Genomic DNA, 208,441 nt, shown 5'->3' with positions numbered 1-208,441 from the left:
TTGCAGGGCTAAAGTAGTTTTTCTTTAGAATGTTGCCCACAGTGTCCTTACCAGATCTTTAAGGTTGTGACCTTGTGTGTGTGTGTGTGTGTGTGTGTGTGTGTGTGTGTGTGTGAGAGAGAGAGATAAAAACTGCTTTAACAGCCATTTTTAAAATTAATTATTTAATTAATTTATTTTTGGCTGCATTGGGTCTTCGTTGCTGCACGCAGGCTCTCTCTAGTTGCGGTGAGCGGGGACTACTCTTCGTTGCGGTGCGCGGGCTTCTCATTGCGGTGGCTTCTCTTGTTGCGGAGCACGGGCTCTAGGCGCGTGGGCTCAGTACTTGTGGCTCACAGGCTCTTGAGTACAGGCTCAGTAGTTGTGGCGCACGGGCTTAGTTGCTCCGCAGCATGTGGGATCTTCCCGGACCAGGGATCGAACCTGTGTCCCCTGAATTAGCAGGCGATTCTTAACCACTGCACCTCCAGGGAAGTCCAACAGCTATCTTTAAATCTTTTAAAATGTGTTGAAATTACATGTTTACAGGAAAGGATGGGACTTCTGTTTCTGGTTCTGCAGGTAAGAAGCTTGCAAGTTGCCCCTCTGTCCTAACAAGTAAAAGTTGAACAGACTGAAAACCAACCCTAGGATCTAATAAGAGAGGGAGGGGACACAGGACAAACCTTGGCCCCCAAGATTTGGAGAAACATCCAGGCAAGTACAGGGAGGGGCAGCTGCCCAGAGCAGACTCAGTGGGAACCAGTGCCAGGAACCAGTGCCGGGAGGAAAACCTCGGCTCTGACGGACAAACCCCTAGAGGCTCCGAGCAGACAAGTCTGAGAGCTAAAAACTCCAGGGGGACCCAGTCATGGGGGCCCACAATCCTATGAGATTTACCTCCAGGAGCTCGGCCAGGTTCCCACAGTAAATATCAGAGAAAAGGCCCCCCCTGCTCCCAGCAGCCAGAGGGGAAAAGGAACTGTGCTGAAATACACCAGACTATTTCTCTTGGGACTGACACATACACATTGCTATACATAAAATAGATAACTAATAAAGACCTACTGTATAGCGCAGGGAAATCTACTCAATATTCTGTAATGGCCTATATGGGAAAAGAATCTAAGAAAGAATGAATATATATATATATATATAACTGATTCACTGGGCTGTACGCCTGAAACTAACGCAACATTATAAGTTAACTCTACTCCAGTAAAAATAAAATAGAATAAAAAGAAATACACCGGAGCCCTCTATTCTTCTTAACAAGGCCTGCCATCAGGGGAAACTAGGTAACAAGACCTGCTGGGGTGTGCTCAGAGCCAGACTGACTGGGGAAGGGACATAGTCACCTCCAGCCCACCCTAGCCATCCTGTCCCACCTAAAAGAGGAGAAAAAAAACCTGAGAAACACTTGTGAAGCTCACAGGCCAGAGGCACAGACTCACGAAAGCACTGTCACCTAATAATAGAATTAGAACACTTCCCCGCCCTTCACACCTCACCGCCACATCACCGAAGGCCTATTTCCAGCAGTTCCTTTTCTCCAGCACACCATGTCTAGCTATTAAGAAAAATTACAAGGTCTACCAAAAGGCAAAAATCACAGAGACAGAGCAAGCATCAGAACCACACATGGAAAGCACGTTGGAATCATCAGACCAGGAATTTAAAACAACTCTGATTAATATGCTAAGGACTGTAATGGAGAAAGAAGACAGCACACAAGGACAGATGGGCAATGAAAGCAGCGAGACTGAAATCCTAAGAAGGAACCAGAAAGAAAGGCTAGAGATCAAAAGCGCTGTAACAGAAATAAAGAGTGCCTCTGATGGGCTTATAGGCAGACCTTGTTTTATTGCACTTTGCTTTATTTTGAGTCACAGATACTGCATTTTTTTACCAGTCGAAGCAACCCTGCATAGAATAAGTCTATCTGCACTATTTTCCCAACAGCATTTGCTCACTTTTATGTGTCTGTGTCACGTTTTGGTAATTCTCACAATATTTCAAACCTTTTCATTATTATTATATTGGTTAGAGTGCTATGTGATCAGTGATCTTTGATGTTCCTGTTGTAATTGTTTTGGGATGCCTCATACCACACCCACGGAAGATGAAGAACTTAATAAATGTGTGTTCCCCCCCCCTTTTTCTGGCTGCGCCACATGGCTTGTGGGATCTTAGTTCCCCGACCAGGGATTGAACCCATACCCTTGGCAGTGAAATCACGGAGTCCTAACCACTGGACCGCCAGGGAATTCCCAATAAATGTGTGTTCTGACTGCTCAACAGGGCCATTACCCTGTCTCTCTCCCTCCCTATTCCTTGAGATACAACAATATTGAAATTAGGCCAATTAATAACCCTACAATGGCCTTTAAGTGTTCAAGTGAAAGAAAGCATTGAACATCTCTCACTTTAAATCAAAAGCTAGAAGTTACTAAGCTTAGTGAGGAAGGCATATTGAAAGACTAGATAGGCTGAAAGCTAGGCTTCTTGAGCCAGTTAGCCAAGTTGTGAATAAAAAGGAAAAGTTCTTAAAGGAAAATGAGCATTGGCTTCAATTTGAAGTCACCATCTACATTAGTCCTTAACCAGAGTGTCAGACTGTCCTTTGAAGCCAGGCATTGACTTTTCCTCTCCAGCTATGAAAGTCCTAGAAGGCTGTTTAGTCCACGTTGAAAACCTGGATGACAGCACATCTGTTTACAACATGATTTACTGAACATTTTAAACCCACAGTTGAGACCTACTGCACAGAAGAAGAAGAAAAAAGATTCCTTTCAAAATATTACTGCTCACTGGTGACTGCTGAGAAAAAAACCCACCCACCTGGAATTCTGTACCCTACAAAATTATCCTTCAAAAGTGAAGGAGAAATAAAGACTTTTTCAGACAAACATTCAGGAAATTTGTTGCCAGTAGACCTGCAATATATGTCAAAAGAAGTTCTTTCAAGAGAATGAAAAAATATAGGTCAGAAACTCAGATCTATGTAAAGAAAGAAAGAATATCAAAGAAAGAATAAGTGGGGACTTCCCTGGTGGCACAGTGGTTAAGAATCCGCCTGCCAATGCAGGGGACACGGGTTTGAGCCGTGGTCCGAGAAGATCCCACATGCCACGGAGCAACTAAGCCCGTGCAGCACAACTGCTGAGCCTGTGCTCTAGAGCCTGCAAGCCACAACTACTGAAGCCGGTGTGCCACAACTACTGAAGCCTGCACGCCTGGAGCCTGTGCACCACAACAAAGAGTAGCCCCCGCTCGTCGCAACTAGACAAAACCCACACGCAGCAACGAAGACCCAATGCAGCCAAAAGTAAATAAATAAATAAAAGAATAAGTGAAGGTAAAAAACCAGAAACTTTTATTTTTCTTATTCTCAATAATATTAGCAAAAACATATTGATTATGTATACTTATGTATTTGGTAACCTAGGTGAAATAGACCAATACCTTCAAAGACACAATCTGTCAAAAAAAAAAGAAAGATATGAATAGGCCTGTATCTATTAAAGAAATTGAATCAAGAATTAAAACCTTCCAACAGGGCTTCCCTGGTGGCGCAGTGGTTGAGAATCTGCCTGCCAATGCAGGGGACACGGGTTCGAGTCCTGGTCTGGGAAGATCCCACATGCCGCGGAGCAACTAGGCCCGTGAGCCACAACTACTGAGCCTGCGCGTCTGGAGCTTGTGCTCCGCAACAAGAGAGGCCGCGACAGTGAGAGGCCCGCGCACCGCGATGAAGAGTGGCTCCCACTTGCCACAACTAGAGAAAGCCCTCGCACAGAAACGAAGACCAAACACAGCCAAAAATAAATAACTTAATTAATTAAAAAAACAAAACAAACAAACAAAAAAACTTTCCAACACAGAAATCACCATGCCCAGATGGGTTCACTGGTGAATTCAACCGAACACTTAAGAAAGAAATTATACCAATTTCCTACTATCTATTTCAGAGGATAGAAACAAAGGGAATACCTCTAGCTCATTCTATGAGGCCACTATTATCTTGATACCAAAATCATACAAAGACACTACAAAGAAAAAAATTAAAGATCAGTATCTTTCATGAATATAGAAGCAAAAATCCTCAACAAAATATTAGCAAATTGAATCCAAAAAAGTGTAAAAAGAATTATACACCATGACCTAGTGGGATTTATCCCAAGTATGCAAAGCTGGTTCGACATTCAAAAATCAATTAATATAACCCATCACATCAACAGACTGAAAAAGGAGCACGAGAATGTTCTGGAAGAATTTAAGCCCAGCTCTCACCATTCCCCACCACACTGTCTTGGGATTATTGAAGCCCACCTGTTCCCACAGAAATAGGCAGCAACAGCCCAGTTCTTGGTAGTATCAGCTCCCCCCAACCCAGCTGAGCTGAGGTGCTGATGACCCCAGGACTGGAGCCTGGCAGCCTGGGGGCCCTGAGGGTTTACAGGTACAGCTCTGGGCAGTGCCATCGGTGAGGGGTGGCTGCAGTGTTTCTGTGGTTCCCGGGGCCTTACTCGGGAGCTTCCCTCCGCTCCCCTTAAACTCACCGCGGGAGACACACGAGGGCCTCCATCGTGGCTTCTTGGTAACACACGTTAGCAGAGGGGGAAGCGGACACCGTCAGGGAAACAGAACTCCTAAGCCAGACCACACCTCTGCGGAGAACAACCACTAGAAGAAAGACATCACGCCAACAGCATGCATCCCTGAAGCAGAACTGTTGGGATAAATGGACCAAGGGGTAAGTTAACACAATAAATAAGCTCAAAGAGGTAAGGGAGCATAAAAGTAATGTGAACCAGGAAAAGAAGTTACCGAATAGGAAGCACGTGCCTGATATACTCAAAGTGGGGCAGGAGGTCATTCCGAGACCCAGTGGAATTCTCAGCACAGCAGATGAACGCCAGCTCCCTTGTCTACCCCGCCCCGCCCAGTGAGAGTGAGAGAGGTTACGGGGATACCATTAGCCACAGCCTTCCTCAGATGTTAAGGGTGTGCTCTGCAGACCTTAATCAGTCCCTCGCCACACACCAGCGAGTTACAGCGCAGACGTGGAGAACAGTGCACTGCACTGCGTAGAGAGTTTATTTCTAAACCACGGGTCTGACTGGGTTATTCTCCAGCTGAAACACGTTTAGTGGCTTTCTGTCATCAGCAGAAGGAACTCAGAATGACACGTGAAGCTCTTTACATCCTGGCCCCAAACTACCTCCTGCCATTCTCCTCTAAGCACCTTACGATCTAACAACATGGAAGTCTGCATCCCAGATGGCAAAGCAAAGAGCTTCCTTCCAGGCACTGATTCTGCAGATCTGCGATCGCTGCCTGGAACCTCTGGGGAGGAGGAGTGTGGGACAGACGGCCGTGGTCCATCGGCGTGTCTGCCAGGGGCTCACGAGGTGGGGAAAGCTTGCCATGCTGTGAATTAATGAGCCTCTGCCAGAAGTCCTCACACATACCATGGTTTTTCATAGCTTCATGCCTTAGAAAACGCTGTTGCACTCGCCTAGAAGGTTCTTTCCCACTCTATCCACCAATTAAACTCCTACGCATCCTTCTAGGCCCCAGGCCCTCACCAGGAGCCTTAGCACCTTCCTTTCCACGAGGCCGCAGCTATGATTCCAGGCACACATCACACAGCGCTGGGGGGTTGTCTGTGGATTCATCTCTCCAGCTGTGAACGCCTGGAGGGCAGGGACCAGGTTTCACTCTCCTCTTCATCCCCCGTGGGATGTGCGGTGCCTGTCACATAGAGACCATTTAATAAATGCTTGACTTATTAATTAAATATGAATGTCTAGCTAGCTAATTAATCATAATGGATAATTATACATTACTAGAGGATCTGTCCAGGATGATTCCTTGGAATTCCTGCCTTGAGGGAAAGTAAAATTAGTCTAGTCTGGCTGATCCTAGAGGCATCGTTTAATTACAGGCCTTGTTAGGCCTCCTCTGAGCACCTGCCTGTCCTCTAGACTGAGGCTCCCCGCTGAAGGGTCCCCTGGTTTCCACCGCAGAGGCTGCCGGCCTACCAGTGCCGGCCAGTGTCAAGCAGGGAATGTGTCCGAGATTAAAGGTTTGGTTTTCAAATCTCCTAGACCCCCAAAGATGACCCTGTTCTGTGGAGGGAGACTTCACGTTCTTTAACAGGCAAAAGACCCGGGGCTGTCTGACCAGCCAGAATGAATGATTTTCGATATCAAGCTGAGCTTCCTGAGGGTCGGGGCTCCATCCAGAGTGAGCACAGGGGTCCTGGGCACCCTTTACTGTCTTGTCTCTCACTGCACCCTCCCCCATGCACATCCCCTGGGCTGCTCCGTCTCTGGGGGAGGTGTTTCCTCAACCTGGAATTCTCACCCCACTCCCGCCCAGCCCACCGTCTACTGGTAAACACCTACTCACTGGTCTTTTAAAACTCAGGTCAGTAGGTTCATTTGTACCATTTTTTTTAGATTCCATATATAAGCGATGTCATATGATATCTGTCTTTCTCTGTCTCACTTACTTCAAGCAGGAGGTCAAATGAACTTACTTACAAAGCAGAAATAGACTCACAGATGTAGAAGACAAACTCATGGGTACCAGGGAGGGAACGGAGGGAGGGATAAATTGGGAGGTTGGGATTGACATATATACACTAGTATGTATAAAATAGATAGATAAGATAGATAGATAGATAAGGACCTACTGTAGAGCACAGGGAACTCTACTCCATACTCTGTAATGACCTATATGGGGAAAGAATCTAAAAAAGAGTGGGTACATGTATATGTATAACTGATTCGTTTTGCTGTACAGCAGAAACTAATACAACATCGTAAATCAACTATACTCCAATAAAAGTTAATTTTTAAAAATAACTTAAAAAAAATAAAACTCAGGTCAGGCATCACCTTGCTGAGAAAGCCTCTCTGATCCCCCAGCCCCCAGGCCCAGGCCCCAGGAAGCAGGGACCCTCCTTCTTTCAGGCCCTTCTAGCCAAGCCCCTCCCACTCGATAGTGTGATTTGTGGGACTGAGTCTGCAGAGATCCCTGCTGGGAGGCCAGGGCAGTTAGGGACAAAGGGACAGGTTCTCCCACCATCGCAGGAAACAGTCCCAGGCCAAAGCCTGAGACAACTACCCCAGCAGCAGGGCAGGCAGGCGGGAGCAGCTGCCACAGCCATGGCGGGCTGTGTGGTCCTGCTGGGTGCAGACCATCAAAGGCGGGCAGGGCTGGGCTTTGGTGCAAACAGAGAGAGCTGGGACCACTGTGGCTTCAGGCCTCCCCTGGGAATTTGTTTGCCCTCAATGTCGACATGCATCTTTGAAGCACTTCTTCCTTCCTGCCTCTGCTAGAGAAAGGAAACTAACTTGGAGCACAAGAATATATTGCCAAGTAGGGATTCCCTGGCCGTCCAGTGATTAGGCCTCTGCACTTCTTTCACTGCTGAGGGCGTGGGTTCAATGGGGAACTAAGATCCCGCAAGCTGTGTGGCGTGGCCAAATTAAAAAATATATATTGCCAAATCAATTAGGAATGCCAGATATATTGCATTCCTTCATTGCAAGGAATGCAAACCTCCTTGTCGGGCTGTAGAGGCCACCTGGGGTTGACGCGAGCTCAACCTGCCTCACTGAGGGATGGGAGCCCCGCCGGGTGACAACAGCCAGAGGCAGTGGAGAACACGCCCCCCACCCCCGATCAGGAGAGCTTCGGAGCTAAGATCCTGAGTCAGTTGATCACAGGAGGATAAGAATTAGAGAAAATGGTACCAACTTTTTGTAGGCATTTCTTCCATGGTTGTTTTTCAAGAACTATCTGCTTCAGGAGTTAATACTAAGCTCAACTTTTTTAGGGGAGAGAACTCTTTCTGAAAATTACAGACAGAAGAGCATCTGGAATTCCCTCCCCCTCCCCTACACCTGGTTTTGATTTTAGCCTGCCCATCCAGGCTGGGCGGCCAGGCACCCTAGGCGCGAAGCAAGAGCGGGGCTCCTAGAGTTACAGAAACAGTGTTTTATAGCCGGCTTAGCTTTTAAAGATTAACTTAGAAAAATACTACATGCATAGCACTTAATATGAGCTGGGCCCTGTTCCAAAGTCTTCACGTGAATTATTTATTTAATCTTCCCAACAACCTTCTCGAGTAGCTACCATTATGATCTCCGTTTAACAGATAAGGAACCTGGGGCTGAAAAGTGCCAGCGACTTGCCCCAGGTCTCCCAGCTCGAGGGAGAGACAGCTGGGGTGAAGAGCCAGGCAGCGGCCGGCCTCCAGAGTGCCCACTTTTAACCACCACACCGTCCCACCTTCAGCATGAAAGCCAGGGTGCAGGACACAGAGGGTGGTCGCCCCATCACGGTGGGGTGACGGAAAGGCTACATTGGATTTGGGGGAGACTCTTCCAGGGCGAGGATGGACGAGGGAAAGGAATGAGAAGCTGGGGCGCCCGTGGGGCTCTGGTCAAAGATGCGATCACGTGGGATGACTAAGGGCAGCCAGGGGGCCAGTGTGGACGCGTCGGCGGGACTGTCAAGGGTCAGAACTAGAGAGACCCAGAAGACAAGTGAAAGCCAAGATGCATCTTAAAGTGGAGGATAAGAGCGGGAGCCACCGAGGGCCGAAACCAACACGGACAAGGAACCAGGAGGTGGAAACGCATGTGCAGAGGCAGTGACGGCCCAGCTGGAGCCTCCTGGTGTGTCCAAAGGTCAGCCACCTGGAGGCCACGGGGTCGGGCTGGGCACAAGGAGGAGGTCTGGGTCACGGGTGTCATATGGTAAGATGACCACAGGTGTTTGAAGCCTGACCACCAGCGCTGAAAACCGCACCCTAGAGAGATGAGCCAGGATGGACTCCTTGAGAGCAGGTGGTCAGGAAACACTTGGACTGGTCTCTGAATCCCACTGGGCGGGGAGGCCACGATTTCGGGCTTCTCCCTAAAAGGCCCCGGGGAAAATCTCCCTTCTGCGGCCACCGACTCACCTGCCGTGGCCTTACTCACTGAGGGTGCTGATGACAGGGCAAACCTGCCACCATGTCACGTCCTATAAATTTTGGGCACTAAGCAAATGTTAAGCTATAAAACAGGAGTGTGGAAATCATTAGCAATGTACCAGTGATCTCATAACGGCACTGTGGAGATTTCCCAAGGAAATAATCTCTTTTCCAAACACCAAGTACCGTAACGATACAACCAAGACGGGTTTCTATTCATTCCTGGCCAGCCTCTCTCAGATTTATGTTCCAGTCCTGAGATGGGACCTCTCGCTGCATTTCGGCGCATTACTTAATCGAATGGTATGCTGGTTGACCCCGGTGTGTCTTAAGGTTGCGGTTATTTATGGATATCGTTTCGCCTGTGAGGTCACTGTGAGGCCTGATCTGCATATGTCTGTCAGGAGAGCTGGGGCACTATTTGCATAAGAAGCCCTAGATCTCTTGGGAGGCCCACAAAGAGGACCGCGGCGCTGCTGAGGGCAGATTCTGTGCGTTTAGAGACCAGCTACCCAAGGGAAGACTCTAGTCAAGCTCCAGAGGGGAGCACTTTGGGAAAGCGGGGTCCCCACCCCACCTCAGGTCTAAAGTGAGCCAGTGAACGCGTGCTCTGCTACAGAGGGCATCTCAGTGGGGGTCGTGCATCATGGCATCACGAGCGGCTGCAGTCTCCCCAGTTCCTTCCAGGCCCTTCCTGGAAAAGGGGGTGTCCTTATGAGCCACACTGCACTGCAATGGACTTTCACTAAATTTTATGAAAACCGTTTCTTAAGCACCTCCTGGGTCAGGTGGGGCGACAGAGCAAGACCAGTAGGTGTGATTCCTGCCCTTGAAGTCTCCTAACGGTCCTGTGAGGAAGAGAGACTTGTGCCATGGAAGCCAGAGCAGTGGATTCTCTTATTGCTTTATGTCTTCCTGGTGGCCTGAGCCTTCTGTCATATGTAATGCCCCTCTTTGTCTCCAGTAATTTTCTTGGCTGTGAAGTCTACTTTACCAAATGTCAATATAGCCACTCCTGCTTTTTATTTTTATTTATTTATTTATATTTTTTTGCGGTACACGGGCCTCTCACTGTCGTGGCCTCTCCCGTTGCGGAGCACAGGCTCCGGACGCGCAGGCTCAGCAGCCATGGCTCACGGGCCCAGCTGCTCCGCGGCATGTGGGATCTTCCCGGACCGGGGCACGAACTCGTGTCACCTGCATTGGCAGGCGGACTCTCAGCCACTGCGCCACCAGGGAAGCCCCTCCTGCTTTTTATTTTTATTATTATCTGCATGGTATATCTTTTTCTATTCTTTTACTTTCAACCTACCCAAGTTGTTGTATTTGGAGTTTCTTGTAAACAACCTATGTTGGATTTTTTTATCCATTCAATGTCTGTCTTTTAATTGGTGTACTTAGACCATTCACATTTAAGGTGATTGATGTTTCAGGGCTTAAATCTGCCGCTTTATTATTTGTTTTCTGTTTGTTTCTTCTAATTCCACCATTTCTCCTTCCTTACCTTCCTCTGGTTACTTGAGCATTTTTTAGGGTTCCGTCTTGATATATTTATAACGTCTTTGAGTATTTTGTTTGGCATAGTTTTCTCAGCAGTTGCTGTAGACATTACAATATACATATATAATTTATCACAGTCTACTGGTATCAGTGGTACTGTTGCCACTCTTGAGTGAAGTATAGAAACCTTATTAGTCCTCTTACCTTCCCCATTTTTAAAAGTGCGTTTTCTTAAGTATTTCCTCCTCCACATATATTGAATACTAGTCAAATGATGTTATAATTGCTTCAACCATCAAATATGTTTTAAGAAACTCATGAGAAGTAGGATAGTCTACTTACCCCTATTCTTACCCATTCTGAGGTTCTTGTTAAAGCTCCGAGGCTTCTTCTGTTATGTCCTTTATGTCTACAGAACTTTCTAAAAGGATAGGTTTACTAGAAACAAAATCGCCTCGTTTTTCTTTGTCTGAGAACGTCTTTATTTCCCCTTCATTCCTGAAAGATATTTTCAATAGATACAGAATTTGTGGTTGACAGTTCTTTGCTTTCAATACTTGAAAGATGTTGTGCCACTTCCTTCTGGCCACCATGTTTTCAGATGAGAAATCTGCTGTCATTTGATTATTGTCTCCATATAAGTAAAGCCTTGTTTCTCTCTGGCTGCTGTCAAGAATTTTCTTTTTTTGGTCTTTAGCTTTTAAAAGTTTATTACACGTCTTGCCATGGGTTTCACACCATTTGGGTTCATCCCACTTGGATTTCACTCAGCATCTTGAATCAATAGATTCTTGGCTCAACCCCACTGGTAACCCTCCCCGCAAAAGTAGGGCACCTACTCCCACTGCCCCTCGTCTCCCAGGATCAATGTGGGCTCAGCTTCCCTCCAGGGTCCCACCGACACCTGGCAGTGGGGAGGTGAAGGGCTGACTCATGCTGTTTTGCTCCTGCAGGGGTGGGGCAGAAGCTCAGCTCCTTGTTGGGCCCTGCTGACACAGGGAAGTGGAAGAGGTGAATCAGCCTGCCGTCTAGCCCCATTCTGCTTCCCACCTCATTCTGTCTCCGATACCAGAGACAGGAGTGTCAGGTTCAACTAGCTACTGGACTCCACCGCCACTACTGGCGGGGAAACTGGAGCTCTGCCTACTTCCACTGAGCAGGGCACAGGAGGTCAAGTACCCACTTGGTCCCTAGACATCACCCAGCCAGAGGATTAGAGCATCACTGCTTCTACCAAGTCAGAGATGGAAGATTAGCCCTCTGCTTAGCTGTACTGAGCAGGGTAATCAGAGTGCTGCCGCCTGCTTCCACAGGGCAGCGGGGTCGTGGCAGAAGACCAGCTCCCTGCTTGGCCCTGCTGAAACTCGGGGGTGGAGGTGTAGTTTTTCCACTGGTGTTTGTCTAGAGCAAGGCGAGTATTGCCAAAAAGGGTTTCTGTTGTTAGGTAACCCCTTTCTCAGTCTTTGGGCTATGGGGAACGGGCTTTTCTTGAAGATATTTTCGGTCTGGGTGGGCCTGTGGGCAATTCCAGGTTGGACGTTTATGCAGAACCCTGTCTGGAATATACTGGAGGCAATAAAGAAGCCCCAGGGACCCACCACTGTGATGGTCCTCAAGTCCTGAGGACCCTGGGAAGTCTGCTTTCTTCTTTCTGCCTTTCAAAGCCTTCTTATGCTTTTCTGTTATGTCCACAGTCTTTTAGTTGTGAGAGGGAGATGCTGCGAGGAATGCAGCTACTTCACCTTGGCTGGAACCGAAGTCTGACCGTATCTGGCATATTTAGGAGAGATCAGATATGTTCCGAGAGACCTATAGCTCCCCTCGGGGTTACAGGCAATCTCAGAGTTCCCTCCTGACCAAGTGGGGTGAGAAGTAGCTGAGAGAAAGAGCCAGTGAGCTTGCCAAAAGGTTACCATGACACGATAGGAAGTTTTTATTGCTTTGAACATAATGCCTTTCCCACAAATTAACACTAAGTCATGATCCAGGAACCCTGCACACTGAGCCAGTTTCAAAACATAAACTACAAACTTTATAGAGCACAGCTCACTTGCCCATGTTGGTCGGACACATTTGGTTGTTATTAATTACTCAGTAGGCGACCCAAGGCACTTAAAACACCACCACGGACACCATAAGTGAGTCAACGTTTCTAAAACCTAAATTCTAACAGTTCTTAACTGTGGCTTTTTCAGCCTTGATCTTCAAAGGTATTTTATGAAGCATAACATACACAAGGCACCATGCACGACGGAGCAGCACGTGCGGTTAACTGATACGGGCTTTACTGGGAACTTGGTGTCAAGAAACTGAGTCAATGAGATGCCCACGGAAAAGGAGGACTTTGATATGCTGCAAGAAATAGTGACTTTTGTCCTCAATTTCGGACATCTCTTTTAACATGACGTTTTTAAACATCTGTTTCCGAAGCAGAGCAGGAAATCTCTAAGCAGTCGTAACTCTCTGGTTGTGTCACACGGCAACTACAGGCTGTGTTTTTTTTTAATCCAACCAGGAAATCTTTCTTCTTCTTTTTAAACTAGTTCAAAGCAGAGCATTTAACGGGCATTTCTACGTAGGGAGAGTTTGAGAGGCCACTGTTACAAATGGTGTCATGAGATGAGTCATGGCAAAGGATGCGATTCTGCTTCTGGAGGGTTTATGAATGGGGCTGGTTTATTAGCCAGCTGGGGGCGAGGGGGTGTCACCTGATATTCTGAGTCAGTCCCACAGCAAAGGAAGGCAAGTTGCAAGTGTACTTGTCAGGTACCTCGCTTCTGGGCACCTCTTTGAAGCAAGAGTAACTGTTCTGGCCCTTTGTTTGACTGAATGGCTTTCAGAACTGTGTTTCCAATCTCTATGACAGAAGCTTATATGGCTTCAGTGGCCGTGGATTACACAGAGAGGGGGTGTGTGCGTGTGTGTGCGTGCGTGTGTGTGCCTGCACAGTAGGGGGAGGTCAAGGTGGGTTTTTTTTTCTCGGTGAAATATATGAGATGCCATATGGTGGAACAACCTGAGAATACCAGGTGTGCCTGCATCGGAATCTAATGTGCTGTTACCATGGAGACCAGAGCTCCCTGGGCTATGCAGGGCCTCTACTTCCCCCATCGGAGGCGCTTCCTTGTCTAACAGAAACAGGGGCTCTGACATACAAAAGAAGTAAACCTTGAAGGCAAGCCGTTAGCAATTTCTAATTTGTTTTTCCTTGATTCTTTCTAAAGAGTTTTCTCCCTCTCTACTCATGGCTTATTTGAGCAAAGGCTTTGCTAGCAATAATCATAGCGGCATTTATTAAGATGGTGCTTTGTGTTACACATACTCTATCTACCCTCTGGAGTGAGTGTTTTATCTACATTTTTACAGAGGAGAAAACCAAGGCTTCAAGAAAATAGGATATTTTCCCAAGTCATAAATCTCCTACACAGCTGTCCAAGTTGGAACTTGAACCCAGATCCATCTGACTTCAGCCTGTGCACTTAACTCCCTGCCAAAGGGCGTTGAATTCATTACATCTGGAGTATGTCTTTTCAAAGGATCTCAAGCTTTTTAGTCCTATGAGCTAAGAACTGAGAAGTAAAAGAGAAAGGATGTGAAGTTCCTGAAAGCTTTAGAATGGCCAAGTAATGACCTATTAACGGGACAAGCCACAACCACATTGAGAACAAATGGCTAAGATTTGCCGAGCATCTGTATGTGTCACTCATTCTTTCAGCGAATACATATTGAGACCTACTTTATGCCAAGCAGTGTTCTAAGTCCCGTGGATGCAATGGTGAACAAAACTAACGAATCAGACAAAAATCCCTGCCTGTGGGGACTTCTTAGACTCTCCAGTTTGTGTCTGTGTCAGACACTTGGCCATGGGAACTCAGAAGTGGTAAAACAATGTCCTTACCCTGGAGTTTATGATTAAGAAGCCAAGACAGACACACAGATAACCTAACTGTAATGCACTGAGATAAGTGCTAGACTCCAGAGGGGTATGAAGTTCTGGGAATGGTGGCTACTGGGTGGGCATGGGGGCTTCCAAGGTTCTTCTTGCTAGCTTTAGATGGCTAGAGCCCTCAAGAGATCCCAGATCCACTGACCTGCCTGGAGGTCCTCTGGGACCCTCCTGGCCAACTCTTGAGAAGCAGGAACCCCTCAGGTGGCACATTCTCATGCAGGCCTTTGTCCTGTAGTGACTATCCTACCAGGTCTCCCTCACCTGTGTATCAGGCAATTGAGAAGTATAGGATTTTACATCGGTTCCTAACTCACTGCATTTCTTCACACTTCATTTTGCTCATTCTAGCTCTTCCTTCCACCTGAGCTCTTTTTAAACATTGTTTCAATAACCTTAAATATAATCTGTTCTTCCCAGCTTTGGGTCATCTAGAAATTTGATATCTTCACCTTCTATTAAAACACTTGGAGAACAGGGTCAAGGACAGGCCTAGAGAAAGGTATTAAAGCCTTCTTCCCAGGCCAGCAGAAATCCACCAAATAATACCCTTTGGTGTAGTCGTTTGACCAGCCAAGTGCCCACGTAACTATCACTGAGGTTACATCTCTCTACAGTGGCCATAAGGACATCACTGGAGATGTTATCACATGCCTTGGCAAAGTTCCTCCTTCCATCCCCACAGACACACACACACACACACACACACGCACACACTTCTATCTTGGTAGACGGTTGAGGAGATTGCAGTTGCTTTAAAATTCAAAATGTTAAGATGAGAATACCAAATTATCTGGCTCTAGCCATGACAGTAAACTCAGGCCTGTCGTTTACACGTGGGTTTTGCTGAAATGGTGCCAGACTGTCAAACACAAATGAAAAGTTACCAAACAATTGTCCCACTTTGTTTTATTAATTTTTGAGTAGACAAGAAGTATCGGAGCCGCACATAAATGGAGTTCATTGTTAGCATTAAATAAAACAACAAAGTAAATCTAATACATTTTAATGAAATGCACGGCCATGATTGTGCTGTATGGTAATTAAATAGAATTATAAGACATTAATAGCAATTGAAATAACTTTCTTACACAGTAGAAAATCCTGGGGGTGAGAACTGGGTAAAGAAAGATCCTTAAAAAAAAAGGAAAAGATATGGGTAGGGGGAGGAAATTAGGGCCATCTAATAAGATCAGGGTTAGGGGTGGGTTTTGCCCTTATTTAAGCCAAGCAATTCCAAAGACTGTGGAGCTTCCAATCCCTGCCCCTGACTAAATTTACCAGCTGGGAATTTGGGCAGGGAGAATGGAGTCTAAGAATATTTGTTCAGCTCTTCTAAGAGAAAAGAAACTGAAGAGTTCTAAAAATCAAAAATCAACTAGAGCTGATTCTACGAGTATTGTTAAGATGCTAAAAGGTGAAAGGCAGTGCCTTCCCTCTATTACAGCAACAAGAGGAAAGCGGGCCTTCCTGTTCAAGAACCTGGTGAGTCAGTTCAAACTATCTAGGAACCCATTAAAAAGTCAGGCACCTAGATCACTCCGAAGCCCACTGATCAAGACCTCAAGGAAGGGGGTTGAGGCATGTGTATTTTTAAAAGTTCCCTAAGTGGTCCTGACAATTACCCAAGCTGATTATCTAGAACCTTTATGCAGATAAATTCTGCACCCAAGGGTAATTAGAAATCACAGCCAAAGAGAGAAGAAAGATTGGGGAAAGCAAGCTGAAGAAGCAGAAAACCCCAAGGGCTACAATGCCAATGTGTGTAAGAAAATTTAACCAGGTTGCTTTCCTAACGCCTACCACCACTCAGGGGAAAGGTACTCTGACGGAGACGGTCGAGGGGGAGCGCGTCGTGATGCAGCATCGAGCAGGCCGTGTGGGATGTTAAAGCACGAGGCTTGAGAAAACCGAAGTGAGGGAACTGAGCAGTTGATTTGCGGAGAGATGTTTCAGGAGGCGAGAGGAAGTGATAAAACAGAAAGAGGCCTTTTCAAAATTTAGTCAGACTGATCTTGCTTCTAGTCTGCAGAAGCCAAAGCAATTTTCAATTAACTCCTTCCTCCCCTTTTCCCTTTCACTGCCACAGGCTAAGGGTGGAAACTCTGTGTCCAGGGAGGGGCGCTCTTTCTAGCCTAGAGCACAGCCCATACGAGCCACTTAACCTCAACTACGCTGGCAGCGCTACAAGAAATTCCGTACTTCTGTGACCTATTTCGTCTAACACACTCACAAATGCAAACAAATGTTTAAATTACGCTGGTCACAGATCTAAGAGATTTTCGAATGTGAAGTGTGATTGTCAACCAAGCTTTGTGCATCGGTAGCTGCGTGCCTGTGAGCTGCCCCTCAGAGAAAGGGACGGATGGCACTGTACACTGAAGGCTTACTGGGGCGCGTGGCCAGTCACCCCATTCGCTTTCCTTCTGAATCTTCTTTGTGAGCCTGTCATGCAATAGGCACTGTGTCTCCCTGGTAACCAGCACCCCCCCCAAGTACAGGCAGCTCCTATTCTGCCTCTTTTCGTTGTGTCCCAATCACAGTCCTCTACACGAGGCTCTTCCAGTAACTTCCATCTACTTTATCACTTTTTCGTTGGTCCCTGACCTCAGAACTTGAAATCTCTGAAGAGCAGAAGTGGGGTGCTAGGAGAGCCAGTGGCTAACTAAAGGTTACCCACATTTCCCACAGGCAGTGCTGGGTCTTGCTATTTTTTATCAGCTGAACCCCACAAGAACGTTAGAAGCCCATGGAATCCCCAGCGAACAGCCCTCACACAGTTTAACGTCTCCAGTATTGACAGTCATCCACCTACTGTTCCCCCTCAAAGGCTAAACATACTCCATACAGGTTTTATTTTAAATCAAATCAGCACAGGGTGCAGACTACTTATAAAACAGAGATGCAATCTGCCTTGGCAGGAACTGTGACTTACTATTGTACTGAACAACTCCTGGTGCTCTGTTGATGCTACGTGGTAAATTTAAATAAGTTGCCTCTAATATGAATGCGGCTGGGAAAAAAAAATGATAGAAAATTGCACCAGTTTTCATCCCAAGACCGACCACTCAGGTTCTGTGTTATTTCTGTCTCCAGAAGGGGTATGATTTCAGCAATGGTAAAAGCATTTTCTTATCCGATTAGCAAAGCACTTCTTCCCTGAGATTTTCACCAGTTGATGTTATGAAGAGAGTACTGTTGTGAGGTCTTGCTGTGCGACCTTGGGCAAATCACTTCCCTAGGCCTCAGTTCCTCCACTAGAAAAATAAAGAGCATGAGATCTCTGAATGTCCACCCAGCCCTACAGCTTTCTGGCCTTCTAATTCTAAAACTTCCAAAAATGAAAATTAAAAACAGAAAGCCAACTGAACAGCCTGGTCAGCCAGGATGACAAGTGGCTGGGAAGGGCAGTTACATGGGTGGGCACCACCTGTGCGGAGTGCATTCCTGTTCCCAGTTACTCACCCCTCCCCGGAGGAGGATTATACATCTCTAGCGTCTGCCACGTGACGCCTCTTGGAGAGAATATTTCCCAGTTCCACTGACAAAAGGTTTGGCCGTATGACTTGTTCCCAGTGGAACGTAACAGACACGACGTATGCGACATCTCAAGAGGAGTTCGAAGAGCCTCTGAGGGCTTCTGAGACCTCCTGCTCTCCTCCCTGTGCCACGAGGACAGGGGCCACTGAAGGTGTTGGGGATCTCAAGAAGGCACCGCGCAGGGAGCGGAATCAGAGTGAAAGCAGGGCTGCAGATGACACGAGGATAGGAAGCGTACTTTTGCTACTGCAGTCACTGAAACGTGGAGGTCATTTCACTCCCTCAGTCTCACCTAGAGAAAGCTGACTGACCCGCCACTCCACGGGGCACATCTGATAAACACCCAAAGAAGGACAAGGATGACCTGGCTAAGGTGTGCTCTTTGCATGAGCGTTTCTGGCGGCAGCCACCTTGTAACTCGGCACCATGGACACCGGAAATACGCAGCTCTCCGAATTTGCAGCACCGGTTGCCTCAGACAGGAATTTGGGGCTGGCAAGACGCCACCGTTCCGGTGAGGCCCTCGATTCACTATGCATCTAAGTGGGGCTCAGTGGGGTAAAGAGGGACCCTGGCCTTAGCAGCCAGAGGCGCCGGGCCACTCCCTGATGACTGAATTCCCACGTGTCTGCAGAAAACCCTGATCCTATCTTTGAAGCCAAGTCACGCCCCCTTTGAAACCTCACAGCGGTTCTCAGTTCAGAGAGGTCATCTCCAGGGGCCAGTCTGTGCTTCTGTTGTTTTGTGGTTGTTCATCTGAATGAAAACGCAGTATTCTAAGATTTCGCATAGAACAAATGGCTTCTCTCACTCAGGATGAGGAACGCCAGATTCAACGATCTGCAAGGTCCCTTTCAGCTCTGAAACAGACCAGGCTTAAACCATTACCTAATCTGGACACCACTGTCCTCACCATTGGACAGGCGGATATCGTGCCTATCAGTGGCACGCATCAACTTTAAGCAGTAAATCAGGGCAGAAAAACATGAATTTTCCAAGTGAACTGACATCACAGCCTAGGTGAGATGAACATGGTTATATGGTAAACCTGCGCCTACTTATCAGTCTTTGTTCAGAGTAACGTGTATGTTACTTTAAGAGAAAAAAAGAGAAAGAGAACTAATTAGATTTACATGTGAACACAGTCAAAATAAAGAACTCAAATCTATTTTTTTTCATTCTTATACAGCCTGAGGGCAATAGCCAAAAGAAATTAAGTGTGAGTAACGCAAAATAGATTGTGTGAATTTCAATTTGAAATGTGTGAAGTTAATATACAACTGCAAATTAAGAAGTGCCTTTTGATTTATAAAGTAGGCTTGATCCACACGTGGAAAAAATTCTATCCCATAGACAACTCCAAGATGGGCTCCCAGGCTGCATGCGGACCTGGAGACATGGAGGGGAGTTTCGTAGCACTGAGAAGACCCTGTGACTGCGGAGCAGTGCCGTCATCCACGGCAGTCACAACCAAAGCACCCGAGGCGTGCTGCTGCGGGGCCTGTACACGCAGGGACTGTGGCCGGGCCACCACCCCTCCTGAGAAGACCGGCAAGGCAGTCTCACAACAACTCCACAACCAGCGCTCAAGATAAGGGACCTTTAAGCTACATACAAATGAACGGAAATGAAGTTTTGTGTTTACTAAGGCCAGGTCCACAGACTAACGTCCAACTTTGCCATCATCACACAGTGAATGTTTCTTCGTGTCAGTGTTCTTCACAAGGGCTTTGCTTACGGGGTCACAGTGAAGAAAGAGCCTTCTTGTAGGATTCTCACTGCCCACTGCGGACGGAGCCCCTCCTGTGTGCGGAGTCCTGCGGGGGAGACGGCGAGGACCCCCGCTCCCTGCCCTCCCAGAGCTCACCGTCTAGTGTGTAACAGAACCTGCTCTGGTAAAAGGCAACTAATAACTGTAACACAAGTCAGCAGGAAGACGGTGACCGTCACCACTACTGGACTAGCATCCCCGCTCTTGCCACGCAGTAAACTCCTCTTCGTGAGTCAGGACATCACCTCCTCTGTGCTTCTCCTCCACACGGCTGCCCAGTCACATGCTCACTGTGGTTGATGCGCACCTAGGATTCGGTGATGGTTTGTTTCAGGGCTTTCTCTACCGGGACGAGTTCCTTAAGGCAATGGCTGTGCCTCAGATCTACTGGGCATTCAATAAGTTAAACTGACTTTATATAGGTCTAAATAATAGACCTACATAAATCAATTAATATCTGTATGAGATTCAAATTAGAAAACCTGGAGAAATAAGTCCTGGCTAGACCTTTCCAGGTGCCCTTTGTGCACAAGCCCCCAGGGATTACACGGAAAACTTCCTCACCCAGAAAACCTTGGAAAACTCCCCTTTATGGAAACTGAAACCCTCTGACATCATGTAATGCTTTTTCTTTCTGTGAAAAGCAAATGGGACTAACAAACTGCAACTCTGGTCTGTGATTCTTAAGCGAAGTACACGAAGCTCTACCTGTGGGACCTTCTCTAGGACATATGCATGTATCTGCAGTAAGGAAAGACAGTGAGACAGTGCGTAGTTTGTAAATTCCATATTTAAAGTGCCTCTTTTTGAGAAACGATGCTTGCTTTTTTTTGTTCCTATTGTAAAGAGGGAGAAATTTGAGCCTTAGTCTGCTAAATGAGGCAAGAGAGGTCGAGCTGAGCGCTGCCACAACCCGTGTTTTGGTTCACGGAAGGTACTAAAAGCAGTGAGAACAGGACCCTCTCTTCATCCTGCCTCTCTTACCTTTGCTGGAAAAATAGCCTAAGAGCTCTCACAAGCATTTAGCAAAACACTTCTGTGTGCACGGGTCTACCATGACCACCAGGGAAGCCACGCCAATACGGGGGTGATTGCAGAATCTCACCTTTGGTGAAAGGCTGAAAGCAGCGTGGGTACCGCCTACACACAGCTCAGGCTGTGTGTGTCAGGGAATGAAAGGGTAGTGGGACACTTTGGTCCATTTCTGGTGTCCTAACATTTCTGTTACATCACAATAAGAGTATCGGAGCAAACTCGAGCTCAGGGAAGAGAGTGGTCCCTAGTTGTGGCAGACCCAAAGCAGCCTTCCCCCCCGAGTCCAAATGGCGCACTGCCAAGCAAACAGACCCCACGCGCTCTGAGCACAGGGTCAGGAGTCTTCCTCACCACTGCATCTACGTGTCTGAGAGGCACTGACAAAGAGCCGGGCTAGGCATCCAGAGCTGCTTTATTTGCAGGAAGAAACAAAGCCCATATTAAATAAAAAGAGCTAACCAGTGATGTGCTGTGAACTGGCTCCGCAAGGGGGCGTGTGGAGGAGGAATCCTCACTTGCGCTGTTTGCCGATTTCCACGGCGTAAATACTCTCACCATAGCCAATTTCAAGCTATCAACAGGTTGACAGACTTGCAGCATTTTAAAATATTCAACAATTGGCTCTGAGGGACATCCAAGGTGGTGCAGTGGTTAAGAATCCACCTGCCAATGGAGGGGACACGGGTTCGAGCCCTGGTCCGGGAAGATCCCACATGCTGCGGAGCAACTAAGTCCGTGCGCCACAACTACTGAGCCTGCGCTCTAGAGCCCGCGAGTCACAACTACTGAGCCCGCGAGCCACAACTACTGAAGCCTGAGCACCTAGAGCCCGGGCTCTGCAACAAGAGAAGCCACCGCAATGAGAAGCCCGTGCACCGCAGCAAAGAATGGCCCCCACTCGCTGCAACTAGAGAAAGCCCGCGCGCAGCAACGAAGACCCAACGCAGCCAAAGAAAAAATAATAATAAACTTAAAAAAAAAAAATTGGCTCTGAGAAAGCCTGTGAGGAGCCAGCTCGAGCACACCGGCGCGGGTCACATTTATTGCGGGTTTATTATGGGGCCAGAAACTGATAAGCACTTTATATTTCAAGTATCTCATTTCATCTTCCCAGCAGTCCTGTAAGGAAGGTCCATCATCATCATCTCCATCTGAAGGTGAGAAAACAGAGGCACAGAGAGGATAAGCAACTTGCCCCGTGTCACCCAGCTGGGAAGCGGCGGGGCTGAGGCTGGAATCCCGGTTCTGACTCCCGAGCGGAAGTTCTCCCAACCCCACAGTGCTCTCCTGGGACAGATCCTTGTTCCCAAAATAACAGATCTCTAGCCAAAGGGCCAGGATGGTGCAATGACCAGAGTATGCATGGCCCAAATAAGACCAGACGTTTGCAGTTCATGCCAACCTCCCTCACCCAGTCAAGAACACACGGAGATTCCTTCTCTTTGAAAACTCAAACCTCCTCCCTTCTTGATTCTTCCTTCCAGTCCGACTCTCACCCCTTTGCACTTCCCTGTCAGGAACGAGAGCCTCTGTCCTGCTCTTCATCCCCCAACAAGCCCACTCACATTTAGATGACAGCTCTATCCCTCCGTGAACAAGGACAGGTCGGCAAGCAGCGCCGTCCTCGGGAGCGACAGCTACCTGCACGTCCCCCCAACCAGGACAGGAACCAACGTTCCCAGCGCAGGAAGCAGCGAGCACACGGCCCAGGGCATGCTTTCCACACGCAGTGGAGGAACCGTGGTGGAAGCGGCCCAGGGATCACTGATAAATGAAGAGGAAGAAATGGACAGTGATATATTCATATCATATCCAGAAGTCAGGAATTATTCCAAGTCTGAGGAGAAATGAAAACCAGGACGGGAATTAAACTTGTCCTGAGTCATTTAAGGGCCATCACCTCCAGACTAAGCAGAATCAGGAGAACAATCGGTGGGACTGATTGAGACCTGGAATTGATGGGCATATGAGGGTCAGGGTGGCAGGCGGAGGGAAGACTCCCAGGCCCTGATCTCGAGGATTTGTTTCCATTGTTCTGTGATGTTGTTGCCGAAAACAGTGAGTTTCCTATTAGAAACTCTAATATGTGCAATCTAAACTTGAAACAATTTCCCCTATTTAAATATCTTCCACATTGCAATTATTCAAAAAATATTGATCAAATGAATGGAAGGAATATATTTATATAAAGAAAATAGTTGGAATTTTGTGTTTTAGGCTATGTTATTCACAATGCAAATTATGAAACACATATATGCCTGTGTAATACATTATGAAGCTAATTCACAAAGACAGATTTCAGAGATCTTGGGCAAATTCATCTTAAGAGGAACCCATTTTGTGTTCCAGTTATTACCATGTTTAGGTTAGATTCTCCTCACCAGTGGAACTGTAGTCATTCACATCATAATGTGCACACAAGTGTTCCTTAGAATAAAGTAAAAGGTAAACTAATGGTGATAAAAAATAAAAGTCTTCCAAATGAAGAGGTTCAGTGGGTTTTGAAACTATTCATACAAAATGCAACCTTCCAATTAATTTGCAAGAACTGATTGACACCAGGGAAGATGCAGACTTAACAGCCAAAGTTAAATGAAAAGTTCTGCATAATTAGTGGCTGTGATTAAAAAATGAAGCTCATGATTTGTAACTGCAGCCAATGATTTATTTCCTCCACTTGGATCTACACACTTTTGTGAGGTAACTTTTTCATCTACGAAAGTCATTAAAACTAAACACTAAAATTAACTAAATCGCTGTACCTAGTTAGTCTAGCCCAAGGGTTTTTTAAAAAAAATGAACCATATTTAATCTCATGGTTCTCGATAAAATATTATCCATGATTTTTGGAGGGCATTTTGTGCCAATAAAATTATTTTTCATGTTTTCATATTTGCAGTCCTTAAATTTTCTAATTTTGTGCATATTTTTATAAATTACAAACATTCTGTAGATTATCAGTAGAGTAAATATATTGTAATATAGTGTAAACTATCGTGTAAAACTCACAAACATCTTACCGATGGAGAGGCATCGTCACAGGAGTTTGCAGAGCACTGTCCCAGGTCACACGAAATGACCAGCACAATCCTGCCCTGCAAGGCACATGCAATGGGGTCCAGAGCCACGACTGACTTTCAGGCCGAGGGCTTTCAGGAGGCAGAAGTAAAGGCAAGCACTGACTGGATTTCTATAAATATTGCTCTTTAAAAACCACCTTAATATATTTGTAAGCATATTTCCTTTGTAAAGCAAAATAATTATCATATAAAAGCAAAAGGTAAAAGTCTCCCTTCCTGCAAGAGGTTTTTCATTTTAGTTTGAATAAAGAAAAATTCAGGTGCTAAATTTCAAATGGAATTCATCTATCATAAAAGATTTTTCTAAAATATTAAAAGTTCATTTATAGTACAAACTAATAAAATATATAAGAAACTGGTATACTTTGAAAAGCAAAGAAAAGATGTTTTCATTGTTTAATAATCCCACACTAAAAAAAATCAGGGGGAAAATGAGAGTTTTCATTAAGAATAGGAACTAATGAGGTTGTTTCTTATGATAAGCAAATACGTATTTCATACCATTCCCTAATGAGAACCTAGGAAAATGGTGCTTTTCTTTTACCATGAATATTTCTGGATGCAGTTTCTAGCTGCCTTGAGCAAAGTCCATTCTTACGTTGCTAGCTTCTGCAAATCTCTTCCAGAGCCGCTGTGCTGGATGACATTTTGTCCAATTAGTTGTCAGCATATTTCCTTTTACCTTCACTGCAATAACCTTACTTCTTCTAAGAAGATTTCACACCCTCAACCCGTTCATTTAAAACTATACAAAAAGCTGTTCTCAAAGACCCACTGCTAGGCAACAGAAACCTGTGAACTAAATCTCAGGTGAAAAACAGTTCTCTTCGAAGAGAGATGAGAACAATTACGGTCATTTCACAGTAAATTATTAATTTAATCCAGAATACAATATCATCTTGTTAGAATTTCTAAATAGAGGTCAAAACAAAAAAGACAACCTACAAGGACTCAAGCATTTTTATGAGTGTGTACATGTATATCTGAATACGTACAAACATGTATATACATTCAGCACACGACAGATCCCTGATGAACAGCTAATTCGGTTTGCTGTGTTTGATCAACGCATGTCTGTCCCCTGTGCTACAACTCCGGGAGACGGCATGGAATGTCGGTGCGCTGGGTTTTCAAGAGAGCACTGTCATTACCAGCTCTTTACAGAGAGACACAAACGAAGCCAGTTCTTACAATAAAGGCAGAATAACGTGTACTAAATTCAGAACTAGCTTAGATTTTGAAACATGGGCTCTGCATTGTAAACCAAACTAAAACATTTCACACACATTTATCTTTGAGGAAAAAAAGTTTGATTGGGGAAAAGGCTTTTAAAGGCTTACAGATTTCATGAGAAGGGTTTCCTAAGGCCTTAGAAACCAAGTTGTGCTTAAAAAGTAATTTCTATGAGTTAAGCACAAACGAATCATAAACTTATGGATTGAATTCACCTTGAAATACACAAGGGTTTAAAAATTAAAGGAAATATGCTTGGTAAAGTATGTTTGAGAAATGTTATAAAATATATTTCAGAATGTTTGAAAAATAGCTGGAGGTATTTTACAAATCCCAAATGAAGCTTGATTCACCCATCTCTAATTACAACACTAATTACTAACACTATAGTTTAGGATTTATGTTATGGAATACAGTAGTCATACCATGATTAGTTATTTGTTGAAAGAAGTTATTTAAGATGTGCTGATTGAAAGCATTTTGAACGTTCAGAGCTAAAGTCAGCTCTGGGGTAGTTCTTCAAATACAGACACTGAAGCCAGGGCAAGTACACGGGGCTGCTCTCCTGGTAACTCATGGCGACCATACGTACAGCTGAGGACTTTGGAGCTGCCGCCCTCTATGCAGAACACGGTCAGGAATCTTATTAGTAAAAATAAACGACTGAGCTCTATACCACTTAAGCTGGTGATTTAAATATGATTCATGGAAACTCTTAGAATGATCAGTTCATTTCATAAAACCGGCCCTGAAAAAGAAATAGCTGTATCTTTACACTCTGATATAACGTAGGGCAACAATATTCCCAAAGTCATGTTAATCCCACAACACAAGCCATTATTTTTTCCTATTATTATAAACATAAATACTGTAACAGAATATATCACTGTAGTCTGCCCAAAAGTCTCCTGGTAAAAAAAAAGTTACAGGAAAGGGATGGTAAAACGGTGATTAATAACCTCAGAAAAATGGGTGAATGTTAACATATTTATTTCAAGAATTGAGTACTTTTGCATTTAACATTGTTGAAAGTAACCTTGGAATATGGCAAAGGACTAGGCTCTGGAACTAGACTGACTTAGGTTCCATTTTTTCTTCTACTTCTTAGGAGCCAAATGACTAGAGCAAATCACTCTATAAGCCTCAGTTTCTTCTTCTGCAACAAGAGAATAATAGTAAATACATCTTAGAACTAATGTGTGGATTTAATAAAGCAATAAAAGTACAGTATCTTGCATACAGTAAACATTATAAATGTTAGCGCCAGTCCTATGATGTTAATTTATCTGATACTTCTTATTCTTAACTATCATCAACTTAGGTGAACAGTCTGTATTGGCACCATGCCGCAGAGGCTTTAAGGTCCTTAATAAATGTTCCCCTGTCTAGCTTGCTTTCATTATACCTTACCTGCAGCATTTGTTAAGATCAGAAATAGATATAAGTCCTATGTCCCAGTTCAGAATGTGATCTTGAACACAGATATTAAAATCTCCCTGGGCACAGTTCCTTTACCTGTGACACGAGGGGACTGGACCAAGTCATTTGCTCCCAGGTTCGGGTCTGCTGGGCCAGGAGCATCTGACCGTGGTGATACCCAGGCAGGCAGGGAGGAAAGCACGGTGCACCAGTCTCCTGAATCTGAGCCTGGGTTGATGCAATCAGCCAGGTGAGACTTGAGCCCACCCTGCCTTTCCACCCATCCATTTGCAAGGAAGCAGCTGCTGCTGGCCAGGCAACGCTTCTATCTTCCCTCGCCGTTTCCACCTGAACTCCTGGTTCTGGGCAGGCCCCCTAGCGATCCAGTGTGCTCTGCCATGAGCCATCTCAAGGCGGCACTGGCCATACACCTGGAGAAGGTAGGAAGGACTGAAGGGAAGGCCCTAGCCACATATGTGTCCTACTTCTGTCCTTAATTAATTTTGTACCTCATTCTTTTTCTTCATATCCTTTAAGAGATCAAAACCTCAATGGTGACAGGAAGAAAAAAAGTGGAGCCACGGAATTAAATTGTTGCTAGGTGCCTTCCAGCTATAAATATTATACAACTACATGACAAAATAATGATGCATAAATATCTACTTCACACTTGGTCTACCTGGAACACTCTGGGAACTAAAGATAAAGCTAGAAAGGGCACAGACGGCCTAGATAAATGACACAAACACGAACACTCAAAGAACAGACCTCCCTATCACTCCTCATCCCCAAATGGCTGGACTCCTAATTTACCCGCAATTCTAACACGCCTAACAACTGTTTCTTTTCATTAGGTTCACTGAAGACTGCAGGCCGGAAATCGGAAGAGAAATAAAGGTTGACAGCCTGATAACAGAAGAGTAAAAATGCTACAGAAGCAAACACCAGAACTCAAAGACCACTGAGTGACAGGCAGAAAAGCCTGCTGTCCCTTCACTAGCTGCTGAGGGTAGCACATCACAAGGAGAACTCTGAATGACAAAGAAAAGGTTACGTTCAAATTCTCTACTTTACAAAGTCAGAGAACAAGTGTGATATCTTTTAGAAAGGTTTCAGTAAAAACCAATTAAAAATAGATAAGCATATGAAAAGATGTTCAACATCATGTCATTAGAGAACTGAAAATTAAAACAGCAATGAGAACCCACGACACACCTATCAGCATGGCACGATCGGAACCCTGACAACACCAAACGCCGGTGATGACGTGCAGCAACGGGGGACGCCCACTCATCGCTGGTGGGAATGCAAATGGTGCAGCCGCTCAAAGGCAGTCTGGCAGTTTCTCACAAGACTAAACATACTCTTACCATACATTCCACCAACAGTACTCTTAGGTACTTACTCAAATGAGTTGAAAACTTATGTCCAAACAAAACCCTGCACCGGAATGTTTACAGCAGTTTTATTCATAAATGCTAAAAGCTGGAAGCAACCAGGATGCCCTTCAGTAGGTGATGGATCAACAAACTGGCACATCCAGGTACTGGAGTATTATTCCATGATGAAAAGCACTATCAAGCCACAAAAAGACAAGGAGGAACCTTAAATGCATATGGCTAAGTGAAAGAAGCCTGTCTAAAAAGGGTACATACTGCATGATTGCAGCTATATGACATTCTGGAAAAGGCAAACTGTGGAGACAGTAGAAAGATCAGTGGGTGCCAGGGGTTAAGAGGAGGGGCAAAGATGGACAGGCAGAGCAGGGAGGATTTTAGGTCAGTGAAACAATTCCGTATGACACTGTAATGGTGGATATATGACATTATGCTTTTGTCAAAACCCAATGAACTGTAATATAAACTATGAACTTTAGTAATAATCAATACTGACCCAACTAAAACAAGCAAATCACACTAAAGCGAGATACTGATAAAAGGGGAAATGGCGGGGGGGGCGGGGAGGGGGAGAAGTATATGAGAACTCTCCTCATATACAGGTTAATTTTTCTGTAAACATAACATTGCTCAAAAAATAAAGCCTGTGAACTAAAAAAAAATAGTTTTGGAGAATTCATAACATAAGACACAGTCATGTGGTGCAGATGTAGAGAATGGACTTGAGGACATGGGGAGGGGGAAGGGTAAGCTGGGACGAAGTGAGAGAGTGGCATTGACATATATACACTACCAAACGTAAAATAGATAGCTAGTGGGAAGCAGCCGCATAGCAGAGGGAGATCAGCTCGGTGCTTTGTGACCACCTAGAGGGGTGGGATAGGGAGGGTGGGAGGGAGACGCAAGAGGGAGGAGATATGGGGATATTTGTATATGTATAGCTGATTCACTTTGTTATACAGCAGAAACTAACACACCATTGTAAAGCAATTATTCTCCAATAGAGATGTTTAAAAAGAAAAATGGAAACAGGAAAGAAAAAAAAAAGACACAGTCATGTGGAAAATTCACCTTATGGAACATCCACTTTGCAATGGTGCTACACAAATACATGTATTTGTTAAACCAGTTAGAATTAATTGAAAAGCCATTCTTAGTCACATCAACCTTGAAATTATTAGCATAATGCACGGCAAACACAAAATGTCAGGTTCACAATATGTGATTTTATAAGAACTGAAACTCCAGAAAAAGTCATCCCTTACTAGTGAGGGATTTGTTACTCCCACTGGTGGCAATAAGTGGACCAGCGACTGTAGATCAAATATGAACCACAAAGAAAACACCGACAAGCCACACTCTAGAAATTTATTACCAAACTACAACCTATGCACAGACACAGCTAAGCTCATGAAGCTAGTGATGTAGCCGCACAAAACGTAAGGAAAAGCACATTTAATACATACAATTTGGAAACGTCTTTTTCTTTAAATTAGGTTCAAAATACTGGGAGACAGACACTGAAACAAAAATCTTAACAAAACACTTACAGCACATAGCGATCTCGCTGGACACTGTGTCCGCACAATGTTAACCGAAGGCGACGCCCGCTGCCCTGCTGCCGTGTGAACAGACATGTCACGTGTCCACCTCGGTGTGTTTCCATGAAGTACTTAGGTCCTTGTACAGGAACAGTTAGGTCCCGAGACTTTTAATGCTGTCACATGAGTTTGTATTTATGAAGCTATGAGAGAACGGGAGGTGTGTTGTGTTTGAAACCACTCCCTGACAAGAGGAACATCGAGTGATGAAGCTGTCCCAACAAGGAGGGGAAGACTCACCCAGACATTCTGTAGAGGCTTCACTTGGAATATATGGCTTTCCCAGAGGAAGAACAACAAATATTTTCAAGTGAAATTTCAGTGTTAAGAAAAAGTGAGTGAGAGAGGAGAGAGAAGGAAGCGCTTAGACGAACATATAGGTATAGTAGAGATGACGAACTGAATTTCAATATGGTTTCAATTCATTCGCACCTAAAACTAAGCCTGTTTGACTGAGGTAGACTCTGGAAATAACACGTGCAAAGACTCAGGTTTTCCAAAGGGCAATATTTAGTCATTTCAGAGGTTGTAAAACAAAAGTGCATTTTATGATTTTGAACATAAAATAAAATGGGAGTCCTTTCATAGGAGGAAAACCTCCACATTAATTCCCTACCAAATTTCCACATGTACAGAAACCTACACACTGCTGGTGACAAAGCAGAACTAGGTTATTTCTATACATATAAAATAAAATCAATCAACAAAGGAGAAAGGTAAAATAAAAAGAATAAATTTGATGACGTTACCTTAATATTTTTCCTGTTTTTATTAACAAGTCATCTGGAAATTGAGAAATATTCCTAAAGTTAAAGAGTTGTCCGGAGCCAAAAAACCTAATAAAAATTCAAAGAATTATTGTTAATCTGTGAATGTTTAAAAACATATGTGTTATCTTAGGGACTTTATTTTTAAATATTCATATAGTTTTCACAAGAGAATACAATATTAAAAGCAAACATCCTAAAAACTCAAATAAATAAGTACGAAAAGCCTAACTTAAAGGTATAAATAAGTAAACACAGTAATTATTACAGTTTTTAGCTTTTTCTGCAAAAAAAAAAAATTAGCGGAGATAAGAATAAAACATTTGGGGTTTAAATATTTGTATTCCCCTAACACGCCCTCCAACTATAATTCCTACCCTTTTCTATTGTGACAGATTCTTAGATTCACATAAATATTATGTACATTGGGCTTCCCTGGTGGCGCAGTGGTTGAGAGTCCGCCTGCCTATGCAGGGGATACGGGTTCGTGCCCCGGTCCGGGAAGATCTCACATGCCGCGGAGCGGCTGGGCCCGTGAGCCATGGCCGCTGAGCCTGTGCGTCCGGAGCCTGTGCTCCGCAACGGGAGAGGCCACGACAGTGAGAGGCCCGCGTACCGCAAAAAAAAAAAAAAAAAAAAAAATTATGTACATCACAAATTAAGTGGTATGTACAAACTACTACACAATCAAAACCATTATGGAACAGAAGATACAAAACAAATGTTAAAAGAAGGATTACTATTGTTTCTAAATATGGTTAAAGTGGCCCTTTCTTGGAAAAGGCCAACAATTATCCTTAACGTTTTATGCCTATCACACAGGAAACACCCTGAGGTGACTTATCATTCACAAGAGAAAAGGAGGAGTGGGAAGCTACTATTATGCCAAAAGATTCAATAATCAAGACAACACAGAAGGAGCCAAAGCCCACATGCCAAGCAATACCTGCCTCATCCTTCACTTTGCCTCAAGGTTGCTAGGGTAAGGAAAGTGAGACAGAACCGCGTCAGCTGGTCTGTGATTCTCATCATGGATATGGCAGTGTAGACAGAAACTTCCAAGGAGGGGATTCAAACAAACTCAAGGTGTTCGAAACCTACAGTACCAACACTTTCTGTTCAGAAGAGTCAGGCTGCATGTAGCAAAGTGAAAGAGTGACACTTATACTGAAAATCTGGGCTGTGTACACACATTTTTCCTGATGTACATGTATGTTTTTTTACGGCAGATTCACCAGACACTTGCTTGCTCACTTTTTGAGTAATTAGTGATTTCAGCCTATGTTTGGACAGTCAAATATCACATCATAAAAACTGCAGTCTCTGGAGCCCAAACGAAACCCCCAGTTAGGCAGCTAGACCACAACATGTTACCTCTTCCAAGCTGTCTTGGCATTTTGGGAGGTAGAGGTCCAAGCCCAAAGTGTGTCTGGTCGTTCTGGAATGCCCACACTGCTGCTGACTGAAGATAAAGTCTGTGACGCCATCGTCTATTTTCTACATGGATTACTAGAAGGTTTCGGCCTCCATTAGAGAGCCGTTTGTCTGGCACATTCAATTAATATTCATTTCCTTTTAAAAGTAAAGGAATTGTGCAAGCAAAATGTTTGCAGTAAACATGTAACACGTTTACACGTTTGCCATAATTGCATGTGTAGGTGTTTACAATAAACATGTAGCTTGGGAAATGACAAAAATTGTTCATGAAAATAGCCAAGATCTATAGTAGTCCTGTTGTTCAAGCAAATGGATACCAGTTCTAATTTTAAAGCAAGTTTAAAGAGAGAAAAACGTTTATATGTTATCTTTCCAAAGCAACTCGCAGGTTACTGTGCCTTCCATTTATAAACTGAAATCGTTTCATTCGTGGGAGCCAGAAGCTACACGGTGTAATTACAGGAAGTGCCCAGTCGGTACTGCACTGCCTGGTCCAACTCTGTGGCCACAGAGCGCCCACCCAAGGGACAGGCACACAGCAGGCAACCAACATGAGCCTACTAAGATGGAGGATTATCTGATCAGATAACTGCGAGACAGAAGTGTAGAAAACTTAGTCCCGACATCACTGTGTTGAAGAACCCCAAACACTCAGGTTTTCAGAGGAATGAAAGGAACCAAATCTTTCTAATTTGATAATACAACAGAAAAAAGAAAATAAAACACAAAAATGCTCTCATTCTGGGTAAGGCAACACAGCCTTGCAATAAAGACAATGCACATACCATGTGCAGGAAAGGTCGGACAGAACGCCCCAGGGATCTCCTCAGGATCCTTTAAGGGGTTAATACACACAAAGCATTCACCATCCACTGACAGAGCAAAGTGAGAAACAACGGAAATAAAAAACACACCGGACTGACTTAACACAGTAAAGATAAGCTCCTAGGAGGCTTGAGTCTCCAAATACTGCTCAACTGATAGTTTTTAAAAAATCAAAATTACCACGTTATTATGCATGAAGAATTCAAAAAAAAATTGAAATGTAAGCCAAGACAAATACATGAAATCTAGCAAAATGGTCGGACTAAACTATGCAAACAAGTTTTGGCAATCAAAACACTAAGGTTGTAATGACTGCCCCTAGGACTTCGGGAAAAAAATAACTTACTGGATGGCAATAGTCTGCAAGATTATCTTGGTGGGATTATTTATTTCTTTATTTTAAAAGTTCATGAATAAAAGGAAAGTTCTCTCATTTCAACTTTTAAGATGAACTAAATCAATTAAAATAAAATCATGATATCTCATGATTTTAACTCTTATAAATCTATGCCTCAGAGGAAAGGGGGGTAATTTAAAGCATTAGATGAATACTGTGGTATATGGTTCTAAGTAGGGGGAAGAAATCTCTTAAGGAAGCTGCTAAGAGTTTAACTGTCAAAAAAGCTATATGTTATTTCTGGTTTTAAACTAGTAGTTGCTGTCCAAAATTGAAAATTCAGGATATCATCAAATACAAATTTTTTTAAGCTTGACTATTAAAGCAGAGGTTGCCCAATCAAAACAGGATAAATGTAATTTTTTAAAATTAACACTAGGCTACTCTACTTGTGACTAGATACATGGCCTCTCCTTTTCTGGCCTCCTTCTACGGTCTGATTCCTGCTGAAAAGAATGGGCATATCGTATTTCTAACCTAATCTTAGCGTGCGTACAAGCACTCAACCTAGACAAGGAATGATTCTTAAATGTTCGTTGTTCATTATGCACGATGTTATTTTGTTAATAAACAAGCTGTCTCGAAAGTCATAAAGATTTTGCTTTGTTTGTTTTGCATTAGCCACAAGAGAGTGGACTTGTTTAGAATACCAAAGCATTTATTTAGAATATGAAAGGCAAATTCAGCAAAAAACAATGTTTGAGCTGAGAAAAATCAAGGGTTTATCTGTTGAACATATTGAAAGAAAAGTGAAAACAAACTCAGAAGTCTAGAATGAAAAAGAGCATCTTATGCAAGCATGATGTTCTTTCCACCCTTCCAATGTAAAATACGGCCAGCAAAACAAATACTGAAAACCAGAGAAGCCACTTGGCAAAAGGATTCAAAAACCACAAAGCATGAGGCTATTCCCCCATAAAGCTCAATAAGTGATTAAATAGCTAGTAGAGGGAATGGTGAGGGAAGGGAAGGGAAAATTCAAACTATATAATAGACTCTAACAGTAGTAGGTGAATTCTAAAGGTTTAACTAGCAGATTCATTATTTAATCCAAAACCATAATTCTTAACAACAAATAATAGATCTGACACAAACCCAGTTTTGATGTTAAAAGCCAACAGATATAGGTCCCTCAAGTTCAGAGCAAAGAATAGAAAAAACTAAAAAACAATGAACACTAGTGAGAAACAGAGCTCCCTCTACATTTTCTGTAAACAAGTTTCTACGATAGCACACTGGTTGCTTTCTTCAGCCCCCAACACTCTGGTTAGGGTGTGCAACTATAATGCATGGATATGTGGATATCAGGCTCTCTGTGTAAGCTTTTCTTACTTCTCAAGTATATGTATGTTCTTTTGTGTTTTAAATTTTTTCTTTAAGAGAAAATCTCTCCAATGTAAAGTTCCAAACCTGTTTTTTTAAAAAATTGCTGGAATTTCTTCACATTTTATAAACAAAAATACCAGAAATGAAAGAGCTGACAGAAATTCAAGCAGATCCAAATTCAACCATCCACTTTTCGTATTTCTCCAAGTCTGCAGCAGACACAGACTTAGCAATTTTCTTAAGAGCCAATTCAAAGTCTCCTTTGGTAACAGGCATCTGAAGTTCCTCTTTAGAAAGTGCACGGATCTCTTCTGGACTTAGGCCATTGATTCGTCGTCTCATTGCCATTAAAGAGGCATCCCTAAAAATATACCAAAATCAGTGAATACTTATTGTTGCAAATGTTTTAAACATATTCAACTGTGATCATGTTAAGGGAAAACATTCAAAAGATCATTTTATATGTTTTTACCATGCTGCTCAGAATTTTCCACTTCAGAGACATCCTGAGGGCTCAGGAAAGGTTAAAACAAGATGCAAAGGACTTAAACATGAAAAGTACTGTAATGAATCCTAAAAGTCTAGGTTGGGCTCAGATGGTACTGAATTTTCTTTTCCCCACTTGCTCCTCAAAGACAGCCCACAAGTCTAGGAAACTGAAGGAGAATTATGGAATACTGAATTGCATACTTGGAAATAAACATAAGGCTAATGTTAACATAACTCAAATCTTATACCAGTTTGTCTACAACCTAATTAGAGGAGGTAAAGCCAGGAACCTCTCTCTCTCTGGAGCATGAATATATCTTAATACAGTGGATGTGGAATTCCCTACATGGAATATTTGTGGGCAAGTGAAGAGAGAAAACCTGGCTTCTCTGGGTCCTATTTTCAGCTCATTCTGATCACTTGTAAATAATTACGCAGGTTAGGAAGAAGTGTACAACTAGTGCTCACGAAAAAGCTATTAGGCAGCCAAGCCAACCAAAACTTCAGATTTTTATACATTTTTCTATGGTAACAGTAGAAGCTATTGTGTATACATTTTTCTATGGTAACAGTAGAAGCTATTGTGAGCTTGTTGAGTGCCACTAAACTTACACGCAAATAGGACAAATACTCGTAGAAAAAATGAGTAACACAGATGTTATGGTTTTAAGGAAAGGCTACTGATGTCAATTTAAGTATTGTTAGGGAAGTTAAGTACTAAAAACAAATCCTCTTCACTGAGTGATGTGAATTGTCTAAAAGTTATGATGTCACTAAACTGAAAGGGAAATTTTTATATATATATATACATATAAAATTGATCACCTTTGTTCATTTGCGTGTAGTAAAATAATGCCAACCAAAACAAAATGATATTACTTTATGTTGATGCAGCTAGTCTCCAATTTAGGGCTAAATTAACCTTAGGTTGTCAAAGCCATTTATGACCAAGTTGGGCAAAACAATTTCTTAAAAATCAAAGCTCTAAAAGGTGAACTACAGTTGACCCTGGAACAACACGGGGGTTAGGGGTGCAGACCCTTGGCACAGTTGAAAATCCGGGAATAACTTATAGTCAGCCCTCTGAACGAGCGATTCCTCCTTATCCACAGTTCCAGATTCAACCAACCGCAGATCCTGTAGTACTACAGGATATATTTAGTGAAAAAAATCCACACAGTTCAAACCTGCATCGTTCAAGGGTCAACTGCACACTGACTTTAAGACAAGTCCTCCTGATAAATCCATAATTAATGTCTAACGTCACAGATCATTAACAACAACAAAAAATACCTGCAAACATTAGTTATATCAGCACCAGAATAGCCCTCAATCTTCTCTGCTATATCTTCCAGTTGAATATCAGGATCCAATTCAACCTCCCGAAGATTGATTTTCAGAAGCTCAGTTCTTCCTTTTGCTGTTAGAAGATTTTTTTTGTTGTTATTGTTAGATGTTTTACTTTACAAATCATTTTGATAAGAAATCACCTATTTAACATTCAGGAAAAGAAAGAGTCTAATGCAAAGAAAAGTCAACAACTGTGAGTCCACTAATATTACTAATTCACTGCATGACTAGTGGAATCATTTAACTCCCTGTGTGCCTTGGCTGTAATAACTAATAATTGAAACAAAACTCAGAGTTTTCCTAATAGATTGTGAAGATATTTGCTATGAGAACAAAGGGTCTGAGATCCTTTATGAAAAATAAAAACATTAGTATTCAAGCACCAGAAATGCTTTTGTAAAAAAAATATTTAGCCTAGCTTTATGAAACTAGATTGCATGGAGTGTAACTCCTATGAGTTACTTTGCTCACCTTTTAGTATGACATAGGAAAAGATTTCCAGAACTCTAATCAGTATTTTTTAAAAATCCAGTTTTCTTTTCCTAGCAATCAGCAATTGGCACAAAACGCTTATTAATATATTTTTTACTTGGAGAGCCGGCCCACAGACATTTGCTGTTCCAATATGATTGAAATGTGTATCGAGTAAGCTGAAACAAACAGAATTTTTTAATAACCAATCTTGCTTGCTGTTTCACCATCAGTTTTTGTGACAAATCTGCTTAATATAGCACACTAAGGTAATGCAGAATTAGCCTGGATCCGGCTCTCTACGATTTCCTGATATACAAAACGAAATTTAATTTTCCCAATTTTTATCTTGAAAAATTTTAAATCTTCAGGTAAAAAAAAAACAGTGAACACTCATTTACCTTTTCTCTAGATTCACCAATTGTCAACATTTTGCCATTATCACTCCCTTGCCCTCTCCTCTCATCCCCACTCTCATTTATGAACTGAGAGCTAGCTACAGGCAACACAACACTTTACCTTGAATTCTTCAGCATGTATCTCCTAAGAACAAAGGCATCCATACAACCATCACACTTAACAGGAAATTTAACATTGGTGCATTGGTCTCATCTAATACACAGTCCAGATTAAAATGTCCGCATTTGTCCCGGGCCTTTATTACTTTCTTAAAAACCATTACACGTTACATTAAAGTTATTGTCTCTCTTTAGTCTTCTTCAAACAGTTCCCCAGTGTTACTCTGTTTTGTCTTTCATGACATTGACAATTCCCCCCCAAATGATCTTACAGAGTTAAGGCATTCCAATGAAGACCCCAACAGGTCTGTTTGCGGAACCTGACAGGCAGATATGAAAATGTTAATGGAAGGAACCAAGAATAACCAAGACACTCTGGAAGAACAATAGCAAGGCAGGAGGAACTGCTCTACTACAAAGCAATAGGATTCAAATCTGTCTAACACTCTTGCAGACAGAGACAAGCAGATCCGTGACACAGAATGGAGAGCCTAGGAGCAGAGCAGAGCAGAGCATACGCTATGGACACCTGATTTGTGACACAGGTGGTTCGGGGCAGTAGGAGAAAGGAGGGTCTTTTCGATAAACGATGCCAGAACTGACTACTCACAGAGAAAAAATGGGACTGGGTCATCCTCACCATACATAAAAATCAGTGCCGGATATATTACTGATCTAAACATAAGATGCAAAATTATAAGCATTTTAGAAGATAAAACAGGAATCTATCTTAATGACCTCACAGTAAATATTCTTAAGATACATTAAAAAATCGACTACGTGGAAAAAGACGGATAAACTGACCCCATTAAAATTAGGAACGCCTATTCATCAAGACACTGTAAAACAGTGAAAACACACAATCTACAGAGTTTGAGAAAATATTTACACCAGATTTAACAAAAAACTTATATCTAGAATATTTAAGGACTTCCTACAAATCAATAAGAAAATGTCAGACCACCTAATAGAAAAATGGACAAAAAACTTGAACAAATATATCACAAAATCAAAATGGCCAATCAATAAAGGAAAAGATGTTCAAATTCTTTACTAATACAGGAAATACAAATTAAACCGCAATAAGCACTGCACACCAAAAGACTGGTATGCATTTAAAAGTCTGACAACACCAAGTGATGGAAAACTGTGAAACAACGGGAACTCTCATACATTGCTGGCTGGGAGGAGTGTAAACTGAAGCAACCGCTCTGGAAGACAGCCTGGGTTTATCCACTGATGTTTCAGCTGTGCAACATGACCTAGCAATTCACTCCTAGGATGGAATGCTCCATCCTGGCCTAAAGAAACTTAGGCACTTGCACCATTATACATGCAGAAGAATGTTCATAGCAGTATAATAGCCTAAAACTGGAAATAATCATAATGTCCATCAAAAAATATGATGGATAATTGTGGCATAATCACATAATGGATGTTATGGGCTGAACTGTGTCCCCTGCTAAATTCTTATGTTGAAGCTCTAACCTCTGATACCTCAGAATGTGACTGTATTTGGAGACAGGACCTTTAAAAAGGTAATTAAGGTAAAATGAGTCAGATGGGTGGGCCCTAATCCAATATGACCTAATCCAATATGTATCTTTACAAGAAGACTAGGACACAGAGACACACAACATGAGGAAAGACCACATGAGGACATTAAAAGAAAATGGCCACCTACAAGCTAAGGAAAGAGGACCTAGAAGGAAACCAATCCTGCCAACACCTTCATCTTGGACCTGTAGCCTACAGAACTGTGATAAAATAAGGTTCCCTTGTTTAAGTCACCCAGTCTGTGGGTGTACTGTGTTATGGCAGCCCTAGCAAACTAATACAATGCAACAGCACACCACCACAAACACAAGCTGCCTCTATGCGTCGCAACATGGATGAATCTTAAAAACACACTGAGCAAAATATGCAAGCTACAAATGAACACAATTAATGTGATTCATTTATGTAAAGTTTAAAAGGAGGTAAAACTGTGTGTGGGGATACATTACTAGGTGATAAAATTGTACGGAAAAACAATAAATTATTTCCCTAGAAGCAGTGACAGTGATTACCAGCAGGAACTGGAAGGGAGTTGTGCCGGGAAGGAACATACTACGGAGCGCGGAGGCCTGACACTGCTCCACTTCCTGTCCCAGCAGGTGCTTCGACGGTTGTTTGCTTTGCCAATTATTGGATAAATTGGACATTTTAACAGATTTTTTTGTATTTGAGTTATATTTCACTCACACTCACACACACACACACACGCTTGAAGTAAGATGGAGCAAAGCAATGCAAAGAGCAGCCAGGGTGAAAAGAGAAGCAGCAAGCAGGCAGGATCTGCGTATGACTAGAAATTGTGACCTCCAGAATCCCTTCACCTCGGGAGCTCCTATCCTTGACCATCTTCAGCCACAGGCACCCCCCTGCAGTGAGCATGGGTACCCACAGGTGGTACGGGCCCAGGAAGTCCTCCGCTTAGGTGGTCAGCCAGAGGGGCGTGGGAAGAAAGACGGGGAAGGGAGGGAGCTCACAGGGCCACTGCTGCATGAGGCGCTCATGCTCCGGATGCCGCAGGGAAAGCTCCAAGTTCAGCCCAAGAGCTCCACACACAGCAGGTGGATGTTAGTGAACGAACATCACTTTGCTCTTTCAGTTCCCATGTTAGAACACCACTGTATTTGCAAATCAAAACGTTTTACTGTGGCCTGCCCGAAGAACTTAAAGCATCAAGTTTAATATAACGCATTCGCCCCCAGAAGCAAAGTTCTTTTTTTTTTTTTTTTTTTTTTTTGCGGTACGTGGGCCTCTCACTGTTGTGGCCTCTCCTGTTGTGGAGCACAGGCTCTGGATGTGCAGGCTCAGCGGCCATGGCTCACGGGCCCAGCTGCTCTGCGGCACACGGGATCCCCCCGGACCGGGGCACGAACCCGTGTTCCCTGCATCGGCAGGCAGACTCCCAACCACTGCAACACCAGGGAAGCCCGAAGCAAAGTTCTTGACAGTCGACTTAAATGAACTTTGGAGCATAAAACTGCTCATAAGTGAGGGCTGGTGGGACTGAAGCTTAGTAGGAAGTATCCTCCTCTTCCCTAGTGACTATGATTTGGAAAAGATAACTTTTAATACTGGTTGTATCAATGATTTGTCAGAAGATTCTAAGCAGGATTTATCATCTCTATAAAACTGAATTAATGATATGTAATAAGCTTGTGAAAGGATTTAACGAGGGGTTAATGTGTTAACAACAGTATAAAGAACTGCCAATGCTACATAACCAAGTTAATACACATTTGAAATTTAAATAAACACTGTTAGATGGATCATACAACTTCTTCTTGAGTACTGGAGGCAGTCCAGCACGACAGATAAGGAGTGTGTGCTGTGGGGCCAGATGGCCGGGGTGCACATCCCTGCTCTGCCGCACCGGGCAGGATACCTAACTGCTTGGGGCCTCAGTTTCTCATAAGTAAAGATAAGAACAGAATCTACCTCACAAGCCTGATGTGAGGGTTAAATGAGTTAATACATGTAAAGCCCAGTCCACAGGCAGCGCTCAGTAAATGGCAGTCGCCCCATCACGCACACCACCTTCAGTCAATCAACAAACAGGATTAGAGGGAGACAGAGAAAAGCCAGATTCCTTCTATTAAGGACCACCTGGGGGTTAGATAACACAGAGGAAACACCCAGGGGAGTGAAGTCCACACAGGGAGAGAGACCACGGCAAAGAAGACTTCATAGAATTGGTATGCTTTCATGTCGACTTTGAAAAATCAATAAAATTTAAATACAAAGGAAGAGGGAGAACAATCTGGGAAATGAGAGCACCATAAATTATGACATGGAAGCAGGAAGAAGCACGAATGAAAAAAAAGGTAAGTAGAAAAGTACAACACAGTATTAAGAAATGCAAATAGACACAAATAGGATAGATAAGGTATGAACTTACAGTTTAAAAAAAAAGTACTCTGACCCTGACGGGATAGGAAATAAGAATCACTCAGAGTCTAAGAGACTCTGTGATGCCTTGGTGGTTTAGGGAGGTTAGCCTAAAAGCAAAACAACTAAATGAAGGGGCTGGAGAAAGGAGTTCATTAGGCTGAGCAGCGGTTGCTGCCATAATGCAGATGCATAAAGTAAGAAGAGACTTGGTATAAGGCCCAGCTCCACCTGTGCCTGTTACCTGACTTCTTCCATCTGTTGACTACCGCACATTGTATTTACCAACATGGTGCAAGAGCCTCTCCTCCCACACACGCTTCTACGATGGGGCCTTCCACTCCTCCACCCAGAGGTAGTCTGATTCCCCTCCTCTTGAAAATGGGTGGGCTTGTAAATGCTTCAACCCAGAGTACAGCAGAGGTGACATCACGTGACCCCCAAGGCTAGGTCATAAGAAGCAATGCACCTTCCACCTTTTCCAGTGGAACAATCACACCTGGGGCCCTGACCTACCACGTATGAAATGTGACAAGCCGAGGCCACCATGCCTGAGGAAGCCCAGGCCACATGGAATAACCCCAAGTAACACAGAGGTGCTCCAGAAAGACAGCCCCACCTGAGGCCCCAGGCCTCAGCCACCAGGCATGGCGTGAAGCCACTCCAGATGATGGCAGGCTCCAGATGTGGAGTCACCCTCAGCTGCTGATCTTCCAGTTGTGACCCAGACATCACGGAACAGACACAAACCATCCCTGTGGTGCCCTATCCGAATTCCTGATCCCAGAATCTGTGAGCAAAAGAAGACTGTTTGGAATGGTATGTTAAACAGCAAGAGTAACTGATACACTGACTTTTCTTGCCATCAAGTTCTAATTGCCTCGCAATCTTAAAGAAATCTGCATATTTATGTAAATTACATAACTTACAATATGCCTTTTTGAGTGGCTTTCCTTGTTTTATCTATTTTCATTCTTATACTTCTTGCCTTTTCCAACTAAAAATTGCTTTTCATGGTTGCTTTTGTTCATAAAATGTCCTTCAATTTTTTTACTTTAATATAATCTACTTTTCTTTCCATTAATTTTACCCTATATTTCCAAATCATTCTTTCAGTTCTCTCATCTTTCCAAATTTTCTTTATAGTTCTGTCTCTTCCAGACCCTTTTATCCCACCAGATGCTCCGGCCACAACAGCTGTCCATTCACTTTCAAGCAACCATGCCTTTGTTTCTGTTCTTCTCTATGGAAATTCAGCGAAAATGCAACTTCCTCCGTGAAGTCTCCCCTAAGCACCTCAGTCAGAATTTACTATTCCACGTTTCCACCCCAGAAGTACTATGGGCAACTCCAGTATCACATGCTCCCTTGTTTCCCCGCTGTTAGGGGAGGTGTATGCCCCCTTCCAACCACACGGTGAGTTCTCTAAGGACAAGGATTGTACACTTTATATTCCCACAGTACCTAATAAATGTCTTTCAGATAGCAAAGAGCTAAATAAACACCTGTGAAATTAATTAACACAGATAAAAGAAGAAGTTAGAAAGGGTGGAGTTCTAATTATGATTATTTGTTTGGGAGCCCTTTAGGAGAAAGCAATTTCTCAAGTTCTATGGTCATGAGGTACACACATTCAGACTAGTAATGAGCAAAGAGAAGCACCTAAAAGTCATTACCTATAATGACTATTACCTTTACCATTACCTATAACATAACCTTTTCATAAAGGAAAACAAGTTTAGAAAAAATCCCAATAGTCAGCCAGGTCTATGTTCTTCTCCAATATTTCAAAGAAAGCTGAATTCCTATCTTTGTACCATAAAGTATATCTTTCTCCTCAACCCAAGCTTTCCTCAGCGGTTTATAAAATTCCCATCATCAATTATTTTTCTAACTATATTTTTTCTGTCTGTTATAGTGAATTAAAGTTCAAAGTACAAAAGCTCAAATGATGTCAATTCAAGTAGTAAAGCTTTTATTTTCCCCATCAGTATTAATTTTTTATTTATAATCATTGTGCACAATAGCAAAATTAAAAGATTTCATATAAATATACTAGGTGTCATACACATATTTTGTTTAGAAAGCAAGGAAGAAGAGAAAAAAGGGGGAAAGAGAAAGGGAAGAAATTTATTAAATTGGGAGTGATAATAAACCACTCAAATTTCAAATCTTCATGTGACTAATAGAAGAGCAAGGCAGACACTAAGGAGCTGCTTCTGGGAGGAGTAGTATTTCAGGACAGTTTGAATCACTTCCATTATTGCTTTAAATAAGTTTATTATTCTGTAAGCTCAATTAGTAAGTTAAGCATTATTTTAAGAATTTTTTTCTGTTTAAGTAATGATATTATTAGAATTAACAGAATATGTAGTAGCAGCCAGGAAAGACAATACAAGATGTAATCTGTGAACTAGAAATCTACCAATTATTTATATACACCCTTGAGATCTAGTTGCACAAGTGAATAAGGAATATTACCACAATTAAGTTTCAAAAGTCATAGGGGAGGCTATGACTTCTGGCCATCATTAAAAATAAATGGTATCAGACTTATCCTTCTATGGTAAACAACTATTAAAATATAACAGACAACTGTTTTCATGCATTAGTCAACAGACAGTAAAGAACTGCAAAGTGACTTTTTAAGTTCTGCCCATAATTTGAGTGCCTGCCAGAACAAATCTCAACACCGTTTAAAAGAAAACAACATAATCCAGACTCCCTAAAATGTAGAGCATACAATAAAAATTACTGAATGTGTGAAGAAACAGAAAAATGTGACCCATACACGAACAATTTTTTAAATAGCAAATAGAAACAGATGTTCCGCACGTTAGAATTAGCTGACAAAAACTCTAAAGTAGCATATCAATTACGTACCCAGGACAGCATATTATACTAGGACTTAGTGGCTTAAAACAACAACTTACTACCCTCACGGTTTCTGTGCATCAGGAGTTTGGGAGCAGTTTAGCTAGAAAATTCTAGTTTAGGGTCTGTGATGGTTAATTTTATGTGTCAACATGGCTGGGCCACAGTGCCCAGATATCTGTTCAAACATTATTCTAGGTGTTTCTGTGAGGGTGTTTTTGGATGAAATTAATATTTAAGTTGCTGGACTCTGAGTACAGCAGACTGTGCTCCATAATGTGGGTGGGCCTCAATCTATCAGCTGAAGGCCTGAACAGAACAAAAGAGGTCCCCAGAGCAAGAGTGATTTCTGTCAGCAGATGGCCTTCAGATAAAAAGGTTTAATCCTTTTTATGATCTAGCCTTGGAAGTCACATGGCATCACTTCTGCCATATTCTTTTCCTTAGAAGCAAATCACTAAGTCCAATCCATTTTCAAGAGGAGGGGAATTAAGCTCCACCTTTTGGAGAGAAACATCTCAAAGAATTAAAGGAAAATATACAGAAAATCAATGATCAGATGAGGAATCCCAGCAAAGCAACGGAAACTATAAAAAAGAAAACAACAAAACAGAAATGCTAGATTTGCAAAATGTCAATACATGTGAAATGAAAAATTCACTGGACAGGATTAAAAGCAGATTGGCGATGGCAGAAGAAAACAGTGTCAGTGAACGTGAAGACAAGTGAACAGAAACTACCAACCTGAGGAATAGAAAGAAAAAAGATTGAAAAAAAATTGTTAACAGAGTCCCGGTGATCTGTGCAGCAATATCAGAAAGTCCAACACACATGCAGGATAAATAAAAGGAAAACCCCACAGAGGTACATCATAGTCAAACTGCTGAAAAACAATGATAAATAGAATATTTAAAAAGTCAACTGTAGAGGACAAACACTCAAGAAAATACCAGCTTGTTTTCTATAGTTAAACATATACTCACAGGTATTTATCCAAGAGAAATGAAAACACATGTCTACACAAAGAACTGAACATGAATGTTTATAGCAACTTTACTTATAACAGTCCCAAACTAGAAATTATCTAAATATCCATCAATAAGAGAATAGATAAATAATCTGTGGTACGGTCATATAACAGAATACTACTCACCAATAAAAAACAATAACATCGATGAATCCCAAAATAATCATGCTGAGTGAAAAAAGCCAGTCACAAAATAATACATACTGTATGATCCTATTTATGTGAAATTCAAAACAATCTATAGTGACAAAAATCAGATCAGTGGTTGCCTGAGGTGGGAAGTGTTTTGGGGAGAGAAGAATGGACTGCAAAGGGGCACAAGAAATCCTTTCAGGATGAAAGATATGCTCTGCATCTTGATTGTGGTGTGTTTCATGGCTGTATGCAATTGTCAAACTCATCAAATTTTATGTGGATAAAGCTTATTATATATAAATTATTCCTCAATAAAGCTGAATTTAAAAAAATAACCAGAGGGAAAACGATATATTACATACAATGATAGGAATGGCAGCTGACCTCACATGCAAAAAACAATGGAGGCCAGAAGATTATAGAATGATATCTTTATAAGCACTGAGAGAAAAAAAACAAAACAAAAAACAAACAAAAAGCCCTCTTCCAACCCAGAATTATTTATCAGTCAAAAACAACCTTCAGAAATAAGAGTGAAATAAAGACATTTCAGAAAACAAAAACTGAATTTGATGCTAGCAGACCTTAACTACTAAATGAAGTTCTTTAGACAAATGAGAGACGGACCCAGCTGGAAACTTGAACCTTAAAAAGGAAAGCAGAGCAGTGGATGCTAAATATGTAGGTAAACAGAAAAGACTACTATTTGTGCTCCTCTTAATTTAAGTTTGCACTGACAATTTAAGCCCATTATATGTTTGGATTTACAATGTATGCAGATGTAAAATACATGACAAAATAGCACAAAGGCTGGGGGAGGCAAATGGTTCTTACATTTTACATGAAGTGGTACAACATTAGCTCTACAGTGACTGTAATAAGTTACAGATGCATATTGTAAATCCCTAGAGTAACTGCTAAAAAATATACAGTTAAGTATAGCTAAAAGCCAATAAGGAAATTAAAATGGATACTAAAAAAGAGTCAACTATTAAGAGAAATTAAGAAAGGAGGTACAGAGTAACGAACAAACAAAAGGGACAAATAGCAAAATGGCAGACTTAAACATAACCATGTCAATAATTACATTATATTTCAATGGACAAAATACTGCAATTAAAAAGCAAAGATAAACTATGCAAACAGTAAGACCCAATTATATGCTGTCTACAAGAACTGCACTGCAAATACAAACACGTACAAGGTGAAAATTAAAGGAAGGAAGCAGATATATCATGCAAACAGTAGCAAAACAAAGATGGTGAGGCTATATTAATATCAAAGTAAACATCAAGTCAAAGGATTTAATCAGAGAGGAAGAGATGTTTCATAAAGGTAGAAGAATCAAGAAGATATAACAATGATAACTGTTTATGTACCTAATGACAGAACTTCAAACTGCATGAAGCAAAAATTTACAGAATTAAAGTGAAAAATAAACAAATTCACAATCATACTTAAAAAGTTTAACCACCCACTCTCAATAATTGATAGAAAAAAACAGAGCAAAAAATCATTAAGGATCTAGAAGATTTAAACAATACTATCACAACAACTTGATCTAACTGACATTTATGGAATATTGTCTCAACAAGTGCAGAATAAATATTCTATTCAACTGCAGCTGAAACATTCAGCAAGATACACTATATGCTGAATCATAAAATCTCAACAAAATTCAAAAATTGACATCTTACAGAGTAGTTCTTAATTATAGTGGAATTAAATTAGAAATCAACAACAACAAGATATCTAGAAAATCCTCAAATATTTGGATACTAAACCACATACTTCTTTTTTTTTCTTCAGCCTTGCCTCACGGCTTGTGGGATCTTATCTCCCCAACCAGGGATTGAACCCGGGCCCTCAGCAGTGAGAGGACAGAGTCCTAACCACTGGACCGCCACGGAATTCCCTAAACCACATACTTCTAAATAACTCAAGAGTCAAAGAAAAAAAGAAAAAGGAAAAATTTTAAATATTTCTAATTGAATAGTAAAGAAAATATAACAAAATTTGTGGGATGAAGCCAAAGCAGTGCTTTAAGAGAAATACAACCTTAAATGTTTATATTAAAAGAAAAAGAACAAAGGTTTAAAATCAACAGTCTAAGTTTCTAACTTCATAAAAAAAGAGAAAATTAAACTCAGGAGTATAAGGGAGAAATAAGAAGAGATAAAAATCAGTGAAATACAAAACAGAACATTAACAAAGCAAGAAGTTGGTTCTTTGAAAAGATTAATAACACTGATAAATGTCTAGCAAGAATGATCAAGAACAACAGGGATAAAACACAAATTGCCTCTTCTAGGAATGAAAATTGAGCCATTATTATAGATCATACAGACGAAACAGAAATTAAGGTGTGTGGATTTGTACTGTGTCAACTTCACTGAAGTTAGAATTTCACTTCTCAGAATTCTCTTCATTACATAGTTCTGGGTTAGTGGGGACCACATCAGTCATTATGGACAAGATGCGAAAGGCAGAACTGAAATCAACTCAGAAAGTTAGTTCAGGGCATGAAGAGCATTTGCAGCTGAGGCCTACTGTCGCTTGTCTGCCAGCTCATCTTTTTAGTGAGGGGCAGCATCTGGGCCTCCAACTCTTCCCAGCTCCTGTCAGATTTCCTCCTTCAGCTTGACTTCTAAGCCAGGTGTACCTTTAGTACTGTTACAAAGGGTGCCAGCTTCTTCTAAAGGACACCCCAATCTTCAAAGTTGTAACTCTTAGAGGCAATGAGAGCCCAGTGTGGGTTCCAGTCTATCCTCATGAGTTCCAGCTCATCCCCACAGGTTACAGTTTGTTCTTGTTTCCACCATTTCATCTTCTCATCCTACTGCCCTCCCTACTGACTTCAGGCTCCAGAACCAGACATGAAATCAACAGCCTCACATAAACCATTTAGTCAGCTTCCATGTTTGTATTAGGTCAAATCCCAATAAACCTGACAACCTAGAGGAAAGGGACAAATTTTTTGAAAAACACAAACTACCAAAGCCTACTCAATGAAAAATAGATAACCTGACAGGATAACCCTATGTCTAATTTTTTTTAATCAATGGAACAGAACAGAGAATTCAGAAATAGACCCACATATATGCAGCAAAATAATTTTCAACAAAGGTGCCAAAGTAACTCAATGGAAAAATAAAACTCCTTTTAACAAGTGATGCTAGAACAACTCAATACACATATGAAAAAAATGAAACTCAACCCCCAATTGACACATATACAAAAAATTAATTCAATATGGATCACAGATCTAACTCTAATTTCTAAAGGAAAATATAGGAGAAAACCTTTGACTTCTTGTGGTAAGCAAAGATTTCTTAAGATACAAAGAGCACTATCCATAAAAGAAAATCCTGACAAGAGGACTTAATCAAAATTAACACTTCTGCTTATCAAAAGACACCATAAAGAAAATTGAAAGGCAAACCACAAACTGAAAGAAAATAAGGCATTTCACACTTACTAGAATGACTAAAATTAAAATACTGGCGATACCAAATGTTGGCAAAAACATGGAAGTATTGGAATTCTCATTCATTGATGGTGAGAGTATAAAATGGTACAACCACTTAGGAAAATGGTTTGAGCATTATAAAGTTAAACACACACCAACCCTATGATCCACCTATTCTCTTCTTATCTATATTACCCAAAAGAATTGAAAATATTCATCTATAAAAAGATCTATACAAAAATATTTATAGCTTCATTCATAATAGCCAAAAACTAGAAATAACTCAAATGTCCATCAAAAAGAGAATAAACAAATTGTCATGTAATCACACCACAAATAAACTACTGATACATGTAACCACATGGATGAATTTCAGAAACATTATGTTGTGTGGAAGTAGCCAGATGCACAAGAGTACATATGTCATGATTCCATTTATATGAAGTTTAGTAATAGGTAAAACTAATCTATGGTGTCAAAAATCAGGAAGGTGAATGACTGTTAGGGGTTTGAGTCAACTGGTAGGGGCACAGAGAAACTTTCTGAGGTGAAAGAAATGTCCACATCGTGAGTAGGGTACTGATTAAACAAGAGTATTCATTTGTCAAAACTCATCAAACTGTAAACTTAAGATTTGTACATTTCACACTGTATGTAAATTTTATCTCAATATAAAAAGAAAAAACTCACTTATGAAAATGTCAACATTCATCAACAGAATGAAATATTTTTTCAAAGCAGCATACTTCAAAAAAGATCCCAAGAGAACTTTATTTTTAATCACTGAAGTTTTTTTTCATTATAAAAATGTTTTTAAATTTTCACATTCTTATCAACGTACATTGTTTTTTGTAGTACAGGGACAAAAACTTGTATCATGTAAGATTTTTTTTTTTTTTTTTTTTTGCGGTACGCGGGCCTCTCACCGCTGTGGCCTCTCCCGCTGCGGAGCACAGGCTCTGGACGCACAGGCCCAGTGGCCATGGCCCACGGGCCCAGCCGCTCCGCGGCATGTGGGATCCTCCCGGACCGGGGCACGAACCCGCGTCCCCTGCATCGGCAGGCGGACTCTCAACCACTGCACCACCAGGGAAGCCCCACGTAAGTTTTAATGAAGACTCAAGTTTAAAATTAAAACTTAGGGACTTCCCTTGGTGGCACAGTGGTTAAGAATCCGCCTGCCAATGCAAGGGACATGGGGTTCGATCCCTGGTCGGGGAAGATCCCACATGCCGTGAAGCAGCTAAGCCCGTGCACCACACTACTGAGCCTGCGCTCTAGAGCCCATGAGCCACAACTACTGTGGTCTTGGCACCACATGCCACAACTACTGAGCCCACACGCCACAACTACTAAAGCCTGTGTGCTCTAGGGCCCACTTGCCACAACTACTGAGCCCGTGTGCTGCAACTACTGAAGCCCACACACCTAGAGCCTGTGCTCTGCAACGAGAGAAGCCACCACAATGAGAAGGCCACACACCACAACGAAGAGTAGCCCCCGCTTGCCACAACTAGAGAAAGCCTGCGCGCAGCAACGAAGACCCAACACAGCCAAAAAAATAAATTGATTAAAAATAAATAAATAAAAGTAAAACTTAGATGTCCTATCAACTTATTAACACAACCACTCCTCTGAATGTAAGAAACTTCAGCAGAGTACTGAGCCCTCTGTTTCCATAAATAACAAATGGGTTTTGTGATGCTATAAACTTCTTTAAGCAGAATGCCAAGGGAATAAAGACCTACAGAAATAGAAAAATGTAACAGAGAGTAAAAGAAAGATCAAAATATAGTAAAAGGAAGGCATCATACCTGTTGGGAGAGGTATATATATCCTTTTTTCTAATCTCCTTCGCAATGCTTCATCAATGTCCCATGGGAAATTAGTAGCAGCCAATACCATAACCATTTTGGAAGGATCGTCATTCTCTAAAGCTCCTCCAACTCCTATATACAGTAAGTGGGAAAGAAGAGTGTTTTTCTTACAGTCCTTTATTCTTTCATTCAACTAACATTTCTAAGCATCGGCCACAGGCTTGGTGGTAGAGGCTCAATGACGAACATGATGCAGTTCTTCTGACCTCTGCATGGTGTCAGAACCAGACAAATCAACAGATAACTACAGAACAAATACAACACAGTCACTCCTTCCTCTCATATTATACTTTAACAGAAATTAAGATGGTTAACTCATTGAGGGAAGGAACTCCTGGTACTACATTATTTTATGTATCTTATAGTGCCTGGCACTGTATGCAACACACGTTTTAAGTATTCAATTAGTATCTATGGTTGGTGGATAACCACAGCTATTTTAAAACAATGCAGTGTGGATATACATACATACGTATATACATATATATATTATATATATACTTTTTTTTTAAACACATTTTATGTTTTCTCATAATTTGCTTAAATAGCCTCCTATTCACCATACAACTACCAGAGTGATATATCTCTAAAAAGTAGCTCTGGGCCCATCACTCTCTTCCTCCAGTGGCTCCCCAAAGCCTTTTCTTCTTTGTCTGAATAACTTCTACCGATATTTCAAAGCCCAAGTCAGCTATTCCCTTCTATGACTCCCTTAGTCCGGGTGGTACCTCTCGTACTATGTTTTCGCTAAACCCAGAGCTTAGTTCTACCACAGAACTCATAATGTATTGTAATTGTCTGTGAGGTGCCTGCTTCTCAACTAGATCAGTGGTTCTCAAAAATTTTGGTCCCAGAATCCTTTTTATACCCTTAAAGACTACTGACCTCCAAAGAGCTTTTGTGTGCATGTAGTATATCAACATTTATTATTAAAAATTAAAAATGAGACTTGTGAGAGAATGAAAGTGAAAAAGGTAAATAACATCTTGATATTACTATGAAAATAGTTTGGCCTTTGCACACCTTTTAAAAGAGTCTTAAAGACCCCTGGGACCCTGAGCCACATCTCTAAAGGCTTTGCTCTAAATAGTAAGCTCCTTGAAGGCCACGACAGTCCTTTTCTTTCTAACCTCAGAACCTGAGATGGTGCAAGTAAGCAATAGATGCTTTTGAGTGCATGAACAAATGTACAAATGCGTGGATGAACAAATGATTACAAATACATTCAGCTGCCTTCTAGTCCGGTCGTTGAGAATTTCCAAGTATGAATCTACACAAAATTCAAAAAGGGACCAAAACAGTTTAGAGACAGTAATTAAATATCAATTACCATCCATCTGAATGAGTAGCTCAGACTTGACCCTGCGACTTGCCTCATGCTCATCAGAGGTTCCTCTTCGACTGCAGATAGAATCTATCTCATCAATGAAGATGGTGGTGGGGGCATAAAACCTAGCCTTTGTGAAAATAGTTTAAAGAAATCATTTAGTGACCTCCTGAAATAATCTGAAGTTTTTAAAAGACATTTCCTCTGACTAAAACAATGGTGAAAAAGAGCAGAAATTTCTCACTGCTTTAATGCCATCACTTGCTTATAGACAGAGGTTAAATTTATCAATCATATCAGAAACAGAAAAATTTCTAAACATAAAAGATAAGTTATATGGTTGGTGAAGTCAGGTGACAGATACACGAGGATTCACGGTACTATTCTTTCTACTTTTGTGTTTGAAAATTTCCATAATACAAAAAGTTTCTAAAGACAAATCACCAATCTATCCTCAAAGATGCAGTCTTAAGTAGCTACTGAAAACTACTTTGAAAAAGGAACAAACTTTAATGATAGATCAGTTTCTGATTTTCAAAATATATGTTAAAATATACTTCTGCTCACCAGCTCATTAGAGATCCAGAAATATCAGTCAAACCACACACATTTCCAAAGTCTCTTCTACCCGCACTGGACGGGATGCCAAAGGGCTTTTACTTCAGAGAGGAAGGTACGCTGAAGACACATCAACCACTCCACAAAACCCACCGCCCCGTGTCTTATTAGCGTGTCAAGAACTGTGAAACTATAGGTACAGTTGCCCTTTCTTAAAAGGATCCCTGGGTAAACGGATCTAGATTAAAGGGATACCATGTGCCTACACAAACAGTGCTTTGAAATCCGAATGTAACATCACTCACCATTTCAAACAACAGACGAACTAACTTCTCAGATTCCCCTCTGTATTTCGACGTCAGCGTGGAAGACGAGACGTTGAAGAATGTTGTGCCACACTCAGTGGCGACAGCTTTAGCCAGCATGGTCTTACCAGTGCCTGGGGGCCCGGCCATCAGCACGCCCTGAAATTCCAAAGGACACACGAAATGATTTATCAGATTAATGTGCTTTCTAATAGAATATCAGCAACTATTAATGTACACGAAACCCTTCCCATCAAAAGATAAGCTCAACTGCCACAGTAAACTCATGGCGCATTGGGCACGAATCTCATTTCACAGACAGAAGAAACAAAAATGAAGAATGGTTTCACAAAAGGTCTCAAATCAGAGGTACTCAGAGATGGGCTAACAAAGGGCCTAGACAACAAGGAATCTCCTGGTACATTTAGAAAGAGCCCACCGATTTTACTGAACCTGGCAGAAGACAAACATGTATGGTCTTGAGCACCGCTTAAGAGTGACTGCTCTGTTTAACCAATGAAAATAAGATGACATTCTCTACCACATGGAGCAGAATTATATATCCCTCGCCCTCCTAAGGTACAAAACCTATCTTCAACAACACACTTACAATATACACTTTGAATCAGAAATAAAGATCCATTCATCGGTTAATAAATAAGGTAGCTAAAATCTAGTGGTGATTCAAACATAATCAAGTTAGCTAGCCTTTTATCAGTTTAACTGTGCTAGGCAGTTAAGAGTTTACATAAAATAGTGTTAGTAAGGAAAAAGCCACTACATAGACTAAAATATAAATTTTACTTACTTCTCACCTTTGAAACAAACAGAAAAACGTTCCATAAAAATAAATCAATGAGGAGTAAAAATTATCCAAGAACACCGATCCTCTAGTCTTGCAGACTAATGGATTTTTAAATACTTATTATTTTCTTCTAACACTTTTAATGAGAGTTCAGATATATAGTTAACACTACATTTCTTTTGCATAATAGTTCGTGATCGTAAGAGGAATTTGGAGCCATTTGTTAATTTAATTCAATTAGCTTTGGGGGGTTTAAACTTTGAAAACTATGTGCATATCAAAGTTTCATAAACTCTAAATTCAGAAACCGTCCAAACGCTCTTCTAGCTATAGCATTTTGATACCCAGGACAACCAGGGATCACTAGGATTTGAAACACTAGTTTTACAAGAAAAATTTTTGCTTTGCCAGAAGCCTTTATACATGAGATTGATATTTTGAAAACTGTAAAGACAACTAATGGTATTGGCACAGCTACAGAAAAGTTTCTGTTTCTCTTTCCACCATCCCCTCTCAATGCCCTCTCAGTTCCTGTAATGTCATTAATGTGGTCATGTCCAGCAGGAGACAATTTCCAGGGTTAGCGTCTGTGCGCAGACACAGCTCATAGATGCAATACAGCGTTTATAAATTTCCCCTCCTCATGACATTACCCTGTCAATTATCTCCTCTATTTCCTGTATCTCCTCCTCTGTGGGCTCTATTTATTTAAAAAATAAAATCCTTCACTTGACCCTACAAATCCTCTGGCTACTATCTACCTCTTCCTTCCTCTTCCCAGCCAACCTTCTTAAAGAAATGGTTTATGTTTACTATTTGTTCTTCACAAGCTACAGTCTGACTTCTGCCTCTACTCCTTCACTAAAAATACCTAAGTTACTAATCCAATGGTCACTTTTCTTTCCTTTTCTGTTTTGAGTTTTACGTATTCTTTTTTTCGGCTGCACCACTGCGCAGTACGCGGGATCCTAGTTCCCTGACCAGGAATCAAACCCACACCCACTGCTTGGAAGCACGGAGTCTTAAGCACTGGATCTCCAGGGAAGTCCCAACCAATGGTCACTTTTCAACTCACAGCTTCCTTCCCTCTCTCTGACCTTGGATGGTGCCGATACCTGGTGTTCATTCCCTTCTCCCTGAAACCCCTGCTCCCTAGGTTGGTTCTAGGACACGGTTCTTTCTTGATGCTTCTCCTACTCATGACCATCTTCAGTGGCTTTCAGGTCTCCTCTTCCCCCTGCCCTTTATATTCCCAAAGCAATTCTAAATCTTTTGCTCTTTTGAAAACCCTTTATAAAACTCCTTGAACAATTTCATCCATACCCAAATTATCAACCACCACTTATATCTCACAATTTTAATTTAAACTTAAACTCTAGCCCGAGCTCCAGACCTCTATTTCCAATTACTGAGTTTTCACCTAAATATATTTTGTTTCTATTTAAATCTGCTCCTCTCCTCCATTTCCAGTATCAGTTCACTGTACCCTATTTAATGAAGAATTTGGCTGGCCCTTCTCCCTAGTTCCTGGGAGGCAGACTCTAAACCCTTGGAATTTCCCAAGTGATAGGAGTGTCTTTGCTGTTCACGTTGGGCCCTGAAATTTTAGGCTAATAAGGTGGCTCATGGTCGGTCCCTATATAGATTATGCTAATGAGATGACTCAGGATGGGGGCTGGCCTTGCCCAAAATACCAACCCTGTGATTAGCAGGCTGGGGCTTTGAGCCATGCGATGTCAACCAGACCTCTGGGGAGAGAAGGGAGACTGGAGATTGAGACATATGGGCAACAATTCAATCAATTATGATTATGCAATGAAACCCCAGTAAAAACTCTGGACACTGAAGCCTGAGTGAGCTTCCCTGTTGGCAGTACTGTGTATACTGTCACACATCCATGCACCAGGAGGGTAAAGCATCCTGCTTGCAAGGGAAAGGACAACAGAAGCTACACTGTCAGCATCCCCCCAGATCTCACCCTATGCACTTCTTCTGCTAGTTCTGATCTGCCTCCTTTTGCTATAACAAAAACTATAATCGGAAGTACAATGCTTTCCTAAGTTCTGTGAGTCATTCTAGAGAATTATCAAACCTGAGGGTGCAGTGAGAACCCCCAAATTTACAGCCAGCTGTCAGAGTGAGGGTGACCTGGGGACCCCCAAATTTGTGGTTGGCATCTGAAGTGAGGGCAGTCTTGTGGAAAACTGACCTCAACCTGTGAAGTTTGGCCCAATTTTGGGTAGTTGGTATCCGAGCAACTGCATACTCCTGTAATTCAAGCCTGGAATCTAAGAGTCATACAACTTGTTCCTCTCCCTACCCCTATAAACCATCATGTCATAATGTTATCACTTACACCTTTTAAATATCTCTCACAGATCCACTCATTCTTCATTGGCCAAATAACGAACGCCTTTGTTCAGGTCTTCATCGTTTGGCTAGACTACTGCAACAGCCTCCTGACCAGACTCCTCTCTGTATCCATCTATGCCCATCTCCAATCCAGCCTGCATACTGCTGCCAAGGTGATCTTCATACATTTGCAAATTACCCTCTTGCTAAAAGTGTACAGGGCTCGTCATGATACATAGGTTATACCTACCATTCCAGCTGTTTTAAAACTCCTTTAAATACCTATTTTATCAAGGCCTTATTATTTCTTTTAAACATTGTTTTTAAAGTTATAATAAAGGGGAAATTTATGGTAATATGGTCCCCAAATTAGGTAAATCTATAACAAACAGTCTATAAAAGTTTTTAAGTTGTGAGAGGCAATCAAAATGCCATGGGTGTTCCAAGCCATTTATGTAAACACACAATTTCTCCTCCTCTCTACTTTTAGGCACATCAAACAAGGAAGAGGTATTGCGAAGGTAAAAGACCTTCCCAGCTAATTCGGAAGGGCAAAGTAAGATCATGCTTTTATTTCACTCTACCAGTCAGAGTAAAGAGTCTGCCTATGGCTAAGACCAAAAAAAGTTCCAGGCAGCAGCTGTTGGAAGGGTTTTTAATATGCTAAAATGAAAACACTGAACTTAGGAGGAACTAGTCCTGGGCAAGCTAAAAAGATATAAACATTCTGATTACATTTGAGAATTACACCAAGCCTAGATGAAGTGTTCAAACTAATTAATTACTGAGAAATACGCCGGCTTTTAAAAAGATAATTTATTTGATCCAACACTTATTCTATGACTATGCACTATTACTATTTAATTTGCTTGCTAACTTTTTTTTTTTTTTTTTTGATACGCGGGCCTCTCACTGTTGTGGCTCTCCCGTTGCGGAGCACAGGCTCCGGATGCACAGGCTCGGTGGCCATGGCTCACGGGCCCAGCCGCTCCACGGCATGTGGGATCTTCCCGGACCGGGGCACGAACCCGTGTCCCCTGCATCGGCAGGCGGACTCTCAACCACTGCGCCACCAGGGAAGCCCCTTGCTAACTTTTTATTTACAAAAACAGACATCTAGAAAATTCTTAAAACTCATCTCTAGCTCAGCGCCCCTGAGGGAAGTGACTTTAAAGACTATAGTTCCACCACTCCAGGCCCCTCTCCTGCCAGGCAGAGGCAGCATATCGCAACCACAAATCCAAATCCAGGTACCTGAGGGCTGCCCAACCTCCCCCAATCTTTACAAACTGTGTTAATAAACACACAAAGAAACTACAGTGCTGCCGTTCTTTACCATGCAAGCAGCAGTTTTATACCTATATTACTTCAATAAATTCTCACCTTCCATGGCCTTCTAATCCCTTTGAAAAAGTCAGGCATCCACATGGGAAGAACAACAGCTTCCCTTAGCAACTTCTTAGCTTCTTCCAGATCTGCTATGTCATCCCTTTGTAAGAAGAGCAAAGTTTCATGCTTATTCAGGGACATCTTTGATTTATGATCAATACCAATTCTTTTAATTTTTTTAAATTATGAAATTTTTCTTACATTAAGAACATTATTCTAATTTTTACTGTATAAAATGATCAGTGAAAACATACTACAATCATAAATTAGGACATGTTATTCAATTAACAACCTTTGTCAGCTATGTCAACATCAAATTAGTATGAAAATGTCTTGGTTATATTCTGCAAGAAGAACTGTCCTACCAATTCTGCACACTCATATTACGGATGAGGTCATAATCAGGAGATGAATGGATAACAAGACAAGACTCACACCAAGCCAACCTACAATTTGTTTTCTCCACTACTGTAATTCAAGAACGTAACAGACTAACCAATGAATGCTAGGATTCCTAGAGACAATGTCTCTCTCAAGGGCTTCCACCAGATCCTTATCATATGCAGCACCATCAAATCTTGGAATTTCACCATCACTTGCACCGTCTTGCATATTTTTCCTCCCCTGGGGACAGGTACAAAAAAATGCTGATCAATAACAAGACAATTTTAATTAACATCATTAAGCTTTCAAAATATTGCAATGTAACCATTTTAAATGGCTATTTTTTTAAATACTGTTTGCTAATTACCCAAATGCCATCCTCCCCTATTTAATTCATCAGAAATAGATGAACTGGCCAACTTTATTAGACACTTCAAATTTACATTCTTGAGGGGACAGTTGCATCTAAGACTGAAATGAGCTAGATGCCTCTAAATCTGTGGATGCGTGGGATTTCTACCACCACTAAAAAATACTTGAGCATTAACACAGAGGAAGAAACGAAATCAATTGAAAACCTACTGCATGGCAAGAAATCTCACATATATTATCTCACTTAATACAACTACCCTACAAGGTAGGTATTATAACCCTATTTTTACAGATAAGGAAGTGGGTCTCAGAAAGTGAAGTAACTTAAGTTCACAATTATTAAATGTCAGGGTACAGATTTTAACTCAGATCTTCCTAACTCCCCAGATCCATGCTTTTTCACAGCATCAGGCCACCTCATGCCTGGCTGAGTCATCTTAAAGCTTAAAAGCAGGTGATGGTGGAGAGGGATAAATTAGGAGGATGGGATTAGCATACACACACTACTATATATAAAATAGGTAACCAGCAAGGACCTGCTGTATAGCACTACACAGTACTACACTCAATATTTTGTAATAAACTATAAGGAAAAAGAATCTGAAAAAAAATATATATATATATAATGTGTATAACTGAATCACTGTGCTGTACACCTGAAACTAACACAACATTGTAAATCAACTATACTTCATTAAAAACAACAAAAGACTAGGTTATGTGTGGCAGAACTATCCTCCTAAGCATCCAGGAAAGAGGCTGCAGACGAGGAAAGAGGTGGCACCCTGAACTGCATCTTACAAAGCCTTTTCCCTGTCACTGTAAGTACCCACTCAGGGCTGAGGGTTTCTTCCTAGTAAGGTCCTTGGACCACATCATAAAGTCACTGTAATGACAATGATAAAAGGACCTTTTAAAATAGTATCATTAGGACCATTAAAGCAATCACTTTACCCCAAATTCTTTATTTAATAATATAGTAGCTTTAAAAAAGTTATATGCTATGGTTTCTATGGAGTTCTGCCAAGATTTACTCGGCTCTGAAGAGCTTTAAATGAAACATGCTCAGCTGCCAGAGAGAGTTCAACCACTGGAACTACTTCAGCAGACAGAGCCAAGCACCTCCCCAGAGCTTCAGCTCCACAGTTACTGTTAATGTAAAAATGAAAGGAAATACGGTCCAAAAATGAGTCAGTTTCCTAAGCTTCAATCTGAAGAGAGAGAACAGGATGAGCCTCTCCTACCACACTCCATCTGAGATAAACCATAAACTAGATCCTAAGTGCTGAGAGAGGCCTAAATGGCTCCCTTTGGGCAAACACTCTAGCTCTTTAAGCCACTAGGTAAATGGCCAAACAGTACTCTGGTGACTTGACCCCAAAATGAATAATTTACTGTCCCTGGGTAGCATGGCAACAGAATTAAGCTAAGTTTTCAGAAAGATTCTTGTATGTCAGATGACAGATCCCAATACTGACACTTAAAAGGAATAAACTGCTGGCATGCCTACGCAACAAAAATAACATCAACAAATTTAAAATAAGCACAGCCTAGAATCACATTTTATAATAATGATAGGCCAAGGCTAGTCACATTCAAACAAATCACTGGGAACACTGTGTAATCATTTTAAAACTGTTCTAGAAATAAATCAACCAAAGAATGCAACAGACACTGATATATCTGGGACTTAACAAGCTTTGATATGACACTGTAACTATTTTATTTATTTATTTATTTTTGGCTGCGTTGGGTCTTCACTGCTGCGCATGGGCTTTCTTTAGTTGCGGCGATCAGGGGCTACTCTTCATTGCAATGCATGGGCTTCTCATTGCAGTGGCTTCTCTTGTTGCGGAGCATGGGCTCTAGGCACGTGGGCTTCAGCAGTTGTGGCATGCGGGCTCAGTAGTTGTGGCTCACGGGCTCGGTAGTTGTGGCACACGGGCTTAGTCGCTCCTTGGCATGTGGGATCTTCCTAGACCAGTGATCAAACCCGTGTCCCCTGCATTGGCAGACGGATTCTCAACCACTGCGTCACCAGGGAAGTCCTGACACTGTAATTTTAGACTTACCAAAAAATTAGTATTAAAAAATATAGGCAGGGCTTCCCTGCTGGCGCAGTGGTTGAGAGTCCGCCTGCTGATGCAGGGGACACGGGTTCGTGACCCGGTCCAGGAAGATCCCACATGCCGTGGAGCGGCTGGGCCCGTGAGCCGTGGCCGCTGAGCCTGCGCGTCCGGAGGCTGTGCTCTGTAACGGGAGAGGCCACAACAGTGAGAGGCCCGCGTACCGCAGAAAAAAAAAAAAAAAAAATATATATATATATAGGCAGACAGTCATTTTAATATGAATGTCCAAGTGGTGGGGAAGGATTTGATAAACACTACCAAGGGAAACGAAAAGCTGCACACTTATCTGGAAGTAATAGGAATCATAGGATTTTAAGAACAATAAATATGTGACCATCTATGTCCAACACATTCAGTTTCAGATCAGTGAATGAAAATACATTACCTGCCCTCACTGAGCATCCAGTCTTGTGGTGGAAACAATTAACAAGTAAACAAACCCAAAACATACATAATTATAAACTGTTAAGTGCTATGAAAAAACTGAATGGTCTATAGCTATAGCTATGGTCTATAGCTATTTACTATAGCTAAAAGGTATTGAGCAAAAAGAATAAGTTGGAGAGATGATCAGAGGCCAGCTCACTGGGCCCGTATAGGCCATGGGAAGGAATTTAGATTTTATTCTAAGTACACGGGGAAATTTTTGAAATGTGCTAAGCAGGGGAATGACAGGATCTGATTTACATTTTAAAATGACCCTGTTAGCTGCGATATGGAAAAAGGATGGGCTGGAGGGAGAAGGAGAAGCAGAAAAACAAAGACCTATTGCAGTAGTCAAGGTCAAGGCTCTCAATTCACAGAAGAGGACAGTGTATAAAGTTAGTCAAAAAAAAAAAAAAAAAGGTTCTGAAGAACCTAGGGGTAGGACAGGAATAAAGACACAGACTTAGGGTGGACTTGAGGACATGGGGAGGGGGAAGGGTAAGCTGGGACGAAGTGAGAGAATGGCATGGACATATATACACTACCAAATGTAAAATAGATAGCTAGTGGGAAGCAGCCACATAGCACAGGGAGATCAGCTCCATGCTTTGTGACCACCTAGAGGGGTGGGATAGGGAGGGTGGGAGGGAGACCCAAGAGGGAGGAGATATGGGGATAAATGTATATGTATAGCTGATTCACTTTGTTATACAGCAGAAACTAACACAACAATGTAAAGCAATTATACACTAATAAAGATGTTAAAAAAAAGAAGCTAGTCAAAGGACGTGCCCTAGCACCCAAAGTTTCTCAATGGTAGAAATGAGACCTGAATACAAATTAAGTACTACAAAGAAGATTCTAGAACTTTTTCAAACCAAAATGGTGAGGTTACTAAACAACAAATTAAGGAAACTAAAAATAAATAATTTATTTGGTTATATTGGGAAATCACAAAATGGGTGACAATTATCCTTCATAACAAATACTCAGATAAATTAAAATAGGGATATCAAATATAAGTTAGTAGCTCTGGTTTCAGTTAACCAACTAGATTAACTACAACACCTAAAAGAAGTTTAGTTTTCAGGCAATAAAGCTAACCTCACCCAAGATATTATTACCTGTACAGTTTATAATAATAATAATAGCTGCAACATCACTGAAATGATCTTAGAAATCTTTGCTTAAATTTTCACATTAATTAGCAAAAATTTGATTATTAGCATGAAGACTGATATACTTTTTCTCATTAAAGCGAAGTATTTTAGCTTCTTTTTACGAGTGTCTAAATTACCCATATCAAAAAGTTTGTTTATGATCTTTCATTGGTATACTATTTGAGGAAGATGAGAAAATTAATGACCAACTCAATATTATAGAGTCAATTAATGACACAGATTGGCCTAAAATGCAAATAATTGTTTTAATATTTCACTGTGTGCCATCTAAGAGAAACATGCTCAGTTACTGGCTCTGGGTCTTACATTTTAAGAAAAATGCTGACAAATAAATTATACCGAGAGAAGAGTAATGAAGGGTTCAAAACCCATGTCATATGGAGGAGGCTCAGGGACCCTAGAGACATTTAAGCTGAAGAAGAAAATGTTAACGGAGCAACACAACCAACTGACCTCCTTACCTGTATGTACTCTATATTACTCCAAAGGAAAGAACCAGGACCAGTACAAAGTGACAGAAGAGGTAAATTTCAGATCGACAAAAGAAAGAATTTTCTAACAATGAGTCCATCCATCAACGGAGTCATCTCTCTTGTAGGTAGTGAGCTACCCGATGTTAGAATCAGTGGCTAATTAATAATAAAAACCACCGGCCCCCAATCACAGGGATGTCTGAGTTGAATGATAGCTGACCTTTGGTTCTTTGGGTAAAGCCACTGCCTCTCACTTGCCCACTTATTCATCTGTTTCCTGAGTTCAACAGCCCAAGGCAAGTGCAAAATTGCTTGGAAATCTCATTGTTTCTCTTTTTTTTTTTTTTTTAACATGATCTTTATTCTGTATCATACCTGTGTTAGTTCCCCACTGTCATGTTACCTTTACAGCTAACACTCGTTTACAGCTTGCTATATGCCAGGCACTGTTCTAAGCACTTGACATAACAATCTTAAAGGTCCTATGAGTTAGGTACTCGTATTATTTCTACCTCATAGATGAGAACACTGAGGCACCAAGAGCTTGAGTAAATTGTCCAAGGACACACAGCTAGATCCTAGGCAGTCTGGCTTCAGAACCAGTGCTTTCAACCCCTTTGTACACTATGGCATAAGGCTGCACACTTTGGGCTACTCCTACCGCAGTGTGAGAAGCAAACACAGGAAAAGTTAGACAAGATCTCTAAACTGATATTTTAGAGATAAGACTTTATTATTTACAAGGGAAAGTACGTTGATAAATGCAAAATGCTTACTAATTTCAGTGTCATGCCTTGCATTGGAGTGTTAATACAAAATATATTTAAGTTGAAATAACGAATCCATAGCATTCTGCTTACTTATCAATAAATGCATTCTTGCAGCAATATTTATGAATACTTACTCTGTACCAGTCACTATTCTAGGTACTGGGAAATAGCAGTGATCCAAGCAGACAAAAATCCTGCCCTCAGAGGCATACACTCACATTAGGGGACACAACATACAAACAAGTAAAACACAGTAAAACATTTAGGGACAGAACAGCAAGTAACTACTTTACTATAATCTAATGCAATAAAATTTAAAATAATAAAAATAAAAGCAAAAACCAACACTATTAATCAGCTGCCATGAGAGAAAAAATTTGTGGAGCGATTTAATATCCAAAGGACAGAACAGGATATTTCTTAAAAACAAGTCACTGATAATACGAATGGCAAATAAACATATGAAAGAACATTTATTTTTTATTTATTTTTTTTTTTTTTTGCGGTACGCGGGCCTCTCACTGCTGTGGCCTCTCCCGTTGCGGAGCACAGGCTCCGGACGCGCAGGTTCAGCGGCCATGGCTCATGGGCCCAGCCGCTCCACGGCACGTGCGATCTTCCCGGACCGGGGCACGAACCCTTATCCCCTGCATCGGCAGGCGGACTCTCAACCACTGCGCCACCAGGGAAGCCCATGAAAGAACTTTTAACCTCAGAAGTTATCAGATAAGTACACAATACATGGTAGATATGCTGGTAAAATCACAACGAGATTCACCCACAAGAGAGAGACAATATCAAGTGTTGGTGAGGATGTGGAGCAACTAGAACTTTCGTGCTCTGCAGGCAGACGTGGAAATTGGTATAATCACTTTGGAAAACTATTTGGTATTACCTACTGAAGTTTAACATATGCATAACCTATGGCCCATCAGTTCCACTCCTAGGTATATGCTCACTAGAAAGGTATATATGCTCACATATATACCAAAGGATAAGTACAAAACTATCCAAGGTAGCATTATTAATAATAGTTTCAAACTGAAAGCAATCCAAAAATTCACTAATAGTAAAACAGATTCAACTGTGGTATAATACTGTATATTAATGAAAATAAACAAACTTCAGAGATATGCAACAGGATGGCGAAATCTCACCAACATATGTTGAGCAAAAAAAGCCAGACAAAAAAAGAATACTTACTGTACGTAAAGTTTCAAAAAAGGTATAACTAATTTATGGTATTAGAAATCAGAATAGTGGTTATCTTTGGAAACAAAGTGGCAGAATAGTGGTTACTTCTGAGAAAGAAGTGTCAGGGATCAGAAGGGATCCTGAGTATGGCTTCTGAGGTGCTAAATGTTCTATTCTTGACCCCTGAGTGATAGTCACATGGATTACATGGTAGTTACAGAGGTTAAACGCAGTCAGCCGAAGCGGACTCCTACTGGTTTGTAAGAGCCAATTATTAAATTTGCAGGAATTTTTCTATAAAAAACAGCCATTGATAAAAATTAAATTATACAAACAGAATAAATTATATTAAAAACAGAAGTGGTAATTACTCAAAACTCCTCACTTCTAACTATTTAACTATTACTTATGCACTTAAGGTTACTTAAGTCTACTGTGTCTACACTATAGAATGGTAAGCTACTACCCATCTTATCTTGACTCTGAGTTCAGTGACTTCATGTTGGTAACTTGAAATCCATCATAGTGAAAGTTTTTATACCAGAGAAACCAGAAAATGCTATAAAACAGGGTTTGATTTCTTGTTTTGTTAACTGTCTAGACTTAAAGTAATGGGGAAAATATTACATTTTAAAAGTGTGTCATTTCTATAGTTGTTACAATGTAAATAGCACAAAAAATGAAGGAAATAATTTTCCAGTATTTGAAAACCATGATCTGATTCATCAAAGTTGCTCAAGTGATTGATCAATGAGTGAAGTTCCCACATATGTTTCTGTTGTTTCGCTTTCATCTGACTCATTAATAAAAACAAAATATCAACTAATATCCTAACAGAACTACATTCCTAATCATCTGTCAACTGCAACCATAGGTACCTACATTTGCAAGAGTTAAGCAAAAAGCAGCAAAGGCATTCGGTGAGGATCCATTGGCTCTATAAAGTTTACACTAAAGAGTACTGTATATTTTATTATTTGTAAATTATATGCTGCACATCCTTTATATCAGTCAGATTTATAATAAATTTGTGTGTGTATATATACGTGTTTATATACACATACGCTTTTTTTTCCTTCAGAAAACTAGTTATTAAACGTTTACCAGTACACTGCTGGTTAGATGATCATCATTCATCAAATATACCCTTATAATGTATACACTTTTCTTCAATAAAAAGATTTTTTTAAGTCACTGTTCACTTGTATAACCACCGATCAACAGTTCTCAAAAGAATACTCCAGGGGCTTCCCTGGTGGCGCAGTGGTTGAGAATCTGTCTGCCAATGCAGAGGACACGGGTTCGAGCCCTGGTCTGGGAGGATCCCACATGCCGCGGAGCAACTGGGCCCGTGAGCCACAACTACTGAGCCTGCGCGTCTGGAACCTGTGCTCCGCAACAAGAGAGGCCGCGATAGTGAGAGACCCGCGCACCGCCATGAAGAGTGGCCCCCGCTTGCCACAGCTAGAGAAAGCCCTCGCACAGAAACGAAGACCCAACACAGCCATAAATAAATAAATAAATTTAAAAGAATACTCCAACCAAGTTTACAATGTCTCTCCATATCAGACATCCCTACATGTAATCAGAGAAGGAAAATATTCAAAAAATGGCCATTTGTTATAATTCAATGAAATGAAGTCCTTTAAGTTTAATAGCTTTAAATTAAGTCTCTGAAGATGATTTACCACACTTTAATTTGAATTCTATCTAAAAGCACATACAACTTTAATCATGAGATCATAATGGAAGCACTGCTCATTTCACTAAGAGTTAATTAATCATAGTCTTATAAATATTTGAGAATCAGAATTTTATTAATTAAATTTATTTTTGGTTTATAATATCAAAACATCTATTGTTACCTAATATTTTACTTTTAGACTATCCTTTTTAAATTAAAAAATGCATTTGTTATTTCTATGTATATTTCTACACTGACTCTAGACTTAGATAGTAAAATAAAAATAACCATTTTTCTCAGGTACATTCAAATAAGACTAAAAAATATGGCTGTAAAGGTTAATTTATTCATCTGATTCCCTCTCATCAATAACAATCAACTTGAGGCCAGGAGTCACATATTAAAGTTTGCCTTCCTAGTACCTAGAAGTATGACTAACACAAAGTATGCACTTAATAAAGGTACATTAAGTAAATGGCGTAACAAACTGGCCTCATGATGACGCTGTACCTCAGGGGAAAAAACTGTAAGGCTTGAATAACAGATCACCATACACAGTGACTGTTATTTATTGAAAAATAGCATTTTTAAGATTGGACCTAACTTGAAGCCTGTTAGCAGTTTAAAAAAAAAAAGAAGAAAAAGATTTAATCACTCTCAGAAAGTGAACTGGTACTCTTAAAAGAAATAGATATTTGTGATACATTAAAATAAGACAGCAAGCATTTTCAAATAAGAGGCTGCATAGCATAATGGTTAAAAGCTCAGGTATTAGAGTTCAAATCCTAGTTCCACCACCTACTTGCAGTTGTAACTTCAGTGTCTCAATTTCTTCGTACACAGTACAGGGAAAATAACCCTGAGCTCACAGGAATTTGTAGGGAGGACTGGGACAGGTTAAGAATGCTCAAGGCAGAGTGAGACCTGTTGCTACTGCTTTTCTTACTAGCTGCTTCCTCATACAGTTCACAAGACTAAACTAAGCATCCAAAGATACTGAGAGTCTTAAGCAAAACATGTAATTTCTCCTCTCCTCTCTTTTTTTAACATCTATAAAGTTAAGTGGCTAGAGCAGAAAAGCAGCTTTCAAACTTCTGACCATGACACAAAGTAATAAATTCATCTTAGATCATGAGCTAGTGTATACAAATATATAACTAAATTTTTACATACTTATATACCAAATTTTTTTCTCAAAATAATACTGTCCTTATAATGGGCAATGCAGTCTGAATTTTCTAGTCTATTTCATTTTTCTTTTTAAGCTGGTTGCAACACACAAAGCTGATTTAAAGAAACCAACAACACTGAGTACCCTTCAGTACTCGATTTCAAATTAGCTTTCAATGGCAATGGATATCTGTCAGTTTCATCTGAACTGCCTCAAACCCTATCACTGCTTCCAGTGAATTTAAGGACTCCAGTATTCTAATGAATATCTGAGTGCTTACAAGGATCATAACTGAACCAAGCACACCTTTCAAATTCTAATGAAGTTCCTATGAGTTTTTTTTTTAATTGTAATCCCTTTTGTTTCCAGAGTGACTCAGAAAGTCTCTTTTATCTTCAAACAACTCTTCTTTTTCTTTTATTAAAGGGCTTATTTTCCAGTGACATTCTGAGTACTTACATGTGAATGAAGAACAACTAAGATTTAGAAAATTATTTGGAACTTTTTAAGTAAAAGACAATTTACAATATCCAGAGAAATTTATCTGACATTCAACAAATGCTGCCTGGCTGTTCTGTTCTTTGCTTAAGAATCCCATTTTAAAATCAACATTTATTTAATTTTTCTGGAACTCTTTTCAAATCCAACCAGACTTTTAATCTAATTTGGTAGGGATACTACATAATATGAAAAATACTAAAATAAAGAGGAAAAAGATCTGTGATTCCCAAAGCTCCATTCCTTACTCTATGACTTTGGATAAGATACTTTAGCTCTATCTCAGTTTCTTCATTTGTAAAAATGGGGATAAAATGACTGCCTACTACTTGGGACTATTTCATAAATTATTGTGTAATCACTCCAAATGGTACCTAGCAGGGAAGCATCCAATAAACCACGACCAATATCCTTCTCTTGTGTTATGTGAAGGTAAGATAAAGACTGAAAGTTCCTTACCTGGTTCTAAAAGTTTATCTAAAAGCTACTAGCAGAGTGATGGGTGGACTTCAGCCACCACCTTATTCTCTAAACTGCAAACCAAGGTTAGCAGCACAAAAATGAAGAACAGAGGAAGAAACAAAGATGATATATAAGACACAGATTTGTAAGTATCCATTATGCGGCTTTTGTAATGGGGAGAACCAGTTCAACTTCATCAGCAGGAAAATTTATTTATTTATTAGTACCCCTCACTAATCCCAAAAGGATCTGAAATGGAATCACTTACTGTTTTATGACATAATAGCTTGAACAAATTACAAACATAAAAAAATCTAATTCATTTTCAGTGTCCTAGCGAGGTAGAGAGAATATGTCTTTGGCTCTATCTCCTGAATAGAAATACTCAGAAAACATCAGTTTTATTCCATTATGGTCTAAAAAACCACAAGGTGTAGGAAGTTGGTCTGTGTAGAGTCCTTACCACTGACTGAAATCATATAGAGTAAAAATATTCAAATATAGTATGTAATTTTTAAGGATAACCATTTGCTATTAGTTATAAGCTGTATTTTCACAATAAATATCACGGCATAAATGTGATGACATATAGAACCCCTAGCTAGGAAAATAAAACTTCTCTGTGGCAATTCAATAACATCCTCATTCATTTGTGACATCATAAAGGAAACAGGAAATGCTATCACTAAAAATTTATTTTTGTCTTTTCATTAAAATTAAGGCTAAGAGAAACGTCAGGTCATCCTGGCTCCTTACTCTGAAAAATTATTTTCAGCATATTTTCCTAAAGTCCATTTTAAGGACAGCACAGAATTTCTACCCAGTATTATGTTTATTCACCAATCAATTTCCCAGATAAAGTAAAAGTACATACTGAACCCAAACCAAAGGAAATTTTCTCATTAAGAAAAAAAATCTTGTTTTACTCTAAAATTTAAAGATAAATCAAAGTTTAAAAAATTTTTATCAATAGTAAAGCGTATCTATCATCTTATTCTGTGAACACTGTAGACACATCTACTTCCTTATAAATCTTTCCCCTACAATTATGTTTTCATTTTAATTCAGAATACTAGTTAAAATACTTTTTAAGTTTTAAAACTTTATTTTGAATATTTCTATAAACGCTCAGGACTTCCCTGGTGGTCCAGTGGTTAGGACTCTGCACTTCCACTGCAGGGGGCACAGGCTCGATCCCTGGTCGGGGAACTAAAATCTGGCCAAAAAAAAGCTCCATTTTAGAGGGCAGACAGCAGAAGCAAGAAGAACTACAATACTGTAGCCTGTGGAACAAAAAGCACATTCACAGAAAGACAGACAAGATGAAAAGGCAGAGGGTTATGTACCAGATGAAGGAACAAGATAAAACCCCAGAAAAACAACTAAATGAAGTGGAGATAGGCAACCTTACAGAAAAAGAATTCAGAATAATGACAGTGAAGATGATCCAGGACCTTGGAAAAAGAATGGAGGCAAAGATCGAGAAGATGCAATAAATGTTTAAAACAAATCTAGAAGAATTAAAGAACAAACAAACAGAGATGAACAACACAATAACTGAAATGAAAAATACACTAGAAGGAATCAATAGCAGAATAACTGAGGCAGAAGAACAGATAAGTGACCTGGAAGACAGAATGGTGGAATTCACTGTTGCAGAACAGAATAAAGAAAAAAGAATGAAAAGAAATGAAGACAGCCTAAGAGACCTCTGGGACAACATTAAATGCAACAACATTCACATTATAGGGGTCCCAGAAGGAGAAGAGAGAGAGAAAGGACCAAAGAAAATATTCAAAGAGATTATAATCGAAAACTTCCCTAACATGGGAAAGGAAATAGCCACCCAAGTCCAGGAAGCGCAGTGAGTCCTATACAGGATAAACCCAAGGAGAAACACGCCAAGACACATAGTAATCAAACTGGCAAAAATTAAAGACAAAGAAAAATTATTGAAAGCAGCAAAGGAAAAACGACAAATAACATACAAGGGAACTCCCATAAGGTTAACAGCTGATTTCTCAGCAGAAACTCTACAAGCCAGAAGGGAGTGGCATGATATACTTAAAGTGATGAAAGGGAAGAACCTACAATCAAGATTACTCTACCCCGCAAGGATCTCATTCAGATTCAATGGAGAAATCAAAAGCTTTACAGACAAGCAAAGGCTAAGAGAATTCAGCACCACCAAACTAGCTCTACAACAAATGCTAAAGGAACTTCTCTAAGTGGGAAACACAAGAGAGGAAAAGGATCCACAAAAACAAAACCATTAAGAAAATGGTAATAGGAACATACATATCGATAATTACCTTAAACGTGAATGGATTAAATGCTCCAACCAAAAGACAGAGGCTTGCTGAATGGATACAAAAACAAGAGCCATATATATGCTGTCTACAAGAGACCCACTTCAGACCTAGGGACGCATACAGACTGAAAGTGAGGGGATGGAAAAAGATATTCCAGGCAAACAGAAATCTGAAGAAAGCTGGAGTAGCAATACTCATATCAGATAAAATAGACTTTAAAATAAAGAATGTTACAAGAGACAAGGAAGGACACTACATAATGATCATTCCAAGAAGATATAACAATTATAAATATGTTTGCACCCAACATAGGAGAACCTCAATACATAAGGCAACTGCTAACAGCTATAAAAGAGGAAATCGACAGTAACACAATAATAGTGGGGGACTTTAACACCTCACTTGCACCAATGGACAGATTATCCATAATGAAAATAAATAAGGAAACAGAAGCTTTAAATGATACAATAGACCAGATAGATTTAACTGATAGGACATTCCATCCAAAAACAGCAGATTACACTTCCTTCTCAAGTGTGCATGGAACATTCTCCAGGATCGATCACATCCTGGGTCACAAATCAAGCCTCAGTAAATTTAAGAAAATTGAAATCATATCAAGCATTTTTTCTGACCACAACACTATGTGATTAGAAATGAATTACAGGGAAAAAAATGTAAAAATCACATACACATGGAGGCTAAACAATACGTTACTAAATAACCAAGAGAGCACTGAAGAAATCAAAGAGGAAATCAAAAAATACCTAGAGACAAATGACAATGAAAACACGATGATCCAAAACCTATGAGATGCAGCAAAAGCAGTTCTAAGAAGGAAGTTTATAGTCATACAGGTCTACCTCAAGAAACAAGAAAAATCTCAAATAAACAATCTAACCTTACACCTAAAGGAACTAGAGAAAGAAGAACAAACAAAACCCAAAGTTAGCAGAAGGAAAGAAATCATAACTATCAGAGCAGAAATAAATGAAATAGAAACAAAGAGAACAAGAGCAAAGATCAATAAAGCTAAAAGCTGGTTCTTGGAGAAGATAAACAAAATTGATAAACCATTAGCCAGAGTCATCAAGAAAAAGAGGGAGAGGACTCAAATCAATAAAATTAGAAATGAAAAAGGAGAAGTTACAACAGACACCACAGAAATACAAAGCACCCTAAGAGACTACTACAAGCAACTCTATGCCAACAAAATGGACAACCTGGAAGAAATGGACAAATTCTTAGAAAGGTATAACCTTCCAAGACTGAACCAGAAGAAAACAGAAAATATGAACAGACCAATCACAAGTAATGAAATTGAAACTGTGATTAAAAATCTTCCAACAAACAAAAGTCCAGGACCAGATGGCTTCACAGGTGAATTCTATCAAACATTTAGAGAAGAGCTAACACCCATCCTTCTCAAACTCTTCCAAAAAATTACAGAGGAAGGAACACTCCAAACTCATTCTATGAGGCCACCATCACCCTGATACCAAAACCAGACAAAGATACTACAAAAAAAGAAAATTACAGACCAATATCACTGATGAATATAGATGCAAAAATCCTCAACAAAATACTAGCAAACAGAATCCAACAACACATTAAAAGGATCATACACCATGATCAAGTGGGATTTATCCCAGGGATGCAAGGATTCTTCAATATATGCAAATCAATCAATGTGATACACCATATTAACAAATTGAAGAATAAAAACCATATGATCACCTCAATAGATGCAGAAAAAGCTTTTGACAAAATTCAACACCCATTTATGATAAAAACTCTCCAAGAAGTGGGCAAAGAAGGAACCTACCTCAACATAATAATATATGACAAACCCACGGCCAACATCATTCTCAATGGTGAAAAACTGAAAGCATTTCCTCTAAGATCAGGAATGAGACAAGGATGTCCACTGTCACCACTATTATTCAACATAGTTTTGGAAGTCCTAGCCACAGCAATCAGAGAAGAAAAAGAAATAAAAGAAATACAAATTGGAAAAGAAGAAGTAAAACTGTCAGTGTTTGCAGATTACATGATACTATACACAGAGAATCCTAAAAATGCCACCAGAAGACTACTAGAGCTAATCAATGAATTTGGTAAAGTTGCAGGATACAAAATTAATGCACAGAAATCTCTTGCATTCCTATACACTAATGATGAAAAATCTGAAAGAGAAATTATGGAAACACTCCTATTTACCACTGCAACAAAAAGAATAAAATATCTAGGAATAAACTACCTAGGGACACAAAAAACCTGTATGCAGAAAACTATAAGACACTGATGAAAGAAATTAAAGATGATACAAACAGATGGAGAGATATACCATGTTCTTGGATTGGAAAAATCAATATTGTGAAAATGACTATATTACCCAAAGCAATCTACAGATTCAGTGCAACCCATATCAAATTACCAATGGCATTTTTTACGGAACTAGAACAAATCATCTCAAAATTTGTATGGAGACACAAAAGACCCCGAATAGCCAAAGCAGTCTTGAGGGGAAAAAACGGAGCTGGAGGAATCAGACTCCCTGACTTCAGACCATACTACAAAGCTACAGTAATCAAGACAATATGGTACTGGCACAAAATCAGAAACATAGATCAATGGAACAAGATAGAAAGCCCAGAGATAAACCCACGCACGTATGGTCAACTAATCCATGACAAAGGAGGCAAAGATATACAATGGAGAAAAGACAGTCTCTTCAATAAGTGGTGCTGGGAAAACTGGACAGCTACACGTTAAAGAATGAAATTAGAACACTCCCTAACACCATACACAAAAATAAACTCAAAATGGATTCGAGACCTAAATCTAAGACCAGACACTATAAAACTCTTAGAGGAAAACATAGGAAGAACACTCTTTGACATAAATCACAGCAAGATCTTTTTTGATCCACCTCCTAGAGTAATGGAAATAAAAACAAGAATAAACAAATGGGACCTAATGAAACTTAAAAGCTTTTGCAAAGCAAAGGAAACCATAAACAAGATGAAAAGACAACCCTCAGAATGGGAGAAAATATTCACAAACGCATCAACGGACAAAGGATTAATCTCCAAAATATATAAACAGCTCATGCAGCTCAATATTAAAGAAATAAACAACCCAATCAAAAAATGGGCAGAAGACCTAAATAGACATTTCTCCAAAGAAGACATACAGATGGCCAAGAAGCACATGAAAAGCTGCTCAACATCACTAATTATTAGAGAAATGCAAATCAGAACTACAATGAGGTATCACCTCACACCAGTTAGAATGGGCATCATCAGAAAATCTACAAACAACAAATGCTGGAGAGGGTGTGGAGAAAAGGGAACCCTCTTGCACTCTTGGTGGGAATGTAAATGGGTACAGCCACTATGGAGAACAGTACGGAGGTTCCTTAAAAAACTAAAAATAGAATTACCATATGATCCAGCAATCCCACTACTGGGCATATACCCAGAGAAAACCATAAGTCAGAAAGAGTCATGCACCCCAATGTTCACTGCAGCCCTATTTACAATAGCCAGGTCATGGAAGCAACCTAAATGCCCATCGACAGAGGAATGGATAAAGAAGATGTGGTACATATATACAGTGGAATATTACTCAGCCATAAAAAGGAATGAAATTAGGTCATTTGTTGAGACGTGGATGGATTTAGAGACTGTCATACAGAGTGAAGTAAGTCAGAAAGAGAAAAACAAATATCGTATATTAACGCATGTATGTGGAACCTAGAAAAATGGTACAGATGAACCTGTTTGCAGGGCAGAAGTTGAGACATAGATGTAGAGAACAAACGTATGGACACCAAGGGGGAAAGCCGCAGGGGGGGTGGGAAAAAAAGAAAATACAAACTACCTCCTCATCCTCCTCTAAGTGAACGTGGACTACTATTTAAGATTCAAAATTATTTCCTATTTAATTTTGTCATTTTTTATCTTTAATTATCAGAATTGTGATGATATTTAATACAATTTTGAAATTCAAAGAATGAAAAGCTCCATTTTACTTAAGATTTCTGTGTGTGTGTGTTAAGAAATATATACACCTCTGAGGTTACTGACAGTATAGAATGGCCTTCAAAATGCAAAGACTGCATAGGTTTTTGATTCAAAGTTTTTTAAAAAACCTCTTCCATGTCAAAACCAGGGTCCTCTGAAAAGCCCACTAAAAGTATAATAAGCAACAAACATCACGGGCTTAAAGTGAGTGGGTTACAAAGAGGTAGTCTTGCCTTGTCATCTCTCCCTCTTGCTCTACAATCCTTGTCCCTACTTGTAGAGGGTTTTTCACTCTTTGATATAGGATGTGCTCGGCCTACAGGTCCCCGGGCTCCTCCTCCTGGCATTTCTTTCCTCAGAGGTCTTACTTCTCGATTGGGACGCCTTATCTGAGGTGGAGCTCTGACAAAAAAATAAATACATAAAATTAAAATTAATCAAAGGCAAAAGTATTTCAATACTACATTAGTCAATAAAACTATTAAATCAATAAGCCCACAAGATCAATTTTTCCCCCTTTTGCCAATTCACGGCTACAACTCTTAGGTCAGTTTTTAAAGTGCTTTTCTGTAAAGTATACTGGTTGATACAAACATTAAATACGTATAAATGACACATACAGCAGCAATTATTTTGTCAAAAATAACATTCACCAACAGAGGGCAATACAGACTATTCCTATCTAATAACCTTAATAGTGTTAACAGAAAATCAATTCCTTTATTCATTACTGTCCTAAGCCAAATAAGTAACTTTAAAAAAAAATCATTAAAAGCTGAAAGGATAAGAATTCAAAATATATTTATTTGCATAGCTTACTAGTTTATCCTTTACAACCAAAATGATTTTCTCTGCTTCCATGTTGGAAAAACCATTTCATTCATCAAATTACAAACAGCAGGGCTTAATGAAATCTTCTTAATTTATGTGCAAAGTTTATGTGTAAAAATATTACTCATGCTTTGAGGGTGTCAAAAATCACAGGATCATTCAAATTATACAGGCCCCCAAATGGGAATCAAGAATTTTGATAACTATATGTGGCAAAGGATGTTAATTCTATTTATGGTGGTGATCATTTCACAATATACACAAATATTGAATCATTATGTTGTACACCTGAAACTAATGTAATACATGTCAATTATACAGCAATTTTAAAAAAGAATTTTGATAAATACATAAATATAATTATGCTTACAAAGTGGCATATTTTGTCTAATGTAATGTGAAACATGTCTTCTTCAAATAGTGAAATTATGGGGCTTCTCAGAACAGTATTTATTTGCCTCTCTCTGGGTGTTGGGGGAGACTCCATCACTTTGTGTCTAAGCTTTTAGTTCTTCCTCCCTGAACTGCCTCTGCCTCTGTTTTCCTACCTTTACTCTCTTTACAGCTCTGCCTGTATTTGCAGCCCTTCACATCCCATATGTGTGTTCCTTTTCCACCCATGTGCCAAAATCTATTCTTATCCCTTTTCCAGCTTCATGCTTTTAATTCATCTAACTCATCACGGAGTTTCTCTTCCTGGTATCAGAAAAAGTCTCACATGTGTATTACTCAATGAACTCAGGAAAACAGGAAAATGGATGAAAACCAGCAAGGTTGAAAACTCAAGGTAAAAAATAGTTAACATACTGCAGCATCTTCAGACTACTGGAATTAGACCGCTACATGAAAGTGCTGAGGATGAGAGAGGCTGGTGAAAAGTGTATGTCTTTCTACTAGGTTACCATACACTGACATCTGAATCCTTGGAGTCCAATCCAGTTAAACAGTTATTTACTGAACACCCACACCTGTTAGGAGGTATATATCCTCTACTGTGCTAGGCCCTAGGAGGAGACAAAGATGAATAAGCAATCTTGTGGGGAAAAAATCCACAGGAAAGGAACTTGAAAATCGTGTATAGTGAAATAGTTATAAGGCATTCTCAAATTTAAAGGTATTATTATGGTTTTGGTTCTAGCCCATTATTAGTCTTTTAAGTATTCTGTCAATAAGGTAAAAATGTAATGAGACTGGTAAAGACTAAAAAACTAAAAATGTTATGTTGCTCTATTCCTAGTATTTCATTGCAACCATTGTTTTTTGAACGAATTTCTGTTTTGTTTTGGTTTTTTTTTTGCGGTATGCGGGCTTCTCACTGCTGTGGCCTCTCCCGCTGCGGAGCACAGGCTCCAGACGCGCAGGCTCAGCAGCCATGGCTCACGGGCCCAGCCGCTGAATGGCATGTGGGATCTTCCAGGACCGGGGCACGAACCCGCGTCCCCTGCATAGGCAGGTGGACTCTCAACCACTGCGCCACCAGGGAAGCCCTCTGTTTGGTTTTGATGAAGAGGTATAAAGTAGTAGAGCAGAACTTTACTGTTTTATGTATATATATATATATATATATATATATATATATATATCTGTGTATGTATAATGTCTTTCCTGAATTGGATTCCTGGCCAAAGACAATAAAAAGCGGCTGACAATCTCTTCCACACAGAACACACGTCAAGTCTGCCCTTCTGCTAGCAGCTGCGCCTGCTATTTAAATAGTCTGTCATTGTTTGTGGTCCTGCTTTCTGGAGGCACAGCCAGCCCGAAGCTCTTGCTCACACAGCAAGCCCGTCCTTACAGCTGCGTGCCAGGCTGCTCGGTGGCCTCGCTGACGAGGGGTGAACTGCAGGGACTCTGGAAACATTTCTTCTGCCTCCTCAGCTTGTGCTTTCCCGCCTCAGCTTGCTATTTAGCGGTCACTGAGGAGTCCTGCTTGCAGCCCACATTGCACACACAGCCAGTTCAGTAAAGCTGTGCTGCGAGAATTATGTCAAAGCTCGTTCACAGGCTGCACTCCAGGTGTTTGCTGCTGCTGACCTTGTCCTGCCACTCAGTATTCTGACGGGCTCATAAACGGTCTGAAGGAAACTGCTCAAGAGGCCAGATGTGGCATTTGTGGCAAGTCCCACGTCTCACAGAAAGTGTGCCTGTGCTTTGCAGGTCTTCAGTTCCGTCTCACTGCAGTTTGATAGTACATTCGAAACAGACTGTCAGCTTCCCAAAGGACACCCTTGACTCTGTTCTGTACTTCTTCCTCCATTAGGGCATCACTGCCCAATGGCATGCTTCAATTTAAGGACTCAGTGACAGCTTCCAGGCTGTAAAAAATAAGTCTCAGGGCTTCTTTTACTGGTCTCTTTTTAAAAAGAGACTTTATTAGTAGGGTTACACAGCATCGTCAGCCTCTGCCCCAATGGTCAAACACAGGCTGACACCCTGCTAGCTTACCGCATTTCAAATATAGAGAATAACTGGAAATCTGCAGATAAAAGAGTAGCATGTCTACACTGAGCTCAGTTCTCCTACTGGAGGATATTTCCCCGTAGGAATGGGAAGAAAGATGCCTTACCCTATCATATGCAAATAAGCCTGACTTCCTCCAAAAGCCAATATTCCCTTTCTAAGCAATATTAAATATCAATATTATATGTAAATGTTCTTACAGCACTGCTTGTAATAGTAAACACCTGGAAACAACCCAAAGGTCCAGTATCAGAACAGATGCATAAATTATTATACATTCACATAATGGGATACTATATTCACGTGAACATGAATTACAGACACATGCAATAATAATAGATCAATCTCAGGACCACAATGTTGAGTGAAAAAGTAAGTTCAAAGAACACATACAGTATGATTCTAAGCAAAACAAGATACTGTGTGGAGATTAATATGTATGTGCTAAAAGTATAAAGAAAGGCAAAGGAATGATAAACCCCAAATCCAGGACAGTGGCTAACTCTGAAAGAGGAGGGGAGGGAACAGGATGCAGAGGAGCTCATAGGGGGCCTTCAAGGTAATGCTAATGTTCTTTATCTTAAACTCCATGGTGGGTACATAGATCCTACTGTATTATAACTCCTTATTCGTTACATAAATTTCATTATTCATATTAGTTACTTGGTAGTTAATAAACTTTAAATATGATGAATATAACAACACCACTAATTAAATTATTTGAGCACCTAAGAAAATGAAATTATAGGGTTGCTACAAAGTTTTTGGCATGTTCTAGAAACACACATGTGCTAGTGATGTGGGCTCAGAGTACACATCCTCAGTTGAACCTACTGTATTACTGCCTGGCAAATCTCCATAAAAGATTGGGCAACAGAAATAGAACTGTCTGTCAGACAGCACCACGCATCCAGGGTTCCAGAAATCAAAGGGGAAGAGACCTCTTCTGAAGATGCCTTCATTCCACACCATATTTAGAAACAGGGTCAAAGATACTATCACAATTTTCTCCAATTGCTATACAGGCACCTTCTTAAGATTCCCCTCTATTCAGCTCTTTCTATTTCTTCCAGCTTTCTGTTTCATGATTATTCTAAATTCTTTGGTTATATCTGTTTGTTCATACATTGTTAGAATTCTAGTATAAGAAAAAGAAATTTGGAACAGGTCTTATATATGCCCAAGAACATAAATCAAATTACTGAAACTTCTGTAAAAGGAAGAAAAATACTCTTACTTTGCTATGACATTAATCTATATGAATTAAACAGGAAAACATACCTCTCCATAGCTAATGAAAAAAAACACGAGTTCCAAGTAGTTCATACTGATATTTTTACTATAAGGACTTGGGGTCAATATATGAGACTTTGAGTCCAAGAGAAATTATTTGGTAAGAAATCAGGAGGCAAGAAAGCAAAGCTTAAACAGAAATTAGAGGACTTATTATTTGAAATTAACGATTAAGAATTTTATTTATTTATTTATTTATTTTTTAACGTACGCGGGCCTCTCACTGTTGTGGCCTCTCCCGTTGAGGAGCACAGGCTCCGGACACGCAGGCCCAGCGGCCATGGTTCACGGGCCTAGCTGCTCCGCGGCATGTGGGATCTTCCTGGACCGGGGCACGAACCCGTGTCCCCTGCATTGGCAGGCAGACTCTCAACCACTGCACCACCAGGGAAGCCCAAGAATTTTTTTTTTAATATTTATTTGGCTGCCTCAGGTCTTAGTTGCGGCACGTGGGATCTTCATTGCTGCATCTTTTTAGTTGCAGCATGCAGGATCTTTAGTTGTGGCATGCGGGATCAAGTTCCCAGACCAGAGATTGAACCCGGGCCCCTTGCATTGGGAGTGCAGTGTCTTAGCTACTGGCCTGCCAGGGAAGTCCAATGATTAAGAATTTTAATGTCCACTCTCATCAAATATATGACTGCTATTTTTTCAAATCAGAAAATATATGTTTATCTAATAAGGACAGGAACTACACTGGCTGTTGACATAAAAACGTTGCAAACACGATTCCTCCCTTCACAGAGAAACAGCATGGTGATCCGGAGTTAGCATTAGATTTAGAATCCTAAACCCTGGGTGCCTTCCTACTCCCAGGTCCACCAATTACTGATTATATGAGCGTATCACTTAACATCTACAAGCCTCATATTCTTCCTCTGTAAATGGGGATGATTACTACTTAACAGAATTGTTTAAATCTATTTTTCATTGAGGTATACCATATATTCAGTAAAATGTACATATATTAGGTATACAACTCAATAAATTTTGGTACTGTATAACCACCAGTAGAACAAAGAGCATTTCCCAATACCCCAGAAAGTTTTTTTCATGGCCCCTGTTAGTAAATATCAGCTGGTAAAGGTAACCCTTATTTTGACCTTACTATCATAGATTAGGTTCGCCTGTTCTAGTTTCATAAAATGGAATCCTATAGTACATACTCTTTCAACATTACCTGTGAAATTCATCCATGTTCCTGTATATAGCCGTTTATCTTTCTTCACTGCTGTGGAGTATTCTATTGCATAAATATACAACTTATCAATTCTGTGAATGGACACCTGAGCTGTTTTCTATTTGAGGTTTATTATTAAAGCCTCTATGAATATGGGAATTATCCTCATGGTGAACAGAAGCATTCATTTCTTTGGGATCTGTACCCAGGAGCAGAATAGCTGCATCATAAAGTGTATGTAAGATTAGCTTTAGTAAATATAGCCAACGGTATTCCAGAGTAGTGATGCCATTCTACACTCCCATCACCATGTACGAGAGTGCCAGTTGTCCCACCCTAGTCATTCTGGGGGTGGGGTGGGGTGTAATGGTGTCTCATTGTGGTTCTACCTTGCCTTTCTTGAATGGCTACAGATGTTAAACACCTTTTCAACAAGATGCTTATTAGCCATGTGAATATCTTCTTTTGTATAGTATCTGTTCCAGTCTTTAGTCCATTTTCTTTCAACTGGGTTGCCTGACTTTTTCTTATTGATTTACTGATCGTTGTTCTTTATATATTCTGGATACAAGTCCTTTGTCATACATATGCTTTGCAAACATCTTCTACCAGTATATGGCTTTCCTTTTTTTTTTAACTTTCTACCAGTATATGACTTGTCTTAATGGTGCATCTCTTGATGAAAAGAAGTTCATAATTTTAGAATTCTGACTTACTGACCTTTTATCTTTAATGCTTTATTGTCCAGTTTAATAAATCTTTGCTATCCCAAGAAGATGATGATATCCCTTCCATGTTTTCTTCTGGAAGTTTTATTTTATTACCTTTTTACATTTTAGGTGGTGATCTATTTCAAATTAGTTTTTCTATATGATGTGAGGTAAGGGGTTGAGATTTTCCTCACCACATGGACATTCAATTAACCCAGAAGCATTTACTGACAAGACCCACCTTTCCCTACTGAATTGCAGTGGTGCCTCTTCATAAATCACGTGACTCCATAGAACTTAACCTTTAATAAGTTCCAGTTCTAAAAAGAACTTTAGAAATTTTAGTTATTTGCTATCAGAAAATTATAAACAAATATTTTAGTATGATATATTCCAGAGTCAGTTCAAAATATTAATTTTTCAACAAATATCTGAACTTTTGATGAATGCAAGATACTACACTACGTAATAGAAAAGGCTTTTTTGTATACTGGATTAAGTCTTCCCTCACTATCTAACAAGCAAATCAATCACACTCAGAAACACATGGAGTACTATAAGCCATGCTGATACGAGTTGCTTTATATCCTCAAGGGTACTTTTTGTGCAAAAAAATCTCTTCAAAGGTTTACTTTGATTTTTTAAATATTCAATTTATTAAAGTGAAAACTGCAGAAATTCGGTTAGTCCTTAAAGCTTTTAGATTCACTTACAAATATTTTTTTATGTACAAGAGCAGCAGATTTTAGAAGTCACTTTTAAGAGGTTTTTGAATAATGCTTGATGCCATTCACAAACCTGGCTAATTAAATGCCACTAAAATTTTTAACATACGTCTATAAATGTAATATATTTTATTTCCTTCTTAGTTCTTCAATTGTCTTACTTAACAAAGCATAACTTACATATAAATACTTTCATAAACTTAGTAAGTTAAACTTATAAATGAGGTAAGCCTAATTTCTCCTAAATGTTCCCCAAAAGTACTTAACATAAATTTTCATGTAAAATCACAGATCTAAATTATTCCATAATACACTTAGAATTGGAATTGCATGCCTGTCACCCTCATTAGCCATATTGTCTTAAATTACAAGTACATAAAAATAATAAATAAATATGTACATATCCCTTAACAAAAAATACTACTATTACAGTTTTGAGTCTCTTAGACATTTCTACTCTTAATTCTAAATGTCACTGGAGTTGAAAGATGCTTACCCACTACAGAAGACAATTAGCCAAGTTAACCAAGGTAATATTTAGCCAAAAATTTCTGCTGGTATGAGATCTGGAGCTGCAGACATACTTCTCACACCAAATATTATACAGTCCCATTTAATATCACGGGGGCTGCCCTCTTAGCATTTTGATATTACCCACAACTAGGTATTTCAGCAAGAACAGGGGCGAGACTCTTGTCAGAGACTCTGATGGGACATACTGATCCTTATTTAAAGTTGCTAAGCCAGTCATTCTATCACTTCTAAGGTAGGGGAAGGGGACGATAACATTACTAATTATTTCGTCTAATGGTAGGATGCCACTACTCCCAGGCAGGTTGATTATTTAATTTTACCTTGCTCTTCTTTGGATCTAAAGATAGGCCCTTGCCTTTTCCATTTAACTCTAAAGACCTTTGAACTTGAAAAACTTAAAATATTTAATTTATCTTATGTCTAACTGTAAAGATCTTAAAACTAGATGGACAATGGCACTCTTTCAGAGTATAGGGACTACACAATTTTTACAGATTATATTAAAATACTATCAGTTGAACTTTAAATATCTCATAGTTCTTTGTCTAGTTTATGGTCAAGTTCTGAAAATATTCTACTGATTTTCAAAACACTGGAATACAAAAAAATATGATATAGTCCATGCATTCAAGAAGCTTATAGTTTAGCTAAAAATATATACATATTTTATGTATTATATTGGACATCCCTTTCTATCCACATATAAATCCTGCAATGAAAGCCTCGCTGAAGACGAGTTCCCAACTAAACTATAAATAAAAGTCCTCAGAAACAACAAACTGGAGGATAAGACCCTCAAGAACTTATGATAAATATATAGATACAGTTTATCTCTAATGAATTGAATTTTCTATCTTTCAGTTTTCTGTAACATTAAAAAAAAAACTCTGGATAAAATGTAACAAATATCCTGTTTATATATAGGTGATCTTACCAGAAGATAAGAGAAATACCTAACAGTCAAAAAATAAATAAAATACAGCTGACGGCATGGCAGTCCTTGAGGGTTTCCAGGGCTCGAGGTTTAATGAGCACAAAGTGAGGCCCGCGACAAGGCCTGAGGCCTACAAATGTCAAAGCTGAGCTGAGACTGGCAAGCGAAGCCAGGACTCTCAAAGGGCAGAATTAAACACGCACATGGAAGAAGCAAGTACGTCTGTCCATCTGAGCCTATGTTCTATATGTGTGGAGTAAGGTACAAGTCGCCCCCAGAAACAGGAACCAGGGCCTGCACTCGTGTGACTTGGGATTTAGTTTTATACTCCCTTAAGTGAAGAAATTTACCTAAAAGTGGTCCAGGCAGGTGACATCCTGAAGGCACCTGGCTGAACCCAACACAGACCCTCTGAGGAGTGACATCCCCCTAAACAAGCCACACATAGAATGACTCAAACCTTGAAGGGACATTCTCAGCTTTACCACAAACAAGAGCCATCAGAAATAACCAGAAGGATAAGGCTCCAAACAACTTCTGATAATAGAACTATCAGCTATGAACTATAAAAATGAACATTTAAAATGGTTAAAAGCGTAAAAAGGAATTTGAAACAAAAGAAACACAAGTCTTAAGTAGTGTTAAATAAAAACAAATCCATATTCAGATAATCTATAGTGAAACTATTTAACACCAAGACAAAAAATAAAATCATAAAAACAATGAAAGAGAAAAGAGAAGTTATCTACAAACGACAATTAGACTGCTCATGCAAACCAGAAGGCACAATCCTCCTATCACTAATGTCATCTGCAAAGCAGAGAGAGAGTGGGGTTGGATATAAGGAGCTGAAGTGAATATAGAACGAGCAGAGGGACAGCACTAGGGAACAACAAGAGGAGGAGATAAGAGAAGAAGGGGCCACAGTTAGGGGAAAAAAAAAAAAAAAAGAGGAAGGAAAAAAGCATAGTACAGTGTAACAGAAGCCAAAAGAAGAAAGATGGTAAATACTATCAACTGTTACAAAAGTTAAACACCTTAACTCTTGAGAATTTGGCATATTCCATTTTAAATTAGGAAGCTGTCTTCAAGAAGTCAGTCCCATACTGCAATGAATAGAGATCCAGGATTTCTACTCATTAAGGAAAGAGAAGCAGTGAATGGCAACACAGGGAGAGTACACATCACAGCAGTTTGCCAGAGGAAAGAAGAAGGGAGAAAACAGTGGTAAAGTGCAGCAAGGCAAATATTTCTTTCAAGGAAAACAAAACTGATGTGTTATGATTTCATTCTGACTTACCACTATCTTGTTCCCATTCCTTAGTTTATCTCTAATGAATTAAAATTTCTATCTTTCAGTTGTCTTTTCTGTAACATAAAAAAAAAAAACGATAGAAATACCAAGTTTTTAGGCACTCATTGTAATAAATACCTAGGATTCCAAAATAAGGTTTCAAATGAATGACTACTGAGTTCTGCAAAATAAGACAAACGCTTCCTAGAAAACTTACATAAAAGAAATAAAATAGCCAAATGGAATGGATGTCCCCTCTTGGGACACTTTAGGTGAGAATTTAAACCCTGGAAAACACCTGCACCCCGCCCTCACTCTCAGATGATCTTGCTTGCTTTTCTTCCCTCATCGAAATAATCAGGAGAGAACCTCCACAAGCGCTCACCTCCACATCTGCCCACTTCTCTGCGTCCACAGCCTTTATAACTAACTGCCTTCCCTCCAGCTACTCTGAATCAGCTATCCTGCAGCCGCCCCACCTGTACACTGGATCCTGCCCCCTCTTGTCTACTCAGGGACATTGCTCCAGTAGTGCCTCTTTCTCCCAGGCATCGTCAATCTTCCCCTTTCTGCTGCAGCATTCTCATCAGCATACAAAAGTCTCGGAAACAACAACACATTTTGATTCCACTTCCCCAACTACCACTCAATTTCTATGCTCCCCTTTTCAACAAGGCTCGCTGAAAGAACTGCACGCACTCATTGTTTTCAATTCCTCTCTTCCCATTCTCTGAACCCACTCCACCATTCTCCACCATTCCACCAAAACCACTCATCATGGTCACCTGTGAGCCCCATGTCGCTAAATCCAATCCAACTCTCAACCCTTACCTTACTTAACCCACATGCAACATTTGACAAAGTTGCTTAGAATCCTGAAGCTTCAATTTCTTCTAAAAAAATAGGGATGATATTAATAGTACCTATTTTAGAGGGTGGTTGTGAAGACCAAGAAAAAAAGCCATGTAGAGAGTTTATTCGCATAGTACCTGGTTCCCAGTTAAAAACTCCTCAATAAATGTCAATGACTATGGTTAATCAGCACTGCTACCTCATTCTTGCCATAGTCTAAATATAGAGTCCATCCCACACTCCAGAAACAGAATTCTGGAAGAGAATATGACTCCAGAATGTTTAGAAATGAGTATAATCTCAACCTGCCAATCATACTCAGCAATAACCTACTCTACCATATGAAGAATGACCTTAAAATTTCTTTCTTAAAATTCCATACTTGCTGATGATTCCTAAGTAACCACTACTAATCCCAATCTCTCTTAAACTCTGGTTCTCATTTCCAATTCCTATTCAACAGCTTCATCTAGATATTTAATTACCTGCTCCAATTCTCTCATTCTCTTATATCATTAATCACCAAATCCAGTCCATTCTACCTCAGTAATGGCTCTCACACCCATTTTACAAGACTGTCTAAGCTCAGGAAGGCAGGGACTGTGTCTGTTTCTGAATCCCACCGTATCCCCACCATAGTACTGGCGCCCAGCATAGTACTTGGCATACAATAAGCGCCAGCATCCTAGGTTAAGCTTTCCACAATGTCTGCATTATTTTTCTGATGGTTTCTGGCCAAGGTCTGTGCTGGGTTTTTTCTTTTATTACCTTTATACTTTCCACAGGGCCAAAAATAAAGTTGAGTATATGATGAATGCTCATAAAATATACGTTGGATAGAGCAAGAGTAGTGTTTTTCTTCCTAAGACTTTAAAACAATTTTACAAAACAATCTCATCATGATGTACATTTTACAGAGGTGAAAAGTGAGGCACAGAGAAGTGAAATTAACTTGGAGGACCACTCAATTAGTGGTGGAACTGATACAAAAGCTTGCTCTCCTACCTCCCAATCCCAGGAAAATTTCCCAGAGCCTGGGTGAGATACCAGTAAGGATGAGACGGCAGTTTACTGTCTATCGGTACTTGACCTTGGCCTTAACTGATCTTTTCCCAGTGCAAACTGGGATTTAATATGCGAGCAGTTACTTAATCTATTAGGGTACCCAAAGAAAACATAAAGCAACAATTTTAATACCAAGTCAACAAGAATTTCTTCTTTGCTGAAATGCTACAGAATAGCACAAATTTGATAAAAAATCAATCATCCTATCTATCTGTATACAGAACACTCTATGCCACTTCCCTTGGTTCCAGACGCAATAACGTTAGAGAGCCTATCAGAGTTCTCTTTTTCAACCTGTATGGGATAAGCCAAATGATTATTTCCAGGCTTGTGTATCCTGTTGCTACTGCCATATCTCCCAAAAGATGTAACTTTAAAAGACCTAACACATTTATTTTTTAAGTTGAATAAAGAATACTTTATTGAATATAATCTATGTCAAATACTGTTCCAATACAGAAAATCTTAGTTTCATGGCCTCAGGTCTCACCAGCAGAGATCATTTTTAAATGGCCTCATTAAAGAGAATGTGCTTAATAAATTTACATGGAAAATATTATAAAATAATTTAATTAATACAAGATACCTTTTAACTTAGGACACTAAGAATGATCTGGAGGCTTCATCTCTTTGGAGTTTAATTCTCATATTGCCAGAACCTCCCATTATAATCCTACTTTTGTAGCTCAATTTCCTCATACTTAAGGCAATAAATCTAATTCACTTTAAAAGGTTGCTCTGATTTATCCAAGCAGCTGCTGGTAAACAGGATCATGATTAAACCCAGAGGACACATGACATATAAGGTATAACTTCGAACAATGTGGAAAACCACCACGGAAAACCACCAGTGGTAATGGACATTACCTCACCGTGCCGTAACAGGGAGAGAGGAGAAGTTTTGTGTTAAAGTCCATGAGGTGAAAAGGCAGACCCACAAGCAGGGCTACCAAACTAGTGGCTAACAATAAACCCAACAGATGCGTCCCGGAAACATTTTGTACAAAACAAGGTAAATTATACTTTCCGACTGGCCTACAATTTCTGTGTGGTATTCTCAAAGAGAAATTTTTTTAATTACATTATTTATTTCATCAAGCATTTTCAGCTTCTTTATTCTCCTACCACCTCTAGTAAGAATTTAATCAAGTGGTTAACAGAACTATATATTATATATGAGGATATACAGATAAATATCAAAATAGACCCATAGGGCTTCCCTGGTGGCGCAGTGATTGGGAGTCCGCCTGCCGATGCAGGGGACGCGGGTTCGTGTCCCGGTCCGGGAGGATCCCACATGCCGCGGAGCGGCTGGGCCCGTGAGCCATGGCCGCTGAGCCTGCGCGTCCGGAGCCTGTGCTCCGCAACGGGAGAGGCCACAGCAGTTAGAGGCCCGCGTACCGCAAAAACAAAACAACAACAACAACAACAACAACAACAACAACAAATAGACCCATAGATACCACCAAGTATGTGTAGCAAAGTAACATGGCAGAGTGGATATAAATAAGACTCCTGAAGTTGAGGAGATCTGGGTTCAAATCCTGGCTCTGCCACTTTCTTGTTCAGATGACTTTGGGAAAATAACAAACTTTGTAAGATTCAATTTCCTCAGCTTCATACGATTTATTCATAACAATAGATCAGCAATAGTAATATGGGTACACAATACAAGTAGCTACTTCAGAGGATCACTGTAGGTTTAAATATGATAGTGCTTGTAAAACATAAATTGACCGATAACTAGTAATCATGCTCTTCCTAAAAATGACTGCCCACGGTCTTCCCTGGTGGCGCAGTGGTTGAGAGTCCTCCTGCCGATGCAGGGGACACGGGTTCGTGACCCGGTCCGGGAAGATCCCACATGCCGTGGAGCGTCTGGGCCCATGAGCCATGGCCGCTGAGCCTGCGCATCCGGAGCCTGTGCTCCGCAATGGGAGAGGCCACAACAGTGAGAGGCCCGCGTACTGGTTAAAAAAAAAAAAAAAAAAAAAAAGACTGCCCACTTCATGAGACTTGGACATTTAAAAAACCATATTCTCTCTGCCAGAGTTATTCAAAATGTTTCAGAAAACTAAGGATTTATATAGAATGTACAGGAAGGAAAAAAAATTCCTTAAGGAATTTTACAAATGAGGCTATGTCATTTTTAAAATTCTGTTAGTCTCTTACTATTTATCTGAAAGAACGCTGTAGTCTTTTATTTCAGAGTTGATGATTCACTTTACTTATTACATGCCAGTTACTGTCCTAAACATTAAATTTCTTAATTAATTCCATGAGGTAGACATCCCCATTTTACAGACAGTGAAGCTAATGTTTAGAGGTTAAATAACTTGCACAAGGTCATAAAGCAAAGAGGTGTCAGAAGTAGAATTCAAACTCAGATCTCGTGGGCTCCAGTCAATTGTCTTCCCATTACACCAAGAATACCTAAGGACTATATCCACTTTTCACTATCTCTAGGTGGAAATTTTATTACTTTTGTTTTATACGACCTGTAGAAGAAACAAAATTTTAAAAGGAAAAAATTATACAATTTTAACCTCCCATAACTTTTAACCCTAAACTTACAATCTTAATATTTGCTTATTCTATCAGCTCATGCACACATTCTGTGCTACAAACCTGTGTAAAGTTGACTTCATTAACATCTGCCTTACGTAGGTATCACTATGATGTTATTACTTGGTGAAGGATCTGTGGATTTGCTTATGTAAAGATTTTATTCTTAAAGTTTAAAACTGCTAATCCCATGATACTACTCAAGGTATTAAACAGAATTCCTTCACTAGTAGAACCCTGTGGAGTTGCTGGTGTTTTTCCATTGTTGTTGATGATATATGTGGAAATGGGAATCTTTTTTCCCCAAGCAATATACAGTCTTAGATTTGCTTTTATTAAGGATTTCTGATCCACAGAGAAAAAAAAAATACACACAATGGTTACACACAAGGGAAACTTTTTTAAAATTTAGTATGGAGGAAGGAGGTTTGGAGAAACATATTCTGGTCCATTCATCTTCCACTTTCATTGAGAATAACGATTAAAACAAGTATAAAAATAAGTCAGATCTGTGCTATGGGCAGTTACAGGAGGCCAAAGAAAAAGAAATAATTGCGCTGGTGTTTCTCTAATGAGAAGAAGTTTTCAGGAAAGTGTTCATCGATGGGAAAATGCCAGCCACACTTTCTATTCAGTCTGAGCCACAGATATTAGATATTAGAGTTATTATCTGTGGCCACTGCCTTCTGAAATACATCATGGTGCTCTAGCAATTACGAACAGGTACTTCCTATACTGAAAATTATTCCCAGGACCAGATGGCTTCACTGGCGAATTCTACCAAACATTTAAAAAAGAATTAATGCCAATCCTTCTTAAACTCTTCCAAAAAACTGAGGAAGAGGGAACACTTCCAAACTCATTTTATGAAGCCAGCATTACTCTGATACCAAAGCCAAATAAGGACACGATGAGAAAAGAAAACTATAGACCAATATCCTCAATGAATATGGAGGCAAAAATTCTCAACAGCATATTAGCAAACCAAATTCAATATTAGCAAACCAAATTCAAATACAACATGACCAAGTGGGATTTATCCTTGGGATAAACATATACAAATCAATAAATATGATACACCACATCAATAGAATAAAAGATAAAAATCATACTATCATCTTGATAGATGAAGAAAAGCATTTGACAAAATACGACACCCTTTCACGATAAAAACCCTCAACAAATTGAAGGAACATACCTCAGCATGATAAAGGCCATATATGACAACAGCTAACATTATACTCAACAGTGAAAAATTGAACGTTTCTCTTCTTGAACAGCAACAAGATAAGAATGCCCACACTCTCATCACTCTTATTCAGCATAATACTGGAAGTCCTAGCTAGAGTAATTAGGCAAAACAAAGAAATAAAAGGCATCCAAATTGGAAAGGAATAAGCAAAATTGTCTTTATTTGCAAATGGTATGATCTTAAATATAGAAAACCCTAAAGACTCAACCAAAAAAACCATTTGAAACTAATCAATGAATTCACTAAAGTTGCAGGATGTAAGGTCAACATACAAAAATCAGTTGTGCCTCTATACATTAACAACAAAACATCTGAAAAAGAAACAAAATTATCCCATTCACATTGGCATCAAAAACAATAAAGTACTTAGGAATAAATTTAACCAAGTGAAAGATCTGTACAATGAAAACTACCAGACTTTAATGAAAGAAACTGAAGAAAACACAAACAAATGGAAAGATATCCTACATTTATGGATCAGAAGATTAATATTGTTAAAATATCCATACTACGCAAAGCCATCTACAGATTCAACACAATCCATGTCAAACTTCCAACGGCGTTTTTCACAGCACTAGAAAGAAGAATCCTAAAATTTGTATGGAGACACAAAAGACCAAAAATAGCCAAAGCAATCATGAGAAAGAAGAACAAAGCCAGAGGCATCACACTTCCTGATTTCAAACTATACTATTGATACAAAACTATAGTAATTAAAACAGTATAAAAACAGACACACAGACCAGTGGAACAGAATAGAGAGCTCAGAAATAAACCCCTGTCACATAATAGTGACAAGGGAGCCAAGAACACTCAATGGGGGAGAGGATAATCTCTTCAACAAATCCTGTTGAGAAAACTGGATAACCACAGCAGAAAAAATGAACTTGAACCCTTATCTTACACCACTCACAAAAATGAACTCGAAATGGATTTAAAAGACTTAAAACATAAGGCCCAATACTGCAAAACCCTAGAAGAAAACACAGGAAGGAAGCTCCTTGATATTGGTCTTGGTAATGATCTTTTTAGATGACACCAAAAGCACAAGCAACAAAAGCAAAAATCAACAAATGGGACTACATCAAACTAAAAAGCTCCTGTATGCAAAAGAAGCAATAAAAATAAATAAATAAAAAGGCAACCTACCAAATGGGAGAAAATATTTGCAAACCATAAATCAGATACGGGGTTAATATCCAAAATGTTAAGTAAATATATATAAAGAACTCATACAAGTCAATAACAACAACAACAACCCAATTAGAAAATGGGGAGAGGAATTAAACAGACAGTTTTCCAGAGAAGACATCCAAATGACCAACATGTACATGAAACTATGCTAAACATTATTAATCATCAGGGAAACGCAAATCAAAACAACGAGACATTACCTCGCATCTGTTGGAATGACTATTATCAAGAAGACAAGGGATAAGGGTTGGCAAGGATGTGGAAAGAAGGGAATCCTTGTGCACTGTTGGTGGGAATGAAAATTGGTTCAGCCACTACGGAAAAGAGTATTAAGGTTCCTCAAAAAATTAAAAATAGAACTACCAGACGACCCAACAATTCCACTCCCGGGTATATAACTGAAAGAAATAAAAACAGGATACTGAAGAGATATATGCATTCCCACATTGACTGCAGCTTTATTTACAATAACCAAGATATGAAAACAATGTAAGTGACCACTAACAGATGAATGGATAAAGATGATGTGGTACACATATACTACAATGGAATATTATTCAGCCATGACAAAGAAGGAAACCCTGCCATTTGCAACAACATGGATAAACCCTGAAGGCATTATGCTAAGTGAGTTAAGTCATACAAAGAAGGACTAATGCATGTTACTTATATGTGGAATCTGAAAAAGCCAAACTTGTAGAAACAGCGAGTTGAAGGGTAGTTACCAGGGGCTGGGAGATGGGGGTGGGGGCAGGGAGTTGGGAAGATGGTGTTTAACGGCACAAACTTGCAACCAGTAGTTAAATAAGTCCTAGAAATCTAATGCACAGCACAGCGATTAAACACTACAATGCTGCATCACATACTTCAGAGTTGCTAAGACACTGTATCTTAATTCCCACCAGAAAAAGAAATGATAACTATGTAACGTGACAGAGGTGTTAGCTAAGGCTACTGTGATAATCCTATCACAATATAGAAATATATCAAATATATTTGTGTACAGACTGTACACCTTAAACTTACACAATGCTGTGTCAATTATATCTAAATAAAAATAGTGTCAGCTTTTAGCTTTAAACAAGAAATGTATTTCTAAATTAATGACTTTCAGGAAAAAACAAGGTATTTATTATACATACATAAAATTTTCAAGTCTGATCCATCAAAATGCCATTATATTTACTTTGGAACTTCCTATGACTCTTGAAACAGTGCTTTTTGAGGGGGTAACAGTCACCTTAATCCAAAACACCTGAGGGTGGCTACATCTGAGGAAAGCACTATATTACTGTAGACCTTGGAAAAGAATCATCATCTAGTGTTTTTATAATGGGAATCATAAAATTATCTCTAACTCAGTGGAAAAAAATCCTGAAGGAATAAATTAACTACATTTCACAGTTCTTTAAATGCTTTTAGGAAATTTTAAGAGATCAACAAGCTAAATACATGATCACAGCTACTAACCAAAGGGATATTTATTTTCTATGATGCAACACTCTGGCCACAATATACAACTTCACAAAAAAGGGGACTGAAAGCCAGAAAGACCTAAGCTCAGCTCCTGGTCTAGCCTAACTTACAGGTCAAGGTCTCCCAAACCTCAGTTTCTTTACCTGTGGAATTAATGAAGTTACTCATTCAATGTTGGCTGAATGCCTACTATGTGCCAAACACTGTGTGAGCAGTGGAAGTTTGCTATTGGTTATTTGTTTTGAGTAAATAAAACCATGGTCCTTGCCCTTGCAAAACTCCTAATCTTGTCAAGAGACAAAGAAACACAACATAACTAGGATGAACACTGTTATGCGAGGGAAACCAGAAAAGGCTGCAGAGAAGACGAGCAGTTTAGCTGAGACTCGAAGAATGAATATGAGTTGCTTAGATGGGGACTGTGGTTATTCCTTGAGGAAGAACAGACTATGCAAAGACAGGAAGGCAGCAAAGAAGAAGAGAGACTTTTAATGCAGATGATGCACAGAGCATCAAGAAGATAAACTTCAAGCCTTATTGACACACTAGGGAATTTGCCCTTTAGGGCAAATTTAGGGAAAGGTTAGGGAACCTTTAGGGAAAGGTTAGGTTCCTTCAACACTAAGATTCAGGAAACTGGCTGTATGCCCAACCAGATGAACCCAATTTGTCCACCATTTCATCTAAAGTTGTTAGTCTTTTAAAGCAAAAAAGCTCTGATGCTGACATTATGAAATCTAAAAGAACCTGCTTAACTGATAAATTTATCAGTTAAACTAAAATTTAGGACTAGCAGTAGATTGCTATTGTTTTGATTACAGTAGTAAAACATTCCAAAAGCAAGACAGATGACAAATGACATACTTCTGTTCTTTATCAAATACAAACCCTGTAAACACACGTGTGAAAATTATAAATAGGTATTCAATTTACATGCCCCCCAAAACAGTTTTTCACACTTTGTTCAAATAAAGCTTTACTCTCTTCACTCTGAATATCAATTAACTATAGAAGTACCTAAAGAGAATGTAAGGTCCCAGTTACCTGTGTTCTGCAGGCACAGGGGGCGGCCAAACAGCAGGATCTCTAAATGGTTCATCTTGACAGGACACAGGGAAATCTGGGGGCTTGTCGATTTTAAAACTTTCCAAAGTGCTGACAATACTTTTAACTTGTTCATATTCTTCCAATAATTCCTGCCGAACCTTAAAAAAATAGTCTTTATGCTACAAAATATTTATATAAATTGCAAATAACAAATTGCTATAGAATTCTAGTTTTCTTAATGTTGTTCAAAGTATGCAAAATGGGTAATTAAAACATAGTTTAAAAAAACAACTATTTAAAGTTACATAGGAGGCCAAGAATTGGTTTGAAGACATAAGTGTAATATATATCTTTTCTTAGTGCAAGTCGTTATATATCTTTCATGAAGAAATTCTTTCTACCAAAGAATGTGATGACCATTAAGACAATTTAAAACAAGCAACTAAGTTAGTAAGAAGTTAACCATTCCCAGAAATCTATAATGTTATGCTAAATACTTTTAATATATTTGTAAGCTTCCTCAAAAATTGTCAGCCAAAATGCTGATAGGAAATCAGCATTTCCTATCCCCAACATCACAAAATACGAAATGACTGTCGTGAGCATCTGAAAGCCTGAAGTGGTGTAATATTGATACTAAGAATTACCCATTTCCAATTTAAATTCTGCCTCACCAAGGTCTGAATCCTCTTCACCTTGTTTAAAATCTTTCAAGTCCTGGCTAAAGTTTATTTTGAGCTCAAAGGCAAGATTTTTCCCATATTTAAAAACCTTCACTGAGCACCAACTATGTGGAAATTCTCATGTTTTCAAACTTTGAGCCCAAACTAATTTTCAAAGACAAGCAGGTAATAGATTGAAAATTACATTTATAAATTAATTTTAACAATTTTAATTTTCTTAACCAGAAAGCACACTTCCCTATAAAGCAGAGCATAAGAAACTTTCCCTTAACTTTATCTCAAATAATATATAGAAAGGAACATATAAGGGAGTCACAGAACCAAAGAAAAATCTAAATTCAACTAATATATGCAATTATAGGCTACACTTAGAGAAATGAAATTTCAGAACCTAACAGAAAGAAACATAGTAGAAGTACCAGAACAAAAATGGTCACTATTTAACACAATTAAGAACAGGTCAAAAATATTTCCATGCTAGATTAATAAACAACTCCTGCCTGGGGCTAGGATGCAGGATAGAACACAACTAAAAATTTCAACTTGAGTTAAAGCGAGTGTATTGTTCTCACTCAACATAATTTGGTTAACACTTAAGTTGGAAAATAAGCCAAATTTACCCTGAAAACTTAGTAAACCATCAATTTCTGACCAGTGGAAAACTTAAAAGAAACACTTGAAAGGCATTAGCACATAAATGAAACTTCAAAGAAATGCCTGACTTTGTACTTTTAATTTTAAAAGGATTTTAAGTTTTAAGAGTAAGTGGGGAAATTCTAATTCAAGTTTTTATTAACTGTAATATTATATAACCAAGTTGTATAGTCAAGAGACACAGCAAATATATTAGTGTTTTTTATTAGATTACTGACTCCTTTGTATTTATAAGCAGTCTTTCAAAAGAAGAGGAAATCTTCTTAAAGGAAAAGTTTTATGAAATGAGTCAAAATTACATGTAAAATGAAAGGGGAAAGGGCAAGTAGAAATACCTTATTTCAAAAATTTGTAATCACACACAATTAGTCAACTGATCAGGGAAAAGAATTAAAAGTAGATTCAATTTGAATTAAATATCTTCAAAATATGTCTCATAAAATATATTATCAAAAGTATATAAAATATTAACTGGGAAAGACAGAAAACTATTCAGAGTACATTTTAAATATATTTCAGTATTCAGACAAATAAGAGCTATTTACAAAAATCTCAAACTAATTTTCTAACTCTTATCTTTCAAGTATAACAGATCGCTGCCCTCATTCACTGAATACTTGAACGTGACCTTACCTGCTGCCATTTGCCTTTGACAGCTGGGTCTCTGACTGACTGGCAATGTCTCTGAATCTGCTGTATCACCCCCTGGTAATATACCATTGATGAGTCATAATTTCCAAGAAGTGCATATTCTCTTCCTTTCTTTGCATTGTCACAAATCTCAGCCAAATTCATCTTTCAGAGACCTAAACATAAAATATGACTTTTTATTAAGTTTTCAGTACTGACTTTAAAGTATTTCTTATTATGATTTAAAAGATCTGCTTAAAACTACTTTGAAAGTCAAAATGGTTCTCTCACTCTTTGAGGTTATCTGAATGCATCTTATAATACTGAACAAAATTCCCAATTTTGGAAATACAAAGGAGATCACAAAAGAACACACAAAGAGATAATAAGGAGACAAATTACACAGCTCTGAACTATCGATTTATGTTACAGGTAAATAAATTAGACACTAGTTCTCCTTGCTCATTTATAATTACTACACGCTGCAATAATAGTAAAGATGAACTTGCTTTATTTTAGTCCACCTATTCTTGACAATGTAAAAATAAATATATGAATATCTCACATTTTCCAATGACATCAACAATTAAAACTGCAGAAACTATTTCTCACTAAAACTATTTGGCCCCAAGAACAAAAAGTTAAGGAACTTTTTGACTTAAGGAACACATTTTAAAAGAACAGCCTATAGCTGTCCATGCATCGTTTGTATACATTTAATTGTTCCATACAATTTAAATCTAAGCAAAAACCTGTGAATTAAACTACCTGAGCTCTTTTTGCTCCTCATGTTGTAATCTTCTATGACCCTGTCATTTGTAGCTTTTTGTCTGTGCAAATAACTATCATTAATCTTTCCCCTTCTATAAGATGCTAGGAAAAAATATCATCTGAACCTCTGGTTTCCACCAAAGCCCTCCAGCCCAGTAATTCTGGCTTTTCTTCCAGGCTTCTCTAAAGTCTCCCAAGATCATCCAAGGCTTCTAAGCAAAGCTGCTTTCCACCGAAAACTACAAAGAGTAGGAAGTCCAGAGATACAGGAGAATGACATCTTGGGAATGAGTCCAAATTGACCTACTCTTATTTCCTGGAACAGTAAACCAATGAATACACTTGGTAGAGAAAAATCAAAATATTTCTCCATGCCTTCCTGAGGGAATTAAATTTTGATGTGGGTAGCTTGGCCCTTCCTCTCTACTTCTTATCTATTCTTAAGGGGCTCAAAAACTCTTCCTCAAAATTAACTGTCTCTAGTTCTAGTCATTTCAGCTGACTCCAGTACATTTCTGAGAATAAAATTGTTTCCTTTATGTGTTTTGGCATATTATTTGCCCCTTCTCCAGGCATAGGTTCCTTGAAGGCAGCATCTATGTTACTTGAGAATCACACTGCAGCAAATAGTACACTACTGTTACACAGTAAGAAATGTCAACATTCAGTAGATCTACCCACAGAAAATAGGACAACCACGGAAAGCCTCCTCTTCAAATTAGAACAATTCTTCAAATTAGTCACTGTGAGACAAAAGCATTAATTCTGCTAATATGTACAGGTACACAAATATGCAGACTGAAAATATCTCGATGGAAAGCAGGGGTCAGCAAACTTTTTCTGTAAAGGGCCAGAGAGTAAATATTTTTAGCTTTGAGGGGCAATGGGCAAAATCGAGGATATTATGTAAGTACTTATATAATGAGACAAAAATGTCCACAATTTTTATCGACAAAATTCAAAATATTATAGTAGTAATAGTTGAGTACCACTTTTTGCAAAACAGGTCTACTAATAAGAATGGAACTCTTTTGTGGGGGGATAGTTCATGTAGTTCAGATTCAAAGTTACTGTTCCCTATCATCAAAAGCAATTGCAAATGTTCGTATGTTAATGCTGCTCTTTAATAATACTTATGCATTTCACGTTTAAAAGTGTCTTTTTACCCAGATAGGTACTGTCACATAATGATATCAAATCACAAGCATATGATTTCATCCAGCATATTCACTGTTTGGAAAGCATTTAAAGATTTTATTCTTCTCTTGATAATGTCTTTTAGCATGTCATTACATTGCATGTTAATCACTTCCAATTGAAGGGTAAGTGGAAGTATCTCAATTACACAGTTAAATGGATTTCATAATATGGAAATTTCCTTTGCACTTGCATCAAAGTAGTTTGAGCTCAAAAAAATATACTGAAAATCTGGGTGGGAATGGAGATCTCACTTCTTTGCTTTAACTTTTGACAGCAAGGAAAGCTATATAAAATAGCTTGGTATTACTTGTGATTCAAACATTAGTTGGCATTGAAATAACTTTTAGTTTTGCATATAAGCACTGTTTGGTCCTGTAATTTTCAGTTGATTCATAAAGAAACATTATTAAGTCTGCAGCCAAACTGATTTCCAAAGCCATTCAGTGTTCAGTAATAGTGGGTGAGAGCAGTTCCTCTCATTCAGAAAAATTTCAAATCAGCCCTTAGCTCAAGCGATTACAATAGAACTTTACCACTACAAGCCACCAAACTGCTGTGTGGCAGGGGCAAGTCTATTTCTGACAAAGATTCATGGAACTGACAATGGCTAAGTCCTCAAGAGCAACACTCGAGTCTTAAGACACTAATGCTTCCTTACTACATGATAGATTCAAATATTCTCTGCAAAACGCCTGCTGATAAAAAAAAACAGTGAAGGGCTTCCCTGGTGGCACAGTGGTTAAGAATCCGCCTGCCAATGCAGGGGACATGGGTTCGAGCCCTGGTCCGGGAAGATCCCACATGGCACAGAGCAACTAAGCCTGTGCACCACAACTACTGAGCCTGTGCACTAGGCCCCACGAGCCACAACTACTGAGCCAGCATGCTGCAACTACTGAAGCCTATGCACCTACAGCCCCTGCTCTGCAACAAAAGAAGCCACCGCAATGAGAAGCCCATGCGCTGCAATGAAGAGGAGCCCCTGCTCACAGCAACTAGAGAAAGCCCGTGTGCAGCAACGAAGACCCAACACAGCCAAAAATAAATAAAATAAAAAATAAATAAAATTTTAAAAAACAGTGAAGAGCCAACAACTTTAACCACGCTACATTTTCACAGCTTTGTAAATTTGTTCACCTAAGCCTTTTTCTGTTCTACACATATTTTTTGCCACCCCGAGTTTCAACACATCTTAACAGATTCCACTTCAGGTTGTACAGAATTCGTGTTTTCTCAACTTTTTATAAGTATTCCTGTCTGTAGCTATTCCACAAATACTATTCATTAAATGTAATTTTTCAGTAACTTCAAACTCAGCATTGACTTCTCAAATAAACACTTAAGTTGTTTTGGTAACATCTGTCAATTCATCAAGAGCCAAGGAAAACCAATCAAAATCATTTGCCTTGTTTTATTTAATTGATTATTGATGTCCTCAATAGCAACTGTTCTCACCAGAAGGCTAATAGTCACAAGCAAGTTTATTTTCTCCAGACACATTTCTTTGGCTGCTACAATCAAACAAGATTTACTTAAATTACCATTGGTAAATGACTTCCTTGTTTGGCCAACAAATGAGACACTCAGAAACTTACTCTGGGTGCAGCCTGATTTTCGTTTTTTAATTTTGTGAAGAAATTCTGCTTAAAAAGATATTCCTTTTTAAGTTTTCTAACCACTGCTTTCCTATGAATTGGGAATACCATGACGAGTGATTACTCTGGTAATGTCAGTGTAAATTGTATGTCTTTAGCACAGCTATAGTGTCATTGCATAATAATCAAAATGCTTTGTCATTTAGTTCGATATTCTACACTCCACTGTGCTTTAAAAGTATAAATATGTCAAGTCCATTTTTCTCATCTTTTCTTGTTTTGACATGATGGGAATCCGCTGACAATAAATGAAAAAAATGTCACAGTACAGTGATATGCAGGGCACGTGAAACACTGTGATTATAGTGCACACCAAGCAGCAGTGCAAAGCAACGAGAACATCACAAAGTCTCTACTCCAACTACTGAACTCTGCACAAAAGTAGCCATAAACAATATGTAAACAAATGAGTGTGGTTGTGTTCCAATAAAACTTTATTTATAGACACTGATATCTGAATTTCATTTATTTTCACGTCACAGAACACTGTTCTTCTTTTGACTTCTTTAACCATTAAAAAAAAGGAAAATAACATTCTTAGTTCATGGGCCATACAAAAATAAGGAGCAGATTGAATTTGGCCCCCAGACTATAGTTTGCCAACTCCTGCTTTCAGCTTGTCTTAAGACTCTAGGAAAATAAACACATATTAACCCAAAAGAAGTAGAAGGAAGAACATAATAAGGTTAAGAGCAAAAAATCAATAAAATAGAACAGAAAAAAAAAAAAAAGAAATTTCTATGTAGCCAAAAGCTGGTTCTTTGGAAAGATCATTAAAAATGATTAAACCTCTAGTATTACTGACCAAGAAAGGGAGAGAGAAAACACAAATTACCAAAATCAGAAATGATGGAGGGGTTATCACTACAAACTTTAGAGCTATTAAAAGGCAAAAGAGGGCTTAATGAAATGGACAAGTTCTATGAAAGTCACAACATACCAAAGCTATTTCTCAAGAAGAAACAGAGTAATTAATCTGAATAGTCCTCTGTCAATCAATGAAATTCAATTTCTAATTTAAACTCTTTCCACCAAAAAAAACCCAAAATAAACAAAAAAAAAAAACCTCCCAAAACACTCCAAATCCAAAAGGTTTCACAAGTGAATCCTCTCAAGTACTCAGGGAAAAAATAAACCAATTCCAAACAAACTCTCTCAGAAAAAGGAAGAGGTGGAAAAACCGCCAACTCATACTTTAAGGCCAGCTTTACCCTGATACCAAAACCAGACATTATAAGAAAAGAAATTTACCTACCAGTATCCCTCAGGAACACAGATACAAAAATATTTAAATTTTAGCTAATCAAGTCCAGTATATAAAAAGGATAACACATTATGACCAAGTGGGGCTTATACCAAAAATTCAAGGTGGTTTCTATTAAAAAAACCAATCAGTATAATTTTTTTTTTTTTTTTTTTGCGGTACGTGGGCCCCTCACTGCTGTGGCCTCTCCTGTTGCGGAGCACAGGCTCCGGACGCGCAGGCTCAGCGGCCATGGCTCACGGGCCCAACCGCTCCGTGGCATGTGGGATCTTCCCGGACCGGGGCACGAACCCGCGTCCCCTGCATCGGCAGGCGGACTCTCAACCACTGCGCCACCAGGGAAGCCCGATGAATCTTTTTATAAAGATCAAATTATCATTTTGTAATGTAACTACTACGTGATCTACCTGCTTAATGTGGTCAAGTAAAGTCACAGAACATGGCCTTTTGTCAAAGAGAACTGAGAATCCTGCCATGTTGTTGGTAAGGAAGGGGGAGAAGGGGGAGAGAAAGGCCTTCGGTTACGGAGCACTTCAGGTTTACGTCCGTTAAACTGTCTAATCTTCCCCAAAATCTTATAGATAGCATTAACATCTTTTTTGAGTGGGGCGCAGGTCTGGAAACATGCGCATGATCACATGGCAAATAAGCTGTAGTTCCAGAAGTGGACAACAGATCTATCTGACCCCTCCCACTGCACCACACTCAGGAAATGATCCTTGGAGAAATGTTCTCTGTAAAAGAATATCACTGTATATGTTGAGAAACTAAAGTATTGATCCAAAAGATCTGTAAGGGCCTTTCTAGTTTTAGTGTGATATTTATACAAATAGACAGCAATTATCAGTTTAAATGAATAAATCTAAAGTTATTGAGGAATGGTCCAATCATAAGTTCTTGGCCTGAATTCTCTTCTCTTCAGAACACATTAGGATATTGGTTTCCTCACTATTTTAAGCTTCCCCTTAGTAAACCAATCAAATTTTAAGGAAAAAAAAAAATTGCACCGCCTGGTGTTTTGCTGTCATCTAATCAATGAAACAATTCTTACTTGTCCTAGCGCAGGTTCCATAGTGGCTATTTCAAATCTCCACTATTCTCCTTTCCTAACCCCAATCTCATCTCTCATCAATTGACGTTTACTTCTATCCACCTCTTAGGGGCCATAAGCTTTGAACTCTCACCTTTTACCACCCAACCTATAAATACCTGTATCTATTCGCATCTCTTCCTTTTTCAGAGCATCTCCCCTCCTATCAACACTAGCATGCTGCCTAGTAACACAGCTAGAACTTAGCTGCTGCTTATGAAACGTACCAAATTCATTCTAGCCTAATTCTTCCACCCTGCTCGTCCCATCCTTTCCTACTTTCTCAGGGATCTCGATCAGCTCTCTCCTCGCTCTTCGTCGCCTACATTGTCACACATTTCCTCTTTATTGGCTCTTTCCTTAATAGCTTGTCATCAATCTTTAAAAAAAAAACCTATAAACCTCTTTTAGTTTGCCTCAACTCTTTTTCTTCACAGTCAAGCTTCTTTAAAAAGAAGTGTGACTGGAAATTTTAATGTTAAGGAAGTACTGTTGAATTTTTTAAGTAGGCAATACTACAGTTCTATTTTTTTTTTTTAAAGAATCCTTAACTTTCAAAGATACATAATGAAATAATTACAGATAAAAAGCTATGATATCTGAGTCTAGCTTTAAAATAATCCATGGGACTTCCCTGGTGGTGCAGTGGTTAAGAATCCGCCTGCCAATGCAGGGGACACCGTTCAATCCCTGGTCCAGGAAGATTCCCACGTGCCGCAGAGCAACTAAGCCCGCGAGCCACAACTACTGAAGCCCGCGCGCCTAGAGCCCGTGCTCCGCAACAAGAGAAGCCACCGCAATGAGAAGCCTACGCACCACAACGAAGAGGAGCCCCTGCTCACTGCAACTAGAGAAAGCCCGCGCGCAGCAACGAACATCCAATGCAGCCAAAAATAAAAATTAATTAAAAAAGAAATAAATAAAATTATCCAAATGTGGGCAGAGATTATAGACGAAACAAAATTGGTCATGTGTTCATTCGCCAAGCTAGGTGATGGCTACATGGGGCTCATTATTCTGTTTTCTTTTGTGTATGTATTAATATGGAAACTCTTTTCAAGTAGCCTATGCCCAGATTCCTCTTCTTCATTTTTGCAAAGTTTAGAAATGATGTGCAGTCACCAAATCCATTGGACACATTTCAATCTTTGCCTTACTCACCCTCTCCGAGGCACCTGGACCACTCCCTCCCCGCTTCCTACTTTCCTCTCCTTCATCATTTGTTATGATGCTTTCTGCGGTTCTTCTCCTTGCTCTCTGCCTCCTGACCTCTCAGCCTCATCTGTGGGCTCCCACTTCCTTTCAAACACACCCCCCTCTCCCCAGAAACTCAACCCCCTTGTAAATGCTGCTGTTTCTCAAGAGATCCACATCCAAACCTCTTCTTTTTTCATAGCTACACATTCCTCCTATGTGAGCTGGTCCATTCTCTCCTGTAACTACTTATCTACACGTAAACCTCTACCTCTGAGCTCTGTCCAGAACTCTGGATACAAATGCCTCCTTCCCTGAATATCAAGGAACCTTGAACAAATACTCAAAAGTAAACCGATTTATCTTTATCTTTTGCCCCCGATAAAAACCTGCTCCTCCTCGTCTCAATCAGTGGTTTCAATATCCCATCAGTCATCCTAGCCAGAAAACTAAGAATCATTTGTCTTAGGATTCCAAATCTTTCTAGCCCCCAACATCCAAACTCTTATCAAGTCATATCAATTTTACCTCTTAAATACTCCTGCAATCCATCTCTTCCCATAACTCCGACTGCTTACTTTAGGCTCTTTTCCTTACTGGACTTTTTTTTTTTTCCCCCCTAAAACTGGTTTTCCTATCACCTCTCTCCTGAATCCATTCTCCACACTGGAGCCGGAGGTCTTTCTAAAATCCAAACCCAATAAATGGCACTACTCCATCAGAAATTCTTCAACAGTCACCCCATGTTGAGGAAAAAATTCTAAACGCTTTGTCATGGTACCAAGTACTTCGAGACCTGGTCTCTCCCACTACATTGCAAGTATTCTGGGATTTAGTCATCAGAATGACCTAGCAAACACAAAGCACTCCAATTTTTCCTTTGCTTTTGTAATGCCATTTGCCTAGAATGACTCTCCTCAGCCTCTCTCCAGGAAAAGCTTAAGCAACTTTCCTAACACAAGTCAAATGTCACATCGTTCTGGAGGCTTCTCCTAATCTCCCTAGACAGAGTCAGGATCTTTCTTCCAAAGGGTGTGGAGAACGGCATGAGTGGTTGAGATCATGACTGAGATGAGCTAGACCCACGTGGGTTGAAATCCCAGGTTCACATCTTATCAGCTATGCCTTTGGGCAAGGTCTCTAAGGCTGTTTCCTCATCTCTAGATAACAGCAGTGGGATTGCATGCAAAATACGCCAGAGTACCTCCCACAAAGTAAGTATTCAATACACGTCACTGTGATATTACCACGTATCGAGGCTCACAGCAACCTGCACCTCTCTCCCACACTACTGTGATGACACGAATGTGTGCCCACGCAGGACACAGACTATATTCTATCATCTCTCAATTCCCACCACCTGGCATCTATTGCCTGGCACATAATAGGTCCTTAACAAATCTTGAATGAATAAATAAGATATTTCAAATCCTTATACTGTATACCGTAAGGTCTTGATTTTTTTCTAGTGGTCTTACTAAACCTACTTTTTATCTCCTCCTATGAAACTGCTACTTTAAGTATAGTTTACAGAGGCCAACTTCATTTAGTGGAAATAAAAGGAATTTTATAGTGGCCTTATGATGTTTTCTTGTTTTAAAACATACACACACAAAATAAGCCCACAATACATCAATAATTTCCCAACATACCACGGTAAAATGCCAAATTTCTAGGATGGTATTCTACCTCTCGAAAACTGTTAAAGGGTAGACAAGGCAGGTTTTCTACATCTGTGTCAGCTTCCTTACCGCCAGGGCCTGAGCAAGCTTCAGGTGCTAAGGTGTATTCCAGAGCATTAAGAAAAAGAAAGAAAGAAAGAACACGGCGCTTTTCATTCTGAAAAATGGTCCTGAGAAATTCTGAAAAATGTTATAAAAAATAAAATAATTACTACTACCCACTGCTAAAAAAAATGAAATAAAAAGACAAGTCTGTATTTCAAAAACATTAGTGATTTAAAGTTGAACTGAGGTTTCAAATAGAATCAAAATATGTGTCGGCAGTGTTCAGGCTAGTAGGCAGGGGTGGATCTTGACCCTCAATAAATAAAATGCAAAACGCAAAACGGTAAAAATATCAGATACTACCATATAACAGCATGGTATCTTTTCTCTACTTCTACACTTAACCTTTAAACATTAATGCCCTTTGAGTAATTATTAATCAATGGGTTTAATTAATGCAAACACCTCCTAACTACTTCAGAACAAATCTGATCAAATACCTAGAAATAAAGGAGGGAATCAGGGAAAAGGAGAAACGCCTGTTAAAATATAGTTTTTCGGGTCTCCCATCAAACGTGTGCCATACATACGGTTCTGCACCGAGAGGCAGCAACCTGAGGGGGAGAGGCGCCGAAGGCCCGAGGCCCTGCAGCCTGGGCGGCCGCTCCTCCCAGAGACTACGCGGGGCGGTGGCCGGGCCGGGGTGGGGCCAGTTCTGCAACCGGGGCGGGCCAAATGGCGGGGCGGAAAGCCCGAGTCTCACCTCCACTTCCCCTTCCCAGCGCTCAGAACCCAATTCCGCGACCACCCCAGAACCCCCCTCAACACAAAGAGAAAGATTGTCTCTCCCCGCTCGGCTCAAAGTTTATCGGTCTTTCCCAGCTGTCGGGGACGCCGGGCTTTGTAGTTCTCCCGTCCAGGCCGCCCCGCCAAGGCCGCGAGCCCAAGGAGCCGCTGAACTACAATCCCCATCATGCCATGCGCTCCCGCGGCTCTCCCCGTCCCGCACGGCACGCACTGCCTCCCCCGCCGCGCACAGCCCCCGCCTCTCCCGCGGCGGGAGCAGGGGTGGGGCTGTCAAACCGGATACCCCACCAGCGGCTCTGTAGCTGGCGCCCGTCTCCTTCGGATTCATTACCTAGGTGCCGCAGGTCGACCGACCGTTTTGCTGCGGTCCAGGTGGGGTGGGGGTGGGGCATAGGCCGCCGCCGCCGCGGAGTCCGTTAGTTCGCGACGTGCGTGTAGAGGCGGCGGCGGCGGCGGCGTACGGTTGCCATGGCAGCCGTGGGCCTGTAGGGCGTGGGGCTCGAAGTCAGCTCTGGGGAGGAGCCTGGGAACCCACCCAGGTGCCGGGGCAGGGAGGCACTAGGGTGCGCCTAGGAGCGGAGGGAGACGGTGGCATTGAGGGGGACGGGTGACGAATTGAACTCCGGTGCTGCCGATGAGCCCTGCGCGGCAGCGTCCAATCCCCATGGCAGGACGCGTGTCCGTTCTCTCGGCGAGCGCGTCGAGCCTGCTCTATTCTGAGACGATGCCTGTGGCGTCAGAGGAAGGAGCGGCGCCAGGCTCTTTAAAGGTCGCTGGTCCAGCCCTTCCCTCGCCGCCTATCCTGGCATCCCCGCGGGCCCTGCCTCGAGGCATGTTTGGAACCTAAGTCACCTCTTTTGAGTTTTTTCACCAGTAAAACCGAATTTGCAATCTCTCACACCTCCTTTCTGCCATTTTCTGTGTAGGATAGAAACGAATCATTTAGTAAAGTGTAATGCATGCGGCCTTTAGGATTATTCGGGAGGCTTGAGAATTTGTAAATGGCATTGATTTCACTTGAACATTGATCTATAATATTTCTTAAATAATCGTATGTGGGCTGGCCATGACCCGTCTCAGAGATGCCGTGAGTCTAAAACCCACTTCTTCGTTCACGCCCTGCCGCTACACTGGGTGGCTGATAACCAGGGGCAACTTAATTGGTCTGATGCTCAACGTTTTAATCTGCAAAATGGAGGTAAGAGCCATTTCACAGTGCTCGTGAGAAATAAAAGCACTGATGCTGATGAAGCATTCTAAAACAAAGCCTGGCATTCAACAGTAACTTTTAAATATTAGTTCTTTGATCCATCGTGATAAGAGCCAGAAGGGTGGGCGCCTGGAGGTGAGGGTGTGGTTCGACTGAAGAGGGAATTTTTCTGTAGTGATAGAAAAGCTCTATATCTTGCTTAGATTTGGGTTCCAAGGGTATATGCATTTGTCAAAACTCATGAAATGCTACACTTGAGATTTGTACATTTCACTGTAGGTAAATTTACCTCAAAAAAAAGAACATTAAAATAGCAGCTATTATTATTAGAGCTGTAGACTCTAATAGAGACCACAGACATATTCTAGGTCCAGTCTCCAGAGTGTGCAGGTGAGGAAAATGAGGCATATAGATTGAAGTAAATGGAGGAGGAAGGAGGCATTACTGACCCTGTCATTTTCTAGTAATAAAAGCCTCTTGAGAATTTATGATTGAAAATAGCAAGCTGCTGTGTGTCATCAGTTTTCAGTCGGGGTCACCTTGTCCATAGAGATTTTGTGGAAGGCCAGTGTTCTCTCCAAGACTGCATATGCCTTGGGGGCTTACCATTTCAGGGTCACTTCTGGCTCTGAGCTCTTCTTTTCTCTAAATAGTTAGACTGCCTCACATCTCACCTCCTGCAACGCTTTTTTCTCCTGCTGACACACAATGTGGAAAGCAGACTCTTTTTGGTTGTTCGTATAGCAGACTCTTCTGAAGGTTTGTAGCAACCAAAGCGTTCTGAATGAAAGATGCAAATAACCTAAAATTATAATTCCCTGCTCTTAAAAGTCCTTCAGTATCCCAGCGGCCTTGGTATCCACCGACCCCCATCCTCTTTTAGTATGAACCGCAGCTTCCCACTCTCCATCATCTCTGTGGTCCCATCCCTCCCCTCCTATTTTCTCTCCTTATATAGTACTTTTACTTATCTCTGTCTCCGAATCTATACTTAGGGTCACCTTCCATTCCTAAACTGTTTATCAAAGTATTTTCCTACACACAAAAAAGTGCCTTGCCAAGAGAAACTGTAATGCCAGCTATTAAAGTAATTGTCTTCACCCCAGAATATTTCTGCATATTCTATTTGATTCAGCCCACATTATAGTTACTCAATAAGTAAGCAGCTTACACACATGATGTGTTTAGGCTACCTACAGAGTGGATTCAATTATGAGAACTATTTAGTATAAGCTAGGAAGCAGTTGATAGTAGCTAGAATCTGATGTCCAAGAGAAAGAAAAGAAACCAAAGTCTTCGTGGTCACAGCTTATATTGTGCAGAAGAAATGACAGCATTCAAACAAGAAAATCCAGAACAAAACCTGAGTATGAAGCAATCACAGAAGCAACACCCGGACCTGTCACCTCTAGCAATTTGGTCACAACTGTGCATATATTTTAAGGCTATAAATAGATTTTCCTTTACTCCTGGGGAAGACGATACTGATCGGCTCCCAGCTGAACACGTTTAGTCAGGGTGACAGGTTCACCTGATCCATCGGTCCTTCACCTTGTTTCCTGTGTTCACAGTCACTTGCACTTGCAAAGCAGCTGGCTGGGGTCGCAGTGCAGCCTACAACCATGAAGAGGTCTCCAAACGCAAGGCCCCAACGCATAACCCTCCTTGTTTTCTGAAGTTGGGATCCCAGAGCCTCCATGCAGCAGGACAAGCCCCTTGAGGAGAGTGGATGACAGTAGCGAAAGGAAACAGCTGCTTTGCAGGAAGCTGAAGGAGGGCAGTCATGCACAGGAAGACCACGAGCCACTGAAGCACAGCCTTAAAAAACAGCGTGGCTCTGGACGGCTGGGAAACTACGGGGACTGCCTGTAAACTTTAGTTGGGTGTTTTCACTGGATACTTTCTACCAGTTGAAGTGATAGTTAAACACACTGTGCAAATTCAAAAGATGGGGCTGAAAGTAATAACAGATTAATCTCCCGAGATAGACAATATGGTGGAGAGCCACCGCCCTCATTAAAGAGACTTTGCAGGAATTCCCTGGCGGTCCAGTGGTGAGGACTCATCGCTTTCACTGCTGTGGCCCGGGTTCTATCCCTGGTCAGGGAACTAAGATCCCACAAGCCACAAGACAGCCAAAAAAAAAAAGAGAGAGAGACTCGGCGCTTCTGGTTCAAAGCCAGAAGTTTTCCCTCAGTCCTCAGTCCCCTGGCCTTGGTAGCCTTTGACTTTACCGACCTCCCTCCTTTGTGCCCCGTGACCTTGGTTCTCTTCAAAGCATCGTCACTGCGTTCTTCACCAGCTCTCCTACCTGCTCCTTAAACGTGGGAATGGTTCCCAGCGTTCAGTCCATAGAGCCTGTCCATGTACAAGGCTTCGTCTCGGCCCCGGGCAACACTCAGATTTCCCTCACTGGTTTTGGCCCCCAGGTCCCAGCGCTGCAGCAAGCATGCAGGGGCTTGTTCTACTGTTCTACTGTCCTCTTCACCTGGAATGCTCCCCCCTCCACTAAATTCTACCTGTTCCATCAAAACTAACTCAGGCCTTTACATGGAACCTTTCCAGATCGTTCCTGCTCACAATCCTACTCTCCTGCCCTGTACTCACAGTATTTCCCACCTGTGTCACCCCCCGGACAACTAACCATACTGCCTCGTGACAGACCATGTACTGATTACTCGTTGGCTTTTGTCTTTTCTCCTCACTAGCTTTCAAGCTCCTCTGATGTGCATTTCCGGATATTCCCCAAAACATCTTTATAATACCTTTTCTGTAAAAAGGACACACATATTTTTGATTGGTGGTTCCTTAGCTTTTCTCCTTAGGGCAGCCTCCTCTCTGGTGGTCCTCCCCCTTCTAGTACCATACAGGACACTTGCAGCTTCTTAATACATCCTGAACTGGTGGACCCTGACCAATATGGATCGTGAAGTAAAACATATTTCTTGCTGTGAATGTCGGTGGAAAAGAGCCAAGAACACTACCTTAGAGGAGTCGGGGTTCTTAAATCAACAAGCAGGTGTCCTGCGTGTCGAGGGACCCGTCCTGACAGGTAGAGGTGCTGTGCATTTCAGGTCTGCGAAAAGCGAAGACCCAGCTCCTCCACAGAAGCTGTCTCTGTTGGACCCCAGGCCTACTCTGGCCCCTGAGCCTCACTGCCAATGAGCCTGCAGTGTTCTCCCAGAGCTTGGCCTGAACCCCAAGCTTCGTCTGGAATCTGACCTCTCTCAGAATGTGGACACTCAGCTTTTTCACTTGCTACCCTTGTATTCCTCATTGGCAAGTGGGAGCAAATAGCTAATGATGCAGAAAGCCAGGAAGTGGTACCAGGGGCCTCATAACGTGAATGCAAGGGGAGGATTAAAAAGATTTTCAGGGCAGCAATTTTGTCTCTCTGATGCTGTCTTTTCTTAAAGGTAATGGAGGAGATAATAAGAGAAGGAAATGAAGAAACTGGTACCTGTGTTTCTGTCTTATCCAGCCAAAATGAGGCTTTGCTCTGTTTTATTCACGAACTGTACTTCTGCTTCAGTGCTTCTGTTAGAAGTGAGACTTTCTTTAAAGACCAGCCTCACTTAATCACATATTCCTAATGAAAAGAACTGCTCCCCATTTTAGGGATTCAGAATATTTCCTATGTGTGCCAAAATAAACAGAAAACCTCTTGGCAGTAGCCTGTGGGGATTCTCCTTGCTTGTGATTCTGTATTTCTTTATGCTGATTTAGAAATATGAACAGAAAACTCAGGATTCAAGGTTGTTAAGTGGATTTGTAGCACTCTGGAGTGTTGTGGGTACATAACTCAATGAATGAACCCATAGTCCCCTGTGACAGCTGGAGTCACGGGATTTCTTTGAGCACTGCAGTAAGTCATCGTGAATACTCTGCAAGGTGCTAATACATTCGCAATGCTTCTTTCCCCTAACTATTGTAGGACCTTATATTTAGTAGAAGGACACATAACCAAATGTGCATTACTCGAAAATGTTGGCAAGAGTTACTTCGTTTGTGACAAGCAGAATATATTCTAGCGAATTGAAAAGCACGTCACCTTCTGATTCAGCCACTGAAGCATGTTACGATGTAGGTGGCGTGTCGCAGAGGAAAAGCAGCTTGTGATCAGGTTTTCTATTCTTAGAAGGCAGTCTTGTGGCAAGCAACCCCAGCCATGAAACATTGCAGGTCTGAATGAAAAACGGAACAGTTCAGCTGGGATCCCCTTCCTCCTTCCCATTGCAAGAAAATACAAGCCACTCTAGAGGGACCCTCCCATTCCTGGAATGCCTTTTTCCCCCCTGGTTTCCTGTGTCCTGTTCTACTGTGACTATAGAACGGAGAAGGATGGGGTTGGGAGGCGCAATTCCATCTCCTTTTCTGGCTCTTGCTTTTCTGCTACATTTTAGGTCTTCTTTGTGATTTATGTGCATAAATGCTACAACGTCATAAATACTGGCTGCATGAATCATTCCTAAATGGTTAACTACTCAAGCAAACCGTTCATCATCCCATCTCTCCTTGGTATTCTCTGCTTGTATTCACCAGGCTGCCGCCTTCCTTTCTCAAATCTCACCTCAAATTTCATGTTTCCAGAAAACCCTCACTAAGAGCTGTGATAAAGAATTCTAACAGCCCTTACTCAACCTCATCTCTGTCCCTTTTCCCCCCAACTTACCTGTTCCCACTCTCTGAAAGTGAAGTTACAATGACGTGAAGTAGGACAGCAATTACACAAGTTTTGTAAAGTGTCTTCTTGATCTGTGCCAGGATTTACAGCCTCATGGCCAATAAGCATTTCAGTATTGTTTTGTTTTGTTTAACATGTAAAACATACATGAAAAGCATAGAGTTGCATAACAACAACACCTGGTACCCACCACATCCTGATTTGCATTTTGATTATTTTTCAGATGCATGTTTTTTACTATTACTCTATGTTGTAAGCATTCTATAATATTGTTTTATGGGTTTTCAAGCTTTATATAAATGTTATACTATGCTTTCTTGAGATTGCCTTTTCCTGTTCAAAGTTGTGTTTCTGAGGTTGATCCATGTTTATAAACATAAAGTTAGTTCATTCATTTTATTTATTTGTGTATTATTTCTGGCTGCGTTGGGTCTTTGCTGCTGCGCGCGGGCTTTCTCTAGTTGCGGCGAGTGGGGGCTACTCTTCGTTGTGGTGCGCATGTTTCTCATTGCGGTGGCTTCTCTTGTTGCGGAGCACGGGCTCTAGGCGCACGGGCTTCAGTGGTTGTGGCTCGTGGGCTCTAGAGCGCAGGCTCAGTAGTTGTGGCACACGGGCTTAGCTGCTCTGCGGTATGTGGGATCTTCCCGGACCAGGGCTGGAACCCATGTCCCCTGCACTGGCAGGCGTATTCTTAACCACTGCGCCACCAGGGAAGCCCATTTCATTCATTCTAATTGCTGTAACAATATAATACAGTTCGTCCATTTTCTATTGATGGATATTTAGGTCGTTTTCAACCCTGATGTCTTCAGGCATTCAGGCTGCTATAACAAAAAACCATAGACTGGACGGCATATAAACAACAGAAATTTATTTTTCACAGTTCTGGAAGCTAGGAACCAGCAGATTCGGTGTGAGATTTCTAGTCATGGACGGCTGTCTTCTTGCTGTGTCCTCCCATGGCAGATGGGGAGAGGGAGCCCTCTGGAGTCTCTTTTAAAAGGGCAGTAATCCCTGGGCTTATGAACTGGGGAGATGGGACAGAAACATTCAGTCTATAGCAGTCCACCCTTGGCCATCCAAAATTTATGTTGTACTCACATGTCAACTCAAAAGTGTAAAGTCCAAGATCTCCTCCAAATACCATCTAAATCAGATATGGTGAGACTCAAGGTAAGATTTATCCTGAGGCAAATTCCCCAGCTGTGAGCCTGTGCTTCCAAAATACAAAGTGGTAGGATGGTCACAGGACAGATATTCCCAGTCCAAAGCGGAGAAATGGGAAAGAAGAAAGCAGAGACAGGCCCCACCCCTGTGGCTCCATGCCTCGTTGGTCCCCTCCTTTGAAGTCTAGCTGGAGGCAGCCATGCCCCCGGGGCTCCTACACTCTCTGGGCAGTATGGATGCTGCCACAGTTTGCTGCCCGAGCCACACCTGGGGCAGCCGAGGAGCATCCTGCCTGAGTGCAGGTTGCGGACATGTGAGGCAAAGCAGTGCTGCCGGCTATCCCTGAGCTCCTGAGAGCGCCAGCGGCCCCTCCTGCTCTCTCCCGCCCTGAACACAGGCCTGTGATGCAAGTGGCAGCCCTGACAATCTCTGCATCACCTTGGGGGGGAGGGTTATTGTTCCGTTGTCTTGGAGAAGACCTCCTGGCTTCTATGGAGGTGGCGGATCCCTACCCACCTCCTTATCGAATGCTCGCTTGGCCACATCCTTCGTGTTCTCTCCCAAAGAGCCCTTCTCATTCTTGTCAATATAGACGCTGAGAATTTTACAAATCTTTAAGTTCTGTTTCCTTTTGTTAGTAACAATTTCGTCTTTAAGTCATTTCTCTTTTCACATTTTACCCTAAATAGTCAGGAAGAATCAGGCTACTTCTGCAACTCTTTGCTTAGAAACTGCTTCAGCTAAATATCCAACTTCATTGCTTGCAAGTTCTAACTTCCACAAAACATTAGAACATGAACACAATTCAGTTCTTTGCCACTTTATAAAAAGTACGGCCTTTCCTCTATTGTGCAATAAAATGTTCCTCATTTCCAGCTAAGCCTTCATCAGAATGGCTTTTTCCATCTCTATTTCTACAACATTCTGTTCAGGATTACTTAAAAGGATTGAGGCTTTCTCTATGGCTCTCGTCAGAATCGCCCCTAATGGTCTGTTCATGGCAATGTTGGCTTTTTCTAGCAGGCACCTCAAAACTCTTCAAGCCTCTACCCATCACCCAGTTCCAAAGCCACTTCCACATTTTTGAGTGTTTACTACTGCAGCACCCCACTCCTGGGACTTCACTGATACTAAAGATTGTAGAGTGAATATTCTTGGATCTTACCTTGTGCATATGTATAAAAGTCTTTTAGGGCTTATGTCAAGAAGTAGAATAATGGATGGTAAAGCATGTTCATCTTCAATTTTCTGAGATTTTGCCCATTATTTCCTAAAGTGGTTATTCCATTTACAGTCACAGTGCAAAAGAATTCCTGCTTCACCATATCTTGGAATTATCCAGCATTTTTATTTTGCTGGTCTAATGAGCATGGAAGTATGAAGGTGTATTTGGGTTTGAAATGGGTATCTCTGTATGAGTGTTGCTGGTCAGGAATATGAGGCTGAAACCAAGGAGGCAGAGGAAGTCAAATATAAATTAGACAGTGTATTATCTATTGCTGCATAATGAATTACCACAATCTTATGGGCTCAGGATAGCACACAGTTATTATCGCAATTTCTGTGGGTCAGAAGTCCAGGGACAATTTAGCTGGGTTCTCAGCTTCAGGGTGTCTCCCAAGACTATAATCGAGGTGTTGGCCAGAGCTCAGGTCTCATCTGAAAGCTTAACTGGGGAAGGACCCAGCTGCAAGCTCACCTAGTTGTTGGCAGGATTCAGCTCTTTGCAGGCAGCTGGACTGGGGGCCTTAGTTACTTGCTGGCTGTTGGCCAGAAGCTGCCTTCAGTTCTCTGCCCTCTGAGCCTCTTCACAGGGCAACTCATAACGTGCCAACCTGCTTCATCAAAGCCAGCAAAAGTAAGACTTGCTAACAAAATGGAAGTCAGTATCTTAAGTGATCTATTCGTGGAAATATCATTCTTGGCATATTCTATTGGTTAGAGGCAAATCACAGATCCCACCCATACTGTAGGGGAGGGGATTACCCAGAAATGTGATACCAAGAGGTGGGGATCATTACAGGTCATCTTAGGCTCCATCTGCCACAGGCGGGTATAATGGTTAAGGATATTGGTTAGCCTACCATTACAGACCCAAACAACAGTGAGCTAAACAAGACTAGAGCTTTATTTCTCTCAAATTTAGAAGTCTGGATAGGCAGTATAGGGCTGGTATGGCAGCTCCATAATCATCAGGGAACCATGCTCCTTCTGTGTCATTGATCTGCCATTCACAACATGTGGCTCCTACCTCATTATACAAGAGAGCTGCTCCAGCACTTGCCATTGTGCTGCATTCCAACCACTCAAATCCACTCTACATACTGTAGCCAGAATAACTGTAGCACAGTTGTGCTAAAATGCAAACCTAATCATGTTGCTCCTCTGGGTAAAAACCTTTCAGCGGCACTCCCAGCTTACAACAGAGTATCTCAAACATTTTTACCTGTACTCAGTACAGGCATACATTTTTATGTACACACACACACCCCTATAACTGAAACATAAGTTTCATGCAACAAAACTCACCCTTGCTACGTATCATAGTCTCTGATAGTCCCTGTTCTATTTCATTTATATTTAATTCATAAACTACTAAGGAATGTGGGAAAACACTGGGTACACGGTGACCCGGCTGTGCTTGCTTTTGCTTGCTCTCTGCACTCCAGCCTCCTCCCCTGACCTCTGTGCCTATGTAACTCCTATAAATGTGCCTATAGTCACCTGTCGTCCCAACTGTCCATCTCACCTCCCAGCCCCTCTTGCTCTTCCAGAACTGGCCTAGGCATTCCCTCTGGAACCCATTTCCTGGCCCCCAGTCCCCTTCCGTGTGCCTCCCACCATCACACACTTATGCTGATTCTAGTCATCTGTTCACGCTCTGCTTCCCCACGAAACAATCAGTTCCTTAAAAATGGGAACCATGTCTTTCTGGCTGTTTACCCCCCGCTCCTGTATAGTGCCTGACATCAAGTCAAAACTTAAGAAATGTTTCTTACATGAATAAATAAATGAATGAATGTCACAGAGAAAAAAGTTCCTGCCAACATTTATTGAAAATCTATTGAATGTAGAGTATTGTGCTGAAGAGAATTATGGAAAAAAATCGTGGAAGTTGACAGTGATAAAGTTTTTTAAATAGGTATAAAATGACCTGTGTTTATAAATAAGAGGTGTCTTTATATACAAGGAAGTACCGTCAGATTTCTCACTGACAGCGCATTGAATGATCAAAGGGGGATTGAAGGAACGCATTCTTTTATCCCTTCTCCTAACTGATTCCCTATTTTTATCTCTCATGAGACAAACCTCAGACATTCCTCAGACATCTCTCTCCTAACCCAGGTCTACTCTCCAACAGCAAAGCCCAGTGTTGAGGCAAGAACAGAGCTGTTCAAGTGATATTGATCAAGTACCCACATGACTAATTCAGGGCCCTCCATATAGGCCCAGGAATCACAGTGAGATATCACCTCACACCTGTCACAATGGCTATCATCTAAACGTGTTGGCGAGGATGCTGAGAAAAGGGAGCCCTTGTGCACTGCTAGTGGGGATGTAAAGTGGTAAAGCCACTATGGAGAACAGTACGGACGTTCCTCAAAAAATTAAGAATGGAACCATCATATGATCCAGCTATTCCACTTCTGGGTATTTATCCAAAGAATATGAAGACACTGATTAGATAAGATATATGCACCCCCATGTTCATCGCAGCATTATTCACAATAGCCAAGATACGGAAACAACCTAAGTGTCCATCAATGGATGAATGGATAAAGAAGATGTGATATATATGTACACACACATGATGGAATATATGTATATGATGGAATGTTACTCAGCCATAAATAGAAATGAGATCTTGCCATTCACAGGACAGCATGGATGAACCTCTAGGATATTGTGCTAAGTGAGATAAGTCAGACAGAGAAATTCAGCTACCATGTGATTGCACTCATATGCAGAATCTAAAAAACAGAACAAAACAGGCCCAGGGAGCCCCAGTGAAGTAAGGTGACACATTACAGATCTTAACTTGGTTAAGGACACATACAGCAGCTGCTTCAGATGCCATCGTGAGCCAGAAAATTCAGAAACGCAGCAGGAAGGGAAGTGTGACTCCAATGTGGATTCAGTGTCTCACTCAGATGTTCCTTTGACCCTGGGAAGCCCAGTCTGCTCTGATCAATTCTGCAATCCCGGCCGGTAAATCAGTGAACAAAGCAGACCAAAAACATACGCAGACTATATTGGAAAGAATGAAGTACTGCCAGGTAACAACTTCTAATTTGCTAGTTAATTTTAAGTCCCAAGTCCAGGAAAACAGCATTATAAATAACCTGACCTCTCTCAAACCACTGCTCCTTCCCTGTAGGTAATAATAACAGCAGCAGTTTACATTTGTACTGACTTTTACAGTCTACGAGAAGCTTTATCCCGTTCCATCCCAGAGCGGCCCTGTGAGGCAGGTCCACGTAGTATCCCCATTTTATAGAATAATAAAAAGAGAGGTCACACAACCACACACAGTCACACAGTGAGTGAATAACTAGAACTATATGGGATTCTAAGTCATAATACGACCACTTGTTACAAGGGAATAGCAATCAGAAACCTGGATTCTAACCCCAGCGCCGCTAGCTACTTAGCTGTGTGATCCTGGACATGTCTTTCAGCCTTTCTGAACTTAATTTCCTCACCTGTAAAAAATGTACATATGGGCTTCCCTGGTGGCGCAGTGGTTGAGTCCGCCTGCCGATGCAGGGGACACGGGTTCGTGCCCCGGTCCGGGAAGATCCCACATGCTGCGGAGCAGCTGGGCCCGTGAGCCATGGCCGCTGAGCCTGCGCGTCCAGAGCCTGTGCTCCACAACGGGAGAGGCCACAGCAGTGAGAGGCCCGCGTACCGCAAAAAAAAAAAAAAAAAAAGTACATAATAATACCTTCCTTGGCTGCCTCACAGGGTCCTTCTGAGGACAAAGCTGGTGGTATGTTGAACGTGCTTTATAACTGGGAGGGTGTTCCACAGATGTCCGGTCTCAGCAATCTTTTCTACCAAAATAAGGAGAGTAATAGTTGTTATCTTTTTACTTTGACAGGGCCTTTCATTGCAGCCTTTTGATAATTTTGCGGCATATTATTACCAATAAAACACCCCTGTTGCTACCATCTCTACAGGTATGCCAGCAACTGGCCAATGAGGGAGGAGGAAGTTTCTTTCTTCTAGAATGAATTTAGAGCAGTGTCACCTGGAGAAATTTAAATATACAGGCGTCTAGGCCTCACACTGCGGCCAATTAAATTTTAATCTGGGGGTGGGCAGGAACCGGGCATCAGGAGTTTTTAAAGTTCCTCAAGAGGACTGACATGTGCACACCGCTATATTTAACATGGATTACCAACAAGGACCTACTGTAGAGCACAGGGAACTCTGCTCAATATTATGCAACAACCTAAATGGGAAAAGAATTGAAAAAAGAATAGATACATGTATACCTATAACTGAATCACTTTGCTGTACACCTGGAACTATCACAATATTGTTAATCAACTGTACTCCAATATAAAATAAAAAGTTTAAAAAAATAAATAAATAAATAGAGTTCCCCAAGAGATTCTAATTTGCTGCTGAGCTTGGGACCCACCGCTGTAGAGACTACAAGTCTGTCTACTTGTTCCAGAGACGGAAGCACGTAACCTGAGGATGTCTCAGGTCACTTGGGAAAGCGGTCCAGAAGTTGGACCTCGGACCTCAAAGAGCCTACAGTCCCACCATCACATATGCAGCAGACCTCCTTTCTGGACTGGCACCTCTGGAGGAAAGCATGGGCAATGTGTGTGGTGGGAAAGATGCTAAACACACGGGAGAAGCCTGAACAGTGCAGAGGACCCTTTTCCTCATCACTGTTCCTCTATCAAAGGTCTGCTTCTCAGTAACTTACTGCTTCCACGGTAACTCCCCTACATCATAAGGACTGGAAAAGTGAATACATTTATTTTAAAAAAGAAATCTCAGAAAATAAGCAAATATTCTACAAGTGGCCAATCCTATAATTTTTCCCACCGATAATAAGGAAATACTCATGTGTTATTTAATGTTAACTTCTTCCACTCAATTCCAACGCACTTGCAAATTAACATGTTCTGCATGTTTCACTTTAGAGTTAAGCAAATAAGCATAAAATTACAAGTGTCATTTATTTCATATCTATTTTAAGTATTTAGTTTCTAGTAAAAACACAGGTTTAGCTGTTTGGTTGAAATTTCTTAAAGAAATTTCCATTATTGGAAGAAAATATCCAGCAAAAAGCCAGGGTATTACTATAATTAGAACTTTGCCTTTGTGTCTTCATAGGAGACGAAGTAACACTTCCTCAACTACTCACTTCTGAATTCCCTTCTCATACCAGAAATGGAGAAACAAAGTAAATAAAATGATTTGATTTTTCAGGATCCCCCTTTAGATGTGGACACCAGATTTTTATACTCTTACGGGTGGGGGGGGACATCCCTACCCTTAAACTGGTCCCATTAGAAACTATCTCAGGCTGAGTTACATTGTCTCGTTTGATCACTTCTCTTACAAGACTTGAAACAATTTGGTTGGAGTAAACTCCTCTTACAAATCCTGGAGATTTAAATACTGAAGAGATTTACCTCTCATCTGAGAAGAGTTTACGGTCCAGAGCAATGGCCTGGAGACAAATACTCCGGCCTCTGTGACCCCACAAAAGCAGTAATTAGGCAGCACCTCATCGTGATGCAGTGAGAGTGCAGAAGATGGAGCAGGGCTACGCTCTGGCGTTTAGGAATGAAACTGGCTTCCTGGAGAGTCAACAGAAGAAATCAGGCAACCTAAAAATATTTAAAGAGCCAGGACGCCCAGGGGAGAATTTCCAACTATTTAAGTGGAAAAGATTAGCATTTGCTAAGTCCGAAAAGGAGATTTTTAATGAAAAACTCAGCAAAGTGCAGACTTGTATGACATCTTTAAAAATAATAATAATAATTAAGATCATACCTATCATACACAGAGTAATCAGAGACTTTATATTTTCTCTACAATGACCTAAGGAAAAGAATCTAAAAACAGACTCTACAGATAACGAGCTGTTCTTTGTCCAGAGTTCGTTAGAATCCAACACCTCTGTCATACAGGCGGTACGTTCCATCTCACCATCTCTCAGGCATAAATCGTGACATGGTCACGATCTCTTCCTCTGGCCTCTAATTACAATTCTGCTCCTTATTCCTTAACATTGTCTACATTTCATATGCTCCTCATATGAATGAGATGCATTGTGTGTTGTGGTTAAACTCTTGGGCACCAGGCCCAGCTGCTTGGCCCAAACTCTCTGGCCTTGGCAATGACTTCCCCACTTTGTGCTTTGGTTTCCTTGGCTGTAAAATGGGAATAACAGCCTCAGTGGGTTGTCAGGAGAATTAAAGCAGTTACGGGAAAAATGCTTGGGAAAGTGTCCGACACACAGTCAGAACTCAATAAATATTCACTATTGTTATCACCACACTTTGCATTTCCTTAGTGCTTACAAAAAATATTTAAGATATACACGTATACTTTAAAAGATGCATGGTCTAACAAAGGACTGTTTTCAGATCCTTGGATTTGCTTGCATTGAAAGTCTCCACACACCATTGAATTACACATTTAGAGGATTTTTTTTTTTTTTACATATAATCCTAAAGCCCAGGAAGTATTCTATAATATGATCCCTGATCTCAGCCTGTTTACACTGGTTATTTAAGAAAGAGAATATAGGCTCATGAAACGCTCATTAAAAATCAAAAGCAGCTCGTGATTCTGTATAAAGTGAGTAGTTCAGGCCATAACAGCTACAAAAATATGGAAGAGCAAGAATTCGGAGGGTACAAAGTCTTCACTGTGTACATAAAGTTGACAGAGAATAGCACGTGGAGCACGAAACACAGGTAAGGAAGATGAAGGGATGTTCCCACAAGAGGGACGCCATGAAGATGTGGGCAAGTGAATGGAACCACCCACCTGAAACAGATGGCCTGTGTTTAGAATTAGGTGAGATGGGTTGACAAAGCCACTCCAGGTACAGGCTGCATGGCTGAGGGCTTCAAATGCCAGACTGAAGCGTCTGATTTCGCCCCAAGAGTTCCTGAAATTGTGTTAGTTGGGAAGTGGCCTAAACACAGTTACATGCAAGACAGGTTAATGTGGGGAGAGACCAGAAGCAAGGGGAAACATTGGATGGCTTTTAATAATAATTTAAACATGAGGCGATGAGGTCCTGGACCAAGGTGGGGACCTTGGGAACAGAAAGGGACAGTCATGAAAGGCATGACTGTCCCCCTCACTTCATTCTCGCAGCCAAAGTGTTCCCTAGACTGTGTTACCGGAGCACACCAGGTGCCCCCAGGAAACAATTCTCGCGTCCTGGTGGACCCTCTCGTCCTGATTCTCACCTGCTTCCTCTTGCCCTTCTGTCGTACGTGTGTGTCACATAGATTCCAGACAGTAAGATAAAATCATATTCGTCTTGCTCCCTCTGAAGGTCATACAGTATTTCCCAATTGTGTAGGGTTTTAAAATTATTTTTTATTTGAATTGGTGAATAATTTTTAATTAACAAGTCATTAGTAAGTTAGTAGTTTAAAAGGTTAGAAGAGTATGTACTTTAAATGGATGTAGTTTATTGTACCTAAATTGTTCCTCAATAAAGTTGATAAGGGGCTTCCCTGGTGACGCAGTGGTTAAGAATCCACCCGCCAATGCAGGGGACACGGGTTTGAGCCCTGGTCCGGGAGGATCCCATGCTCGGCCACCACTACCTACGAGTGCGCCTCGTCTTCACGAGGAGAACAAGACTCTTAGCGTATTCTTTGCATCTCCCACAGCTCTTAACACACAACCTCATACAGAGACACTTAGTAAACATTCATTGAGAGAATTAACGTTTCCTATACTCACTATTTTCCTTTTATGTATAAAAAAGGAAAATAGTGCAATGCTCATAGTGTCTCTTTTTCAGAGAGACTCTGAGTTTTTCTTAGATTCTCAGCCTGTTTTTCAAGCACAAAGGGATTCACGACTGTGTCAATCATATTCTCCAACTTGTGCGCGCACCAAACACACCCCACCTTTCACTGCACAAACAGAAATCTCCTCTAGGATTGCGTCTGCTGGGGGGCAACAGGCAAGTGGTTGGCGCTTTTACTTTTTCTGGAGGGAGGGCTAGCTCTGATAGTTTCAGTTCTCTGAAAAATGAATCCAAAACAATAAAACAGGCTGAATGTCTTCCTCCAGTAGAAGAAAGGAAAGCAAACCCTACTACAGGTAAATGGAAATCTTCAAATAGACCCATGACGCATCGCTGAGACATTCTTGAGATAATGGCTTTAGTTAGACGGGGGCCACAAATCTTTACGTTTCTTCATTCGCCTGGCAGGACTAATGAGATTTTATGGCGGGCAAAACTGTTTATCCCTTGGGTGACATTGGCAAGAACAACTATATCTTTATCAACCAAGAGTGTCCTGCACTACAGCTTCCTTCCTCACAAAAGACTGCCCCAGACGAGATCACAATGTTTACTGCACCTAAGAACCTCATTTCTTCGCGTTAACGCTCCACCCGTCCCCTTGGGTCGGCTGGATCTACTCATTCCTTCCTACGGTCACATTATTCCATAAAAGAGGCTGGCAGAAGACATGGAAAAAAGCAAAGAGAAGAAAAGAAAGTTTCCTAAGCGACCTGGGAAGAGATGCAGGGCTGACGGCTGTGCATCTGGAATATGATATGCACCCCATGGGCCATTAGGAAGAGAGCTGCCTGCGGTACCGTCACGCTAAACAGGCAGGGCCGGCTCTGCTCCCGTCAGCCGTGTGTGGGAATAAGAGGAGGGTGGCTGCTCCTCCAGCCTGGGACAAGGATTGGGCCGCTCTTTAGAGGCTCCATGTTGCCCACGAGAGGCTGCAATGTCTTTTCTCAGCACTTCAGTAGCACAAACTCAGGTATTTGACAACTGCCCTCATACACTCCTATGATGACATGTCCATTCTCCCTTTGGAAAGAGTCCCCAGTTCTCACACCAAAGAGATCTGGAGAAATGGCTCAGCAAAAGTCAGTGAACAGCTTCTAGATCTGGGTAAGATGGAGTAAGCTCTCTCTCTCTACCCTGGCTCACCCACTGAATTCCAGGACAGAATGCAGGGGCAGCTATCTGAGGACCAAGCAGGTTGATGGGGAGAGAAAACATGAATTCCTAGTACCATCAGCTTGTCTGCGGATCCACCATTTTCCCCCTGGAATTCCCTGGAAGGGACGCAAGGCAGCCTGAAGCCCAGAAGTGGGACCGAGAACACTCCAGCAGAAATCTTCTAGTTCAGCCTCCAGGTGTGAGAAAGGAGTCTTCTGGCTGTGTAGACAGCAGTGTAAGTTCACAGCCTCGGGAGCTTCCTGCGTGAAATCTGAAACCGGCCCCTATACAGAGAGGGCAGGGAGAGACAGAGGAAAGAAGCTGACTCCTCCAGATCGGTAGGTGGCAGGTTTAATAAGCAAGGGGACTTACATAAGATGCTCACCTTGAGCGGCCGCAAGACAAACGCATCACTGTACCCGCCCGCCAGACTCTTAAAAGATTATCAGAAGCCCTACCAGGGTCCAGTCACGTATACTGTCCAGATGGTCTCAACAACACCTGACTCCCAAGGCTGTGTCCTTGGAACAGCTCCCACTGCAGGAATGGTGGGAAGAATGTACATTCAGGGGAGGGGAGGGGGTTCGGAGCCTCTGCCTGCCCCGGTCCAGCTCGTGGGTCAACTGGAGGTCACATCCTCTCCATCACCTCCTCTAATAAACATGAAAGGCACGCAGCATGGAGAATGCTGGGGAAGGGGACACTTCCTCTCCAATTAAAGGAGGGGTGGTCCCAAGAGTATGGTTTTCCCTCTCTCAGTGCCCCCACCATTTGGCCCTGGACACGGGCAGAGTCACAAGAATGGCACAGGAGAACAGGGAAAATAAAAGCCCAGCTTTCTGGATGGACAACCAAAAAGGGAAACCCCAGGAAACTGGAAAATACCAGGGAGATTATAGAGAGAAAGGAGTTTGGGAAAACAAACCATAACATTATATGCTAAATTCTGGGCTCACCGCCACGCCACGCGCGCTTGGATTTGATCACAAACAGCGTAACAAAGACCCAGAACTGAATTAACAGATACCTCACCATCTAGGTCCCAGCCTGACCATGAGATGGTGGGCATTCAGGAGAAATGTGAAGAGCACTGCAAAGACTTTGAAAGTGGAACTGACATTCAAACCACAACCCACAGAAATCTGGTCAGAACTTGCAGACTGAGCCCAACTGTGTCGATTGTCTGCTTAAAAAAACAACAACAACAACATTCTCTACCCGATTTAAACAAGACCCAGTATCTCATAATACTCAAAATGTCTGTGATATGATCCAAAAATATTTGGCATATGAACCAGGAAAATCTCAACTCACATGGGAAACCGCAACCAATGGATATCAGTGCCAAGATGACACAGATGCGAAAGTTATCTGACAAAGACGTTAAAGCGACAATTACAAAAATGCTCCGAGAAGTAAAAACAAATACTCTAGAAAGCCTCAGCAAAAAAAAAAAAAAAAAAAATACGAGATGACCCAAATAGATATTTTAGAACTGAAAATACATTAACAAAAATGTAAACTTCACTGAATCGGTTAAAAAACAGAATGGAGATAACAGAGGGAAAAGTTGATCAACTTGAAGATTGAGCAATAGAAATTATCCAGTCTTAACAAGAGAGAATGAATATATATATATGTATAACTGAATCAGTTTACTGTACACTTCACCTGAAACTAACATAACACTGTAAATCAACTATATTTCAATAAAAAACATTTTTTAAAGACAGGAAAAAATAAAATAAAAAACTGAAAAGAGAGAGAGCATGAAGATTGAAAACAAAAACGAACAGCGCTTCAGAGTCCTATGGAACAATTCCAAAAAGTCTAATATTTGTGGCATTAGAGTCCCAGAGGATAGGAAAAAGAGTATGATGTAGAAAAACAGATGAAAAATAGACTGAAAACTTCCCAAATTTATCAAAAGGCATAAACCAATAGATTGCAGAATCTCAGCAGACCCCAAACAGGATAAACCCAAGAAATCCATGCCCAGACACATCATGATTAACTGCTGAAAAAAGCACTCAGAGAAAAACAACATGTTATGTTGGAACAACAGCGGAACAACTGGAATTCTCATCTGAAACAACTAGAGGAGAGAAAGTAGTTGAACAACAGTGTTTATGTGCAGAAAGAAAAAAAAAACTGTCATCCTGGAATCCTATATTCTAAGAAAATATCCTTCAGGAATGAAGGTGAAATGAAAACCTTCTCAGGTGAATGAAAAATAAGAGAATTCATCAGACGCAGACTTGCTCTGGAAGAATTGCTAAAGGGCTAAAGAAAGATCTTCAGACAAAATCACCCTGTGTGCAAGAAGCCAGACTCAAAAGGTTATGCACTATAATGATCTCATGTACATGAGGCTCTCAGAGAGACAAAGCTATGATGATGGAGAACCGATCAGTGGTTGCTAGGAGCCAGGGGTGGGATGAGGGTGTGAGTAAATGGGATAGCAGGAGAGAATTTTGGAAGGACCAGGCTGGCTGTATCCTGACTGTGATGGTGGTACATGCAGTAAAACGCATGGGACTCTGCAGACACATACATACAAAGTCAATACTGCTCCATATTAATTTCTTTTAAAAAGTCAACAGGGCTTCCCTGGTGGCGCAGTGGTTGAGAGTCCACCTACCGATGCAGGGGACACGGGTTCGTGCCGCAGAGCGGCTGGGTCCGTGAGCCGTGGCCGCTGAGCCTGCGCGTCCGGAGCCTGTGCTCCGCATTGGGAGAGGCCACAACAGTGAGAGGCCCGCGTACCGCAAAAACAAACAAAAAAATTGGCATTGTCATCATAGGTGGTCCTTAATAAAATGCAGATTTTAAAATAAATAAAAAATAAAAAGTCAACAAACAGAGATGTTGCTCCTTAAGAACCGCCTGGTCTTTGAATAATACTTGAGGGTTCACCACCTCCCTTGGACGCCCGCTTGCAAGGGCAATCGATAAGGCCATGGCCATGGTCAAGGTCAGGCTGTTTCTGCTGCCCTTGAGTGCAGCCGATAGCTGGATTTACCCTCCCCACCTGCCTGGCTACCAGTTCCAGGGGAGAGTGTATCACATGCTTGAACTGGGCAGTGAATAAGAAGGCAGGAGTCATTCTGACAGCGTTAGAGTTCTACAAAAACTGTAAAGCTGACCTCCCCCCATTCCTGCCCCCAAACAAGAAAAAACCCACTGGACTCATCAGCATCACGGCGTATGGATCTATATGACCCCTCATCGTTGGAGCACAGGCTTCTGGGGCTTCTTCTTAGCAGCTGCACCCACAGAAGTGCAGCAAAACCCCGCGGGTCCCGGAGCCCCTCCCCCACTGCACCACTGCGGTGTGACGGGTAGAGTATTTCTCTTACGACACACGCCCTTTCAGCCAAAGTAATGATCCTCCTTTTGTGTTCGGTGGTTGGTATCACAATTTTTGCCTTTGACAGACCCATCTGAGGAAGAGGAAATCTGCACGTCTGCAGGGGAAGAAGTAAGATGAAAGCAAAGCCTTGAGCACCTTGCGGATACCACATTGTTTAAAAGTTGTCTTAATGTGACTCTCTCCTCCTAAGGCAGGAATGGTGCTTTCCTCGGTCTTGCGTCTCCAGTGATGGACACGGTGACAGACAGAGGCGCTCGCATCAACGTGGGCTGCAAGCTAGTGATGGATACAAACGTGATGGAATAAATGGGCTTGCGTGGCTGATAGAGGACAAGTCCTGTAAACAGGTGCCGAGCTCCCCCGTCCAACCCTGTCTCTTGCCACTGATGGGAGGTGATGGGCAGTGGTGATCCGGTGGCCTAGGAGAGACAAGGGTCTAACAGAGGGGAGGCAGGAGAATCGGACCACAGCAGGTGACTCACCGTCCAGCGCCAGGCACTGGCATGAGCTGCCCCCTCTGGGTCGAGGAGGAAGGAAATAAGCAGCAGAAAACAGCGGATAAGGTGCACTAAGTCAACGTGCAAACCCCACCGTCCTCTAAAGCATGTTCTGTTCCCTGGATGGGCCTTCAAAGTGTGGCCCGTCTTCAAATATGGTTAAGAAACACTCCGTCCTGTGTCTCCTTCTTAAAGATTTATGATACATATTTGCTGGATTAACTCCTCTGAAAAGTCCCACCATAAAGAAGTATGTTGCACTTTTTGAAAGATTTAATTGTGGTATCATTAGCACAGGCGCACACCTTAAGTGTTCAGGTGAATGAGTTTCAAAAGTTGAATGAATCTACCACCACCCAAAACAAGATACAAGACGCTTCCATCACCCCAGGAAGTCTCCTCGTTCTAGTCCATCCCCTCTCCTGGTCCAGCCGTGAACAGTGTCTGACTTCTCATCATTACCATAGTCTGGCTTTGCTACTTCTTAGACTTCACAAAAGTCGAACCATGTTGCATGGATTTATTTCTCTGTGTGTGGGTGGCTGGTCTGGCTTCTTTTGCTCAGCGTGAGATCTCTTACTCTCACCAAAGCTATTGTGTATATCAGCTCATCCTCTTTTTTGTAATTGCTGAGCTGTATTCCATTGTGTATGGATAAATACATATATCTCATGATCTGCTTATCCACCCTCCTTTTGACAGAAATTGGATTGTTTCCGGGCCTTGCCTATTATGAATAATGCAGGTATGAACATTCTTGTGCAAGTTCTTCTGTGGTCATATGCTTTCATTTTTCGTGGATAAATACTTAAGAGAGAAATGACTGGGTCATAGGGCAGATATATTTAACTTCATAAAAACTGCCAAAACGGTTCTCCAAAGTGGTTGCACCTGTTTCACTTTTTAAACTTAGTATTTCCTGCATTCATTTGACAACAGAACCCTACACATCTATAGAATGAGCAGGTACGATTAGACAGCTTTTAAGATTCCTCCCAGCTTTACACTATGAGAAAATGGCCAAGGCATCAGAAGTGTAATTGTTTTGTCTTCTCTGTGTATACACACACACACACACACACACATATATATATATATATTTTTTTTTTTTTTTTGCGGTACGCAGGCCTCTCACCGTTGTGGCCTCTCCCGTTGCGGAGCACAGGCTCCGGACGCGCAGGCTCAGCGGCCACGGCTCACGGGCCCAGCCGCTCCGCGGCATGTGGGATCTTCCCAGACCGGGGCACGAACCCACGTCCCCTGCATCGGCAGGCGGACTCTCAACCACTGCGCCACCAGGGAAGCCCTCTGTGTATATCTTATAGACAAAAGCAAATGAAGTGAAACCAGAAGGACCAGAAAGACCTAAAAAGGTTGGGAGTAGGAAGACAGAAGGCAGCCTTGAGTCCAGGGGGTGGGGGAAGAGATGCCAGCAGGCAGCCATGTGGATGGAGGCATGAAAAAGCCAGAAGGAAGCTGAGATGCCAAAGTTAAAACGATTAAAGCAGAGACAATGGTGTACCAAGACTCCCACAGTGTTTAAGAAGTTTCTCTGCTCTGGGGACATCAATAATGACAAGATATTAATAAAACTCTCCAACATCACTTTTTCTAAAAGGGAGAAATGAGTAGACAATTTGGGGTAAAAGCAAAAATAAGGTACTGGATAATTTTATTCATTCCAACTCCACTTATTAAGAATTTAAGCTTATAAAGACATTCTTGTAGGGGTATAATTCTTCACGGATCTTTCAAATTCCTGCACATCTTGAGCAGAGAAACTGACCGCCATTTGTTCTGGACTATCTTTTGAAGGATGTTTATGTAATGACCAGCCTTGATAAAGAGAGACAGTGTCTCCCTCTGGAGCAAAATGCAGGTTTGCTCACATCCTTGTAAGATAGGGATAATGTCTATCGCTGAAGCAAAGGGCATTATATGCCTACTGCTTTTTATAAAAGATTCAGGTTCCCTAAACTCAGGATTCCTCTCCTGAAATGCAACCCACTGCAGGAGCAGGTATAAGGCAGCCCTCTTTGCAATGCCCTCTGGGAATTGAGGGTTGAGAGATTGGTACCCCAAATGTGCTGATAGTCTCTACCGCTACGGCTGTGAATAATAAACAGCCTTCCCTGACCCAGGAGTCTCCTGCCTTTACCGTATCCATGAAACTGTAGCCGCTAACTTGTCAGCGTGCAAGTGGGGTAAAGGCTCAGTCTCTTCCAACTTCTCGACAATTATGTGTGAACTTCTTGAACGATAATAGCAGAAATCCTTCCTCCACGCTTTTCCAAAGTTTAATTTGTGAGCAAGGGGAATGAATTCTAAAACCAGGAGATTTTTAAAAAACAGACTTCAAGAAATTTAAAATTTCTCAATACACTGTTAATTTCTAAACCTGGGCCCTGGGGCAAGTACTTTCCTGCCTGTTTTAGAAAGTTGGCACCATTTGGGAAAAGATATTCCCTTCATCCTAAGAACCGACACAGTAAAACTTCTCTCTCAGATTCTGTACCACAAAGAAAAGAATCACACTCAGCCTCAGCTGCCCAGCTCACTAGTGTCGCCCAAGGGCAAGGGCCTCTCCTGCTTCTCCAGTTTCAGAGGCTGACTGGTTCACGGCTCCCCAGGAGGCCCTGAGGAGGGCATATTTCCTTCATGGTTTTTGAAAGGGAGAGGACAAGTGCCTGTCCACACTGCAAACAGTCAGAGAAACCTTAAACTAATCTCCAGCCAGAAAGCAGAGGGTCAGTGGCAGGGCGCCCACCCATCCAACTCGCCAGGAACGATCCCGCTTCACACATGTTCCCCGCGTGGACAGTAAATTGGTCATCCTGGTCAAAGGATCCAGGGAGGCCCTTCAACCCTCAAGTCCAAGCTCCAAGCACACGCGTCGCCTCCTCTTACGTTCGTCACCTCACTGAATCACCTGTGGAAGCGATTGAGGGCATATGAGTGTTCCCCACACATGCCAGCATCTTCACATGAATGTCATCACCTCTAAAATCGTGACCTTCCCTCACCCCTTTCTATGCAGGACCAGCACGTCACCCATCTGGGGGGGCAAGCCCCACCCCCACTTGGAAATCAGTGTTCCCCTTCATCATCAGCATTCACCCTCATCTTCAACTGTTGAACCGGATAATTTCTCGAGATTCCTTCCAGATCTGATATCTATCGTTCAGTGTTCCCCATTCACTTATTCATTCTCCTCAAAATATGCACGTCCCCCAAAATTGACAGTGACCCTTCCCCTTCTAATCCAACCCCCTGAAGTGATCAATTTACAAGTCTATTTACTCCTGAATGGTTTCCGAGGTATACTTTCTGTCTGTATGCCACAGAGGCAGTGTGCTTCATAAGCTCCGTAAAGGCCTACATTTCAGATCGGATGGGCTTTTCCCCTCCCTCCTCCTCCTTGCCCTTTATTCGAGGATGTGTGTGTGTGTGTGCACGTGCACACACATGCAGTTTACTACTGGTCCTTCATCTTCTTATGCCTGGCAAACTATTCCAGCGTGGTATGCTTAGGGCTCTGTGTAGAGTACGCACTCTGTTCTACACGCTGCAGTCCACACAGCGCACCATTCTGCTCAGGCTGCCGTAACAAAATACTACAGACTGGGGGCAATAGAAACTTATTTTCTAAACAACAGAAACTTATTTTCTAAACAACAGAAACTTATTTCCTCACAGTTCTAGAGACTAGAAATCCAAGATCAAGGTGCGAGCAGGGTTGGGGTCTGCTGAGACCTCTCTTCCTGGCTTGCAGACGGCTGACTTCTCCCTGTGTCCTCACATGGCCTTTCTTCTATGAGGGAGGGCGAGCCCTCTGGTGTCTCTTCCCCTTTTCATAAGGACACCTATCCTATCGAATTAGGGCCCCACCCTTATGACCTATTTTAACCTTACCTCCTGAAAAGTCCCATTTCCAAATACAGTCACATGACAGTTAGGACTTCAACGTATAAATTGGGGGAGACAGAGTTTTGTCCATAACAATAGGATACAAAGCATATGTGAAACATTAGATAATTACAGAGTGGCAGAGCTAACAGTAAAGGTCACACTGAAGGCAGAATGCTAGCTGTTATTGGTAGAAACAAGGAACAGAGTGCAAAGGTATGGGTCATTTTGTTTATATTTTAAATAAGCTCTTCTTTTAGCGGATGTGTGAATGTCTTGCTTACTCACCTTTAGTGGCCGTTGAGAAATACAACTGCTAACTTTCTAAGCACAATACGTTTCACAAAAAGGGCAGGCTCAGTTGATATTTTCACACACTCCCATGCATGACAGAAGGGGGATATGTGACTTTAACATTAAATGCAGGGACTTCCCTGGCGGTCCAGTGGTTAAGGCTCTGCACTTCCACCGCAGGGGGCACGGGTTCGATCCCTGGTCGGGGAACGAAGATCCCACATGCCGAGTGGTGCAAAAAAAAAAAACATTAAATGCAAAGAGGCAGATAAGTCATTAATGGCTCTGATTTCATCTTTCCGACAGTAATTGGAGACCTTTGCTTAAGAACCAATCGTTTTGAGACATTTAGGGAAATTGGAACATGGGTTGTGTCTTAGAAAACATTAGAGAATTATTGTTAATTTTGTTCAATATGATCATGATATTCTGGCTACGAAAGAAAATGGAGAAACAGAGAGAAGTATTTAGGGGTGAAAGAGAAGGAAGAGGAAGAGGAGGGGAAGGAGGAGGAGGAAAGAAAAAGCGAAATATGAAGCAAATATAGGAAAATGTTGATAGCTTGAATTTGGGGAAAAGAACAGGAGGTTCTTTTTTTTTTTTTTTTTTTTTTGCGGTACGCGGGCCTCTCACTGTTGTGGCTGCTCCCGTTGCGGAGCACAGGCTCTGGACGCGCGGGCTCAGGGGCCATGGCTCACGGGCCCAGCCGCTCCGCGGCATGTGGGATCTTCCCAGACCGGGGCACGAACCCGCGTCCCCTGCAGCGGCAGGCGGACTCTCAACCACTGCGCCACCAGGGAAGCCCCAGAGTGTGAGGTTCTTTATATGATATGTCTACTTTTGTGTAAGTCTGAAAGTCTTCGTTAAGAAGTGTTTTTAAATTTTTATCAGTGAATATTTACTGAATGCCCACAACAGGGGTTAAGTGGTTGCCTGCTATCAGGGGTAGATCCAAGTCTTGTGAGGCTTGACGCTCTTACAATTTGGAGACCCCTCTTTAAGAAAAGGCATGAACACAAAATTCTCTTGGAAGGGCCTGTGTGGTGAGAGGTCTGAAAACGGGCTTTCACCAGCTTCATGGTAAATCTACCTCTGGCTGCCATGTGTTTGTGCTGGCTGGCCCAGTGATTTTTCCTCTTTTAGCCTTTTTTTCCCCTGTTTTTATTATGAACATTTCAAATGAAGCAAGAATTAGAGCAATGAAGACAATGATCTTTATGCACCTACCATCCTGCTTCTACGACGATCAGTCCTTGGCGAGCATCAGTTCATCCACAGTCCCATCCACCCGCCTCCACACGCACTGTGTTATCCTGAAGCAAATCTCTAGCACCATTTTATCCCTAAAACATTTCAGTATGCATCTCTAAAAGATAAGGGCTCTTTCAGAAACATAACCACAATATCATTACCTGGAAAATAATAATTCCCTAAGCAATTCAGTGTTCAAATTTCTCTAATTGTCTCAAATATTTTTTTACAGTGTGTTTGAATCAGGAAGCATATAAAGTGTATTGCAACTGGTTGATTAAGTCTCTCTTAGTCTATAGGTTTGCCGTCCCAACGTTTTACTTTGCTTGCAATTTCTGTTGTAGAAACTGAGTCATTTTGTCCTGTAGGGCTTCCCACAGTCTACATCTTGCTAACTGCATTCCTGTGGTATCATTTCACGTGTTCCCCTATCTCCTTTCTTTCCTGTAAATTGGTAGTTATATCTAGAAGCTTGATCAGATTCGGGTTTGACTTTCTGACAAGAATTCTTCTTAGGTGGGTGCTTCTATAGGCAGGCACCAGATAAATTGTGTTTCTTTTAGTCAGGTTAGTAGCCACTGCTTGATCTCATGTTTGGTTTGTATTTAAACATGAGCCCCTTTGGGCAGGTGGTGGGTACCAGCCGGGGTGCCCTTCCTTTTTACCCCAGGCCCGCTTCACACTTCACAGTTCACCTGGCTTGGCTCTCAAAGGCCCTGAGCTTTCGGGAGGATTAGGGTGGCGACTGCAGCAGACAAAGGTAAACGAGGGTCAGGCCTTGTACTAAAGGAGTTTATAGTGTGGTTGTCGGGAGCACAGGAAAGTAACAATAAGGGAAGCGTCATAAAGTGGTACAGATAGCTCCTGCAGCGCCCCCGCTGGGGGGCACAGAGGAGTCACGCTCCAGGTGAGGACTGTGACCCAGACACTGGCTTCTCTAACCGAAACAGAACATTGTACTGATGACAGCTCTGTAGTCCCAGATACAAGTCGGCATCCCCCCCTCCCCGGGCTTCCTTTGCAAACCATCCTGTCCATCCTTCTCCACTGTTTTAGGGGCCAAAGGACTCACGGCCAGGTTTCTGACTCCCTCTTCGTTGCAGGTCACATGCTGCCTTGTGGTACGACCACCCGTTACAACATATTTTCCAACTGTGAAGAAAGGGGAGAAGAGATCAACCATCATCTGCTGCGGGGAATGTAGGAAGAAGAATATCCATTGCACGTCTACTCCCGGGAGGGCACGGGGTGTTTTCTCTGCTATGAGTATCTAACGCACACCTGAGAGGTCAGCGTCTGTGGCAAATGCTACCAGCTACTTACCCAGGATCTGCATTCGCCTTCTTTCTTTCTAACAGAATCCCAGTTTTATTCACAAAGTGCCCGCTACCACTCGCTCACTAAGATGCCCTCGTAGCTGGGAGTGACCGTGTGGCTGGATGCTGACCACTGGGTTCTAGCTGGAAGTCAGCTGGGGATCTCTGAGACAGTTTGGGGGGCTGCCCTTTCTTCCTTTCCCTCCTTCCCCTTCCTGCCTGGGATGTACAGTTTAGTGGGAGGTAGAGCAGCTACCTCGTAGCTGTGAGAGGACACGAACGTGAGGACGAAAGCCTCACACTCAGGGCTGCGCAGCAGAAAGAAAAAAGCGACCTTCCTGGTGTCACCAACCCTCCCGCCAATGCCTGCCTCTGGAATTCCTGAGACGTGTGAAAAAAAAGAAAGCCTTACTTGGTTAAACCCCCATAGTCAGCCTCCTGTTACAAACAGCCCGAATGTAATCGATCTGACAGTGGTTATTATTATGATAATTTGACTTACGTATTAAGATACTAACATTCAGATAGGTAAAGAAACTCAGCCAATTGGCACAGCCAGAATAAGGCATAGCTGGTATCCAGCACTTACTCCCGTCCCCTGCCACCTGATTATCAATGAATGAACATTTTGCAATTCCATGATACACTGGGCAAGCCAGAGGCTCTCTCAGTGTTTGAAAGCCAGGTGGTAAAGGCATTTTCCCTTCCCCTGGAGTCTCCGCCATTCTTCTATTCAGCACTGGACCATCGTGTTCTTCTGCCAGTCAGTCAGACCCTAGGTTTCTGGCAATGAGGACACTGTCCCTTTCTTTCCAGGCCGGTCTTCCTGAAAATAGACCAATGGCAGCTTCTGGAAATCCCTTCTCCCCTCAAATGCCTCCTCTACTGGACTTCACCACACTGCCCACGTTCTACCACTGGAGCATAATCAGAACACCCCTGGGAAAATAGAGCTCTCTTGCCCAGTAACTCCCCACAAGGCATTCCACAAAACCCTAGTCTCAAGCGAAGTTACTATGTATTACTGGATTTACTTAAGACTAAGACGTACAATCTTTCACATTTTAACATCTCTGAAATCAGGATGTTTGTTATAATCGATGTACCATATAATCATCATTGACCATTTTTCTCTTTAATATCTCTGAGATCATAATGCATCTTATAGGCACTGGTGTCTTAATTTTGGAATATGGTACTTGAAAATAAAAAGGTTCCATGGTCAAATAAGTTTGGGGAACTTATTAGGAATGAATAAACTAATTCAAACTAAAGTTTTGAATGCAGACCTTCTCAGAGCCTTTAATATGCTAAAGTGCATCTCAAGAGATTTGCTAAGATTATGTGGGCAAGAAATTCTCTCTTTTTTTTTTTTTTTGAGCACCCTATAGTGCTAGTGTTATATGGAACACAACTTTTAAAACACTGCATTAAGCCATTATATTCTGGATTAATTGATCAGATTTGCTAACCAAGTGTCCTCCATCAGAGAATTCTGTGAAAGTTGGTCAGAAAATATGTAATATGTAAACTGTGAAACTGTCAAGTCTGAAGCATGGCCCTTTAATGAGAGGGTCCAAGACCTCACAGAGGCACCATTCACCTGAGTCAGTCACTGGAAAACAGCAGATACCTTTTGGAGGGACTATTGGAAAGTAGGGGCTGCAGTAATGCTAAGCTTTACCTACGTGACTCTTTTTATTGGCAGTCAAGCCTGCTTGCCCTCATCCAGTCCAAAGAGACAAGAGTGTGATTAGAGTCACAACTCCTTAATGCCTGGGGACTGTGTCTGATCCCCAGAACCTCAGGACAACATCCTTGGTCTCCGAGGTACATAGAACCCTGACGTGGCTCCTGCAATGCTGATATCTCAGCGCTGTAATGCTGAAGACCCCAAACATATATAATTCGGAGTACTTTTTAAATTCCCCAGGTAATTCCAGTATGCAAACACAGTCGAGGGCCATCCTTTCACGAAAGGAACTGACTTGATTAAACAGAGTTTAAGTATAACAGCTGGTGAAAGATGTATTTAGCTGTTGCAGTAATCTAAGCCCTCGGCGATCACGGCAAAAAGGATGGTGGAAATAGAAACGGGAGATGGAGGCAAGAAATATTTCAGAGGAAGAATCCGCAGGGAGGGGCTTAAAAATAACTCTGATTCTGAGAAGACTGAAAGAATACTGCACCACTGAAAAGCACAGGACAGTGATGGGAGGGGTGGGGAGGTCCTGGGTTTTGGAGAGAAGATCATTGCTTGAGTTTACACGTGGAGCTGTAGTTTTTAGAATGAGATCCAAGTGGAGATGTCCAGGAGGCAGTTGGAGATGGGGGCTAGGTCGCAGAGGGCAGATTATAAACTTTGAAGTCATCTGTGCCCGGGCAATGTTTGAAGCCTTAGGAGTTTAAAGATAGTCTTTCCCACAATGTGATCCTGTTCAGGTGAGCACAGGTCCATAACTGCTGGGAGTCAGTGTGAAAGACTTGAAGTTCAAGTTCAAGTTCAATGCTGCCAACCAGCTGTGTGGCCTTGCACCAGATCCTCTACCTTCCGAGCCTCAGTTTCCTTAACTGGAAAACAGGAACAACCATACCAACCTCACTGGGCTGTTGCAAATATTAAATAAGGAAATCTTTGTAAAGCGCTTGGCATAATGCCTGGTGCAAAGTATGACCTTGAGCCTTGCTAGGTCTCTCTGATTCCCCTGGTCCCACCCCATGCAACGCCCACGCAGGTCACGATACAAGTCCACTTCTCTTCAGTGTCAAGAGTCAGTTCAGCAACAACAAACAATCAGTTTGCACTCACCTCGATGGTATGTGAAGATCAAAGCTCGGCAGGCCAATTTAATTTTCTTCCATGATAGGTAGGCCATATAGATAAGGAATGAGCAGGAGATGTAATCGCTCTGTGCTGAAGTATGACCTTAGATTCCATTGCCAATGACTTTTCATCAATGAGGTAGAAAGAAATAAGACTCTTTTCTTTCTTAAGAGCTGAATAATATCACCCAAGAAGTGGCTTATCGATGACTCAGCCCCAACCTGGAAGCATCCTGCGTGATCTCACACATGTCAGAGCTGGAGCTCACGCTGAGCATCTCTATCTTTACCCCAGTGATGTAACTGAGAACTTCCGAATTAAGATCACAGATGACACCAAGTTGTGAGGCATTAGTAAAGAGGCAGGAACAGAAGTCAAAATAGCATTAACCGAGCACAGAGTTCATAGAGGGTGAGTGAGGCTCAACACGAACACGTGTGACATTTTTTTAAACAGCCTATGGAGACAAAAAGGAGGATATTATCTATTGACTAATTCACCGGATCATCACTTGTTTCACCCGGAGCTGTAGCAAGGGAAGCAAGGGTGCCCAAGGGTGGCCGGGGTGCCTAGGTGCTCCCCGATGCGTTTAACACATAACAGAGAAGAAAGGAGAAGACAGAAGGAAAGGGAAGGCGAGGCAGGATGAGAAAGAGACAGGGAGTGGATGATTCTAGTCGACTGGAATTCTAATTCGCTTACAGAGTGAATACGTAATTTGTGGAGCACGTGGCGTGTGCAGGCCCTGCATCCGCTGCTGGGCACCTGACTTCTAAATGTTGATGGGCCTGTGATGAGTCCTGACACCTCTTCTTTCTCTCCGCACTCACCCCCTTGGCAATGTCGTCCGCTACCCAGGCTTTCCGCACCATCCGCCTGCTGATGACCCACAAATCCAGACCTCCATCCCAGACGCACGTGACCAGTAGTCTAAGTGCCCTCTCGACGGATCACAAACTTGGTCCATGGGAAGCGGAGTCTCGAGGGTTCCTTGTCCCTGCCCAAACCTCTCCTTCCCCACCCTTCCCCTACTCCACGCACGGCAGCAGACAGCCGAAACAGAGGAGCTGTCCTTGACTCCTGCATCCCATGTCCTGTCGGTTTTAATTCTTCAGACTGAGGATTAGACCCTACAGCTGAAAAGCAGCAAGTCTTGATAATCTCAGTCTAAAGATAATGGCAAACAGCTGGGCAGACACCTCCCCACTTCCTGCTCTGTGCTCCCCCCCAGCCCCGAGGTCAACCTGGCAGCCTAGGGAAGGAGCCACGGCGTCCGGGGTGTGCTGTCTCTGGAGCGGCAGCTGCAGTGTCGATGAGGACAGGTTACCATGGGGGAAGCAAGGAGATCCGCAGGTGATATGGGAGGCTCTGAGACAGATGTCAGTGGACTTTCTCTGTGAAGGGCCAGATGAAATACTGTAGGATTTGCTGGGCATACAGAGTGGTGTCCGTCCCAGCTGCTCAACACGGCCATTTCAGTGAAAGCAGCCACAGGCGTAATGAAGGAGACACATGCGAAGGAGCAAGGCTGTGCTCTAATAAAGCTAGTTATGGACACAAGCTTCCATTTCCTATGATTTTCACACATCACAAAATAGTATTCTTCTTCTGATTTTTTCCCAACCACTTCAAAGTTTAAAACAAACAAACAGAAAAAAAAACTTATCGCACAGGCTCTGTGAAAACAGGCAGCGGGCCAGTTGTGGGCCCTGGTCTGTAGTTTGCCGACCCTTAATCCAAGAGAGTCTTGCAGACCCTGGTGCGCCTGGTCCCCAGTAGACACCTGATGAGCCACAGGGCTTCCCGCCCAACCCACAGAGGAGCAGAGCACAGCGGGGAGTTTGTCCTCCGGAGGCTGAGGACACACGTGGCATAAGGCAAGGGCCTGCTTCCTCACTGCGGCTCTGAAGGCAGGACCCTTGGGGAAGCTGCCCTGGCCCCAGGAGGAATAGGACTGATTTGTACTTGTAACTCTCTCTCAAAGAAAAACCCCCGGCTCTTGAACTCCAGCTGTCTCTGCAGTAAATGTAAACTGTAGCAACATGGCTGCAGGTGATTTATGGGAGCTTCTGCACAGATTTTTGCAATTTAAAATTTTCCACTATTGTTGGTGTAACAAAAAAAAAAGAAGTTATTCACATGAAAACAGGTTGAGCACTGATACCAGTTAACAAGGGAGGCTGCAGAATGTCTACCCCGGGATCTTTAAAACTCTGATCAACAACCATCTGTTTTGGAGGTTTAAGGAGAGCCCAGCCCGCCTTAAGGGGCTGGGGGGGATAACCGCTCCGGGTTTCCTCCATCTCCATAATTCCAGGGTACAAAAGGAGCCAGAGGCCCACAGGGAAGAGTGGTTAGAAAGAGTAGCTCTTCTTTCCTTTTCTCCGACAACAGAAACAGTGAAGATTAGCTCCCCAAATCCCTGTGTAACACTGAATACCCAGCAGAAGAAGTTTCCTTTGAAATTGCATCTGTCTGCGTCAGAGGTCCACAAAGCCTGTATTTTAATGCCGAAATAACTCCAGTTATTTGAGCTGCTGTTACTGCTGAAAGATTTTTGAAGAGGAAGAAGGAAAAGGGTTCTCAAGATGACAAGGAATTTGTCGGAAAGGACTCGGTACAAACAAGGTGCTGATTTTTTTCCCTACAAAAAGGGTGGGTACAGTTGAGAAATTGTCCCCGTCCCCGAAGAGAGACAGATGGACCTTTTCAGGTCACGGATTTCTCTGCATCAGGTGGCCACTGAGTCTCTCTGCTGAGCGTCTGTAAGTCAGGCCATTCTCTCTTCCACCTTCTGAGCTTTCCCTGGTGCTAGAGATGCTGCAAATCCAGATGTGATTGGCAAACGGTCTTGACATCACAGAGAGCAAACTGCAGTGCTGCTTGCTCTTCTGGGGCTGATTTCAAACCACTGCGTTAACAAGAGCCGGCACTGAGTCCCCCCCACACCCCAAATTAGACTGTATAATCCATTTTTTAAAAATAACGCAGGGATAGATACGATGTAAGGTTTTCCGAAATTTCTTTCTGTCCGTCACCTTTTCACGATCAGTTTTGCTGCCGCGGTACACAGCAGAAGGTTGGCAGTTTTGCGGTATTTTTTATACTATGTCATCATCAGTCAAAGTGTCCAGATAAATCACTTAACGGGGAGGCTGTAGAGACACTGCTGAGTTAGCTCCATAACCATGCAGCTGAGATAAGAGTCTGCACTCACTCACTCCCTTCTGTCCTGGACAGAATCGTGTGGTTTACATTTGCCAGAAACAGATGTGCAAGTATTTCCTCTTGGCTGGACTTCCTTCTCTCTATTGTAGTATCAATAATTATGAAAAGATGAATACAGAAGAGCAGCATCGCTTTTGATAATCATCGCCCCTCATCAAGCGCCTACCGCGGACCTGCCTGCAGAATACAGCCTCCCCTCCCCCCAACATCTGCACAAGCGGGCACTATTCATCCATTTTTACAGCTACGTAAACCAACCTGCAGGAAGTTAACTTGTCTGGGCTCATATTTCTGGTATGAAGTGGAGCCTGGCTTCCAGCCGAGCTCTGTTGGCCGGCAGCGCCTCGCTCTTTCCAATATTCAGCAAAGCCTCCCTAAGTAACATATTTGATTGACTCAGCACTTTCCATGACGGTCCCTCTAGCACATTCACTTACCTCTTTCCATGAACCTCTTCCCACCTCTTTCAAAACTGTTACTTTTCCTTGTAATCGCACAACGATGACTTTAAAGAAAAATTCCAAACGTGGGGTACCACTCTCTCTCACAACTATTTTCAGTTTCTATGCTTTTTTCCAGTCTTTGCCTACGTGGACTTAACGAGTATATCGTTTTAAATACGAAAAATGTATAACCTTCTTTTGCATCTAACATTATATCATGAATACATTCCCATGTTTCTACATAGTTGTTATAATTGCTGATTTAAAAACTGCATAATATTCCATCAAGTTGATAGACCCCAATTTCTTAAGCCGTTTCTCAAACCATTTCTCTTCTGTTGAGTTGTTTATAATGTTTCCCTACTATAAGTAATGTTACAATAAACGGTTTTCAAGTATATAACCTTTTTCCTTTCAGTGAGATTCTTCTTTAGGCTAAATTCCCAAAAGCACAATTACCGGACCAAAGGGTTTGAATATTTCATGTTTGGCTGTCCTCCGTACGTCCCGAACGCACACGTATGAGTCCCAGCATTGCCCTGCTCACCTTCTAAGCGTAGCTGGGGACAGACATTCAGCGCATCGCTTCACTCCCCTCGCCCCTGACAAGGCATCGGGCTGGGGCGGGGCCTGCTCACACTCGTGGATGCGGACAATTTCGGGATGTAAGTGAGTTAGACTTCTCCTGAAATCCTTGTGTTACCCATTCAGATACCAGGCCAGAAAGATAAAAACAGTTGCTCAGTGCTGGCAAGGGTATGAAGAATTAGACACATGAATAAGTTATAAAGTGGTAGACCTCTCTGGAAGGCAATTTGGCGATACGTAGGAAAAGCTCTAAAAATGTATAAGTGTTCAAGCCAGCCATTCTGCTTTAATAATTTAATCCCACAGGGGAAAAGTCAAGGAGAGGCACAAATATTTAGCTACAAACATATTCCTTATAGCATTTCGTATAAGAGCAAAACTAGAAATACATTTATGTCCAACAAAAAGAACTGGCTAGGGGCTTTCCTGGTGGCGCAGTGGTTGGGAGTCCGCCTGCCGATGCAGGGGACATGGGTTTGTGCCCCGGTCCGGGAGGATCCCACATGCCGCGGAGCGGCTGGGCCCGTGAGCCGTGGCTGCTGAGCCTGCGGGTCCGGAGCCTCTGCTCCGCAGCGGGAGAGGCCACAACGGTGAGAGGCCCGCGTACCGCAAAAAAAAAAGAACTGGCTTAAAAAATTATAGTATCTGTATAATGGAGTGCTATGTAGTCATTTTAGATTATAATTGTAGGGACTTCCCTGGCGGTCCAGTGGTAAAGAATCCACCTTCCAATGCAGGGGACACAGCTTCCATCCCTGGTCAGGAAACTAAGATCCCACACGCCATGGGGCAACTAAGCCCGCAATCCACAACTACTGAGCCCGGGTGCCTCAACTAGAGAGCCCACATGCCACAAACTACAGAGCACACGTGGTCTGGAGCTCATGTGCCACAACTAGAGAGAGAAAAACCCATGCACCACAACTAGAGAGAAGCCCGCGCGCCACAACAAAAGATCCTCCACACCTCAATGAAGATCCCACCTGCCGCAACTAAGACCTGATGCAGCCATAAAAATAAATAAGTGAAAAAAATAAATAAATAAGTGAAAATAAATAAATTCCCTTTCTTTAAAAAAACTGTATAATTGTAGATGACCTAATAGGTTAATGACATAAACACAGGTTCACAATATATTTAATGAAAAAACGAGTCACAAACTAGCACTTATTATATTCTCTATTTGTGTAAAATGTATAGAGATAGAAATAGTTATAGAAATGCTTCAATTATTAACAGCATTTATTGGATATACCTGCATATTGGAATTATGGGTGCTTAATGGTCTTGCTTTTAAAAAATTTTTATACCACATATATTATTGCTTTTGTAATAAGAAATAAAGTTTATTTTTTCTTATTTATACCCATTTCTAAAGCCTACATGTGCACAAAAATTCTTTTCATACTCCTCCCAGTTGGGACAGGGACAAGAAGAACTGTCTGTGTCATCCTGTAGATTCTGTGTGTACTTCCTCATCCACATGTCCAAACATCCAGGGGATAACAAAGGTGTAACAATGACAGCAAAGGAAATGAGGATGCCTCGACCCCTATAATCAGGGACCTGGACATCTCTCCCCGCAGAAGGAAGGAGGGACTCCTTGAGAAAATAAGGGTAGCAGGAATAAATACTGTCTCCCCTCGCTGTACTAATTATCTGTTGTTGCACAGTGAATCACCCCCAGACTCAGGAACTTAAAACAACAGACGTGTATGACCTCTCACAGTTTCTGAGAGTCAGGAATCTGGGAGTGAGCTCACAGAGTGGCTCTGACTCAGGCCCCTCACGAGACTGTAGTGAAGCCAGGACTGCGGTCATCGTGAGGCTCGACTGGGGCTGGAGTTGCCACGCTGCAGGGCACCACACAGTTGTTATGAGACAGGCTGGGACCTGGGACCTGGGGCCCTTTGCGGCAGTGCTGCAATACTTGCACCTGGACAAAGGTCTCCTTGAGCAACAAAATACAAAGAAACTATAAGAGACTAAAACTAACTGCGTGCAAGGCAGTTAGGGCAAGTTACGGACAACAAGATACAAAGAGACCAAAAATCCAACTGCCACTTCTGAGGAGCCAGGAGCAAAAGCAGGGGACTGCGCATGCCCCCTGCACACACCGCCACCCAAAGGGTGGGCAGACCCCCTAAGCCAGCCCTCCGGCCGGAGCCCTGGACCCGCCCCTCCCCTCCCCCCATGCCGTCCCCTTGGGGAGCAGGCAAGCAAGGAAACCTGTGGTTTGTTCTCGCTCCCCCCGGTTGCAGCAGGGGCCCCGATAAAGCCCTGCCTGAATTTCTTGTCTGGCCTCTGATCAATTTCCATTGATGAAGGAGGCCAAGAACCCTGGTCAGTAACAGCTGGGGACCTCAGTTCCTCACTGGCTCTCAGCTACAAGCCTCATTTCCCTGCCTCATGCACCTCTCCGTACACGGTGTGTCCTCGTGACATGACAGCCGGTTTCCTGAACGAGGGATTCAAGAGAGAGTGAGAGAGAAAGCACTTGACATGGAAGCTGCAGTGTGTTTTAAAACCTAATCCTGGAAATAAACTCCAGTCACTTCTGTATCCTATTGGTCACACAGACCAACTCTGGTATAGTGCGGGAGGGACCAGGCAGGAGTGTGAACAATAGGAAAGGTCTTCTTGGAGGCTGCCCACCACACTCCCCAACCCAAGTGCTACATCACTGAAACCCCCTCAGCCAGAGAACTGGGGGCTCAGAAACGAAAAGCCACCTAGAAGGAGTAAAGTTGGGGGACCATGGTTAAAAATGAATCTACAGGGAATTCCCTGGTGGTCCAGTGGTTAAGACTCGGCACTTTCAATGCAGTGGTCCTGGGTTCGATCCCTGGCTGGGGAGCTAAGATCCCACAAGCTGCGCGGCATGGCCAAAAAATAAAATAAAACAAGATGAGATAAGATAAAATTAAATTAAAATCTACAAAATTCTAATAGGTAATTTTCACTTTCATTGAATAAAACACTAGACAATATAGTATACAAAGAGCTTATCAAGGGCATATTAAAAGTAATGGGTACTGTACAATTAATTTCCATTTCACTATGCTTTGCTTACTAGAATCTTTTGCAGATTCCCTTGCCAGCAATTTGAAGGAGATTCTTACAAATTTATATTGCTTCGTTGATGCAGACACTATGTACACCAAGAAGGCTTTTTCTGTGTCTGGTCCTTGCTGCAATGTGAGTGCCTCTCTCATTGATTTGCTCTGAGTCTTGCTTTGGCTATAGTCCTTAAGGCACAACTTTGGCCAAATGTAGTTTACTACTCAGTTACATGAAGGTGAGAATGATTACATTCCCTCAAGGCTTAACATCAGGGTTATAAAGCCTCAACATCACCCTTACCTACTTCATGCCAAAGCCAGAGCCCAGAGGCCTCTCACCTCCCTTAGCTCCTGGGCTGGCACCCCTGTAGGGCAGGCTGTGCCCTTTGTCTGCACTGCTCCCCACACCTGGCCCAAGGTGGCGCTGCATCAGTCTCTACTGCCAGGGCTTCCTCTTCACCTCCTTTTCCCTTCCTGGCTTCCAACCCGTTTTTTAAATTATTGCCAACAAGAATGACTGACAATCTGCTTATACTCTGCCCTGAATTTTGGAAGGTAACCAGAGGTATCAAGTGAAGGGAAGAATGGAATTTTAGGAAGAAGAATTCGTGTGACCTTTATAGTCGTCTAGTGACTTGACTGTAAGGTTGCTTTATACCCTCAGGGCTTACAGCAGAGTATTTACTAGACTTGTTAATAAATGTATGAATGAATGAAGAGTTGGAGAAGGAAAAATTTCAGCCTTCTAAATTTATCTGGCCGAATGAAAAGTTGACTACTCTATTATGGTCCCCCAAACCTCACCCTATCAAAAAAGAGGCCGGCCTGTGAAATTCTGGCCAATGGGCCATCGCATCTTTGTATTGTTAGTACCATGGCTTTTCTCTTGCCTCTTGAGGTCAGAAGACAAAGTCATGCATATGGACTCTTAAGCTGAGCACGTTATCACAATATAGCGTATTTGCATTAGGAGTTTCCAGCCAAGTAACAAGAGATAGAGAAGAATCTTATGGATGAGACGCAGAATGTGTCTAGAAGTAGAAGGAGGGTGGTACTGTGAGGAAAGTTTACCTGCTTGCAGGTTTGACAGAGATTGGGGTAAATCCAAAGGGGTAAATATGGTAATGTCTAGCAAGGGGATAGCAGGGGCTTAAACACTTGTGTTGGTCAGGCTCTCGCAGGGGCCAAGTGACAAACTGAACTTACACTAGCTTAGATAAGGGAGGCGGGGACTCAGAGGCAAGGATTTTAATTCCGTAGTAATTCTTTCTCTCCGTTTTGTCTCTGCTTTTTTGTGTGTGGATTTCATTCTCTCCTCCTACAGAGACCTTTCTTCACACAGCAGTGGATATGGGAGCCCACCTCACTGGGTTCCCAGTCAAATGACCCTTTGACCAGAGAAGGAAGGGTTCTTCTTCTGGGTCCAGCTCAGTATACCCTGAGTTGGGACTCTGTTGGGTGACAGGTCCATCTCTACACCCATCACTGTAGCCAAGAAGCTGGCTGTGTTTCCTTAAACCCTGTAAGCTTCACTTTTCTCGTGTGTAAAGTAGGGATAATATTAACACCAACCACAACTTGTTATTGTGAAGATTAAATTGATTTAAATGAGATAGCACATGTAAAGTGCTCAGTTCCACATGTGGCACACAGTAAACGCTCTAACAGTCTATTGTCTCTTTTGGCGGTTGTTAGTGCTCTGTGATCCGCGCAGTCTGGAGACCAAACCACAGTATCTGCTCTTCTACTTGCTACCCAAATGGCACTGCCTTCTGCTCTTGCCAACCTGCCCCTATTCCTACAGCCAGACCGGAGTTATGTTGAATAATATACATAAAATACTATAAAATCATGCATGTAGGAAGGTGTGAGAGGGTCAACAAAGGTCAAAACCAGAATCATACAATTTAGACTTAAAAGAACTTTTTGATATTTCAGAGAACAAAACTTGCACCCTTACTTATAGAGGCAGAAAACATAAATTAGTGCCTAAGATCCTGTTATGAAATGACAGCATACTGGATTTGCAGGCTGACGAGCCAGTCTCAGCTATTGTTGATTTGCTTTAAGGCCTCTGTTTCTTCCTTCTGTAAAATGGGGATAATGATATTCCCCTTCAACTCCCACATTGGGATGTGGTGAGACTTAATGAGGCACTTTGGGTAAAATGCTTTGAGCTTAGCTAATGAAACCCTCCGTGTAGTCACTCAATGCTATTACACAGTCCTGCGTGTCTGGAGTGAGAAGTTAGTTGGCACTATTTCAGAGATCTGCTAAGAACCACAGATACACTAAACGGTCTTTTTAAAAACAGAGGTTAAATCAAAACAGAAAGTTTGGCCCAGTTACTGCCTTGTCCTAGTAGGACCTCCTGCCCGATCTCGTTGACAGCCCTTTCCCCTGAGTACCACCTGTACTGATTACGTACCCTCTCCTCATTGTAACTCCCCTCAAGTCAAGCATCATCCATTCCACTGAGGCATCATCCTTCCCTCACCACAGTTGGAGATTTATAGTTAGATAATGTGAATTTTGGATGAATTACCATTGTGTTAACATCATATGAATTATATGTCAATTATATCTCAATAAAACTGGGGGGAACCCCAATATAGGAGGAAAGATAATTGTATGCTACAGAGCAGCAAATTGAAAAACAGTTTATTTAATTAAAGTATAGTTGATTTACAATATTGTATTAGTTTCAGGTGTACAGCACAGTGATTCAGTATTTTTGCAGATTATATTCCATTACAGGTTATTACAAGATAATAGGTGTAACTCCCTGTGCTATACAGTATATCCATGTTGCTTACATAGTTTATATATAGTAGTTTGTTAATCCCATTCCCCTAATTTGACCATCCTCCCTTCCCTCTCCCCTTTGGTAACCACTAGTTTGTTCTCTGTATCTGTGAGTCTGTTTCTGTTTTGCATATACACTCATTTGTATTATTTTTTAGATTCCACATATAAGTGATATCATATAGTATTTGTCTCTCTCTGTCTGACTTATTTCACTAAGCATAATATTCTCTAGGTCCATCCATGTTGCTGCAATTGGCATTATTTCGTTCTTTTTTGTGGTTGAGTAATATTCCATTCTGTATACGTACCACATCTTCTTAATCCAATCATCTGTTGATGGGACTTTGGTTGCTTCCATGTCTTGGCTATTGTAAATAGTGCTGCTATGAACACTGGGGTGCATGTAGCTTTTTGAATTAGTGTTTTCATTTGAAAAACAGTTTTTCCATAATGTACTGAAACGACAGTTAAACTGTTAAAAAGGCACTAACCCAGTGGTATGCTGGGGCCAGCTGATACCGCCTTGTGAGAACTGATTGTTAAATTTTTAGGAATTTTTTGAACCAGTTGTTAAATAGTTATTTTTGAAGCTAAATTACATAAGCTTACAATTTTAAAAATTACATTGAAAACAAAGCTAATAATTTCTCAAAACTTATCACTTCATAGTAATTTTACGATTATATATTCTCTTGAGGTTTTTTATAGCTAGTGTTTATGTCTATCGTATCTGTAATGATGTGCTTCTCTGTATTTCTTCCCATCTGCCTGTTCAGCGATATCCTCTTGGTTGCCTGAAATAGCCACAGTAGGAGCATTTACACCGCAGAAACTGGACTGCTACAGATCAGGGCTCCCCCTCCCCCCAGAAGCCACTTGTCAAACATTGACCAACACACCTTGTCTAGCCCCATAAGGACAAAGAGAGAACAGGAATGGAGACAACAGGAGACAAAACAATGTCAACAATATTCTGGAAACTAGACAAGCAGATGAACGAGAGTTAATTAATTTAGCAGAGAAGATACAGCCAAAACCCAAGCCCATAGGGAGGGAGGCTGGAAGAAGCAAGCCAGCTTCCACAGAGCCTTAGAAAGAAACAGAAATTGGTTCCCTTTGTGCAGAATATAGGTGCAGGTGCACTGAAAACAAATGTGTTGAAAATTTGTGCAAGGAACGAGGAGACTCCCTATTTCTTCCCACAGACCTGTGCAGCCAGGCCATGCCCCTGCCCAGCCCTGGGAGAAAAGGTTGAACCGGAGATCATCTGGGCAGTGGGCACAGCTGGGAGCTGGCGCGTGACCCGCTGCTGAAACAGGATTAACAGTCTGCATTTTGGATTATAACACCCTGCAGTCTCTTCCCCCCTCTTGGCTCCCAGAATGCTGGCAGTGAGGCTTATACCCCACAGGCAGATCAGATGATTCATCTCTAGGGAAGCTGGCAAGTCCAAGAGAAAAGACTTACAGACACTGGCCTAGCAGGATCCTCTAATGAAACATCCAGGTTGCTGCAGAATCACCAACCCGGAGCCCACTGGTTCATAAACTTCGCCCAGGCACACATCCCCTTACTGTGAGCACTAAATCACCAGACATCGGCGGAAAGCCTCTAACATGAAGAAAAATTATTTGCAAAGTCAAATTCTATATCCAGACAAGCTATCAAGTGCAACAGTCGAATAAAGACACTTACAAGGTCCCCAGACATTTACCTGCCATGAACCCTTTCTCAGGAATCTACTGAAGGATGCGCTTCAACAAAACAAAGAATTACCTAAGAAAGAAGAGAGAAGCCCCAGGAAACAGAGGATCCAACATAGGAGAGAAGGAAAGAGGATTCCCAGGATGATGCTAAAGGGAAGTTCTGAGCTGGTAACTGCAGTGGGCCAAGGGGGAACCAGCCCTGAGTTTGGAGCGGGAAGACAGCTCCAGGAAGACATCCCCACAGGGAGGGAAACACAACTGAGAGATTACTAATCAGTGTTCATCACGCTGAGGAGCGTCTGGGGATGCATTACTCATAAACACCCAAAGAACTACACAATTAAATAGATAAGGCAATTATTTACTCGGGGGGGGGGGGCGCAGGGAGATGTACAAGAACCAAAATGTAATTATAGTGCACGATGTAGACACTCAAAATAATGCAAATACTGAGAGTGATTTAATCAAAAATTGTGCCGTCCCATAATTTATAATATTCTAACATGCACATACTTCTCACATTTTAACATCTTGGAAGTCAGACTGCACCTCATGGTCAATGTGATAAGAAAGTATTGTTTCTAAGTTTAACTGGGAGCATGTTCATGCTTTTGTAGTGACTCATAAACAATGGTACATCTTATAATGGATGGCATCTAAGATGGGAAGAGAACTCTATGGGGAAGTGAGGGAGAAGTATGAACACCTGTGTCTAGGAGGGGGGACGAAAGCTAAACCCTCATCTTCCACAGCAATAAGTCAGTAGAACATTTCTAAAATTATGAAAGTAAAGATGCAGTTTTATAAACATACTGTTTAGAATGACTGCTGCCAATACCAGGAGTACCACTAAAAGCACAGCCAGCCGTTGGCTTTGGGGAACAGTAACTGGAGGTAAGAATGGGTGAGGCAGGAGGCACTGGGTTGTGACGTTTCTATAAGCCTCCTAAACATGTGAATTTTAAAACTATATACGTTAGAAGAAAAAGTAATATGTATAGAAATAAGAATAAAACGCAGCGCTCCATTTCAAGCCTCGCCAGAAGTTTTCAGATCGTGAAAATGAAGACGGATCTTTACGGTCTCCTCTTTCAGGACAAGGCGTCTAACCGTCCCCGGGCCCCACCCCAGGCTGGTCTCAGGAAGGGAGGCTCCTGGGTGACATGTACATTGTCTCACATGCCACCTCTCGCCTCCCATCTCAGGAAACTCTGGCTGCCTGATTTTTCACTCTCAGATGAGATAGCCGGTCTTCCGAGAAGGTGGAAACTGCAGGGCATACGACACATTTTCCAAATGCTCCCGTTCCCCAGAGCCCTTGAGACTGAGAAAGGAAGCTGTCGGTTTGGCAGGTGTGGAGGCCGCTTCCCGCAGACATCTGTCAGTGGCTCTGGAAGCGTGGGCCCCTCCTCCTTACAGAGACAAAACCCTGGATTCCTGCTGAGATGAGGCACCAGCATGTGCCGGCTGCACGTCAGCCGGGAAGGAGAGGGTGAGGAAACAAGAGAAAGATCCCTCCTGGTAAAGCAAAAGCTGCCGGCTCCTCGAACGTCAGCCACACGCACACGAGTCCCACAGGCCAGGAGGCACCCAGCTGCTCCCCAGGACATCCGGGCACTGCCCGAATCTGAGCGGGGGGTGGGGGCGGGAAACAAACATCTGCGATTCTGCCAGGGAACGGGGTGAGGCCACCGATGCTGGGAGTGATTTGGAATAAGCACCCAGGGAGCACGAGGCGGCGGTCAGGCATTCGGGGCCAGCGTCTCTGATGCGGGGCCCCCCAGACCGACATTCCGCTGCTGTGAGACGCTGCGGCCACACCACGCGTTCGTGTGCAAACACTTCACACCGGTCGGTAAACAGCCGCAGCCCGCTCGCCCGACACCTCCCGCCACCGCACAGCCAGCCAGCGGGGAACACACGGCCCAGCAGAGGGCCTCCAGGAGCTGGCGCGGAGGCCCCCCGCGGACGGCTGCTCTGGTTGGTCGGGCTGGCGTGTTAAATATTTTAAATCTCTCCCTCTGTAACTAGATCTATCAGTGAGAGGCCAGAAAGCTGACTTCCTGCAGAAACCCCTCCACCTTCCTCTCCCCGCCTCCTTCTCCCTAGCCCAGCGTCTGCCAGTTTAGGACACCGGGGAGTATCTTTTGCAGTAAAAATGTCTTTTTCTACGTTCAAGAAGAGACGCCCTCTTCTCATTCCCTGGGGGACCCTGATACTCCAGACTGCAAGGAAATTTTTATGTGCCTCTTCCTTCTGCTTCCCTAACTTGTTTATCTTGATGAAATTAGGTTAAAATGGCCAGGGGCAGCGTCCTAAAAGGGGAAGATAAAGTTAGTAGAGGCCAATGTGCAGCCTCAGGGGCGCGTGCCGACTGGGAAGAAAACAGCCAGGGCCCGGGGGGTGTGCACAGCCCAGCCGGGCTTGCTGGAGGCCTTTGGGTACCACACGTTTTCGTCCTGGCTGCCAGGGGCCGTCTTTCCCTTCACCTTCCCCCCTCTCTCAGCCACTATTTTCCATTTCCAGCACCTGAAAGAGGGGGATCCCCTTGAGCCCTGGGCAGGGCCCAGGCCACAGATCTGAGGGTTTCCCTAAGGATGCGCTGGGCTTCCTGTGCAGCCATGGGAAGGGAGCTGCTCCTTCCTCAGAGTGGAGGTTTAACGGCTGTCTTACCCTTGGGTGGAGGCAGGCTTAGGTCTTGCCAGCAGAGCCAAAGACAAGGCCCCCAGCTCTCCTGGCTCAGGGAGGGCTAGGTACCCAAGGGCACCCCACAAATGGCCTTTGGCCCTCACGGATGTGCACTGTGATATGGGGAACTGTTCAATCTGTTTCTTCTAACTCTATAGAAAACTTTCTCAATCTGTCAAAATTATAAGACTTGGGACAATTTAGCAAATGATCATTTCGGTTTTGTTTTTGTTTTATTTGTTTTTTGGTTTGTTTTTAATGTGAAATCAAAGGCAGGCTGCAGAGTGGAAAGGGCCCACCCAGTAAGGACTTAAGAGGACCGGTGTAAATGCTGATCTCTCTGACCGAGGCCTTCTCTTCCTGAAATGCCTGCCCAAAGGGTCGTGGTGAGTAGTAAATTTAATCCTGTTTGTAAAATGCCTTAAAAAGTGTAAAGTAAAAAATCTACAAACAATAAATGCTGGAGAGGGTGTGGAGAAAAGGGAACCCTCTTGCACTGTTGGTGGGAATGTAAATTGATACAGCCACTATAGAGAACAGTATGGAGGTTCCTTAAAAAACTAAAAATAGAACTACCATACGACCCAGCAGTCCCACCACTGGGCATATACCCTGAGAAAAACATAATTCAAAAAGAGTCATGTACCAAAATGTTCATTGCAGCTCTATTTACAATAGCCAGGACATGGAAGCAACCTAAGTGTCCATCAACAGATGAATGGATAAAGAAGATGTGGCACATATATACAATGGAATATTACTCAGCCATGAAAAGGAACGAAACTGAGTTATTTGTAGTGAGGTGGATGGACCTAGAGACTGTCATACAGAGTGAAGCAAGTCAGAAAGAGAAAAACAAATACCATATGCTAACACATATATATGGAATCTAAAAAAAAAAAATGGTCAGAAGAACCTAGGGGCAAGATGGGAATAAAGATGCAGACCTACTAGAGAATGGACTTGAGGATATGGGGAGGGGAAAGGGTAAGCTGGGACAAAGTGAGACAGTGGCATGGACATATATACACTACCAAATGTAAAATAGCTAGCTAGTGGGAAACAGCCGCATAGCACAGGGAGATCAGCCCGGTGCTCTGTGACCACCTAGAGGGGTGGGATAGGGAGGGTGGGAGGGAGGGAGATGCAAGAGGGAAGAGATATGGGGACATATGTATATGTATAACTGATTCACTTTGTTATAAAGCAGAAACTAACACACCATTGTAAAGCAATTATACTCCAATAAAGATGTTAAAAAAAAAAAGTGTAAAGTAGAATTGCCAATTTAAGGATACTGGTTTTCTCTTCTATTCCAGCAAATCGTAACCACTCTGCTTGCACTAGCTGCTCCAGACAGGGTCTATCCTCTGCCACCGTGCATGGGCTTCAGCCTGTCAAGGATGCCCATGGTCCTGCTACAGCACTGCAGGTTCTGGGCCAGCTGGGCCAGGTAACCCGGTGGCCAGAGTGGAAGAGATGATGTAAAGATGCAGCTTGTTTAACCTGGAGAAGAGCAGGTGGTCCAAGGGGCCATGGTTAGAAGTCTTCAAATGCATGCATGGTAGGAAAAACATGAAAGTGTTCTGTACAGCTTTGAGGGGTGGAATCAAGTGGGCCCAGTGCTAGGATTTAAGAGGTCAGATTTTTTTTTTCTAACCATCTTATCCATTTTAAAGTGTACAATTTGGTATTGTTAAGTATATTCACATCATTGTACAACATCTTGCAAAACGGAAACTCTATACCCATTAAACATTAATTCCCACTCACCCAAGCCCTTGGCAACCACCTTTCTACTTTCTGTCTCTATGATTTTCACTACTTTAGATACTTCATGTGAGTGGAATCATACAGTATCTGTCCTGTTGTGACTGATTTATTTCACTTAGTATAGTGTGCTTAAAGTTCATCCATATTGTAGCATGTGACAGGATTTCCCTCTTTTTTAAGGCTATATAATATTTCATTGTATGTCTAGACCACATTTTATCTATTCATCTGTTGACCGGCATTTGGGTTGCTTCCACCTGTTGGTTATTGTGAATTAACGGTGCAATAAACATGGATGTGCAACTATCTCTTTGAAATCCTGCTTTGAATTCTTTGGGGTATATGCCCAGGAGTGGAATTTCTGGATTATATGGTAATTCTATTTTTAATTTTTTAAGGAAATTCCATACTGTTTTCCATATGGCTGCACCATTTTACATTCCCACCAACAGTGCACAAGGGTTCCAGTTTCTCCAAGTCCTCGTCAACACTTATTATTTTCTGGTCTTTTGATAGTGCCCATCCTAATGCATGTGAGGTGATACCTCACTGTGGTTTTGATTTGCATTTATCTGATGATTAGTGATGTTGAGCATCTTTTCATACGTTTGTTGGTCATTTTTATATCATCTTTGGAGAATGGTCTATTCAAGTCCTTTGCCCATTTTAAAATTGGGGTTTTTTTGGGTTTTTTGTTGATTTCTAGAAGTTCCGTACATATTCTGGATATTAATCTATTATCAGATACATGATTTGCTAATATTTTCTCCCATTCTGTAGGTTGCCTTATCACTCTGTTGATTGTTTCCTTTGATGCACTTAAGTTTTTAAGTTGGATGTAGTCTCATTGGTCTATCTTTATTTTTGTTGCCTGAAGGCATATTTTTAAAGAAGTAAAGTGATACATGTGCAGGGTAAAAAAAATGTGAAAAGAAAAAAGAAAGATACATATATACATATATATATATACATAAACATATGTATATGTCTACCTATACATATATTCATAAACATATACACATAAAATTCTCCCTTCAACCCCGACACCCAATCTCACAGTTTCCTTTCTCAGAGGCAACCACAGTTGCCAGTAACTTTCCAGATAAAACCTAAACATATATTCATGTGTATCCTTCTTTTCAATTATATAAATGTCAAATGTATTATGGATCCAATCTCTTTTTCCCACTAAACAACATAACCAGGAGCAGAGAACCAACGTAAAGACTTTTCCCTGTCAGTACATGAGAAGAGTTTGTTTAACACCTGCCTGATATTCCGTAGAATAGACATTCCATAATTTCTTTAATCAATCCCCTTGTTAAACATTTAAATGATTTCCAGGGACTTCCCTGGTGGTGCAGTGGTTAAGAATCCGCCTGCCAATGCAGGGGACACGGGTTCGAGCCCTGTTCCGGGAATATCCCACATGCCGTGGAGCAACCAAGCCCGTGTGCCACAACAACTGAAGCCCGCGTGCCTAGAGCCCGTGCTCTGCAACAAGAGAAGCCACCACAATGAGAAGCCTGCGCACCACAACGAAGGGTAGCCCCCGCTCACCACAACTAGAGAAAGCCCACACGCAGCGACGAAGACCCAACACAGCCAAAATTAAATAAATAAATAAATAAATGCTTTCTAACCCTTCACTGCAGTGAATATCTTTGACACATGTCTTTGAGCCCAGGGGGATTATATCTGTAGGATAAATTGCTAAAAGTGGCTTTGTGCATTTTAAACTTTGATAGATATAGCCACATAGTGGGTAGATTTTACCCCAAAGTAATAAAGAATTTTAGCAACTAAAACTGCCCAAAGTGGTGTGGATTACTTGAGGAGATTGTGTGCTTTAAGGAAATCAAGACCAGGTTACAAATCAACTTGTTGAGAATGCTACTGGATATATTCAAGCGTTGTAAACTCATTGATCACAAAGCCCCTTCCCACTCTGATATTGTAATTTTCTAATAAATGCTATAGCCCAAGAGACTGCACGTATTTTTGCTGAATGTTGTTCAGTGATAAAGCAAGATGTGGGCTTGATTCACACTGAAAAGTACATGGAGGACGCACGTGAATACAACCCGTCCCTAAAGAGGCCCTTGTGTGAAGCAATGCTCTAAATTAAGGACTCGCACATGGTATGCTTGTACCATGTGGCCCTGGGCAGGTGGTTTGAGAGGATATTCGGAGGCCCTTCGTGTCCTCTCCATCTGTCATCACTCACATTGTGCACATCTGGAACTCCACATACGGAAAAGTGCTCTGTGGTAGATGTGGCCAAACAGGGAGAGCTGTTTCCGTGAAAGCCTTTGGTCAGGGTCCTCAGCAGCAGGGCCATGATAGGGTGTGTTGTCATCTGATGCGAGGAGTGTGCTCATTGCTCTTGCTAATTAAAGAACTGAGGCTTCCCAGGGATGGAAAGTTCCCTATCTTGCACCAGCTCATTTAATTTCCAGCTGTAGATTTTTTTTTTGGTAAGATCTTTCTTATATATGCTGAATTGAGCTGAAATCTGTCCCCCTTTAATATCTGTTTGTTGGTTTTATTTCTTCCTTTTAGAGCCATTAAATACAAAATAATTCTTCTTCTACATTCCAGACCTTCAGACACCTGAGAAGAGCCGTCAGATGCCCATCAGTCTTCTCTGCTTTGGGTTCAGTCTCCTCAAGTCATTACCCATTTCTTAGGTGTCATGTTTTCCAGATGTTCACCATCTTAGTTATTACTCTTTTTGAACACCACCCAAGCAGTCAAAGGCCTCTGAAAGTGTGCTGCCCAGAATTGGGCCTGATCCTGGCCAGGGAAGGATAAGATGGAATCATTTCCTTGTTTTCCTGTGGTCCTTTTCTTTTAAACAATGAAGCCTAAAAAAGGCATGCCAGAGGTTCCTTGCTTCTTCAGCCTGTCAAACATGCCTTTCCACATTTCTGGGTAAAAGCACCCTGACTTCCCAGTAGGAAATCATTCTTCCCTTATTCTGAGAAGTTTTGAGAGCACCCCAGTCAGGGTTCTCCCTGCCCCCTCCTGCTGGGGTGGGAGGGGGCACAGAAAACCCACTTTAAGCCATTCAGACTCTGGTTCCTAGGGTTCTGAGCCTTGGGGAGAATGATGTAGCAGAAAACAGTAGAGCAGAGAAGTTCCGGTGGGGTAGGAGACACGGAGTCTGTCCATTCGTTCCTGCTAAAGGCCCGATCCTCTTCTCCCTGAAGCTTGGTCCTTCAGCATCCAACAACCATTCCGTACCTTTCCAGCAAAGGCCTTTTCCACTGAGTGTCAAAGTCTGTTTCCATCGCTTGCAACTGAAGAACCCTGACACCATCAGATTACCTTGTCGTGCCCTGCTCCCAACAGGGGCACATTGTGAACCAGACACCTAAATCTATTTCACAGGTTATGATCTGTTTCTATTCACACTCCTGACACCAGAGGTATGGGTTTTTTTTCCCACACCAGCCAATTCTCCAACTCTCTGGACACCAACTGGGTGTTCTTTGGCTTAATTCAATTCTGACACTAACTCTCCAGAGTTAGCACAGACCCCACAGGTTAAGGACTCAGTCCTACAAAACTGCACCCTCTTCGGATGCCAACTGCAAGTCCCAGGGCCTCCTGTACTTCTGACCGGCCAGCTATAAAGTCGGAGGTTCCCAAAACTCCCTCTTCAGATTCAATGATTTGCTAGAACAGCTCACAGAACTCAGGGAAACACTTTACTTGCTAGTACCAGTTTATTACAAAGGATATTCTAAAGGATACAAATGAATAGTCAAATGGAAGAGATGCGGAGGGGAGGGGGGTAGGTGGAGCTTCCATGCCCTCTCTGGGCACATCCCCCTCCCAGGACCTCAGTGTGTTCACCAACCCAGAAGCTCTCTAAACCCCATCATTTAGGGGTCTTGATGGAACTTTCATTACGTAAGTATGATAGATCGAATCTTTGCCTTTTGGTGATTAAGTCAGTCTCCAGCCCCTCTCCCCTCCCTGGAGGTCAGAAGCTGGGGCTGAAAGTTCCAGCCCTCTAATCACTTAGCTGGTTCCTCTGGTAACCAACCCCATCCTGAAGCTCTCAAGCCCCCTCCCCCAAGAAAGTCACTTCAGTAGCATAAACTCAGGTGTGGTTGAAAGGGGCTCACATCACGAGTAACAAAAGATGCTCCTCTCAACCCTATTACTCGGGAAATTCCAAGGGTTTTAGAAGCTCTTGTGCTAGGAACTGGGCAATAAAGACCAAATACAGGTTTCTTATTATATCACAGGATCACACAGATGCTGCCATTAAATCACATGTCCCCCCAGTTCTGTACTTGGAAAGTTGATTTGGGACAAAAACACAGCCTTTGAGGATCACGAGTCTCTCTCGTTTGTTCCCATCTATCCAATAGAAGATAACTGCCTGCTGATTTGCTAACTTACCATCAAGATCCATTGGCAAAAATGTTAAGTACCTGATTATAGCTCATGTGTATGGGCTGCTAAGTTACTCTGTGCCTCCCTTCAAGGCGAGAAAACCAGTGTTCACGGAGGTTTCCTAACTGGTCAATAAGCGGTGGACCTAAGCTTCAAACCCAAGTCTGGAAGCCCCAAAGCCAGGGAGAAACGAGGGATTCTCATAGAGTTCACGGCCCACAAGTGACCTGGGGAGAAGCTGTTATCTCCAACTATTTCGGAAGACCTGGAAGAAAAGGGCAGAAGAAGTCCTTGGAGCCCGCTTCAGGATGCAAAAGCCTGTCTCCGATTCCACGTGCTAATTACCAGAGTGGTACCGCTAGAGGTTGAAGTCACTGAGTGTTGAGGTCGAGGTTTAAGGCATCAGATTTCCTGTGAGACGGAGGCCTGGGTGGGAAGGCTCCTCCCACCTAGCTTGCTCTGCATCCTGAGCAATGGACCAACATACCGATGCACCCCACATGCGTGTGGCGGCATCTCGTGGCGCCCTCTTTTGGATTCGGAGGTCACAAGAAAGACACCCCCGCATCCTCACAGTACCTGCTCACCCCATCCCCTCTCCCCTACTCCCTGCCTTGCTGCAATAGGGACAACTCTTAGAAGAGGGAATTACCAACAGGAGAGACCTGACGTGTCCAAAGACAAGACAAACATCGTGGGGAAACGTTAGTTATAGCAAGGTAGATTTAGATGTTGCTTTTACTGAAGTTCTGTTTTGTTTTTTGTTTTGTTTCGTTTCTCACCCAGATTTGGTAGTTTTAGATCCTAATTTTATAACCTTGGTCACTGGGAGAACCCTGACTGACTCCTATCACTTTAAACAGCCTTTTATAGTCACAGCATCTACAGTCAGTACATTTCCTCTTCTTTTGCAACATATCGCATTTCTTGGCAGAAATCTCTAGCAGAAAGCACCAAAATTTTTATAATGAGGATAAAATCAAAATTTCACACATCAGATTTCTCTTGTAGACTATTTCTTCCTGTTCAGTCTTTCCCTATTTTAACTTTTAGTGGCTAACAATTTAAAAGCTGATTTCAGCGTTATCCATTCATCGTATAGGATTTGGTTGCCAAACGGCATTTGCCCTTTGCTCTGACTTTAAAGTTTCTAAACTGAAAGACTGCCTCAGGAGCCTGGCTGCATTCAGGCAGTGGTCCCCTCCCACTTGAATTCCCAGGGTGAACTCCGGAATAGCTTCCCTGTCTCCATGTCACTTGCCTGCTAAGATTTTCCATTTTAAAATGTGTGCTGTGCTCTTGCTTCCAATGTGAAGGTTGTTTGCGATTGCTGTTAAGAGTAAGGATCAAGTTCAAAACCCAAATACCGACGAGACACACTGCAGGGAGCCACAAGAAGAATCCTTCACTTAACGACCGAACGAGGCCAGGAGGCCAAGTGGCTTTTGTCACTTCTAGCCGAGTCACCACGGCCCCTGAAGCTTTTGCTTTCTCCCCTGAGCGTGCTCTCCCATCTCTGCTCAGCGGCTAACTCCGTCACGAATCTGACCCAGTCTGTTGGGCAAGATGTGATTTTTTTAACTCGCGCTGCTTTTCCTGGTCGCGGCTCCCTCACAGGCATTTAACGACTCCCTCCCGGCATCCATCTGGCCCTGCTGCCGAGCTGGGTTGATGGCTGTCTCCCCAGCTGTTCCCTTCCAGCCCTCTCTCCTCTCCCTGGCAAATCCATATTCTACTTGCTTTTCGGCAGCATCTTGATATCTCCAGCGTCTCCTGAAAATAGATAAACACTACTCTCCAAGGGAAGTGGCCAAGCAGAGGCCACAGATTTGTACCAGCTCAATAATCTTCTCAGAAGGGAAGCATAACAACAACAGTGGCCACCGGTGTAAAGGCTTTGCATCATTTCCAAGTACTCTGGACTCACATGGTCTCATTTAACGTCCATGGTCACCCACAGCACAGGTTAGAGTGGTCCTTCCATTTCACAGGTAGGAAAGCAAGGCTCAAAGAGGGGAAGAACTTGTCTATACAGGGAATAAGAGAGAGGCCAGGAGTTGAACCAACCCTCTTAAAAACTGCTGTATCATTTACATTCGTAAAATACACAGATCTTCAGGGCTGTTTGATGAATTTTGACAAATGTATATACTTGTGTAACTACCACCTGAAAAGGGTCTAGAACATTTCCATCACCCACAAACTCTGGGAGGGTGGGAAATCGGGAAGGCTATTCCAGAGTTCACCCAGGGAACTGTAGCACCTGTCCCCACCCTCGCCAGCCCTGTGCCTTTTCCCAGAAAACCCTCCACCACTTTTTGGCTTCTACAACCTAGATTAGTTTGCCTTGAACCTGTCTTCTGACACCAAACTCCATATTCCACATTCCGTCCTTTTTCTGTTATACCATGCCGCGTCTTTGAAATGAACTCAACAGCACCTACATGGCTGGAATCTATAGACAGAGGACTGTAGGAAGCCAGGCCACAGTCTTTCAGCTGAAAAAGTAGGTCAGCTGGTGGAGTGGACGTTGAGGTCTGCAATTCGGGGTACGTAGGGAGTGCAATCCCCAAACCACAGAAAGGCCCTCTCTCCAAAGTCCACCGTGAAGTTCAACTCACTGCTCTAGGGCCTCAACAGCACTTCTATGTACAGAGGGTTCCTGAAGGAAAAGGTTTAAAAGAGAGGTCAGATTCTGCTTCAAGATCAAAAACACCAGACTCCAGTCCACACTTCCAGGACCTCCCCACCCCCCTGAGCTGCCAACGAGGTGTCTGCGGCCACCAGTGACAAGCAATGCTCTGAATTTTTACACTGGACTCGTGGACTTTTCATGACCATCAGGCATGTGTAATCTGTCAACTGGGAGTTTTGCAACTGGAGACCTCTGTTTTAGGGGGAAAAAAAAAGAAAGAAAGAAAAAAGAAATAACAAAAGTCCATTCGATTACTTCCAAGGATATACAGTAAAGGGAACTAACCGCCGAGTCAATTTAGGTCAAATTCCTATCAGGCTTCCATTAATGAAGGGACACATAACACAATGAACCTTATCTGCTTATTTGTCCACAGTTTTATGCCAAACTCTTTGTTCACCGTAGCAGGTTAACTGGTTCCTCTTGGATCTTGTTTATACACAGTGGAGCGCTGGTCAATGTTTAACAGTTGATTCTCTGCGAGGGGAAAATGTAGGCCTGATTCGCAGCATTTGCCGGTTTCTGCCTGGCCCGGACGGTCGGTTTGGGAGACAGGCTGTGTGATCAGGCTCCTGCACCCCCACCCCGAAGCACGTAACACCTTCCACTGACTGACGAGCACAGGCAACTGGGAGTGGCGGGAGGGTTGGCGGGAGGGCGGCCCCGCCAGGCACGTCAGCCATCTCCAGGGTGAGTGATCTGTGGGTGGCCTGCTCTCCCAGGCTCTCCCACAGCAGTCTTCTCTCTCCAGAAGATATACTGTACAGTCAAGGGTCCGCAAGGGACGCCTCACCTGGGCTGGAATTCCCAAATAAGCCTTCAAAGTCATTTTGAAGCGCAGAATAAACATAAGCCAGCCCGAGATGAGTTCCCACAAATCCTCAATCCAGAGAACCTGAGCGAGCGGCCTCTACTTTTGATTCCTTTGCCTGAATTACTAGCTAGTCTTTAAATGTTTTCAGACTCTCCCTAAACATCCAGCCTTCTTGTTTTGTTTTGTTCTTCCCTTTAGAAGACTAATCGCAGAAAAGCACAAACATGTAATCATTTCCTGCTCCCGGATGAGCATCTATGGGCTTGCAGAGAGGAAGGGGTTGCAGGAAGGCGCTGCAGCCTCAACTGCGGCCAGAAGCCCGTCCTCAGGTTAATTCGTACAGGGAGCGTGCCATCACACTCCCCCTAGAAAGCCATGAGAGTGGGAGACAAGATTCTTGGATATTTGCAGGCTCATAAAACAGTTTGTGTGGTGGCAAGATTGTGTTCCTTTTTTATCGACATGCGTTAGGTCAGCCAAGCAGCCCAGCTCCCACTTTGCTGGCATCCACTGCATCACGTGGCCTCTTCACCCCTTTAATTAGCGCTCACTCCTTCCTCCAGAACTTGACCTGATTCTGCATGACCTTTCCCAATCTCCCCTCCACTTCCTGTCCCAACTTGTCCCTGCTCTGCATTCTGCTCTGCACATTTCTTTTACAGGAGCATTGTGTTACATTTTTAAGCCTTCTGATGACTTTAACGTATTTCAAATAATTGTCTCGGCTTCCTGTCTCTCCCGTTCAGCCCAGCCTCTTTCATGTCATGCGGTCATTAAATTCCTCATACGGGCACTTTGCTGACTGTTATGGAGGGATTCAAAGATATCCAAGAAGAGGTCCCTGCCCTCAACGATTTTGAAATCTAGGAGAGGGGATACTTATGATAATACCTAAGCAAAACTGACAGCTTTCTCTCTGTCAGGACATTTCCTTCCATTACCTTCAGCCTCATAATAATCCTTGAAATAGACACTAATGTTATTCTCACTTTACATATGTGATCACTAAGGCTCAGAGAGGTTAAGTAACTTGCTGAAGTCACACAGCTGGTAAATAGTGAATGTAATTATGACCTGGGAGTTCTAGCCCAAATGATTCCAAAAGCTGAGCCCTAACCACTGTGTGACATGGTTAAGTACCAAGTAGCGATAATATGAGAAGGGAAAGTGCTGACGGCAAAGCCAAAACAGAATTTAAGAGCTGGGTGGTTTTAGAAGATGAGATAAAAACCAAAAGTGCTAGATGAGAACCTTTTCTTTAGGAAGGACTGGGCTCCCCGGCCCCAGGTTACCCAGGCAGAAGCTGGAGCCATCTGTGGCATTCTGGGTGCACGCCGGCACCTGGAAGGGGCCTCTGTAAGTCCTTCAGCTCTTGGTATGATGATTTTGGCAAGTGGCCTATACGCTGAGCCTGGAAGGAAGGCTTCTTGTTTGGTGTGGACTGAGAGGAGAAGGTGTCTGGGGTGGAAAGACCCCAGGGATCAAACCTCCAGAGTCCGAACACACGAGGTCTGCCTCTCATTGTGACTGGAGTCCCCACAAAGCTGACGCACTACCTGGGTCAGGAATGTACATACATGTAAACACAACCGCTGTGTGACAGTTAAAGCAGCAATAAATGTGATCATTGAAGCCAGTGATTCTCAAACTATGCTCCTGAATTTACTCCATAAGCTAGACTCAGGAGTTCTACAGGGAAAATTAAATAATTGCAGTTATTACAAATTTTCAGGGGCGGTAGAAGAGTCTGGGTGTCCCAAAGGCATCTTGACCTCAATAGATTCGTTTGAAATTTGTCTCTTAAATTTGTCTTCAAACTTTGGCAACTGCTACCCCTTATCTGCCAGTGACCAGTGACACGATAAAACAAAAAGTGAGCAGACCTAACAAAAATGAGCAGAAAAACACAGAAATAACCAGTTAGGTTTGGTATGACAGCTTGATCTTTCTTCCTGGATAGTTGGTGGTACTTTTAGATTGCGTACATATATTACAGTCACCCTTTCCACCCATAAGATTGTTCTTAGGTCACCTAATAGAAACAAACACATCAATATTTCATGGTGTTCTACAAAGAGCAGCACAGCTTCAGGTGCTCTCCTTTGCCTTCTGAATGTGCCGTGTGGCTGAGTGATGATTATATAATTATTTCACTGCAGTGTGGCTAGAAGTGTAGAAATTCTAGGGACTTCCCTGGTGGCGCAGTGGTTAAGAATGCAGGGAACACAGGTTCGATGCCTGGTCCGGGAAGATCCCACATGCCACGGACCAACTAAGCCGGTGAGCCACAACTACTGAGCCTGAGAGCCACAACTACTGAAGCCCACGTGCCTAGAGCCCGTGCTCCACAACGAGAGAAGCCACCGCAATGAGAAGCCCGCGCACCGCAACAAAGAGTAGCCCCCGCTCGCCGCAACTAGAGAAAGCCGCACGCAGCAACAAAGACCCAACGCAGCCAAACATAAAAATAAATAAATAAAATTGATTCTTAAAAAAAATAATAGTAATAGAAGTGTAGAAATTCTAAATGTGGGACGTACGGTTAGGCTGGGGGAGGACATTTTGAAGGGTTGGTGGAAAATGGTTCCATTTAAAGACACAACATACAACACAAGGAGGTGCCAGGCCTTCTCTCCCACTAGCTGCGTTTCCCCCGCAGCAGGGACCCTCCACCCACAAGGCTGTATCGGAATGACCCCAGGAGCTTTTACAAAATGGACCCGTACCACTACCTCCCCTGAGGACAGCTCACCCCCAAGCCTGTCGCAGGCCTCTGGCTTGTGAGAGACTCAGAGGCCCATGGGAGGAGGAGGCCACGCACAACATGAAAGGGCCTCACAGGAGATTTCCACCCCTTCACCTGCTTTAAGAACCTCCACCTAGACTCCAATGATCAGGACCTTTAACGATGTTTCACCAGTGATCTAAATGTTCCCATTTTAAACAGCCCCTTTGGCCAGCAGGGGGCTGTAACTCTCATCTCCTCCCCGAGCCCACCCTTCTCCCCTGCCCTGCAAGACAACCAGCATGGGGATCCGATGTCCCAAGCCCTGAAGGAGGCCCCTGTGACCGATCCTCCTGCAAAGCCAGCGTGGACCAGAGCATCTCTGCCCACTGGGGCCTGGTCGGCACCAGTGCCTTGAGCTACTCAGCCTGGAGCTGATGCCCCCTCAGCCTCACATCGCTGGTACTGCCAGAGTCCCCCGTCTGATCCCAGCTGAGCCCGTCTCTCCTCTGAGGTTTCAGCCAGCTGCTAGACGCTGATGATACCAGCCTCGGCTTCTGGAACCGCCCCTTGGACCTTTACCTAAGCACCCACCAGGCACCTCCAACTCAACATACTCAAGACTGAGCTCGTCGTCTCCTGTTCTAACCCAGCTCCTCTCCTATAACTTCAAACTCAGTGGGCAGCACCACCATCCACCGGGCTGCCCAAGCTAGAAACCTGGGCGCCATCGCTGAATTCTCATTCTCCCACGACCCTTCACCCATAACTGCTCAGACATCGAGACCTGCTCATTTTATTTACCTGGCTTTCCTAGATCACAGTCCCAGCTCAAGTCCTTAACATCCCATCTGGATTTACTGCAACAGGTCTCCTCGGCTCAGCCTTTTCCCCCATGAAGTCCATCCTCCGTAATGTTGTCAGAGGGATCTATATATTCACAAAGCAACTCACAAAACCAATGACACCATCAATGCTGGACAGCCAACAGAGCCCAAGCTCCTTCATATATATACAAGCTCTGTGTTCCCCACCTTTATCCCCTACCTCGCCTTGCCTGGTATTTTAAGCCCCATCAAGATAAAACAGTTTCTCTGTTGCCTCCCTGTTACTTAAACCTGATCATGCTACCACCTCCTTTTGCCTTGAAGGCTGACATTCAACAGATATCACCAGCCATCTCTGATCCCACCTCTCCCCTCCCAGGGTTAGACGCCCTTCCCAAGGTCCCCATGATCCCCAGTGCTTGCCCCCAGGTCACCCTAACGATTTATACTGTCTGTTTATGTTTGTCTCTTCCAGTGAATGTGAGCTCCTTGAGGGCAGGGACTGTGTTTTCTACTATCTCTGAATTGCCAGTCATAGAGCAGAATTTCACAGAGGATGAAAATGTAAAGCAAACTGCGGCACAGAAGCACTGTCCTCCCTGGCCTTCCACCAGGAGGTATCAAAGTCGTGACCACCCACAAACCTGTACACGGTGTCTCAACCTGTGGGCGTCTCTTGACTATTAAGACATCTCCCCTGGTCTCTAAAGCAGAGGCCTGGGGGAGGGGAGGACGCACAGGGCCTTCTCTCATTCAGCCCTTCTCCGTCTCCACGTGTGGACGTACAAGAGACATCAGCCAAGACCCAACACCCCACCAAGCCCTGTTTCCCAGGACCGGAAGCCATCTGAGGTGCTCGGTCACCTCGCTAGACACACACACAGGTCAGGCGTCTCCTCCCGGCCCAGCTGTGCTCCCATGCGCCTCCCACTGGCTTCCTCCGTGGCCTGAGTGCCCCACCACTGGCGTGGCCCCATTCAGCAGCCACCTGACGATTGGCCTGACACCCTGCCAGACTTCTGCTTGCCCAACCTGACCCTCTGAGAAGCAGAGAGTGCTGCTGGGCCTTCAAAGGGCGGCCCATGCCTCTTAGCATAGTGTCAGAGCGGAGAAACGTGGCTTCTGACATGGAAAGCTGTTCCGCTCGGTATTTACCAAGTGCGTGGCACTCATCAACCATCTTACAAAGGGCAGTTTCATGTCATGGGTGACAACATGGGCTCCACACGCAGGCCCGGGTTCAAATCCCAGGTCTGGCCCTTAGGGGTTGTGTGACCTCGGGCAAGTTACTCTCTGTGCCTTTCTGTGCCTCAGCTTCCCATCTGTAAAATGGGAATGATAGCAGTACTGTCTCCATCACAGGATCGCTCTGAGGAATAAACGAGCTAACGAAGAACAGTGCCGGGGATGTCGTGAGGGTTACCCAAGTACCAGCTGCCGTCACACACCGTACGTGTGTATCTCAGCCACTCCTCACAACAACCTCATTTTACAGATAAGGGAGGACTGAGACGCAGCCAGACCAGAGCCGAGCTCCCCCAGCCTCCACATCCTCAACCGCACAGGCTGCACACGGCCCAGATCCCCTCAGCCCTGGGGCCAGGCTTCTGTTCCCAAGGGTTACACTGGGCAAGACGTTCTGCACCCTTATACAAACATTGCTTATCTTTTTAGTAGGAAGCGTGATCTAAGCTAATTCGGAAGTAGGGAATGTCTCATACTAAAGAACAGCTCTCTTTATGAAAACCAAAGCAAATGTAAACAAGAACCCTTGCCAGTTAAAACCCGACCAAGCCACTCCATTATTAGGAAAATGATGGGGGGGCAGAGCAAGGGCTCAGGGTTTTGGGTTTTGACTCGATGTCTTCAACAGGCACCTCCACGGTGCCCCGGGACCATCAGAGACCTGTGCACACAGACTGTGGCTGCAGGTGGGGCTCCCGTGCCTTCAGCTGCCGAAGGCGGTCTGGCAGGAAGCACGTTGGTGCCCTGGCGGTTTCTAGGGCCACGTGAGCTAACTGCCAGGTTATACTTCTGCAATTACAGCCCCCGGGGACCAGCCACGTGAAACGGACATCAGTGGCTCTAATTTAGAAAGGCTCAAGCAGCAGCCCTTCTAGTGCAAGGGAAAACTTGGGAAGGAAAAATTGACTTGAGTTCAGGTTTTGTGGTGACAACAGCATGACAAACAGGAGTGCTGCAGCTGGGTGATTAATGAGGCTTGGGGGCCTGTGCATTTGGCTTTGAAAGATTGTAAATACACGGGGCTCCTCGAGCACAGCCCGTCGGTTACAAATTACAAGTCGCCTTTCAATTGTTGTCCTGTTCCACCTCTTGTTTTGAACAGAGTGCACACACAACTTTCAACCCGCCAGCTGTGGAGTTCAGGCACCCAGGAGCCTGGAGACACACCTGCACCCAGGCTGCTCTGCGCGAGCACAGTTAACAAGACATTGAGCTGGGATTCGACCAGCAACGTTCCTTCACCTCACTGCACGCTTTGGTGTCGACTGGAAGGCTTGGTTCTGACTGTGCAGTGTTCAGGGATAGTTACTTCATTAACACTTCTGAGATCCCATTTCTACACGTCTCACCAGTCACGGAGAAAAAGAGCTGTGCGGGCCATTCCTTTTAAAATGTAGTAGATGTATTTGTGTTTGGAGAGGCCTAATGATACACTCAAGAATCCACTATTAGAGGTTGTTTGCTTTCAGGAAGAGAACATTATACCTGAAAGATACGTTTGAAGAAAATAACCATGTGGCAACAATCCACAGTGTGCCAGTGCATTTGTAGCACAATCATTACACCTGCTACCTGAGGCTTCTTTGTGATTTCAATCCTTGGTGTGAGATAAATACACACACACACACACGCACACACACACACACACACAAAACAGCAAGCATATATGCTCGGAAGCTTAAAATCTCGGGCTCAACAATACAAAAGACATTTGAGTCATCCGTCTCAGACCCAGCCAGAACCCACTTCTCCTAACATGAATTCCCTTACCTTTTGAAATTCAGGACAGTAGATATTGAGTTTACCTGGGCTCTTTGTAACTAAACTCAACATTCATCTTAGTTGGAAGAAATTCTCTTTCAAACTGAGAAAACAGCTTCCCTCCAAGTTTAACCAAATCTGAGAAAAGTACAATTTGATTGTTTTTCTTTTCATTCCTTTTCCTTAAATGCATTGGCCAGAATTGTCCCTGGTCTTTAAGCCAATCAGTTGAGCAATATCTGGTCAGACCCCCTTAAAAACACATGCCTCTCTCTTCGCTGTATTTCTCCCATACAGTAAAGTGTGAAATGTTTCATAACCTATGGGGTTTGCACCTGGCAGAGCGGCTCGGCCAGAGCCGTCTGAGCTGCACGTGGTGCCGCCCTTGCCCAAGCAATGCCTCGTGCCCCTCCGTTCTCTAGAAAGCTCTGTGGGTCAACAGCAGATACTTTACTTGAAGTGTTTCCTCCTGGGGGGAGAAAAAGGCAAAGACTCCTGCCCTTATCTGCTCTTATTGAAAGGCTCTACTAGTTATGGGACGGAATTTCATCAGAAAAGACGGGACAATTAAATAAATTCTGTTTCCCAAAAGTAACCCACAGTCTGGGAATTCCCTGGTGGTCCAGTGGTCAGGACTCCGTGCTTTCACTGCAGAGGGCCGGGGTTCAATCCCTGATCGGGCAGCACAGCCAAAAGGAAGAAAAACAAAAAAGTAACCCACAGGAAACCAGAGTTACCGAGATACCCCATGACTTTTGTTGTTGCTGTGTTCGAAGACAATGTGGACTAAAGCATGACCACCCACCTCGTCACATGAGCCAGAAACCCGGAAGGCACCCATGTCCTCGCCTCCTGGCTTTGTCCCTCCCTGCAGTCAGTCACCTCGTGCTGTTGAGTGTACCTCTCGCCAGCCTGGAATCCACCCGTGGGCTTTGTCCCCTCACCCCTGCCCCCTGGACTGGCAGTCTCTGTGCTGCAGTCCTGCCTTCCACGTCCCTCCAGCACAGCTACGGCAGTGAGGGCTCCAAATGCAAATTCAACCAACTCGCCTTCCTAGCAGGCTCCTCACCACCACACAATAGCGTCCCAACGCCGTGGCGTGGCGTGCAAAGGCCTGCAGGACCGTGCTTCGGCCGCGCCTCTTCTTCCCGGGGACCACACACATCTCACTGTCCTGTGATTAGATGTGCGTGTGTCGGCCTCACCTCCTTCACCGCGAGATCCTTGCGGGCAGGCCCTGTCTCTTTCAGATCGGGACCACCAGCGCCTTACATGGGAAGAGCTCCCCAACTAAAGGAATCTATAACCTAAAAACTAATTTTTACGCCCTGCCCTAGTCCAGACAGGATTTGAGCTTCAGCAAAGAGTAAAGTCTACAAATACAATCTCCATCGCACTCAGACGGTAAATATACTGACCCCTAGCTTATCTGATGTGTTCACATGGGCTTGTGATCACATCAAATAAGCTGTGAGGTCTGTGACCACCTTCAGCGGGCTTTGCTGTAAACATTAATAATATTAATCATTGCTGCCATCTGATGTATGTATCAAGCACTTCATATTACAGCTCCACAAGTCTCTAAAGCAGAGTTTCCTCTTTCACAGGTGAAGAAGCTACGGCAAGGAAAGGTTAAGAAATGTGTCCAGAGTCACACAATCAATAATGAGAGAAGATTCGGTCCCGGGGACTTTTTCTCTCCAAGGCCCGGGCTCGTCCCGCTGTGTCACGCTGCCTCTCTGTTTAAAGCCTGGCTTCTGACCTGATGAGCGCTGCCAACAGTTTAAAAACAGTTTGCTTATGTCATGGGCGGCAAAGGCTGTGGCAGACACTGCAGTGTGGCCTTAAAGGAAGAGGCTAGAACTTATGCTTAGAGCAAGTACTACCCGAGCCCTGATCACATCTGCCTTTTCCCACTACCCGCACCTCCGGGCTCATACTCAGGAGCCTTAGAAGCTGCCGAAGAGACACCCTGACCGAACCCTGACTATTGGTATCGATGGCCCAAAGGGTACCCTGGAAACAACTGTAAGATCTGCAAGCCCCTGGGAGAGAGGGTTTGCTCCAAACCCCTTTGCAACTCACCCACAACAGGATATCTGGTCTGCTTTCTAGGGACGGAATCAGTCCCGGAGACTCTCAGGACAGAGGCGGCACACCGGGGTTCCAGGCTCTGGGGATGGGGGTGTGGAGGGAGAAGCTGCGGAGATCACTCTGGGGAAAGACGCAGTGACTTAGGTCCCTGTGAGCCAAGCGGACCGACCCCTAGATGGGAAGAGCTTCAGGCCGGCTTGTTGCAGCAAGCACTCTGCTCCCCCTGGATAGCTAGCGTGTTCCAAGAGCCCACCTCATTGCTGCAAAAGGCAGAGAGAAGTTCCCAGCCAGGAGTCAGGCAAACCCCCAGCCAAGACCCGGCAGCACGCTGTAGGGGGGTGACTGAGGCTGGCAGACCAGGGGAGGAGGAGAGAGGAGGGAGCTGTTATTTACTGTGCCAAGTCCTAGGGGTTAGGCCCTGAACCAAGATGAAAAATACTGCTCTTGCCTCACTCGAAACCACTCCAACCTCCTTCTAGCAAGACTTCCTATGCACTCAAGTCTGTGACGCTAGAGATCTTCCAACTCCCCTGCCCTGGGGTTTCCGTAAGTAACCTCCCAGGTCAATTATAAGAACAATAGCATCTTTTTCCAGGCTTACTCCCTGCTCCAGGTGCAGGATGTAGTGTGAGACTGTTCGTGGCCACCACGCTGCCCTCCGGAAGCACAGAGGTGGGCGTGCTCTGGAGCTTCTCCAGCAGGGGTGACAAAGGCACTAATGTCTAGTCAGTCTCTAGCCTCACGGGTACCGAGCAGCACCAACACAGCTTCCTGGTTCAGCAGCTTTCCTGTCTGCAGCAGAGGCAGCGTGGCCCGGGCAGCAACTACCTGCCCAGGCCAGTTCTGCAGCATGGCTCTGGGAGCTGGACCTGGACGCCCTGCCTGGAGCCTCCTTCTCCAGCCACCATCCTGTAACCCAGTGGTTCTCAGAGGGAGATTACTGGACCAGCAGTATCATCAGTAACTGGGAACTAGTTATACATGCAAATTCTTGGGCCCCACTCCAGACCTGCTGAATCAGAAGCTCTGGCAGTGTGGCCCAGTAATCTTGGCTTTAACAAGCCTTTCTGGTGACTCTGACGCATGTAAAGTTTAAGACCCTGTGCTACAAGCCAAGAGCCTACAGTCAATCCACTTTGGCTGAAACCAACTAGAATGGAGTCTGTTGTCTGCAACTTAACCCGGACTGAATCACAGTTCCTGCTCTCATGTTGTCCATAAGGAACACAATCAATTATAACAAACAGCAGGATGTTCTGGAGAAGGACAAAATACACTCACTTCACCCAGTCAAAAATGGTGATCTCCCAACTTCTTTTATTATATAGCCTTCTCAAAATTTTTGAACATCTACCCTCAATAGTTACACTTATTCCTAAATTTTATAAAAACTCTATTAATATATCATAAAACACATATAAACAGGACCTTAGCAGATGAGATTTTTAAATGAACATAAAACAAAACTTCTGTTTTCATCCTGCACCCCTTTGGGTGACACTTTTAGTGATCACTGGTCTAGAATGTAGGAAAACCTTCCAGCAGAAGTATAGCAGAATCAAAGAAACCTAAAAGATGGTGAATGATACATTTGTGGAAATGTAAGTAGACAACAGTGACTGTAAAGAAGGAGGGGGTAACCAGAGCTGATGATGATGATGACGACAATAAATAATATTATTGAGCAAATAACATTGTCCTTTAGCTCTGAAAGCAACCCTATGAAGTAGAATTATTACCTCCACTTTTTAGGTTGGGAAATGGAGGCTCAAACGTCTCCTGTCTAGTAAGAGGCAGAGCTGGGTTTTAAAACCATAGTCTGAGTCTTTCTACTGGCAGTTTCTGGCTTGGGCTACTGTGTGGTTGGTAGAGCCATTGGTTGGGGCAGAGAATTCCAGAGGGAAGATGATAAGTTTTGTTTTGACGTCTGAGGTACCCATGAGATATCCCAGTAGAACTATCCAATACACAACTTAATATATGACAAAGATGCTGAAACAACTGAACATCCATATGTAAAAAAAAAAAAAGCACTTTGATTCATACCTCATACCATATATAAAAATTAACTTAACATGGGCATAAACCTAAATGTAAAACCTAAATCTATGTTTTGAAGAAAACATAGGAGAAAATTTTGGTGACAAGATTCTGCAAACATTTCTTAGATATGACACCAAAAGCACATTCCATAAAAGAAAACATTGATAAATTGGATTTCATCAAAATTTTAAATTCTGCTCTTTGAATGACACTACTGAGAGAATGAAAATAAAAATCACAGACTGCAGAAAATATTTGCAAAGTATGTATCTGTACCTGTATCCAGAATACATAATGAACTCTCAAAACTCAATAGGAAGAAAACAAACAACGCAATTTAAAAATAGGCAAAAGATTTGAGTGGACACATAATTTAAAAGGAGATACATGATGGGGACTTCACTGGTGGTCCAGTGGGTAAGACTCCGTGCTCCCAGTGCAGGGGGCCCAGGTTTGATCCCTGGTCAGGGAACTAGATCCCGCACACATGCCACAACTAAGAGTCCGCATGCCGCAACGAAGATCCCACATGCTGCAACTAAGACCCGGAGCAGCCAAAATAAATAGGTAAATAAATAATTTTAAAAAGGAGATATATGAATGGCAGCGATCGATGCTCAACATCATTAGGGAAATGCAAATTAATATCATAATGATATACCACTACATACCTATTAGAAAGGCTAAAATCAAAAAGACCAACTATACTAAGTATTGGCAAAGATGGAGAGAAACTGGAATTCTCATATACTGCTGTTGACAATGCGAAATGGTACAGCCATTTTGGAAAAAGTTTGGCAGTTTTTAAAAAGTTAAACGCACCTTCCATATAAGCCAACCAGGCCACTTCTATGTATCTTCCCAAAAGAAAGAAAAGCATGTGTTCATACAAAGACTTGTGCATAAATGTTTACAGCAGCTCTATTCAGAGTCTCAAAAAATTATAAACAAAAAAATTGATTAAACCAGGTGAAAAAAGGAGATAAAACCATTATGGTTGAAGATAATAACTTGGTATCGTCAAGAATCAACTAAAATCAAGATCATGTTCTTGAAACCCCCGTTCTAGGATACTCCAACATTAAGAAATTAAACCCTTATAGGAAAAAAATAGGGAAATTTATCATCAGCAGAAAAGTTATTATTATTTTCATATTTTTTAAACAAAATAACATGGATAAGGCAGTAAGTAAAGACAATGTGGTACTTCATCACTTTATATTCCTATTAATAAATGAAAACTTATTTTTTATTAGAAAGAAACTGTAAACAAACTTTAACATGTCCTTTCACAGGTAAATGGATAAACTGTGGTGTGTCCATCCCAAGGAATACTACTGAGTCATGAAAAAGGAATGAACTATTGATACACACAACGACCTGGATGAATGTCCAAATCATTATACATAGCAAAAGAAGTTACACAAAAAAGAGTGCATACTATATGATTCCATTTCTATAAAACTCTAGAAATGGCAAATTAATCTACAGTGACAGAAAGAAGATTGAGTGGTGGCCTGGAAGTGAGGGAAGCAGGAGGGGCAGAGAGATTACAGACGAGCTGGAGGAAACTTTGAAGATGACAGATACGTTCATTATCCTGATCATGGTGATGTTTTCATGAGTGAAGATAGATGTCAAATTTTATCATACTGTCCATCTAAAGTATATATAGATTAGGGTATGCTAATTATCCCTCGATTAAGCTGTTAAAAAGGAAAAGTAAATTAAAACAAAAAGTCCCTCAATTTACATGGTGATTTTTTTTAAAAAAAAGGTTATTCACAATAACCTTTGTGAATTGATTGATTAAAAATCACAGTGCAGCTATGATGAAACTGTGGATTGGTCTGCTAGGGCCCCCATGACAAAGCATCACAGACCTGGTGGCTTAAACAGCAGAAATGTATTGTCTTACAGTCTGGAGGCTAGAAGTCCAAGGTCAAGGCGTCAGCAGTGTTGGTTTTTTCTGAGGCCTCTCCCCTTGGCTTGTAGATGCCACCTTCTTCCTTGTCCTCACAGGGTCTTCTCTCTGCACATGTGCATGTCTGTGTCTTAGTCACTTCTTCTCATGAGGACATGAGTCATATGTGATTACAGCCCATCCTAATGGTCTCATTTTAATTTAATCACCTCTTTAAACACTCTGTCTCCAAATACAGTCATGTTCTGAGGTTCTGGGGGTCAGGGCTTCAACATATGAATTGGGGAATAAGACACAATTCAGCCCATAATAAACCACGTTTCCATTTATATTACAACACTTACCGCACAGTTCATTTAGACATGGCCTAATTTCTTTTAGGATGTTCTGGTTATATGATTTGCATGATTCATAGAAGAGAGATTTTCTTGAATTAGCAATTCTACTAAACTACCAAAAGCTGTACCTGAGCCTCTAAAAAAACCCCAGACAGACAAGAGATAAACAGGCAGGAGGAAATGTGATCTTTGGGGAGGTGGGTTGGTGGGGGAGACAGGGTTGGAGACATAAAGGAAGGCCTGGCAGTTATCCCTTCCAGTGACATCCAGTAGGAATGAGAAAAGAGACAGGATCACAAAGTTGGTTTCCCTTTATCTCAGGTCCTGGCTTACCATCAGTCTGCCTGGATGGACCCACATGAAGTTTCTGTCTCGTCTGGTCTGAGGCCTATTAGTCCCCGGTAACTGGAGAGACACCGCCACCTCCAAAGGAAAATCGTGACTTTACGACTTGAACAAACGGCCACATTTCCAGGCAAAGCGCCTTCCTGGCCGCGAGGCCAAACTGGCAGCTGCTGCGTTTGTGAGCCCCCCTTTCTGTAGATGCCAAGGGCAGGAAATTCAAGCCAGAAATTCAGGCAGGTGGGGAGATCAGGTGTGGTGTGAAGCAGGATACCCAGCGGAAAACCACCTGCCGAGTGAGGCCCAAGCGTGGGCCTTTGAAAAGCCCTGGCTCACTAGTTCACACACTGAACTGTGTTTTTGTTCAGATGAGCTAATAAAGTTCGATTTAGAATCTGCATGGGGTTCTAGATTTCAAAGCATTTTTACTGGACCTGTGATGAAAATGTCCCCTTTGGTGTGAGACCCTTGGACTTGTATGTGGAATCGGGGAGCAAATACCTTACCTTGGGCTGGAGTTGAATTACCTGTAAACTGATAACGTGAGTGAGAGATAAACATCCTTTTGGCTGTCAGATATGCACCCCTACCTTGTACTACACCCAAAAGAATCATAGTCCCTTTTCCAGAGATGTTTATTTTTGTTTTGTTTTCTTTTGCAGTATGCGGGCCTCTCACTGCTGTGGCCTCTCCCGTTGCGGAGCACAGGCTCCGGACGCACAGGCTCAGTGGCCATGGCTCACGGGCCCAGCCGCTCCGCGGCACATGGGATCTTCCCGGACCGGGGCACGAACCCGTGTCCCCTGCATTGGCAGGTGGACTCTCAACCACTGTGCCACCAGGGAAGCCCCAGAGATGTTTTTAAAAGAAAAGGTAAATTACTTCATTTAGTTACATGTTTGACAACCCTCCCATACGTTATTCCAACGCTGAGGTGGAAACAGGAGGATCCGAGGACCCAGCTGTGTCGCCAATTTGGGGGATTGATTTTGCCCTCTCCAGACCACCTTCCTTCACAGGGAACTGCTGCTGATTCTTTGATTTCTACCTAAACCCTCACAGAGTAAATTAAGAGGCAGGAAGACCTTAATACGGTATTTGAGCTGGACTTAAGATCAAGTGGGCAACTAGAGAATTATGATTATTAAGCATTATGATTTTATTGATAATTATTATGGTGACCATTTATTATCTGCTATGTGTCAAGCACTGTTCTAGAATATAATTATAGAATTTAATTCTCACCATAGCAAGAAGTAGATAATAATATTCACCATTTTTACATCAACAAAAGGTTTAAGGAAACTCCTTGCCCAGGGACACAGAAATCTTAAGCAGCAAAGCTGAATTCAGCCCTAGACTCGTCTGATTTCAAAGCCCACCTCTTGCTTCTCCACCACCTCTCACTTTTCAAAAAAAAGGCCTTAAAATATATTTTGGATTGTGTTTGACTGTTGTTATTTGGTGAGCTATCTTTGTATGTCTATTTAGAATGTAAGCTCCTTAATACGAAAAGACTAGGTCTTTTTCTGGCTTTGTTTAGCAGAATACACATTTGTGTCTTTAAAATGTGACTTAAAGGTCTGCATCTGACTCGATTATTGTACCAACATTAGGCTCCTGGTTTTGACAATGGACTGTTGTTATATAAAATTGTATTGTCGGGGAAGCTGAATGAAGTGTACGTGGGACTTCTCTGTACTATTTTGCAACTTTTTATGAGTCTTTAGTTCAAAATAAAAGTATTTTTTAAATGTTACTTGATAATGATAATAAGGGGCACTGTGGTATTAGAACAAACAGAACCTGGGTGCCAGGTTCTAAAGCTGCCCTTCAATAACTGCTCTGTGTGGCTTTGGATAAGTCCTATGTCCACCTGAGGCCTGGCAAAGTCCAGATGGTGTCCGAGTCCCATCTGAGCCTTGAGTTATAATTTCTGTTGTTAAAAAAATACATTCTACAGGAGTTATTAAGTGACCATGTTGGGATTTGAACTTTTGATGGCTGGGTACCAACCTATATTCTTTCTTCTATAAAACACTGGAATAGAAGTTTCTGTGACCGCAGAGATGATTTGTACTTGTTCCGATTAATTGCGGCTAGCTGCTAATAACTGCTAATTGCTAATAATTGTGCAAATAATTGCTAATTAGTAAACTGTTAAAGTAGCATTTTGGAATTCCCAGGACCTTCTGACTGTAAAAAAAAAAAAGAAAGAAATTTTAAATCTTGGCTAGGAAAAAAGAAAAAACAACATTCTAGACTTCCACTTTTGGATGCCAGAGTATATATACATCTAACTTGCTCCCTCCCAAAACACACTAAAACTATAGTAGAGAGATGTTTTAAAGACATATCCACAAGGACAGGCAGGACAGGAGAAGAGACAACAGCAAGGAAATTACAGAAGCTGGGAGGCGGATGAGTGAGCGATGAAGGATCGACAGGCCTGGAGCTGGCAGCAGATAAAGCTAAGGACGAACGCATTTCACACTCCCGAACCCTCACGAAGCCCAGGAACCAACAGCACCAGGTGCCTCTGGAGGCGGGGACACAAAGAGGGTGGCTAAAGGCTGGGTGAAAACCCTGGAGACAGATCTCTAGACTGCTTTCCCCACTCTGCACCACTGGGGACAGCTTTTCCCCATCCGACCAGCGCGCAGAGGTTTCACGCTCTTAAGAGTGCAAGATAGAAGTGTGTGCGCTGGGAAGCTGAGAGCATCATGTGAAAACCAAGAAGGGTAAATGGCTGTACACACAACGAACGCTGAGTGCTGAGACCTCCCTCCGTCCTCCCCCAGCTTAGCTCCCAGAACACGGGCAGGCAGGTCTGACGCTTCCAGGCAGGAGGCTAAAATTCCGCTATGGAGAATCTGACCAGCCCAAGAGAAACAGGCCCAAGATACTGAAGTTAGGGAATGCTCAACAAATGGCCCACCCAGCCGGCTTGCCCCACAGGGAAGCTCACACTCAACAAATCCTGCCTGGAGCTCAGAGCTTCCAGTTAGCTTTTTGGTTCTAACTCTATCACGAAGACAGATAGAAAACAAACAAGAGGAAAAAAGGCAACTGGGAGTTTATGCAGGGAGAAGAAAACTTTCCCCCAAATAATTAATATCCTCAGAGAGTTGACAGAGGAGATATGCAAAAGGAACAGAGTGCTATTAAAAGAAGAGACATGTAGAGAACAACAGCAGAAAGAGCTCTGGGAATTAAAAACATGAGTGCACAGATGACATTAAATAGAGAGGCTGGAAAAAAAAGCTGGTGGGAAGTATCCCAGAAACCAGAGCAAAAAGACAGAAAATGCTAGAGAAAAGAAAAATAGAGGATGAGTCCTGTGAGTGTGATGTTTAAATAACAGAAAAAGTCTCAGAAAGAGAGACAAGAGAAACAGAAAAGAGGAAATCGTTAACAAAACTATTCAAGAAGTTCTCCCGGAAGAGAAGTACAGGAGATTCCAGAATGAAAGTGTCTACCAAGTACCCAACACAATGGATGAACACAGACCAAGGAACATCGCTGGGAAATTTCTAAACACTGGAGACCACTGGGATCAAACAAGATCCTACGGGTTTCCATAAAGATAAAATAGGCCAAATACAAGGATCAGGAAACACACTGACCTCAGGCTTTTAAAAGGAAAAAGACAATGGACAGAGGGTCCAGTTCTAGGTAAGACGCCAAACGGATCCTCCACCCAGACTCTCCTGTGGATTGCCCTTATAAAACCTGGACAGAATGACACAGCAGCTGTTAGAGGAATCTGAAAAGTAAACAGTAACAGGCAGACTGACAAAGAAGACTAGAATCCAAAGTACCACTAAACCAACAGTGTGAGCATCATTCTTTCCTCTGGAATATCCAGCTTTGACTCAAGGCAGTGTGACAGTCATGGCACCAATAGCCTGGAGTGCCAGAAAATGGAATATCATTCAGCAATAAAAAGGAACAAATTCTGGATTTATGCAATAGAATGGATGACTCAGATGCATTTTGCTAAATGAAATAAGCCCGATGCAAAAGACTATTACATGGTTCCCTTTATTGAACATCCTGGAAAAGGCCACACTATAGGGACAGAAAACAGATCAGAGATCACTAGGAGACAAGGTACAGGGAGGGACTGACCATAAAGAGGAAGCATGAGGGCATTTTTGTGATAGAATTATTCTGCATCGTAACTGTAGTGGTAGATACACAACTCTATGCGTTTGTCAAAATCCATAGACCTGTATGTACACCACAAAGAGTGAAATTTGCTACGTGTAAATTTAAAAACAAAAACAAAAAAAAACCAGGATGTGGGAGTGACCCCACAAAAATTGAAGCCGTAACAAATTAACTTAAGTGTCACCGATGAATAACATAACCACACGGAAAGGGGTGAAAGAAAAGAACTTTTGGAGCTTTGAAAACGGTATTTAACAGGATACTGTCAGGTTTAAGACAAAAAGCACTCTATACAAATATAATACCTACTGCAGGCAGTAAATCTGCTTTTCAGAGGGGATGGGCTAGCACTTCTCAAATTACTTTATGTGCACACTAGGGTTGAACAACACAGTAAATACCATGCAGATCATGAGAGCCAGGTTTCTCATTGTCAGAGAAAGAAGTTACAAATAGGGAAAGGGGGGGAGGTTGGAATGAACTTTGTGGTGCTGGGTTAGAATCAGAGGTATCATATGAACTCATGCGATTTAAGTTGTGATTTAAGTATGTATACAGATTGATAAAGAAGGAAAGAAATATGCGTATATACATGGGTCATTAGACATACATACATTTCCTAGCCCCGGCTCCTGTGAAGACCTAGAAGCAATGACACCACAATAACAGTGAGCACACCTAGTGCCTGGATGTTGGTCTCTAGAGACGATGATTTATTAAAGGGAACCAGGGGTCCTTGGAGAAGTGGTAGATCCAGCTGGGAAAGCGAACATAAATGAACCTGGAGTATCTTGTGAGGTCAGAAGGTAAGAAAGTGTTCAAAAAAGGATGGAGGGACAGGACTGAAATAATACAGAAACCAACCTGAAAGTGTTCCCAATGGCCAAAACTGGAACAATTCAAAATATAATATAAATGACGGTATAATTAGATGAGCGCCCATAGGATAAAATAAATACCCACGAGTCCATTCTAATGTATATACATACATACACGGGGGAGAAGAGGCAGCTCTTCCTTACAGAAGAATTCCAATTAACAAATGCAGAAGAAATGAGGAGAATATAAAATCACCATTAGAAAACCACAGTAATAACTGATACAGGCAAGAGTCACCAATGAATGCTACAATTAGTGAACAAAAGCTTGAAGAGAAACGGGATATTTGCATAATCTAACAGTATCTCCCCCCGAGATATTTATTAACTAAAAAAAGGAAAAATAGTAACTTTACCCAGTCTCTTAGGCAAATGAGGAAGGTAAACACCACCAGTAATAAGAATTATCAACATCACGAATCCCTTGACATGATACACTGAGAAGGGCACGTTCCTTCTGTCGCATCCTTGCTAAGAATTCATCATGAGAAATCAACAGACAAACCAACCCGAACGGAGGTTCCGTTATGTTCTACAAAATAATGGACTGGTATTCTTCAATAGTGACAAATTCATGAAAATGATCAGGTAAAGACTGAGGAACTGTCACAGATTGGGAAAAACTAAGCAGAAGTAACATCTAAATGTAACGTGGGATCCTGGATTGGATCCTGGGACAGAAAAGGGGCATCAGTGGAAAAACTGATGAACTCCAAATAAACCTACAGTTAATAGTATTAAACCAAGGTTAATGTCTTGGTTTTGATAATTGTACTATGATTATGTAAGATGTAAACATTAGGGAAAGCTGGGTGAGGGATATATGAAAATCCTCTTACTATTTTCACTTTTCCGTGAGTCTAAAATTATTGCAAAATAAAAGGTGTTGGTTTTTTTTTTAAGTACGTGCTATGTTGAAGCGTCACTTTACATCCTAAGCTGACCTGGCCCAGCTGACCGCTGAGGTTTATCAGTAATGACGTAGACTCATAAACCACGCCGGAGCTCAGCCCTAACAGACGTGTGAGGTGGTGTCCAGCCAGCTGCCTGGCTGGTCCTCTTGCCCATTTTTCTATTATACATCAGCCATAGGCTTGGCTACAATTCCCAGGCCTTGGACTTTGCTGGACCAGAAGAAGGAAGAGGAAGGGGAAGCGAAGAGCCTCTGGGATGGAAGGTGCCTTCTGTGCTCTTTTAAGCTGCTTTCAGCTCCGGCTCTGTGGCGCTCAAATCTCTAAGGAAGCTACCCTTTCACCACGTCCAAAAGATTACAGAATGATAGAGGGTAGGTTGGACCTGTTTATGCCCTCAGAATTTAAAAAACCATCTCTATGTTTACAGATCTGAGTTTCCATTTCACGTTTGTGGGGAAATAACTAAGCAGCCTTGCCAGGTGGTAGCAAGACTCTTCATGTTCACAAGCTCCTCCATGTAGAAGAGCAGGTTAAGTCCTGAAAGCCTTTCTTAAGAGCACTGTGTCCTTCCAGTTGCCTGGGAGGGGTTTATGTTTGCAGCCCTCAGATTTACTTCCACTGAACAGGAGTGTTTCAAAGCCAAGCCTATGCTCCTCCTCTGAGCCGGTGTCTGTCCTCTCAAGCATATTCTCCCCAGCAAATCAGTGTTCTCTACACTGGAAGTGCACTGAGAGAGACCCCATCTGCAAATACTGTAAGGACCTCCCCAGCAGTTTCACAGCCACCACCCCATGCACTTTGAAGTCGGGCAAATTCAGAAGGGCCTTGTATGGAGGAAATGTCCATGGCTTGGGGCCAATGCTTCATCACCCCGAGTCTTCAGGCAAACTCCTGGCATGCTCCTGAGGGAGCCTGTTGATGTGGAGCCTCCAAGCCAGGCCGCTTCAGATCCTTTGGGTTTTGTCTATCACTTGTCCTGTCTCTTGCTGATTACTGTTGACTGTTGAGAGGAGGCAGCTTCAGACATTACACAGTTACCCTTGTCTTTTAGAACCTTTCCTAACATTGAATGACTCGGTCCATACACAAGGCCGACATTCAGGATTTTTTTCACTGTTTTCCATTTTTTTAAATTATCTCTTGTTTGTAATGTATATTCGTAAACCCCTCATGGACATGACATAGGCTTAAAAATGTCTGTAAAATACCGGAGGCTCCGCATGAGCGGAGCAAGCACGCTGCAAACCAAGGTGCTTGTGGCCAAGACCCTGACCCTGGTCACTGGTGGTGAGCAGAGATTTCTCAGGAGAGCACAGCTTTGCTGTAACCATGGAGAGAGCATCTGCACCTCCCACAAAGAACAAGGAGATTCTAAAGCTGATGCTTGGTACACTGTTTCCAGAATCCACATAGCGGGAGGTTGACACAATTATGTGGAAGGTTGGGGCAGAAATCTACTTATCTACATAATTTTTAAAAAATCAAAGATTGGTTCAGAAATTTGAAAAAGGGTTACCTTCTTTAGTCGCTTACTATGTGTCAAGCACACACATTGCCTCATTGAATTCCGAGAGCCACTCCACAATGTAGATGTTATGGTTCCCAGATCACAAACAAGGAAACGGAGGCAACGACAGGTAAAGGAACTTGTCCGAAGTCACACAGCTAACTAGGGGCAACGGTGGGACTCAAACCTGGGTCTCTGACTGCAGAACTCTTAACCACCAAGCTAAACTCTTCGGGTAACCACCTCAGATGCAGGGGCCCCAGGTTCACTCCTTGGTTGGGAAACTAAGATGCCACGAGGTGCAGCCATAAAAAAAAAAAAACAAGAATCACAGTCTTTTCAGTACACCAATAGCACTAATATGCATCATGCATTATAGACATGGTGACAGAATTTAAAAAAACAAAAACAAACAAACAACTGTGGAGAAATGAGTGTGCTCCTCTCATCAGAGGTACGACCCTTCCGCTCACAACACCCCCATCCGGGGAGCTGGCCTGTGAGCCCCAGGCCAACCTCAGAACACTCCCACTGTGGTCGCCTCCCTGCATGGCCTGACCCCACGCCTTAAGAATCCACACAACTGGAAGCCGATGGCAGCTGTGTGCTGACGGGGCTCAGGAAGCGGCCCTCAACCAGGGGCGATGTGGCCCCCAGGGGACATTTGGCAACGTCGGGAGGTAGTTTTGATTGTCACAACTGGGTGTCTGCTGGGGGGTGGGCACTGCAGGGTGCAGCCAGGAGGGGAGTAATCATCCCACAGAGCACAGGGCGGGTCCCCACTCCCTCACCCCCGTCCAGCCCTAAATGACAATGGTCTTGAGGTTGAGAAGCCCGCGCTAAAGGAGCAGCAATGCTCCGAGCTGTCGTCCAGCTGGGCAAGGACGAAGGGTCACTGCTACCTCGGTCAGGAAGCTGGGTCAGACAACAGCTCACTGGGAGGGTGGGAGGGGCATGTGCCACTCACTCTGGGGCTCCTCCCATCCGGCTAATGAGCGCATTTACAGACTGTCTGAACCCACAGCTACCTCTCCCCCATAAACAACATGCTGCCAAGCTGCTCCAAATTCAAAATACTGTCCGGATGAGCTGAGCAAACGATTCGCCAGGTGACTCTCCGCCGTGCGGCGGCGTATCTCAGGGGGACCCATGGGAGAGAGAGGTGTGGCATCAATAAGGCTTCAGGGGCCTTGGCAGGCGACGCCAGAGAAGAACGTTACCGTCAGAGGAGGAGAGGAGGCCCTGAGGCCTGGTCAGGAGGCCTGGTCCCTAACTATGTGAGCAGGCCAGGAGATCACGTTCTGCAAGAGGGGAGGCAGGTGAAGGGGGAGCTATAACCGGATACGGCTGCAAACACAGCTCCACTGAAGGAACTAAAACAAGACGTATGTTACACTCACTTCTTGAGAAGTTTAAGGTCAGAGTTCTGCCAGGGAGGAACCAGCCTGGGGAGTCAGACAGACCTGGCTTTGAGTTCCAACCTTGAAATGCTCTTGCCATGTGATTGCGGCCAGGAAACACTCTCTCTGAGCCTCCTGGGTCTCTCATCTGCAACCAGGACTAATTATCAGCCACCTCGCAGGGTCCCCCGGAGGAGCAAGGTGTGACGTGGGGAACAAAGTACGTGGTGGTGCTGGGTGCAGAGCACAGGCGGAGTGCCCTGCCCACCCCACCTGGTCCCTGCACTGGCACATGGGAAGGAGACTGGTTTTCCCTGAGTGTGGCTGGGAGGAGGACCCTGCGAGGGGCTGAGTCAGAGCCCAACGGCGGCTTCTTCTTTTTTTATATATATATATTCATGTATTTATTTTTGCCTGTGTCGGGTCTTAGTTGCAACATGTGGGATCTTTCATTGCGGCGTGTGGGCTCTTCGTTGAGGTGCGTGGGCTTAATTGCCCCGGCATGTGGGATCTTAGTTCCCCAACCAGCGATCGAACCGGTGACCCCTGCATTGCGAGACGGCTTCTTAACCACTGGACCACGAGGGAAGTCCCGAGGCTTTTTATTAAATGGAATTTACCTTGATGAATCATTCCATGCAAGACATCCAGATAAGCAAGCTTGCCTCAAACAAGTATTTTTGAATCTAGGACCCAGAAAATGACTCCCAGAGATACGCTTACCGTGTACCCAGAAGAAGATTTAGCCCCAAGCTAATGAAATGAAACTTCAGGACTCTCACTTCCCCGCCCCTTGTGGGGGCCCAGGCAGGAGGCGCAGCCACACATTCACGGCCATTTGCTTCTGTAAACTTGGCAGTGGTACGACAGTATGACCTTAATTTCCTAAGATCACTGCCTCTTTCTCCTCTGACTTCTCTTTGGCCATATTTCTCCTCCTTTTGGGTGACTGTGGAGTGGCCACGGACATTCTGGGTCTGGCAAAGAGGAATCTGAGCTAAACATACCTTTACTTTGGCTTAAGACAGATTTATAAATTTACAAACTATATTTATAGTTAAGTTACTGAAGGCTGTTCTGGAGTAGGGAAGGTTTCCAGGAGTGTTCCTATGGCCCACTGTGCCGACTCCCCAGCATGGAGATGGGAAGGCTCCGATCCAGAGGTCGTATCACAATACGAGTGTGTCCTGCAGAGTTTGGCAACAGCAATATTGTGGTTGGGGAGGAGAAACAAGATGAGAAGTAGAGCCAGAAGAGGCCAGCCCGAAGCTAGTCAGGAGAAGAGTATTCCGACCATCAAACTTGTACAATTGTAGGCACACGTAAAACTGATTAAGTGCTCAAGAAAGTTCTCTCCCTTCAAGAACATGAGACCGTCAAACAAGATGCACCCCAAAATGCAGGTTAAAAGGATTTTAGAGGTTTGTCAAGCAAGTAATAAGTATTCTTCTGAATTTTGTGATACTTTGATACCTAGTTTTCTCTGTCATTTTCTATTCTCTTCAAAAGGGTTCCCAAATTGTAAAAGCTTCAGGCCTTACAAAACCTGGATCCACCCCTTTAGGTCACACATTTTTATCTTTTCCAAGAGAGTAAAGTGGGGCAAAGGTGAAGAGGAAGACAACTAAACTCCCTATCTAAATTTCCTGAAATAATTACATTTCAGTGATACAGTGAACCTAGAAAATTGGACATTCTTTGGGTATTTGTTCTTTCCGAAGAGAGTTAAATAAAACATGAATATAAGGGTCCAGACTACACCAGGAGATCTTCTTCTAAGGCTGAGTCTGTATTGCACAGTGTTTTGGAAAGTACTTTATGTACAATGTGAAATGAAACACACGTAGGTTTTAAAAAAAAGCGTTGTCAGTTTCTGCTCGGGCCTTTAATCTGTATTTAGCTATCCTTTCCCTCCAGCCAAGATTCTAAACTCCTTATTCACTCCCACTATTGTCGCCTCTACACTAAAATCAAAGAAACTCAGCTTGATAATTACAGTTTTTGAAAGCACAAAGTAACACTATACAAGTTCCAGAAAGTGAAAGAACTTCTTTCTAAATTCAAACGACTGAACAAGGAAACATTCAGGTAGGCAGAGCGCTTGCAGTCTGTGTTCTCACCACAGGAAGATTTAAAGGAGCCACACTCTGGATGCGGGCTTTCATTTTAATAAAAACTCCAGAAGTGCCCACGGGCTCCCCGTGCCTTTCCCCACCCTTCGCCCCTCCCCGAACCCCACCCCCCAGAAGCACGAATGTCCTAAGGAAGAGAAAACGGGGCTTTCCGCTCCTGGAGAACGCAGTCCTCCACCTCCCGAGCGCGGGGCCAGCGCCCAATCCGCCTGCGCCTCCCGCCGCTCGGGGCCCGGCAGCTGCAGCCGCCGCTCCTCCCTGTTTGGAAAAGGGGGCTATGCTGGGAGAGTTTGTAAATTCCTGGGAGCAGAGTAAAGCCAACGGAGTATTTGTTGGCGCTTTTCCTTTCCTTGGAAAGCACTTCGCAAGAGAAAGTCACCCCACCCACCCTGTCTACCTTCGATTGCAGTCCCGGTTGTTTTTATAAAAAGAGAGTTCGTGCCTTTAAAACCTTCATTTTCTCCCCCGGGAGTAAGCATTAGCTAATGATTGCCAGCCGGTTTCTGTGTCTCGGCACCACGTGACCAGGACACGTGACTTGGAGCCGGCTGTGGTTGTTCCTTGTAGCTGAATAAAAAGATCAAGCTTATTACTGCACGAAAAGCCTGGGGAGCTCATCGGGGCAACGTGGGCAACGTGATTCCCGGGCGGGTTACACAACGCGCGGCCCCGCTGGGCTCGCAGCTCTCGCAGCCTGGCCTCGCTCCGCCGCGGCGCAGGGAGGCGTTTCCTAAAGAACACAGAACAAACGCGGTTTTATGTTTTCCAAAGTGAGAGTCCATTTTCCCCTCGGAAAATGTATGAGGATCCCGGAGAAGGAAGACACCCAATTTCTTCAAGCCGCGTTCGCCCTCTTGCTGGGATAAAATGGGACGGCTGCATAGCCCACAGATAACGCAGCAAAGAGGAGACCCAACACCCCTCTCGGCTGAAGATTTAGGACTATTTGCCTTTCTCCCTCCCTGGGAAGTCTTCAAAATGTGCTCTTCTCTATTTATAAAAAATGGGAACTAAAAATGACATTTGAAAATTTAAATGACACGTTCATCCCGTGTTTTCCCCCGAAGATTTCTAGAACCTTAGCAGTTCAATTTTGATTCAGCACATCCTGCAAAGGAGAGAGCAGAAGGATTAGTCTTTTATAGGTGAAAAGAGCCGGGCGTCCCTTTGCAGGTTCGGTGTAGATGTGTGTAGGCAAACATATGCAGATTTGCCTCCAAATGGCCCCCCTCCCCCGCCCGGAAGGTGCCGCCCTTACTGTGCTCATTCTGCTTTCTCTTGTCTCTAGCACAGGCTTCAGTGATGACTCAATTACAGGAGAAAGATAGGGGAGGAACAATAACCTTGGTTATGTACAGCCCAGGGCCTCCTCTGGATGGAACTGCAAAGGAGAACCACAGTCACTTTCCCACCAGCGCCTGTTCTAGAACAAGAGGCGAGCGAGCCCTTCCCAGCTCAGGCCGGGTTTCAGCTACGGATCCACGAACTCCACGAATGTTGACGGAGTGACTCCTCCGCCTGGCGCAGTTCCAGGTGCTGAGGAAGCCGGAGCGAGCAAGGGAGACAGCTCCCTGCTGCCTGGAGCCGGGCCCCTGTAAGGCAGAGTTATCTCCGACAGGCCAAGCCCAGGAGGCCAGCTCCGGCCTGGAGCGGGGGGCGGCCTGTGAGACCTCCTCCTGCTGTGCCGCCGGGGCTCCGACCACTAGGACGCCTTCTCTACTGGCCGTTAAGGACTAACTAATTTGCCAGCTGATGCTTTGCAAATGAGAGCTACATCTTTGCTGCCAGGTTGGTGGGATGCTGCTTCTCAGACACCTTCTCAGTCGGCACTGAGGAGCCTTCTCTCCTGTTCCTCACCCTGCACGGTCCAGAGTCTGTGCAGACGTCTCATTGCTGCTGGCAGCGGGACCAAACTACAGCAGAGCTTCTGCGGAGTGATCGCTCCATGAGCTGTAATCAAAGCATTGCCCGGAGAGACAGCCCTCCTTCAGAGGACACCTGAGCAACTCTGGCAGGAGCTGCCTGCGAGGCCAGCGGGTCTGGAGGGCCAGGGGGCCAAGGTGCGGCTTCGGGCAGGCTTCCAAAGGACAGGATGCCAGTATTGCTGGTATTCCTCCATGAGGGATGGGTATGAGCCTCCCAACTTGTCAGATCTGATGTGGATCAGAGAGCGAAAGTGTGTTCTGAAACTGCTCTGACATCCAGAAAAAGAACTGGCCAGGGAATAGGAGTGAGAAACTGAGGGAAAGGATGAGCTATTGCATTCTTAATGAGATCCTGATTGGATTCTGATGGACACTCAGTAAACACTCTTTTCTCTAGAACTGTACAGTCAGCCCTCCATATCTGCAGGTTCCGCATCCTTGGATTTAACCGTGTATCCAAAATATTCACACACACACAGAATTTTCCAGAAAGTTCCAAAAAGCAAAAGTTGAATCTGCCGCACACCAGCAACTATTTACATAGCATTCACAACTATTTACATTGTATTGGGTATTATAAGTAATCTAGAGATGATGTAAAGTATACAGGATATGTGTAGGTTATATGAAAATACTTCACCATTTTATATAAGATTTTGGTATTCTTGGCGTCCTGGAACCAATCCCCCACGAATACGAAGGGGCAACTGTATACCACATCAAAGGAAAAGGAAGATGGCAAGCTTAAACAAAAGTCAGAAATGCAGGTGCAATTGTCTGCATCACCTCAGAGAAGGTCCTTGATATCCATGTCTGATAAGCAGTACAGATGTCAGACCTTAGCCACCCAACCCTGACCTGTGCAGCAGAAGACAAGAGGACACAGGCTCTGGGCCTGGGAACTCAGGGTATTTTAAACCACATTTCTTCTCCCAGTCTATCTCAACAACACTTCCCATAGTGTCCCAACACCACTTCCTGGTTTTCCCGAGAGTTAGAGTAGCGGCCATCTTCCTTCTGCAGACAAGGAACCTAGGGCAGAAACATGGTAACACCCCTAGCGTCAGCAAGTCCTTGGAAAATCAAAGAGTAAAACTCATGTCCTCTCCAGGCTCACCTCCTGCAAATTCCTGTACTTCGAATAGTGTCACGACAGTGCAGCCACTGTGGAAAACAATATGGCAGTTCCAAAAAAAATTAACCCTAGAATTACCATATGATCCAGCAAACCCACTTCTGGGTATACACCCACAAGAACTGAAAGCAAGGACTCAAACACATTATTTGCACACCCATGTTTGTAGCAGCATTATTCACAATAGTTAAACGGTGGAAGCAACCCACATGTCCATAGATGAAAAAATGTGGTATACATATACAATGGAATATTATTCAGCCTTCAAAAAGGAAATCCTGTCACCTACTAAACATGGATGAACCTTCAGAACATTATGCTAAGTGAAATACGCCAGTCACAAAAGGACAAATACAATTCCACTCATAGGAGTTACTTAAGAGTCAAATTCATAGAAACAGAAAGTAGAATGGTGGCTGCTAGGGGCTGGGGGAAGGGGGGAAATGGTGAGTTAGTGTTTAATGTGTGCAGAGTTTCAGTTTAGGAAGATGAAAAAGTCCTAGAGAGGGACAGTGGTGATTTACAGCAGTGTGAATGTACTCACTGCCACTGAGCTGTACACTTCAGAATGTTAAATTTTCTGTGATGTATATTTTACCACAATAGAAATAATTTTTAAAAATAGTATCAGAGTATCACCTAAACATTTTTTGGAGTTTCAGGTGATCTCAGACAATCTTTGTCCTGGAAGTTGTGTCCTGTGTATCAGCAGAATCTGTGAGAATTACCCACATCCATCCCTTTTGATGTCCAAGGAGATGGAGTAAAAAAGTGGACACAGGGGCTGTGATGCGCTCTCTCTTGTCCTTTAGCCCTGGTTCTACATTGTCTACAGTCCTTAGAGGTTGAGAACTCCCCTTCATCAGGCCACCCTCACCTCCCGCAGCCCCTTCAGCCCATTGATCTGATTTGCTAGCAAGAGAAATGGTAGCATATAAGAAGGAAGATTAAGGATTAAGCTCCACCCGCCCAACCCCGCCAGTGGAAAACGTTATAGATTTAAGATAGCAACTTCCCTGGTGGCAGAATGGTTAAGAATCCACCTGCCAATGCAGGGGACACAGGTTTGATCCCTGGCCCGGGAAGATTCCCTTAGTTGCTGCGGAGCAACTAAGCCCGTGCGCCACAACTACTGAGCCTGCGTGCTGCGACTACTGAGCCCACGTGCCTAGAGACCATGCTCCACGACAAGAGAAGCCACCGCAATGAGAAGCCTGCGCACGGCAACGAAGAGTAGCCCCTGCTCGCTGCCAACTAGAGAAAGCCCGCACTCAGCAACGAAGACCCAACGCAGCCAAAAAAAAAAAAAAAAGATTTAAGATAAATTTTCTTGCCCACACTGTAAATTTTCTCTTACCTATTAATAGACAGATTTTGTGGAAGGTTTTGGGAAATACCTGATGGAGTGTTAGCACAGAAGCTGGGCTTCAAAGGACACGAGGGAAGCAGATCCCAGGAAGCATGAGAGCAGAGATTGTCAACTGCATGTTTTAAGCGCTCTCTGCCTTGGCTTTATGACTTAACATACAATAGAACAGTGCATGTTACCAGAAACCATAAACAATATTCTATCCTTCTATAAAGACTGTACTTAATAATTCTAAGTAAACAGGGTCTTTTGAGCTGCTTGAAAAGGATAGCCCTCATGTGGAAAAGCCACAGGCCTCCTTGGAAGAAGTTAAGCTGGTGGTTAGCATAGCCACGAACTGTCTGTATTGACAACTGACCGTCGCCGTGAGTCATCCGTAAACCTGCCAGTGGGTCGGGAACGGGAGCCTTCTGCTGCGACTCTCCAGCAAGCCTGGCCCCTCCTTCCTCCTTCATCAAGTCAGACCTCATGTAGGCAGAAAAGTCATTAGGAAAAAACGTATGGATGACGAAGCCATAAATAAAGATACTACCTTATCCTGTCTCACCTACCAGCCTCGTTCGGTTGTCAAGCAAGAGTGCTTACTTAGCTCTGTGCTTGTCATTAACAAACCTTTGGTTTATTGGGTGCCATTATTATTATTGTTATTCTGGATATCCCACAGATACAGCAGTCATATTTTCCAAGTCCCAAATTAGGAACTTCTGGTGCAAGATCTGTATAGTTTACTCAGGCAGAGAGCAAGATAGATTATTTCAATCCAAAGCTGTCTGGAAAATTCCAGGCCATGTAGCCCTTCTTGTGGGCCCACCACTGACAGACACTCTAACTTAAATATGAAACTTACTCAACTTCCCATATCTCTGGGGGAAGGTGAAGGTGATGGTTCACCCAGCTAACACAATCCGTGTTGCTGCATTCAATTCAGTTTGCAAACACACATGGACACCTAAATGCCAAATAACTGAGTTGAATGCTGTGAGGAACAGAGAAGTGAAAAGGAAGTGGCCGTGTCCCCCAGAAGCTCAGGGACCTGGGGGGATGGGAACAGGGGACACGGGGAGCTGGGGGAGCTGATCCACTAAAAGTCCCTGATCACACCTGACCTTTGCCCCCAAGGCTTTCGACAGCAGTTTAAGGTATTTACACTTGATTAGAGCTCAGAAGGTCATGAGTAATATCCATCAAAACTGGAGGAGACGACACAGCTGGAGCCTGGCTGAGGCCTCCAGCGTGGCCAAGAGAATGCCCATGGTCCAAGCTGAGATTCTCACACTGCCCAGAGAGATCCACTTTCCCTGTGCTTACAGATCTTTCAGGAGCCTTTCTACATGGTCAAAATAAACCTATCCTTGAACAACTAATTAGTGCTAATGTGTCAGGAGAGGTTAAGAGATTCGCGGTTCTACACGCCCCTCCGCAGGGTACTGGGGTTTGACGGTGGAATTTTGGTGCGGTGAGCAGTGAGGGAACAGTCTAAGCAGAGGGCATTCCCAGTTCTTTCCTCTCGGGTGATGGAGGCCATCTCCTTTGCTTGCATGCACAGCTGCCTCCGAGGGGAAAATCCTCCTCGTCATGGCCATGTCCTATGCAGCCACTAACACAGACGCATTCCTACAGCCCTTCAGAAACCAGGCAGAGAGCACTGCTGGGGCCCAGAGGCAGCCATGGGAGAACGTGCAGGTGGAACATCACACAGAGCTGGTCCAGCCCGACTCACAGTCCCAAGCTGAGAAACAGCATCCCTTCTTCAAAAGAAGAGACGAGAGCCTTCTTGAGCTGCTTTCTTCCTGCAGTCATGGCCAAGTTTAAAGTCAAAGACATTAGCACCTACTCAGGGGCCCTTTTGATACCAGCAGAGCTCACAGCATTGAAAAATGGAGAGTGTGGAGAACCTAGAACAACCCAGCAGAGCAGCAATGGCTATGGGACGGGGTAGTGTCTTCAGACACGGATCGGGGGCATTTCTGGCTCAGCCCATCCTAGGCCTTTTATATTCACTAAGTGATCTTCTGACTTGAATTGTTTCCCAAACAGGCTCTGCTGTCAGAAAGAAAGAGTCATTCGTTTTTTCAACAAATATATTGATCCCCCACTATCTAAGCCAGAATGAAAGAATATAGTTCAATAGGAAAGGGAGATGGTAGTAAAAAGGCCTCTCATGGTGTGTATGGGCACCAGGGGAAGCCCAGGGTACTACAGTGGCATGGAGGGGGCATCTCAATCAGAGGGTTGGGTCAGGGACAGCTGCTGACTGGAAGATGACTGGATATGAAGGACAAGTACGATTCGAGAGACAAAGTGAAGGAAGGCATCCCAGGATGAGGCGCCCACATGGCTGCACCAGAAGGAGGCATGAAATGTCCTGGCCCCTCCCTTACTTCTCTGGAACAGTCCCTCAGAGCTGAGAGGCTGCCATCCCGGGCTACAGTCCTCAGTAAGGCCACCAGGTAAAGCAGAATTCTCAACACAACGCTGGAAATCAACTACAATTTAAAAAAAAAAAAACCACATAATTCTCAACTTTTATGTTGTGCGTTTTTTTTCAGTCAACATACCTTAAATTATGACACTGAATTCTTGTGGGTATGGTCTGCCAAGCAGGTCATCCTGGGACCACATCGCCCACCCTAGTCTTGTTTCTAAGTCTCAAAGTTGAAGCCCAGAAGATGTAGGAAACCAATCCTTAGAATCCTGGTATGTGGCCAAGACTTGCCTTTTACCCCATGTGGAGTAAAGGGGTGCAGGCCATCTGTGTAGCTGCAGGCGACGGAGTGGCAGGTGCTAGAGCTAGAAAGGAGAGCTGGGGACCAATTTCAAAAGGGCTCCTAGGCCATGCCAGCAAGTTGCCACATGTCTTAAAAGCAAACGATTGTCAGTATGTTATCAACGTGTTCCGTTTTCAACCTGATGCAGGAAGGACATATTTAAGCCTGAATACACATTGTTGAAAGTGGTGACTTGCCAACCACTCTTCGGCACCCCCTACAGTGCATCGGGAGGCTGTGGGGGACATACTAGTACTAAAACCCCGCAGAAATGATAGACGGTTGTACTTGACCTCATCAGCTTTCATCTAAATTAATGGAAAATGGTTTCTTGTTCCCTTTACTCTTATATTTTACTGTAGGCTCCCTTATGTACCTGAGGTTGGAATCCCAGGTGGGGAGGTGATATATCTCAGGCCTTGTTCAGGGGTGGAACTCGCTTCTCAAGTCTCAACTCCAAGATAAATATGTCATTCCTGCCAAGCACTCAGCTTCCAGAAATGGCCATGATGAAAATGCTTCGTGCAGTGCAGCACCAGAGGCGCAATCCAACTTCAAAAGGGTATCGACTGCGCCGTGTTCAGGAAAAGTGTAGAAAAAGAAGAGCCCCTCAAACAGAAAAGCTAAAACATCCCACCACCTAAACTCATCTTGGGAAGAAGGAAAAGAAACTGAGCTGATCTCCTGGGGCACCACATTTGCTCCAAGAGGCCCTCTGTTCACACTGTGTTGGAGTGTGTGGACTTGTGTCCAGCCGTGTCCAAATCTACTCTTTGTAAACAGACAACTTCCAGGATTCTGGTTACCATCATGCCTCCTGAGCAAAAGAGATAATGAAACATTTATATAATTATCACAAACTATATAATTATCACCTGCCAATATATTTCATGTTTTTTAGATCACTTCTGGGGGGGGGGAAGTTAAGGGCAAGGGCCCTAGAGACAGATGGCTCGTTTCAAATTCTAGTGGATAAGAATCTGCCTGCCAAGGCAGGGGACATGGGTTCGAGCCCTGGTCAGGGAAGATCCCACATGCCGCGGAGCAGCTAAGCCCATGCGCCACAACTACTGAGCCTGCAGGCCACAACTACTGAAGCCCGCACACCTGGAGCCGGTGCTCCACAACAAGCGCAGCAAGAGAAGCCACTGCAATGAGAAGCCCGCGCACCGCAACAAAGAGTAGCCCCCGCTCGCCACAACTAGAGGAAGCCCACGCATAGCAACGAAGACCCAATGCAGCCAAAAACAAATTAATTAATTTAAAAAAGAAAAAAATTCTAGTGGAGTCTTTCTGACCTCCCTAAGCCTCAGTTTCCTCAGCTATAAAATAGAGGCAATAAGTAGCACCTACCTTAAAAAAACTGTGGCAAGGGTTAAATGAGTCATTCCACAGGAAAATTCAGGATTCAGATCGGCACATACTAAATAGCCAATAAATATTAACACTTCTTATGGTTTGATTATTCCCACCAGGAGTCAGAGTCTCAGGTTTTGTCTGGGACACATCAGTTTGTTCTGCAAAGACAGACTTTACCCTGTAGCTAAAATTTCTGCCTCTCCTCTCAGCTAACACTTTTAAATCCATGTTTTTAAGGGCCTAGGCAAGAGGGTGAGGATGAGTCAGCTACTAAACATCAAATTAACATCAGTGGCATTTTGTCCATATATAAAAAGCAACACTTGTACTATGAAATAATATGGATTTTTAAGGAAGACTCATGCCAGGAGTCTCCATTCCAAACCTACTTAAAGATATGTCAAGCAGAGAAGCAACACACAGCACCATTCAAAATCCCAAAAGTCACTCTTTGCCGAAACTTCAAATTACTAAGGATGAGATTGGTACTATATTTCTAAAGACAGAAATCCTAGGGACAATGAACAAGAAGAAAAAGACACCTTACAAAGGAAAACCCAGCTCCTTTTATACCTGTCTGTAGCCGTCTAGGCTCGCTTAACATTGAAGTACTGTTTAAAAAAAAAAAAAAAAAAAAGCCAAATCAGGTTTCATGAACTAATCTGTGTGGTTTATAAAAAAGTAATCATTTGGTTTGTCGAACAGTTGACAGCCTGACTTCCGATTTTAAGCTTTGCCACCCTGAATTATTATCATCTTTAAAACGTTAGGAAAAGCAGAGGCAAAGCCTTGCCCTTTTTTTCTGGCCTCTCTTGTTTGCTTGCAGTGAGACTCTATTTAATACCTTCAGAATTTGCTCTTGCCTTGAAGCAATAGACAAGTATGTGCTGCTCTGTTCTAAATATGGGAACAGCCAGTACGAATAGAAGATTGAAGATTTGCTTTGAAGCTGGATGTTGCCAATGCAGAGCCTCTCCCAAATGCTGGGAGCAGGCAGCAGGGCCCTGCAGAGGGAGAGCTCCCTGCTTTTAACCATAACATATTAATTCTGGGCAGTGTTTGGTTAGACCGAAGGTCAGGAATCTGATTTTGACCTCACTGCTCACAGGAATCCCATGGGAATCCTGAGAGTGGCTGAATGAGTACTGTGATATTACTAATAATTCATAATGATAACATCCCAAGTTTCTTGTTTTAGTGCTTTTTATCTCCCAAAGGTTTCAAATCACTTCCCAGACCCCTTGTTTCACCCCCTGTTGACTTGTAACCGAGTCAGGCACAGAATATTGCCCTGTGTCAAGAATACAGCCACACTGAGCCTTTTTAAGCAGGAACTGGAGAAAGATAACCACTGAAAATTAAAGTGTAAATTTTAGGTAGGCAGGTTAGAATTATCCACTTGAAATCAAGCCAATAAATGAAATTTAATACCCTTCTTCTGTGAAAAGCACCCGGGCAGCTTTTCCTGAACATAAACAGAACTCAGATCTCCATCTCCTGTAACTCACCGTTTCTCAGCCTTGGCATTATTGACGTTTGAGACTGGATCATTTTCTGTTGTGGGGTGCAGTGGCGTCTCGTGCACTGTAGGGTGTTCAGCAGCACCCCTGGCCTCTACCCACTAAATGCCAGTAACACACACACATACACACACAGAGTTGTGACAACTGAAAATGTCTCCAGACATTGCCAAATGTCTCCTGGGGGGCAAAACTGCCCTCAGCTGAGAACCACATTGCTCTAACTCACTACATTAGCAAGGGAGGTTAGAAGCTACTGAATTACCAGAATCTTTCATTCCTCCAGATTGCTCACAGGATTCCTTGTGAAAGAGGGGCACTTACCTGCTTTTAGGATGCAGGGAAACTTCAATTATGAAATACGACTTCGATTATGAAACAGGGACCTAAAATTAAGTAACCCCCCCCCAAAAAATTAAAGACAATACACAACCCTAGACTATCAAATGCACCCTCCCCCGGGTAACAGGGGATCTCTTCCTGGCATGTAATCTCCCCCAAAGGATTGTTGTAGGTTATAACAGGATAGCACTGCAACATCCAGACATCCACTGTTCACACCCGGCTCTCAAACTTCCTCGGGTCGGAGTTCCTCTCTCTTCTGGAATCTAGAGTCTCTGTCAAACTGCAGAACTGAGGCCTGCATCTAATTGCCTGCAGACACTGTGATAATCCCAGCCCCCTCTCTGACCGCCCCCATGCCCTGCAGCTTCTCATCCTCCCCCATGTCACCCAAAAGACCTCCTGGGCCCTCAGCTCCAGGAGCGTTCCCTCACTGCCTGGTCCACATGCCCTCCACACCCCAGAAGACAGTGGGGATCTCAGACTCTCTCATCAGAGTTTGTATCATGAACCCCTTCCCTGCTCACATCTACAAAAATACATTTTGTACTTTCAAAACTTTTTATTTTGAACTAATTTTAGACTCACGGAACAGTTGCAAAAATAGTACAGAGATTTACGTATATCCCTTTTTATGATCTGAATGCGGTGTCCCCCGGAACCCCCAAATTCAAATGTTGAAACCCTATTGCCCAATGTGATGGTATTACGAGATGAGGTTTGGGGAGGTGCTTAGGTCATGAGGGACCCTCATGAATGAAATCAGTACCTTATAAAAGAGGCTCGAGAGCTCCCTATCACCCCTAAGACACAGCAAGAAGGCAGCATTTATGAACCAGGAAGCAGGCTGTCACCACAGACTCTGTCGGCACCATGATTTTGCATTTCCAACCTCCAAAATGGTAAGAAAGAAATGTCTGTTGTTATAAGCCACCCCGTCTGTGGCATTTTGTTATAGCCGACAGTACAGACTAAACGCTCCTCGTCCAGCTTCCCCGAGTGTTAACATCTTACAGACCCATACCGCAATTGTCTGAACGTCACTCGCAAAGCCTACGGGGGTCCCTGGGGAAAATAAGATGGCATCTAGGTGATAAGGTCTAAACGCTTCTTTTGCGCGTAGTGTAGTTTCACTTGCCTGTAGGGGGCCACGTGCAGAGGCCTCGCACCCAACGAGTCGCATTACGGCTCCCAGCGTAGGACGGCCCCATCCGACACTTCAGCTGCAGGCCGTGTGCAAAAGCACCCCATAAGACACCGCGATTCAAGATGGCGGAATCGGGCCGAGTGCAGAGAGGCTGCACCCAGCACAGGAACCGGAGCCGGAGCAGTACAGCTGCGCATGCGCCTGTCCTGCAATAACCCCGCCCCCTCCCTGCCGCCGGAGACCTTATAAAGCAGCCCCGCCCACGCCCTGTCCCGGGAGCACATCCTCTAGAGCCTAAGCTCCCACCTTCACGTTCCTCGATCACAGAATAAAATTTTCCACAGCATCTGAACTGAACTGGGTCTTGTTTTATTGGCTCAAACAACACCAGCCAGGAGAACCCTTGTTGGGGACCGATGTGAGACAGCCAATAACAAAACCGGGAAATTAACATCAGTGCAATACTGTTATCCAAACTAAAGGCCCCAGTTTTCAACTAATGTCCCTTTTCTGTTTCGGGATCCTAGCCAGGATCCCAAACTGCATTTAGTTATTTCTCCTCAGTCCCCTGAATCTGTGACAGCACCTCAGCCTTCTCTTGACTTTTATGATCTTGACGCTTTTGAAGAATATTGATCAGTTTTTTTGTCAAGTCTCTCAATTTTGGTTTCTCTGATGTTTTTTCAAGTTGCCCGAACGTTATACATTTTTGGCAAGAATGACACAGAAATGATGTTGTACCCCCCCAAAAAAAACATATCAAACAGAAGTTTCACGAAACCCTATCTTTGCTATGTAAGATACACGCTGACATTTTCTATTACTGTTTGAAATGCTGGTTTCACAACCTTATTGCTTCACAGCCGTCTAATGGGTCAGAAAACATCGCCCTAGGCCAGCTCATGTCTGAGCCCTTCTCCTCCCACTGGTTCTTTCTTGAACCTCTTCCCTTTCCCTGCCTCCGTGGCACCGCACTGACTGGGTTTTCCTTCTTCCTCACTGACCAGCTCTCCCCTGTAAGTTTTGGACTTTTCGTCCCACCCCCATCCCCGTGTCCTAGATGGTGGCGATGCGTGTACAACACTGTGAATGTTCTACCTGAACATATGTCACTAGACTTATTTCCTCTGTGAGCTGACCCACTCCTTCCATTGCGGCTCCACACAGGTGAGCCCACCCCTGCTCTCCCACCTGTGTTTCAGGCTCTGCCTTCCCGCTGCCTCCAGGAATTTCCACGTGGGTGTCCTGCCCTCACATCAACGGGACCAAAATAACATTTACTCAGCACTCTCTCCCTCACAAACTGGATCCCCTTCCCTCCAGCCTATGCCTGTCAGCGTTACACCCTCATTCCTACTTACTTATTGGCAAGAAGCCCGGCTTTCACTGTCTGGCACCGGGACTGCCACCCAGCCGGCTCCTTTATTCTCCATTTCCTAATCCAGGGGTTCTCAAACCTTAGGGAACACCACAATCACCTAGAGGGCTTGTTAAAAACTGATTGCTGGGACCCACCCCCAGAGACCGTAATTCAGTGTCTAGGGTGGGACCCCCAAATTTGCATTTCTAACGAGTTCCCAGGAGAGGGGGTGCCGCTTTGAGAACCACGTTCTAACCATCCCAAGTAGGAATTCCAGACTCATTTTGCACTTCCGGGACTGCAGGGAACCAGCGGCGGCGCGCACTATTCCACCTGCCCAGCCCAGCCAGGAGCAGCCCACCCTAAGCCACTGTTTTCTCGACATGGAAGGCCTAATCCATCCCCTTGCCTTGCAAGGACTCAAATCTCCCTCATTCTGAGGGGATTCGCTCCAGACCAGCAACCCCAAGATTTTTTTCTTCTCCAGCCTTCGTGGAGTTGTTTCTCTTAGGATTCGGTGGCAAGGAAAGTGGCGATTACAATCGCAAGGTTAGTCCTGCCTCTCCAACTAGGTCCCAGGCTCATAGTAAGTCGTTCTTCCTCTGTGCTCACTTCAGTTTGTTTGCTTCTCTCATTGTGATTTCAAGTACATCCCGTTTTCACCTTGCACACCCTCCCATACACGCGCAGGCACACGCACGCACACACACACACACACACACAGAGGTACAGGCACTGGTTTAGGGCTCTGCCTGAAGCAGAGCGTGGGCAACTGCTTGCCCGAGAGCCGTCTGGCTAGCCTCCGTGAACTTGAAAGAAACCGAGTGAGGCCTTGCCCTGCCTTTCAAGGACCCGCTGATTGCGGACGGCGGCTCTCGGGTTCTCTCCGCCCGGGAGCTCTGGGAACAGTCGGTGCGAGGGGCCTGGGTGGCGGGAGACGTCGACAGGAACCGAGGGAGGGGGACATTTGGGCAGCCCTACACGGGAACAGATGTCTTTTAAAATCTTTCGGAGGGCGTCCAAAGAAGAGATCACGTTGAGCCCTTGGAGGTGGAATCAAGACCTGGCTCGCGAAGGACACAAGCGTCCCGTGCCGCGCGGACCCTCCCCGGCTCGCCGGCCAGCTGGCTCCCGGGGCGCAGCCTGCTCGGCGAAGGGCGGGAGCCGCAGTGCCGCGTCCCGCCGGCAGGGGTCTCCGTCCTGGCTCCGGAGCCTATTAGGAACTCACCAAATGGAGGCGTGGGGGAGGGAGCGCGGCGGGGCGGCGAGCCGCGCCTCCCACTGCCGCCGCCGCAGTTCTTCAGTCCTCACCTTTGAGACACTTGGTGGCCGCGCGGATCCGGCAGGAGTCGGAGGAGTGGCCTTGTCACGTGGGGGAGGAAATGCCTTCCTCGCCTCCCAACCTGCCGGCTCTGGTTCTGGGGCTTTTCTGGCGTGATGAGCGAGGCCGGGAACGCCCGCTCACCTCGGCAACCCAAGGCCGGCGGTCCGTGCAGGACCGTGACCCTGGGAAGTTTCGTCCCAGGTTTCTCCTCACCTTCCCAGAGAGCGGTAGGAAAAGGGCTGCTACCCCAACATGTTTGCCCTTCAGGGCGATTCCGTTTTCTAACGTGCCTCTTTTGAAAGAGGTCCGTTTAGTCTGTAATAACAGCAGCCGAGTAGGCACAAGTCGGGCCGGTAGCGATCACTTCATTGTTTTAACAGGTGTTCGTGGGTCATCTCCGGGTGCCAGGCACTGTACCCCGAGATTCAACGGTGAGCAAGGACTCAGACCCTGTCCTCACTACCCGGACCGCCAAAGAACTGAGTTTTCAGGTAACCAGATGGGCTTCTGGTGCCCATTACTTGAACACCCAAGACCACATGGAGGAAGAAAACCCTCCCTCAAACCCAAGCGCGCAGTCTGTGCCACCGTTCGAAGCGGGTTAGTGCAGGCTTGCGTTAACTTTTTGGACCGTTTCACTTCATTTAACAGTAACGTGCAAAAAACCTTCACTGACGGCTGCCTTCCTTCGGGGCTGGGCCGAGCTAGGTGCTGGGGATACAATGGTGAACAAGATGTGTCCCTGTCCTGGGGAGCGCGCAGCCCAGTGCAGGCAGTAGGTCGGGAAAAGCATAAACAAGAAATTGCAGTGTGGCTGGGACCCTGGTCCGCTAGTTGTCTGGATTCCACTGATTTATTCTATAGGGCACAAGAGGAACCAGGAGAGAGAGGTCCTGCCCACACTGCTGGGTCAGACCCAAAGGCCAGCCGCAATGATGTAGAGTCCCTTAGGAAAGCCACCATCTGGTGCCGATGCCCAGGGAAACATCAGTCGTCCTATATCCCAGGACCAAGTAACAGGAGCATCCTCGTTTCTGACCCTGGGGTTGCTCTGGCTTCACTGATCTCATTTCCCTTCAAATTCACTTCCTGGGAAGTTCCTCAGGAACTAGTATTCAGCAACCACATACTCCGCTTCCCATCTCATGAAACCGTGCTCTAGAACCTGGCTGATGCTGGGAGAGAAAGAAGGTTCACTCTTTATTTATATTTTTTAATTGATTTGTTTGTTTGTTTTTTGGCTGCACCCTGCAGCCTGTGGGATCCTAGTTCCCAGACCAGGGACTGAACCCCGGGCCCTCTGCACTGAGAGCACACAGCGCCCTAACCACTGGACCGCCAAGGTTCACACTTTATATAGCTTTCACATAGCTCAGTTTCTGCTGCTGTTGTTTTAATGTGCTGAAATGATGTTTGGGCTCTCTTGTTCGCCTTTTGAAATAAGTTTTAAAAATTCAGACTTCCAGGAAAGACTTTCTTTTCTACATATTAGGTTAACAGAACACTAGCTGTGTGGTTCCAACCTCCGACGTTTCTAGGCAGCAAAAATCTCATCGCGTAGCCAGAGAAACAGTCACAAATTCCCATGACACACTTTCAGGCCGTATCTCTCTGCTCTGGGCCTGCTTCAGGACTGTGGGAGTAAGGCAGTGCTGCAGAGATTAGCTAGGAGGCACTTGGAATCCCTCCACACTGATATTTTGTGCTTTTTCCCCCGAGTGAGGAACACAGAGGCCTCTACAAGCACTGTTATGTTTTTTTGTTTGTTTTAATTTATAAAAATACACAGACCTCTATGTTCTCTGAGCTCTGTGTTAATACACAACATTTAGTGCTATAAAAAAGAAAACTGCCTTGGTGAAAAAGCAAAGCAGAGTCTTGTTTACTCACACCAGGATAATTGCTGCCTGACTACCTAAAGTGCCCGAGCAGTTACAAAGGGATAATTCACTTCCTTTCTCCGCTGTTGAGTGCTAAAATCATTCTCCTTGGGAGAGATGCCATGTCTTATCTAGAAAGATACTCAGAAAGCAATGTTTATAATTATCTATAAGGGTGGTAAGCACATCAGACACGTGAATAAGAAAAATTAGGTACATTCTGATCATTCTTAGGATGCTCTCAGAGAATGACACACATTTCCCATGAAATCAAAGTCTTTCTCCTCTAAATCTCACATATTCTGTTCTGTGTTTCTGAAAATGGGCATCATTTCTACAAATTGAATCCCATTATCACATGCAAAACACTAAAAATGTGTTCACATAGAAAAACTATTTCAGTAGACTAAATTCAAAATTGTTTTAACGAGAAAGAGGTGGGCTGACCTGCCACAATCTCACAAAATTTGGGAATGGAAAAAAAGTCTCCAGGATTAGCGAATTCAACTTCCAAACAATATCCCTGGCAAGTAGCCTCCTCATACCTGAGGACACACGCCTAGTGGCAGGGATGCTCCCAGAGGCCCATCCTTTCCAACACTTGGAAACAGTTCTTTACCCGGAGCCTGAGATTCCTGAAGCTCCCTTACTCAGCGCCCACTCGCCACTCTAGCCTGGCCACATGGGAAAAGCCTCGTCCACAGAGTAGCTCCTTCAGTGTCTGAGTAGCTCTCAGAGGTTTTACTCTTGTAGGTTTGCGTTAGGGCCTCATTGTACTCACTGAGTCTGCTAAAAATTGCTCATTGGGCTTCCCTGGTGGCGCAGTGGTTGACAGTCCGCCTGCCGATGCAGGGGACACGGGTTTGTGCCCCGGTCCGGGAGGATCCCACGTGCCGCGGAGCGGCTGGGCCCGTGAGCCATGGCCGCTGAGCCTGCGCATCCGGAGCCTGTGCTCCGCAACGGGAGAGGCCACGACAGTGAGAGGCCCGCGTACCGCAAAAAAAAAAAAAAAACACCAATGGGGGGCTTCCCTGGTGGCGCAGTGGTTGAGAGTCCGCCTGCCGATGCAGGGGACGTGGGTTTGTGCCCCGGTCCGGGAGGATCCCACGTGTCGCGGAGCGGCTGGGCCCGTGAGCCATGGCCGCTGGGCCTGCGCGTCCGGAGCCTGTGCTCCGCAATAAAAACACTGAAGGAAAAGCAAGTTCAGAGACTGGGAAAGGGGAGTGCTTGTCCCCTAAGTTCGGAGGCAAGGGAGCCCTAATGAGGAGATGACATTTGAGCAAAGACCCGAGTGAATTGAGGTGATGAGCCACGTGAATGCGGGGAGGGGAGGGAGTGAAGGCCCTGCAATGATATAGGTGTGATGTTTGAGGAATATCAAGGAGGTCAGCAAGACAGTAAGGGGACGTGAGACAGTAAGTAGGAGGTGAGGTTTGAGAGGCAGCCAGGAGTCCTGTGGCCTCGACAGGGCCTCGCTCTGCAGGGTTGAGAGCAGGGATATGATGTGATCTCAAGACCCTTCCCATCTTAGTTGCTGCCTTCTCTATTTTTCTGGCTTGCCAAAGTCTCTGTAAAAGGTGGTAACCCAGACTTGCCTCCACTATTCCAGGTGAGGCCTAACTTGCACAGTACAGCAGGACCATCCCCTCCTTTATTCTGGACAGAATGTTCCTATTAATACAATCTGAGACCTCTGAGATGGCGTTTTAGGAAGCAATTTATTGAGTTTGCTGTTTTCTTTTGCACATTATACTTGTTCTTTCTCTTTCTTTCTTCCCTCCATCCCAACTTGTTTTTCTTTTTCTTTTCTTCCCTCCCTCCTTTCTTTCTCTATTTTCTTCCTTCCTTCCTTTCTTCCTTCCTCCCTTCCTTCCTTCCATTTTTCCTTTCTTCCTTTCTCTCTTTCTTTCTTCCTTTCTTCACATTGTACTCTTAAACCACATGCCCCACCTGAGTTTCTTCCCCACCCTCACCCTCATCCCCCCCCCCCTCCGCCGTCCTAATACCTACTGATACCATGGCGCTTAAGGAAACATCCTAGTGCCAAGTGGGAGCCTACTCTGAACAAGGTCTTTACAGACACATTTTTGTATTGCCTCATTCTGGTTCCATTTAACATGTCAGGTTCCAAACATCCTAGACTTGTGTGGATGGCTTTTGGGTGCCCAGTGGTGGATACTTTCCTCTTAAATTCTGTCTTACTAGACTGGGTACATTGTTTCAGTTTTTAAAAATATTTTTGGACCCTGGTTCTAGCATCTTAATGTATAAGCTATTCCTCCCATCTTTGCCATCAACAGATTTCTTCAGGATGTCACTTATAACAGCATTGTATAGAGGGCAGCTGAAGATAGAGCCCTGTGGCAAGTCAATAGAGACCTCCGTCAAAGTTGGAATGGATCCGTTACCAAGACTTTTGGGAAGTGATTGTTCAACCAGCTTCAAATCACTCTAATTTGCCCTATATCTACCCTACATCTCTTCATTAATCAACGAGGACACAATAAAAGATTTTTGTCTAAGATACTAAGACGTACACGCACCGTCTTGACCTTCCAGCCCAACCATGCTATAAAACAAAGAAATGAACTTACACCTCAGTTCTTATTTGCTTTGCCACTTCTCTTACCAACTCTGGACTTTTCCTCCTGGCCTGAGGCTCACCTAACATCAGACACAGGCCGTACCTAGAAGCTTGCTTCCTTCTTTTTTACTGTAACTGTACACTGCAGTTTTGTCTTCCTAAATGCATTATACATGTTACTGAAAAACTGTGATCATTTGAATCATATTCTAAGTATACAATGAACAGTTCATTCCATCAATAAAGGTATTGATCATTCCCTTGATAAGTCCAATATTTCCAAAAAGGAAACTCTTTTTGAAATACAAGTATAATACTTTCTAATATAGATTTTTGTTTACCTATACTGAATTTTCTCAAAACGTATCATACCTTCCAAGACAATAATAACAGACCAGGGCTGCTGTAACTTGAATCACCCATAAATCCAATACCTGGCACATGGTGTCCTCCTGCCAGGAAATTCTCTAGCCTCAAATCTTCAGACTCAGTAAAATAAATAGTATTTCTATTAATTGGTAGTTCATGTGAAGGTAAACAAAAGCAGTTTCCATCTGGTTTTACATTGATCCTGAATTCTTTTCAAATCAACCTTGTGCCCCTTTTGCAAACTAGATCACAAATCTCCACGAGGGCAGGGGTCATGTTTGTCTCGCCCTTTACTGCCTTCACAGAGTCAGGCACCACACCTGGAACATATATAACAAGGGCTCAATAAATGTTTCGTGAACAGATAAAATGAGCAATAAACAAATGTATGTTGACAAAAATCATACTTTATTCATAAAATGATTTTAGTTTTGCCAAGGATCAAATAGAGACATTCCCAATGCCTTCTAAAATGGAATTTTGGGGGCAAAAATCACCATCTCAGGTACATAAATACTAATAAGATTCTCGATAGCAATTCTCGCACATTTTGGTCTCAGGACTCCTTTAACACTGTTAAAAGTTATTGAGAACGCCAGAGTTTTTGCTTATATAGGATATATCCATCAACACTTACCATATTAAAAATTAAAACAAAAATTTAAAATTTATTAATTCATTTAAAATAATAGCATTGACTCAAAATAGATCAACATAATGAATGTTTTGTGAAAATACATTTTACATAACAAAAATAAATTAGTGAGAAGAGTGATATTATTTTAAATTTCTGTAAATCTTTTGAATGTCTAGCTTAGTATAAGACAGCTGGATTCTCATACCTGCTTTTGCATTCAATCTGTGGGCATATTACATGACATGTAGCCTTTAGAACAGGGGTCCCCAAACCCTGGGCCAGGCTGCACAGCGGAGGTGAGCGGCCTGCGAGCGAAGCTTCATCCGTATTTACAGTGGCTCCCCACTGGTCGCATTACCGCCTGAGCTCCTCGCCCTGTCAGCATTATGGTGAGTTGTATAATTATTTCATTATATATTACAAGGTAATAATAATAGGAATAAAGTGCACAATAAATGTAATGTGCTTGAATCATCCCAAAACCATCCACCCCCCACTGGTCCGTGGAAAAATTGTCCTCCACGAAACCGGTCCTTGGTGCCAAAAAGGTTGGGGACATCTGCTCTAGAAAACTCCACTGTATACTCATAAGAATGAGACTAAAAGAGGCAAACAGTGTCTTGATATTATTATGAAAATAGTTTTGACCTATGGAACCGCCTTGAAAGGGTTTTGAGGACCCCAGGAGGCCCTGGACTATATTTTGAGATCCACAATTCTAGATGTTTCCACTATTCTAGATGTTTCCATCTAGATGTTATTCTAGATGCTTAAATAATAATAGCCACTCAATTCATAAATTTTCTTCTTTCTCTTGAATATTAGAAAGTTCAGAGCCAAGTTGAGTAATCAGTTCAGGGCAGGAATCAGAGTTTGTCCATCTCTGCCACTCTGCTCAACTGCAACCTGTTTGCTACTTGACTTTTACATCTTTTTAATGTTAATGGTTTTTCGTCATATTTCTTCTGTTTTTATTAGAATTTGCTCCAATCCTTTCTGGAAGTAGGTTGGATGTTTTAAAATGTAGGTATGGACTTCACTGGTGGTGCAGTGGTTAAGAATCTGCCTGCCGTTGCAGGGGACACGGGTTAGAGCCCTGGTCCGGGAAGAGCCCACATGCCGCAGAGCAACTAAGCCCGTGTGCCACAACTACTGAGCCCGCGCACCTAGAGCCCGAGCTCCGCAACAAGAGAAGCCACGACAATGAGAAGCCCGCGCACCGCAACGAAGAGTAGCCTCTGCTCGCTGCAACTAGAGAAAGCCCGCGCGCAGCAACGAAGACCCAAACGCAGCCAAAAATAATAAATAAATTAAAAAGAAAAAAATGCATTTTTAAAAAGTACTATTAAAAATAATAATAAAAAATAAATAAAAATGTAGGTATGTGTACATGTATGTATATATTGGGTTGGCCAGAAAGTTCGTTTGGGGCTTTTGTAACATTGTGCGGAAAACCCCGAATGAACTTTTTGTCCAACTCAATATATACATACGCACATACCTATATATATCAACCATACAAATTTAATATTACACCTTTATTTCATTCTCAGTATCTATCCAGCTAACACCCTTCAACAGGATGAAAATATATATGATAACCACATAAAAGATTAAGACATTCCTCAGGTTGATTGAATGGGCTTTCTTAGAGCCCAGAGGACGGGGGTTGAACTGCAAGGAAACAGCTCTCTAAAAAGACAGAGTTACATGATAGAGAATTTGTCACTCAAGAATTTAGGCAAATTAAGTCTCTAGCGTGTCTGATTTATCCCAGACTCCCACCTGCACCTACCACTTTTCTATACCAATGGCTAATTGGATCAAAGCCTAGGATAGTCACCCTTGGGAAATGTCTGCCCACCGCACTTCATTCTCCTGTCAGGGAGAACCGCCCCTCAGTCTGTCTTGGGGCACCCTACCTGCGGCCACCTTGTTTGGATCAGGTTGTGCACCTGCCTCAGGCTGGGCCAACCACATCCTCCCTCCTGGGAATTCGGTGTTGGGCTGAGGACGGCCAGTCGCCTGGCTAATCTCTGCAGGAGAGGAGATGTAAACGTGGTAATCATAGCAGATCATCTCCCACCCAGTCTAGCTGCCCACCAAGAAGAAGAAAGTCGATTGCAGAGCGAGAGACAGGAAGCAGGGACGAAGCTGGAGAGGGGTCCTGCCCGGGTGCCTGTCAGCCGTCCGTCCTCGGACTTGATGGCGCACGGCTTTATCGACACACTTCAGCCAACTCAAGTTGATGACTTGCAACCCAAAGGTCTTAACTGACGCAAGACAAAGCCAGAAGCATCTGTGGGTTTTTCTTGACAGCCGGGTCCCTTAAAGGATCCTGGAGAGCACTGCAGGTCCTAAATACACATGCGCTCTTTGAAGGCTTCTACTGGGCAAAAACATCTTTCCATCCAAGGCCAATGAGATTAGGAAATGGCATTTCCTCCAGCATTACATTCCCGGAGGGCAAATGTACAGATGACTGGAGTTGGCAATTGACTCTGTGGGTTAGTATTTGCTGAGGGTACACACCCAGGGACTCGAGCGACAGAATCCCCAGGCGCCAGACGGGAGGCTGTCTGTTTTGCTTCCAACCACCTGCCTGTTCTCCCTCCTCTCAATCAGCACTCACCAGAGCCCTGACCCTCAGTGACCGGCAAGATGACCCACTTTTTAAAATGCCAGTTTTTAGCAGCTGGAAACGATAAACGTAGAGGGAGGTGAAGATGCCGGAGGATGGATTTCTCTCTGCCTGTTTTCAAAAGGTGAAAGATGCCCTGGGACTGGGGAACAGCAAGGATGTCGTGCAACAGTCGCAGAATGCTGGTGCAACTCCTGCCTCGGAGCCGCTGTGGGACCGCCAGTTAGTCCACACACCTCCCTGGGCCTCGGCTGTTACAGCCGCGAAACGAGGAGGTAGAAGTAGATGGTCTTTAACATCCCTTTCATCTTCCACTTTCTATAATCTTTGTAAGCTGGAAAGATTTACACATAACTTCATCTTGATTTTATTACTTGTAGTTCATCTTCTTGTGACAGAGTCGGCAGCAGAGCCGTTGTGGAGAAGTAAGTGGCTCGCTCGCTCTCTCCGGGATGATTTAAGAGGTGCTGAAAACCCCGGGTACCTCCCTCACTGTTTTGCTCCAGCAAAGGCCTGAAGCTTCCCTGTCCCAGAGCCAGCCCTGGCATCCAAGTCCTGTCTGTCGATGGTCCTGGTGAAAAGGCAAACACCTACATTGCCCACTGTTCACGGGGCAGAGTAACCTGGACTTGCCTCTGGATTCCCTAGGAATGGGATCCAGCAGAGGCACAATGGCCGGGAAGGGTCTGGGGCCCAGGGCACGGCGGTGGCAGACACGCCCGGGCAGTCAAGGGTACAGGGGAGCCCACGAGCAGCAAAGGCTCCAAGGCCAGATAAGGAAGCAGCTCTGAGGCAACATTACTTGCAAAGGGAGGTGGGTTGTCAGATTCATTTGACTCCCCTGATTCTCTTCTCCTCTTCAGGGTGCCTGGCAAGAAGCAGGAGATTCTCTGACCACCCTCCAGGGGTCCCTCCTCAACACAAGGAAAGCCTGCCCGCAGGCCCCCATGGGCTGTCATGAAAAAAGACTAGGGCAGCTGTCCACCTGGAGGCAATAGCCCGATTCTGCTGTGGAGCAGCTGCCCAGATGCACCGACGCCCCTCACATTGCCGGGGCGCACGCTACTGCCACAGCCAGCCTGGGCACCGGCTCCCTGCCCAAGGAGCCACAGGCCCACCACAGCACCCACCCACCCCAAAAACAAGGCTTGGGTGTCAGGTTGTACCAATCCTCATATCTGGTGGCTTCAGCTCTTAGCCCGGAGAAAAGGAGAAAGGATAATCAGGAGAACTTCCTAGTGATCCTGTGGGGGATTTGGTCAATATGGGAGCTGCGTGAGGCTTAGGAATGAATGCACCATCAGCTAGCACCCTGAGGTATTATTCCACAACACAGCATCTTAAACACCGATTCCCCTGCACTGTATTGAAACATGTGTCAAACATGTTCCCTCGGACTTTCTTGGAAGGCTAGACTTGTCAAATCTTTACCTCGTTTTTGGGGTGACGATTAGGGTGTGTTCTGGTGACTGATGAATGTGTAGATATTAAGTAGAAGTAAAAATAGCAACTGAAGCCCAAACCATCCTTAGTGGTATCTTGAAATCT

The 208,441-nt window shown here is 43.0% G+C and overlaps 1 protein-coding gene and 4 long non-coding RNA genes across 21 annotated transcripts; 2 read left to right on the top strand and 3 right to left on the bottom strand.

Annotated features, from left to right (window-relative positions):
- Nucleotides 1–15,410: 15,410 nt before the first annotated feature.
- KATNAL1 (katanin catalytic subunit A1 like 1) lies at nt 15,411–105,756 on the bottom strand. Of its 15 annotated transcripts, none has more exons than XR_010936985.1 (13): nt 105,261–105,414; nt 95,600–95,772; nt 93,627–93,787; nt 74,451–74,619; nt 57,630–57,757; nt 57,128–57,233; nt 52,588–52,746; nt 51,728–51,854; nt 50,335–50,469; nt 36,031–36,157; nt 34,333–34,609; nt 30,246–30,332; nt 15,411–29,639 (listed from the first exon to the last, which is right to left on the bottom strand). XR_010936985.1 is itself a non-coding variant. In XM_067713533.1 (12 exons), exons 3-12 carry the CDS (start codon nt 95,759–95,761, stop codon nt 34,411–34,413), a joined length of 1,473 nt encoding a protein of 490 aa, XP_067569634.1. In that variant the 5' UTR covers nt 95,762–95,772; nt 104,522–104,632; nt 105,261–105,391; the 3' UTR covers nt 15,411–34,410. The 15 variants fall into 15 exon arrangements, 9 of the variants coding, with proteins under 9 accessions (XP_067569634.1, XP_067569636.1, XP_067569635.1 ...); XR_010936986.1 differs by having other exon boundaries at nt 15,411–26,235; XR_010936981.1 differs by having other exon boundaries at nt 15,411–22,530; nt 23,787–34,609.
- A 2,061-nt stretch (nt 105,757–107,817) lies between these two features.
- On the bottom strand, nt 107,818–136,410 carry LOC137211258 (uncharacterized). 3 transcript variants are annotated; one of them, XR_010936987.1, is made up of 4 exons: nt 136,001–136,410; nt 132,948–133,027; nt 117,311–117,419; nt 107,818–110,698 (listed from the first exon to the last, which is right to left on the bottom strand). It is a non-coding gene; the product is annotated as an uncharacterized lncRNA (long non-coding RNA). The 3 variants fall into 3 exon arrangements; XR_010936989.1 differs by having other exon boundaries at nt 117,311–117,414; XR_010936988.1 differs by lacking the exons at nt 107,818–110,698; nt 117,311–117,419 and adding an exon at nt 122,647–122,838.
- A 13,041-nt stretch (nt 136,411–149,451) lies between these two features.
- On the top strand, nt 149,452–152,617 carry LOC137211036 (uncharacterized). Its single transcript, XR_010936870.1, has 3 exons — nt 149,452–149,830; nt 150,811–150,924; nt 151,858–152,617. It is a non-coding gene; the product is annotated as an uncharacterized lncRNA (long non-coding RNA).
- Nucleotides 152,618–190,882: 38,265 nt separating this feature from the next.
- On the bottom strand, nt 190,883–196,190 carry LOC137211254 (uncharacterized). Its single transcript, XR_010936979.1, has 3 exons — nt 196,090–196,190; nt 192,107–192,547; nt 190,883–191,448 (listed from the first exon to the last, which is right to left on the bottom strand). It is a non-coding gene; the product is annotated as an uncharacterized lncRNA (long non-coding RNA).
- A 2,453-nt stretch (nt 196,191–198,643) lies between these two features.
- Nucleotides 198,644–203,508, top strand: LOC137211255 (uncharacterized). The gene is made up of 3 exons (XR_010936980.1): nt 198,644–199,009; nt 199,163–199,273; nt 202,963–203,508. It is a non-coding gene; the product is annotated as an uncharacterized lncRNA (long non-coding RNA).
- The last annotated feature ends 4,933 nt before the right edge of the window (nt 203,509–208,441 follow it).

Source organism: Pseudorca crassidens, chromosome 18 (genome assembly GCF_039906515.1).
Source record: "Pseudorca crassidens isolate mPseCra1 chromosome 18, mPseCra1.hap1, whole genome shotgun sequence".
In the NCBI taxonomy this organism is placed as follows: domain Eukaryota; kingdom Metazoa; phylum Chordata; class Mammalia; order Artiodactyla; family Delphinidae; genus Pseudorca; species Pseudorca crassidens.
This window is presented reverse-complemented; position numbering and strand designations above follow the sequence as displayed.

Excerpts from the sequence above, each read along its gene's own strand:
- KATNAL1 (XM_067713537.1), bottom strand. The coding sequence starts at position 95,761 with ATGAATTTGGCTGAGATTTGTGACAATGCAAAGAAAGGAAGAGAATAT. Across the intron at positions 93,788-95,599 it reads TCAAAGGCAAATGGCAGCAG|GTTCGGCAGGAATTATTGGA; the intron begins GTAAGGTCACGT and ends TATTTTTTTAAG. Across the intron at positions 51,855-52,587 it reads TTCGTCTGTTGTTTGAAATG|GCTAGGTTTTATGCCCCCAC; the intron begins GTGAGTGATGTT and ends ATTTTCACAAAG.